The following is a 267,642-nucleotide window of genomic DNA, read 5'->3' as shown; positions in this document are numbered from 1 at the left end:
TTTCTAAATTGCACAAATAAAAAATACATATGCATATTTGTCTATCGCTTGCTTTTTCTCGAGTGTCAGTGATTACCCCTCCGCGTGTCAATGATGCTGAGATCTACTTTTATATTTAATTTCATCACTGAGAAGGTTTACCTGCAAACTTAGTAGCACCAAAAATCACAAGCAGCCTCAAGAATGGAGAGAGTGGCTGTATAACACTTTTCCTTGGGCAGAATATTGCACTAGAGATCGCCAAGTTTGTTCAAATGGGAAAGCAAGAGCTAGAAAGAGCACACTCGCGTGCATGGTTGCCAGAATAAGTATAACATTATTACATATTTCCAATTTCCGCAAGTATAAATCTCAAATTGGGGGTTTGCGTCTCTTATCTGGCAACCCTGAGCATGTTAAAAGCTTGTGGAGGCGCGTTAGGTCCCAATGCAAGATAACTGAAATATCCAATGAAAAAAAAAAAAACGCTTTTAGGATAAATGAGCTGCGGGCCACATTAAACCATGTGGAGGGCCGGATCTGGCTCACAGCCGTAAGTTGCCCAGGTCTGCCATAGAAGCTGCACTAGCATGACTGGAAATAGCCTCCCAGGCAGGAGCGGTGCCAGGGTTTTTTTTTTTTTACAGGGGGGGCCGGGCACCGTGGTTATTCTGTGGGGTGAGTGTTATATCGTCCGACCGGGGGTGGGGTGTCTGTGAGTGGCGGGGCACATGGGGGGCCAGGCTTTGGTCAAGCCCCTCTAGAACCGCCCCTGCTCCCGGGAGTGTTCCAAAGATGGCCGACAGTGGACTGACTTGCTAAAAAGACTTTGATATGGCTCAGTTTCTGATATGAACAAAAAAAAAAAAAAAGTTCTGGAGCAACAACTTGGGGTCAAAATTATAAATTAGGTTTATTTTAAAAATAAAGAAAACATTTGTTTCTTTTTAAACACAGACATAGCAATAATATTAATAAGTGGAAGACCAGTCGATTTTAACAACTACAAACACTCAAACAAGGGAACACTGAGCTATGAGCGGCCCACCACACAACCTTTTGGCAGGACTAATTTGATCAGGTTTGACCAATACTTCAACTTTGTAGAGAGGAAATGACAAATTAAAAGCTGCCAAACACTGAACTGAACATATTATATGGTAAACTATGGCTACGTTCACAAAGTCAGTGTTTGCGATTGACAACTGTATTTACTTAAAGGTGTGAGTCTTGAAATGTCCCGTTCATACAACAGTGAACAGTAGCATTTCGAATGCTTTCTGTATGAACGAATGACTATAGAACGTTATAGAATGCTGTTGTCACACCCGTAAATAACTGTCCTGTGTGTGAACGTAACCGTATTAAGCACCCAAAACAGGCCTGACAACCCTATTCTGCTGCTGTGTGAACGTGGCCTATCTTTTCCTGGTATGAAAAACACTAAAACTAACACACATGTAATTCAACACAATCACAACATTAATCTGCTGGTGGAGAGAGCCTGATTGTCTCTGCACTGTTCGTGAATGTACAGAACAAAACAAAAAAATAATTAAACCATCAAAAAAACAAACTGGATTATAGCTGCCTCAGACTGGTCAATTCAAATGAGACAAGGCAGATTTAATTTCCTACATTAAATACCATAATCACTGATTTATGACTTGTTATTCATAGGATTCACACTTAATACATATTTACTTAAACCCACAGGCTCAATGTATTTATACCTAAATCAGGCCTATAAACCGCATAACCTGCATGTTCAGTATAGATATGATTGATTTTAAGGCTGAACTAAAGACTCGATTTTAAGAGAATTCACAGACATCCACAAAACATGAACAGTGTTTAAAAACAAAATCAATGTTTGTAGATTAGTGCAAAGAGTGAGGCATTTTACTCAACATTTAGTACACACTGATCAGCCACAACATTAAAATCATCTGCCTAATATTGTGTAGGTCCCCCTTGTGCCGCCAAAACAGCGCCAACCCATATTTCAGAATAGCATTCTGAGATGCTATTCTTCTCACCACAATTGTACAGAGCGGTTATCTGAGTTACCGTAAACTTTGTCAGTTCGAACCAGTCTGGCCATTCTCTGATGACCTCTCTCATCAACCAGGTGTTTCCATCCACAGAACTGCCCCTCACTGGATGTTTTTTGTTTTTGGCACCATTCAGAGTAAATTCTAGAGACTGATGTGTGTGAAAATCCTTGGAGATCAGCAATTACAGAAATACTCAAACCAGCCCATCTGGCACCAATAATCATCCATGTGATTATCTAATCAGCCAATCATGTGGCAGCAGTGCAGTGCATAAAATCAGGCATATACAGGTCAGGAGCTTCAGTTAATGTTCACATCAATCATCAGAATGGGGAAAACATGTGATTTCAGTGATTTGGACCGTGGCATGATTGCTGGTGCCAGACGGGCTGGTTTGAGTATTTCTGTAACTGCTGATCTTCTAGGATTTTCACGCACAACAGTCTCTAGAATTTACTCAGAATGGTGCCAAAAACAAAAAACATCCAGTGAGCAGCAGTTCTGTGGGCAGAAATGCCTTGTTGATGAGAGAGGTCATCAGAGAATGGCCAGACTGGTTCGAACTGACAAAGTTTACGGTAACTCAGATAACCACTCTGTACAATTGTGGTGAGAAGAATAGCATCTCAGAATGCTGTACTTTTTTTTTTTATCCCATTTTTCTCCCAATTTGGAATGCCCAATTCTCACTACTTAGTAGGTCCTCGTGGTGGCGCAGTTACTCACCTCAATCCGGGTGGCGGAGGACAAGTCTCAGTTGCCTCCACTTCTGAGACCGTCAATCCATGTACCTTATCACGTGGCTCGCTGTGCATGACACCATGGAGAATCACAGCATGGGAGGCTCATGCTACTCTCCGCGATCAACACACAACTTACCACGCGCCTCATTGAGAGCGAGAACCCCTAATCGCGACCACGAGGTGGTTACCCCATGTGACTCTACCCTCCCTAGCAAGTGGGCCAATTTGGTTGCTTAGGAGACCTGGCTGGAGTCACTCAGCACGCCCTGGATTCGAACTCGCGACTCCAGGGGTGGTAGTCAGCATCGATACTCGCTGAGCTACCCAGGCCCCCTCTCAGAATGCTATTCTGAGATGCGGGTTGGTGCTGTTGGCCTGCAGCACGAGAGGGACCTACACAATATTAGGCAGGTGGTTTTAATGTTGTGGCTGATTGGAGTATGATTGGCTGCTCCATGTTTGATTAATTTCCTCTCAAAGCCTTCTCAAACTCCCCAACATTATGCCATCAAGTCAAATCCACTTTCTCATATACATGTCCTTTTATACAACCCTTGAAAGCATTTCGGGCTTTATATTATGGCTTTAAGCCAAATAACACTGCTAACAGACATCTTAAATAAAAAAAACATGCAATTACAGCATACAAAAAGAAAAATCTCTCAAATGGCATACCCAAAAAATTATAAATTGATTAATATATGGGGGAAATATTCAGGGTTAGATAAATAGTGGAAATGGGCGGAAACAGGGTCAGTTGCTGTTCTCTTTGGTGGTTATGGTAACAAGTTGCTTAGCAGCCTTGGCGATGTCATAAGCGCACTGGATCACCTGTTGGGTGACCAACTGCATGTCTGGTGTGGGGCCGCTCTCCAGAGGAGATGCTTTCTTACACTCACTTTGCAGTCGGCATGCACTGGACGTTAATAACCGCAAAGAGCTCCTCACTGTTTCTGAGCACGGCCTCTGTAGACAAAGGTGAAAATACATAAATATAGTAATTACATAAAGATCAAATAAAGTTCTGCATTCTATGCATTTTCATGAATGAATCACTGATTGTGATGAATGAATCTTAACCCACTATAAAAGTAGTGCTTATAGTGGTCTAAGAATCAAGTAATGGTTCCTTGTTTGCTGAATATATGTCAAGAATATACTGTAGTTTAGAGTTAAAATATGGAAAGTACTGACATACATTCAAATAAATACTTCATTTCAGATTAAGAATGTATAAAGTGCGGGGAGAAACTACACACCTTGGGGAAGAGGGCAGCCATTTCATTCACAGCCAAATGTATTCTTTCTGCGCAGGGTATAAAGCTATTGGGGCAGAGACAGAGAAACAGATATTAAAATGTCTATAGAACTATAGACCAGTTAGTTAGGAGAGTAAAAATCAAGCAAACCACAGAGCAATCAGTAAGTAAAGCTTTTAAGCTGGACTTTTACACAATCATAATAAACAATGTTTCCCTAATATTGTATTGAACAGCATTTTCTTTTCTTTTTTTGATTGATATAGATAGCAGGGTCAGAAATTATGGGGGGGGGGGGGGTGCTCATGACAAAAATGCCCCAGAAATTCAAAATATTGGGGCAAAAATAACCTCATACTGTAAAGAATTTCTCTATTTAGGCCTAATTATATATATTATTTTATAAAGTATGATATAAAGTTGAAAGTTAAAGGTGCATTCAGTAATTTGGGGCTAATTTAAAAAGTTTTACACATTAGCAAATTAATTGTGTTTATGTGAAGAGTGATCTGAATGGTGTACACTCATATGAGATGAAGACAGTACTCATAATAGTTTTCTATAAAAAGTGTTTTTATTATACATGGTGCAGGTCACCCCCTTCAATGTGTTTCACCATGTTGAAATTACATGACCTGCCGTGTTTCACTAAACGTCAAAGAATGATCCTCATGCTCATTGGCTGCTGCCTATGTAGATACCCTTGGCTGTGTTTAGCGCAGTGTTGTTTGATGACGCGAAGAGCGAAAAGAACACAATGGAACATACTTATTATTGTGCTTTAGAAGCAGAGACAACAGGAGATTCAGTAGCTGTACTGCCAAAGAAGTGAAAAAGGTCTGAAGCAAGAAGACAGAAAGACCGGCAAAGACAATAAACTACAGTAAACATCGGTACAGCATACACAAGGTGCAAAGATTTGATGATAGAGAAAAACCTGTGAAGTGATGCTGATGTTGCTTCTTTTTTGTTGGACAGGTAAGAAATTATTAATTGTTTAGACCACTCTCTAAAATAGTATTAGTGGAATTTACAGAAAACTCATACAAGTTTCCCTCGAACTTTTTTTAAATTATGTATGTAGTCAACGTATGTCAGTAATGGACAGTTTTCAGCTGTGTTTACAAATGCAACTGGAAAGCAACGTGTCATTTTATTTTCTTTGTTATCACAGCTATAGCAAGGAGGGCCCATCTACCTCCACCTCTATGAAATGGCATACATCTTCAAGCGTTTAGTAGACTGGCACAGCGATTGTTGAGTATTTTGAGTAAACCATGACGTTGGTTTGCTTGGAAACAAAACGAGTTCTTCAAATACAGTGTTCATGGACATGCTAAATTTGATCATCAAAAACAATTAAAATTATTCCTTTACCATGACATTCTGTATCGCAAGATAATTGAGGTTTGTTTTACGCTAAGCAGTTCTCTAATAAAGGTAATAACTGTCTTTAGAAATAACGTGAAATGTAGACAGTCTCCAAAGATTACTGATATGAGGGACAACAATAATCTGTCCTTAACTGTAGAAGTCTGTTCGCTTGAATTCTGATGTTTGTTTTTAGGCAAAGCAATTATATTATTGTAGTAATAAATAAAATTAGAAATGACCTCAAATGATATTCCAGAGCTGGCGGGGGCAGCAGAGACGATCGTGCTTATCCACATTGATAGATGGCAGTACAGTGTCTAACACCACTGTCATATCAGTACTTAAAGTACATGAAAAAGAGCAATGCTAAAACTAGCTAGAGAACTACTGAATGCCCCTTTAAAGTAATGGTTCACCCAAAAATGAAAATTCTCTCATCATTTACTCACCCTTGTACCACCCCAGATGTGGATGACTTTCTTTCACCTGCTGAACTCAAATGAAGATTTTTAGAAGAATTTCTTAGCTCTTTTGGTCCATACAAAGTAAATGGGTGCCAAAATTTTGTATCTCCAAAAATCACATAAGTCAGCATAAAAGTAATCCATAAGTGGTTAAATCAATGTCTTCAGAAGCAATATGATAGGTGTGGGTGAGAAACAGATCAATATTTAAGTCCTTTTTTTTACTATAAATTCTCCCACCTGCTCAGTCAATATACATTTTAACTTTCACATTCTTCTTCTTGTGTTTTTCGTGATTCACATTCCTCATGCATATCTCCACCTACTGGACAGGGAGAAGAATTTCTAGTAAAAAAGGACTTAAATTTGTATCTGTTTCTCACCCACACCTATCATATCACTTCTGAAAATATGGAGTAAATCACTGGAATCTGGATTACTTTTATTATGCATTTATGTGTTTTTTGGAGTGTCAAAAGTTTGGCACCCATTCACTTGCATTGTATGGACCTAAAGAGCTGAAATATTTTACTAAATATAAATGATAATTTGTGTTCTGCAGAAGAAAGAAAGTCATACACATCTGGCATGGCATGAGGGTGAGTAAATGATAAGAGAATTTTCATTTTTGGGTGAACGATCCCTTAATTGACTTTTATGGGTAAAAGGAATTAACTTCTCAGTCTAGCTATTCATATTAGGAATATATGATTTAAATGCAAGTATATATATATATATATATATATATATATATATATATAAAGATTGATACCTTATATTTTGTTTATTTGGTCTCAAAAATAAATAAATAAATAAAAACTATAAAAAGGTATAAAATGACCCTGAAAATACTGCCCCTTAATGGAAAAGTTCTGGCCCTCATAGACAGTGGTTTTTACTTCCAACTGGCATAAACAGTTTTCAGAAAAAAGTTATATTTTTAACAAACATTTTATCAAATGTATTTGTATTTTTATTCAAAAGTGCAACTAGGTGTAGTTACCCTCTCTGTGCAATAATCCACCAGAAAAACTGTATCATGCAGATTTGTTTTAAATGTTAATTAACTTGTGCAGCAGCCATGATGCATCCCCAATGCTAGGGATTTTTAAAGTTATAATTCCATTCATCCAGGTAAATGCTGATCTAATAATGGCAAGAAACTACAGATGCGAAACCCTTAAGCAAACACTAATATCTTGGAAGGTCACCCCGTTTTCTTAACAAATAAGTACAAACCAGTGCAAAACAGAGAACTCAAAAGTTAGATGGATGCAAGTAAGAGCCAAAATCTTTGCCTGAAAGAGACATAGTGCACCAATATGAGTTCCTGCAAATAAATGTGAAGTTTATGGTACATTAATGCAAACTGATAAAGGCACATTCAAATAATCATGCACATTAATTCATTCATGTTCAGAGTCCACGGCTGGGCGAATCAACGAGCACATGAGTAGATTAGTGGGTGAGTGATGAAGAGAGAGAGAGGTAGAAGTAGACACTGTGCCTGTGAGGCAGGGACAGAGGCCAGAGTACCAGGAGGCAGGGTTGTTGGGGTTGGCTGGGTGTGGAGCTCTTAGGCCGAGCGGCTGCATGGGAGACGGGGGCTTGTCTGCCCAAGGCACCAGTGTGCTGAAACAACCCAGACTGTGTCTAAGTCTGCGGACACTCTCCCTCTGATCACATGGTGCACTGGTGGGGAAAGAGACAGAACGGGGCCCAAATGGTGTGTGGCCCCATACACACAATTTGAGCACAGCGGGAGAGAAAGAGACACGAATAATGAAGAAGGTATGAATGGAGGAACTCATTCAATGGATGGATAACAAGAGTGTCTATCAGTGATAAACAATAACAATTTACATGAAATTGTTAAACTGGTGACAGAAGTTAAAAAGCTAGGAAATGAATGAAATGACCTGAAATTTTGCTGCTACATGGCCAAAAGTACGTGGACATCCCCTTCTATATTAGCTACACACATTACTAAAAGGTGCATACAATTAAGTATCCAGCCATGCAATCTCCTTAGACAAGCATTTAAAATTGAATGGGGTGTTCCAAAGTTTCTTTGCACAAAGAGAGGTCTATACAGAAATGGTTTATTGAGTCTGGTGTGGAAGACCTTGACTGGCCTGCACGAAACTCAGACCTGAAGACCATTAAACCCTTTGTGAAGAATTGGAACACCTACTTGGAGCCAAGCCCTTTTGCCCGACATGAGTGCTTGACCTTAAAGATGCTCTTGTGTCTAAATGGGAAGAAATCCCAGTGGCCATGTTCCAACTTCTAGTGGAAAGGATTCCCAAGGCTGGAAGCTGTTGTAGCAGCAAAAGGAGTAATAACAGCAAACCCAGTTACCCATGGCTTTGCAATTAAATATTCAAAAAGCACATAGCGGTGTGGTGTTCAGGTGTCCACATACTTTTGGCCATGTAATATTTCAAAATGAAAGAAATTCACCGTTCATACTAAACACATGATTTTTGCTTCCGTCTGTGCTGTTTTTCCATTGTTTTTCCAATGTAAAACATGTCCTAGAAGGAGTGCCGCATCAAGTTAAAAAGAATGGCAACTTTTAATAGCTCATCTCGAGACAATTGTGTTATGCTATCTTCATTGCGCAGCATCTGGCAAGAACTTGTCCAGTCTGAATGGCCCTTAAGAGATGTTGACACTGGGCTTCCTCTCACCTCTCATGCTTGTTCTCCTGTGCAGCCCTTAGCAGTTCCTGGATGTTCTTGGTGATCTGCTCAGTTTTGCGGATGACATCTTCTGTGCTGGGCAGACTGGGGTCAGGCTCACAGTTGTGATCATCCAGCTCAGGTATCGAGCCACCCTCTCCCATCCAGCCACTGCTGCGCAGACGATACCTTCGGCCAAACCTGCAGGGAGGGGGGTAATATAAATGAAAGGAAATGTCAGAGTGCATGAGTAATATATATGGATATATGCCTCTAAAACAGGGTTCTTCAGCCTTTTTTCAGGCCAAGAACCCCTTGGTGGATAGAGAGATGGAGTAGGGACTCGTTACATAGGCCTATTGTAAGAAACTGAGTGTTGCATTTATAACTTGCCTATAGTACCATATTTAAGTATTTACATACTATGATATGATGCCTGCTTTTCAAAGCCATTAAAATAATCACTATGGATATACAGAGTCATGTACTTATTTAACCCTTGTGTTGTGTTTGTTTTGTGCCAACACAATTTGTGTTTCTGGTCAAAAATTATTGGCCCACTAAGATTGTTTATAAATCTCATAAGATTATCATTATCATAAGATATTGCATTAGACCTTTTTATCAACTTCTTTTATAGTAATTATGACAGGTTTTGTACTCCTCTTTTGAAAATATTTTAAATATATATATTTTAATTTATAGAAGGAATAATTGAACTGAGCTTAAAAAGACAGTGACACGAACCCTGAGTCGTCCAGGTCAGATTCGTTGACTGTGTTATCATAGTCACCATCAGACACGCTGCTTTGCTTGTCAAACTTGGAGGCCTAAAGAGACAGGAAAGGATACGGCAACATAACATGATGTGACAGTCACTAAATGCTAAAGGTGACATGCAGTGAAACTTGTGTTTGAGTGTTGGAAATAATATATCAACATTGTTTCATTCTGTCAATGACAGACATGTCAGAAAGTTTTTCCATCAGTTTTGTTCAAGGAGACATGAAATGGAATGGTCAATAGGGTAGAAGCAGGTGTTTAAAGCAATAAAATCCACAGCATTTAGCATTAGTTGAACACTAGATTCTTTCAAGCACATAAATTAGGTTAATTGAGCCTCATTCTTCACAGATTTAGCCTGACTACTATCATGATACCTGTTTAATTAAAAAAAAACTGACCAGCTGAAAAGACCAACAATACTTGTGTTTTTGTGTCCTGGTGACCCGTACCAGGCTTCTAACTAACCAACCAAGCAACTTGGTCAACTAGCTTCACCAGAAAGCTACATTTTGCTGTTGATCCGAATGGCTAATCTGGTCCACCAGCAATACCACCACCAAGCAAGCATAAAGCAGCATAGATACAGCATATATATATATATATATATATATATATATATATATATATATATATATATATATACATACACACACACACACTACCGGTCAAAAGTTTAGGGTATACTAAATAATGTACAGATTTTGCTGTTTTGGAAGGAAATTAGTACTTTAATTCACCAAAGTGGCATTCAACTGATCACAAAGTATAGTCAGTACATTACTGATGTAAAAAAACAGCACCATCACTATTTGAAAAAAGTAATTTTTGATCAAATCTAGACAGGCCCCATTTCCAGCAGCCATCACTCCAACACCTTATCCTTGAGTAATCATGCTAAATTGCTAATTTGGTACTAGAAACTCACTTGCCATTATATCAAACACAGCTGAAAGCTATTTGGTTCGTTAAATGAAGCTTAACATTGTCTTTGTGTTTGTTTTTGAGTTGCCACAGTATGCAATAGACTGGCATGTTTTAAGGTCAATATTAGGTCAAAAATGGCAAAAAAGAAACAGCTTTCACTAGAAACTCATCAGTCAATCATTGTTTTGAGGAATGAAGGCTACACAATGCTCGAAATTGCCAATAAACTGAAGATTTCATACAAAGATGTACACTACAGTCTTTAAAGACAAAGGACAACTGGCTCTAACAAGGACAGAAAGAGATGTGGAAGACCAGATGTACAACTAAACAAGAGGATAAGTACATCAGAGTCTCTAGTTTTAGAAATATACGCCTCACATGTCCTCAGCTGACAGCTTCATTGAATTCTACCCGCTCAACACCAGTTTCATGTACAAGAGTAAAGAGAAGACTCAGGGGTGCAGGCCTTATGGGAAAAATTGCAAAGAAAAAGCCACTTTTGAAACAGAAAAACAAAAAGAAAATGTTAGAGTGAGCAAAGAAACACAGACATTGGACAACGGATAATTGGAAAAGAGTGTTATGGATCTTAACCCCATTGAGCTTTTGTGGGATCAGTTAGACTTTAAGGTGCGTGAGAAGTGCCCGACAAGACAGCCACATGTATGACAAGTGATACAGGAAGTGTGGGGTGAAATGTCACCTGATTATCTGGACAAACTGACAGCTAGAATGCCAAGGATCTGCAAAGCTGTCATTGCTGCACGTGGAGGATTTTTTTGATGAGAACACTTTGAAGTAGTTTAAGAAGTTCTGAATATTTTTTTCAAATTGTAATAGTAATTTTTCATGTTATTGATGTCCTGACTATACATTGTGATCAGTTGAATGTCACTTCTACAAAAGTACCAATTTCTTTCCATAAGAGCAAAATCTGTACATTATTCCAAACTTTTGGCCGCCAGTATATATATATATTTATATATATATATATATATATATATATATATATATATATATACACACTGCTGTTCAAAAGTTTGGGGTCACTTGACTGAAATGTTTCTCATGATCTTTAAAATCTTTTGATCTAAAAGGCGTATGCTTAAATGTTTGAAATTAGTTTTGTAGACAAAAATATAATCATTTTTGAAATGGATGATTTGGACCAAATAATAAAGAAAAGCAGCCAATAAGTGCCCAGCATTTAGATGGGAACTCCTTCAATACTGTTTAAAAAGCATCCCAGGGTGATACCTCAAGAAGCTGGTTGAGAAAATGTCAAGAGTATGTTTCTGCAAATTCTAGGCAAAGGGTGGCTACTTTGAAGATGCTAAAATCTAACATAGTTTTGATTTATTTTGGAATTTTTTTATTCACATATAGTTCCATTTCTGTTCTTCTATAGATTTGATGACTTTACTATTATTCTAAAATTTGAAAAATAATAATAATATAGAATGAGTAAGTGACCTTAAACTTTTGACCAGTAGTGTGTGTGTGTGTGTGTGTGTGTGTGTGTGTGTGTGTGTGTGTGTGTGTGTGTATATATATATATATATATATATATTTAATTAAACAGGTATTGCTGGTGGACCAGCTTAACCATTCGGATCAACAGCAAAATTTAGCTTTTTGGTGAAGTTAGTTGACCAAGAGAGTGTTGCTGGTTGGTTAGTTAGAAGTCTGATACGGGTCACCAGGACATAAAAACACAAGTATTGTTGGTCTTTTCAGCTAGTCAATTTTTTAAATTACATAGGTATCATGATAGTAGCCAGGCTAAATCTGTGAAGAATGAGGCTAATTAAGGCTCAATTAACCTAATTTATGTGCTTGAAAGAATCTAATGTATGTGTATGTGTGTGTGTGTGTGTGTGTGTGTGTGTATGTGTGTGTGTGTGTGTGTGTGTATATATATATATATATATATATATATATATATATATACACACACACACATACATACACACACACACACACACACACACATATACATATAATTGTTTTCCCCCAGAGGGGGTGTTTGTGACTGACATTTTTGACAGAGATAAAGCATGTTTCTAGACAAAAGATTGCAGCTCATCTATGCTTTAAAGCGCAGACCAGCGGATGCAAAAGCTAAACTAAATAGAGCTCTGATATAACTGTCTTCAGGGGTAAAACTACTCTACACTGAATTGAATCTATGCCATGGCTCTGATCAATGGCTTCATTCTCAATGCAGGAAACTGTAAAGATTTTTGACATTCTCACTGGAGACTGACATACTGGGCTGAAGAATCTGAGGTAATGGGGTCAAATGTTGGAAGATTACAAAAATCCTGTAATAGAATACTGTAGTAATTTCTTATTATGGCGGGTTGGTTGTGTCGCTTGGACCACTGCCACATGATTTCTGAATAACATGTTCTGTTGATCTCAGTCACTTCTCTACCATACTGCTCAGCACACAACCCCTTGCATGCAGGTTTAAAAATGCAATGCATTGTAATAGATCAAAATGATGGCAAAAATTAAATGCATTAATTACATAATTGGATTGTAACACTTTACAATAAGGTTGAATTCGTTAACATTAGTAAACTAACTCAGTTCACATGAACTAACAATGAACAGTACTTTAAAGCACTTATTAATGTTGCTTATTCTTAATTTCAACATATACTGTTTTAAATTAAAAGTTGTATACATTATCATTAGTTAATGCATTATGAACTTACATGTACACACACTACACACTTGTATTTTTATAAATTAATATTAAGAATATCCAAGATAAATGCTGTTAAAAATATTAATATTTTTAGTTCATGTTACTTAATGCATTTATTATTGTTTACAAAATAGAACTTTCAACTTATTGTAAAGTGTTACAAATTCAGTAATCAATTATGTTTATTATATTAATAATCCTTAAAAGCGTATTTAAGTCTTTCCACAATATGTCACAATATGTCAAACTGTTGACATATTTAAATTCTAAAACACACTTTTCCAGGTCCACCAGCTGGACCAGCACAAAAATTCATAAAATTTGTATTCATAAACATTAGTAAATGGATTATGAGCTAACATGAACAAACAATACTGTAACGTTTGTCAGAGATCAGGGGGAAAGGAGGAGGCGGGAGTCGGCGGTGCAGTCCACATACGTCCAATTTTATTTCCCGAATTTTTAACTGAGTTGCTTTCCAGCAAGGGGTTTTTACTTGGCACACACAGCTTCAATGATAACTGTCAACACAAACTTAAAATAATCAATATAACAGTTTTTGGGGGGCCTGGGTAGCTAAGCGAGTATTGACGCTGACTACCACCCCTGGAGTCGCGAGTTCGAATCCAGGGTGTGCTGAGTGACTCTAGCCAGGTCTCCTAAGCAACCAAATTGGCCCGGTTACTAGGGAGGGTAGAGTCACATGGGGTAACCTCCTCGTGGTCGCGATTAGTGGTTCTCGCTCTCAATGGGGCGCATGGTAAGTTGTGTGTTGATCACGGAGAGTAGCATGAGCCTCCACATGCAGAGTCTCCACGGTGTCATGCACAACGAATCACGTGATAAGATGCGCGGATTGACGGTCTCAGAAGCGGAGGCAACTGAGACTTGTCCTCCACCACCCGGACTGAGGTGACTAACCGCACCATCACGAGGACCTACTAAGTAGTGGGAATTGGGCATTCCAAATTGGGTGGAAAAAGGAGATAAAAAATATATATATATAAAACAATTTTCAGCGTGGAGCTTCAGGGTGTGTGCGTGTGGCTGGTACTCTCTCTGTCGTTCTGCTGGCCTTTTTAAAGCCCGTCTCCTCTGTCACTGAAATGAGACACAGGTGTTTAGCATCAATAATCACCAGGTGATGGCTCTTACCGCTTCCTCTCTTCCCACTCACAGACACACGACCACGTCCTGCTCCACATACCCCCACCGCCTCACTCAGGCCCATGCCGCATCCGGCCTGCTAACCCCCATTCCTGGAGAGGAAATCAGCCACAACCTCCTGCGGTCCCGGCCTGTGGACCACCTTAATTTTGAACGGCTGAAGTGCCAGGTACCAACAAGTGATCCACGCATTGGTATCCTTCATGCGGTGGAGCCACTGAAGATGTGTGATCCGAGCAGAGGATGAAGGCCCGCCTGAGCAGGTAATAGTGGAGGGTTAGGACAGCTCATTTGATGGCCAGGCACTCAATCTCAATTGTCCCAGTTTCTAGCGTCCTCGTGTACGAACTTACGAATAATATTTTTCAGGGTTCGATTAAATCGTTCAACCAGCCCATCAGTTTGCGGGTGTTAAATGCTGGTGCAAATCAATTTAATCCCCAGCAATTCATAAAGTTTGCACATTATACGTGACATAAAGTTTGTGCCTTGATCGGTGAGGATTTCCTTCAGAATCCCAATCCGGGAGATAATTATGAAGAGTGCCTCCGCAACACTGCGTGCTGAGATGTTGCGTAAAGACACCGCTTCCGGATATTGCATCACATAATCCACCAGGACTAATACAAACCGATATCTGCATGCTGACCGTTCTAATGGCCCGACGAGGTCCATACAAATTCTTTCGAAGGGGGCCTTGATTAATGGTAATGGGCGCAATGGCGCTCTTGGGGTGGCCGGTGGATTCACCAACTGACATTCGTGGCATACCGCACACCATCTGCGCACATCCCCGCGAATGCCCAGCCAATAAAAGGCGGGCTATTAACCACTGCAGTGTCCTTGGTGAGCTGCCTGATAAAGTGTTTCCCAACGGCTCCTCAGGACTAATAACTGGGTTGTATTTTCATGGGTTTGAGTGTCCTGGATCACTCGATACAACCGGTCCCTAATGATCAAAAATATGGATATGTGAGGGCGACGTCAGGCCGGAGCTACTGGCCATCGATTACTCTCACTTGGTCAAAGGCGTACCTAAGGGTTTCGTCACATGACTGCTCTAGAGGGAAATCCCCCTCCAGGAACTCCCTAAGGGCGGGAATGCCGGAGGGTTCCCCTCCTGCGTCATACTGATGTTGAGCAGACGTGGACGGCCCTGGCTTTGCCTCCCCAGCCATCGCATCACACATCACACACCGAGATTTCGATTTACAGGACCCATCCACACACAATGCTTTTAGTAAACTTTTAAATCCCGTCCAATTGGTCCCCAGAATCAGTGGATGGGTGAGGCGGGAATTAACCGCGGCCTCCATTCTATGCTTTTTCCCCCAGAATTGAATAACGGCTATCACTACCGGATACTCGTGAACATCCCCATGCACACACCTCACCAACATCTTGTGTTTTGCACCCAAAGCCCCATCATGAACCAAGCCATGGTGAATCGAGGTTTGATTACAGCCCTAATCCACCAGGGCTTGGTATGTAAGCCCCTTTAATTCTTACCGGTGGTACGTCCCAGCTCGATTGGGGGCGGTCTGTGGCGTGTCGGGGATCCGGATCCACGTTCCCACCTCCATTACTGGACACCGGTCTTGGATGTGTCCCGGCTCCCCACAACTCACTCCCCAACAAACTGGCCCATGCTCCCCGGCTGCACTCTTGGCAGCGGAGACATCATCCTGGGAAGAGCGACGGAGAGGGTTAGGGGAGGGGGCCTGTGCATAGTGCAGCCCACGGAAGGGGTGTGCCGGTTTGAGTGGAAACATTTCTGGTTTCCGGGGAGCGGGTATAGGGAGCGGGTATAGGGCGAGAGGGAGGAAAGGACAAGAGGGGGAGGAGCAGCAAGAAGGAGAGAGTGAGATCTGGACTGCTGCTCGCCGGCTTCCGGGTAGGCCGCCATGTTGGCTTCAGCCAGCTGGACGGCATCATCCACTGACATGGGGCATTACATTTACATATTACATTTATGCATTTGGCAGGCGCTTTTATCCAAAGCGACTTACAGTGTACTTATTACAGGGACAATACCCCCAGGGCAACATGGAGCCTTGCTCAAGGACACAATGGTGGTGGCTGTGGGGATCGAACCGGCAACCTTCTGATTACCAGTTATGTGCTTTAGCCCACTACGCCACCACCACTCTACGTGGGGCGATGGCACTGGACCCATTCTGTGGTTTTTGGGGCAGGCGAACAGTCAACTGCTCCAGCACCATCAGCTCGATGACGTCCTCGGCTAGCACCCATTTTCGGCAGGCATCACGGAGCTGCTGGGCAAATGTGAACGGGTGGCCGGCTTTGCTCAAGGTGAGGGAGCAGAACCGCTGGCGGTGTTGTTCGGGGGTGCGGCCAACCCGTTGCAGGACAGCTGTCTTCAGTTTCTTGTAGTCCAGGTGGTCCTCAGCATGTAGTTGCTGTGCCGCGAGCTGGGCCTCCCCGGAAAGCAGTGGCAGCAGGTGGAGGGCCCATTGTGTTCGCGGCCAGCCGGAGGTGGTGGCCGACTGCTCAGACAGACTCACAAACACCTCTGGATCGTACTGGGGCCCCATCTTTGAGAGCAGAAGGTGCGGCTTCATTGCTGCTTCCGGGGCCATGGCGGAGGACCTGCCTGGATCTAACCAGCTCCGTAAGGCCTGCCGATCCTCGGCCTGTGCTTGAAGGAGTTCCTAGAAATGCCGCTCCTGGGCGAGTAGGGCTTGGTGGTGAGTCTCCTGGATGCTAGCAAGGGCACGGATGACTTCACCCAGTGGTGAAGTGTCCATAGCAGCCAGTCAGTTTCAGCACCAGTGTAACGTTTGTCAGAGATCAGGGGGAAAGGAGGACGCGGGAGTCGGTGGTGCAGTCCATATTTAATTTCCTGAATTTTTAACTCCAGTTGCTTTCCAGCAAGGGATTTTTACTTGGCACACACAGCTTCAATGATAACAGTCAACACAAACTTAAACCAGTCAATATAACAGCTTTTCAGCATGGAGCTTCAGGGTGTGTGTGTGGCTTGTACTCTCTCTCTCTCTCTCTCTCTCTCTGGCGTTCCGCTGGCCTTTTTACAGCCTGTCTCCTCTGTCACTGAAATGAGACACAGGTGTTTAGCATCAATAATCACCAGGTGATGGCTCTTACTGCTTCCTCTCTTCCCACTGACAGACACACGACCACATCCCGCTCCAAAAATACACAATTGTACTTTTATAAATTATCATCAAATAAGATTATAAAAATGTTTTAGATAAAAAAGATATAGTGAAATATTTGTTCATATTACCCAATACATTTACTAATGTCAACAAAATAAAAACTTTTTAAGTGTTACCAATTTGATAATCCTCGATTAAATAATATATTAATAATTTGTTAAACGTATTGCACATTACATTTTTATCTACAATATAATTATTGACATATTTTCATTTCTAAAACACACCAACCCAGGTCCATCAGCTAATCCAGCACCAAACCAGCACTAACCAGGCTGCACCAGCATGCAGGTCTAAACTGTTTGTTTTGTTTATTCCAGCAGAGTTGCAATCCATCGATGCAGTTTTTAAAATAATCATAACTGAATCAACCAAATTATTACACACAGACGCACAAATCAGCCATACACAAGACCTCAAAACACACACTTTTGGAAACATGCACATGGACTCTATAATGTAAAGCTAAAGAACCACAAACACTGCAGAATACGCTTGCGTATCTGCAATTTGCAGACACAAAACTGACTCAACCATGCTTATCAAGCTCATCTACAGATACATTTCATGAGTGTATGTTTTCAATCTTTCTGCGTTCAGCCCAAAGCATGTAGCACTGCAAGGCATCCCGACAGATCTGTGAAAGCAGCAACGGACAAGCCTTGAGCAGTGCAGCCTGAAATTGAAGACAAAGACCATGAGGTGTGACGATGATGATGATAATGAAGGCAAAAATACATATCAGTTGAAAACAGCAGCCCTTGGAAGGTTGGTGGAGGGACCGTTCATGCATGTTGATGCGTGGAGCACAACAGGAGAAAGAGGAGGAGGAAGGGATGGGAGCTGTGGAAGCAGAGGAGTTTGAGAAGGTAGAGGGTTCTGGGTGCTTTCGGCTGGTGCTGCAAGGCATGGAGCACGTGAAGATGTACTTAACCCTTTGTGCACACTCGTCCCGCAAATAGGACGGGAAGGATGAAGAGGGGATGAAGGGAAGGGATGAAGAGGAGGCCACAAACAAACCCTTTCCGATCTAAAATAGGGGTGTAAACCAGACTTAAGACAGAGAATTAAAGAGACAAGAGGATAAATAGTAAAATGTAATGTGATTAATATACTTGGACATGATGAATGGCTAAAAGGTGAAGCAAGTAATTTCTGCACCACTAGTGTCACCAGACAGAATTGCAAAAATAATTACTGCTTTCAAAAAGGTTTCCTGAATACTTCCCCTAGTTTTCCATTGGTGGAAAAACACAGTCCCCATATGCTGTGCCAATATGCTGCTAATGTGCTGTGTTGGGGGTTCGGGATGCGAACATAGCAATGTTTTGACAGCACCACAGAACCACAGTGTTTACTGTTTTCAGAGGTAATCAACCTACGAATGGCTTGCTTTTAGTTAAGTAACCTGGGATAGGAGATAAAAAACTTTTAAGATAAAAAAAATACATACTTCACCTTTAAATAATCAATCTGGACTAGAGGACAATTTCAACAAAATAATTTGATTTGTAAGACTGCAGGATGTAGTTAAAAGTTATAACTTTACAGATTAGCAGTCAGTCAATAGTAAAAAACATTTATAGAATCAGGCAGTCAAGTGCAAGGGTTAAATAATAATGACTGATGAATGGTGTTTTAAAAGCAATTATTAAATTTTCTGTAATATTTGCATGTATTTTGTAATAATGAAAAGCATTAAAATGCAGTAAAAGTGATGAAAAGCCAGGGGTTAAAACACTTTTTTAATACCATACTGAACACTCAAAAGGTCATCAAACAATGAACAAGGAAATGAAACAGGAACTTACATTGTATAAAAGACTATTTAAAATAAAATACTGAACTAAATTTGATGAGATAGAGGAACTGTGACTGTGATGTACAAAGAATGTGTTTCCATGGTTTAAACCAGTATCAATAAATAAACCAAAACATGCTATAATGTTAAAGGTGCACTAAGTAACTTTATCCACTGTAGAAAAGTTTCACCACTACAGAAATTATTAATAAGATTTGAATTAGAAATGATGTTGGTAACACTTTACAATAATGTTCTATTTGTTAACAGTAGTTAATTCAGGTATCATGGACTAACAATGAACAAATTATTTTTACAGAATTTATTATTCTTATTAAGTTAATTATGTTAATGTTAAGTTATCAAAATATTATCGTTCATTGTTCATGTTAATTCAGTGCATTAACTAATGTTAACTTATATAACGTTAAATGTAAACTCTAATAGTAGATGTAGTTAATTAACAATAACCAAGATTATTAAATGCTGTAAAAGTATTGCTAATTGTTAGTTCATGTTAACTAATGCACTTAACTAATGTTAACAAATACAACCTTATTGTAAAGTGGTTCCAATATGTTTAAAATGAGATACAACCCAGAAAAAGTGATTTATTCTACATAAGGCTGGTCACCCCATCATGAGGACCATGATGTTAAAATTACATGACCAGCTCAATACTTCTCAAATTCTCTTGATAAGCCCCCTGCTGTTGGACACTGATAAGACATTAGTCATCCAGAAAAAGAGAAACCAAAATTGATTAGTGCACCTTTAACTTCTAATTTAAAATGAAATACTAAGTAACACTGTCGTTAACCAAAAAAAAACAAAAAGAAAACAAAAAAATCTAATTAGAGGCATTACAGTATATGTACAACTGCACAAAAAGCAATGCAAATGGGACTGTATAACTTAGGCATTGAGAAACATGCTTTGTAACTCCCAAATGATACATGAAATTAAAACAGGAAACAGAAATATGTAGAAATAATTGCTGCATGTGCCAACCGGATGCAAAGTGAAGTTATACACTGAGTATCTCTAGGGTAATCCGAAAAGGTTTCCATAATTCTGTGTAAACGCTCAGAAAGTTTGAGACTTTGAAAATCAAAATGCACCATCAACATAATTGCATGCTGCAACATTGGAATAAAACAAGACAGAGAAGGTGTAAAAGGAAAAGAAGGAGATAGGGCAAGAGGCAGGTCTTTACTTACATGGGTTGGGAAGGGTTGCAGGGTGGGGAAGGTCTCCTCAGGGTAAGGGGTCTCGCCCTTAGGGAGAAAGGGCTTCAGACCAGAGCCAGTTTCATACATAGACATGGGGCGGCTCGCCCGAGCAGACAGGTGGCGTTTCAGGGCAGAGGAAGAGGAGGAGGAAGAGGAGGAGGGACTGGAGGGATTGGGGTGGTTAGGGCCCCCAGGGGCCTGATAAGGCTGTTGAGCGGAGACCTGCCGCCTGAGAGAGCTGTTCTCGCTTTGCAGAGACTGCAGCTGGAGGGAGAGACGTGTCAGCGAGAGAGATGAAGAGAAAAGCAGAAACTGTAGCAAAGCTGAGCTTACAGAGAAACCATCAATCAATAGATAAATGTAACAATTTTCCGCTCAGTGTCGCCCCCCAGAGGCCTGTTGAATATTCACTGTAGCCACAGAAAAGACTACTCAGTCTTTGCCTTTTTCTCATCTCATAAATTAGCATCATTTAAACCCACCTATTTTCTATTGCTATTTCCTTGGTCTAAATGGCCTTAAACATGCCATCAATATTATTTATTAACACATAATATCCATCCATCTTTTTGGAGTAGGGTTGCCCCTAGGGGTTTATGATGGAACTGTGGGGAGTTGTGAGATTGAAATAGAATGCCAAGGCCGAATCAAATTATTATTACATTTAAATCATTATTAAATAATGAAATGTTTAATTCAATGTATAAAATTAAACCCATCAAAGAAGAAGAATTTAATTTGATCAAAAATTATTAGTAATATAATCATTTAAAATTCGTTATATTTATTGAAAGATTAACATATTCAAAAATCTCAGAGGGTACTTTAAATAATTTAAGTCATAGGGGTTCAGCTGACAAAAAGTTTAGAGAGGTTAGGTTAGTCCTGGTTTAGAGCTGCTAAATACATCAAAACTTCTTAACAGCAGAGTCAAGGCTAGCATGCAGGCACTTACAAATGCAACATCAGGTTTCAAGGAATTTTCCAAGTTTATTCCAAGTTAAGCTCAATCAAAAGCATTTGTGGCATAATGTTGATGACCATAAAAAATTATTTTGACATCCCTCTTTTATTTAAACAAAAACAAAATCCAAGGTGACAGTAAGGCATTTGCAATGGAAATGAATGGGCCAGTCCATATTGCATAAAACATGTCACAGATAAAGTTAGTTACTGATTCTAATCATAATAAAATCATGTTAATGTGTATAATGTTTAAGTATTGTGGCTAAACTTTTAAAGCGGTGTGTATATTAATGTTTATGGACTGGCCCCATTCACTTCTATTGTAAGTGCCTTACTGTAACTGCAATTTTTGCTTTTTTTAAATAAATGTGGGAAGAGTCAAAAACGTTTTTTTTTTTTTTTTTTTTTTTTTTTGTGTGGTAATCAACATTATGCCACAAATGTTGTTGATTATGCTTAACTTGTATTGAAACCAGGAACATTACCTTAAATGAGCAAGCGAAAGTCAGACATGTTTAAAGGGATAGTTCAGACAAAAATGAAAATTCTCTCATCATTTACTCGCCCTCATGCCATCCAAGATGTGTATGACTTTATTCTGCTGAACACAAATAGAGATTTTTAGAAGATTATCTCAGCTCTGTTGGTCCTCACAATGTAAGTGAATGGGTACCAAAATTTTGAAGCTGCAAAAGCACATAAAGGCAGCATAAAATAATCCCTAGTCCAAATCCAAAGTAATCCATATGACTCCAGTGGTTAAATTCATGTCTTCAGAAACTATATGATAGGTGGTGTGAGAAACAGATCAATATTGCAGCCCTTTTTTACTATCAATCTCCATTTAACTTTCACATTCTTCTTCTTTTGTTTTTGGAGATTCACATTCTTTGTGCATATTGCCACCTACTCCCTGGAGGAGAATTTATAGTTAAAAAAGGACTTCAATATCAATCTATTTCTCACCCACACCTATCATATCGCTTCTGAAGACTTGGATTTAACAACTGGAGTCATACGGATTACTTTTATGCTGCCTTTATATGCTTTTTGGAGCTTCAGAATTTTGGTACCCATTCACTTGCATTGTGAGGACCTACAGAGCTGAGATTTGTGCTCAGCAGAATAAAGATAGTCATACACTTCTGGGAAGGTATGAGGGTGAGTATGTGATGAGAGAATTTTCATTTTTGGGTGAACTATCCCTTTAAGAACTAAAGGCTGAGAGAAAGAGGTTCTACAGTTTAGAGAGGAGACAAAAAGCTTCAGATCCAGAAAAGTAAGGCCAGAAGAGAAAGGCTCATGATGACGAATTTGGCCAAATCTATTTTTAACCAGCCAGATGTTCAACCAATGCAAAGCCACATAGCTTCATGACATATAAAGTTACTATTATCTAATTTGTTTTATAGTAAGCAACACATACAAAAATATCTAGAAATGACAGCATACAGTATAATGCACAACTTTTGGATATTTAGTACAGGCCATGCATAAAATCTAAAACCACTTTCAGTGTCATATATTTTAATAACTCAACATTAGCAACACAGCTAAATTCTATCAATATGTAATTTTGTTGAGAGAACTGAAATTGGTTTCAGTCATAAAACAGCCCAAAATCATCCATAACCTCCTTTAAAGTTTCACTGTACACCAGCAAATATTATAATTGGTTGAGAAATGTAACAGGAAACAGGCTGAAATGGTAACTTCCTTAAAAGCAGGGCTGTTGCCTCTAGCTTTTGCTCACATTTTAACATTGAGCAAATATCACCCAAAAAAAAAAAAAAAAACATGTAATCAAGTATTTACAATCAACTCTGGGCTCCTTTGGCAGTGTCGATTTCTTGCACAAATTTCACACACTCAATGCTAGATATCAACTACATTATAATCTATTAAAACTGAAGAACAATTCTTGAGGATTGAATGTTTGCCACATTTATGCCAATGCTACGTTTACAGTAAATACCATGTTATGCGGTACTGTTAACGTGAGAGGGAAATATACATGACTTATCTAAAATATCTAAATCTAATGTTCATACATACAGCTTCAGCCACTGAATCAGGTTTACAGTTAGGGAGGTTAGCATGCCAATTAATTATCTGCAATTAAATGCCAAACAGTCAGTATGTTTCGATTTCACATCGTCATTCCAGAATGTGAGCATAATTTCCAAAGGTATCTTGGTGTGGTGATGGGGTGTGGTCTAGCGCCAGTTTGTGAATGGTGAGCGAGTTTGGGAGATGGGAGCGGTAAGGATTATCACCTGTGGGAAATTATCTCTGACAGCTGTTTTGTGTTACAGTGAGAGCTGAAGGGAGATAAAGGAGCAGCCAGAGCCGAGGTGGAGGAGAGAGAGGAGCTAGAGTTCCGAGACGATGCTGTCTCTGTTAAAGAGAACATTTACTTTAATTATTGAGCTACGGAGTGCTTTGTTTTTGAGTGTGTGCGCTGGAAAGCGACCTGGAGTAAACAAAGCTAAAGAGTGTGAGCTCTCTCTCACTTCCTCATTTTCCCTTGAGGCTAACCTGAGACCTGTCACACTTGATAAGGGTCATGCTGGTTATTTGAATGATATAGCACAGTTATTACAGAAATACTTTCACATGAATCACAGAGGATTTTCGGAATCAGAATTCAATCAGAAGTGATTTTAGATGACATTTCAATGGCACCCAAATTTTTTTCCCCTCATGTGCGAGAGGAGGTGTAGGTCTGGGGTTTAAACAGTCTTGTTTTGCTGAGGTACTAAGAGAAGAATTGTTGCTCAGACCAGGATGTTCAGCTCTCACTGCTGGATCTCTGGTACCTTTTTCTGCATCAGTCTCAGCTCCTCACTCAGGTTACTGTTGGCCTTCATCAGCTCCTGTATTTTGGACTCAGAGGCTGTAAGTGCATTTTTCACCTCCAGAAACTCCTGTACAGAAATTGGGCCATCAGACAGGTCGGAGTCTAAACTCTGAGGAGAGAAGCAGAGGTTGGGAAACATGTTGATCAAGGGCATGTACAAAAATTAGACTTCTGAGTTGATTTTGTGACAAAGAAGACTTCAAAAGCTTCATGTATACAGTAAGGGGTGGAGGTCTTCATGGGCCTTAAAGGGATAGTTCACCCAAAAATGAGTATTCTTCCATCATTTACTCACCCTCATGCCATCCCAGATGTACATGACTTTCTTTCTTCTGCTGAACACAAACAAAGATTTTTAGAAGAATATCTCAGCTCTGTAGGTCCACACAATAGGTCCACACAATGCAAGTGAATGGTGATCAGATCTTTGTAGCTACAAAAACAAAAACGTTATGTTTGCACATAACGCAAACATAAAAGTAATTCATAAGACTCTATATCTCTATATATGGTTACATCTATAACTTCAGAAGCAATATAATAGGTGTGGGTGAGAAACAGATCAAAGTTTAAGTCCTTTTTTACTCTAAATCTCCACTTTAACTTTTACATCTGAAAGTCATATGTGGTGCCTGCTTAGCTTCACTTTCACATCTGAAAGAGAATGTGAAAGTGGAGATTTAGAGTATAAAAGGACTTAATTATTGTTCTGTTTCTCACCCACACCTATCATATCGCTTCTGGAGACATGGATTTAACCACTGGAGTCTTATAGATTACTTTTATGTTTGCTTCATGTGATTTATGGAGCGACAAAGGTCTGATCACTATTCCCTTGGATTGTATTGACCTACAGAGCTGAGATATTCTTCAAAAAATCTTTGTTTGTGTTCTGCTAAAGATATAAAGTCATACACATCTGGGATGGAATGAGGGTGAGTAAATGATGAAAGAACTTTCATGTTTGGGTGAACTATCCCTTTAAATGAAGCCCGAACCCAACCCATTCCCAAGACGGTGTGTCCCGATCCTACTTGACCTAACTGGTACTGTCAGACTTTAAGCCTGACCCGACCCATACCGACAGATTTTAAGCCCGAACAGGACCCAAACCAAAGTCGCTCACTCTCTTTATAATTTCTTCTCCAAGCAAGTATTGTTGCAACAGGCTGTATTTTATGTAAGCATCGTAGGCAACATTCGTAAAAGAAAATATACAGTTTTAACAAGGCACGGCAGCCCCTCAGCACACCAGAGCAGAAGGAGAAAAACATTGGCTTACCGTTTATTAAGCGCAGAAACTTTAAAACAAGCTAGACGCAGCATAACAAATGAAACAGAACAAAGGTGCTTAGTTTTTAAAAACTTTAAGTGCTTTTCAACTCGACACAGTTTCTAAAAAATGCACTGGTCCTGCGCAAGATGCTTAAAGGATTATTCCGGGTTCAATACAAGTTAAACTCAAATCGGCAGCATTTGTGGCATAATGTTGATTACCACAAAAATATATTTAGCCTCGTCTGTCCTTCTCTTTAAAAAAAGCAAAACCCAGTAAGGCATTTTTAACAGAAGTGAATGGGGCCAATTTTTGGAGGGTTTAAAGGCAGAAATTTGAAGCTTGTAATTTTATAAAAGCACTTACATTAATTCTTCTGTTCAAACTCATGTATTATTTGAGCTGTAAAGTTGTTTAAATTGTCATTTTTACAGTCATTTTAGTTGACATTACATCGTCATGGCAACAAAGTTGTAAAATTGGCTATAAGTGATTTTAGCACACAAAAAATTATATTTTCATGCATATTATTTACGTCTTGTGGCTATACTTTTGAAAGCGAGTATTTTAACGTTAAAAAATTGGCCCCCATTAACAGTAAACTTCTGTTGTAAGTGCGTCACTGTAACCCAGATTTCTGCTTTTTTTTAAAGAAAAGGAGGGATGAGTCGAAATACATTTTTGTGGTAATCAATATTATGCCACAAATTCTGTTGATTCGGCTTCAATTGTATTGAACCTGGAATATTCCTTTAAGAAACAGTGAGACAATGGTCAAAGACGTCCATCCAACATGCTGGGTTGCAGACCTCTAGAAAGGGGACATTGTATAGAATTGGTTCTATTTCGTTTTTTATATTAATTTCATGACTTTCAGTTCTGGAACGCCATACTAAAATACTCTGACATTGTTTCCTGCACTACTACCCAGTAGTAGCGCTACTGAATCTTGCAGAACAATTGAATTTCTTATTTCCTAATATTTCTTCCTCAAAAACACTTAAAGAATCGTTAATGGAATCATTAAGGAACGGAATGTGAATCAGAGTCGTTCATTCATAATGAGTCTATTCATGTACGCGCTGGAGTCTCAATCCTTACCTTAGCTCGGTCTGCTTTGCCCATTCGCAGATCAGTGTCTGTGTCCTCATCGGATGCTACACTATCATAGTCTGGCTGGTCAATTTCTTGGCTTTCACTTCCATGACGACTACCCATACTTTTAAAGAATACGTCAACATTATCTACGAGGGAGAAAATGTAACAATCATGAATCATCAATAACAACTTAAAAAGAGCTCAACAAATCAACAGAGACTAATGTCTTACATGTATAAATGCTGATATGTACCTTTAGGACTTGACAATGAACTCCCCTGCTGACGACGCTTTGCATCACTTAATATGTCAATCACAAGAGTGGCAAACTCATGAGCATTGAATCTTGCAAGCTTTTGTCTTCCCTGGAAAAGAAATGATGCAATTATTTCATTATTGTATGATTAAATATAATATCTTAGTGGTTTGGGTTGTCTAAACTTTTGATGCCATTTCCTCTTTTTAATTGGTTTTGTGGTATCTCAGCCAGCATGCTCGTCTGGCACATTTCTGCATGTTGCTGCAGATACTGTATAAAAGCGCTTCTCTGAAGTGTAATGTCTAAATTTCCTGTTAATATGACTTTAGTGGCAACTACTTTCTGTTCAGTCCTTGCCTGGTTTCGTGTTGATGAGTACTCTGGGTTCACAGGAAGGAAAGGCACAACTGTTGTCTCCGTTACCAAGGTGCTGTGGTTCTGAGTGGCCAGCCAAACTACACCAGACACGAAAGTAAATGCTTATCAAGATCTATGTCACTTCACACACTTTGCATACAGTTATACAGGGCTTAATGAATGCATTCTTTCCATTGTTCATCAGAGCTGAATTTCACGTCTTTTTCATGATCTAAACATCTCACCTGCATCGGTCTCTCTTCGATCGACTTCATCGTACACATCCATTGCCAGTTCCTCAAATAAATGATCGCTGAGCTGCAACAATATTTAACAGAGTTACATATGTAAGTCATTTTAATTGCTGTAAAACTGCACTACAAGCATGTCAGGAGATTTCAACTACCCTAGCTAAAGAGCTAATAAAGATATTGCCATTAATATTTGTGACTGGCACATAATGGTTTTTGGGGGCTGGATTGCCATCTGCTTCAGAGGTGACCTATGGTTTCCTCTGCTCTTAGTCTATTTTTATTGTTTAGCTTATTATGTAGTGTATGTAAAAAAAAAATAAAAAAAAAAAAATAAAAAAATCAAGAGGACTCACAGACTGTAGTTTCCTTTTGGCAGCTTTCGCAAACTCTGAGATCTCCAGACTGCTGTTCAAAAATAATAAAATGGCAAATAAAGTTAGTTTGTTTTTTATTTATTTATCAAAATTAACTAAATACATATGATGTGCATATATAGATATATATAAATACTACACACACACACACACACACACACACACACACACACACACACACACACACACTGGCGGCCAAAAGTTTGGAATAATGTACAAATTTTGCTCTTATGGAAAGAAATTGGTACTTTTATTTACCAAAATGACATTCGACTGATCACAATGTATGGTCAGGACATTAATAACTTGAAAAATTACTATTACAATTTGAAAAAACTTAAACTATTTCAAAGAGTTCTCATCAAAAAATCCTCCACGTGCAGCAATGACAGCTTTGCAGATCCTTGGCATTCCAGCTGTCAGTTTGTCCAGATACTCAGGTGACATTTCACCCCACGCGTCCTGTAGCACTTGTCATAGATGTGGCTGTCTTGTTGAGCACTTCTCACGCACCTTACAGTCTAGCTGATCCCACAAAAGCTCAGTGGGGTTAAGATCCATAACACTCTTTTCCAAATATCTGTTGTCCAATGTCTGTGTTTCTTTGCCCACTCTAACCTTTTCTTTTCGATTTTCTGTTTCAAAGTGGCTTTTTATTTGCAATTCTTCCCATAAGGCCTGCACCCCTGAGTCTTCTCTTTACTGCTGTACATGAAACTGGTGTTGAGTGGGTAGAATTCAATGAAGCTGTCAGCTGAGGACATGTGAGGTGTCTATTTCTCAAACTAGAGACTCTGATGTACTTATCCTCTTGTTTAGTTGTATCTGGGCCTTCCACATCTCTTTCTGTCCTTGTTAGAACCAGTTGTCCTTTGTCTTTGAAGACTGTAGTGTACACCTTTGGATGAAATCTTCAGTTTTTTTGGCAATTTCAAGCATTGTATAGCCTTCATTCCTCAAAACAGTGATTGTCTGATGAGTTTCTAGAGAAAGCTGTTTCTTTTTTTGCCATTTTAGACCTAATATTGACCTTAAGACATGCCGGTCTATTGCGTACTGTGGCAACTCAAAAATAAACACAAAGACAATGTTAGGCTTCATTACCAAATAAGCAATTTAGCATGTTTACTCAAGGATAAGGTGTTGGAGCGATAGCTTCTGGAAATGAGGCCTGCCTAGATTTGATCAAAACTGACTTTTTTCAAATAATGTTGGTACTGTTTTACATCAGTAATGTCCTGACTATACTTTGTGATCAGTTGAATGCCACTTTGGTGAACTAAAGTACCAATTTCCTTCCGAAACAGCAAAATCTGTACATTATTCCAAACTTCTGGCCGCCAGTGTGTGTATATATATATATATATGAACGCATATATATATATTGAAAATTACCATTCAAATACCATTCTCATTAGTAAATACTTACACATTTCTGTTTCATCAAAGACAGCAAAAAAGGGAATAACAAGATATTAACTCTAGATTACATTAACCTTAAAGGGATAGTTCACCCAAAAATTTTAAAATCGGTTATCATTCACTTACCTTTATGTTATTCCAAACCAGTAAGACACAAAACAGATAAACAATATGTTAGTCTCAGTCACCATTCATTAACACACTGTCTAACATCTCCTTTCGTAGTCCACAAATGAAAGAAAGTTCTACAGGTTTCGAACAACATGAGGGTGAGTAAATCGTGACAGAATTTTCCTTTTCGGGTGAACTGTCCCTTTAAAAACTTGGTCAGATCACTATCCTGACTGAGCCAAGGAGTACTCTGGGATGTGATCTGTAGATAGCAATTCAGAATATTTAAGAACATGACTGAGCACAGCACATCCCAGAATGTTCCTTTGCAGAAGAAACATCTTTAAAGTCGATAGCACAAGTATCATTAACAGGACAACACCAGAACATATCAGATCAATCCAGTTATTATTATTATTACCTGTCTGCCATCTGTGGTATAATAAAATGTTGACCATTCTTGTGACCTAAAAAACAGATTATATAGACAATATTGACATACTGGCATTGTATACATTTAATATTGAGAATCTGCTGATAAAGATGACCAACTGTCAAGCTCATTCATCACTGTGGGATTTTATTGAGCCATCTGGCACTTTAAAGACTTTGAGCCAATTATCCAATCTGACTAAAGTAAGAGCTGCTGTAAAACAGTTTCCTCAGCGAAACATCAGTTCTCATTATGATAACACACCATCAGCACCAACAGCGCGCTGACTCACCAGGCTTCCGCCCACAGAGATAGAAAGCCAGTCGGTCTGTAAGCTCGTACTGTATCTCCACCAGTCTGTCTGCCAGGTCCTGATGGCCAGCCTGCCTGTTTACAAACAATGCAACAATGTTAAAAGGATAGTTCACTAGGGGGCCTGGGTAGCTTAGCGAGTAAGACGCTAACTACCACCCCTGGAGTCACGAGTTCGAATCCAGGGCGTGCTGAGTAACTCCAGCCAGGTCTCCTAAGCAACCAAATTGGCCCGGTTGCTAGGGAGGGTAGAGTCACATGGGGTAACCACCTCGTGGTCGCTATAATGTGGTTCTCGCTCTCAGTGGGGCGTGTGGTGTGTTGTGTGTGGATGCCGCGGAGAATAGCATGAAGCCTCCACATGCGCTATGTATCCGCAGTAACGCGCTCAACAAGCAACGTGATAAGATTCGCGGATTGACGGTCTCAGACACGGAGACAACTGAGATTCGTCCTCCGCCACCCGGATTGAGGCAAGTCACTACACCACCACATGGACTTAGAGCGCATTGGGAATTGGGCATTCCAAATTGGGGAGAAAAGGGGATAAAATAAAATAAAATAAAATAAAAAAATAAATAAAATAAAAAAAAATATATATTACCCTTTAAAATAAATAAATAAATAAATAAATAGTTCACCCAAAAATGAAAATTCTCTCATCATTTACTCATTCTCATGCCATCCCAAATGTGTATGATTTTTTCTTTCTTCTGCAGAACACAAATGAAGATTTTTAGAAGAATATATCGGCTCTGTACGTCCACACAATGCGACTGAATGATGACCAGAACTTTAAAGCTCCAAAAAGCACATAAAGGCAGCATAAAAGTAATCCATACAACTCAAGTGATTAAATCTGTCTTCAGAAGCGACATAAGTGTGGGTGTGAAACAGATCAATATTTAAGTCCTTTGTTTACAAAAAATCTCCACTTTCATATTCACCTTCTTCTTTTGTTTTTGTTGATTCACATTCTTTGTGCATATCGCTACCTACTGGTCGGGGGTGGTCAAAGGTGGAGATTTATAGTAAACAAGGACTTAAATATTGATCTGTTTCTCACCCACACCTATCATATCACTTCTGAAGACATGGATTTAACCAATGGAGTCGTATAGATTACTTTTATGCTGCCTTTGTGGACATTTTGGAGCTTTAAAGTCCTGGCCACCATTCACTTCTTTTGTATGGACCTACAGAGCTGAAATATTCTTCTAAAAATATTTGTTTGTGTTCAGCAGAAGAAAGAAAGTCATACACATCTGGGATTGCATGAGAGTGAGTAAATGATAAGAGAATTTTCATTTTTGGGTGAACTATCCCTTTGAACACTCTTATGTATATTTGCCACAATGGACTAAAAATAAAGATGGATTTCATTACACACTTTGCAGAATGCCCAGTTGCTTGTGTCCATCAATATGGTCACTACTGATTACCTTGCATAGTCGATGGGTGTTTTGCCATTGGAGTCTGGATTCCCAGGGTCTGCCCCATAAACACAGAGAAGTTCAGCCTGGCAAACCTGCCCTGCTTTAGCTGCAATGTGCAGCGGTGTGTTCCCTTTTTCCTTTTTAAAAGAACCGTTCAAAAGAAGTGATGAGTTTCAAAACAACTCTGAATTGAATGAATGAAAAATTAGACATGATCAGTTAAGGTGAGATCAGAGGTTTTACCGGGTGGAAGAAGTTGGCTTGAGCTCCAAGGGATAGTAACCGCAAACAAGTCTCAAGATTGCCGGTTCGAACGCTGGAGTGAAGTTGCTATAGAATCAAAGAAAATGTGTATCAATAGAAACAATTTCACAAGTCAGACAGCAGAAGCCATGATTTGGCTGGCCTTAAATTAACCCTCAGCTAAGCCCCACCCCCTTAGTTACTGTTGATAGGTCTGATATTTGCGTTCATTTGGAAATAAGGTCTGACACAGTTTAATCATGTACTTTTTAGGGCATGTATTTTTCAAAATTTAGGCCACATCCAAAATAATCTGTTTTTGTTTGAAAACTCTGTTTTCAGTTTTTTAATGTTCTCATTTTCCACTGTATGTGGTAATGAAAAGGGTTTTCGAAATGCTCCTTTTAAAACAATGGAAAAGAATACAGGGGGCAAATTCACTAAACAGTTGCTCCACTTTAGCGCATGGTATTTCAGCATGTAAACCTGCATGTTATTCAGTAACCACTTGCAATTAAATTAAGTCATTTTTATTCCTTTCAATGCAAACATGCCTCCTTCCTATGTAAATTAGCCTATTATAGATTGTGCTTCATTCACAAAAATGACCTGGTTCAATTTATATTGCTCTATTACCGCCAGATGAAAGCAGACAGTAAAATGAATCAACTAGCAAGATCGGAATTGCACATGCAAATTGTGTTTAGCAGCTGTGGGTGCATTTGCACCGTTGCCTGATCAACATTATTCCTTTAGAGAATTGGGCACTAAACCAGCGTAGACAGCACATGCAAATAACCGCCGCTTTTAATGGGCGCGATACATTTTTAGTGAATTCCGCGCATGGTTTATTCTTTCGGGGTACTTTGCAGTGGCATGCAGTGGACTGTTGAAATGAAAAGGCAGAGTGTCATCTCAGTGTTAGTTTTTTTTAACAAGTCCAATATAAATTCCTATTTCAGTTCCAGTTGACATTTTAATAGCTTTCAGGTTAAACCCATACAAATCTGAAATCTGATTTATCACAACATGTGATATGAAAAAGTAGGCCTGCATAAAAACATATAACATAAAAAGTCACATATTTTGCTTATAAATGCAACAACACAATAAAATAGTAAAAATGTCTATTGTTCTATATGTAACATATACAGTATTTTCCTTAAATCAGTTTATTATCATAACATTTTCATAGGTTATGTACATAAATGCTCAAAAAAATTAATATGTATATGTTAATTGCCAAATATCAGATTTCTGTACAGGAAGGCATATGAAATACCTTTTAACTTACACATAAAAAAAGCATGAAATACTTATTTTTGCAAGTTGAAATTAACTATTTATTAAATCAAGTCAAATCAAAGACTCATCAAGTGTATGCATTGTTTTATAATTATTATTTTTAATTGCCTTAAAATAAATACCTACAAGAATACAACAACAAGCATATTTCATGAATATTTCATCTGCCTATTATTTTTATAGTCTTTAAAAATGTAAAAGTATTTTTGGATAATCCGTCATCTACTCCTTGGTAAACAACACAGGGTTGTGATTGCATGGATCTGCACCTTTAAGAGCAAGTGCTCACTCACATACAATTAAAAGCCAGATTTCAAGCAATTTTAAGTTCATTTTGATTTGGATGTGACCAAAAGTATGGTTGTCTGTGTCAGTTAGTTGTTTTCTGTGCAAATAGTTTCTGCAATTCCATCAGTTCCATTTATAGCGATCCGCAGAGACCCGCTGTGAGGACGAGAGCATGAGAGGCGGGCACTACTGCACTGATTGACTGACAGCGTATTGAACGAACCAGCGCTAACTGGACTCAATGTCTGCCCTCACGTGATTTTTTTGCTGTATTCTGCGGTTAATTCCCCTCTCATTCACGCCACGCTATAGGTGCTGAATGAGATCGTAATGAGCTGAAGGGAGGCTTGAGAGATGCTGCCTCCCTCTGAAACTATATCCGCAGAGTGTTGCTGTTTGACAGAGTGACTGCAGAAATATGACTGCTATACACATTGTTTGAGCTCACATTTCATAATATTTTATTTGTTTTATTTATGTAGTCATTTATTTTGCTCACCCGAATTTTTGCAGAGGCAATGCCTCCCTTGCCTACTCGGAGAAATCATGACTGGTACTTTGTGTCACTATTACAAGTGCCCCAACAACAACATATTTTTGGATATCCCGTTTGATAATAATGCTAGTAATGGGTGAATCAAATATTTGAAAGACCAATTATTAGATGGGAAGTGAGAAGAAAATATAAAATATAAAATAAATATAAATATAAAACAGGAAACTCTTTCCTTACCTTGCTTAGATCTGTGGATGCTGAACTGTCATCATCTCGACAAGGTAAATGATGGACGAAAGCCAGCATTTGATACTTTGCTTTTATGAACTCTGCCTTACTGGGGCTTTTGGGTGAAAGAAACAATGTACATTGTATTTATACAACTACTAGAACCAATCAAATGTCACCAATTTGGGAGAGCTGACAGATATCTCCGTTTATTTGACAGAAATCTCTCTTGTAATGAAGATGTTTACATTAAACTCACTGGACTTTATCCTGAGGGTTGACTTTGCGTTTGCCGCTCATAATGGACGAGGGGTCCAACAGAGTGTGCTCCCAAATTGCATTAGCGCCATTGTTGTATAATGTCTGAACCATCTGTGGATGAGAAAGAAAAGGGTCATCCATCAAAATGGATGATTGAAAAAATTCACGATGACAATATGCTCCTTAAAGGAATAGTTCACCCAAAAATGAAAAATCTCTCATGATTTACTCACTCTCATGCCATCTCAGATGTGTATGACTTTCTTTCATCTGCTGAACACAAATGAAGATTTTTAGAAGAATTTCTCAGCTCTTTTGTTCCATACAATGCAAGTAATAGGGTGCCAATTTTGAAGCTCCAAAAATCACATAGTCAGCATAAAAGTAATCCATAAGACTCCAGTGGTTAAATCAATATCTTCAGAAGCGTTATGATAGGTGTGCAAAGCCCTTCTGATAGGGGAGCCTACAAGGTTAGCATAGATTAGCATAACGCGGCCGTTCCATAGACATTCTATAGCGGAACACTGGCGAGGAGACAATAGGCCGTTCAATCTGAATGGATGTCTATGGAGGAGATGCTTCACAACGCTGAATAAAGTGCTTTTGTGAGGAAACAGCTTATTATTTAATGAATTAACCGCCTGTCCCCTAATCTACAACATGTTTTACACTAAAAATCCTTTTGGAGTGAACTATGTGTGGACTTTACTATGACAAAATTGCTGTTTTATAAGAGAAGGTGTCAGTTTATGGCTCTCTCCATTCAGTTGTATGTAAGATTCAGATACCTTTGTTATTAATGACACCTGTGGCCGTTAAGTGGACTGCAGTCAGCTACCTGTTGCTCGTGCTCGTGCACATACTCCATAGGGACGCGAGCGAGCGAGTATCGACCAAAACAATGACGTAACGTACAGAGACTGAACGTGATTCACCAACATCATGCTGACAGATGAGGTAGCATAATTAAAATTACACAGTTATGATTGTTTTACTACAAACTTTGCGACTGTATATTATATTTGACTCTCCAGTGCTGGAACAGAGCTAAAACAAAATGTGGATATACGTCTGACTATGTGAAACTGTAGTTTGAAGTAATCACTTTTCTTTGCATGATACATTGACTGCATTTATACGATAGCCTATGTCGGCGTTAGCTAGCTAGCCAGCTTTATCAAAAGCTGTTAGCTAAATTTGGTGGATGATGACAGTAGCTGTTTATAAAATAGAATGAACATTATAAATATGTTGACACAATTCAGTATTGATGTGATTCCATCACAACTGTCATTTTGATATATCGATACGCTACTGTTTTATAATAATAGATTTTCTGTTTAACCAAGTTACGTTACACTAATGAATGGAGCTTTTTGCATCATCTTGAACATTGTCTAGCATTCATTTCATGTGTTATTGTAGTTTACCTTGATGAATAATTACAGATTAACATTGTTTATGTCAGTTAATGTGAATCTGCATACCTGACTTTTAGTATAAAGAGAAGATCGTTGAAATTATTTGAAAGTTACAAAGCAAGGTAGCTTGCAATTTGTCAGCGTTAGCAGGCAAGATCAAGTTAGCTAAAATTACACAGATCAATCCTTATGGCACTATATTTCACATGCTTTGCAGTTATGTAAGCTTACCTGTCCAATAAGAAGAACGCCAATTCAGGGTCGGTTTTGATCCCCAAAACTGAACGAAGTTCCCTCCGGAATCAAATGCCTTGCCGATGTTCACTCTAGTTTTCGTTCGACCACGATCACGTTCCCCCTTAGCCAGACTGGATTCAGTAGATAAATGTTGTTTTTTTTTTTGGCTTACTCTGAGTTTGTGTAGGAGTCAGTGTTGTGCTGGGAGCCGGACGTTTGCTGGATTCCATCTTTAAGATAACGTTACCTAGTTTTGCAGTTTGTTGTCGCTGTTGAATAGCGGAAGATAAGCACTGAGGCAAGGCTCTCGGGATCGCGCATAAACGTCACATCCTTTGGATTTTCCCCGCAAAACCGACCCGCTCCCTTCGCATGAAAATCAGTCTACAGGCTTTAATAGGCAACATAGGAAATCCGGGAAGGACAAATTTTTTACGTTGCGTTACAAGCCGTTCACACATTGACAAAAAAAATATTATGTCAATATTATGCGAATATTACATGAAAATTGTTACATATTGCACCTTTAAATATTGATCTATTTCTCACCCACACCTATCATATCACTTTTTATGGATTAAAACACTGGAATCATATGGATTACTTTTATGATGCCTTAATGTGCTTTTTAGGAGCATCAACATTTTGCCACCCATTCACTTGCATTATACGGACCTACAGAGTTGAGATATTCTTCTTTAATTCTTCATAATTTGTGTTCTGCAGAAGAAAGAAAGTCATACACACCTGGAATGCATGAGGGCAAGTAAATGATGAGAGAATTTTCCTCTTTGGGAGAACTATCCCTTTAAATGTCTCTGAGTCACAGTCACTGGTGGAAGGCCTTGTGGTTAGATCTCACTCAAACAAAAAAATGACAAATTCTTCTCTAAATAGGACTGTGGAAAAGGATTTGCTTTTGCTTTGGAATAATGTGCTAATGAATCATGCACAATCAGAATTTTGATATCATGTTGACTTTAAAGACAAGACTCATAAAAGGGAGTCTCTATTTGTCTGAGTGGCCTCACCTGTAGCTGGGTGGGCGGCCAAGGTGTGTGTGACAAATGCCGCACTTGCGAGTTGTGGCGGCCCAGACTGCGGTGAACACCGCAGCACTCATCACATATCAAAACTCCTCTGTTCACAGATGCCCAGTGAGGATCTAAAGGAAATCAACAGATTTACAGGAAGGCAACATACAGCATGTCTCAGCAGCATGTTGTGCATTGATCAATACACAGTAACACTAATGGAGCTTTTTGGATGCTGCAGGAAAATACTAATATAATAATAGTTTAAAAGGTGTGGTGATGGGGGCGTGGCCGAGCGATGTCTGTGGAGAGTGAGTCCGGGAGAGAAAGAACAGTAAGGATTGACACCTGTGGAAAATCACCTCTAACAGGTGTTTTGTGTTGCAGTGAGAGCTGGAGAGGGATAAAAGGGCAATCCAAACCGCCAGAGGAGAGAGAGAGCTACGCTTCAAACGCCTCAGTGTTTGTGTGCTGAAAAGCCACGTTGTTTATTGTAAATAAATGGCTTGATTGAGAAAAGAATACGCAGAGTCCCGCTTCCTCCTTCCGACAGATCCAGTGACTTGTTACATTGGTGCCGAAACAGTCCTCGCAGCTGGCCGAAGTTTTCAAGACCCTCGCCAGCATCCACCAAGCACAACATCAGTCTCTGCTTGAGCTGCGTCTGGAACAGAAGCAGCAGTTCCAGGTGCTTTCCAGGCTCAAGCGGATGACCGGCAGGTGCTGCAGAGCTTGGTACACCAGGATGGGTCTTCAGCTGCGACCCTGGACCCACTCATGGCCGTGACGCACATCATGCTTTCCAAGATGGGACCTCAAGATGACCCGGAGGCTTTCGTCGAGCTCTTTGAGCGGATGGCTGACGCATGGAAGTGGCCGAGGTCCCAGTGGGCGGCCCACCTACTGCCGCTGTTGTCCAGGGAATCCCAACTCACGGCCCAACAACTTCCTGCCCAGAACAACATCTGCACCACTTTAACAAGTCACTGGATCTGTTGAAAGGAGGAAGCGGGACTCGGCGTATTCTTTTCTCAATGAAGCCGTTTATTTACAATAAACAACGTGGCTTTTCAGCACACACACTTTAACGCGCACACACACACACTAAGGCGTTTGAAACGTAGCTCTATCTCTCTCCTTTGGATTGCCCTTTTATCCCTCTCCAGCTCTCACTGCAACACAAAACAGCTGTTAGAGGTGATTCCCACAGGTGTCAATCCTTACCGTTCTTCCTCTCCCGGCCTTGCTCTCCACAGATGTCGCTCAGCCACGCCCCCATTACCACAAAAGGCTAATGCAATCAAGCTGCTTCTTACAAGAATGCACTATAGAAAATAAACTACATTCGTCCAATAAACCAGGGCTCTGTTACCCTGTAGGGAACAACTGCTTAGCAATTCAGTGATCAATTGTTGTACAATAAAATAGGAACTGGCTCTCTAAAACATGTTACATATATTACTTTTATTGTTCTGTTTCTCACCACACCTATTATATCGCTTCTGAAGATATGGATTTAACCACTGGAGTCTTCAGGATTACTTCAATGTTTCCTTTATATGATTTTTGGCGCTACAAAGATCTGATCACCATTTACTTGCACCGTATGGACCTACAGAGCTGAGATATTCTTCTAAAAATCTTAGTTTGTTTTCCACTGGAGAAAGAATGTCATAGATATCTGGGATGTCATGAGGGTGAGTAAATGATGAGAGAATTTTCATTTTTGGGTGAACTATCCTTTTAACAGTGATATTTATGTGATGTAATCTATGATGACAACAAAATGTGAGGCTCACTTCTTCCTTATAAGGCCATTGTAGCAAGAGTTGAATGTCATCCTTTTTTTTTTTTTTTTTTTTTTATGTAAACGCGCTCACTTCCTCTAACATACGCATTCTTCAAACCACAACAAATGTTATGCAGCTGAGTTTTATTTCCAGAGTGCAAGCAGGTGACTAGGAAACACAACTACTGAGTGACTGGTAGTTTCAGTGCCTTATAACATATTATTCCAGAGGGTCATCTACTACTGTGGTTCTCAAATGGTTTTGCTACAGCACCCAAATTTTCATTGTAAATCTAGTTGCAATTTATTATTTTTTTTTCACCTGCTGTCCGTGACCATATTAGCACACAATTAATTTTTAGGTTGCAACCCACCAGTTGAGAACCACTGCTCTACTGCTCATAAAGGCCTGAAGGCTCAGAGATCCCCCAACACATAGACAAGCTTAACGAGACAGGCCGAGACAGAATCCTCATACGTTAACACTTGTCATTGGCCCTCATCATTCATGGACGTCCTATGCCAAGTTGGTTTTTAATAGAATATGTCACAGACTCACTCCTTCACTGAGTCATAATTCCAAATCAGTGAAAGTGAGGCCAATAACATTAGAGCTATGACTAAAGTGTCTGAGCAGGCCAAGCAGTGTTCATATTTTCGGCATCGTATTTGCTGCAACCCTTCCCCCAACTTGTCCCAAGGGCAGACTGCGGTCAACTAGCGATTTCACTTCCTTCAGAAACAATGATGCGAGTCAGTGCTTGGGAGTGTAAGAATTTCCCAAGAACAGAGAATTATGGGGATTTTTTTCTCACCCAAGGACTGGTTATAAGCAAAATCTTTTTTTTTTTTTCTAATCAAATGTCAACATCCAAAAAAAAAATTCTACCACTTTTATACCTGTAGTATTTTAGCAACTTTTTTATGTGTCAGAAAAAGTTAACTTTTTCTTTAAATAAAAAGCTATAATGTAACTGCAAAGATGTCTTTACATTGCAAAGGTGGCACATAAGATGCATCTGAAGTGACATTTATGTGTATTTACACAGACTGTTTAATGCTGCTCAAAGGTGGCATAAATGCATTTAGGGAGCAATTACAATTGCACAAATGTTATGAGATTCATGTTTTAAAAATAAAATTATGAATATAGAAATATGAAATGAACAAAAATATGAAATTATACTTTTAAATATTAACCTATAAATTATTAAATATATATTAATTTAATTTTTATCACACATTATACATTTGCACATATACAGTGAAATTCTTTTTTTCACATATCCCAGCTAAGCTGGAGTCAGAGTGCAGGGTCAGCCATGATGCATCTTGGCAGTGCTGGGGCTTGAACCCCCAACCTTCTGATCAGTAACCCAGAGCCTTAACCACCAAGCCACCACTGCCCCTAAAGTTTTCGCATATCCCAGCCAAGCTGGGGTTAGAGCGCAGCATCAGCCATGATACGGCGCCCCTGGAGCAGATGGGGTCAAGGGCCCAACGGTGGCATCGTGGCGGTGTTGGGGCTTGAACCCCTTACCATCTAGTCAGTAACCCAGAGCCTTAACCGCCAAGCCACCACTGCTACACCATATATATACACACAACCCCAATTCCGAAAAAGTTGGGACAATATGAATGCCAATAAAAACAAAAAGAAGTGATTTATAAGTTATATTCACCCTTTGCTATATTGAAAGCACTACAACTACACATTATATGATGTTTTTCCTTGTGAATTTCATTGTTTGTTTTTTTTAAATGTACAGTCATTTCAAATCAGATGATTGCAACACACTCCAAAATAGTTGGGACAGTCGAGTATTTACCACTGTGAAACATTACTATTTCTTCTAATAACACTTATTAAGCATTTGGGCACTGAAGACACAAGTTTGTTAAGTTTAGAAAGAGGAATTTTCCCCCATTCATCCATTATGTAGGTCTTCAGCTGCGCAATTGAATGGGGTCTTCGTTGCTGTATGATGTGCTTCATAATGCGCCACACATTCTCAATTGGAGACACGTCAGAACTGTAGGGAGGCCAATCTAACACCCACACTCTCTGCTTACACAGCCATGCACTTGTAATCCAGGCAGTATGTGGTTTGAAGTTGTCCTGCTGGAAAATACAGGGACATCCCTGGAAAAGACAGTGCTGGATGGCAGTATATGTTGCTCCAAAATTTGTACATATCTGTCTGCATTAATGGTGCCCTCACAGATGTGCGAGTTACCCATGCCATGGGCACTGACACACCCCTGACCCATACAGACATTGGCTTTTGGACCTGACGCTGATAACAGTGTGGATGGTCCTTTTCAACTTTGGCCCGGAGAACACGATGGTTGTGTTTTTCAAAAACTATTTGAAATGTGGACTCATCGGACCAAAAAACACAGTTCCACTGTTCTACTTTCCATCTAAGATGAGACCGAGCCCAGAGAAGTCGGCAGCGCTTCTGGACAGTGTTGATGTAGGGCTTCTGCTTTGCATAGCAAAGTCTTAGGGTACATTTACACAACAACGATGTACTAAAAACGGAAACGTTTTTCCTTTGCGTTTTTGAAAAGTTTCATGTACAGACGACAACGTTGTCAAAACGATCCCCGTTCACACGGATCCGCAAAAACGACAAAAACGCTGTATTATGCATGCCAGGCCAGTAGTTGGCGATTGTAAAGAAACACTACGCAGCTGCGCACATAAGCATTCTTCCACAGAGCGGTGAATACAAACAATGAAGATGGCGATCGCTGGTCGTAGTAGTGATGCAGTAAATCTACACGTTGCTGGAGAAGCATCAATAAACTCAAAATCTTGAGCAGTACAAATACAGTCCTGTAGTCCACCATTATAGTTTTGAATGTCACGCGCGTTGTTTTGAAGTACTCGCACGCATGCCTATAGACTGAACTCTCAAGATTATTCAATAAATTCTGCTCATTTTTACCATCACTTCGTCTCCTGCCTTCCTCTGTATTCCCCCTACTGACTCTTGGGCTAGTAGGAGAGTAAGTTAACATAACAAGCTGTTGATGTTGACTGGTTTTGGATATCAGACAGAACTCCGATATATGGATATCTTCTGACGGAGAGAGAGGTCTTGTGTACACTGGATCTAACATGCATTTTCACTGCCTCATGTTTTCATGTTCTAAGCATATCACTGAATACTGTACATGGCATCACATCTCTGTCTATAGGCTATATACATAGCGGTGGGTGAATGAATTGCAGGGTAAAGGTACATCAAATAAAATGAAGTAAATAAATAAATAACATTTAAAATACAAATACATTTTTCCCATCTGAATCCATACATTAATTTCAAGATTTTCAAATAGCAGGTTCTGCCTACTGTACAATGTTCACACTCCATACAAAACACTCCAAATGAATAAATTGTTTATTATTGTTATTTGCACAGACACCAGTATTCATATTGATAATTATACATCTCAAATTGATGCCTATCAATCCATCATTCTTTATATAACATGTAAAACACGTGTGCATGACATCATCGTTTTCACAAATTCGCGTTTTTGTATGTTTACACGGAGACGATAATGGCATCATTTTCAAAAACTTGCACTTTGAAACACATTTCAAAAGTTTGCGTTTTCAGGCCCCAAAACGCCATTGTCATGTAAACGAACAGCCAAAACGCTTTAAAAGTTTTCCGTTTTTAGTTGAAAATGTTGTCGTGTAAACGGCCCATTAACTTGCATCTGTGGATGCAGCGGTGAGTGGTGCTGACTAACAAAGGCTACTTAAGTAATCCCAAGCCCATGTTCATGATATCTATTACAGATGAATGAAATTTAAGACATGACATCCGAGGGATTGGAGATCACACGCATTCAGAAGTGGTTTTCGTCTTGCCCTTTATGCACCGAGATTTGACCAGAATCCTTGAATTTTTTAACTATACTGTGCACTGTAGAGGGTGAAATGCCCAAAATCCTTTCAATTTGTCTTTGTGGAACATTGTCCTCAAAGTGCTGGATTATTTGCTGAAGCATCTGTTGGCAAATTGACAAGTCTCGAACGATCCTTGCTCTTGAAGGACTAGGCTGTTTTTGGAGGCGCCTTATATATTATAACACAATTGCCTCACATTTTTAACATCTCCTGTTTCACATCGCCTTGTTAATTCAACTCGTCAAATTGTTATTAGTCTTAAATTGCCTCTGTCTCAACTTTTTTGGAGCGTGTTGCAATCATCTGATTTGTAATGACTGTACATTTAAAAAAAAAAAAAAAAAGTAAATTCACAAGAAAAAAACATCATATAATGTGTAGCTGTAGTGCTTTCAATATAGCAAAGGGTGAATGTAATTTACAAATCACTCCTTTTTGTTTTTATTAGCATTTTTCATACTGTCCCAACTTTTTCAGAATTGGGGTTGTATATATATATATATATATATATATATATACACAGTGCAGTCATAAAGTATTCAGACCCCTTCATTTTTTTCACATTTTGTTGCAGCCTCATGCTAAATTGCTTTAAATTATAATTTTTTTCACATCAGTCTACACTCTACACCCCATAATGACAAACCAAAAAATAGATTTTTGATAACTTTGCAAATGTATTAAAAAGAAAAACTGAAATATCACATTGATATAAGTATTCAGACCTTTTGCTATAACACTTGAAATTTAGTTCAGGTGCATTACATTTCTCTGGATCATCTTTGAGATGTTTCTATACTTTAATTGGAGTCCACCTGTGGCAAATTCAATTGATTGGACATGATTTGGAAAGGCACACTCCTGTCTATATAAGGTCTCACAGCTAAAAATGCATATCAGAGCAAAAACCAAGCCATGAGGTCAAAGGAACTGCCTGCAGTGCTCAGAGACAGGATTGTGTCGAGGCACAGATCTGGGGAAGGCTACAAAAAAAAACATTTGGCTGCATTGAAGGTTCCCAAGAACACAGCGGCCTCCATAACTCTTAAATGGAAGAAGTTTGGAACAACCAGGACTCTTCCTAGAGCTGGCCACCCGGCCAAACTGAGCAATCGGGGGAGAAGAGCCTTGGTAAGAGAGATGACCAAAAACCCAATGGTTACTCTGGTTGAGCTCCAGAGATTATGTGTGGAGATGTGGAGAAACTTGCAGAAGGACAACCATCACTGCAACACTCCACCAATCTGGGCTTTATGGCAGAGTGGCCAGACGGAAGACTTTCCTCAGTGCAAGACACATGGAAGCCCGCTTGGAATTTGCAAAAAAGCCCCTAAAAGACTCTCAGACTGTGAGAAACAGGATTCTCTGGTCTGATGAAACGAAGATTGAACTGTTTGGCCTCAATTCACAGCAACATGTCTGGAGGAAACCAGGCTCCGCTCATTACCTTCGCAATACCATCCCAATGGTAAAGTATGGTGGTGTTAGCATCATGCTGTGGGGGTGTTTTTCAGCGGCATGGACTGGTCAGGGTTGAAGGAAAGCTGAACGCAGCAAAGTACAGAAACATCCTTAATGAAAACCTTGTCCAGAGTGCTCAGAACCTCAGACTGGGCTGAAGGTGACCTTCCAACAGGACAATGACCCTAAGCTCACAGCTAAGACAATGCAAGTGTGGCTTAGGGACAACTCTGTGAATGTCCTTGAGAGGCCCAGCCAGAGCCTGGAATTGAATCCTATCGAACATCTCTGGAGTGACCTGAAAATGGCTGTCCACTGACGGAACCCATCCAACCTGACAGAGCTTGAGAGCATCTGCAGAGAAGAATGGCAGAAAATCCCAAAATCCAGGTGTGCAAAGCTTGTCGCATCACACCCAAAAAGACTTGAGGCTGTAATCGCTGCCAAAGGTGCTTAAACTAAGTACTGAGTTAAGAGTCTGAATACTTATGTCAATGTGATATTTTTTTCTTTTTAATACATTTACAAAGTTAACAAAAATCTGGTTTTTGCTTTGTCATTGTGGGGTATGGAGTGTAGATTGATGTGAAAAAAAAATATTTAAAGCATTTTAGCATAAGGCTGCAACATAAAATGTGAATGAATACTTTATGAATGCACTGTACATATTTTTTTTATTTTTTTTTTGCAGGAAATGGTCTGTTTTGATTTGATTGACAGTGATTGTGTATGAATTCGAAATGCTGTCACTCACGTACATCACCGCTTCAATGATTGGCCGTTTGTTACGTGGTTCAGCCCATTTGAGAGCTAGACCAATCATAGTGAAGCAGAGCTTCCAGGCAGAATAGAAATACATTGACTGAAAGTCCATTGTCCAATCAACAATCAGATCATTTTCCTCATGCAAATAGTGCTCATGAAACTCCCGTACACTCCCAGAGATGCAATGCATCCAGGCGGGACCCAAAGCACAGGTTCAATGGGGTTCTATGAGCCATGCGTCCGCGAACTCCGACTGACATAGTCATGCAGATAACCTTTAACGAAACAAACACTGCAAAAGCGTTGTACACTGTTGCACACTTTTTTTTTTTTTACCTTAAATATTGAACTAGGACAATAAGTATCTGAATTATAGAGAGGTTGTATGCAATTTGATAAACATGTCACTGTGAAATTTTAATTTTTATATTTTTTAGCAGATAGGTATTTATATTATTACTTACATTAAGTTGGAGACACAATGTATGTGCTGACGGGGCACATTTCCATACAGCTGCATTTTTCTTTTCATGTCCTCAATTCAGTTCAGAACACTTGATTTATCTAATCAAAATAACCAAATTTGCATTGAAGTGCACATAAAAGTATGGATGAATATTGTCAGTCAGTTCCAAAAAAGCAACTATCGGCACAGATTTATTCGGTAAAACAGATGTATCGGTCTACCTCTAATGACAACAACAAAGTTTAAGGCTGCCCTGATTCTGCATTTCATTTAAACAGAACTAAAGCAGCATTCAAAACTGCTTTTTATACTATGGGCTGAGGTGGGTCAGACCAGGCATAATTAAGTCTGACTTTTATGAAGCATTGCATTTTTACACATAATTATGAGCAGGCACAGAGCAGCCTTAACACGGATGTGTAACAACACCTCAAGTCATTCTCACACTTCTGACAAATGTGCAATCGTATGTTAACCATCTATAAATAACGTTATCTTGGTAATATAAATCAACAACGTTCAATACATCAACAACAAAAAGAAAAAATAATGAAAAAAAGAAAATCCAAATGTTACGTTTGAAAGGCATATAAACATAACTTATTTATGATGATGTAAAAACGCAGTCCTGATTCCTGGAAAGAAAGGGCAACTGACAGTTCCGTCAACTGGCCCCAAACTCTCTCACCCTGGCCATCTAGCCCTTCCTTACAGCTGAACCCAGACACATGACTGAACTTCAAACAAGGCATAAATATATTTTTATTATTATACTGAAAACGTATCCGTTTACAGTGCAATGCAGCTTCCCACTTAAAAGGTTATTGATCAGTGATTCTCGGCCAGAGTGACGGATATTTGCAATTACAACTACATCAGATCAGACTGTCAGAAAGATCAACAGTCTGAATTAAAAACTGATTCACTGTTAAGCTGAGCGTTGCATAGAAGCAAATTCACTTCCCTTTAAACACAGGAAGTATCACACAACAGCTGCAAAGAGGGCAAGGGCCAAGAATCAAGCACCTGGCATCTTTCCCCTCTCCCCCTCATTCTCCCTTACTCTCCTTTCTTTCTAAGTGCTCGCCGTCAAGTGCTGTAGCAGCAAAAATAAAATCCCAGTCCAGAATGACTAAAAATATTCACACCCTAACAACAACTGCCCAAAGATCCTGACATGCTGGGGCAGCTCAGGCCAGCTGGTAAATGAGGCATAACTAATCAAGGGGAATCAATATGGGACATGAAGTGACACTGACCCTCTGAGCATAACAAACCAACTGTCTAGTAAAGCCTGAGTCAGGCCTTCCTCTTACAGGACAAAAGTAAGCCATATATCATAGTCCAAACAACAAACAAGTCTATCCTTAAGAGTGTATTTCACAAATTCTAGAGTCTGTAAAATGACTGAACACTTTTCCATAGGAAATGAATGCAATATCAGGTCGGTTGTAGTCTCTGCAGGACATAAGCATGAGTATTTCAACAAGCAACACAGGACTGAATCAGATTTGATTACTGATGTGGTGATTCATAGTCTTGATCATTAGTACATTTCTCACTAGTGCAGTAAATGAACTGTATTTGAACACTATGTAATGAGGACAGGAATGTCACATGTCATTATTTATTTAATAAACAGGCCCCTTGAGGATCAATAAAATACATTTATCTATGTATCTACAGAAAATAAAATGGATTAAATGGTTCAAGAATACAGTGCATCATCATTTGAGGGTGAAAAAAGAGCCAGACCAATAGAATTGAGTCAACACTGCATATAAAGTGGCTGTGTCTCAAAACCAAGTGACCTCCCTACCTAGGCATTTTTGCATAATAGATGCATATATTTGAGCATTTTTGGGCATCACATAGGGGTCAGATGAGCTGACCTGGAACGCACCTATGATGCTCATTAGTGATGGGAAGATCGGATCATTTTACTGACTTGAATCTTTGAGTCTCATTCAGCAAAATGAACGAATCTTTTTTCAAGTCATTTAGTTAATTTCGTTCATTTGAGCAGAATTAAATTAAAATGTTACATTTTCAATAGCCAAATCCCCCCAACACGTCTACGTATGCAAACTTTGATTATAGTCCCAATAAGGAAAAATTTATAATGCAGCCAAAGACAAATTATGAGAAACAAATGATTAGTTCACCTCTGGATTGAATCACCTCTGAGTCGTTTGTTCTTTTGTCACGTGACAGCCGTATGTGCATAGGCATACAGCTGTCACGTGACAAAAGAACGAACGACTCAGACCAGAAGACTGGAGATGTGAACTAATCATTTCTGTTTCCTGTGTGAGCAATACACAGGCTGTGTCTCGTTTCGAAGGCTGCGTGCTAGGTAGGACTCGTCCTATGAAGGTTGCAGTATACCGAGTGTCCTCCTTTAAACAAGCCTCGTTTAAACGAGATGGCCTTCATAGGACAAACAGAAGGTAACCTGGTTGCTATGACAGCACGCCACACTTTAACAAGCGCGAGCACTTTGAGTTAGAAGGGAACAAAGTCCCTCTGGAAGGGAATGCATGAGGTACATTTTAGGAGAGTTATAATGATGTAAAGAGAAAAGAAAATAGATTTTACAGGTGTAGTTTTAGTCGAATACTTTATTTTAATTATATATTAATATAATTATACATATTATATACTCTGCACCCATCTACTGAGGTACTTCAATTTGGGAATTAACATGACTTGCGTTTGAACATCATTTTATATATATATATATATATATATATATATATATATATATATATATATATATATATATATATATATATTTATTTATTTTTTGACATTTCCGTTGAAGCAAAGAATTGTGGGTTGTGAGTGCCCACGAAGGATACACCTCATGCATCCTCCGAATTCCCGTGAAAGAAGGTCGCATTCGAAGGCTGCATTCGGAGTGTCCTACTCGCTTTTATGAAATGAGACAGCCTCGATGACGTATGCGGCCGACAAATGCGACCTCCGGAGGACGCAGCCTTCCAAACGAGACACAGCCATAGCCTATACTGCTGTCACATGACAAAAGAACGAACGACTCCGACCAAAAGAGTTGATAGGTGAACTAATAATGGTTTTCACGTAACAAACGAACCGAGGTTGCGCAGTGCACATGCGCAGTCAACACAAAATGAACGAATCACTCTCTGAGACTACTCGTTCTTCTGAGTGACGTAAAAGATTCGTTCAAAATGAACGGATCGTTCATGAACGACCCATCACTAATGCTCATGATGCTGTCTAGGTAGGGAGCTCACTAGTTTCTGAGACACAACCAGTACCACGACAACATACCGCAAAACACACTACGCTTACAAATCAAGCATTCCTAAATCCCATCTAAATCTATCCTGAAAATATATTTTATTGCGACTAGAGGCTTGCCTGAAAATGTCTCAGAATGCTTTATTTACCCTTAAATGTTATTATTTCGACCAGCGAGTCATTATTTTAATCTGGCTGGCCAATGCAGGTTGTCAGCCATAAAGTCATTTATTAAAAATCTACAGTAAATATGATATACTGTGCTCACCCGAACTGCTGCAATCCGCACAAACTTCGCTATTTCGCAGCCGTTTCGACATCCTTGTCTCCAGGAACGTGGCTTTTACCATCTAGAATCGAGACCACAACGTCCACGGACTGGATTCGTTTAAAAGTGTTATATCACTGAAAGAGGATCTCGAGCCCGAAGAGAACGTGCATGCATCTGCACTAGCTTCTGTATATGAAATGATGTATGTCTAGCTGTCTAGCCTGAATTTAGGACAGGCAGCAGAGCCTCTGTCATAATACATTAGACACTACACTGCGGAAATGCTTGTCAAGCAACCCGTCAGATCGATGCAGAGTGCCATCTGTCTAGCCTGACCACACATGAGTTTTTTTTTTTTTTTTTTTTTGTAGTAAGTTAATTTTGCAAAACTTAAATTCCAACAATACAACCACACATTTGAGTTTATAGTGACGATAAATCAGCTTTCGAGCTCTCCCTGGCACGCAGTGGAGACGCGACAGTGCATCGCGTGAGATATTATTTATCCGTTTATTCACTCGCAGGCAGTTCTAGGATTACATTAAATATGATATTGTGAAATGATATATCACATTTGTGTTTGGCGTATATTTATAAACTGAGAAATGAGTCAGACACTGTCGTAAATGAAATTCAACGCATGTATGACGCGATCTTTAAAGCATTGGGGGCAGTTCAGACCGAACACGTACTTATGCCAAAAACAGAACAGAACGCAGTTGTCTCGAGACGTATTTTTTAAAGTTGGTGTCCTTATAACTTGACAAGGTGTAGACAAAAACGGGGCGCTCCTGCGCATAACGCTGAAAAACAGCTAGGAGCAACGGTCAAACACAGTATGTTTAAATTGAAAAAAGCGCCAAAATACGTTCGATGTGAACGGCCCGGCCCTTACGTGTTCGTATCCGCGCAGGCGCAGAAGTGCTTCAGCCGATGAAAAAGATGTTTTATACTGCTTTACCAACCTCCGTGTTTTTAACTTAGGAGAGTGTGTAACGACCAACTAGAGTGTTAGAGCCGTAAACGGACATCTACCTGTCGCAAATTGTCCGCGTTTTCTCTTATAAAACAGCAATTTTATCGTAGTACACTCCACAAATGGTTCACTACAAAAGGATTGTTTGGTGTAAAAAATGTTGAAGATTAGAGTAAAGGTGGTAAATTAATTAATTGATGAGCTGTTTCCTCACAAACGCAGTTTATTTAGCACAAGGAGGCATCACCTTCATTGACATCCATTTAAAAAAACGGCCCCTGGTCTCCTTGCCAGTGTGTTGTCCATAGAATGTCCGCCGAGTAATACGTTTTGTTGCTAACTTAGCAGTCTAATTTGTAGAAGGGCTCTGTCTGATGAGCGAATTTCAGAAAGTACTAAAATGAGCGACACGAGTTATGACATTTAGTAGTGTTTCATTTGGAAAAATGTACAAATATACGTCTGCTTATTTAAAAGATAATTTATAATAAAAAATTACGAGAAAATCACAGTTTGAATTAAGCAGAATTTAACCACAGATTTTAGAGCACAACTACCCCTTCTCCATACGAAATGGTTCAGTCAGGCGTTTGGCTTGTCCATTACATGATTTGAATATCTTTTTCCCCTTACGGATTTTTATTTAGAGCATTTAATGTCGCATTTTTTAACAATTCTTTGCTTTATAAATTGATTAGAAATAGAACTAAAAGCATGAGCTTGGATGGGCTTTATTTGTGAAATGAATTCTTACACCCCCGCCCAAAATAGTCTCAACCTGCCACTTCCTTGTTTTTCAAAAGTTTTATTTTGAAGAAAGAAAAGTTGGTTGCGTTTTCGGCTTCTTCCTTCCTAAAGATCCACCTGTTAAATCATCAGAGTCACTGTGCATTTATCTCTAACCAATTAAACGTATGAAGAGTTTTGATGGTTCGTGACAGTAGCTAGCTCTGGCTGGCTCTTGATTTTGGAGGTGGAGAAGCGGAGAGTTTGATCGAGGCAGAATGCTATCCGCCAGCGCTGCCAACGACGAGGATTTCAGCCTCAGGTTTCCACTGCATGTCCTCGTCTGGGAGAATGATTACAGGAGGCTGGAGAAAGACATACAGACGGTATGCGTCTAAGTTCTCGCTGCAAACGCTAATGTAGAGTCTTTGCAGGTGGTGGTAGAATAATTGGTCTACTCTGCTGTCTGCCTCTAGTATATGTCATAACATGCTTGTCATGTATTTAATCATCTCCTGTATCTCATTGCTTCACTATCTGGCCATCCACTTGTTAACTAATGTCCCAGTGCATTGCATTGAACTGCATTAGAAATTTGGTGTAGTATTGCAATACACTGAAACTGGGACATTGGATATTATTACATGCTCGTCATGCATTTAATATAGTCTAGTGAAAATCAGATGCTCATTAGCTTGTCATCCACTTGTTAATGACAGCACCATTGCATTGAATTGCACTAGAAAGCTGGTGATCTCACCCTAACATCAGTAGAGCTTCATTAATGAACCGTGCAGAAGACCATATAGAAAGTAGACATGCCATTTCGCTGCATTTCAATTAGTTGCCATTGCACACTTTTATCTCCACCCACAAGGCATGCAGCAATGCTCACTGTTTTTGCCTTGTCAGATTCCTCCCACGATATGAGCTCAGAACTGTCTGTTTACACTGCTTTCAGAACAATATCGAAGAGGTGGACCCAAGAGGTCGAACCCCTTTGCATCTGGCTGTCTCGCTAGGACACCTGGAATCAGTGAGAGTGCTGCTGAGACATGGTGCTGATGTTACCAAAGAAAACAGCAAACATTGGACAGGTGAGAATGATTCTTCAGAGCTGCATTTAGTTTGATCAGATTTTGACTGGCTATAAGATAGTTGCAGTACCAGTGCCATCACTATAGCATAATTGCATTGGGCCCCATAGAACATCATTAGCACTATTACCACCACTTCCTCAGCTTTTGCCATCAGTGGTTTTCCCAGCCAGTGAAAAAATTTAATACCTCAATCAATGACTCACATTGGATCTCCATACGCTGACATTTTGAGGATGCAGTATCGTGTGCACTTAAAATCATCTTCCCAAAGACGCTTACTGGTTATTACTGGTCGTTTAGCAGATGTTTTATCCCATGTGACTTTTATTATATTATACAGTACAGTACTGCATAGGGAAAATCTGGGGTTAAAAAAAAATTCTATCATCAGTTACTCACCCTCATGCCATCCCAGATGTGGATGACTTTCTTTCTTCTGCAGAACACAAATGAAGATTTTTTAGAAAAATGCCTCCGCTCTGTTGGTCCATTCAATGCAACTGTATGGTGGCCAAAACTCTGAAGCTCCAGAAAGCACAAAAAGGCAGCACAAAAGTTATCCATATGACTCCAGTGGTTAAATCCATGTCTTCAAAAGCGATACGATAGGTGTGGTTTAGAAACAGATCAATATTTAAGTCCTTTTTCACTATAAATTTTCCTCCCTGCCCAGTAGGTGGCAATATGCACAAAGAATGTGAATCTCCAAAAACAAAAGAAGAAGAATGTAAAAGTGGACATTTATATTAAAAAAGGACTTAAATATTAATCTGCTTCTCACCCACACCTTATCATATCGCTTCTGAAGGCATGGATTTAACCATTGGAGTCATATGGATTACTTTTATGTTGCCTTTATGTGCTTTAGGAGCTTTAAAGTTCTGTACACCATTCACTTGCATTGAATGGACCAACAGAGCCGAGATATTTTTCCATAAATCTTCATTTGTGTTCCACAGAAGAAAGTCATGCACATCTGGGATGGCATGAGAGTGAAAAATGATGGTTTTAATTTTTGGGTGAACTATTCCTCGAAGTGCTAGATCTCAGTTACTCTTCATGAGTTGCCTCTAGGCGTGAACCTGCACCCTTTGTTTTAACATTCAATTACGAGGCCATATCATTAAATAAAGATATAAAGGATGTCTGTGGTTTGTCTATGAAGTGCTACAGGAGGCGGTCAGCACTGGAGATCCAGAGATGGTGCAGTTAGTGCTCCAGAGGCGAGATTATCTCAAAGCCTCCACTGCGCTGGGCGGCGTTCCCGAGTTACTGTGCAAGATCCGAGAGGTGTGTCTATATCATTTTATCACTTTCAGATATTCATCCTTTCCCTATTCCCCTGTCTCTGCCGACCACATGTTCTCTGTCTCTTATATGCTTAATTAATGCCCTTTATATGCTCAACACTTCATCTCCTTTCCCAAGTACAGTGCTATGAAAAAGTATTTGCCCCCTTCTTTATTTTTATTTTTTTTTTGCATACTAAATTGTTTTAGATCTTCAAATGAGATATAACATAAAACAAAGGCATCCTGAGTAAACACTAAATACAGTTTTTAAATATACAGTGCTGTGGAAAAGTATTTGCCCCATACTGATTTCTTCTGGTTTTTTTTCCATACTAAATTGTTTTAGATGTTTTGAAACACCTGACTGAAATGTTACTCATGATCATATGCTTAAATGTTTGAAATTAGTTTTGTAGACAAAAATATAATTGTGCCACCATATTAATTTATTTCATTATAAAACTAAAATGTAATAATAATAATAAAATGTTTTTGAAATTGATGACTTGGACTAAATAATAAAGAAAAGCAGCTAATAAGTGCCCAACATAGATGGGAACTCCTTCAATACTGTTTAAAAAGCATCCCGGGGTGATACCTCAAGAAGTTGTTTGAGAAAATGTCAAGAGTACATGTCTGCAAATTCTAGGCAAAGGGTGACTACTTTGAAGATGTTAAAATGTAACACAGTTTTGATTTATTTTGGATTTTGTGGGAACATAATTCCCATAGTTCCATTTATGTTATTCCATAGTTTTGATGACTTTACTATTATTCTAAAATGTGAAAAAAAAGATTATAATAAAGAAAGAGTAAGTGTTTCAAAACTTTTGACCGGTAGTGTGTATAATATATATATATATATATATATATATATATATATATATATATATATATATATATATATATATTTGTTATTGAAGCAAAAAAGTTATTCAACACCTATATCACCCATGTGAAAAACCCCCTTAAACTTAATAGCTGGTTGTGTCACCTTTAGCAGCAACAACTGCAACCAAATGCTTCCGATAACTGGAGATCAGACTTTCACAACACTGTGGTAGAATTTTGGCCCACTCTTCTGTGCAGAACTAATTTAGTTCAGCCACATTTGAGGGTTTTCAAGCATGAACTGCTCATTTAAGGTCCTGCCACAGCATCTCAATCGGGTCCAAGTCAGGTCTTTGTCTAGGCCACTCCAGAACTTTAATTTTCCTTCTATTGAGCCATTCGGAGGTGGACTTACTCCTATGCTTTGGATCATTGTCTTGCTGCATAATCCAGTTGCGCTTGAGCTTCAACTCACTGACTGATGACCGGACGTTCTCCTTTAGGATTTTCTGGTAGAGAGCAGAATTCATGTTTCCCTCAGTTATTGCAAGTCGTCCTGGCCCTGAAGCAGCAAAGCATCCCTACACCACCACACTACCACCACCATGCTTGACCGTAGGTATGATGTTCTTTTTGTGGAATTCTGTGTTAATGCCAGATGTAACGGGATCCCTGTCTTCCAAACAGTTCCACTTTTGACTCATCGGTCCACAGAATATTCTCCCAAAAGGTTTGAGGATCATCAAGGCGTGTTTTGGAAACATCAGATGAGCCTTAATGTTCTTCTGGGTAAGCAGTGGTTTTAGCCTCAACGATCTTCCATGGATGGCATTTTTGGCCAGTGTCTTTCTGATAGTGGAGTCATGAACAGTGACCTTTATTGATGCGAGAGAGGCCTGCAGTTCCTTGGATGTTGTCCTTGGCTTTTTTGTGACTTCCTGGATGAGTCGTCGCTGTGCTCTTGGAGGAATTTTGGAAGGTCGGCCACTTCTGGGAAGGTTCACTACTGTGCCAAGTTTTCTCCATTTGGAGATAATGGCTCTCACTGTGGTTCTTTGGAGTCCCAGAGCATTTGAAATAGCTTTGTAACCTTTCCCAGACTGATGTTTTTCAATCACCTTCATCATTTCTGGAATTTCTTTCAACCTTGGCAAAGTGTGCTACTGGGTGAGACCTTTTAGCCAACTTCATGCTGCTGAAAAAGTTATATTTGGGTGTTGATTTGATTGAACAGGGCTGGCAGTAATCAGGCCTTGGTGTGTCTAGTCCAGCTGAACCCCATTATGAATGCAGTTTCATAGATTTGGGGATTTAGTAACTAAGGGGGCAAATAAGTTTTCACACAGGCCCAGTTGGTATTGGATAACTTTTTTTTTTTCAAAAAAGAACATTTATCATTTAAAAACTGTATTTTGTGTTTACTCAGATTGCCTTTGTTTTATGTTAGATATTGTTTGAATTTTTGAAACAATTTAGTATGAGATATACACAAAAATGGAAGAAATTAGGATGGGGTCAAATACTTTTTTTACTGCACTGTATTCTTCTATTCTCACATCACTTGATATTATGAGGTGATGTGATATTCAGAGTCATTTTAGAACCATTAAGATCCTTTCACATCACTGCTCAATATTCCCCAATTCATTGAAACGCTATGGAACGAAGTGCCAAGCTACAGCGTTACTCCTGGTACCGTGTTTCACACAGGTAAAGCATTGTAATATGAAGCGGAAAGTTCAAACAATTTCAGTTTTGACCCCATTTGCTGCTGACTTTTTAAAGCACAGCCATTAATTACTGGATCATTTGTATGGCGTATTATTACATCAGTACAAGACAGAATAGAGACTGATCCTGTGCCTATCAGGATACACATGATATGTTCATAGTGGCATATTACCATACAGCTCTTATTATTTCTGCAGTGTATAGATACAACAGAAATTTTACGAGTTCTATGCTATTCCGAACTTTGCCTTAGAGATGTATGACAAAGGCATATTGGTCTGACATTCAGAGAATAAAATGTTTAAGAAATCTTTTTTGTTCTGCAGTGTATCAAAGGGTTTTTTCTGTTCTAAGTTTTACTGTTACACTTCTGGCTTTTTGCTACCTAAAAATTACGAGTCACTTGAAAGTGCCTTTAACATAATGAACCCCTTCTTGTCCTCAGTCTCCAGATTTCTACATGGAGATGAAGTGGGAATTTACTAGCTGGAGTAAGTCCTATTTTCTCATCACATTTTCTGAATTTGTATGACCTTTATAGGAAATAGAATGATTCTCATCTACTTTTTCTGTTCTTGCTTCAGTCCCTCTCGTGTCTCGCGTGTGTCCCAGCGATGTGTGCAGAATCTGGAAGAGTGGGGCCTGTCTTAGGGTGGACACCACCCTGCTGGGCTTTGAAAACATGACCTGGATCCGAGGAAGAAGAAGCTATGTCTTCAGAGGAGATGGTTAGTAACTCCCTCTGTCTGTCTATTTGTGTGTATTTATGCATATGTATTTGTTGGTGGAGTTCTAGTAAATGTGTTCTTCTGAAGTCTGCACGAAGTTTGCATTTGTACGCTTACTAGTGCACTTCTGATTAAGATGATGAATGAAAACGCTGCATGTGTCTTCTGACAGACAATTGCACAGAGCTAATGGAAGTTAATCACGAGGAAGCGGTGGTGGACACAGAACGCTTTGATATCTCACGTGAGATAGAAGACGTCACACTCGACTCCATGCAACCCGCCGAACAGGAAGTAGCCAAGAGGCTGACCACGCCCATTGTCAACACATACCTGGACACAAAGGACATTGCATTTGAGAGGTAAGGCTATGAAGGTAAATTAGTTCCTAAAAGATTTGCATGTGTAGAGTAAGATTTGTAAAAGCTTAAATTAAGTTACAAGCATGGTAAAATGATTTGCATGTGGAGATAAGATTTGTGAAAGTGTAACTTGAATTGCAAGTGTAACAAAAATTTGCACGTGCACAGAATGTTTTTTAAAGGTGTAAATCAAGTTGCAAGCATAAGAAAAACATTATTTGCAATATTTTAATGTTTTGCATAAGTGTAATTAATGTGTTGTGAATCTGTAACTTCATATTAACACAAAATAAATTTGATCCGTATTCTTCTGACTAATATATATATATATATATACACACACACACTATTGGTCAAAAGTTTTGAAACAATCATTCTTTATTATAATTATTATTCTTTTTTTTCTTTTTTTTCACATTTTAGAATAATAGTAAAGTCATCAAAACTATGGAATAACATAAATGGAACTATGGGAATTATGTTGTGACTAAAAATCCAAAATAAATCAAAACTGTTTTATATTTTAGCATCTTCAAAGTAGTCACCCTTTGCCTAGAATTTGCAGACATGTACTCTTGACATTTTCTCAACCAACTTCTTGAGGTATCACCCTGGGATGCTTTTTAAACAGTACTGAAGGAGTTCCCATCTATATGTTGGGCACTTATTGGCTGCTTTTCTTTATTATTTGGTCCAAGTCATCAATTTCAAAAACGTTTTATTTTTTATTTTTATTAAATTTTAGTTTTATAATTAAATAAAGTTATATGTTGGCACAATTATATTTTTGTCTACAAAACTAATTTCAAACATTTCATTCAAGTGTTTCAAAACTTTTGACCGGTTGTGTGTGTGTGTATATATATATATATATATTGCAAAAGTGTAAATGACTTGTGTTTGTGGCGAAAATATTTTCCAGAAATAATCCGATGTGCTATGTTCCGTTTTCCACTTTTTTTTTTTGGCATAACATTCTCACTTAAAAGGCATTTGGATGGGTGGATGGGATTTCTGTCTGTCTGTCTGTCTGTCTGTTAATAGATACCTCAGCTCTGTAGGTCCATACAATGCAAGTGAATGGTGATCAGACCTTTGTAGCTCCAGAAATCACATAAAGGAAACATAAAAGTAATCCATACGACTCCAGTGGTTAAATCCTGTGTCTTCAGAAGCGATATAATAGGTCTGGGTGAGAAGCAGATCAATATTTAAGTCCTTTTTTACAGTAAATCTCCACTTTAACTTTCACTTTCAGATGTGAAAGTGAAATTAAACAGGCATCACATGTGATTTAGAGTCAAAAAAGGACTGGAGTTTTATGGATTACTTCTATGTTTCCTTTTTGATTTTTGGAGCAACAAAGGTCTGATCACCATTCACTTGCATTGTGAGGACCTACAGAGCTAAAATATACCTCTAAAAAATCTTTGTGTTCTGCTGAAGAAAGAAAGTCATATACATCTGGGATGGCACGAGGGTGAGTAAATGATGAGAGAATTTTTGGGTGAACTATCCCTTTAAATTTAAATGTTCAGAAAGTTTCGTTTTATATGGCTTATGTTACCATTTTTTTTTTATAGTTCTGTGGTTCTCTGATACCAGCAAATTCCATCCATCCAAATGCCATACCAATAATAATTAAAATAATGAACAGCAACAAGAAGAAACATTTGAGCACCAGATTGAGATTCATATTTATATCAATAAATGGTGTCGGATCAACTTTACACACACAATAAAAGATAGTAAAATTACAAGAAGCAGGTAGACCCACCTTTCCCCTCACTCTTGCAAAACTCGAGTGAGAACGTTGTGCCAATAAAGTGTGAGTGTAACAAAAGGGAAGACGGAACAATGTATTTCTGATTATTTCAGGAAAATATTTAGCCACAAACACAAGTCATTTACACTTTTGCAATAGTTTATTTTTAGGCATACCTATTCTATGCGTTCAATCCATTTTGCTGTTCATTACACCCTTTCTTTGCTTGCAAATCGCTGATTCTTTGCGAATGCAAATCATATAGGTGCTATTTTATCTCCATATTTAAAATGCAGGAGCTTTTCAGAGAGAGTCTCTGTCTTATTTCATGAAATGGTATGCTCATTCTGTGCTCAGGTGTAAGTCAGGTATCTGGGGTTGGAGGTCGGATAGAACAGAGGTAGTAAATGGATTTGAAGCTAAGGTAAGCTCATGTACCATGTGTTTTTGAACGACAATACTAGTAATAACCAGTAAAAACAGGATCATTCCTCCATCTTTGGTGATCAAGTGATCAGACAAGACACATTACTGTTTACACCTGGTATTTACAGCAGGGACTAAAAACAAAATGTTTTTCATTTTTTTTGTTCCGGATCAGAAGATCTCGCAAGTGAAACAAGCAACCTGGTCTGGAAAAGTAAGCCCCAAAATAAGACACTTGCCTCACCAAAATAAGCAACAAAATAAAAGCAATAATTTTTTTCCTGTGTGGTGGATTTATCAGCATAGAAATCATAAGCATACAGTTAATAAACAGTTAAGTATAATTGTAATTGCATTTCTGCTTCTCAGTCAACCCGGCATCATCAAATCTGTATTAATGCATAATATCTAACAATAATTAAGTGAAGACATGGAAACAACTGAGAAATGTACTATTTACCTCTAATAATTCATTTTTTCGGGCAACATGAAGTGCAGTTTCAAAAATGTACTGTGATAAACCCTTTGGCCTTTGGTTTAATGAAAAAAAATATTGGAACGAAATTAACCGGTTATAACCAGTTACCAGCATTTAAAAATTATATTTTCACTCCGGAACAATTGAAATGACTTTGTTCCCGTTTTCGGTTACGTTCAGCAAAATTTTTTGTTCGTTTTCGGTTTTCATTCCTTGAACTGTTTTTAGTCCCTGATTTGCAGTATATGCGTCTCCTGTGACCACTTGTGGTTGGATTTTGTCAAGGGGATTTTTAAATTCATACATCCTGTCCTACGTCAGTGTATCATTGTATGTTGACAAAGCATAGAAAAGTAAAAAAAAAACAAAAAAAAAACAACACAAAGTCAGCACGCTATTGCAATTTATAGCCTACTAGTTTTGAGTAGAATGCTCATAATTATTTTAGTTGAGCAATGGTTGATTGACAGGTGAGTAGGCGGTCTTTCGTTGTTGTCTGGGACATATCAGGCACGCTTTTCAGTGTTTACACTACAACTGCATTGTGGTTACATGTATTTTAGACTACATAAGAATGGTTTAAGTGATCGGATCATAAAACATTTGGACACCATTTAAAACTATTTTTATTGCTGACCACAATTGGATTGCCCAAAACGGACATTAAAGGCTTAGTTCACTCAAAAATTAAAAATTCTCTCATTATCTACTCACTCTCATGCCATCCCAGATGTGTATGACTTTCTTTCTTCTACAGAACACAAACTGAGATTTTTAGAAGAATATTTCAGCTCTGTAGGTCCATACAATGCAAGTGAATGGTGACCAAAACTATGAAGCTCCATAAAGACAGTATAAAAGTAATCCATAATGATTGTGCCTACTAGAGACTGCAATGGCGAGATGTACAGTGAAAAAGGAGTTACATTTTAGTCTGTTCTCAAACAAAACTGATTAGATCGCTTCATAAGACCACTGGAGTCTTATGGATAACTTTTTTGCAGCCTTCATGTGCTTTTTGGCGCTTCAGAGTTTTGGTCAGCATTCACTTGCAATGTTTGGACCTACAGAGCTGAGATATTCTTAGAAAATCTTTTGTTTTCTGCAGAAGAAAGAAAGCCATACACATCTGAGATGGCATGAGGGTCAGTAAATGAGAGAATCTTCCTTTTTGAGCGAGCAGTAGACCCTTTTCACATATCCGGGTTTGCAGAGCAGAAGTAGAATCATAGTTGGGTAAACTTGAATGGCAGTGAATGGGAGACCACAACAAATGTAATTTTTGCTCACCCGTTTGCTCCAACAGCAAAAGAAAATATCAACGATTGTGCTTTCACAGCTTTTCAGCTGGATGACAGCAGTAAGAAGAGAGAAATAGGCTAAAAAACACTCAGCTGCTGTGTTAGAAGTCTCATCGCAGCTGTGGTAACTCGATTTTTAAAACTTACTCCAGGGCAATATTATGCAAAGTTCATTGTTATAAATTTACAATGTTATATTTTTGTAATTGCAAATATAACTAAAATTGCTACATTTACATTGTTAAATAAGGCGGAAACGCATCATAACATGCCTGTGTAAAGGGTACATGGTTCATTGACAGGTAAGTAGGCTGTCCTTCATTATTGTCTGGGACATTTCAGGGCACGTTTTTCATACACTAAAATGTAATGTGGTCACATGCATTTTCAACTACATCAGAATGGGGTTTGAGTGATTGGATCACAAAGCATTTTGTACCCCATTTACAACTATATTTAGTGCTGGCCACAACCATATTGTTCAAAACGGATGGTAATACCAGGTGTAAGCGGAGTCACAGACCTTGGATTCATTGTTTTAAGGAGAACGTTTCTTCTATGCCAGAAGACAACACGTTTTTAAAAAAAAAAGTAATTGTGACTCTTTATTTAGAGCAGTCAGTTTCAGAACAAGGCAGTCTTTGTCCTTTGGGTGATGATGTTGCTTTTGGCAGGTTTTTTCTGTGAACAATGTGAACGTTGTGATACGCACCAGGACGGAGCACCTCACAGACGAGGAGAAGGCCAGGATAAAAAGTAATTGACCCAGTTTAAGATTTACAAGTTTAAGATATTTAAAAATATCATAGACTGTTACCTGCAGTACAGACAGTAGAGCTTTGAACCCTTTTAACTGGATTTTTCAAGACAGCTTAGGATTCTTAGTGGGTGGTAACTGCACCCCGTTCATCTCAATTACTGGTGCTTTCGATCCCCTCAGGTGAAAGGAATGTTCTGGAATCTTTGCTTGGCACAGTAGAACAACAGATTGGTGCTCAAGGGGTAAGACAAGCTCACAAAGCAGACTCCTGTATTTTCAAACTGAATTTATTCTCTTCTTTAGTCTGTTTGTTTTATAAAATTTGACCCCATGTATGGTTATAGGACATGACTATGGAGTTTGCCACAGCTACAAACCCCACAGCCATCACTCCAGAGGAGTACTTTAACCCCAACTATAACCTGCAGGGCAGAGACATCGGCCGACCCATTGAGCTCACCATCAGAACACAGAAGTAAGAAAAGCCATTTTTACTAGACTTCTCTAAAGTTCAGTCCAAATAAATATCTTGCTCAGTCAAATATGTTGGCCCAACTAGAAATGGGACCGTTTCAATAAATGTGTTTAGATCATATTCACATATCTATTTGTAAAATGTCTTCAGATAATCTGATGAAGTTCCAAATGTCCCTCCTTATAAAATCCATTCACTTATAACATTTTCAGTGATTCTTTGTTTTAACTTTCTTTAAAAGTCTGGGCAAAAGCTGTGCTACTCTACAACAGTTTTTAGTAGTTTAGTGACCATCTAGAAAATCCTTAAATATAAGTATCTAGGTTGGATGGTTTTATTTGCCGGTAAAAAAATCTGCAGGTTAAAATATGTTTCAGAAACTTTTACAAAAAATATTTTGTGATTCAACGAAATGCCAGAACATTTGAAGGAATAGTTCACCTAAAAAGGAAAAATATCATAATTTACTCACCCTCATGCCATCCCAGGTGTTTATGACATTCTTTTTTCTGCTGAACACAATAGAAGATTTTTAGAAGAAAATCTCAGCCCCGAATGTCCATTCAATGCAAGTCAACAGTATGCAAAACTTTGAAGCTCCACAAAGCACATAAAGGCAGCATAAAAAATATTCCATACTCCAGTGGTTTTATCCATGTCTTCAGAAGTGATGTAATAGGTGTGTATGAGAATCAGATCAATATTTAAGTCCTTTTTTTACTATTAATTATCCTCCCTGTCTAATAGGTGGCGATATGCAAAAATAATCACCAAAAATAAAATAACTTCTCTTAGGAGACCAAAGCGCTTAGGAGGGCTGTTTAAAAGTTGAGATTTATAGTAACATTTTTACATATTTAACTTAAATATTGATCTGTTTCTCAACCATTACTATCATATGGCTTCAGAAGGATTTAACCACTGGAGTCAAATGGATTACTTTTATGCTGCCTTTATGTGCTTTGTTGAGCTTCAAAGTTTGAACCCTGTTGACTTCCATTGAATGGACCTACAGAGCTGAAATTGTCTTCAAAAGATCTTTGTTTGTGTTCTGCAGAAGAAAGTAAGTCTTACACATCTGGAATGGCAAGAGGGTGAGTAAATGATGAGAACATTTTTATTTTTGGGTGAACTACTCTAAGTCCTTAATCTATTTAGATAACAGTAGAGTGCGACCAATTCAAAATATCTTACGTTTTTGACAGAAATGTGGAAACTCAAACACATAATCACATCAATGACATCGTTGTAATTAAAAGTGAGGCTGATTTTGTGTGTTGCTGAACACCTTTTAGGTTTAAAGGCACTCTGTGGATGAGTGAGGAGCATCCTCTATCTCTGGTGGAGCAGGTCACGCCCATTATTGACCTGATGGCCCGCACCAGCACTCACTTTGCCCGTCTCAAAGACTTCATCAACCTTAGGTTTCCCCCTGGCTTCCCTGTGAAGATCGGTGAGTAAAATGTTGTTTGCTTTGCAAACTATATAAATGACCCTACCTCTCAGCTTTGAAATTCAACCCAGTCGAGTAGAAGGGTTGTATTTTAATTTCATGCCTCAGCTTGAGTATTAACACATGTTCCATATGGTTCAAGGGTTTTTAAATAGCTAAGAGACAAAACTGTTGGTAGATACTTGAAATTTAAGTAAACATGCAAATAAGTATAGAAGATTGGTTGATATTAACTTATCAACCTATTCTGCTCTCAACATTTTTCAAGGCTGCTGTCATGTTTCAGGCCTGAAGTTAGGTGTTGTGTTGAAAGAAAAAAGTTCTCCATTGACACTAATCCTCTGGCTGGGCAACCTACATTTGCTTGTTCTGGGTGATTTGGCCTCTTTCCTTTATTTAGCCTTTGTCATTTGTTCTTTTACATGTAGTAGAAGGTCAAACCCTCTTCAGGAACAAAAATATAGATAAAGCTTGAGTTGAGTATAGTCGATGATTGTCTGGCAAAGCCTGATGCATTATATGTATATTCTTGTGTAAATGGCTTTAATAAATTAACATCTTTTAATGAAATCTCTTTTTGAAGGCCATAATGGTGGAATAGAATAAACATGAAAGGTTAATATTCTCCAGACTCCCCATAGTTTTTTTGTTCCTTTAGAAATCCCACTGTTCCACGTGTTGAATGCCCGCATCACTTTTGGAAATGTTAACAAGTGCAGTACAGATGAACCTCTGGACATCAACCAATCATCTTCTACATCCACGCCTACAGAGGAAAAATGTGGAGATGGAGAGGGCAGCCAGGCATCAGGTTCAGAACCACAAACTCTGACAAATCACTTTTTTCCTCATTAAGCTTAAAACCTAGACATACATTGCATGTAGTACATTTGGACCTTAGTCGGCAGTGTAGTGTTTTTAATGAAAGCGTCATGTTATAAAGACAGCCTTGTGTATGTTCTACCTGCAGGACCTGCTTTGTTCCAGGTGTGTCCATCTGTTTTCATGGCACCTGCACACTATCGCCACAGAGGGGGCTACCGCCACTCAAACACACGTCAGTACAACCCAGCCAGTCATGATGAAGAACTTCTTCAGTACGCCATTCACCAGAGCCTACTCGACTCCAGTGGACTTAATACACAGGTCAGAGAGCTTCCTGGGACTGCTTTAGTAAATTTCTTGATGTTGCCTGTCTTTAAAAGGAGATTGTTTGGTTGCTATGGTTTTTAGGACACTTGGAGTGATTCTGATGGAATGCTGACACAGACCGTGGAGAACAGGTTGAGTGATGGGTAATTTGAACATTTTACAATGTCCTTATTTTAGTCCAATTTGCTCAGGCGACATGTTTTTCCTTGATTTGTTTTGAGTTTTGACTATTAAGGTTGCCTTGAAAAAGTCAGCGTACTGTTATTCTACAAAATTGGTTCAGGGTTTTTTCAACAACAACAAAAAAAACTATTTTTCTTATTTTTTATTTTTTATTTATTTTTTATTTTTTTTAAATCCCTTAACCAAGACAAATTTCTAACACTGTCTCCTCCTAGAGCTTTTAAGCTACATCCACCAAACTTGGTACAGACCTACAAACTTACGGTGTGTCTCAATCAGCTTACTATATCAAGAATCAGTACTGTATATCGTGTACACGAATTCGGGCACTAGTTAGAATGTTTATTTGATGAACATTGGGGCACTTATGACTCAATCATCTGCCATACGTTTACAAACTTGCTCATTGAAGATAAGTGATATAATGATTGATAGAATAGAAAACAAAGTGATGGTGTAATAGAAGGATAGAATAGATAGAGTGATGGAGTGACAGACAGTCTTCTGCAGAACACCAATAAAGATTTTTAGAAGAATATCTCAACTCTAGAAGTGAATGGGTACCAAAATGTTTAAGCTCCAAAATGCATATAAAGGCAGCATAAAAGTAATTCATAAGACTACAGTGGTTAAATGTATATCTTCAGAAGCGATATGATAAGTGTGGGTGAGAAACAGATCAATATTTAAGTCCTTTGTTACTATAAATTCTCCTCCCTGCCCAGTAGGTGGCGATATGCACGAAGAATGCCAATTGCCAAAAACAAAAGAAGAAGAATGTGAAAGAGGAGATTGATAGAAAAAAGAACTTAAATATTGATCTGTTTCTCACCCACACTTATCATATCGCTTCTGAAGACATGGATTTAACCACTGGAATCATTTGTATTTCATTATGCTGCCTTTTATGTGCTTTTGGAGCTTCAAAATTTTGGTTCAATTGTAGTGTGAGGACCTAATAGAGTTGAGATATTCTTCTAAAAATCTTCGTGTTCAGCAGAAGACAGAAAGTCATAGACATCTGGGATGGCATGTGGATGAGTAAACGATGAGAGAATTTTCATTTTTGGGTGAACTATCCCTTTAACAGGAGTAGTGTTGCAAATTTGCATTCAAGTCTGGTTTTATTTTGGTATAGAATGGCCGCTTTTCAAGATGCAATCAATTCCTGATGGACAAAATCAAGTCCCGCCCTACATTCTCATTTAAAACAGTAGGAAATATGTCACATTATGGAAGTAGAATGGGTTGCGAATGCTTATTTTATGTTCACTTTAAAACCACTTCTTTGAATCACTTTCATATAGTTAAAAAAACAGTATTGCACTAAGGTGGTCTTTCAAAATGATTTCTTTTTATTTCTGTGTACTTTTCCTTAAATTGTCTTATTATGTCATGTTATAGGTCCGGTTCTGAGGGAGTTCTAGTAGATCTTAGTGACACCACACCCTCAAGCTCTGGCTCCACCTCTAGCCCCGAAACTGAACTGCGATTGGCAATGGAGCTCTCTGCCCGGGCACAGGAGGAGGAGGAAAGGAGAAGGAATGAAGAAGAGGAAGAATTAGAAAGAATTATACAACTCTCACTAACAGAAAAATGACAGGGTAAGATGAGGGACGGAAAGAAAAGGGATTATTGTCTGTTATTGCCATAATCATTAAACCTTTATATTTATAACCCTCTGCTCTGTCTTGCCACTTACAAACATACAGGTGCATCTCAATAAATTAGAATGTCGTGGAAAAGTTCATTTATTTCAGTAATTCAACTCAAATTGTGAAACTCGTGTATTAAATAAATTCAATGCACACAGACTGAAGTAGTTTAAGTCTTTGGTTCTTTTAATTGTGATGATTTTGGCTCACATTTAACAAAAACCCACCAATTCACTATCTCAAAAATTAGAATATGGTGACATGCCAATCAGCTAATCAACTCAAAACACCTGCAAAGGTTTCCTGAGCCTTCAAAATGGTCTCTCAGTTTGGTTCACTAGGCTACACAATCATGGGGAAGACTGCTGACCTGACAGTTGTCCAGAAGACAATCATTGACACCCTTGACAAGGAGGGTAAGCCACAAACATTCATTGCCAAAGAAGCTGGCTGTTCACAGAGTGCTGTATCCAAGCAGGTTAACAGAAAGTTGAGTGGAAGGAAAAAATGTGGAAGAAAAAGATGCACAACCAACCAAGAGAACCTCAGCCTTATGACTGTCAAGCAAAATCGATTCAAGAATTTGGGTGAACTTCACAAGGAATGGACTGAGGCTGGGGTCAAGGCATCAAGAGCCACCACACACAGACATGTCAAGGAATTTGGCTACAGTTGTCGTATTCCTCTTGTTAAGCCACTCCTGAACCACTGACAATGTCAGAGGCGTCTTACCTGGGCTAAGGAGAAGAAGAACTGGACTGTTGCCCAGTGGTCCAAAGTCCTCTTTTCAGATGAGAGCAAGTTTTGTATTTAATTTGGAAACCAAGGTCCTAGAGTCTGGAGGAAGGGTGGAGAAGCTCATAGCCCAAGTTGCTTGAAGTCCAGTGTTAAGTTTCCACAGTCTGTGATGATTTGGGGTGCAATGTCATCTGCTGGTGTTGGTCCATTGTGTTTTTTGAAAACCAAAGTCACTGCACCCGTTTACCAAGAAATTTTGGAGCACTTCATGCTTCCTTCTGCTGACCAGCTTTTTAAAGATGCTGATTTCATTTTCCAGCAGGATTTGGCACCTGCCCACACTGCCAAAAGCACCAAAAGTTGGTTAAATGACCATGGTGTTGGTGTGCTTGACTGGCCAGCAAACTCACCAGACCTGAACCCCATAGAGAATCTATGGGGTATTGTCAAGAGGAAAATGAGAAACAAGAGACCAAAAAATGCAGATGAGCTGAAGGCCACTGTCAAAGAAACCTGGGCTTCCATACCACCTCAGCAGTGCCACAAACTGACCACCTCCATGCCACGCCGAATTGAGGCAGTAATTAAAGCAAAAGGAGCCCCTACCAAGTATTGAGTACATATACAGTAAATGAACATACTTTCCAGAAGGCCAACAATTCACTAAAAATGTTTTTTTTTTATTGGTCTTATGATGTATTCTAATTTGTTGAGATAGTGAATTGGTGGGTTTTTGTTAAATGTGAGCCAAAATCATCACAATTAAAAGAACCAAAGACTTAAACTACTTCAGTCTGTGTGCATTGAATTTATTTAATACACGAGTTTCACAATTTGAGTTGAATTACTGAAATAAATGAACTTTTCCACGACATTCTAATTTATTGAGATGCACCTGTATGACTACATATGTATTTATGTGTTGTTGAATATGGAGCCGATCAGAAAGATTCTGGTTCCTTATTCAAAATCATTTAGCCAGCATTTTATTTTGACAAAGACTTGTATATTTTACAATTCATATGGGCTTCACTTTCTTTTACTCCTCAGAAGAGATGATCATGCAGTCTTTTGCATGTGTTTTACACACAAAAAAAAATCGGCGCTGCTTCTTTAAGATTATGTAGTAGAAAGGTAATATGATGTCCTTGAAAGTCCAAACGTGTGTGTGTGTGTGTGTGTGTGTGTGTGTGTTTGTTTGTTTGTTTGTGTTTTGACAGAAAATACCAGAGCATTAACATTAGCTTTAGTTTTATATGAATACTATATCTCAGGGATCAACTGGTCATCAGTTGTTTGTTCCTTTTAAAAACAATTTGAATCACAGCCAAGTAAAGTAAGAGAAACAAATGTTTTATACAAAACAGTTGGGCAATACTATTCTTAAAGGGTCAGTTTGCCCAAAAATTTTAATTCTATCTTTGTTTGCTCACCCTAAAGTTGTTCCAAACACCTATGACTTGCTTCTGTGGGACACAAAAGGAAATGTTAAGCAGAATGTTTGGGACTGACAGCCTCAGTTCCCATTTACTTTCAATGTTTGGTAAAAAGCAGCATCCACGGAAGAAAGTGAGTCATACTGGTTTGGAACGTCATTAGGTTGCGTAAATGATGCCAGAATATTTGGGTGAACAAACACTTTAACGAGTGCTATTGTCATTAGACAACTGACAGAAGCACCTCTACTGTAAAGGCAATAATTTACACCATGGTGCCTCCCCGGAGTAAAAGGCACTCATACAGACCATAATATTACTGATATGGGCTGTAAAATGTAAACAAGTACGCCTCAAGCTTTTAGTCTGCCTAATTTGTAAATAATTCAGTTAAACAGCTAATACCATCATAACTATCTTTTAATGCAAAGCATGAATGTGGCAATACTGGGTCACTTTTCTGGCACCAACAAAACCTCATTCAACACTAAAGGACTAGCAGAATGTGAAAGGAAAACCAGCTGTGTACGTTTCAGAAGGTGTTGTCAAAATGATTGATTGTGGTTAGGCAGCATTGTTTGGTGACTGAGGTTCTAATGTGGTAGAAATGTGGTAGAACCTGCCCTGCAGTCTTCAGTAATCGATGCTACAGTGGTACAGCAGTGTATCCGGCTGCACTGTAGGGAATCACGTGCTGTTCCTTCCTCTTGTAGCTGACAGTGCTATATATTTTGTCAAATTATTTTCTTGATGTCTTGAATGTTATTTCTTTTGTCGTCTCCTGTGAGTGTTTTTAAAACCTTGTGAGACTAAAAAAGTATTGTTACTTAGGGCTTGCAGTATCTCTCTCACTACTTTTGTATGAACCAGTGTGTGCTTGAACTGATTTTAACAGTGTCACCTTATGATGTGACGTGAATAGTAAGTCATAATTCTGCTTTACCAGGATGGTGGGTGTTCACATGCATTTAAAATGGGGATTTCTTAAAGGGTTTTTTGATTCCTTCTTTTCTTGTTTAAATATCCACACAACATTATTCCTGGACACAGAATTCAAATCCATTCATTATTTAAAACTTAATTTAACTTGTGGTATTTTCTTGGGTCTAAGTCTTAACCCTAACTAATTGCCAAAATGTTTAATGATCTTTACCCCGTTAGCAGGGGCTTGTTTTTTGGTTAATTGTCATGCTGCAAAATGCAACTTAAAATCCTGTCTGAGCAAGTTAAAGACATCCTGAAGGCATTTGTAATCCATGATGTATGTATGAGGAAAAACATGTTTTTACTTCAATAAAAGCACTTTATTGACTTGATGGCACTTTATTAACTATATGACACACATTACATGACAAATGCAAATCAGGCTTAACACAGGCTGACGACAATAACTAAAGGGTGGGGAAAATATTAATCATTCAAAATGTCATAGTCTGACTCTCTTTGTATTCTATATGGTGTTTTTATTGAGGCAAAATTGTGTAAAGATAATTCGCATTTGAAGTATTTTGAAATCAAAACCATGATATGGTTAGGGACAGGAAATTGGGCACAAATCCTTTTGGCTGACAACTGTTTCCTGTGAGACACAAATGGGCCAAACTAATTAAACCCTACTGAGTTATTGCTTAATTTAGGCTAAGTATTTAAAGGAATATTCCGGGTTCAATACAACTTAAGCTGAATCGAACTGAATTGGTGGAATAATATTGATTACCACAAAAATTAATTTTGACTTGCCCCTCCATTTATAAAAAATAAATAAATAAAAAATCTGGGTAACAGTGAGGCACTTACAATGGAAGAGAATGGGGGACAATTTTTTAATGTTAAAATACTCACTATTTCAAAAGTATAGCCACAAGATGTAAAGGATATGTGTGTAAACATGATTTTAGTGTGATAAAATCACTTGCTAACCTTTTCTGTGTGAAGTTATATCCAATTTTACAACATTGTTGCCATGACGATGTAATGTCAATAAACCCTAAAATGACTGTAAAAATGACAATTTAAACAACTTTACAGCTCAAATAATACATGAGTTTGAACGGAAGAATTCATGTAAGTGCTTTTATAAAATTATAAGCTTTACATTTCTGCCTTTAATCCCTCCAGAAATTGGCCCCATTCACTTCCATTGTAATTGCCTCACTGGAACCTCGATTTTTGCTTTTTTAAGAAAAGGTGGGACAAGATGAACATTTTTTTTTTTTTTTTTTTTTTGTGGCAATCAACATAATGCAACAAATGCTGTCGATTGAGCTTAACTTGTATTAACCCGGAATATTCCTTTAATTAATCTATTTATTTTATGTGTATTTAATGTTTACTGCTAGAAAATGAAATCACACAGGGTTTTACTGTATTTAGACAATTTGTCCCAATTGTTGTTGTGATGCAAAAATTGTGAACCTCATACATATATATACTGTATGTATGTATGTATGTATGTGTATATGTATTTTTTATTTATTTTTTATATATATAAAATCACATATACTATTCACACCTAAGGTGGACAACAACTTTTTCAGAAGGTTAAGCACATTCTTTTACTGATACTTAAAGCTGAACTTAATTTTTTTAAGAGTTTCAATTTTGTATTCTATTCATGACAAGTCTGATCTATTACTACTTTTTGTTCATACATCTCTTAAGATTCAGGCACCTCTCTCTTACCTCTGACAAAGACATTTTTGTTGAGTATGGAGCTGATATTATAAACGATCTGGTTCGTTATCTAAAAGAAATAGGTAAAAAATAATTTTACTTTGATCTTGTCACTTTTTCTTTTCAGAATTTGATTTCATTAAATGTCTTGCTCATTTTGTCACATCCATTTACTCAAAGCTTCTGGTAATATAGACTCTCCTGTGCATCATGAGTTTGTCACACAAACCCACAGATGGGGCTGTTCTAATGCACAACAAGTCTCTGTATATCTAGTTTATGGTTATCTTGAATGCTCTTGTAACATCTGTGTTTTACATAAACACGCAGTATTAATTGATCCATTATGAATGTCTTCAAGCAAAAACATGGCCTATGTCTGGTTCTGTTTTCTTCTACATTAATTACAGTAATATCAAAATAGTAAGGACTAAATAAGTGTTTGGTGACACTCAGAGACATGTTAAATGTGTGAGAAAGGCGATCTCTAAGGAATAGATTTGTGCATGGATAGGTTGTTTATTCATACAAATATACAATTTCCCATTAAGAAATCTTATGCAATGTGACATTTTCTTAGAGATGTAAATGGTTGTGTTGCCAACTCATTTGCTCTCCCATCCCAAAAGACCTTTGCCATTTGTTGGCAGAGAAAAGCTGTATGTCAGCAGTGGTTTGAGGCAGTGAGCAGTCAATCTCATCCTTCTGTTGGAAAGAAATCATGATTTCATTGAGATTGCATGTGGAAGGAAGCAAGAAACATAACATATTAGTCTTCAGGAAGTTAAGTTTGGTACTTAAGTTTAAAGAGATTTCAAACACCACCCTTGATATTAGATCTAATTGTCAATAGGTGATGACATCCATGGTTCAAGCACCTGTACAACGCTGGGTAACACTTTACAATAAGTAATGCATCAGGTATTATGAACAAACAATGAGCAATATTTTTGTATCATGTATTAATCTTTGTCAATGTTAGTAAATAAAAATACAATTGTTCATGTTAGTTCATACTGCATTTACTCATGTTTAAAAAAATAAAATTTTTGATTTAAAAAATGTATTGGTAAATGATGAAATTAACACTAACCAAGATTATGTAAAAGATAACTCGTTCCTAATGTAAGTGTTCAACAATTTGCATCCTGAATTTGTTGTGACAATACAACAAAATTTGTAATTGCTTTATTTAAAAAAAAATAATAATTCTAGGTATCTACAATTCAGTCATGTTTACATACCAGTGTTGGGTGTAATCTGATTACAGAGTAATACGATACTGTAATCTAATTACTTTGTCAAAAGTGTGTAACACATTACATTTTAAAATCTTAGTTAATTCTAGTTACTGAATTTCAATTAATTTTATTAGTTTTAAGTTTAAATTAGGTTACAAATATTTTTTAGATAATATTTATGAATATATTTAAAACATGAATAATGTTAATATATGTACGTCTGTTTGTGTTTTTGTGATGTGACCCTATAAGTCATTGTATGAGAGAAATGTGAGGTGCTGAGTGTTTGAATGTGTGCAACAAGAAGGAAATACACGTAAAAATATTTTAGCCTATTTTTAAAATTTACACGTTTCAATTTCATAACATAAAAATTCATCAAGTTGAATTGTGTAATTTTTAACAAAATTAAATTCAACTTAAAATATTTTTTTTTATTTTATTTTGTTAAAAGTTAATCATTTAAATTTGATGGTATTTTGTCATGAAGTTGAAATGCATAAATCTTGTGTAGATATTATTTTGAATTAGTTGAGTGGAAAAGTGTTTACAAAGTAACTCAAAAGTAATAAGTAATGTGATTACTTTTCCCAATGAAGAAATCAGTTAAGTAATGATTACAATTTTAGAGAAGTAATTATTAGTGGATGACTTTCTAAAATAACTTACCCAACACTGAGGACCATATATATATATGTATATATGGAGTGGTGGTGTAGTGGGCTAAAGCACATACCTGGTAATCAGAAGGTTGGTGGTTCAATCCCTACAGCCATCACCATTGTGTCCTTGAGCAAGACACATTGCTCCAGGGGTATTGTCCCTGTAATAAGTGCATTGTAAGTTGCTTTGGATGAAAGCTTCTGCCAAATGCATAAGATGTTAAATATATATATATCTTGTGTTATTTGATGTAAAATACAGACATATTCTAAGAATTCCAAAGCTTGTGTTCATTGGCTCTAAAGGCCAAAAGGAAAATGGTTGCCTAATTAATTAGCTTAAGTGTATTGTGCTATATTGGCAAATTATGTGAAGCAACTTTCTATTAACTGTTCCAAGGACTTAAGATAACCAGGTGTTTACAGTGTTTGATTCCGGAAATCTTAATATATCCTATTTTGAGCCACATGCACATAATGTGATGTATTTACATATTATATAAATAAATATAAAAGTGTCCATAACTTGCTCAGCAGATGCTGTGTTGTTTCTATGCAGCTGGATTAGCAGGATGAATCGTGTCTCTCTCTAACCTTCTCACTATCTCCCCTAAAGAGCAGAAGAAATTCACAAAGTGGGGTGATGGGACTGAGGAGAGGGCACTTTAGGACTGTGCAAATACAGTGTGCGGCTACTCTAATTGAGCTCACTTAAACCAGAGAGAGAGAAAGGAAGAAGTACTAACGGTTAGAGCAAATGAGACGTATGCCTATGTTCTACTATTAGACATATTGAATCCTGATCTAACTGAAATATGAGAATTCTCTGGTGATTGTCCACATTTAGCTGTGAAATTTGGAGCTCTATTTCAGGATTGGAATTGTCAGCTCTTCTCTGAAAGACAGGCTTTAAATGTACTCTGCTGTTAACTAAGATTTAGAGAAGATTACACTAACAAAAACATACCAAAATGTTCCAGCATCCAGCCATTGTTTTTTGGACATGTAGCGTCGTAGTACTAGTACACTCTCAGACAAAAAGTACTAAATTGTACTTTTTAAGATAAAAGGGACCTTTTTTGTACCATGATTTTAGAGTTTTTAACTGGCTTTGGCTACATTATTGCACCCTAAGGACCTATTATGTACTGTACCTTTAAAAGTACATTTATGGTTTTTTCCTTTGTAAACAGCTTAATACCATAATACATGAATAATATAATCATTCATGACCATGGTGTCGGTCAAATTATCATGGTATTGTCATCTGATACCATCACTGTTCCATGGTACCGTCCCAGTATATGTTTTAAGGGTAATACTAATTACCTATTCAGATGTGTTTCTTTTGTGATTACTTTTTGGCTACCGTTTCATTCAGTCCTTATCACTTTTTTTTTTTTAATCTAAAAATGTAGTGATTCAAACAGATTCATGTTTTGATTTTTATTTATTCTGCATTCAAAAGTTTATAGACATAGACAATATACATCTTACAATAATTACGTAAAATTAAATAAAACACTTTAAAAAATATATTTTAAAAATAAATAAGACTATAAATAATTTAGCAGCTTGCAAACAGAAAAAAAAAAAAAACATTCTGGTGTATTTAAACTTTTTATGCATGTATTTTGTGTTTATTGAACTCCCATGATGCTTTGTTACTCGACAGATATTCAATCCTGAGGGTAAAGTGGTCTCAATTCCAGATTAAGGTGTGTTGAAAACTAGAAACTGGGTGCTTCATCAATATTAATTTGATCATTGACGAAGCCGTACAATGGTAACGGCTTCGATCCAGAATATTGATTAGGCCATGCTGACGTTGCGTTGTTATCGTCCAATGGCGAAGGCTCGGCTTATGAATATTAAGAACCAGGCCTCCGCCATAGTAGGATTTATACAGTCCAATCCGTGGATCGCGTCTCTCTCATCATCGGCGTCGAATAGGTTTGTAGACGCACACTGCCATGCCAACCATGATCACCAACAGTGTGGAAAGAACACTTATAAGCAGAACTGCACAAGGAGAAAAAACAAACAACACAAGCTAAAACAAACAAACCTGCCAAATAAATCTGGTGATGCAAACCATTATTCTCTATACAGACTATGAATGTTCATCTAGTGAACAGATTACGATCAGGCGACACTGTTATTTTATACATATTATATATTGCACATAGTGTTAACTTGAGTATCTGTATCAGAGATGTAGTGGCACAATCAAAGGTTCGCCCTCATCTGGATGCGACAGGCCTGAAAACAGGTTCATTCGCGTTTAAAATTTCACTCTTACCCAGATTCTGCCTCAGGAGGACTTCATACGGTCTATCGTTTACTTTAGACTCCGACAGTTGTGCATTTCCAAATGGGAAAAACGATACAAAGCAAGCGACGAGAAAGATTAGGTGTGGTGACATTACTGTGGCGTACCATACGGGATGCACAATCATTCACACACATCGACAGTGCTGCAGGGTCCTAATGCTGTCGAATGAACAACATCCCAGTGGAGGCCCATTGGTTTTCAGGGTGAATGCACCTTAAGAACTGCAGTCAATGCCCATAAATGGTGTGACTGGGCGTACATACATATATATATATATATATATATAATTATTATTATTTTTTTTCCCCCCATAAACCCTTAGATCATGGTAATAATTTAAAACACAAATATGATAAAATGTATTTGGATTGCAGAATGGATGGCCTACATTGTGCAATCCATTCTGCTATCCTTCTTGTCACCACAAGTTACATCTAAAATAACCTAGGGGCTTAATAATTTCCCTGTCGATTCAGTTCACTCGCCATTACGGTAAACGCTTTAGGGGAATTCCTTCTCCAACCACTTAGTTGAAGCCCTTGTATAATAACGCCAATCTTATGATTGGCAATGGTGTTTGAGGCCCACCCCTTTAGGCTATATAAGCGGGTGCGCTACGCCATTTCTTCAGAATTTCTTCCTTCAAGACCAACATTGTCTCGTCTTGACTACGACAATCATCTTGTCTTGAACAGCCATCTCTTCATCGTCGACAGACACCCTCCAGCGGACAGGACTTCCCTGCAGATGCAGACAGGACGACTCATCGCCTGTACCACTCAACACACACAGTGAGGAGACTCACCCCTCCGCTTCAGTTCTCTCTGCCTCGCCATCTAAGACGCTTCTCAATGACTGGGTTCTTTGGTTCAGATGCTTGCCGTTGAACAATGCAGCGCTTCAGCGAGACACTCCCGCTTCCCGCAGCGTTCTGGCAGGAGATATTGTATTCTTTTCATATATACATATTAATATGTTGATGCATCACATAAATCTTTTTCAAGATGTCGTTCCGCAGGTGTTCCGCATGCAAGCGGCACATCCCACCATAATCGGAGTGCACGGCCTTATCACGTTGGCGGTTCTGACGATGGGGATGACATCGTGTCCCTTGCAGCATCAAACATGAGCGAGTGGTCCACGGAGGATGTCGCCATCCCTTCCCCCAGTGAGTGTGAGGAGCGTATGCATGCCACTGATAAAAGCTGATTCGCGTCTCCTCACGCGTGGTTGAGGAGCTCGGTTGAGCTGGAAATATCTTGCCTGGATGAGTAGTACTGCAGTCCGGCCGCCATCAAAAGACTGCGTCTCAAAGGGCAGCGCCATTCTTCCTGGAGATCTGGCTTGTGTGTTACCTCATTAAGTGTTGGCCTTAGAGTCAGAGGACTTCAAAACCAGCTGTCAACGCAAGCTGATACATGCCATGACAGAGTCATGGATGTGACATGAAATTTTGTGGTTTCCTCTAGATGGCGCTGCAGTTCACAAAAGTCACCGGTGACTCTGATGACTCACTGCTCTATTTCAGATAAGCACCTCCGCCAAAGACAGTCGAGCTATCGAATAGTTTCTGTTGTATTCAAATAGAGAATGTTCTCATAAGAAAAAGAAATGCGCTTGCTGCGAAACACCACATTCATATGCTGCTCATCCTTGTCGAGTATGCCTGGATGATAGACAAGTGTGTTACTTTGTATTGTGTTCACATAAACAATGTTATCACACAATAGAGAAAGCGCTGGTCATGTCTGCGTGCACCGCACATGCTCGAAACGCATGCACATTTACAAATTGTTCACTTCCCCTCCTTGCCAGAGTTCGCTGGGAGATTGCATGTGTGTTATTTATGTGTGATGATTTTCACATAAACAATCTTCTCACACAATAGAGAAAGTGATTGTTGCGTCTGCTTGCTCTGCACATGCTCAACACACATGCATATTTACACACTGTTCACTTCCCCTCCTAACCAGAGTTCAATGGAAGATCACATGGTGTTTCTGTGTGATGATTTTCACATAAACAATCTTCTCACACAATAGAGAATGTGCTTGTTGCGTCTGCTCGCACTGCGCATGTTTGACACACGCACATTTATACGCTGTTTGCTTCCCCTCCCCGCTGGTGTTCTCTGGGAGGCTTCACGCAGACTGTTTCTGTGTATTGTGTTTACATAAACTATGTTTTCATAAAAATCAGAAATGTGCGTCGCAAATATTGAGACGCACGCATTCATACGCTGCTCATTCTCCGCCGTAGGTTGCTGGGATGATGCACAAATGTGTTTCTGTGTGTTGTGTTCACACAACCAATGTTCTCACACAAAAGAGAAAGGGCTTGTTGCAAGAGATGCACACACACATTCACACGCTGCTCATTCCCTGCCAGAGTTCGCTGGGATGATACACAAATATGTTTCTGTGTGTGGTGTTCACATAAGAATGTTCTCACATAAAAGAGAAAGCATTCGCCATGTGAGACACACGCACATCACACGCTGTTCACACCCTGCCAGAGTTTGCTGGGATGTTACACAAAATGTTTCCATGTGATGTGTTAAAGAATGATATTACAAAAAAGAGAAAAGCACTCGTGATGCCTTCACGAGACACAAACATTCTAATTTCTCTCCCCTTCCCACCAGAGTTTGTTGGGACTGAGATATTACACAGTTGCTTCTGTGTGTTGTGTTTAAATAAAGGATGTTCTCATAAGAGAAAAGCACTCATTGCACTGCACGAGGCGCACACACTTGAAGAAGCCCGTCACACTTCTTTTACCCACACAGTGGCGATCTATCTCCTCTAGCGAGTGAGCCGACGCACCTGTTATATCTGTGTTACATCTCGCTTACGGTGTTCGATCATCTATGGTCCCGGCTTGGGATGCGCCTATGTTGCGCAAAGAAACTCACAATCTCCTCGCAGAGAACACAGTAGAGATTGTTTCGAACTGCAGTGCACACAAATGTTCTACAGCCAATGTCTTCCGTTCTGGAGTCAGATGGCGTGCTTCGGCCCATTTTAGATCCGAGACACTTGAATTGCTCTTGCGAAGCGCCCATTCAGAGCAGTATCTCAGAAACAGATCTTACCGCACACCTGCCCGTGGGCTGATTTGCGTCAATAGATCTAAAGGATGCACGAGTACTTTCATGTATGAGATGCGCCTCGTCTCAGGCTGTTTTGAGATTTGCATACGAAGGAACAGCTTATTAATTCAGAGTCCTTTGCTTGGCTCTCCACACTCTCAAATTGTATCGATGCAGCACTCGCTCCATTGAAGCTGAGCGGCAGGCATACTTTGAACTACCTCTATGATGGGCTATTATTAGCCCGATCAGATGCTCTGTTGTGCGAGTACGGGAATTTACTATTCTGAGGCCCAGGCTGTATAAATGGCAATGTCAAACTGGGCAAAAAGCATCCACCATTGCACTGTTAGGTCTTTTACATGAGACCTCTCCAATGCTGGCGGCACGCCTGGCGCCAGGGGTGCATGCGCATTGGCATAACTCGCCGCTGTCTGGCTGCTCTAGCACCTTGGACAGCTCCAACCTTTTAACAGGATCATTCTGGGTCAGGTCTTCTGCCAAAAGGTGGTAATCATGGATGTGTTCAGCGCAGGCTGAGGCACATTATGCGGCGGGTGCCCAGCCTTTGGCACCTAGCACTTCAGTCGTCTGGAAATACTAGCTGTCTCTTAGCCTTGAAGGCTTTGCATTCTGAGGTAGCGAATCACCACATTCTGATTCGACTGGACAACATGACAGTGGTACCTTACATAAATGCCATGCCCCGCTTGGGTGAATGTCATTCTGCAAGCTACAGCACAGTCTGTGAGACACCTCTATGTGCTAAGTGGCATGTTTACAAATTGGTAGTCAGTGAACTGCTCCATAGCTAAGATCCTTGCATTCCTCCAAGAGGGGCTGGATGCGGATCTCACCACATCGACACTTAGGTAGCAACTATGTTGGCATACAACGCCCCGGAGTCTGGCTCCTCCATAGGCAGACATGTTCTATTTTTCAGTTCCTCAAGGGAGCGAGGCGTCTAAACCCCCTCGCCCTGCTACAGTCTGCTACAGCTTGGGATTTAAACCTGGTTCTATAGGCACTCACAAGCTCCCCGTTCGAATCATTTGAATTTGTTGAGTTGTGTGTGCGCACTCCTATTGGCTCTAGCCTCAGTCAAATGGGTGGGTGATATGCAGGCACTGTCGGATGACAGTTCATGTCGAGAATTCGGACCGAGCTTTCAAAAGTCACCGTCAAGCCCAAAAAAGGCTATATGCTTAAGGTGCTTTCCATGCCCTTTAGAGCCTAGGCAGTCCACCTACAAGCCTTCACTTCCCATCTAATTTGGATGAGGAGCACTCAACGCATTTATTATTCCCCGTGTGGGTAACACACACGTATGTGGAGCGTACCCACCAGTTTAGACTGTCAGATCAGCTCTTTGTTTGTTATGGAGTACGCACAACAGGCATGTCCATCTCCAAGCAAAGGCTCTCTCACTGGATCATTGATGCAATCACCCTCGCTTATGAATCAGGATGTGAGATGCCCTAATGGCATGAAGGCACATTCAACCAGAGGCATAGTGTCTTCATGGGCATGGACAAAATGTGTATCCCTACAGGATATATACCTTGCAGCAGGTTGGTCTTCGCAGAACACGTGCGTGAGGTTTTATAACCTAGGCATGGCGTCTGTTGCTTCGCGAGTCATCTCTGTCTAGAGAGCTTGCTATTTCAACACCAACGGGTGAGTCCGAGCTCCTTATTACAGGAAAGCTACCTGTTATAATTTTAATACAACCGCCTGTGTAGGCTGCTATCCAATTTACTCCCAATAGAAGTCACAAGCACTTCCAATATGAATAAACCTCCCTCCCTACCTCTGGTAATAAAGGGTTCAAATCAAAATCAAATCAAATCACTTTATTGTCACACAGCCATATACACAAGTGCAATGGTGTGTGAAATTCTTGGGAGCAGTTCCGATCAACATAGCAGTCGTGACAGTGTTGAGACATATACCAATTTACAATAACATCAAATTAACACAACACAATTTAAACATCTGTTATACACATAATTACACTCAACAGTATACAAATAATAACATACACTGTACAGTATACAGTACGCACTATATAGATACACATTATTCAATTAAAATAAAAAATAAAAATATATAAAAAAGTATATATATATAGAATGTACAGTATTGTACTGTATTGACATTCAGGCTGTCGGTTGATAGTCAGTTGTTAAGAGAGAACATAATATAACAATAATAATATCATTTATGACAGTCCGGTGTGAGATATAAGAGTAAGGGTAATAAAGTGCAGTGCTGATGTATTTTGATCGTGGGAGATCAAGAGTTCAAAAGTCTGATTGCTTGGGGGAAGAAGCTGTCATGGAGTCGGCTGGTGCGGGTCCTGATGCTGCGATACCGCCTACCTGATGGTAGCAGTGAGAACAGCCCATGGCTCGGGTGGCTGGCGTCTCTGATGATCCTCCGAGCTTTTTTCACACACCGCATTGTATATATTTCCTGGAGGGAGGGAAGCTCACCTCCGATGATGTGTCTGGCAGTTCGCACAACCCTTTGCAGTGCTTTGCGGTTGTGGGCGGTGCTATTGCCGTACCAGGCGGAGATACAGCCAGTCAGGATGTTCTCCACAGTGCAGGTGTAGAACCGTGCGAGGATGTGGCGGTTCATTCCAAACTTCCTCAGCCGTCTCAGGAAGAAGAGATGAAGAGCCTTCTTCACAACGACTTCAGTGTGGATGGACCATGTGAGTTCCTCAGTGATGTGGACACCCAGGAACTTGAAGCTGCTGACTCTCTCCACTGGTGCTCCATTGATGGTGATGGGACTGTGTTCTCTGTCTTTTCTTCTGAAGTCCACCACAAGCTCCTTTGTCTTACTGACATTGAGGGAGAGGTTGTGCTCCTGACACCAGTGTGTCAGAGTGTGTACCTCCTCTCTGTAGGCTGTTTCATCATTGTCAGTGATCAGACCTACCACCGTCGTGTCATCAGCAAACTTAATGATGGCATTGGAGCTGTGTTGCCACACAGTCATGTGTGTACAAGGAATACAGTAGTGGGCTGAGAACACAGCCCTGCGGGGCTCCAGTGTTGAGGGTCAGTGATGAGGAGATGTTGCTGCCTATTCTAACCACCTGGCGTCTGCTTGACAGGAAGTCCAGGATCCAGCTGCACAGCGAGCTGTTTAAGCCCAGAGCCCGGAGTTTCTCATCTAGCTTGGAGGGCACTATGGTGTTGAATGCTGAGCTGTAGTCTACAAACAGCATTCTCACATAAGTGTTCTTTTTTTCCAGGTGGGAGAGAGCAGTGTGTATTGTAGATGCAATGGCATCATCAGTGGAGCGGTTGTTGCGGTAAGCAAACTGCAGCGGGTCAAGAGAGAGTGGCAATACAGAGCAGATGTAATCTCTGATTAGTCTCTCAAAACATTTGCTGATGATGGGGGTCAGAGCAACAGGACGCCAGTCATTTAAACAAGTTATTTTTGATTGCTTTGGAACAGGCACAATGGTGGATGTTTTAAAACATGTGGGGACTACAGACAAAGAGAGGGAAAGGTTGAAAATGTCCATAAAAACACCAGCCAGCTGGTTCGCACACGCTCTGATGACACGGCCCGGAATGCCGTCTGGGCCAGCGGCTTTGCGGATATTCACCCGTCAGAAGGATCGGGTTACATCCGCTACAGAGACGGAGAGTGAACTAACCTCTGTAGCTTCAGCCGCGAGAGCTCTCTCCACGAGGGCGGTGTTTTTTCCCTCGAAACGAGCATAAAAATATTTAGCTCATCCGGTAGAGAGGCAGCAGTGTTCATGGCGGAGTTTTTATTCCCTTTAAAGTCCGTGATGATGTTAATTCCCTGCCACATGCTTCTAGAGTTGGTGGTGTTAAACTGTCCTTCAATCTTACTCCTGAACTGGCATTTTGCGGTTCTGATAGTTTTTCGGAGGGCATAACTGGCTTGTTTATGCTCCTCCATGTTCCCGGAATTAAAAGCGGAGGTCCACACATTAAGTGCCGCGCGAACATCGCTATTGATCCAAGGTTTCTGATTCAGATAGATTCGTACAGTTCTGGTCGGAACGACGTCCTCTACGCACGTTCTGATGAAACACATTACGCTATCAACGTAAAGTTCGATGTCGTCATCAGAGGCGGACCGGAACATCTCCCAGTCCGTGTGATCAAAACAGTCTTGTAGCGTAGAATCTGATTGGTCCAACCAGCACTGGATCGTTCTGAGGGTGGGTGCTTCCTGTTTTAATTTCTGCCTGTAAGCGGGCAGAAGCAGAATGGAAGAGTGGTCCGATTTGCCAAATGGTGGGCGGGGGAGGGATTTGTAGCCATCCCGGATGGAGAGTAGCAATGGTCCAAAACCCGGTCCCCTCGTGTGTTGAAACTAATGTGCTGGTGATATTTTGGTGCGACTGATTTTAAGCTGGCTTTATTAAAGTCCCTGGTCACAATGAACGCGGCCTCAGGGTGTGAGGTTTCCTGCTCACTTATACTCCCATACAGTTCCTTGAGTGCCCGGTCTGTGTCGGCTTGTGGGGGAATGTACACAGCAGTGATAATGACTGCTGTGAATTCCCTTGGTAGCCAGAATGGTTGCACAGAAGCATAAGAAATTCCAGATCAGGAGAGCAGAAAGACTTGATAGAATGTACGTTCCTCTGATCACACCATGATTTGTTGATCATAAAACATACACCACCTCCTCTAGTTTTACCTGAGAGGTCTTTCGCTCTGTCCGCTCGGTGCACGGAGAACCCCGCGGGTTCAATGGCTGAGTCTGGAATCTCCGCAGACATCCAAGTTTCTGTTAGGCAGATAATGCAGCAGTGCCTTGTATCTCGTTGGAAAGAGATCCGCGTTTCCGCGGCCGTGCTGCCCAGACAAAGGGCTCCGCTTGCGTGTTTGTAAACAGCGGGTCGGCATTGAGGAATGTGAAGTCCGGTTTACAGTGTGAGATTGCTGAACCAATGTCCAAAAGTGTTTGTCTGTCGTAGACAATAAGGCAGACAACATCCAAGACAAAAAACATAAGAATTATGAACAAAACAAACAAAACATTACTATGTTGTGTCGGAGCTCGCAACGCAGCAGCCATACTCGGCGCCATCTTAAGTCCAAAATCTCATTTCATACTGTGTAATTTCATACTGTGTGTATTATATGACTCATATATATTCCCAGCATAAGATTAACTTCCCATCTGGTTGTTACCATGTGAGGTTACTAATTATTTTGTACATTTGAAATATGATTGGAATAAGTCACCGCCTGGCGGGCCCATGACCTCATATACTGTACGTATTCTTTTACAAGTGTTTATACCCTGGTGTATCTCTTGGGGTATGACGTCATGTAGTAAGGCATGATGGGACTCGATGCATTCTTGTCCTCCAGTCATAAAATTCTGAAGAAATGGTGTTCACGCACCCGCTTATATAGGCCAACTGCACGCCTAAAGGGGCGGGTCTCAAACACCATTGCTAATCATAAGATTGATGTTATTATACAAGGGCTTTAACTAGCTTGTCGGAGAAGGAATTGACCGCATTGTCTCGTTCCCTTCATCTCAGGGAACCACGGTTACATGTGTAACTGGAGATGTTTGGAAAACGCCATAAACACGGAGACTGTGCGCAACAGCGAACCCCGACTCCCACTCCCCGTTGGACGACTGGCAGGGGGACGGAACAGTGAGCCCCAAGGCCCCGTGGTACTTTAATGCACCCCTGGTGAGGGTTAGGTTAAGGGGTAGAGTAGGAAACAGAAAATAGCATTAGCTCAGTATGAAAACAATCCACCCTTTTCTTGAACGTGTAAGTGTTCCACGATTGATAATGGAAGCCTGTTTTCATTTTCCAATTTTCATGTTTTTACCAGCCTGATCTTATGAATATTACGTGATCATGGCAACATTTTTGCTAAATAAAATTATGTACTTCATTATACGTTTCGCAGTAGTTTCCCATTGAAATGTCCAGTGAGGGGTGCCAAAAGCGAGTAAAATTGTGTAGTAATCAGACAAGGTTTTTAAGGTGAATTAGATGGAGGTTTTAATGAGTAAATCCATACCTCCCTTTCCTAAAACTTTAAACTAAACCTAACCAATACTGTCCTAATAGCAAATGAGAGTTAAACAAAACAGACATCCTTACCCTAAACCAACACCTGAACCTAACCTAGTGTCCTAAAAGCAAATGCGACATGAAAAGCACATTTTTAAAGCAACCATGTCATTTTATGTTGCTTCTATGACACTTTGTCTCACCAGTTAGCTTGCATGGTTGGCTGGGCATGAATCGTGGTCTTCTGAGTCCAAAGTCCAACACTCTGTCAGGTGAGCTACCGCGCAAGCTAATCGCAGTGGAATAAATGTGTAAATGTAGGTGGGTCTGTTAATACAAGCGTTAAAATGTAGAGTTTTTCAAATGATGCGTCAGAGTAAACATAGCAGTGTGTGGGTTATAGTGTGAAAAATAAGCATTTCTAAAGTCATAATCAGCTGTTGTACTCGTGATTTGTGTGAAAGTGAATAAAATGCACAGTTGTTGTAGCACCTCCAGTGTTAAATTTACCAGGAAACTGCTGCAAAATGCAGAATGCAGCACATAAAAATCAATTTGAAAAAATGTTGTTGAAGTAATGTTCCTTCTATGAGACTAGGTTTTTTTTACTCATATCTGCAAATGTTTTTACTAGTGGATAATGTGGTGTTTAGCGTATTCAGTTCTCAAAACGTGCCAAATAATACATGGCTCCATAGTGCCGATACTTTACAGAGTCACGATGACCGTCTTTTGACTGTCTCTAACCCATCGAAGTTTTGGGAGTTGATAGATTACATGACTCCAAGGCACAAAGTTAGTTTTGTTTATATCATTAACTACTTCGAGATGTTATGACATCCAATGACTGCACAAGTTGAGCCTAAACTCAAGTTTTCTCCAACTAACACTTAAAATGGTTGTTGTTCCTAGTCTGGACACACGTTTAACGAGTTTTCACATTGCTTCTTATGGAGACCAGAACCAGAAAAAAGTCCAGCGGCAATCTAAATCGTAATGGCGCCACCCTATGGGATCAAAATCCCGTCAAAATTATTACAGTCACGGATCCAAAAATAATAAGCGTGAATCAAAATAATAAGTGTGAATCAAAAAATAATAAGTGCAGATAAAAAATAACAAGCATGAATCAAAAATATATAAACATAAAATAAAACATAAACCAAAAAATATTGGGTTCTGAACTAGCGACTACATTGGTACAGCTAGTAAAAACATGCATCAAACATCCACACCAACCCAGCCTTGTTTTTTTGTTTTTTTAGATATGCAGCCAGTAACCTACAAACAAGGAAGTCTTAAATAATGCCCAAACTAAAACTCTCCTAACTAAATTCAGCTGACTCGATACGTGTTAACGGACTATGATAATTGCCTACATGGACAACACATTGTTTCCTAGAGCTGGCAGAAAATACTCAAAACAGACAAAAGCAGCGTATCTATCAACCACAAATAACGTAATATTGAGCAGCAGCCATCGGAGTTGCAATGGAGTGACGTCACCTCCCCTCTTCGAATGATTGGCTAGAGGAGGAGCTGTCGATCAAGAACTAGTGGACCAATAGGGATGCAAAACGCCCCCTGATTTACATGAAAATCTACTCACAAGTTTTGGAAAACCAAGCGCAGAACTTGGAAACAAAAGCAAAGAAAAATACAGCGTAAGCGTACAAAAAATGAAAATATGAGCAAAATTGTCAGACAGCACAAAAAACAGTAATATAACCAAGGAAAACATGATTGTGTTTGCAATTCTGATGACTTTGCTTTAATTTTTCTGTTGTTGTTTTTACAGCATATTTTAAGTGTTTATATATTTTTTATTCATGCTTGTTATTTTTTTGATCTACGCTAATTATTTTGATCTGTGCTTTTTATTTATTTTTGCGCTTAGTATTTTTTATCTGTGCTTAATATTTTTTGATTCACACGTATTATTTGGATTCACACTTATTATTTTTGGATCCGTGACCGCAATACTTTTGACGGGATTTTGATCCCATACCACCCAGTGGTTGGTCAGGAAAACTGTGCATGTGTGTTGGCCATTATGTGAATATGTTAAATAATAACTGAAGTCCTTAATTATAAGCCCATAGTTAAAAGCTCCATGCAGAAGATTTGACTATGTCCACAACTTCAAATTGACGTCAAACAGTTTCCTGGAGAAAGTGTGTTATACTTCATCTAAAACTAATTGAGAGATTACGTGGCATATTTGTAGTTTTTGCAGGACTATTAAAAAAATTAAAAGACATATAATATAAAGTACCAAATATACACATCCCCTAATTAGAAATAATCTAAAATATGATATTGAAAATAGTGAAGTTCACGTCCATGTTATTTGTCAACTACTATATTGTAGGTCAGGAACACCGTTCTTCACTCATAAGCCTTTTCCACGCATTGTGGAACTCTTGGCCTTTCATATTGGTAATTAACAGAGGAGCATAGAGCCTGCAGCTCTTTTGTTAGGCTCCTCTGTAGTTGAATCTGAGGTCCACCAATACTCCAGTCGCCTGCACTGAAGCCTTTGATCCATTCTCCATCCTCTGCTAGAAGTGGCTGAATGTGGAATAGCATTATCTTTTCTCTATTCTCTCAAGCCTTACCTGGAATTGACACAACTGAGCCCCGTTTCCCAGTGCTGTGACTGGTGGCGATTGAAGATCTAGTCTTTAATAAAACATCTAATTTAAATGCTTGACACAATGCTGTTCTCGTACCCGTGTGTGTTTAGATGCTGGATACTGCAGCTCAATGCAAATCAACATGTTAATTAAGGTGCAACAGTGCAAGGCTGTTCACACTAAGAGATACTGTAGATAGATAGATAGATAGATAGATAGATAGATAGATAGATATTTCAGCTTTATTAATTTTCCAGACAAACAGTAAATACAAGCAAAACTCTCTGCCACAACCTACAATGCACACATGATATATGGACACCAATTTTCCAACTACAGTATATTTCCAAGACATTCATAGCAGTTTTACATTTGGTCACATCAAGAGTTCAGTAACATCCTTTACTCTTTATTTGTAAAAATTATAGGAAGAAACATAACACCATTTTACATAGCTAGGATTTGGGCTCAAGTTTTGTCAGAGAACAAGGATTTTAAACAGTCATATTTAGTTCCAGAAGAGGAACAGAAAATAACCCTTCTTTTTTAATTTCTTGGTGAGGCACAATATCAATACAAATGATACAAAGTTTTGACATAAAGTATCGCTACAATATATAGGCAGAGTTAAGGCAGAAAACACCATAATGTTTAAATCTTGACAACATTTATTTCTGAAAAACAAAAGAAAGAAAAAAGAGTGAGATGTGTATGTGAAGTTGCGTGTTCTCACTGGCTGAATTTCTCACAATGAGGTAATCTCACTTGCATGTTTCTCAAAAATGTTTTGTGACTTGTAGGGTATTTATGACTTACATTGTAAATGTCACTGAACTCTTCATCTTATATGTTAAATAATAAAAAATAACGTCAACAATTTGTAAACTGCACAGCATGTTCAACTGGAGACCTTATTGAACATCATTACTGTACATAGAACATGAGTTTTCCTTTGTCAGATGATCAAATCTAATTGTATTGCTTTCAAATAGATAATTTTGGATACTCATTTCAGTTGGAGAAATCCCTGAAACTATGTGAAAGCTGCTCTTTCTCCTTAGATTCTTATGGTTTGCTGTTGACGTACTGTACTGTATAATGGCAGATGTATGCTCCATTTGCTTGAGTTGCATTTTGTTGTTTTGGTCTTGGTGGATGGGAGCAGGTCTAGGGTACAGGACTTAGACCCATACTGTCAGGGTGGATGTCTGGCAATGTTCTCTCTGGTCGCAGACAAACAGCAAGGCGCTTAAATCACATAAAAAGCAGGTTAGCTACTTCAGGTGCAAATATGTGGTTATCATACACATTCCAAGAAAGTCTTGTTGAGCTCTATAAAATGTTTTTCAATAGGACTTACCTTAAGGCAGAGCTGACAATTAAGTTACAAATAACTGTGTTCCTCTCACCCGAACAAAAACAGATTCAATATTTCTGATGCCCATTTTTTAATTTTCTTGGAAATTTTAACCAATTTGCCATTAGTGAGTTTATCAGATACTTTTCCAGAATGTTATGTTGAGTTCTATGAAATGTTTTTCAAGGGGACTACCTTGAGACAGAGCTCAACCTGGTCTCATGATGGATCGTAATAATAGTATGAGATCATAAGAAATCACATGAGTTGGCTTGAACAAAGACATTTACTGCCATAGAGAAAAATAAACAAACCAATGAACAATGTTATTACGATCATTGATGTTTACCCCCTAATCCAAATTTAAACCTAACCATACCCATTAACCAAATCTTAAACCTAACCACAATTTTTATGAAAATAACTTTTGGGTACCATGGAACAAGAAAACTCTGGGTTTGGCACAAGACGAGGGAAGTAGATAACAGGTTATTGACATCAGTAATTTTCATTGCATAAATAAATTACATTTCCTCTCTCAAAATAAAGTTCTGGATAGGAAGCGAGCTGAATAGTATCGATTTGAAATTGTTGATTGGTTGGTCTCTATGGGAATAAAAGTTGTACCTTTTTGTACGAGCCAAGTTGTACGATATGTTACAATTTCGCCATCATGTACGAATTATCACAAGTTGTCATTAGTTGGTTACAGATAGTTTTTAAATAGTGTGTCACTTCCACAAAATTAGCTGCAAAAGATTCTATATTTCTTAAAGGGTTAGTTCACCTACAAATAAAAAATTCTCTCATCATTTACTCACCCTCATGATATCCCAGGTGTGTATGACTTTCTTTCATCAGCAGAACACATTTGAAGAGAAATAGAAAAATATCTTAGCTCAGCAGGTCCTTAAAATTCAAGTAAAATTTTCAAAAGGGGTTAAATTAATGTCTTCTAAAGCATTCCGATCACTTTTGGTGCGAAAAAGATCAATATTTAAGTACTTTTAAACGATAAATCATCGTTTTATAGTTTAAAAGTACTTAAATATTGATCTTTTTCGCACCGGAAAGGATCATATTGCTTTAGAAGACATTCATTTTCCATTGGAATTGTATGGATGACATTTATGCTTACTGATTTTTAGAGCTTCAAAAGTCTCATCACCATCCACTTGCATTTAAAGAACCTAGTAAGCTGAGATATTTTTCTATTTTTCTTCAAATGTGTTCTGCTGATGAAAGAAAGTCATACACACCTGGGATATCATGAGGGTAAGTAAATGATGAGAGAATTTACATTTTTGGGTGAACTATCCCTTGAAGCCTAATTTTTAAGTTTTCTTGGAACTGAATGCGATTTTGCCATTAGTGAATTTAACAAACTTTCCAGAAAGTCTCATTGAGTTCAATGAAATGTTTTTTTTTTCAACAGGACTTACCGTACTGCAGAGCTGACAACTTAGTAACAAATAGAATTTTACTGGTCTCACACAAAACTGACTACAACAGAATCTTCATTTCAAAGACCTATTTATTTTATTTTATTCTTTTTGTTTTGGTAAAACTGAATGCATTAATTCCTATGAAAAAAATATCAGAATAAATGTTTTATTCGACTGACAGCCCTACTAATTGTTAAATTACTAAGCTAATGCCTCACACATGCAGACTATAAGTTCTCCCACCTGTTTAAGAGAGCCTGGGGTCCACACGAACTTGTAAACCATATATATGGGGATCCATATGAAGGAGGAAGCTCCGATGATGTAACCAACCGTGATGCTCCAGTCTGGGAACTCATAGTCGAATAGCGTAAGGGGCTGGGGATTCAACAGCGAGCTGATAATAATGTACTGAAGAAATACACAAAGGAAAAAACTGATTCAATGACTTGAGGCGGCACTTCATACATAAAAAAATGAACAAAACTATGTGTTATGCATTCAAGGGTATTACGTGCCGCAGGATGGATTGTATTGTTAAAAATGTATGTGCAATTTCATGCCGTTCTGCCTTTTCCCCCTGCTTTGTTTATGAAATGTAAATTTTTTTCAAACATTTTTGGATGTTCATTGGAAAATACTGGACCCATAATGTTATTTTCCTTAAGAATTACAAAGTCTGTCTTTTTTCTCTTTGAATTACTTTTTTAATATCCAATTCATAATTTACTCATCAGCTTCACTTAAAAGTAAGACTCTGTGTAGCCACTGTATGAGTTCACATGGCTTGTTTGAAAACAGCCTTACATTGAGGCTATGATTAGATTATTTTATATAGGAAAGGTCCTTATTATCCTGTAGACACTAGACATCACTATGGGGACAAGAAATTGTAGAGCGGTGGCCTTTGTGTTTTGAAAGAACAGTGACAAATGTCTTCTCTCCAGTATTTCAAATAATCTCACACTGTCTCGGGAGATGAGAGAGGAGCCGTTTATCATGTCTTTTAAAAATTGAAAAAAGAAGAACAGCAAAATTATGAACAAATGATTGTGGAAATGTCAGCTGTGTGCACCAGCGCAAGTCTGTTGAGATTAGCTATGATGTATGCAGAAGTGTCAGAGGAATATAAAGCTGTGAGGGTCCATGGAGTTCAGTATTTTCAGACTAGAAATTGTGACCATGTGGACAGGTGAGAGAATAGGATTTGAAAGGTAATAAGAGATGTGGGAGGAAGAAATTGTGGATGCTTAAACAGTTTTGATAGGATAAAAGATTACTTCAAAATTTCACCATCCACCACATTCGAACCAGCGGTAAAACATTCCACATAGTGTCTTGAGCAAGTAAGTAAGTAAGTAAGAAAACATTTCTCTAAACTTACAGCCAGAAATGCTGGGCTGATGGCAACCCAACACCCTCTCCAGAACAGTCCTGGAGTATAGCCCAACATTGCTTTAACGTCATTGCTGAATCTGTTAATACCTATAGAAAAAGCCATTTTCAACACATACAGTATTCAATATTGAAATTTGTATTGCGATATATATTGAGGACCTTGACAATACTAGAAAGTTCAGTTTATTTTAATTAAAAACAAAGTCTTACCATAAAACCAAGAGACTGCAGTAGCCTCTAGAAAGACTATAGCTATAATAGAAGAACCAACTCCAAATTCTTCTAGTAACTTCACCACATATGCACCACCCTGGCAAAATAAATAAAAAATTAAACAAAATAAAAAAAACACTGTTCAGTTACAAATCTAGCATCCTTTGACGCCTATTTGAAATTCACACCTTAGTTTTAGTCACTAAACTCAGTCCCTTTAAAAAAGTAAACCATTACAGCAATTTTCAAAAGTACATTTGATGAACAATTTATTTTTTTGTTTTGTTTGCTATAACCCACACCTGCCCAACAAAATCTATAATCAAATTCAATCAACTCTAGCTCATTGGTTTGAGTGCACCCATGCATCAAAAATCATTACCATTTTGTATTAAGATGTTACAATATTCTTAAACATTGATAAAGTTTAATGAATGTAAACAAACAGAGACAAAGAAGTTGACTTGCACTCACTTTAGTAAGGGTGCTGAGAGAGCCCAGAAAACAAACAACCACCAGTCCAAGAACAAACAACTCTCTCCGATGGGAGAGGGTATCTGGGTACTCATCCATTACAGCTGTGATTATGGCCTCTAACCCACCAAACTGATGTAAACGGGACATAATGGGGCAAGAAAGAGCATACAGACAGAAAGAAGAACAACTGAGTTTTCACATATTTCTGTTTGTCATTCACTCTTTATGTCCATACCAAAATTATATACTTTTGCTGAAGAATTCATTGGTTATGCACCATTCAGAATTGAATTGATTTGAACTGAAGTAGTAAACAGAATTGTGAAGAATATGCAGAATTGTAATTTGAGTTTAAGGTCATATTAAAAAGAAATAAATATATATATTAGAACTGCTGTTACTGTTGTTTTTAATAATACATTTCATTTTCAGTATTAATTATGTACAGTATTAACATGTTATAAATATATGGTATATACGTAGTAGGGTACAATGGGGCTATAGGCACCACTTAAGGAAAATGCTTGTATCAAGATTGAAAAAAATGCTAATAATTTTACTTTACATTTGACATTTCATAACATCTTAAGTATTATATAAACAAATTAATCTTCATTGTAATTGAATCAGTCAATGTGAGGTCACTTTAAAAAGAGGCCTTTTACCACAAATACCCTCTTTTCACTTATTTGACAGTTATATTTGACAGCTACAAAAAGTTACTAAATGTTAGATCAAATTACCTCAGAATCAACCTTTAGACACTGCACACGATGACCACATGGATCAGGAAAACTTTGCAGTGCATAGGGACAAACAGGTGTTTAGGAAAGAGCTGTGGTAGTTTTTGTTGGTATTTAGTGTTTTGGGAAGAAAATAAAATCAAAAATGCCTATAACCCCAATGGGCATTTAGCCCCATTGTATCCCATATATTGTTTATGATAAGCATATACAAGTATAATATAACATACACAATATATGGAGAATTTCCAGAAATATATTAAGTTATTATATTAAGTTATTAACAATCAGTGATTTAAATGCCACCTATAGTAACTTGTATTTGATTTATATATAAATTACATTATATTTAAAACATTAACTTTAAATTTATAGTAGAACACTTCATTTCCCAAGTCTCTTAAAAGTAGTCCATATGACTCGTGCGGCATATTCCTAGTCTTCTGAAGCCATACGGTAGGTTTTGGTGAGAAACAGCCCCGGATTTAAGTCATTATTCAGTGAAAACCTTGACATCCATTGCACGTCCTATCGTATGCCCTAAGAAGACTTGGAAGGACTTTTGTGTCCTTTTTGAAGCTTCACACCCTGCCTACTATGGCCGCATCTGTTAACGTGACACAATGCAGTGGCTAAAGGCGGTCTACACTGAAATTGTCAAAAAAAACATTCTAAATGACACACAGACAGCACAGACCAGTCAGCTGTGAGCTCGAGTAGACTTCATCAGCGGTTTAATATGAGAATAACCTGTGTATCATACTTTATTTTCAACAGAAATTCACTTGTAGAAACATTTACTTATAGAATTATTATTGTAATGTTATTGTTGCTAAAACATGTGGTTAGAAACAAAAGTATTAAAATGAGTAAACCAGAGACCAGAAACATCATGAGCTGGCTTTAATGCAACAGTCAAAAGCTAATTAAATAGGTAATGAATAAATTAATGGCAGAAAGATTCACATGTACTATATGATATTTGCTAAGTAAAATAATTTATTTCAGATGGACGAGATAATAAAGTGGCTGGAGTAGCTCTGCAGAACAGGGCATCTGTTTACTACTGGCGCTATGTGAAATGCTGCACCGGACGCTTCCAGTGTAGACAGCGTCACTGATAATAATGGGAAAGAAATGCTTTTAACGTGACGCGCAGCTCGTGTCCGGTATATATGGGGTGTAAGAGTAAATCAATATCCACTGCCACTGCACTGAGAAGACTGATTCATTAAAAAAATCTCCTTTTGTTTTTGTTTTTTGACAGAAAGTTAATTAGCATTATAAGTGTATACATACAGTGCTGTCCAGTCCTAGAGTAATCATCATCACAAAGAAGATGATTGCAAAGAAAGTCGACCCAACCATATTAGCAATGGCTTCTGGATATGTGATGAAGAGTAGACTGGGTCCTAGAGGAGGTGGGGAAAGAACCCAAAAGACAAACTTTAGATAATAGAGATCTTTTAAATATATGGTTGAAAGTCACATAGTAGAATTTTTCTTGGATGCCTACAGTTCCTAATGTATTTTGTTTAATGCAGCCCACCTAAAATATAAAATTACAATAAGGCCTCTAAATTGCAAAAAAAAAAAAAGTAAGGCTCACCTTTGTCCCTGGCCACGTCTTCAACATTTACATTTCTCTGTTCAGCCATATATCCCAGGACAGTAAAAATAACAAACCCTGACACAAAACTCGTCAGGCAGTTCACCAGGCTGGTTACAATGGCATCTCTGGACAAAACAGAAACAAAAAAGAAGTTACTGTAAGTTACTGCATCAGGTTCCTTTTTCAAAGTAATATTTTAGAGTTCTTTAATAACTTCATAAATGAAAGGGGCTGTAATCAAAATGTTTGGCTATACCTGCAATCAAAGAGTGTTGCCGTGTAAAGCTAATCTCACTTGCTGTTCTATGTATGTTTACAACAGTTGTAGAACAATCATAAATGAACTAATACCATTCACTTTTTCTCTGACACACTACTGGCCACTAGTGAGACCGAGCTCACGAATTACAATTCGTCCATTTAGACTGGCCATGTGCCTCCTCACAGTAGTACCCAATTCAATTTCCCCCACACTACAATCTGCTGCCCATTCATCTTTTTAAACCCTCGCCATCATTCTCTGTTTTAATCTTGTTTTCACATAATTTACATTTAGTCATGCAACTGATCCGAGCCCGGGTCATTTTGATTTCCCCCTTAGTTAGTGGACACAGAGCTAAATGTAAATGAATGGCTAAGCTATAGATAGAACCAAAATTAAGAGTGAGTGGGAATCATATTGGACAGGCATGGCAGATCCATTTTGTTACTGTAGACCACCACAGTGTATCTAGAGCAGATTATAAAGTTTGTTGAGTTTATAGAGGTCTCAAATCAAACCTCAAATATTAATAGATTTACATTCCCAAAAGGTAGCAAAGCAGCAAAAGAAAAAGAATGTAAAAGTTGTAGATGAGTTTAGGTTTTAGGCTTTGGTTCTGTGTAAATCAAATGCTGCATCAGAGATGTTTTGCTGTTGTCATGACACTCTGTTCACGTCTTGTTTTTAGTCGGCTGCACACAAGAATCAGTAACTTTTGCAGTGTAAAGGCTGCATGTTGTATGCAAGGAAGACAAGACCAGTTGGAACTGATCTATAAAATTTATGTTTTTGAATGGGAATCTGTAAGTTTAGAGGTTGGGGCTCAAATGTGGAGGATAGAGATTTAAAATAAACCCTAAACAGATTGTTTGAAAAGTATCAATACAGTTCTGCCTTGCAAGAACTGTAATTATTTATTCATGTGTGATCATATTCTGTATTCGATGTGTATAGCAATATATACAAACTGTAAAGAACTGATGGAAGATTATGACAGTTACTTCTTTTAACTAATGTTTTTAGTTGCGATGTAAGCTGCTAATGAGATGAATGAATAAAAAAGCAGGTTTTGTCTATACCTGTAACAGTTATTGTGGAAGGGATTGTAGCTGGACAGGGCGAGCAGCACCCCAAACCCAGGACCAAGAGAGAAGAAGATCTGTGCTGCTGCATCCACCCATACCTACAAACCATTAGATACAACTGTTAAAAATAAATGTGTGTGGGTAAAACATAAATAGTGTAGAACAAGGATCAAATGGTACTTTTTTAATTTTATTATTTGAAAAAATCACTGTATTTCGGAAAGAGATTTGGGTTGAGCATCTCATTAGCCCCTAGCGCTTTATTTTTGCTTCTCATCATGGTTGCTGCATCACAGAGCAAACAGCTAACCATAGAACCGAGCTTATAAAGTGAAGATCACAAGACAAGAAATAAAGAGATGCAGTTTAAATATAAACTTCACTGACCACTTATGCAGAAACAACACCATTCTTTTTTACCTTTATGAAAAATTATGCCCTTTATGAAGTTCATATTTTTCTCAAAGTGAGCTCTTAAGCTATGTCCAAGTGCAAGTCCTTTTCATTACTGCATGAAATAAAAAAGCCCTCCCACAAACATGTATTCTTGCCATTAAAGAATTATAGCACACATAAATACATTTAAAAAGGTTAAGAAGATAAGTAAGGGATGCCAAGAAACAAACTAATGTAACAGTGAATTTGTGTTAGACTCAAAGGAAAAGGTAGTAGAGGCAAAATGAGAGAAGCACTCACACTGGTCTCCTTCAGTTTTTCCCATTTAGGGTTGAGGTAGAACACCACTCCTTTCCATGCTCCAGGCAGAGTGGCACCACGGACCATTAGAATCAATAGCACCACATACGGCAGGGTGGCAGTCACCCATACTACCTGAGAGAGACATGGAGAATGAGATGACTTTTTCTCAGATTGGAACAATAAAAAATGCTTCATTTAGATACAGAGGTTTTATATCTCAGCAACCTTTCCTGAAGTCTTGACTCCTTTCCAAAGAGTGAAGTAGACGATGGTGAAGATGAGGAAGAGGCAGAGGCAGAGTTGCCAGCGAATGTATCCTACATCCCCAAGCCCAGATGATTCATGTACTGCCAGAACTTTCCTCCTGTTTGAAGAGGGATTTACATACATTGTTTATGGAACTGTTGTTTAAAAGTATAAAGTGAATTTTACATATTTGCAACATATCCATTCTTAGTTAGCTAACTCAAAAAAAAAAAAGTCTTGTTGGCTCAACAACCATAACTATAAAAATAAATAGCTTCTACTCAATAATGTACATATTTATAAAATTTTTAGTTTTACTTAATCATCATCATTAATGTGTATACAACACAAAATATAAATTTTAAGGTGAACTTAGTGAGTTCCATAAAGTAAATGAATAACCATAAGTTCCTTGAAATTCTTTAGCCTGCAAAACCATAAAATGAAGATTTTAAGTACGACGTACTCAGACAATCAAGTACAGAACTGACATTGCAGGGAATACCCATAAGCCTTTGCGCTTGAATAATTTAAGCATGTTTGTTTGGTCAAAAGGAACTTTTGTGGGCATTTAATTAGTTGTTATTAAGAAATCATAGAGATATTAGCTATTTTCAATATTATTGAAGTTGTTTTACTGTAAATAGCTGTTTCGGGTAAAGTCACCATTAGGGTGATTAGTGTTCCATAAGTGGTCAACTTGGATCCTGTTCACTACTTGTAGGGTTCAACGGGGCTAAAGGCTCCATTGATTTTATTTTCTCCCAAAACACTAAATAGCAACAAAACCTACCACTGTATCCTAAACATCTGTTTGTCACTATGCACTGCAAAATTTTCCTGTTAAATGAGATCTTTGCATGTGAAATTAACACATTTCTTTTGAGACAAAATGCTTATTTATCATTTTCAATTTTGTTTAAGGTCATTAAATCAAAAAAATTTCAATAAATGTCCAATAAGTGAATGGATAGCATTTGGGGTAAAAAGCCCTCCTGTTGCAGGGGCTAAAGGCCCCTGTTAAACACATTGTTTTTCTTAAGTGGGGGGAATAGATTTGTTATGAAAAATTTTCAAAGTGGGCTCACATTGACTGATCAATCATAATAGAGATTAGTTTGTTTATAGAATACTTGAGATGTAATAAAATGCCAAATGTGTTTGAAATTAACAGAAAATGGTTGACTTTTTCTGGAGTAGTTATTTTGAGTAAGCATCATCTTAATTTGTAACCCAAAAAAGCATCTTGCAGTCTCAAATTTATTTGCATTAGTTAATAAAAAATTTTTTTTTCACTTTAACTATTGCCCCGATATCTACACGATATCACTATAAACCTCTTACGGGCCTTTTACCCCAAGTGAGGTAGCCTTTTACCCCAAGTGTGGGGTAAAAGGCTCCCTCGCCACTTTTTTTTAACTGAATTTTAAATGAAACAACCTTTCCTCTCCCTCATCCCTTTCATTCCTCTTTCTTTCTTTCTCTGCTATATTATTACCCCTGCAGTGCTGCCACTTACATGCACTTACGTGTAAAACTCCTCGGCCGGTGAGCGTGAATAGTTTGTCCAGGTCACGTTGTCTTTTCCGAAGTAGTTAGTGCAGTTTTCTGTGTTCCAGTCATTATCACAGTTAGTCCAGGGTAGAGTGCTACTGAAGGAGGAGTAGAGGTAGAACAGAGCCCAGGCGATGATGGTGTTATAGTAGAAGGACACGTACAGTGCAATGATGCAGATGGCGAAACCAATGCCTGACAGGGAAGGGGAAATGGTGTCAGTATTTTCTCATGTCAGACTGGGCGCATCATTTTCTCTTTCTGTTGCTCTCTGTGAAATCTCTGTCTCTTTTTCTTTCATTCTGTATTTATATTCAGCCTTTAAGACATTTGAAAGACAGAATATCACATTTATAGAGCTTTGTTGCAATAAAATACAACATTTGCTTACCTTTAAACATAGGGCAAATATGTTTCCATATGGAAATGGCACCTGTTCTGTGGAACTGACCCAGAGCTAACTCCATGTAGAAAAGTGGCACTCCGCCAAATACAGCCATCAGGACATAGGGAATAAGAAAAGCCCCTGAATAAGGGGAGCCATGGTATATATTCAGCAACGTCAGTGATTATATGAGGTTAAAATATTTTTATTATATTATATATATATATATATATATATATATATATATATATTTTTTTTTTTTTTTTTTTTTTTTTTTTTACAAAAATGAGAAAGGTTTCCTACATCCAGTTAAAGTGAGCAATAAATGATCAACTAAAAACAACTTGGACAAACAAAATGCGTAAAGAGCTCCAGAACCATGTCGATACAGCCTCCACTTCATGTAGGCTATAAGAGCTTATAATGCAAACCAATAAACAACTATTTTACAAAGACAAAAAAATAAAAAAATGATGTTGAAAAAAATCCACCATATGTGATTTAGTCTCATTTGTAGTCTGACACTTGTTGATCTCAATGTCTGCGCATAATAAAACTAACATTATTTAGATAATTGAGAATGCAACCCAAAATACAAATAACAGCCTGTGTAATAGCGCACAGAATAAACAAAATATGGATGGCTAAATAATCCCCTCGTAAAAACTGAAAACCATGTGCACTATGGAATCCCTCGTGAAATTATATGAAAAGACAACATTTACCCATAGAATTACTAACTTAAAAAAAAAAAAAAAAAAAAAAAAGAAAAACCTTTATATAAAAATAGTTATGCTGCTTGTTCGTTGGTTATACGAATTTAAGAAAGAAAAAAAAAATCTGTTTCACCAACTTAGACAGCTCAAACGCCCAATGAGAATGACACTTGACTTGGTACCTTCAAAACAATTATTTTACTCTACTTTAAGCAAACAAATCAATCATGCTTTAGTGAATAATGAATATTACACAATTAGAAAAAGAGTGAATAAAAGCTTTTTTAAAGTGAGAAAAAACTCTTACCGCCCCCGTTTTGATAACAGATATATGGAAATCTCCACACATTTCCGAGGTCCACCGCGAACCCAATGACAGATAAAAGGAAATCCATTTTTTTCGTCCATTTGTCCCGGGATTCTGTCTGAACGATGACTGGCACCGGGTTGCTGTTATACCCGCCGTTGTTTGGAGGACCCGGGGAGCAGAGGTTCCCGTGAGCCATCACTTGTTCTTGGTGGGGCATCTTCGGTGCACTGGTGACTTGGCAAACTACAGAAGTAGTGGAATGGCTTTTGTGAGTTTATTTTAAATGTAAAAAGAAGTAACAATATTATTATTATTATTATATTATTTTATTATGCTCGGCGTGCGGTCAAAAGAGGTTGTGCGGGGGACCGCAGCATGCTGCTGAGATTGATTTCCCTGCTGGTGGGAGCAAAACCTTGAGGATTAACCAAAAGTCCCCCCACCTGAGCGCGAGAGCTGCGATCGAATGAGATTACACGTGGGAGATGCGCGCTACACCATTACTCAACCCTGACATCTCGTGCCGTTCAAATGGACTTTTCCAAGTCCTCAAGAAATATTGCTCTCTTTGTCAGTATAACAGTGTGGTTAACCTGAGACAAGAAAAATTAGCTCATTATGATCATATTAAAATGACTACGTAAGCTTTCATGAAGGCCTGCATTTTTAAATTTAGGCTGCTAAATCTTCCAGTGTTAAAATGGAGGAATTGGAGATGTGTTTTTGTTTGGCCGGGTTGTTTACTTTCTTGACCTATCTCCCATACCTTGCATTAGGCCATTGAATTAGATGAAGAACAGATCATGAGGTTTTATGCCCACGTTATTTTGACAGCAGAGCAGTGTGAATGGCATTTCGAGTTTCCCTGGCTTCCTGAGCAGGCAGATGTAATACTATTTACTGGAGATCCAGTAGAGTGTATCTGCTCTGTGGTCGAACTGCCCTCGTTAGGTAAACCTAATAAAAAGAGTTTGAAATCAAATCCACCGCTTTTAGCACAGGCTAATCGAAAAAGTCCTAACTAGATAGAGAGACTGCAGTGGTCATGTAAGCCAATGGCCAGAGAGTGCAGCAAATAAAGTTAGACTTGCAAAGTGGAAGCCTCCGTGAGACCTGGTTCGTGCCCAAGAGAAACAGAAGAGTGCTTAAGTCCATTAAAGTGAATTTAGGTTATGACAGGTGTGTTTGCAATTCGTATGTATGCACATTTATTTGTCCTAATGACATACATTAAAATATAGGCAGATATATTGCATTTAAGTGAAATTTCATACAATCTAACTGTTTGAGATAAATATTGCCCCTAAATTCTGGTACGTAAATTTCTGATTTATTGGCTGAAAGTAGTACGCCATTCCTCTCCATTTGTAAAAGACACCCAGCTTGCAAATGTGGTGCCATCAAAGGCTATAAGGTCATTAGGAATTAAAGATCCACACTTGCAGAAGAAATATGTGCATGTCTTGTACTGACATGCACACCAATCTGAAAATACTTTTTATTAGAGAAGAAAAGGTTGAGGGGAGATTACATTCTATGAGGATTCAGTTTTATCAAAAAAGGCAATGACAAAAGCCGATGGCATGTCAACTCATTTGAATGACAAAAAAGCATTCACAAAAATATTTAGGCGGATGTTCTAGAAGGAGCTAAGAGCTTTTAGTACTAGAATCATTTTCAGAACTACTGCTTTGTTCAGTTTGAAACCATTTCCTGTGATCCTTGACAATTAAATATTTTCTCCCACCTGAGTGGTTACACGACTGTAACTTGAACTTGTCATTGTAATAGAAACTCTATTTGTCTACAGTCCTGTAACAAAATCCGAAAATGGCTTTCTTATTCTCAGCCTCCTATTTTTAACCCTCTGATGCGTGAATTATTAAATCACAATGGGGGAAAAAAATTACTTACTGTTTCTTTTTACTTTGAAAGCAAGAATATAATCATTCCAATACTATGCATTTAGAGATTGCATTAAGGGTTGTAATGTAAGCCAAAGGTAATTTATGGGTAAGAAATATGCCCTTTTTAGACTATTAAAGGGATAGTTCACTCAAAAAATTAAATTCTCTCATCATTTACTCACCCTCATGCCATCTCAGTTGTGTATGACTTAATTTCTTCAGCAGAACACAAATTAAGATTTTTAGAAAAATATCTCAGCTCTCTGGCTTAATGGATACAACATGAGGTTTCTAAACAGAGTATTTGATGGTTGAAGTCCTGTTTGGGTCATGTTCAAAACGATACCTGTACAAAGCTGCATTCTGCATTGGTAATGGATTGCATGATGGAAGCTGCTTTGGATAAAAAGTAACTGCATTATACCAGTGTAATAGGGAGAAGTTACTTCATCGCTGTGCATGGGCATTTACTGCCCATACTACATCCCTGATAGATAAAATTAACCAGTGTCTTTGAATGGTTTGTCAGTTTGCCAGTCTCGTCAGATTTATTCATGGTCGATATACAAGAACTTTCTACAGAGTCATCCAAATAATGATGTAATGTTTAATGGATGAATTGATCAATTAAGTCGTGTTCGAGGCACATCAAAGCAGTCATATAAAGTATTATACATTCTCAGCTGCTCAAGAATTCTTACCATAAACTTATACATTCAAACATGCTTTGATGTCAACTTTGACATTACACTCAACCTTTTAACAAGGACCTTAGTTAACCTCTGCTCTGGTGAGGACCTCAACCTCAACAGCCAGTCAGAATAAAGAGCGAAGTCTAATTTGAGTGCCAAAACAAATGCATTGTTGGTAGAAGTTGCCCTATGGTTCTGATTTGAAAAAGTTGACACATTACTCCTGTAATTAGTAATGGTAAAATGTGAGAAAGCGAAGTTGGCTTCAGATCAGGTGAGAGGAGCACAAAAGACCCCTACAATCAAGCCTAGGCAGTCCTTGACATACAGCTTGTGCTGTCAGGGTGAGTTTATATGTGCGGTTAAAAGAACATCAGGATGACAGGGACTCCCCCAACATGCCTTGCTGCCCATCAATGAATGTCTGCTCAGATCACACAGTGCTCTAAGCATTGCGGATGAATGTTAAACTGACAGCTGCTTTATCATGTGAATACACAGCTGAAGTCCAAAACCAGCTGTTGCTTGTTGTTTCTGCATGTCAGAAATTAGCATGGCTGATGTGACCTACAGTCTACCTGCATAATGCTAAACATCACAGATTTTGCTTCTCATTAAAAAGCGGAAACACAAGACATATTTTAGATTTATGACTTGTATTTGCTCTGATTCAGATTCTGACTGACTTTTTTGTGTGAAAAGCAGTGGTCATAAAAAGTGCTTCATGTGGTTACATATAAATGAATTGGTTTTATTTAGGTATTTTAATATAATTTTATTCAGCATAACTAAATCAACCACTACATTATGATTCTAATATTTGTTGAAGGAGAAATAGAAATAGATCCTTAAAGTAACATTTCATGTTTTTAAAGTTGCTGCTTCATCATTTTAATTACCATCACACTTACATTAAAACCATAATCATCATGTCACCACTCTGTAAAATCTAATTGGTTGACCTTACTTAAACAAAAGCATACAAACTGTTCGCCTTAAAAAAACAAAACAAAGTAAACATACTTACAGTTTTTGGTTCAAGTTAAAGGGATAGTTCACCCAAAAATGAAAATTCTCTCATAATTTACTCACCCTCATGCAGTTATTAAAAAAGCTAGATTCTCCCCAAAACTTCCTAATTCACATAAAACTGATAAAAAGTGTGCATAAAACTAAAATGTCCCCAGAAATTTCCATTCTTTGACTGGAAACTTATTCAACTGCAAGCCAATGGCTAATGACTATTTCCCAAAGCCTTAATGTTATACTTGATCATTTTGTGTTGTCAATACTGAAAATCTTAATTGTATGGATTCTGAAAGCAAACACGTTTAATAAACACATACAGTATGTTTGAGTTATGATTGCAAAATATGACATTTCAAGTAATGTTAGGTATAATTAGGACCACTTGATTATTTGTATTAATTTAAAATGTTAGTATTTACAGCGCATCATTATCATCACCATCATCATCACCATCATAGTTAGTATACAATATAACCTTTTGCTGATAATACATTTACATTTACATTTACAAAGCAACTTACAAAAGAGGAAAAACATAAGCGAATCATCTTAGGAGACAGTGGTATGAAAAGTGCTGTATTACAAAGTATCACTATCATCATAATAGTATTCAAAACAGAATAAAGTGCAACAGAATTATTTATTTTATTTTTATTTTTTTATTTTTTTATGACTGGTTAAGTGCTCATGGAAAAGATGTGTTTTTTGAAAACAGAGAGTGAGTCAGCTTCACGTATGGAGTTGGGAAGGTCGTTCCACCAACGTGGTATGATGAAGCTGAAAGTCCGGGAAAGTGTTTTGGTGCCTCTTTGTGTTGGTACTACAAGGCGACGTTCCTTAGCCGACCGCAGGCTTCTAGTGGGCGCGTAGCTCTGCATAAATGATTTTAGGTATGCTGGAGCAGACCCAGTGACTGTTCTGTATGCCAGCATCAGAGCCTTGAATTTGATACGTGCATCAATCGGCAGCCAGTGGAGGGAGACAAGGAGTGGTGTAACATGTGCTCTCTTTGGTTCATTAAAGACCAGACGTGCTGCTGCATTCTGGATCATTTGGAGGGGTCTAATTGCACATGCAGGGAGGCCTGCAATGAGAGCGTTACAGTAGTCCAGTCTAGTTATGACAAGTGACTGGACAAGCAGTTGTGTGGCATGTTCAGAAAGGAAGGGTCTTATCTTCCTGATATTGTAGAGTGTAAATCTACACGATCTTGCGGTCTTTGAGATGTGGTCTGTGAAATGTAGTCTTTTGTCGATGGTTACCCCTAGATTTCTGACCAATTTGGAAGGCGTTACTGTAGTTGCACCCAGCTGATGTTGTGTTCAACAGCAGGGTTGGTGGGAAAGACAAGGAGTTCAGTCTTGGCTGGGTTGAGTTGAAGGTGGTGCTCCTTCATCCAGGCCGAGATGTCTGCCAGGCAGGCAGAAATTCGAGCAGTCACTGTGGTGTCGTTGGGCTGGAAAGACAAGTAGAGCTGCGTGTCATCAGCGTAGCAGTGGTAAGAGAAACCATGTGCCTGAATGATGGGTCCCAGTGATGTTGTGTATATAGTGAAGAGAACTGGCCCAAGCACTGATCCCTGAGGTACCCCAGTAAGTAGCTGATGTGGCTTGGATACCTCAGCTCTCCAGGCTACCTTGAAGGACCTACCTGAGAGATAGGAATTAAACCAGTCAAGCACAGTTCCTGTGATGCCCAGCGAGGAGAGGGTAGAGAGTAAGATCTGATGGTTGACTGTGTCAAAGGCTGCAGAAAGGTCCAGCAGAATCAGGACTGATGATCTGGATTCAGCTTTCGCCCATCTCAGCAACTCAGTGACAGACAGCAGGGCAGTCTTGGTGGAGTGTCCACTTTTAAAGCCTGACTGATTGTCATACAGCAGCTTGTTCTGTGAGAGATAGGCAGAGATTTGATTGAAAACTGCCCTTTCAAGTGTTTTTGCCATGAATGGGATGAGAGAGACTGGTCTGTAGTGTTCTATTTGTGTGGGATTAAGTGCAGGTTTCTTCAGCAGCGGGGTTACTCGAGCCTGCTTAAATTTAGTGGGAAAAATGCCTGTAAGTAGAGATGTTTTAATTATATGTGTGAGTGCAGGTAGGATGGATGGAGAAATGGCCTGGAGAAGGTGAGAAGGAATGGGGTCAAGGGAGCAGGTAGTGGGGTGGTTGGAGAGGAGGAGTTTAGAGACCTCAGTGTCAGTCAGAGGAGAGAACATAGAGACAGAAGAGTTGCATACAGGAGACAGGTGTTTGACGAGGTGTGGTGCTGAGAATGTATTGCTGATGGTTGTAACCTTATTAGTAAAAAATGTGGCGAAGACATCTGCTGTCAGAGATGTGTCAGGCGGTGGAGGGGGAGGGCAGAGAAGTGTGTTGAATGTTCTAAACAAGCTGCGAGTGTCTGTGGGGCTGTTGATCTTGTTCTGATAATAGGAGGTTTTTGCAGATTTAACGTTATCTGAAAAAGTTGCAGGCAGGGACTGATATTTACCTAGATCTGCTGGATCTCTAGATTTTTGCCATCTCCTCTCAGCTGCCCTGAGGTCAGTCTGATGTTCACGAAGGACGTCAGACAGCCAGGGGCTGGGTGGTGTAGCATGTGCTGACCTAGGGGAGGTAGGACAGATGTTGTCTAGACAGGTTGTTAAAGTAGAGCTTAGTGTGTCTGTGGCAGTGTTTACATTAAGCGTGGTAAATACATTTTGTGTAGGAAGAGGGTGAGAGGGAACGGAGGTTATGGCGAAAGGAAACCAATGGTGGAGTCTGTTTTAATGTAGATGGGAGGGTCATGTTGAATTGAACAAAGTAGTGATCAGAGACATGTAAAGGAGTAACAAGAATATTTGAGTTGGTACAGTTACGTGTAAAGAGGAGGTCCAGCTGGCTGCCCGATCTGTGAGTTGCTGTGGTGTGTAGTTTTTCCAAGTCAAATGAGGCCAGGAGAGTATTCAATTCAGTGGCCTGGGGCTTGTCTTGGTGTATGTTGCAATCACCAAGAACCACAAGTGGCCTACCATCCTCCGGCAAGGAGGACAGCAGGACATCCAACAAATCAAGAAAGTTTGTCAGCTGACCTGGAGGGCGATAGATGACAACAACATGTATTTTTGTGGGTTGCATTGTAGCAATAGCATGGAATTCAAAACTAGTATTGTTACATAGTGAAAAATGTGTTGAAAAAGTCCAGTTGTTATGAATGAACAAACCTGTTCCCCCACCCCTACCGGTGTGTCGAGGGGTGTGAGAGAAGGAGAAGTTGTTGGAGAGAGCAGCAGGTGTTGCTGTATCCTCTGGATGTATCCATTTTTCTGTCAGTGCCAGGATGCTGAGGGTGGACTGCGTGGCAAAGGCTGGAATGAAGTCAGCTTTGTTCACAGCTGACTGGCAGTTCCAGAGTCCCACTTAGAAAGAGAGCGGAGCAGGTGCTGAAGTGCAAAGTGGCCGTAGGTTGTGTGGGTTGCATTTGGTCTTGCATCGATATTGTGTAAACGGTCTGTAACAGATAGCAGGGATGTGCTTGAAGGCATGTGTTATTCGTGAAGTAGACATGTTAGTATATAGAAGGAAAATAATAAGAGATACAATAACAAGATACTTAAGTGCTATGTTGAGTGGCGCCTTGTCGGTGTCCTTGCTCGGTGGACTCGTTGGTCTTCACACGAAGAGGACTTTACACGAGAGCTACCACTTCCGCTGCCGCTTCCGCGTCAGCATTCAAGTCAAATATATACGCGATGATAATGAGCCGTTCAATGAAAAAGCAGGACACGCCTTAATGCTACTTAGCACAACAAAGCTAGTCACGTGGTCAACAGAAACTAAGGGTCGCGCGAGGTGACAAGTGCAACTTCCGTGCACCGCAAATAAATTATGCTGCACTTTAGCAATAAATAATACCTTAAAACAAGTGAAGCACTATTTATAAACACTAAAAACCATGATAGTTTTACACACACTGGACAATCAACGCTAAATCTAGCAGTGAATAACCTGGGACAAGTCAAAAACAATATAGCACACACACACACCAACCTACGTATAAGCGACACGAGTTCAAGACAGTAAACCAACAGCACAAGTCTAGCAATGAATACCACTCTTCAACAAAGTAAAACAATGAAATAAACACACTTACGCACTTACACGCAACTGCAGACTCCTGCAGATAGATTGCTTATCCTGCAATCTATCTACAGGAATAATACTTTACAGCTGTCAGCCATGTGTATTAGGTCACAATTCTGAGGTAATCTAAGGTGTGTGTGTGTGTGTGTGTGTGTGTGTGTGTGTGTGTGTGTCTGCGAGTAACTCCATCCATTTGTATTTGCCTTGATTTCATTATCAACTATGAAATCACCTAAGTCAATTATGAACATGCTAGTGCATTGCCTTTTATTGATCGTTCCAAGCTTAAATTCAAGAACAGAAGTACTGATAATGCTGGTGTCCTCTTTTAAACCCTGCACCTAAAACTGGAATTAAAAATGCATTCAGAATTTAATGGATTTATTGAAAAATAGGATTTTGATCATTTTCGAACAAATCATCTATCTATCTATCTATCTATCTATCTATCTATCTATCTATCTATCTGAGCAGCAACTGTGCCATTGCCTGGTAAACTGTACATTTAATTTCTTCCTAATTAGGATTGTTGTCTAAGTTTTATGTGCCATTTCTCTTATACACTTTTGTAGCTTAGGGTTGCCAGCTGTCAGTTTTTGTAATATCCTGTTAGTTCAGTCATTTGGAAAATACATGTTATATAAATCAGCTGTTGAAAGTGTTGTTCATCTAAACAAACCAAGTAACCAGTAATGGGAAGAGTGTCATTTGTAAATGAACAGTACATATTGCTGATGTAAATGAGTGACAATTTTTCTAGGTCTTATGTTATGCTGACAGGCTTTCTTCAACAAGAGGAATGCTACCATTTCATACAGCAGAACAATTTATTTTCAACAATTCAAATCGCAATTGGGAAGATCATAGAAAGATATTACTTTTGAAATGCTTTCCAGTTTCCATTTTACCTATATAATGTCTTGATGTGTCATTGTCTGTTACAGACAGGGGTTTTCAAGTTTTATAAGTTATATAATAGATATAAGAGTTGTATAATATGTAAATGATACAGCTCCATTCGTACAATTGCATTTGTCAGGACAGACAATGCAATGATGTCTGGAGAGGAAGGGAGTGATACACACAAAACATATAGCAAGTTCAGTCGGGTCAGAATTATGTGATCTTCTTAGGCTGCCAAGTGAGGTGTGGTATTTCCATTCAGACTTATTAAAGAAGCTCCTACAGTAGCTTTGATGAAAGATCCTGGATATTTGTAGCTTATTAATTCTGAATGGTACTCCTGACACATACGTGACACATTCTCTAAACACAGAGTTCAGAAATGTTACTGTTGCAAATAAAGTGTATAAAGCATTTTAAATATGTGAAAGGACTTCCCCAGAGATACATTTTTTCCCGAAAAGGTCAATCTTTCTTTGTTGGGGAAATTTTAATTATGTATAATCTTTGTCATAGATTTCCAAGTATTTCCTTAAGAAGAGTAAGAAATAAAAGCAGACACAAATGAGACAATTGTTGACATACTGTCATAGTATAGAGCTACTGTAAAGCTAAAACATTATTGTGGAAATCATAGTCCAGATCATTTGTTCTTGGAAGAATTTGACTTTTGATTGACTTTGGTATCTTGGCAAATCTGAACACAGTGTGTGACATTGTTGAGATCTCTTCCAAAATCCATTAAATTAAATTTGACACATTAAATTATTAAGTCTTTTGCTCAGGAAAAAAATCTAAGAACCAGGAGATTTAAGCAAGTTTAAGTCTAAATTCATTGCTGTCTAAGAGAAACAATACACAAAACAAAGGTTCAGCAAATACCATTTTTCAGTCAGTAGAGTGTTTCAGTTGGCCACATAGTTCTCTAGATTTATGCAACATCAAAGTTATAAATGTTACTGTGGTGATGTGGGCGTGGCCGAGCGATGTCTGTGGAGAGCGAGGCCGGGAGAGGAAAAACGGTAAGGATTGACACTTTTGGGAAATTATCTCTAACAGCTATTCTGTGTTACAGTGAGCACTAATAAAAAGGGTGTCCTGACTGCCAGAGGGGAGAGAAAGACACACGCAGCAGAGTGTTATGTGTATTCACGTTGTGCTGAAAAGCAAACTGCTTTGTGTTAAGCCGAAAAGCAGAGAAATAAAGATTTACGTGGATTTTTCACCTGGCCCACGCTTCCTCCTTCAAAGTAGCAAGAGATCTGTCACAGTTGCATAATAGGTTCTTCAGATCAGGGTATTGGTTAATCATCCATTAAAGGAATATTCCGGGTTCAAAACAAGTTAAGCTCAATCGACACTATTTGTGGCATAATGTTGATTAGCACAACAATTAATTTTGACTCATCAGTCCATTTCTTTTTTTCTTTTTTTTTCCTCCCCAATTTGGAATGCCCAATTCCCAATACGCTCTAGGTCCCCGTGGTGGCATAGTGACTTGCCTCAATCCGGGTGCCGGAGGATGAATCTCAGTTGCCTCCACTTCTGAAACTGTCAATCCACGCATCTTATCATGTGGCTTGTTGAGCGCGTTACCGCGGAGACATAGGGCGTGTGGAGGCCCATGCTATTCTCTGCGGCATCCACGCACAACTCACCACGCACCCCATCGAGAGCGAACCACATTATAGCGACCATGAGGAGGATACCCCATGTGACTCTACCCACCCTAGCAACTGGGCCAATTTGGTTGCTTAGGGGACCTGGCTGGAGTCACTCAGTACGCCCTGGATTCAAACTCGCGACTCCAGGGGTGGTAGTCAGCGTCTTTACTCGCTGAGCTACCCAGGCCCCCAACGTCACTCCATTTCTTTAAAAAAATAACAAAAATCAAGGTTACAAAGGCACTTACAGTGGAGGTGATTGTGGTCAATGGAGGGTTTAAAGGCAGAAATGTGAAGCTTATAATTTTATAAAAGTACTTACATTAATTTTTCTGTTAAAACTCATGTATTATTTGAGCTGTGAAGTTGTTTAAATTGTCATTTTTACAGTCATTTTAGGATTTTAAGGTTTGTTGACATTACATCGTCATAGCAGCGAAGTTGTAAAATTGGCTATAACTTTACAAAGAAAAGGTTAGTAAGTGATTTTATCACACTAAAATCATGTTTACACACATATTGTTTATGTCTTTTGAAAAAGTGAGTATTTTAATGTTCAAAAATTGGCCCCCATTCACTTCCATTGTAAGTGCCTCAACGTATCCCAGATTTTTGCCTTTTTTTTATTAAGAAAAGGAGGGGCAAGTCCAAATAAATTTTTCTGGTAATCAGCATTATGCCACAAATGCTGTCGATTGAGCTTAACCTGAACCCGGAATATATTCCTTTATCAGAGGAATATTTAAGCCCTTCTGGGTTCTTTACAGCACCAGTACAGTAGTTTTTTTTTTTTTTTTTCTTAAAGAACCACAGAACTTAAAAAAGCATCTCCAATTGCAACCTTTCCTATTGGTCATTGATTTGTAATCAGTCAATTTGTTCTGTATTCGGTTTCTGTATCTAAACTTTTATGTGTTGATTCTGCTCTTCCACTCCACAAGTCATGTGCACTGGACTGAATGCAGGATTTGCATGGTAGTGGGCAGCTTCTAGCCTCCTGTCTGCATGAATCGACTGTCTCCCCTCTCGCTAGTTCATCCAAATGACAGCTTTCTCCTATAGGTCTGGCCTAACCTGCCCGATCAAATCTGTCTAATCATCATTGTGTCAATCAACCTATCTGATATATGAGCCTGAGTATAAACAGCAGCCTGATATTCTTTTCTTTCTCCCATCCTATCTCACTTCCTTATTCTTTCCTAGCAGCAGAAACTTTGCCCTGTGCTGAATGAGCCAATGTCACTTTTTTAACATAATTAATAATTTTATCTTTGCCAAATTGCCATTGCTTCCTAATGGGGAGTGTAGTCTCCATTTTCATTCTGTATGATTTTATGTTATAGGTTACTTTACCTGATTAAGTTTGTAAAGCTTTTTTCCCCTCTAGATTTTGTTACTGTTATTTATCAGCAACCTTATATTCATCACTCAAATTGATATGTTATATCTGCTGCTCACATTTTATCACCCTTATACTATCCCAGATGTGTATGACTTTCTTTCTTCAGCAGAACACAAACAAAGATTTTTAAAAAAACATCTCAGCTCTGTAGGTCCTTCCACATGAGTGAATGTTGATCAGACCTTTGTAGCTCCAATAATCACATAAAGGAAACATTAAAATGTTTAAATCCATATCTTCAAAAGCAATATAATAGGTGTGGGTGAGAAACAGATAAATATTTAAGTCCTTTTTTACTCTAAATCTCCAATTTAACTTTCACTTTCAGATGTGAAAGTGAAACTAAACAGGCACCACATGTGACTTTCAGATGTTAAAGTGAAAGTGGAGATTTAGAGTAAAAAAAGGACTTAAATTTAGATCTGTTTTTCACCCACACCTATTATATTGCTTCTGAAGATATGGATTTAACAACTGGAGTCTTATGGATAACTTCTCTGTTTCCTTTATGTGATTTCTGAAGCTATAAAGGTCTGATCACCATTCAGTTACATTGTATGGATGTACAGAGCTATTCTTCAAAAAATCTTCAGTTGTGTTCAGCAGAAGAAAGAATGTTATTCATATCTGTGATGGCCTGAGGGTGAGTAAATGATAGGGGAATTATCCCTTTCAAGTTTTCCTTAAAGATTAACCTCTTCCACCAAATAAAACATTGTATATATGCTCTATTCACATTTGAATTGTCTATGATATTTCTCTCAGAAGTTTCCAGCAAACACTTAATTTGCTATCATTTTCATCCAGTGTGTTAACAAAAATTTGTAATGTGCTTAACTGTGAACTGCAATTCTTAGTTTCACCACTAGAGTACGCTGTAGTAAAAACTATGGCTGTTCACTGCTCTTAAAAGAATTGCTCTACCAAAAATGAAAATGCTGACACTATTTACTCATCCTCATGTTTTTCCAAACCATTATGACCTACTGTCAAAAAAATATATTCAAGGCAGAATAACTCAATCACCTTTTACTTTCATAAATAAAAAAAAAAAAAAAGAAAGAAATAAAAAATAAAAATGTAGTGTTTTTAATACAGTTTATACTGTGAAAGTGAATGGTGACATCTCCCAGAAAATAAAACTGTAATATCCATAGTCCTAGTCCTAAATCCAAGAGCCATCATTGTGTAGTTTAAATACATTTGATTGTAAATTGTGTATAAAACAGCTGACTCAGGGTTTTCAGGGTTCACATTCTCTGTCCCTTGCAGACTAGGACATGTGACCTCTTCTAGCACAACAAAATCATGATTAGAATTCACAACTTCAGCCTGCTCAGAAACAGATTCTCCCCTCAACTGTGGTGTTGTGGGAGAACAGGTTTCAGTTATCTCTGGCTCAGGAACAGAGTTAACACAAGGGCGCAAGTGGACTCTCTTTATAGGACCACCCTCAAGGGGCTCAATAGTATGTGTGGTACCTTGCACATCTATGACCCTGTATACAGTAGGACCCCATAAATCCTGTATTTTGTTCCTACCCAAAGGTCTGTAACGCAAGGTGTAAAATCAATCACAGGGCAACAGACTTTGTCATTCAAAGGGGTAAGTCTTTCAGTAGCCTTGTGTTCGGTGTATTCCCTTGCTTTTTCATGAGCTTCTTTCAATCTGTCTTGGTGGATCACTAAAGAATTATGTTTTCTGTCCACAGATAGCTTTTGACCCAGCAGTGCATCTACTGGAAGATACGGTTTGACTCCAAACAGCAAGTAATGTGGTGAGTATCCAATGGTTGCATGTGGTGTTATATTAGAAGCATAAAGCTACTCAGGAAGGTGTTCTGGCCAACGCTTTTTCTTTTCAGTGGGAAGTATGCGTAATAGATCATGGAGCGTTCTGTTAAAGCGCTTGCACTGAGCGTTACCCTGAGGCTGATAGGGTGTGGTCCAGGTTTTCTTTACACCATACTGAAGGGGTGGATGCCTGAATCACCACCTCCTCTTCTTCAATACATATATATCCTTTGAGTGAATTAAAACCTAATGTGATTAACTGAATGATTTTAGTGGAATTAAGCTGTATTCTTATTATTTATACAATGTTAAGGTAATTATGTATACAATGTTATAACATACTTTTCATATTCTTTTTTTTCCCCCCCAATTTGGAATGACCAATTCCCACTACTTAGTAGGTCCTTGTGGTGGCGTGGTTACGCACCTCAATCCGGGTGGCGGAGGACATGTCTCAGTTGACTCCGCTTCTGAGACCGTCAATCCATGCATTTTATCATGTGGCTCATTGTGCATGACACCGCGGAGACTCTGCATGTGGAGGCTCATGCTACTCTCCGCGATCCACGCACAACTTACCACAAGCCCCAGTGAGAGCGAGAACCACTAATCGCAACCACGAGGAGGTTACCCCATGTGACTCTACCCTCCCTAGCAACCAGGCCAATTTGGTTGCTTAGGAGACCTGACTTGAGTCTCTCAGCACACCCTGGATGCGAACTTGTGACTCCAGGGGTGGTAGTCAGTGTCAATACTCGCTGAGCTACCCAGGCCCCCACTTATCATATTCTTGTGAGCAAATGATTCATTATTATAGTCTCTTAATATATGTTCTCTGTGGTTTCATGCTCGTACAAGCAGTTTGAAAACAGCGACACTGTGTCTGCTGACCAGGAGGCCTAGGTCATGTAGGCCGCTTCTCTAGTGTCTTCATGACCCAACAACATTCATTTGATTATGAATGTTTCTGCCAATTTAAAAACAATACTACTTCAGCTCTCCTGAGAGAAAGTACAGTTACTATGTTTTAAGTTCCAACAGAATAAGGCCAGTCTCCAAAAGAAGCTTTGTAGTATATGAATGTTTCTCCAAGTATTTCTGTTTCAGGAGTCCAGTGGAGTTAGAAAAGCAGTCTAGAAGTGGACAACTGGACATCAGAGACCTATGGATGACCATAAAGGGAGGTCTGTCCGTGGCCTACGACCCGACTCGGACCATTGGAGCCTATATACAGAACTAAAGTGTCATACAAATAGTCAATGAGATAAACGATATACAAGATGACCATGTTCAGAAGTGTTCTATAGTTATCTATGTAACCAGTCAGAATCCTAGAAGACTATAGCATTGACGTCAACTTGATGCTGTATCTGACTATAAGTATTGATGTTTTTGGACCTGAGTTCAGTTCGTAATTTTGCATGGGTTTCTCCTGTCTACGAACTCAGAGGCTTTTGCACTGCCAGTTGATTTCACAAACAACTTTCTTCAGTTAAAACTTCAAATAATTGATTGAAACCTCGACTCCTGGTCTTCATTCCAAGCCTACTGGTCTACGGGCCCAAGCTGTATTCCCCTACAATACAATATACACAACTCAGCAATCATGATGCTTTCAAAATTTCTGCCCTGATCAGAATGCAATCATTCAGGCACACCATATTTCATGAACCACTCTTTCACCAGGATCTTGGCAGTGGAATCAGCCCTCTGATCCTTGGTTGGAAACGCCTGTGTGAACTTTGTGAAAACATCAGCCACAATTAACACATTTTAACGGCCATCAGAAGCAGGTTCAATCACAGTAAATCTATTGCCACTACTTCAAGGGGCCTTGAAGCCAGAAATGGCTTCATAGGAGGATGTATCCTTGGCTGTGGCATCTTAGTTAAGATGCACCGTTGACACTTTTTGATCCACCGCTCCACATCATTATACATGCCAACCCAGAAGAATCGTTGCCTCAACAAGTTTAGCATGAGCTCAATGCCCTGATGTCCCATACTGTCATGAACAAATGAACATTTTCAAGGACCTGGGGCCTGATGTATAAACATTGTTTACGCACAAAATGGGCACTGAAATGTGTGTAAGCAATTTCCTACGAACATATTGTGAACATATTGTGAACATAAAGTCTGACACGTTCTGGAGGCAAATCTGCCATTTGCGGGACCTTTAGCTGAGCTCTCCATCGCTGACAGGACAGGCAGTTGAGCTGATGATGTTTGACAGCCTGATGTGCTCTAAGAATCCAGTACTGCCTCCGTATCTCGGCATATACTCTTTCTGTTCCTGGGTGCAACAGGTGCGCATCAAATTCCTTAATAAGGACCTTTGTTACTGGGTGTCGGGGATCCAGCACAGTGGGATGGATCTGCTCTGAATCTGGATTCACCAGCCTCCTTAGTCGCCCCCCCAACTCTGAGCATGTTGGTCAATGGATCCCACTCAGGAGCAAGACTGGCTAGTCGGCTGTGTATAGGGACAGGTTTCTGTGCCTTAAGGGCAGCTACTTCTTATGGAAAGCTCAGAGCTTGACATGCCATCAACAGAACAGCTTCTGCCTCTCTATTAGTCACAGGCTTACTGTTTGCAGTATTTGATGTGGCCGCCCCTTGACAGGCTTGTCAAGTCGCCTTCACTAATTCCCTCCATGTATTGAACTGAGTGGCCTCAGGGAGGTTGGAAGCGGTTTCAACCGCCATTAGGCAATAGCAGGGAAACCCTTTCAATTCAGATGCTCCCTCTGACTGTGTGAGTTCAGGTGTCTTAGGTCAGTGCTCTGGGCTCAGTTTTAAGAATGAAGGCCCTTGACTCCATCGACTAAGCTCGGTCAGACTTTGGAGGGATTTACCTCTTGTTCTGTCGTCATACCTCCATTATCTGTGGTCTGTTAATTGTTGTATCTTGGAGACTCGTGTTCCAATGAACACTTTATTATTAAAAGTTTTTATTGATTCCATATACCAACAAACACTTTGAATCGACAGGAGTCTGACTGAATCCACTCCAGCACAGTCATGGAGTCTGTTCATAGGATTGTCTGACCGATGGAGAGAGTCATCTCATCCCTTACCAGTTTGGCTAACTGAGCTCCAGCTAAGGCAGTGCAAAGCTCCAGGTGAGGCATGGATTGCTGCCTCTTAGGAGCGACCCTCGATCTGGCCATTATGAAGGAGATGTGAATACCGCTGTTTGTGTGTACTGCCAAGTACGCCACTGCTCAATATGCTCGTTCAGAGGCGTCACAGAACACATGGAGGGAACTGTGCTGTTCTGCGGTAGTTGTGGATGCTGGTGAGTAACAACGAGGAATGGACACTGCACTGATATGTTCAAGCTCACTTTCCCAGTTGATCCAGGTGGCTTGGAGGTCTGGCGGTAAATCTGGGTCATCCCAGTCTCTCTTTTTAGCCCACAGCTGTTGGATGATCACCTTGGCTCTGGTGGTGAATGGTAGTATGAACCCCAGTGGATCATATTGAGATGTCAGCACCTGGTAGGCTGCTCTCATAGTCAGTGCTGCATGAGCAATGGGCCGATAATGATAGCCAAGTGTGTCAGTTGTGTAGTTCCACCTGAGGCCAAGGGTGGGCTCCAGAGGGTCAATTTGGTTATGAACTAGCCATTGCTCTGTAACAGAGGACCGTGCTTCAGTTGGAAGTAGAGCCACGACGGCTGGATGACTACTAGCCCACTGTCTGAGGTCGAACCCTCCATCTGCTAACATACTGCGTAACTGATCCACTGTTTCTCTGGCTGCAGAGAAGGTAGGGAAACTTGTCAGGCAGTTATCCACGTAGAAGCTTTGCTGCACTGTTTGTAGCAAACCTGGATATTTGGCTTCAGATTTGTGAGCATGATGCTGCAGAACGAAGATAGCACAAAATGGACTGCTAGTTGTACTGAATGGTAGGACCTGCTACTCATACACATCTGGACGGTTCTCACTCCGCAGGTTTCTCCAAATGAATTGGAGAAAGGATCTGTCTTCTGGCAGCAGACAGACCTGATGGAACATGCCTCGGATGTCTGCACTTACAGCAACATGATGCTGTCTGAATCTTAGGAGTATGCCTAACAGTGATGGTCCAAGCACAGGACCTGGCAGGAGTTGATCATTGAGGGAGAGGCCCTGATGTCTGAATGAACAGTTAAAAACCAGTCGTGGCTTGTTGTTATGGCTCACCAGATGGTGGGGCAGGTACCACACCTCCTCTGACTGAGTTTCTTCCTCATGGTTGAGTTTGGCTACATAACCTGCCTCAATGTGTTTAACAATCTCTCCTGAATAAATTGAGGCTTTCTCAGGGTCTTTCTTGAGTCTCCTTTCAGTGCTCCTCAGATTTGCAAGTACAGCTTGTATGGAACCTTTAAGTTTAAGTGCACCAGGTCTCCACAGAAGAGGGGTGGCATAATGCTGTACCCCTCTGACATTGACTTGCTGAATTCGGGACTCAAGAAGATGCATAGCCTCTTTATCTTCCCTAGATCAGACCACCAGTTTTCATTGTGATAGGGTAGAACATCAAGTTGCCATAACCTTTCCACATTTAGGTAGAGAAGATCATCTGGGTTGACAGTTGAGAGGAAGAAACACTGCTGCAATGGTACATGGTCTGCAGTACTCATTTCTGCTCCTTGGAGAGTCCACCCAAGAGCTGTACGGACTGCTACTGGACCCCCTCTGGCACCTTGCCTATTGGGCTCTTTGGAGGTATTGAGATGAACTTGGTCTGATCCTATGAGCACCAGTGGATGTACCTTGTAAAATGGCTGTAGCGGAACTCTCCTTAGGTGTGTATACCTTCTCTGAAGTCTCTGAACTGGGTATGTCTGTTCCACTAGATCTAGACCTGAAACTGTAAATGCTCCCAATACTTGATGGCGTTTCTCTGGGTTACTTCTGGGAGAGATTTCAAAGGTCACCTTGGAGCCACTGAGGTGAGTAGTTTCTGGTCGTACTGTATGAAGGGCTAGAGTATCATGTTCACCTCTAAGCTGTAGCTGTTGGACAGCAGTGAATAGGATCATGGTGCGCTGCGCTCTGTCATCCAATATAGCATAATTCTCCAATGTCTTTGAGTTGTGGTGTAGCAGCACTGGTACCACTTTCAAGAGGACTCTGCCTGATGCTATGGAGGGTATGAGGTATATACTGCTCTCAGAGGTAGATGATGATGTGTTGGTCATATGAATTTGGGCCACACCAAGAAGCACTTGAAGGTAAATGCCACCACAGTCACTGCAGGGTTTCTTTAAATTACATATCTCAGGTGCATGGGAACGAGCACATTTCCAGCAGCGCTTTCCCTCTGAGATCCACTTGCAAAGATCAGCAACTGACTGCTCTTTGATACTGTTGCATCGAGTGATATAGTGTTCTTTACAGGCACAGAAGAGACAGTTGACCTTGAGTGAAGTTTTGTTCCAAAACAACCTTGGGGCTGAGGGAGTTTTTAGACTCTGTAGGTGCTGTACCATGATATAAGGCTGTACTTTGGCTTTTAGGTTTAACCACAGTCTTCTCCTTTGCACTGCTTGGAGATTTATCATACTGATAGCATTGCATTAATTTACTGGACAGCCTCTGCTGCTGGGCATTGATGTGGAGCCATCCAGCGAAGTCTTGTAGATTATATGGATTAATGCTTGGGGAGTTGAGCTTCCCTTATAGCTGAAGAAACTCTGTGAATCCATCTCTTAGGTACCTGGGTAGCTTACTAAGCAGGCGATCAACGTGTGAGCAGCAGTTCAGCTCCATCTCTCTAGGTCCCTCTAAAGACAACAGCATATTCACTAAGAGGTGAACTTGCAGAGCAAAACTCTGGAAGCTGCGAGCATCATTTGGTTTTACCTCTGGTGCTGTGAGGATTGCTGCTATCTCACTCTGAGCCAGCTGGTGTGGTTGACCATATTGTAATTGAAGAGCTTAAAATGCTGCTGAATATGGGTATGGGTGATGACAGCAGGACTGCCCAATCATCTGGGCTTCAGGCAGTTTAAGGTGTTCTAGCAGGATGTGATATTTGTATTTCTCATCCAGCTCTGCATGAGGCTCCACAGCCACAAGGAGGTTATCCAATGCTAACTTCAGGTTAGCGAATTCTCTTTCATTTTCATTAACAAAGCCAGGATTAAACATGCAGTATCGATACTGGCTGAGCCTATGGACTGCCCTCGCACTGCCTGGCTCACAGCAAGTGAGGGTGCAAGGGTGCAACATGCATTTTTTTTATTTTTTTATTTACGCATTTGGCAGACACTTTTATCCAAAGCGACTTACAGTGCACTTATTACGGGGACAATCCCCCTGGAGCAACCTGGAGTTAAGTGCCTTGCTCAAGGACACAATGGTGATGGCTGTGTGAATTGAACCAGCAACCTTCTGATTACCAGTTATGTGCTTTAGCCCACTACGCCACCACTCCACACATACAGTCATGATTTAAACTTACTTTGTCACAAACTTTATCCTGCACCTACAAGCGCTGCACGTGAATGATAAACACAGAAGCCTGATTGCTCCGCTAACATACCATAGTGAATGAGCAAATTATGCTGAGTCCATACATGCTTTGAAACACCATACTCCGCTAGTCACGCAACAAGATATAGCATGTAAATTACCAACTCAAAATGTAAAGAATTCACAACAGGAACTATGCACAGGTTCTGGTATACGTACGGTTTTATAAATCTGAATTTTTTGTGTGTGAAGCCTACGCAAATTCGGACTTTTGTGCTTACGCACACTTTTAGGAAGAAATCTATGTTCTTTTAGACATGAGGGTAAGAGTTTGGCCATTCACAATAAGATGAAGCAAGCATCCAGCTCTCTAACACACTTCTACTGCTTTATCAGTTACACTACAGACACTGACAGACCAGATCTCTCACAAGTGGTGGGCTTTTTTTTTTACATTCCAAAAAGTTTCTGAAAGAACTGAGAGTGGGATCTTTCATTTGAAAATCCTTCAGTTCAGCTGTTGTATAACCCAGCAGCAGAGTAGGCATACTTCCTCTAGGGTTACTACCACCCTCTACTCCACACTCTAAAGCACAAATCTGTCTAACCCTACAGCACTTTTCACCAGCCATTACTAAGTCGGGTTCTAAGGCTGTTCCTTTGTTTATTATATTGCAGATGGCAATACAGTTGTCATATTCTGCATCCTCAGAAGTGGCAGGCTCCCCATAGATGGCTGTAACACTAGAGGTCACTAGAAGAATTTAGAATTTTAGTTTGAATATTGGTTTTGGGTTTTGTAGTGGCTCTGTTCTCTGTGTTCCCCTTGATTGATCCCAGCTGTGTCTTATTAACCTTGTTAGTTCTTGTGTACATAATGTCCTCGTTTTGTCAGTTGTTTCCTTTCATGGATGTAATGGTTTGTTCCTTGGTTGAGTTTCGAGTTCTTTATGTTTATTTCTTTGAGTTCTTTATTAAAAGCCTGCACATAGATACTCCTTCTCTCGCCTCATTCCTGCAAATGTTACAGAAAACTGAGCAGACTATGAATCTAGCAGCTTGGCAATTGTTGTCTCTCAGACAAGGAGGTGATACCATTGAGCAATATACAGAGCAGTTCTGCAGTCTCATCCAGGATTTCAATTGGGGAGATATTTGTCTCAAGGACTGCTATCGGTTTGGACTTAATGAGCCTGTGAAATCCTGTCTGGCAGGTGGCAGATTTGAAATTTCCTTGGTCGAATTCATTGACTATGCTTTGAGGCTCACATTCTCCCCTTACACTGTGGGATGTGGCAGTAATCCCGTGCTACTGCCAGCGCCCATGCCTGCCACGGTCAACGAGCCAGTGCCCACACCTGCCACAGTCAACAAGCCAGCGCCCACGCCTGCCACGGTCAACAAGCCAGCGCCCATGCCTGTCAAGGTCAACAGGCCAACACCCATGCCTGCCACGGTCAACGAGCCAGTTCCTGAAGCTTCGGTCCATCCCAGAGCCACCGCTTGAAATCTCGTCCATCCCAGAGCCAGTGCTTGAAGCCTCGACCACCCAGAGCCAGCGCTTGAAGGCTTGACCATCCCAGAGCCAGCGACTGAAGCCTTGACCGTCCCAGAACCAGCACCTGAAGCCTCAACCATCCCAGTGCCAGAATCCTCGGCCACAGAGGCCGTTCCCCTGTCGCAGCCTGCACTTATGGCTACGGAGGCTGTTTCCCTGTCGCTGCCTGTGCTCACGGCCATGGAGGCCGTTCCCTAGTCGCTGCCAGTGCTCCTGGCCATGGAGGCCATTTCCCAGTCGCTGTCAGCTCTCCCGGCCATGGAGGCCATTTCCCAGTTGCTGCTAGCGCTCCCGACCACTGAGTCTGTCGATGAGCCTGTCCAGTTCCCCGAGGCTGTCCAGTTCCCTGAGCCTGTCCAGTTCCCCGAGGCTGTCCAGTTCCCCGACCCTGTCCAGTTCCCTGAGGCTGTCCACGAACCTGTCCAGTTCCCTGTACTCATTGAGCCTGTCCAGTTCCCTGAGGCAGTCGACGAGTCCGTCCCGCTCCCGGTGAATTTCGAGCCTATTCGGTCCCCTGTGACTTTTGATGATCCTGTCCAGTCCGCAGCAGCCGTCGACCAGTCTGTTGCTCAATCCAGTGGTCAGCACCTGTCAGACACAAGCTACCAGTCTGTTCAGTGTCCGGCGGCCACCCACTTCCAGTATGATCCCTGTCCAGTGTATGGCTCTGCCTCCTGTGAATCTGCCCTCTGAGTCTCCGCCCTCTGAGTCTCCACCTCCTTCGGCTCCACCCTCTGAGTCTCTGCCTCCTGTGGCTCCGCCCTCTGAGTCTCTGCCTCCTGTGGCTCCGCCCTCTGAGTCTCTGCCTCCTGTGGCTCTGCCCCTGAGTCTCTGCCTCCTGTGGCTCTGCCCCTGAGTCTCTGCCTCCTGCGGCTCTGCCCCTGAGTCTCTGCCTCCTGCGGCTCCACCCTTGAGTCTCCACCTCTCTGGCTGCCAGACCTCTCTCCCTTCCTGGAGCCACTTCCCTGGCCACCAGCTCCACCCTGGTCCCCTGGTCTACACCTGTCTCCAGGCCCTCCACCGGCTCCACCATGAACAATTTTTTTGATTTTGTTTTATGTGTTATGGAGCGTCAGGAGCTGTTCCTTAGATGGGGGGCTCTGTAACACTTGGGACATTCTCTTCTAGCGGCCACTAGAGGTCGCTAGAAGAATTAAGACTTTTAGTTTGAATATTGTTTTTGTGGTGTCTCTGTTCTCTGTGTTCCCCTTGATTGATTCCAGCTGTGTCTTGTTAACCTTGTTTGTTCTTGTGTATATATTGCCCTTGTGTTCTCTCTGTCTTTGTCAGTTGTTTCCTTTCATGGATGTAATGGTTTGTTCCGTGGTTGAGTTTTGAGTTCTTTATGTTTATTTCTTTGAGTTCTTTATTAAAAGCCTACACATAGATTCTCCTTCTCATGCCTCATTACTGCAGATGTTACATTCCATCTTTGCTCAATTGCACCAAGCTTGGCCGTTTTTAGATGGCACAGAATGTTGTTATCTGTGATGACCACAAACTTGGAACCCAGCAGATAACCACAGAATTTTTCAGAGATAGCCCACATGAGGGCCAGTAACTCAAGCTTCATGCTACTGTAATTTCTGTCATTTCTTTCTGCTTTATGAAGTCTCCTACTGGCATAAGCTATGACTTTCCTACACTCACCCTGCTGTTGATATAAGACAGCACCCAGGCCTTCACTGCTCACATCAGTCTCCAATGTGAAAGGAAGATTGAAATCTGCATACCCCAACACAGGAGCAGATGTAAGCTTTTCCTTCAGCAGCTCAAATGCAGATTGGCACTCTGATGACCACAAAGCACTAAACTCTCTCTTTGTGGCACCAATCTGCTTGTTACACAGGTTCACTAAATCATGGAGGGGGCAGCAATTCTATATAAACCCTCAATGAACTTTCTGTTGTAACTACAGAACCCTAAGAAAGAGCATAATTCCTTAACTGTACTGAGCATTTTCCATTACTTGACCGCTTCAACTTTACCTAGATCAGTACCAATACCCCGAGCTGAGATCTGATGACCTAAGACCTAAGTTACTTCTTGCTGCAAGAAATGACACTTTTCAGGCTTAATTTTGAGACCTGTTTCTTTTAGTCTGTTAAAGACTACGTCTCTGCAAGTGCTCAGGGAAAGTGTGCGGTACACAAGTATGTCATCAAGGTACACTAGCATGATCTGAAAAATTATATCACCCATGAAAGCCTGCATAAGACATTGAAATGCCAAAGGTCCATAGCAAACCCTAAAGGGCATCTGAGAATAGTCAAAGATCCCAAATGAAGTTGTAAATGCAGTCTTATGCCTGTCTCGCTTGTGGACAGCAACCTGATGATATCCACTTGCTAAATCAATGGAACAACTTTGCTCCTTGTAGTGCATCAAAGCTTTCATCTATCCTAGGCAGAGGAAACATGTCTCGCTTTGTCTTTGAGTTCAGCTGCCTGTAATCAACACAAAGCTTGAGACTGCCATCAGTTTTCCTAACTAGCATGATAGGTGAAGCATAAGCACTAGTGCTTTCTTGGATCACTCTTTTCTTAAGGAGCTTGGTGATATGTTCTCTGACTTCCCTATACTAAGTGGGGAAGGGGGGGGGCACGTGAATCTCATGTTGCACTTGGTCTGCAAAACTGAGGTCTTCATCCTCGAGAGCAAAAACATCAGAGTACTTCATCAACAAATCACTCAGCTCTGCCTGCTGTTCAGGAATACCACCAATATGTAGCTTGTTGAGAAACTCTTTGGAGCTGTCCTCCAATAACTGACTGTCTTTTGTGTTTACACTGATCTCTTCGATATTAGCTGAAATTCTCTGAAATTTCACCTCACACATCTCATTTGACTTCACACTCTCGACACAGAACCAAGTCTGGTTCTGGCCTGTAACCAGATACAGTATCTTCTGGGGAAAGGTTCAAAACCTATACAAGAAACAACAGTTTCTCTGAAGACACAAGAGAGGGAACAACAATCACACCACCAGGTAAGTGTATGTTCACTGATTCTAACAGGAAGTCACATGAACCATCTTGTAAAATATTCTTTGCTCCCTTGACCATTACCGTTGTAACTGATGAAGCAGGTATGTTTACCATGTCTTTTCTAGCTGCTCGGACTACACTTTGCTTCAACTGCTGGCACTCTGCATCTGCTGAAATGCCTCCCTCCAATCAGACTGCAACCCTCCACCTAGGGTAGTATTAAACTCTGCATGAACCTGTTGTTTACATTTGCTAATGATGTTCATGCCAATAAGGGCTGGTACAGCAGAAGAGATTTGTGAGTCACTGACTACTAGAAAACCACACTCTGGTAGGGTAATACTCATGGTTTCAACCTCCAATTCAAGATAACCTAGGTAAGGTATGTCTAAACCTTTGGCAGCTGTAACCTTCATCCAACCTTCCAACCTTCTTCATCCTCCCCAGACAGGTGTTCTCTGAAGAATTTCTCAGAAATAGTACTTACTTGACTTTTTGTATTAAGTAAACAAGAGGCCATTACTCCACTAATCTTTTGATTAGTGACAGGACATTTTCTCACAGCACACTGGAGTAGTCGGTCACGACAAGTATCGATACTGGCTGAGCCTATGGACTGCCCTCGCACTGCCTGGCTCACAGCAAGTGAGGGTGCAAGTTTCCATACTGCACCGATGATGTAGCATTCTCTTTGACAGTCTGTTTTTCTTCACACATCTCTTAGCTATGTGTCCTACACCATTACACCAGAAACACATTGGCTGACCATCATCTGTAAACCTTGGCTGCATCTTGGGTTTTCAATGAGCCACAGGGTCTGACTTAGTGCACTGCAAAGTGAGTTTCTCGACAGCTCTCCTATAGCTTTTCCTTGTTCTGCTACAATTTTTCTTCAAGAGTAGCAGGGTTTTTCTCAGGTATACTAACAACAGCGCACTGAGCTTCTGCTGTCTCAGACACAACACTTCTGTTGCTGACTAATTTTGTGACACGAGATTTAGGATCTTCTTGAGACCACATAAGGGCTTCATCTCGCACTTCAATTAGTGTTGACTGTGGCTTGCCTTTCACAAGCTTACAAAGCTCCCTTCTTAGGCCTGCGTCCCTAATCCCCTCAATGAATTGATCTCGGATTGCCAAATTCACATTTGATATTGCTTTTGATGATTGTTTCAGGATAGAACTTAGAATTTGAGACAAAGCATGAGAGTAAGCATGAACATCCACGCCTTACATTTTTTTTACGGCTATATAATGTTTGTAATAAATGAGACACACTGCGCTTTTCTCAGAAAGCTTCTCTCAGGTACACAAAGAGGTCACATGGTCACTTTGGTTCATTCCCCATCTGTATTCTGACATTTTCTAATGCTGCACCTTTTAAGAGGGAGAGTATGAGGTCTAAATGGTCCTATGTGCTCTGATTTCTAGCATGTAGTTCCCTGTTTACTTCATCAATGAACTCATCAACATGTCTCCCATATTTGCTGAAATCACCACTAAATGGTTGGATATGACGCTTTCTTGGCACGTATACATAAAAACCAGGTTGGCTTTCTACTCAATTTGGCGATAGCTGCCATGGTGTCGTCATGCTTTCTGTTGAGTCCAGCAGTCTCTTCACCTTGCCATGTCACCTCTGGTTGATGTCCGTTCACTGGACAACTGCACCAAGGAAGACAGCCTCCACTTTGTGTCCCACTGGCACCTATTTTGACCTCTACCGTATTTCAAGATGGATGCGCAAAAAATAAATAAATAAAATTGACCAATAGGCTCCCAACAATCAGATACCCCCTCCTGGTACCACAAATGTAGACAGTGAGTTGTAAATAATCAACACAGGATACAAAACTATTTTTTGGGGTTTTATGTGATGGCTGTTTAAACAAAAAAGAAAACAACAGCAGCTGATGGGGCCATATACAAAAAACAATTATGATAAATTCCAGCACAATGAAACACAGTAGAATGAAAAACGGTTAAATGAAAAGCGGAAATAAAATACATAAATAAAATATGGTAGAGGCTTATGTTAAATTGAAAATACAAACAGGGCATTAGCCTACCCATATGCTTCAGCATACATCACCTTAATACATGCTTATATATCACTCAAAGCATTTTATGCATTTAAGTACTTGCATAAATCACTCAAAGCATTTTATGCATTTAACACATGCTTAAATCACTCAAAGCATTTTATAAATTTTTAACCAGGCTTTAAGGACATGTATAACAGTTTAAAACTATAAAATTCTCATTACACATGTTCACTTAATTGGAAAACACTCTGGGCTATAAATCATTATATTATTATATATAAATCATATGATTAATTCTAAATTTACATCCCCAGTCCTCGCATGTTCACAAAACGTGGTCAAACTTCACACATGCAATCCATATGCATCCTTCAAAAATAACCCATAACAAACACTCAGTTTTAACATACGACTCTAATGAACACATATTTAATGCAATTTATAAGCATTTTGTGTAAAATTTGATATTTACCCTAGAATTCTCAACCTAAGAACAAAACTGGGAGCTCTCTTGTGCAATACATTTCCCTCAAAAAGCTCACCCAATCTGCATAAGTGATGTCAATCACATGTACCATGAATTAATTTATTACAGATTCAGTGGCTAAATGTTGACCAATAGCAGGCTTGTTGGTAATGAGTGGCTGTTTTTCTACAGCAGGCAATACTGTTACCAAGGCAAGCCCCAGATTATGCATAATCATATACTGTTTGCTCGTTTCTGTTTCTGTACCCTCTTCTGCTTGTATTGTCCATCTCTAATCCTATCCTTTCATCATCCAGTTTTATTGCATCTCCATAGATAAACTTAAATTTTTTATACTTTCATGCTTTTCTAAAAATTGCCCACTGTTTGATGCATGTTAGATGCCATACTTTACCTCTATCTTTTCTGTTTCACATCATAGTCCCTAGTTCTAATAAAATTTTCAGTTTATAAAACTTCCCCATTTTGTTAAAATTAGTTTTTTAGCCTGCTTTTGTTAATGATAGTAAAAAACTGTCTGTCATGCCAAAGTGAAACTTTTTGTTTTGTTTTTGCACCACTCTCTCTGATTTACTTGCAACATTTTATTGATCTTCTCTGTGAAATGTAATTATATGAAAATCTTATTTCAACAATGAGGTAGTATTTTCCCCATAGAGATGATGAAAAGATCAGGAACACAGTTTCCCCAGACTTTACTCAATTAGCACTGTTAATGGTGCCCCAAAAGTGTTGCTTAGCAACACATCTAGCTGCTGAAGGTTTGGTCTTATAAGCTTGTTCCAAATTTTTTTCAGACACGATTCTCTATTGAGTGTAATTCTGAAGTGGGAACACTGTGTCTTTGTGCAGCAAGAAAAAAAATATTCTTTTTAATTTCATATGAAGGACCACTAGGTAGCAGGATGCACTTTCAAAATTAATTTAAATTGCAAATACTATTTTTATTTTATTTTTTTACCCTGCTGTAGCATATCTTATATCTTGTGAAGAAATGTCAATAGCATGCTGCTATTGTGAAAAAGGTCAATAAATCATTCATGTCAATACTGCAACTAATCAAGGAGGGGTTAAACTAGTATGTTAATGACATTAGAGTTTGGAATTAATTGGATTGATTCTGAAAGTTCACCCTCTGCTACACAACATTATCACATTAGTTCAAATGTGAGCCAAGAGTATATTGAAAATGAAGAAAAGAAAAAAATTGGTTTTACAAACTGGTATCAAAGCACTTCAATGAAGGTCAGACGTGGCCCTGAACATAAAAACACACAAAGAGAACATGGAAAATTAATGTGGGTCATTTTTACAATATAACGACTTTAAGAATGAACAGATGAAGCCAACTTTTACTAGCTTATACGTTAACATGAACATTTTCTACCCCACCAGTGGTTCCAGCTTTTTGCTGTATTGTCAAATAAACATAGTTTGATTTAAAAAATGGTGGGAATAAAAGCAGAAAAAAAATTGATAGTTTCACCCTGTAGTTTTACATCATTTAACACAAGGCTTTGAACGTACAATTAACCCTCCTATAATGTCTGGGTCATTTTTGACCTTAGATTTTTAATTTTTAAATGCATTATAGTTTTTAGTACAGGAACCAATATATATACATATATATATATATATATATATATATATATATATATATAATATATATATATATATATATATAATATGATATAATATATATATATATATATATATATATATATATATATATATATATATATATATATATATATATATATATATATATATATATATATATATACATATATATATATATATATATATATATATATATATATACATATATATATATATATATATATATATATATATATATATATATATATATATATATATATATATATATATATATATATTGTATACATTTTGACCGGGGCATCAACTGTGGCTTTAGACATGATATAATGCAGATTTATGAATTAGTTATTTCTTAAAATAACTTCACTTACATTTAGCCTCTTTCTCATGTGCTTACACACAATTTTTGTCTCCCGATGGGACTGTGTCTTGTTTACAAACATGCACACACATATTCAGTACACATACAGTCTCACACACACAAAACAGATATAACAGATGCAAACACAACAAATAAAATATATCAAAAGTAACAACTGTCTAAAGGGTGTGTATGGCAAGAGAAAAAGTTCAAGCACACAGTCTAAATAGGGCTTGAAAGAGGAGAGGAAAAGTCTACATTTTACTCTGTAGCCATCTGCAGACTGATCTGATGATGAACCAGCTTGCAGCATACATTATCATTTGGTAGTTCATGCAAGTAAACAGAATAGATTTTATTTAAACATTTAAAAGTAGTAGCCTATTGATGTTGTATAGTTGTGATGTACAGTTGACGTTTAGTTGGAAAAAGAATATGTTAGTTTCATAGATTTTGACGACTTTGTTTTGTGAGTTGTTTGGAGCAGTTATTAGTTAAGAGTTAATTACAAGTTGAAAACAACATTGAAATTACAAGTAATTGTCACATTAAATATAGATATAAACTTAATGTTATATTCAAATAAAACTTCAAATGAACCTTGATTATATATATATATATCTATCTATCTATATATATATATATATATATATATATATATATATATAATCACATGTATCACACTTGTTTGGCTGTAGTTAATGTATATTTTAAAATGTCAAAGAATTTCTTAATTTTGTCATTTAAAAAGAAATGGCATACTACATACTAACATTTATAGTTTTTTGTTAACATGACAAAAAAAAAAGATATATTTGTAAACACATAAAGAGTTAAGAAGTTAGTCATGAGTTACAATATGGTTTTACATGAAAACGTTTGGGTTATGAATGTTTTATAAGGTTAAATTGGCCAAAATCGACCCGCTAATGCAAAAGGTGTATTGCGCCCTTCAGGTGGACTTGGAAAAATTGTAATTATGAGTTCCGAGCACATGAATGACCCAGCGAAGTCGGAAGTTCAAGTGGGAAACTTGGAATTCTAAATGCTACCCGAGTTGCCGAGATCGGAGGAGTCCTAAACTTTCAACATGGCGGACGAGAGTACAGTTTCTGTAGTGAATGACAGGTTTTGCTCATTTTTCTAAATACAGCTAATTGTTAGCGCTTGCCATTTTGGTCATATTAATTTATGTATATCAGCAACCATTCTATGCTGTACATTTTTACTCTGTGAAAATAGCTCATATTTGACCAGAATTCCATTATCATCAGCAGGCTGAGGGATATGTATTATGGTGTCAAAATAAAAGTTCCTCAAGAAATATGAATGAATTAATCTGGCGTCATCCATGTTTCCTGTTCTTTCCAACAACAAAGCATGTGAACACGACGTACTCGTAATTACCACTTGAGAAGTGGGAAGTAGGAAAATTCCGATAGCACATGAAGGCAGCATATGCCGATTCTGAATGCAAAAGGTGGGTTAAACTGTAAAACTGTCAACACTGTTAGCTTTCTGAAGGCATAATAATTATATTCCAGCATATATTAAAATGTAGGGTATGAATTTAACTTGAGATGGCACAGTGTAATTTATTAATGCATTATTTAGATAACAGAATGTCTTACAAAATGTATTTTGCAAAATGTATTTAAAGGTGCAATATGTAACAATTTTCATGTAATATTCGCCTTTTTTTGCCAATGTGTGAACTGCTTGTAACGCAACTTAAAAAATGAGCCCTTTCCAGACTTCCTAGGTTGCCTATTAAAGCCTGTAGACTGATTTTCATGTGAAGGGAGCGGGTCGCTTTTGCCTGGAAAATCCATAGGATGTGACGTTTACGCGCGCTCCCGAGAGGCCTTCCTCAATGCTTCTCTTCCGCTATTCAACAGCGACAACAAACTGCAACACTAGGTAACGTTATCTTAGAGATGGAATTCTGCAAACGGCTGACTCCCAGCACAACACCGACTCCTACACAAATTCTGAGTAAGCCAAAAAACAACAACAACAACAACAACAACAAAAAACATTTATCTACTGAACATCGGCAGGGCATTTGATTCCTGGAGGGACCTTCGTTCAAATTTGGGGATTAAAACCATTCGTCTTATTGGACAGGTAAGCTTACATAACTGTAAAGCATGTGAAATATAGTGCCATAAGGATTGATCTGTGTAATTTTAGCTAAACTACAATAACACATGAAATGAATGCTAGACAATGTTCAAGATAATGCAAAAAGACCCATTCATTAGTGTAACGAAACTTGGTTATACAGAAAATATATACAATCTATTATTATAAAACAATAGCGCATCGATATATCAAAATGTCAGTTGTGATGGAATCACATCAATACTGAACTGTGTCAACATATTTATAATGTACAGTCTATTTTATAAACAGCTACTGTCATCATCCACCAAATTTAGCTAACAGCTATTGATAAAGCTGGCTAGCTAGCTAACACTGACATAGTATAAATGCAGTCAATGTATCATGCAAAGAAAAGTGATTACTTCAAACTACAGTCTCGCATAGTCAGACCTATATCCACATTTTGTTTTAGCCCTGTTCCATCACTGGAGAGTCAAATATAATATACAGTCTCAAAGTTTGTAGTAAAACAATCATAACTGTGTAATTTTAATTATGCTACCTCATCTGTCAGCATGAATCACTAATTCGTGATTACAACATGAATCACGTTGTCTCTTTGTACGTTACGTCATTGTTTTGGTCGAAGCGAGGGAGCGAGCGTTGCTATGGAGTGTGCGCACAAGCAACAGGTGTCATTAATAACAAGGGTTTCTGAATCTTACATACTGCACCTTTAATCTAAGTTTACAGGTTATGTTAAAGGTGCACATTATGTCATCTCGGACTTACACTGGCACCTAGGGGTGTGGATGCAGCATCATTCAAACACAGAGGTGTTCAGTTACCAATGCCGTCGTATACATTCACTATTCACCGTCATCCATGATTAATTTAATTCATGAGTGAAAGTGTCCAATACCAGGGCGGTTACTGAGATGAAGCGAGTAGTTTTCGGCTGGTCATTTGATTCTACCATGACAACCCCCATGAGTGGACCCTATCCACATAGAATAAAACAGCTTTTATAGGGTTACTGATAGGACTTGAATGGAGACTTCATCTCACGTGAGAGTTCGAGATTTTATACATATATTTCAAAATTACAATTAATTTCTTTAGGAGTAAAACTCCTAATTTTTAATGAGGAGAAAATTACTGAGTGTGCCTTAAAAATATTGCTGGTATTGCTTTAAAAAGCGTGGTACCAGCTTCAACCTGGCTCAACTTGTTAGTCACGCGATCAGACTGTTCAATCTTTCCCTGGCTGGCAGCATCAATCTCGCTGGAAGATCACGTGATCTCGCAGTTGCTCCTGCTGCCAGCCAGCGAAAGATTGAACAGCTCGAGAAGCCGCTTCATTCAGTCGAGTGTTGAGCGCGAGAGCCAGAGTCATGTCAACCGCAACAGCAGGTGAGGCAATATTCTGCTTTCATGTCTCCAAATATACAATATCACACGTTTGATATTTATTTTCTACAATCCCTGGTTTTCTAGAAGCCGAGACCCGTCAGAGACTGCTGCGAAACGTGAAGAAGGAGGTGGGTGACAGTAAAAAAAAACAAATGAACATAAGGCTGAAACAGACTGTAAAATATGACTCATGTTTTTAGACATGTTTACAAAATTTACTGGCAAAAATTAGCCAAATACCTCGAGCGTGTTAAAATCTAACCTTAACCCGAAGGAAAACATGCACAGTAAAATAAACATTTACTTATTCCATATAATTGTCGGTTTATTGTTATACTGTATATTGGTAAAATGACTGAAAAGTGAAATGGTGATCTCAGTCTACAGTATATTATGAATTATTCAGTTGTTTTCACCTATTTATTTTTCTCCAATAGACGACAGCTGCCTTTTTCATAAAGCACCTGTCAAATGTAATGCATACTTTTATGTCACTTTTTTTTTTTTTTCAAACAAAGTGTATTCATGGCTGTAATAATAAAATAGTGTGTGTCAGTAAGGAGTGTGGCGTTTTAGAGAGCATTTTATTAAGGGGGATAGTGTTTTTGACAGTCAATTACTGGTTTCTGTTATGCTCTAATATAGTTAATAAATCTTATTATGCTAACAAATCTCACTACCGATTCAGATGCATTCTAATATACATATATACAGTATGTTATATTAAATGTATTACTTTTTAAATGGATCCCTCGCATGTCAAATCAACAATTTCAAATAGTTTCTGTGAGCTTTCACTGCTTAAAAGCACTTTAAATTAGCTTAAACTGCCCATCTCACCCCCCAACTTCCAGTATAACATGCTAGTCTTCGAAATAGCTGTGTTCAAAGATTTTCTTTGTTTGGAAATGTAAATTACACCAACATCTTATAAATAGGTTTGTGGTTGGCTTCATTAATCCTTTGGGGTGAAAAACAGTGCTTAGTGTGTATGTGTGTAATTCTGTACAGGTTGCATTTGACTGTATGTATGGATAAGCATTTGCACAGTAGTCGAGATATTCCCGTGACTGGACTGACTGTGAATGGGTTTGTGAATTTGTAGATAATTTCCTCACTTCACTTACAGCAAGCTTGTGTTCGCTCTTACCCTGTACTGATTGGGATTGGATGATTTATGGTTCTCCGTTATGTGTTGTGATTGCAGCTGCTGTACTGAAACGCATTATTATGATTACTGGAACAGCTATAGTGGAATAGTGGAGGACTGTATGATGCTCATAATGATAGTGGATCCTTGATCAATGCTGTGTTTGTGGCAAATCTGCTTGAAACCTTGTTTGACATTTGCAGTGCATATTTGGCTGGTTGCCCTTTAGCAGCAAATATTACAGAAAGATAGTTATTCCAGATATTGCATTGCTTATACTAGGAACATAGACAAAGCAACCAAAAAGCTCATTCTGTGTCAGTCCAATATCTGTTTGTGATCTCTCTCTCTGTCTTACTCACACCTGTATTGACACAAGGACAGGGTCATGCGCAGACAACCTTTCCATACTCTACCCAGCAGCCAACCATTTGTTTACCTTTCCTTCTCAGCTTCCTTTAGCTCTCCTAGCTTTCAGTGTGTCCTTAAAGAACCTCTTTCTACATCTTAAATTGAACTATATGGCTGTTTTTTTCTTAGATAATTTCAGGGAGATTATTATTTGTTTAACTAAAGTAAAGGTCCTTATCTGAGGATATGAAATCTGGTGTTGAAATAGTAGGTTTTTCTTTTTTTTTTTACATAATCTAATGCTATACAGCTGTGAAAACCAGAGGCAAGTTATGGAAAATTACTTGATTCTTTTCCTTGGAGTCATCAGGGTCATGACTTCTATAGTTCAGAGTATTTTCTAAAGGCCTTGCAATGGATTTCTCATGTATAATTAATATTTAAATGGCAGGCTTTCCCAATGTTGGAAGTCGCCATTGAAATCCTACACCCCGTCAATGTTGTTTTTGTGCTCAATTAACATTGATTAAACAACAGATGCTGAATTTGACCCAGGGGCTATTTCATAACTGATGCAAAAGATATTAACCATTTCCAAGATGGTTCAGTTGAATAGTTACAGTGCTTTTACTAAGGGGTCACAAAAGTTTATATTCCTTTTCAGCCTTAATCAAATCATGTAAAGTGCTTGAATTTTTTCTTAAAGCAAAACAGAGAGCATCTTTTCAAACATCCCAAATATAGATAGGAGAGAAGGTCAAACCATCCTGCTTTTAAACAGATTATATGTTTTTTCTTTATATTCATGACAGCATTTTTCTTTCAGTGATGCACCATTAATAAAATGTACTATGCTTTTGGCCAGTAATACAAAAATGTGTCTTTGAATGTGTTACAAAACATTTCTGCAAGATGTTGTTTTAGTGTGTGTAAGAGACCTCATGCCAAATAGCATGTAAACATTAGCCACTACCAGCAGAGCGTTTTAAAGAGCAAGTCAATCCACTGAGAATCATTAATTCCTAATGAATTTGTATCTGACTAAACAGATGACACATTATGCTGATGTGTATGTGAGCTATTTATAAATGTGCTGTATTTGGACAGTTGGTATTAATTCTGCGAGGTCTAGCATCTTTGAAAAACATCCCAACTGAGCCAAATGTTGTTTTAGATGTATATCCATATAGAGAAAAACAGCATCCTACATGATATCAAAATGATATGCATTCATTTAAACAAACACAATAATAATGATAAAAAAATCATTTATAAATTGATTTACATTATGGAATTTTTTATTCCTTTTGACTCTGACTCTTTCATTATAACTGTAGTAATAATGTGGACAGTTAAAAAGGGCATAAATGTATCGTTGGGGTAGATTGTGCACAGGTGAAATGACACAAAATGTAGGTCAAGTCATCTGGTAGTAACACATGAACTGAAGGTGATGAAATGTTTCACCCTTATGCATTGTAGACTGATGAGTCATAGATCTGCAGAGAGAAATCTGCTCTTTCGTATAGGAACACCATACAGTCTTTCCCTTAAATGTTTTGTGTTATAAATTAAATCAACACAATAATACAAAAAATATTATTCAGAAATGGTTAATTGCATTGTTAGTTTTTTATACTTTTTTTTAACTTAATGAGTTATGAGTTAACAAGAGTTCAAAAGCAAATAATGAATTAAAATATTATATCAGAATTATATATATGTAAAAAATCTAAGCCATAATGTAGAAAGATGTCTACCTTTTGCTTTTGAATGAATGAATGAATGAACGTTACATTTATATAGCGCTTTTCTAACACTACACTCAAAGCACTTTTGTGTTGAAGCAGTAAACGTATTTGGCTTGCTGTCTGTATACTGGAGGGCTCGGAGCTTGAGACTCAACTCGAATCCTGATTACTCCCCCCCGGACTTGACTTATTTAAATAATGAATCTAGAGAATATGTGGAGATGGGGTGGAGGTGGGATGTCAGGAGAGTTGTCACAGGAAGCTGGTAACAGCGGCTTATGAACTCCTGCTCGTGGGCTGTGATTTGTCAGATTAAAATTAACATGCTCCTCCCAAACCTCTGTTAATTAACTCCATTTCAGTAGTTCATATGATAATGTAATCTTGTGTTGAAGCAGTAAACGTATTTGGCTTGCTGTCCATATACTGGAGGGCTCGGAGCTCAAGACTCTACTCGAGTCCTAAATACCCCCAAAAAGGCATTAAGATGAAAGGACAGTACCATGACTATGGCAGGAAGTATTTAGGACAGCAAGCCGGCAACAATTCTATTTGGTAAATGGCTTGGCGGATGCTTCTGAATTGTTCTTCCCCCCAAAATCTGTACAGAGAGAGTGCTTTAAGCATTTGTTTGAAATTGCGTTCTTGTACGATTGCTGGTCGAGATGGCTATGCTGTGATTCGAACGAGAGACCACCACTCGTCATAGAAGTGGGTGGGCTCACGGTATGCGAACAGGGAAGGTGAAAATGAGAGTTGGCTCATGCTGCATTCGAAAGGGAGGGCTCACACTGCAATTCAAACAGGAGACTGTTCTAAGAGAGAGAGGTTTAGCTCATGCCATTTGAACGGGTAAGACCAGCAAGCAGTCGAACGGGGAAGGTGAGAATGAGTGTTGGCTCGCACTGTGTTCGAAAGGGAGGGCTCACACTGCGATTCGAATGGGAGACTGCTTTATAGAGAGAGAGAGCGCTCACGGCATTCGATCAGGTAAGCCCAGCAAGCAATCGAACAGGGAAAAGTGAGAGCTAGTTGCTCGTACTGCGTTCGAAAGGGAGGGCTCACACTGCGTTTCGAACGGGAGTCTGCTCTATAAAGAGAGATCGCTCACACCATTCGAACGGGTAAGCCCAGCAAGCAGTCGAACAGGGAAAGTGAGCACTAGTTGGTCGTGCTGCGTTCGAAAGGGAGGGCTCACACTGCGATTCGAACGGGAGACTGCTCCATAGAGAGAGAGAGCGCTCACGGAATTAGAACGGGTAAGCCCAGCAAGCAATCAAATGGGGAAAATGAGAACGAGAGCTGATTTGCGCTGCATTCGAAAGGGAGGGCTCACACTGTGATTCGAACGGGAGACTGCTCCATTGAGAGAGAGTGCTCGCGGCATTCGAATGGATAAGCCTAGCAAGCAATCGAACGGGGAAAATGAGCACGACAGTTGGTCACGCTGCGTTTGAAAGGGAGGGCTCACACTGTGATTCGAACAGGAGACTGCTCTATAAAGAGAGAGCGCTCGCGGCATTCGAACGGGTAAGCCCAGCAAGCAGTCGAATGGGGAAAGTGAGCACTAGTTGGCTCGCGTTGTGTTCGAAAGGGAGGGCTCACACTGCGATTCAAATGGGAGACTGCTCCATAGAGAGAGAGTGCTCACGGCATTCGAACGGGTAAGCCCAGCAAGCAATCGAACAGGGAAAATGAGAACTGTAGGTTTGCAGGGGTAGCCTAACTCAATAGACTACCCATAGATAGGGAAATATGGTGCTTTGAGGAGAGGAGGTGGTGACCGCTATCTCCTGTAATGCTAGCTGCAGCTGCTGAGAAGTGAAGACAAAAAGGCTTCAGCGGAAGCATGGTAAAATGCTGCTGCTGCTGCAGTAGAGTAAAGTGGGCCTCCTGCAGGAGCGGAGTTTAAAGCACTGCTGTGGCAGTGGATTGAGTATTTGGGGGCATAGTGAAGGAGCTCCTGTGGGAGCGCTGCTGTGTTTCCATTGCTGTAAATGCACTTCTATGAAAGTATGGAACTTAGACATTGAAAGCGCCTGTGGAGAAAATATTAACAACTGTGTACACACAATTGGTATGGGTGGGGCACTGTTGCTGTGGTATCGAATAGGGCACAGAAGACTTCATTAGAATCATCAGTACCTATAATGGAAGCAAAGGTTAGTTTGTACTTACCTGTAGTGGAGGAAATGGTTAGTTAGGAATATGTACCTTTATATACGTCTGTAAGGGAAGAAGAAGGTTAGTTATGGAAAATGTGTCAAATACGTTTATATGCAGCTTTGAGGGAAGTGAAAGGTTAGTTAAGAATACAACTTTATTACGTTTGTCATGGCAGGGCACTGTTGCGGCAGTATCAAAACGCGAAAGGGGTGATGCTGTGGCATAATTGAGAGTATGCGGGCAATGCTGCGGCAGTAAAGAGCATAGGCGGGCACTGCAGCACATTGTCTGGTGGGACAATGTGGCTGCAGTATCAAATAGGGCACACATAGTTTATCACATTAAGGCACACCTTATTGTGTGTCGGGCTCATTTCGACCATGAGCAAAGGAAATGCCAATGCCACGGTTAATGGGAAAAGCTAAAAGGTTCCGCAGTTGCGGCACCTGGAAAAATACATTTGCACTGCTTTGCGGTGTGGCGATTGGACTCAAGATGGTGCAGAGTATGGCTGCTGCGTTGCGAGCTCCGACACATCATTGCAGTTTTTTGTTTGTTTTGTTTATAGTTCTTATGTTTTTTGTCTTGGATGTTGTCTGCCTTATTGTATACGATAGACAAACACTTTTGGACATTGGTTCTGCAATTGCACACTGAAAACCGGACTTCCAATTCCTTAGTGCCGACCCGCTGTTTACAAATATGCCAGCGGAGCCCTTTGTCTGGGCTGCCCGGCAGCGGAAACGCAGAAGGAAAAGGGGAAACAGAGCCAGCGTTCTCATCAGAGTAAGATGAGAACAAATCGACCCCCACTACCCAGTATTCTACTGGCAAATGTTCAGTCTCTGGACAACAAGCTCTGCGAGCTGAGAGCGTGGATCTCTTTTCAACGAGAGAAGAGGGACTGCTGCATTATCTGCCTTACAGAAACTTGGATGTCTGTGGAGATTCCAGATTCAGCCATTGAACCCGCGGGGTTCTCCGTGCACCGAGCGGACAGAGCGAAAGACCTCTCAGGTAAAAGCAGAGGTGGTGGTGTATGTTTTATGATCAACAAATCATGGTGTGATCAGAGGAACGTACATTCTGTCAAGTCTTTCTGCTCTCTTGTGGTGGACTTCAGGAGAAAAGACAGAGAACACAGCCCCATCACCATCAATGGAGCACCGGTGGAGAGAGTCAGCAGCTTCAAGTTCCTCTGTGTCCACATCACAGAGGAACTCACATGGTCCATCCACACTGAGGCTGTTGTGAAGAAGGCTCATCAGTGCCTCTTCTTCCTGAGATGGCTGAGGAAGTTTGGAATGAACCACCACATCCTCACACGGTTCTACACCAGCACTGTAGAGAGCATCCCGACTGGATGCATCACTGCCTGGTACGGCAATGCAAACTGCAAAGACCTGCAAAGGGTGGTGCGAACTGCCAGACACATCATCGGAGGTGAGCTTCCCTCCTCCAGGACATACTGTATATACCAGGTGGTGTGTGAAAAAAGCTCGGAGGATCATCAGAGACTCCAGCCACCTGAGCCATGGGCTGCTCTCACTGCTACCATCAGGCAGGTGGTATCGCAGCATCAGGACCCACACCAGCCGACTTCATGACAGCTTCTTCCCCCAAGCAATCAGACTTTTGAACTCTTGATCTCTCACGATCAACATACATCAGCACTGCACTTTATTAATCTTATTATCTCACACCGGACTGTCATAAATTATATTCTCTCTTAACAACACATTGGCAACTGACTATCAACCGACAGCCTGAAAGTCAATACAGTACAATACAACCTACTGTATATTTTATATGTACTTTATATACTATTTTTATTGTATGTGTATTCTATATTATGTGTATATGTGTTCTATATTGTGTGTATTGTGTACTGTACATTGTATATTATTATTGTGTTGTGTAATTATGTGTATATTAGATATGTAATTTTATTGTGTAAATCTGATGTTTATTGTAAATTGGTATATGTCTTATCACTGTCATGACTGCTATGTTGCTCCAAACTGCACCCAAGACTTTCACCCACTGTTGCACTTGTGCATATGGTTGTGGACAATAAAAGTGATTTGATTTGGTGGAAGTTTGTCGCATGGTCCAAAGGACACCGCAGTTGCGGCACCTGAACAGCACGTTTGCGCTGCTTTGCGGTGTGGTGGGAGTTTTTTGCATGGTCCAAAGGACACCGCAGTTGCGGCACCTGTACAGCACGTTTGCGCTGCTTTGCGGTGTGGTGAGTGTTTGTCGCATGGTCCGAAGGAAACCGCAGTTGCGGCACCTGTACAGTACGTTTGCACTGCTTTGCGGTGTGGTGGGAGTTTGTCTCATGGTCCGAAGGACACCGCAAATGTGGCACCTGTACAGCACGTCTGCGCTGTTTTGCGGTGTGGTGGGAATTTGTCGCATGGTCGAAGGACACCGCAGTTGTGGCACCTGTTCAGCACGTTTGCGCTGCTTTGTGGTGTCGTGGAGGTTTGTTGCATGACCCAAAAGATGCCGCAGTTGTGGCACATGGACAGCACATTGTGCTGCTTAGGGATGTTTTGAGCTGAAGGCAGAAGCACCGCACTTGTGCTTTAACTAAAATGGTTGCCATATTTGGCTCCTCGGTAGGTAGTGGTGAAGTCTTGGAAAGACACCTAGATAGAGAAAGTGAGAGGTAAACCTGCGTACAGTCCAGTGACAGGAATTTAAATGGGCTCTCACAGAGACCTGCTGGAAGTAATATTGGTGAGACCCTGCGGAAGGCGCAATTTCAGGCGTTGCTGTAGAAAAGACAAAATAATCATATTTAGGTGAAACTTTAGAAAAAATGTGCTAGGGAGTACAGTACATCTTCATAAACAATGTGAAAAAATTGCATAAAATGATCTGAGAAATAAGAGCTTTAGCTCTGTACTGCATACAGATATGCATGCACTTGCAATCATCATTGAAGGATTCACTTTAGGCCATTCGCTCTTTAGGAGTATAACTGCCACCTGTAGAACAATATACTTCTTGCATAGGAAATGCATCGCATAACAATAGGAGTGAAATATCTAGAAATGCGTTGAGTTGCAGCTCTACACTGCATACAGAAATGCAAGAGAAATGTGCTGGGACATATAGTATGTCTTAATAAACTATGTGAAAAAACAGCATAAAATGATCTGAGAAATAAGAGCTTTGGCTCTGTACTGCATGCAGATATGCAGGAGAAATGGACTTGCAATCATTACTGAAGGATACACTTGTGGTCATTCGCTCCTTAGGAGTATGACTGCCCCCTGCTGTACAATATACATCAATAATGCTGGGAGCAAGCGAGACGTGTTGTGGAATGTTTATGAATGAGTTGGGACGCGGTGCATGATCCGCCTCTTGCGGAGCCGAATTCAGCTTGTGTCTGTTCAGACAGAGGCCGTGTATAACTGCAGTGTGCTGGGAATGGTCAGAGCGAGTGCTTCGCGGAAGCGAGCTTGCATTAAAATGTTTGTGTTGGTTTGAAAAGAATTTGTCATTAGATTATCGGTCGATTGAAGGGAGTTCTGTGTTGCATGATGCCCCTGTGTACAGAATAAAATAAATCATGCGCCGAAGGGCACTTTGGAGGGAGAAACAATCATGATATTCATGTTAGATGACGAACAATCGCTGAATAGAGCTAGCCCCCTAAACAAGCTGTGGCATGGTAATGAGGCTGACAGGCATCACCTGTGTGGCAGAACCTGATTAAAAATGCTGGGGGTTGAAATGGTGGTTGGATTAAATAGTTAATCTTTGTTACTTTCACTTTCAAATAAAATTGAATTCTAATGGCATGAAGCCGGAACAGCGCCCGTTCGCGGAGGCAGCTGGCACTGCTTTCCGGGTGGAAAGTAAGAGAACATATGAGCAGTCGTAGAGAGCTGTTTCACATTGTTAAAGTGCAGGAGTGGCCAGTTTGCTGCAGCAACTTCACGCTATAAACTGCTTCATCGAATGGAGCATAGAAAGACAGACAGGGTAAAAAAAAAAAAAAAAGAAAAAAAGAAAAAAAAAAAATATAATATATATATATATATATATATATATATATATATATATATATATATATATATAAAACACTTAACGTGGTAGCCGTCAATACTGCTAAAAACAAAGAGCTGCTGTGGCAGCTTCTGTTGAATAACGAGACTGTTTGGATGGAAGAGCTGTTCTGGTGGAGCCGAATGCTTTACAGGGAAGTTGCATCCGATGATCTGATTGCCTGGGTCTGTTTGTGGGAAAAGGGCAGGGCCGAATGCCGGAAAGACTCTCATGTCAGGAGAGTTGTCACAGGAAGCAGGAAAGCAGGGGCTTATATACTCCTGCTCGTGGGCTGTGATATGTCAGATTAAAATTAACATGCTCCTCCCGAACCTCTGTTAATTAACTCCATATGTGGATTATTAGGAAAACATGATTGATAAGGGCCAATGGGGGGAATTTGGCCAGGACACCGGGGTTACACCCCTACTCTTTTCGAGAAGTGTCCTGGGATTTTTAATGACCACAGAGAGTCAGGACCTCGGTTTAATGTCGCATCCAAAGGATGGTGCCTTTTTGCAGTATAGTGTCCCCATCACTATACTGGGGCATTAGGACCTACACAGTCTGCAGGGTGAGCACCCCCTGCTGGACTCCCTAATACTTTTCTTGTTGTATCCTTACATAGAATGGCAATGATTTGCTGTTTGATGAGATGTTTGGAAAAAGGGATGTATTTAAAATGAAAAGAATGCAGAAGAAAGAAATGGACAAATTAGGGTTATTATTGGTAGTGTTATTATGGTAATGTTGTTGTTGTTTTTAAGCTTTAACAGAAAACAGAATAGATCAGTGGTGAACCTCACTAAATGTGTTTTGTGTTGAGAAACAGTTCCATTGACATTTAGATAAGTATCTCTAGAAGATGGACAGTAGTAACATTTTACTGGCAGTCCCTGTAATCCAGCTTCAAGTATTATTATTAAAGTGCTTATTCATTGGGCCATTTTAGAGACGTTTATCTGTTAACATACCAAAATATGAGAGTTCAGCTTCATATTAGCAACATGCATGTATGTGATGTCATGGGAAATGTGTTGCCCAAGTAACGTGAAACATTTTCATGTAGAGCCATATGGGCAGTGAACAGATTTAGATCAGCTCCACCCACAAAGTGTCTATAATGGTGTGATATTTCATATTTTCATACATCTTCCATGCAAATGAAAACCTTTCAGTACACATTGCTTTCACAAAAGTTCACATGGCTCTTTGTAATACCCCCCCCATTTTTTATACTATGTTTTAAAATAATTACTTTGAAGTAGCCATGACATATGATGTCTTTTGCTGTATAGACAAATGATTTGCATGCCTTAAAGTAATTTAATAAAGCAGCGTGTGACAGGATCTTTTATTTACAATAAGATAAGACTTTATTGATCCCAGGAGGGAAATTGAAGCAGCTCTAGCTAGATAGCACAGATAATGAGAATCAGTGAAGGCGAGTCCGTTTTATTTGTATAGCGCTTTTCATAAAACATATTGCTTCAAAGCAGCTGAACAGAAAAATAAGTTCCTTACAAGTCCCCCCAGTGCAAGCACAGGGCGACTGTAACAAGGAATAATCTCCCCAAGTTAAGTAGATGAGAGAAAAAACCATCCAGAGGATTGAGACTTTTGAGGCTCGAGGACCTCATCTACCTCTGTACGTATGCCAAATAATATATAGTTACACACGTTGGGCCTCATGTATTCAGATAGAAGACAAAGGCAGGCCTAACACAGTCGTAAAACCTGACTGAGGCCCATACAGAGTCATAAATGTTACTGATAAAAACCGCACCAAAATCAAACAAAGGGAGTCCAAAACAGACTACAAATCCCATGAAGCCTTGCTCAATGGGGGATCGAACTCTCAACTCCTATTGGATGAGGCACACAACAGAACGCCCCACAACCATGACATCATCGGGAGTAGAAATAACTCAGAGATCCTTCCGGGAATTGCTTCCAGCAACTTTGCTCGCCGTGTGTAGACGCAGCTCTCAGGTGTAGCCTTGTGGCACAAGGAAGTAACATCTGACTTGAAACTGTGACCATACAATCTCCATCTCGCTGGATGAGTTGAGATTACTCTGTGTTCCACCGAACACTCTAACGGATCCGAAGGAGACCGCTGAGCAATCCACATCTTCATCCGTTTGCCTGCAGAAGTGAAGAGAAAAAAAAAGATTTCTCTTCCCTCTTCAATCAAGTTGACGTCGCTGATTTCTCTGCCAGCCCGCCGAGAATCAGCAGCTGTACTGCCCGCTGACAGAGTGAGGAAACGGCCTCCCGTCATCACCCAAGCCTCAAAGAAACGAGTCTGAGTCAAACGACGGATGAACACACATTCTACCTGCATCCTCATGCGATTCAAGTAAGAGGTTTACGTATGGGCAGAGATAGAATATTATAGTGTGTTATTCTTGTTTATCAAGGTTATTGCTTGTACAATTTACGGACTGCCGAGTCTGTTCATTGCTGCTAATAATACTCAAGGTATTACTGTAATGTACTGTTATCATGAATGAGATCTGCTTTGTTGTAGTGCAACCACGTTGGACTGTTGTATATTTCCGCTATCGCGGGTGAGACCGGCACACTGAGTTTATCCATTAAAGAACCAAAGACTGCGGGACGGTTTACGAGCCGTCCACCGCGTCTCTGAGTGATAAACTAACAGTTGCTTTCCCATGATTGCGAAACCGGCTTTGGTACTGCCACTTTATTCTCTCTCTTTCTCGTACTAACCACACACACACACGCGCGCGACCCATCACAAACATTCTCGCACACACTTTTGGCTAGTAGATAACTTCGTAAAGCTCAGCTTTGTCCCTAAGTTATCGTATAAGCGGAGACACGCGGCAAACGGGGAGATGCCATTAACCGGCTTCTCTCCGCCCACATTCGTGGCCATATTCTCTGGCCAGAAATCTCGCGTGACGTACTCTCCACGTGAGACACGTCCGACATTTTGTGCGAGTCACTCCTTACACACACACACACACACACACACACACACACACACATTCACACACACACACACACACACACACACACACACACACACACACACACACCTTCCTCTCATGTGTTATAGGCTTATTTTGGTTACCATATCTAATCATGTCACTGTTTAGTTTGTAGTTGTAAGTCGGAAGTTCACTGCATTGTATTGATTATTAATTGATATTACTGCATAAATAAACTTTGTTATATTTCAAAGAGAAGTGTTTTGGTTTGTTTTGCATACACCTGTGTCAAATGCTGACAGGGGATGTCAGTGCTCAGCCTTCATTGTTTCTTTTCAAAGGTCGATATTCTTCGGATGTTGATTTTCCTCAGAGAACAGTCTAATATTGAGACTGTTATACTATCTGGTTATTAGTCCCTGATTCCAGGGTTGTTCCCTGGTGATATTAATCCTTATTAATATTCTATTGATTTTTGATAATTGGTAATTATCTTTGATGATTGTTGAATTTGAAGGATCAATAAGCTAGTGTTAATTTTAATCAATGTTTCATCGATGTTAATAATTAATGATTATCTTTGATAATTGTTGATTTAAAGGATTAAAAAAGCTTAAATTGATTCTCATCAATGTTCTATTGATTTTAATAATTAATAGTTATCTTTGATAAATATTAATTATTGCTAATAACCAAACCCGCTCCTGAACGTGGCGTACTACATTTAATGCTGCACCGTGTAAGGTTTTGATGAGTTAGATTCTATTATTTAATTGAAATATTAATTAATAACTAAAGAAATAACTATTAATTATTTCTGATAGTAACACTGATCTAAACAACCAGTAGGACCTACACACAATTTGTGTTTTTTTATATGGAGTGACTATTTGCACCCCAGTGTAAACAGCATTTGCCACACAGTGCAGCTATTTGTACCCCAATAGTCTGGTGGAACCACATAAATATATGACAAACTAGACATTAGGTGTCACTGCAGTGGCATGGGGGTGTGAAGATGGTGTGAATGTGAAGTATAGTGACCTCAGTTCGATTCCGCCTTTTGTCCCACTTTTTTTTCACTATCTGATTTCCTGTTTCCACTCTTAATATTTCCTTTAATACTAACAATAATAAATACAAATGTATATAAAGGTTGATTTTATTGCAGTGATTTGGTCACGGTGAATGCTGGGGAGTGCAGAGAAGGGTTTGTTCTGGAGGTTGGGTCTGTTGATCACACTTGCTCGATCAGCATTGCTTGTGTGTAGATTGCATCACTGTATTACTATAGTAATATTGTAATAACTATATTTTTTAGCAGAAACCATAGTTTTAATGCAATTAACCATGGTGTTACCATAGTAATATGGTGGTAATATAGTAATCAAGGTTAATTTTGTGGTTACTATAATTTTACAACAAAGTACCAAGGTGAAACTATGGTTACTGTTGTAAAACCAAGGTTATTGTTTCTAAGGGAAGGTTAAGGTTAGGTTTAGGGGTAGGGGTTAATGTAGTGTGTCTGTGGGACTCATAAACACAATAAACATACTGCAGTGATGCCCATACTGTATGTTAGTATTTAAATGTGGGTGCAAATAGTATCTGACACTATTTGCACCAGGATGCAAATAGAATCTACCATTATTTGTACCAGGGTTGGGGTGCAAATAATATCTGTCACTATTTGCACTGGAGTGTAAGTAGCTTTTACTATTATTTGCACCAGGATGCAAATAGCATCTGCCTTTTTTTTATTTTCTCTGTTAAATAATTATATAAGATGGTGTAAGATAATGATTAAGGGAGTCCATCCTAAACAGGGTCTTTCTGGCACTAGAATGGCTTCCAGAGTGCTGGGGCAATTTCTAGACTCTTGCTGAGGTTCTCAACTCAACTCAAACTTTATTTATAAAGCACTTTGTGGCAGGGCGGAGGGCGGGGACGGGCCGGGCCGTAATGCTGCACACCCGGCCCCTAATCAGGCTGATCAAGTCTGAGAGGGATAAAGGCGACCGGAGAGAGACATACATGCCCTGTATGTGTTTGTGTAACAATGATTAAGAGTCGGGAAGAAAGGAGGTGAGAACCGGCTTGGCGATAAATAATATTTTTATTGGTTAACTTGATCAGCCTGATTAGGGGCCGGGTGTGCAGCATCACGGCCCGGCCCCGCCCTCCGCCCTGCCACACACTTTAAAAACCACAAGAGTAGACCAAAATGCTGTACAGGGATAAAATAAACATTACATAGTTACCACAATAAATCGCAATAACCAGTATTAAAATAGAAAACAATTATTCTAAAGCCAGTGAGAATAAAATAAGTCTTGAGACCACTCTTAAAAGCCTCAGTAGAGCAGATTTTGATAAACAGCAGCAGATCATTCAACCATCTAGGTGCTGCGACAGAAAAAGCACGGCCACCTTTACACTTAAAACAAGTACGAGGAACAGTAAGACTTATCTATTCGATAGAATGGAGGGACCTTTGGGATTGGTGAAGGTTGATTAAATCTGAAATGTGCTCTGAGGTACAGTAGTAGTACAGTAGTAGCAACATCATAAATATGTGTCACTGCCCACAACACTACCTTTTGTGGCCCTGGGCTATATAAGGTGTTATTTGGTTGTACAGTATTTTATAAACAGTGACAGCAATAAATGGCAGCTTTTTCTAATATTATATAACACAGAATGACAGTCCTGTGGTTTTGTTGTCAATTGTATACTTCTAACCGCCCTTAAGTGCGATTGCAGCTGTAATTGCTTTCATTGTGTGAATTTGCCTGTTCCTTCTGAGTAGTGTAATAAGCCTCTCAACCTCTCAGTCTTTTAATTCACACACTCTCTCTCAGTGCGATAAAGCATAGTAATGTCAGGGTTTTTCCTGGCTCAAAATGAGGCAGAGGTGGTACCATCCTGTTCATGTGGACACATACACTTGTACCATGCCTTCCACTGGCTGAAGCAAACACTTACAAGCAACATATTTTAGGTGTTCTAATAATTAGATGATTGAAGAAAATGACAATTATCAACTTATAGCATATTTAATTAAAAAAGCTAACCTGTTCAACATTAAATTAATTAAATACAACATAACAGCTAATGTGTTCATTTGTAGTTAACAAACAGCAAACTTGATTAACCTCTTAAACCGATAATAAGATCATCTCTGATCTCAGGTATGTGGGTGGGTATGATGGGAAGGGACGATGTGTAGAGACCAATCGACCATTGTTTTACAACTTGGATTGGACTGATCGCTTAGATTTACAGATCTTGATTTACCATGCACACAGCTGAAACAGTGCTGGATCTTATTACTTGTTACTTATTCGGTGTAATTATGTTTCTGTTTTATTGTGGCATTTACAAATGAAAGTAGTTGTTAGGTTCAGTAAAACCCTCGGATCACTTGTTTGGAGAGTTTTTTGGACTTTTGATCAAAAAGGCTACCTTGGTTCCAAATGCCATAACTTGCTTTGAGATAACAATACAAAATTTTTCCCAGATACAGTTGACATGATTTTAGTCATCATGTCAAGCATGAATAATTAACTAAATTAATAAATAAACTGCATCACTTTCTCAGCAGTGTTGTAACATAAGATGTACATGTTTGAATTTTTGAGAAAATCAAGAATATGCGTGGTTAGTAATTATTAAGTCACTGAAATAAGGCCATGAAACACACAATAGATTTTGTAGACTCCAGTTTTCGCTCACAAAATTAACTTTTGTGAGACACTTTTTGTGTTAGAAAGGCCGTATCGGATCACGCCCTTCTTCTGAGGTAAATTCACAGCATGTCTTATTCCAAAAACGATAATGAGCTCAAATGGGAAAGACTGTCCCTCTCGTTGTTTTCATACGGATTACACAATCAGAGAATATTTGTTTTAAATCGGTTAATTTAAAAGTAGACAATTCAAGCTTTCTATAGACATATTTCTCATGTCTGTGAGGCAAGTATATGATGAGTTTTGGTTCATTTTCGTAATGCGCACCAGACAGAAGTTCATGGAGGCCGAGACGGCAGAAAGCGTGTACTGTATGATTTCTTTATTTTACAAAACCACAACTTTTTGCTGTTATTGTGAGTGTACACAAATAAAAGTAAACCCTTTATAGTTTCGAATGACGTCTTACTCTTATCTGTATGACCAAAAATGACGGAGTAATTCTTTCTGCTGTTATCAGGGAAAAAGTCAGGTGATCACGCCGGCGCCTCCGGTGACCACAGAGGATTGACTATGTTATGTTATCAATATAAAAAAACAACTCAAACAGGAGCAATTGAAATATAGAATTTTGGGGGCATTTCCGTCCCTGCACAATGCTGTTTTGAGCCAACGGCCTGAATAGGTTGCTTGTTGTTAAGCTTAATGGAGGGCTATTGCCTAAGTTCTGCTGACTCTATGGAGATTGTTTTATAGTGGTTTAATTTCACAGCAGGCTGTCACAAATTAAGGCTGGTCAGGTAGACTTCGATGTTGTGTGGAGGCTGTGACAAAGAATGTCAAAGGGGGGAGGGGCAGGGGCTCGTGTGGTCTCGCAGAATTACAACTTAAATGCAGATGTCGTGCACACGTTTAATTGAGAATTGATGCCAAGGGCCAAATTTAAATAAAAATAAATATAAATAAAAAATAAGAAATGACTTGTATAAAGAGCACTTATCTAGTGAAAGAGGGCGGGTGCTTGAGCACCACTTGGGGTCTATCTGTCCGACTGCCTGCCTGAGTTTCGTCGACAGTCGGAGGCGGCACGAAATTTGACGGAGGCGGCCGCCTCATAATTTTCTATGCAGGAAAAACCCTGAATGTGCAGCAAATAATTTTTGCGCTGGTGGCTTAAGCCATGGCAAATGCCATTTCACAGCCTGTACTCTTCATCGGGTTTTCGTCAGAGTTGAAACAACTGTTAAGTGTGGTGCCAACACATTTGGGAAGTAACTTGGCAACCCAAGCTGTGAGACTTTCCATGCCATCTTCATGGAAACAGCCATACTCTGAATAGACCCCTACATTCTCTCTCTCTCTCACACACACACTTACACACGCATGACGCATGAGTCTCTACCTATCAATGCACACTACAGTCCAAAGCCTGATCAATAATAATTACAGCTTTAGACACCATTAATAACTGTTTATTGATAGATCTCTTTGCACATATTGCATCAGGGATGTTTCACTCAGACAAGACAATACACTGGTTCTCATTGATGTATTGCTATTAAACAAGGTCTTTTTGTTTTTTGTATGTTGCAAATATGAATGAAGTGGGACTTTATGTTTCTATAACGAAAATAACAGATTATGCCTAGCTAATTGGAAAAACACAAATATCATCATACAATTGAACCAACTCAAAATTATGTTAGCTTTGGTTTAAATACCTTGTGCTTTTCAAAGAATTAAAAAGTATGATTCCAGCACCTACAGTGATGTTAAATTGACAAACCAGTCTTGTCAACCACAATTTTTTTTAGAGTAGAAATTTTGTATTTTGGAAGTATTATAATGTTTAAGTTGATACACAGCTCTATGTCTCTTTATAAAGATAACAAACCTTTGTTTTGTTATCATGCTACTTTTATAACTCTGATCTCGTCTTCTTTGTATAATGTTCCATTGAGTGCAATCTTTCTGTCTCTCAGCGAAATAGTTTCCTTTGCGTGGATGATCCTTCTTTTCTCCCTCCCTGGAGGTATGTAAAGGTGTGATTCTATAGCATGGAGGAGAAGAAAGAATGGCCTACTGTGTTATTTTTGGCATTCGGATGAGTCATGCATGGTGTTTAAACGTTTGAGGTTAGATCGATTAGAACAGAGTTGTGCTGCTATATTTTAGAGTTACGAATAAGAGAGTGAGAAAAATCAATACACGGTTAGATTTCACCATATGTATCAATCAGATACAGTCTTTTTTGTCAAATATTACAAAACATTTGTCTTCTGGGAATTTCTTTTCTTTAAAATCTTTCAACATAATGTAATTACTTGCTCCGACAACATTTGAATAGCTGTTTACATATTTTTTTTACACTTCTAAAATCTTACCAATATCTAGTACAGTAATTTAATGCCTATTAATTTTAATTTAAAAAGGTTATAGCAATAACAGCAAATAATGATAGATTTGAAAAAGAAGCATTGCCCTAATTGAATTTTTTTTCTCATCGAATACGCTGTTTCACTCAGAAATACGTCACATCATGGAAATAAAATGGGTTACAAATGCTGTTTCATGTTGACTTTAATGTTGATTTTATATATATATATATATATATATATATATATATATATATATATATATATATATATATATATATGTTGTTCACAATCTGTTTTATGCTTCGTAGATATAAATGTTTTCTGTCCCTTGTGTTTAATACCAGTTTCTGGAAAAGAATGAGCTGGTGTGGCCTTAACTCTCTCTCAGGACAACAGAGTTACATCAAGTCAGCAGGTTATGCTCTGAAGTGCTTGTGTTGTCCTGTTGAATTAGAACGGTTTTGGGAAATGGGAGAGAAGGTCAGGGAGTAACTATCAGAATCAGAGTACATCCACAGTCTGATCACCAAGGCAGGATGTCTAAAGCATTGTAGAGGATGTTGGGATATTTTCTAGGAAGTACAGGCCTAGTCAAGGCATTGGATATGACAGGTTATGGGCTCAGAATAAAGTGGGCGGACAATATCCTACAGGAAAATTAAGAATGACACATCAAGGTCAAAGCCTGGGAAAGACTTTAAACTCATGAATGTAAGACCTGTATTAGGAGTAAATCCATATTCTATCTGGCGTGAACCCTTTATCTGGCCACACAGGCATTGTGTATATTGTGTGCATAATGTAGCCACTGATTAAACATGCAACAGGAAATTACCATGAGCCACTGGCTCATTAAGTTGTGACACGAAACATGAAATTGTGAATTCAAGTAATGCAAAAAAACATAATATCACAAAATGTGCGAATAAAGCCGCGTTTCCATTCCATGTATGAAAAAAAAATTCACTTCTTTATAAATTGTAGCCACTGTGATTCTTTTATTAATAAAATACTTGCAGTTTAGAACACACAGACAAAACACTGTAAAGAACTTAGTCTGGGAGCAACAGCACAGTTCTGGGGTCACTATGTGTGTGCGTTTCTCCATCTGCGGATCTATGAGATATTTTTTCAAAAGTGTCAATTAACCTGCTCTTTGGCACAGTTCAAGTTTGTGTTCAACTTATTTGCTCTGCAAACTCTTTGCAGGCTTTGGATTTTCAGGACACCGTTATTTCAGGATGACCAGAGCAACATTTCAGATGTGATGATTGGTCCGCTGGTCAGTCCAGTTATTCAGTAACATGACATTTTTGATGTGCATCTTGTGTTCTGGTAACACTTTACAATAAGGTTACATTTGTTAACATTTGTTAATAACCTTAGTTAACATGAACTAACAATGAACAATTATTTTACAGCATTTACTAATATTAGTTAATGTTAATTTCAACATTTACTAATACATATAAAAAATAAAAAGTTGCATTTGTTAACATTAGTTAATGCACTATGAACTAACATGGACTAACAATGAACAATTGTATTTTTATTAACTAACAATTTGTCCACCTCAAGCTAGGATATATGTTTTTTTATGCGCATTTTTGGATATTTTATTCGCATCTTTTGTGTTACCATGCAGCAGTTTTTATGCTATATCCCAAAATGTGCATAAAAATAGGTGGATGGAAGCCCAGCTAGTGTGAAGATCTCCTCTGAAACTAGAGACACGTGAAATTATTAGGGTCTGTTTCTCAGGAGATACATCTGAGAAACAAGAGACTTAATCAAAAGTCTCAGTTTGCTCTCCATTTAATCTCGTTGTCTTGGAGAAACAATTTAGGAGATCTCATGTGTGGTTTTGACTTTACTTTTGGGTGTATGCAAAAAGCCCAGGAGCATTAAATAAGACTGTGTATGTGTGTGCTACATTGCAGTTCAGGCAAATTCTACATTCTTAACATGAACAATTAAGAATTTACCTTCACCTTTACAACTTACTCAAACACCCACAAAATTTGACCGATCATCTATAGAATGTGTATTTCTTTCTATGCATGTATGTGTGTGTATGATATACAGTATGTGTGCAGTCTTGGAAAGACTTTATAAAGATAGTGGCATTCCATTTGAATGATTTCAGCGCAGGGCTACTGTAGCACCTCCATCCTCAATCACGATGAGGAAATACTTTATAGAAATCACACATGCCAACTCTCAATTTCTCCTTCTTTTCCTGTTTGTAGTCTGGCGAGGTGAGTCATCCATCTAACATGGTCTGGATACTTCCTACAGTACTCACCCTGTATTGACTCTCTCCTTCCTGTTTTTTTATATAGCTGTTTATTTAGTTTTTTCCTGTTTCTCTTGCAGCTTTAAGGGTTTGATGCTGCTAATTTGAGTGCTTGTGAGTGGAAATGCATTTGCATTCATAAGAATTGGAATATTTGACAGCTGCCCCACTGTATTACCTCTGTTTATCCACAAAGCACAAAATAAGCTGTAGCTGCTTGCTGTAGGGTTGTTATGCTCTAGCAATTCAGCTGACTTAATCTGCCTCCCTTTCTCCACTCCTTTACCTTTATTTGCTTCACTGTCTGTCTCTATGTCCACCACAGGTCAAGCAGATCATGGAGGAAGCAGTCACAAGGAAGTTTGTCCATGAAGACAGCAGCCATATTGTCTCATTCTGTGGTAAGTCAAATAAACATAGAACCCAGAGTTTACCCAGTCATTGTAGTTTATACAGTTGAAGTCAGAAGTTTACATATACCTTAGCCAAATACATTTAAACTCAGTATTTCACAATTCCTGACATTTAATTGTAGAAAACATTCCCTGTCTTAGGTCAGTTAGGATCACTACTTTGTTTTAAGCATGTAAAATATCAGAATAATTGTAGAGAGACTTATTTATTTCAGCTTTTATTTCTTTCATCACATTACCAGTGGGTCAGAAGTTTACATACACTTTGTAAGTATTTGGTAGCATTGCTTTTAAATTGTTTAAATTGGTGTAACTGAGTCAGGTTTGTAGGCCTCCTTGCTCGCACACGATTTTTCAGTTCTGCCCACAAATTTTCTGTCGGATTGAGGTCAGGCCTTAATGATGGCCACTCCAATACCTTGACTTTGTTGTCATTAAGCCAGTTTGCCACAACTTTGGAGTTATGCTTGGGGTCATTGTCCATTTGGAAGACCCATTTGCGACCGAGCTTTAACTTCCTGGCTGATATATCAACATAATTTTCCTTCCTCATGATGCCATCTATTTTGTGAAGTGCACCAGTCCCTCCTGCAGCAAAGCACCCCCACGTTCCTGTCATTACATTACTGGTTTTAATTTTAATTAATGCGTAATTTATTGAGAGATTATTGAATGGGACTTTTACGACAGCGGAAGTTCAGCTGCGCGCTGTCACAGACTGTCACTGAAGCCGAGTCCATCACTGCTGCTGCTGCATCATGCTCTACAAACAAAGTGAAACACTTTCTTCACTCCGCACAGTGAACAAAGAAGTTTCATCATGCAGTGCCTTCATTTAACACCTAGACAAGCAGATATTTCAAGATAAAAATTACAGCTCCAACTTAAGGCAGCACGCTGAGGTAAGTTGTGGCTCTAATGCTAACACAGGCTTTTCTGTGTAATGTGATGGTCATTTTCAGGGAGATTCTGTAACTGGGCTCTTATGACATCAGTTTCTAAGTGTAAATTTTTAAATCTGCAGCAATATATCAGTGCGCTTTGTCCTGCGTCCGGTATGTCGTGAGCAGAATTTACGCATTTACCCCGTGCAGCTATCGCAGTTATTTTGGGCTGATTAACTAAATAAATCCATGTAAACATCCAAGTTAAGTGTAAATGCCTTTTGCTCTGCCGTTCGTGTGATTGACAACCGGAGCATGAACAGACAGCATTTCTGCACATGCACAGCGTGGTGCGCGCGAGAAGGATGTGCAGGTGCGAGGCGATCGTATGGTGAAGAGAGTGTTCTGCGACTGGTGTTGGGGCCCTATGCAGGCTGCGTACTCTGCATTTAGGGTGTGGTGGTACTGCTGTACAGAACTAATGATATAAATTCTTTCTACACTGAAAACTGTAACTTCACTGAACTAAGAACTAAAAGATATGAAATGGCGAAAGTAGGCATTAATAAAGCATTGGCTTTGGTTTATATTTCAGCACTATATATAATGTCCCTGTGGGACATTGTTCACATTTTCACCATAATAATTACTAGAAATGTTTCCAAACCTCTCTTCTTATTGACAAATTCATCCAGATCTGACAAGAGCCCTTAAAGGGCCAAAAATGAAAATTCTCTCATCATGTACTTACCCTTATGCTAGATGTGTATAACTTTCTTTGATCTGCTGAACTCAAATGAAGATTTTTACAAGAATATTTAAGCTCTTTTGGACCATATTATGCAAGTGAATGGGTGCCAACTTTTTAAAGCTCCAAATCACATAAGTCAGCGTAAAAGTAATCCATAAGACTCCAGTGGTTAAATCAATACCTTCAGAAGTGATGTGTAAGGTGTGGATTAGGAGTCTAACGGTTCTCTGTAAAAAACCGAATCGTACGTTTCGGGAAGCATTGGCACCGCGGTCGGTTCACCCCAAATTTAATGACGCATCTGGAGCACAAGTTTTGGTCAAGAAAACAAAGCGTCAAACAGACAGGCACAGTTACAACCTCCGCTAATGCACCTAAATGGATCTGTAGATGGATACGCTCCACCTTTGTTTCACGTGGATCAACTTGATGACATCACAGTTCTGCACGCATTGTGTGTAGTTGAAAATGGCAAGTGGAGAAAACGCGCCGCTGATAGAGAAGCCCCCTGCGTTTTTCCTTTCTGGGAACATTTTCTTTTTGCAGTCAATTACAACAGCGATGGTCAAAAAACATTTACAAAACAGGCATTGTTTTCAGATATCGCTCAGCGCGAGTGCCGTATACTGGTAATAAATGTCAATAATGCGTACAAGGGTTTATTTAAAATGCGCACGCAAGTTCTTTCTGTTTCCGCGCATGGCTGTAATCTATCGTGAGTGTCAATAATGCGCTTTGATTAATGGCATTAAGATGCCATTATAATAATACATCAACATGATTAATCTTTTACGGCGACATCACCCAGGGAAAGAGCCACAGGTGAGCCGAAACAGCACACAATCCCTTCCACTTTTAAGCAGGCATTAAGTGCTAATTCGGACGGACATGAAACAATAACTAAAGTGCTTGGGGTGTTCATGTGGGATTTCCACGTATTATTAAAATACTTGAGCAGCATTATCACAACATCCCTTTTCGTATGCATTTTAATAGCATGGTTATTCCTTTTATAGTGATGTACAGCTTCCAAATATTGAATATATGTTGAGATGAATTTGAAGTGCACTTTATGTAGATGGATGTAGCGTATTAGTGCAGGTATTAAGCTAAAATGTTGATTTAGTAATTAGAGAAAATTGTTTTTTTTTTAGTTAAGAACACTGATGAAAATTAACCTTGGTTTTACTATAGTAATATTGTAGTAACCATGACTGCTGTCACCATGGTTTTCTGAACAGAAATCATGGTTTTGATTCAATTAACCATGGTTTTATAACAGTAATACTGTAGATTCTATATAGTAACCATGATTTTACTATATATTGTAACCATGACAGTAACCATGTTGATTTTGTGGTTACTCTGATTTTACTGCAAATGCCATGGTTAAACTATGGTTACTGTTGTAAAACAATGATTGATATTTAAGGGCAAACCTGTTGAAGCGTTTACCAAATAGATTATTCTTTGGATTTGGCAGTAATATTTTTATTTTTTTTCTGAACAAAGCAAATACCGAACTGTACCGAAACCGTGATCCTAAAACCGTGATACAAACCGTACCGTGTTAAATTAGAACAGTTACACCCCTAGTGTGGATGAGAAACAGATCACTTTCACATTCTTCTTCTGTTGTTTTTGGTGATTCACATTCTTCATGCATACGCCCCCTGCTGGGCTGGGAGAAGAACTTCTAGCAAAAAATTACTATTGATCTGTTTCTCACCCACACCTATCATATCACTTCTGAAGATATTGATTTAACTTCTGGAGTCGTATGGATTACTTTTATGATTCCTTTATGTGCTTTTTGGAGCATCAACAATTTGACACCCATTCACTTGCATTGTACTGACCTACAGAACAGAAATATTCTTCTAAAAATCATAATTTGTATTCTGCAGAAGAAAGAAAGTCATACACATGGATGGCATGAGGGTGAGTAAATGATGAGAGAATTTTCATTTTTGGGTGAACTATCCCTTTAAAGTGATAGCTCAGCCAAAATTTAATATTCTGTCATCATTTCCCTGCCCTCATGTTGTTCCAAACCCGTGTGACCCTTTGCATTCTGTGGAACACAAAATATGTTAGACAGAATGTTAGTGACTGACACTGACAGTCTCGGTCACCATTCACTTTCAAAAAAAAAAAATAAAAAAAAAAAATAATAATATATATATATATATATATATATATATATATATATATATATATATATATATATATATATTAAAAAAAACACACATTCACTGAAAGTAAATGGTGACCAAGGCTAACATTCTGTCTAAAATCTCCTTATTGTGTTGCATGGAAGAAAGAAAGTCAAATAGTTTTGGAACAACATGATGGTGAATGATGACAGAATTTCCATTAATAATAATAATAATAATTCTGTAATACATGTTAAATGTGTATTATATAATGGAATGTAGGGAGTTAATGTCCATTATGTAATTTGTGAAAGTAACAAGTTACTCACTACTTGAGTACTCTTTTAATTGGATACTTTCTTACTCTTACTCATGTAATTATTTATTTTAGCACTTTTACTTCTACTTAAGTAAAACATTTTTTTTAAGTAATTGTACTTTTACTTGAGTACAGTTTTTGGCTACTCTACCCACCTCTGATTTTTTTCTGAGGTCTTGGCTGATTTCTTTTGATTTTCTTATGATGTCAAGCAAAGAGGCACTGAGTTTGAAGGTAGGCCTTAAAATACATCCACAGGTACACCTCCAATTGACTCCAATTAGCCAATTAGTCTTTTAGAAGCTAATTGGTTAATTGTCTAAAGGCTTGACATCATTTTCAGGAATTTACCAAGCTGCTTAAAGGCACAGTTAACTTTGTGTATGTAAACTTCTGACCCACTGGAATTGTGATATTTCAATTAAAAATGAAACAATCTGTCTGTAAACTGTAAATTCCTAAAATTCCTAAAGTCCTAAACGACTTGCCAAAACTATTGTTTGCTAATATGAAATCTGTGGAGTGGTTAAAAAATGAGTTTTAATGACTTCAACCTAAATGTATGTAAACTTCTGACTTCAAATATACATCATAGTAGTACTCCCTTGGTACTGCCTTTTTATTTTCGCTGATTTTACAACAGCATCTCTTTTATGTTAAAGCAGTAAATGTTATGATAATAAGGATCATCACTGAACAAAATAGTAACAGTACAAGTAAAACGTCTGAACGCATTACGGTAATGAGAACTGGGGGTAAAATATGCTCAAGTGTTCTGAAAATAAAGAATGAAAATGTCAATTAACAACAAACACCTTGTGTAAACAGGTGAGAACAATTGTTTCAGTAGCCTAGCTTCCATCCACTTTTCGCGCTGTTTTGTTATCGACAAAGTGAAAATGCATAAAAAAACATTTGCGAAATTTGCCGTCTTCTGCCTGTTTCCATTCAAATGGCCTTTTATCGATAAAAATGGTGTGCGTGATGACGTCATGTCTAAAAAAACACTTTGTCGCATAAGTTTTAGTTTAGCGCTAAAGAAATCTGCTCTGAAGCCGTTTCCATACCGAAATGTGTGTTTATCGTTTATAAAATGGGGAGAGTATTGAGACAATTCATTGAAATTAGCCAGCTAACTGTCATTTTAATTTCACAAATAAAAGCAATCAGAATACGAGGAATTGCAATCAAAAGGGAGCAGTTGCCCTTCTGATAGGACTGTAATATTGGTCCTGATGTTGCGCCTATCGCAGGTTGCCACTGGTTCCGACCCGAAAACGAATCATCACGGCCCTGGTCAAGCTGGAAACCTGCACCAAGTAGTGGGGGAACTTTCAGTCTTAGTATAAGGACCATCCATCCATGTGTATATGCTGTGTGCACAGCTATTAAAGAAAAACTGATGCGGTGTAATATCAGGGTTTACATATGATACATTCCTGATATTCAGTAAGCTATTTTGAACAATCATCTAATCTAAAGCGTTAGCATCACAACTGCATTATGTCCCACATATTTGCCCAGCAACTTTTAACGACCAACTGAACTTAATTATCATCTAAAATACATTTTAGCGTCATAATGCAATTTACATTTTCTGAAGAAGCTCAGCAAATGCGATCCGAGGTAAAGTTTTAAAAGGTTCAAAAGCTTGTTTTCTGAAAGTGAACATTGGACAAATAGTTCTGATAGTTTATAGTCTTGAAGTGTAGAAAATTTCATTCAGTCGACTTTATTCGTTACAGAGCAGGGTGCGGCTAATTTAAGTTTGTGTAAAGAAAAGGCATATATAGGTCTAAAAATATATATTTTGTTTTTGTTTGGTAATTAATTTTTTTAATTTAATGCGTTTTTCGTTTGGTAATTTATTTAATTTTAATATAAGGAATTTGCCAACATTTTTTCAAAAGCTAAACAATAAATTTATAGAATTGTATGTTCGTGTTCCAAAAAAGCACACTGAAGCATTTCTCCTAGTATTGTGCCTATATATGCCAATTTTCTCGACAAAAAGTATTTCCAAACCAGTTTTTCGCGACATTTGATGTATCGACATAGAGTTTATGTGCTAGAGTTAAACGGAAAAATATTATGTCGACACTTGTGAAATTTTAGCGATAATTTGCGTTTCCATCAGCTTAATTTTGATGCGCTAAAACTTTTTCCGCAAAAAATCCTTGGATGGAAATGTAGTTAGTGTCTGCCAAATGTTGGAAAGCGTGATGGTTTGGCTAAGGCTTAGGTAAACATTTGAACAAACATTTAACAGGCCTTGAAAGCACCAAAGTGTAGAAATGTCAGAGAGGGAGCAGAAAGAGGATTGCCATGTTAGAGTGACTTGTGATTAAAATCAAGTGATAATTTAGATGTGTAGTCCTGTAGGCGAATGTGTAATCAATGCTGTTGTAATTAATATCAGCCATTGTCTGCTAAAAATCTGACGACTATCCACATAATAAAGTTATCGCTTTACCACACATAGATGTACCGTGCATGTGCAAATTCACATCAAGGTATCATAGCATGATGTTTAATGATTGACTGATTCACAAACAGAATAAATGAGTAGTCATTAATAATGCAACTGCTGCCAGGTCATGTCTTTTTAGTCATGTCCAGCTTTATTCACAGTTAACATGTTCTAAACAGCTTTTATAATTCCAGGATGCTGGCAATCTTGCCACCTCCCCTGAAATTTAATCTGCACTGCCCTGTTAGGGGTCAAGTGCTGGTGGTAGGGTTGAGATCACAGTAAATTAGAGTGTTTTTCCTTCCCTGCATCCCAACTATTATTGTTCTCAAAAAATGTCTTATTGGGGGTAGCAAAAACAACAGAACCTTGCGTTTCAAGCTCACAGAAACAGCTACTGTAATGTAGCCACTTCCATTAGCCACACTACGTATTTTGCGTATTTTGACTAGACTGTAAACTGTATTGACAGTGGTATTGGCCGATAAAAGCAGTTTAAAATAAAGTGTTTTACAATTAGCCTACAACTCGTGCTGTGTGTCAGAAAATTGTCTGAAATTTTCTCTTGTGAGAAATTATATGAATTGGGTGACAATGACAGCAGAATTGCAATTTGTAAATTTTGCACTGCTAGATTTTTACAAGATAGTACTATCATTAAAATTTTTAACACAACTAATCTGGTTACTCCCACCTTGCATTCCTTTTATGTGTCATTTAGGGGAGAGTTTATGTGAAATATTTGATGCAACAGTGATAGAAAGCTTTGGAAAGCATTCATTCAAATAATGGCACAACAGTGTCGGCCTGTGACTGGCTGTACAGGATAAATTAGCAGATGTTTGTGTAGACTTTGTAATCAGAATTTATGTCTGTCTTAAGCTAATAAGTACTGATTATTTCATAGACATAACACAGAAACAAAGCACAAAATACAGATCTTGTGGATACAGTATCTTGCTTCAAACAAAACTCTAAGGGGGAATTCGCTAAGAATGAATTCCACCATAGGGGCCTGGGTAGCTCAGTAGTAAAAGACGCTGGCTACCACCCCTGGAGTTCGCTAGTTTGCTAGTTCGAATCCCAGGGTGTGCTGAGTGAATCCAGCCAGGTCTCCTAAGCAACCAAATTGGCCCAGTTGCTTGGGAGGGTAGAGGCACATGGGGTAACCTCCTCGTGGTTGCTGTAATGTGGTTCGTTGTCGGTGAGTTGAGCGCGGATGGCGTAAAGTGCTATGTCTCCGTGGCAACGGGCTCAACAAGCCACGTGATAAGATGCGCGGGTTGATGGTCTCAGACGCGGAGGCAGCTGGGATTCATCCTCCGCCACCCAGATTGAGGCGAATCACTACGCGACCACGAGGACTTAAAAGCGCACTGGGAATTGGGCATTCCAAATTGGGTTAAAAAGGGGAAAAATAAAAAAAAAAAAATAATGAATTACACCTGGTAAAGGCACCAGTTATTGGTGCGTGCTGTCTGTGCTTGTTTAGCACCTGTTTCACTAAAGAAATTATACAGATCTGCTGCACACAATTTGCATGTGAAATCCCTGATCTTGCTGGCCGATTCTAAGTACTTTATTGCAGAGGATGCAACAGACCCCCACGATCTGACACACTCTGCTGGCACTGTACAGCATCACTCCACTACTGTGATCCAGATGCCTGAATCATCTCTTTAACATGCCTAAAGTGTACTTGACTACACCACGCAACTAGATATATGCCAGGTTATAACACTCTTCTCTATCATTTGATCATCATTATTTGATGAAATCCTACTACCATGATCAATAGAAAATGTACAAAAATCATATTTAAAAAAATTCAGTTTACCACTTGCTTTATCAGGTGGTAATAGCTCGATGTTTATTGCACTGATCAAGTAGCACAGAGTTTTGTGATTGAAGCGCAATCTATAATGAGCCTAATTTACATAGAGGAGGCGTGTTTGCACAGAAAGGAATGACAATGACTTCATTTGAATACTCAAAACGCAGTGCTGCTATTTTAGCACTGATTGCGCCTACTTAAACTGGATTGCGGGTGGTTAGTGAATAAGACTAAAGTTTTTGTGTTGGAATACCACGCACAATAGTGGTGCAACTGTTTAATAATTAATAATAATAATTTTAATAATAATAATAATAATAATTTTTATTATTGTTTAGTTAATTCGCCCCAGAGTATCTTTAAAAGATTTGACTCTAATAACCGGGCAAACTTTTGCAAATCCAGTGATGGATTCTTCCTCATAAGTGCTTAATGCAGTGACCAGGTTTGTTGTCAAATTATTTTAGAGTTTGCAAGATGAAGAAAGTGCTTGCTATTTTTGTCTGCAGTATGATCAGGGTTGTGGAGTAACGGAATACATGTAATGGGATTACGTATTTAAAATACAAAATATAAGTAACTGTATTGTTTTCCTGTAAAAATATCTAAAAATCCTTAAAACACGATCAGTTAGATTGATCTTGTTTTAGAAACAACACTGCATAAGATATTTAGGTTTTTCAGAGAATGTATTTTTAACTTGTATTTTGTCTTAACTGTACTGGCAGAGTTTTTATAGTCAAAACAAGTGAAAAAAATCTACCAGTGCTGAAGAAGTCATCCAAAGTATTTAGAATACGTTACTGACCTTGAGTAATCTAACAGAATATGTTACAAATTACATTTTACAGCATGTATTCTGTAATCTGTAGTGGAATGCATTTCAAAAGTAATCCTCCCAACCCTGAATATGATGCATCAGTTGGTCAGTGAAAAGAATATTGTCAGTTTCCGGGTGTCATGTCTGAGGCTGAGACTATTATTAATACTGTAGATGAGAAACAATGGCTTATCACAAATACATTATAATGATGTTGGTCAGAAATTGTCTTTTTTAGTACTCTAATGTCCTAATACTGCTTCATCCAGTGTGGCACCATGAGAAAGGTGATGAATGGAGAGTAGCCAGACTTTGCTGGCTGCCCATAGGGGAGTAATTAGCTACCTTGATAACAGCCATGTTTACACACCACAGATGGAAATGTCAACACTGAAATTTTTCACCGCGGCAGATATCATACAATTATCAACCCTGCACAGTTCTCAGGGTTTAAGTCATCTCTAATTCTGTCTCTTATCCGCCTGTGGCTTTGATGGTGTGCTGTCTGCCTTTCAAGCCTTTTACACCATTATGCTGTGCCATACTAAAATGTACTGTAAAGTGCTGGTCACTGGAAGTGGAGAGCATCTCTCCAGGTTTTGCTCTGTTCCCACAGTGACAGTATGATTAGATGCCATTAGTACAGGCAGTATGATTACAATTTTAATGAGCGATTGAGATCAGGGTCGGGAGTAGCCGCCTGCTCCCTGTGCCATTTCCTGTGACAGCTTGAATCGTGGGGCTTGTTTGTTGCTGTTGATAGTGCTTCGGAAACTTTGTCAGCTGAAATATAATTTTCTCGTACTATCTAATTCATTCCCCCTCTTCCCGTTCATAGTCTTCATTTTGGTTTGTTGAGAATAGGATCATATTACTTTCATTTCCTTTGCCACAGAAGCCACAGTGGCTTTAACCTCCATTTTAATTTCAATTTTTGCATAGATTTCCCCAGAAGTAACGATTTCAGCCTGGTCCCATGAAATTCACATGAGCATTGCAACATATTTTGCAAAACTGAAATTACATGCTTCATTACACGTTTGGCTGCAGTTTTCAAGTGAAATTTACAGTGGGGGTGCCAAAACCGAGCGAAATGAGGTTTTTAAGGTGAATTTTAGTTGGAGGTTTTAATAAGTAAAACGTACCTCCCTAACCTAAAACTTTACCCTAAACCTAACCAATAATGTCAAAAAAGATAAATTAGAGTTTAACAAAACAGACATCCTTACCCTTTACCAACACCTAACCCTAACAATAGTGTTTTAAAATGCAAAATAGAAAAAAAAAAAAACACATTAACTGAAGCAACCACGTCATTTTGTGTCGCTTCTATGCCATTTCGCTTTTGTGCGTCTTTGGCTGGATTCGAACCACGGACGTTGAGTCCAGTGCTCCATCAGGTGAGCTACCAAGCAAGCTAAAGACATAGGAATAAGTGTGTATATGTAATACAAGTGTTAAAATGTTTTGTTTTTAAAATCATGCGTTAAAGTAAGTGTTTTGATAATATAACATTGCGAGTGATGAGTAATAAAGTGAAAAATACAGTTATTATAAGATCAAAATTGCAGCAATTGTTCTTGTGATTTATGTGACAATGAATAAAATACACGGTTGTTGTAGCGCCTCTAGTGTTCATTTCACAAGGAAACTGCAGCGAAACGTACAAATCCGTTTGTAACATGTATTTAGAATAAAGTTCATTCTATGAGACCAGGACGATTTTGTTCTTTTAAACACAAGGGATAACAAGTAGCTATTAATGTCAAACCTTGTATGCAGGTTCATGTGGCACCCTTGTTTTAATGTGCACAAGCGTGAAAGAGATTTGAGAGCTACAGCAGAGAGGAAACATTTTGGTCTGTTCCTCATGCAAAGCTATCGTATGAGTTGGAATATAGCACACGTGCCATATGGACTACTTTTATGGTCCTTTTATGGTCCTTTTTGTTTCTTTTTGGAGCTGGACACCCCCAATTCTCATCAACTGTCATTTTATGGAAAAGAACAACATGATTCTGCTAAATGTACTCTTCTGTGTACCACTGAAGAAAGACAGTCAAATGGGTTTAGAACGGCATTGGTGAGTGAATTAACTATTGGGTGAACTATTTCCTTTAAATTAAAGACCCCTTTCTCTTTAGTTGCTCTGTTTTTTTTGTTTGTTTTTTTTTTGCATATCATAATGCGTGAGGATTTTGAGCCTGTTTAATGGTGTGTGTATCCTCTGCAGTCATTAATTTCACTGGTCTCTTTTATTAGGGGTCAAGCCCCAAAGGGGCGAAAGACCCCTATTGTTTTCGTTCGTTTTCTTATTATTATTAGGGGTCAAGCCCCGAAGGGGCGAAAGACCCCTATTGTTTTAGTTAGTTTTCCTATTATTCTTCTTCTTCTTCCGCTTCTTCTTCCGCTCTTGAGTCTATGGCAGCCCATAGAACCGCTTGCAGGAAAGTTATGAAATTTGGCACACAGATAGAGGACAGATCTGTTACAACAGCAAATTTAGCGTCTCTACCTCAAACCCTCTAGCGCCACCAACTGCCCAAATTTTCACTCACGTTTATGTTAATAACTTTTGAACCGTGAGTCCTAGAAACGAAATTCTTTTTTCCTCTGATTCCTTGGCTCAAGATGATTCGATTGTAAAGAGAAGAAACAATTATAAACAGAGCAGAGGAGAAGAGAAGAGAGGGAGTGAATGTCATAAAGTACTGGAAATCAGGATATGGTGACTGATGAGAAAGACAAAACACTGAGACAGAAAAAACATTGAGATGGTCAAAGAGAACAGCAATAAAAGAGGGAAACAGCACACAGTAACAAAAGAGAAGAGAAAAGGGACAAAGATAAAGATGGAAAGGGAAAGTGACTCGTTGATAAGGTGGACAGAAGTAAAAGGACACCATGAGGAAAGAGGCAGAGAGAGGAGACAGCTGATGTTGTTTCAGAGCCCAGCCCAGCTCTCAATGAGCACAAGTGCTCCATCAGTGAGGGTTTCCATGGCGACACAGGCTTTCCCCCGACCCCATCTGAGCAGATTCACAAGATTAGTCCTGAGAGAGCTTCTCAGTGTCGACTCTGCAGGCACTGCCACGTATAGCTGTGTGGCTCAGTGTGTGTGCACATCTCTTTCTAGCCACGTATCTGTGTTCCATCATATCTTTGTATGTGTTTTACTTTTAAAATTACTGTTATATACAATATATACTATAATTACATGGCTCTCTGGAATGATTCATTCTAATTGGTCATACATGCATTCTGCAGTCAAATATGTTTGTATTATGACTGCCAAACTGTTGTTCCAGGCAACCTATTTTTTAAAGGGCTGTGTTAGTTTCATGTCTCTTATCACTCCATGGTCTCTTTCTTTTCACATAATAAAGTCATTTAAACTCAAATCAATATGTCCGTTAATGTGCAATTATTTATTTATTTGGTAGCTGTAGCTTTGTAATACGTGGGATAATGTACAGTCAGCCACACATGAAGTCAATCATTATCACAAAATAACCTGCAATAATAATCAGTGATCACCCTGTCGGAGGCTATATTGCAATAATGACCAGGTGACTGTACATTATCTCTTACAGAGTTTACGAAAACACTTGTTAACCTAAAACATTTGCTTCATCTGGTAACATCTAAATGATTGATTCAAGTCAAAAATATAATATGTCTGTATCAACCAGAATAATTTAGGTTACACCAACAATAGGGGTGGGCGATATGACCAAAATCTTATATCACGATATGAGTAATTTTATATCACGATAACGATATATATCACGAGATACTATACATTTTTGTTGGAAAATTAATACAAATTGGTTAATATATTAAATTAACCATATTGTAATGCCTATTTTTGGATAATCCTGTCAGTGAATTAAATACTTCTAAATTCTTCCTTTTACATAATTTTCTCTTTATTTGGAAATTGACAATAATCAAAGTGAAAAGAAAAAAAAAAAAACTTGGTTGAAATCATTCTTATCATAATGCTAAATGTCACATTATGCCATGTTTTAGCCCGATATGTTGTTGATCAATATTATTATTATTATTAGAAATTTTCCTCAAGAAATGCTTCATTTACACCACAGATGTGGCACCTGTTTTTATAACAAGCTCCTCTTAATTTTCTTTACTTGTTTGGGAGTCGGCTTGTTCTGTGGAGATGTTTTTAGGTCTTTTCCTGGGTCAAAAATGAATGAGTAGCACGAGTGATCCTGCTCTGCGATCTCCTGTAAATATCAGGAATCCTGCTGTACTCACGCGCACTTGCAGAGAATGCACACGCGACACTCGCATGAAACACAGATTAGAGCGTCGGATGAAGTGCTGAACGCGAGATGAATGTTTTTAATGCCATAAAAACCCTGTCTATGTTTCTTAAATTCTCTCAGTCTCATGTGAAGCCCTACCCACTGATAGATAAGCCCGCGCTGTGCATATGAATATTTACATATCGCTATATACATGATATAGCAAAATCTCTGTTGATTGACACTTAATATCATCGCCACGATATACAGGTGCATCTCAATAAATTAGAATGTTGTGGAAAAGTTCATTTATTTCAGTAATTCAACTCAAATTGTGAAACTCGGGTATTAAATAAATTCAATGCACACAGACTGAAGTAGTTTAAGTCTTTGGTTCTTTTAATTGTGATGATTTTGGCTCACATTTAACAAAAACCCACCAATTCACTATCTCAAAAAATTAGAATACATCATAAGACCAATAAAAAAAACATTTTTAGTGAATTGTTGGTCTTCTGGAAAGTATGTTCATTTACTGTATACAGGTGCATCTCAATAAATTAGAATGTTGTGGAAAAGTTCATTTATTTCAGTAATTCAACTCAAATTGTGAAACTCGTGTATTAAATAAATTCAATGCACACAGACTGAAGTAGTTTAAGTCTTTGGTTCTTTTAATTGTGATGATTTTGGCTCACATTTAACAAAAACCCACCAATTCACTATCTCAAAAAATTAGAATATTTTGACATGCCAATCAGCTAATCAACTCAAAACACCTGCAAAGGTTTCCTGAGCCTTTAAAATGGTCTCTTAGTTTGGTTCACTAGGCTACACAATCATGGGGAAGACTGCTGATCTGACAGTTGTCCAGAAGACAATCATTGACACCCTTCACAAGGAGGGTAAGCCATAAACATTCATTGCCAAAGAAGCTGGCTGTTCACAGAGTGCTGTATCCAAGCATGTTAACAGAAAGTTGAGTGGAAGGAAAAAGTGTGGAAGAAAAAGATGCACAACCAACCGAGAGAACCGCAGCCTTATGATTGTCCAGCAAAATCGATTCAAGAATTTGGGTGAACTTCACAAGGAATGGACTGAGGCTGGGGTCAAGGCATCAAGAGCCACCACACACAAACATGTCAAGGAATTTGGCTACAGTTGTCGTATTCCTCTTGTTAAGCCACTCCTGAACCACAGACAACGTCAGAGGGCTAAGGAGAAGAAGAACTGGACTGTTGCCCAGTGTTCCAAAGCCCTCTTTTCAGATGAGAGCAAGTTTTGTATTTCATTTGGAAACCAAGGTCCTAGAGTCTGGAGGAAGGGTGGAGAAGCTCATAGCCCAAGTTGCTTGAAGTCCAGTGTTAAGTTTCCACAGTCTGTGATGATTTGGGGTGCGATGTCATCTGCTGGTGTTGGTCCATTGTGTTTTTGAAAACCAAAGTCACTGCACCCGTTTACCAAGACATTTTGGAGCACTTCATGCTTCCTTCTGCTGACCAGCTTTTTAAAGATGCTGATTTCATTTTCCAGCAGGATTTGGCACCTGCCCACACTGCCAAAAGCACCAAAAGTTGGTTAAATGACCAAGGTGTTGGTGTGCTTGACTGGCCAGCAAACTTACCAGACCTGAACCCCATAGAAAATCTATGGGGTATTGTCAAGAGGAAAATGAGAAGAAGAGACCAAAAAATGCAGATGAGCTGAAGGCCACTGTCAAAGAAACCTGGGCTTCCATACCACCTCAGCAGTGCCAAAACTGATCACCTCAATGCCATGCCGAATTGAGGCAGTAATTAAAGCAAAAGAAGCCCCTACCAAGTATTGAGTACATATACAGTCAATGAACATACTTTCCAGAAGGCCAACAATTCACTAAAAATGTTTTTTTTATTGGTCTTATGATGTATTCTAATTTTTTGAGATAGTGAATTGGTGGGTTTTTGTTAAATGTGAGCCAAAATCATCACAATTAAAAGAACCAAAGACTTAAACTACTTCAGTCTGTGTGCATTGAATTTATTTAATACACGAGTTTCACAATTTGAGTTGAATTACTGAAATAAATGAACTTTTCCACGACATTCTAATTTATTGAGATGCACCTGTATGTACTCAATACTTGGTAGGGGCTCCTATTGCTTTAATTACTGCCTCAATTCGGCGTGGCATGGAGGTGATCAGTTTGTGGCACTGCTGAGGTGGTATGGAAGCCCAGGTTTCTTTGACAGTGGCCTTCAGCTCATCTGCATTTTTTGGTCTCTTGTTTCTCATTTTCCTCTTGACAATACCCCATAGATTCTCTATGGGGTTCAGGTCTGGTGAGTTTGCTGGTCAGTCAAGCACACCAACACCATGGTCATTTAACCAACTTTTGGTGCTTTTGGCAGTGTGGGCAGGTGCCAAATCCTGCTGGAAAATGAAATCAGCAACTTTAAAAAGCTGGTCAGCAGAAGGAAGCATGAAGTGCTCAAATTTCTTGGTAAACGGGTGCAGTGACTTTGGTTTTCAAAAAACACAATGGACCAACACCAGCAGATGACATTGCACCCCAAATCATCACAGACTGTGGAAACTTAACACTGGACTTCAAGCAACTTGGGCTATGAGCTTCTCCACCCTTCCTCCAGACTCTAGGACCTTGGTTTCCAAATGAAATACAAAACTTGCTCCCATCTGAAAAGAGGACTTTGGACCACTGGGCAACAGTCCAGTTCTTCTCCTTAGCCCAGGTAAGACGCCTCTGACATTGTCTGTGGTTCAGGAGCGGCTTAACAAGAGGAATACGACAACTGTAGCCAATTTCCTTGACATGTCTGTGTGTGGTCGCTCTTGATGCCTTGACCCCAGCCTCAGTCCATTCCTTGTGAAGTTCACCCAAATTCTTGAATCGATTTTGCTTGACAATCCTCATAAGGCTGCGGTTCTCTCGGTTGGTTGTGCATCTTTTTCTTCCACACTTTTTCCTTCCACTCAACTTTCTGTTAACATGCTTGGATACAGCACTCTGTCAACAGCCAGCTATTTTGGCAATGAATGTTTGTGGCTTACCCTCCTTGTGAAGGGTGTCAGTGATTGTCTTCTGGACAACTGTCAGATCAGCAGTCTTCCCCATGATTGTGTAGCCTAGTGAACCAAACTAAGAGACCATTTTGAAGGCTCAGGAAACCTTTGCAGGTATTTTGAGTTGATTAGCTGATTGGCATGTCACCATATTCTAATTTTTTGAGATAGTGAATTGGTGGGTTTTTGTTAAATGTGAGCCAAAATCATCACAATTAAAAGAACCAAAGACTTAAACTACTTCAGTCTGTGTGCATTGAATTTATTTAATACACAAGTTTCACAATTTGAGTTGATTTACTGAAATAAATGAACTTTTCCACGACATTCTAATTTATTGAGATGCACCTGTATATCGTCATATCGCCCAGCCCTAACCAACAATACTGATTTTAAGGTTTATATCAGGTAGAAATAAATCCTTAAGTAACAATTACTGATTGCCGCATTAATAGTGTCTGTAATTTGACATTTTTATTTACATTTTTTTATATGACTTCAGTTCATTTAGAAAAGCATAAATATGCATACATAAAGGGTTACACAGACACTTTTCACTATTTTGCAATCATGTCCCTAATCCTTGTTGCTAAGAATCTCCCAAAACTTTTCATAGACTCATCTAACATGTTCTGCTCTGCTAGGATTTTGTTTTGCATAATTTTTCACAGAAAATTATCAATTAATGGAGTATTGTCCATTTTCCCTGTGTGTGAATGTGTTTGTGTAGCTTCTGTCGAAGCCTGTGTGCTTCATGGGTTGAAACGGAGAGCTGCTGGTTTCCTACGAAGCAACAAGATAGCAGCACTCTTCACCAAAGTGGGCAAGAGCTTCCCTCCAGCTGAGGAGCTGTGCAGAAAAGCCCAGGAGCTGGAGCTGATCCTTGAGAGCAAGTGAGACCAGACACTTATGTTCTCCAATTCAACACACAACTGAGACTCACTCAAATAAACACTAAAGTTATAGAGCAAATTATAGCAGCTGGCCAAGTGTCTTGGAAATTCAAAAGATATGGATTTATACTGTGTACACAACCTAAAATACGATTAATTTTCTATCTGCAGCATATTATTCAATTTCTGTATCACAAAGATGCCCACATATGTACATGACAAGTGTCAGCACATACTGTTTTTGGAACGACAATTCATGTAATGCTCGGTAGCACCATCTACTGTGTTCCCAGGGCACTCATATAATTATAAAATGTTTAGCTTAAATGCACTGTTAGTCGCTTTTGTGATAAAAGAGTCTGCCAAATGCATAAATGAAAATGTAGCAGGCAATAATTCAGTATGTATATAGGTGTTCCATTTAAACTTTACCTTGACCTTCGACCTTTGCTCTTTGTCTCAGACGAACCCAGTCTTTATCACACAGCGAGAGCACCCGTAAGATGCCTAAGATCCCAAACTTCTCCCCTCAGGCCACCAGACACCTGTGGATCCACACTGCACTCATTGAGAAAGTGTTGGACAGGATTGTCCTGCATCTGGTGGAAAACAGCAGGTGAGAGAGGTGGGAGAAAGAGATAAAGAGAAAGCAAGCTTTTCCAGTTTCTTTCACACACTGTACAGCCAAAAATACCAACCTGCATTATGTTAAGTTAAAGTCACTTGCAATGCTGTTGTTTCAGTAAGTTTTATGAAAAAGAAGCTTTCCTAATGGACCCAGTGGATGGCCCTATCCTCGCCTCTTTGTTAGGTACACCTTGTTTTTAAAAACATAATCTAATTCTTAATGGCACAGTTTATTTGGTGTCAAACTGTCATGGTCACTTTTATGTAACGGTCCCGTGCTGTTAATACATTATCTAGTCTCTCTTTCTTGCTTTTTTAGTGGGCCCGTGTGCATTGGAATACACTAAAATGAAGACAGCAGATCATTTCTGGACTGATCCTTCAGCTGATGAGCTGGTGCAGAGGCATCGTATTCACAGTGGCCATTGCAGACAAGACTCACCTACTAAAAGACCTGCCCTCTGTGTGAGTGACCTGTGAATGTACAAATACTCTGAGATACATATGAATGACAGTATTTAAAGCATTATGTATAATTTTTTTCAGTGTTAAAATGTATACTTCTTTTTTCATATTTTTTAGCAATTTAGTGCCACTAGTTATCAGAAATTTTGCTTCAGTTGATTATGTATAATATATAGGATTTTAAACTTGTTTTATGGTTACTGGGTTCTGGCTTACACACTATGGAATAAGTTCAGTTTTTTAAAAAGGACAAGAATAAATGGAAATGTTATAAAGCACTGATATTTGCTTTTAGTTTACATGTTACAAAATGAACAAAAATGAACACTCTTTCACTTTTAGTGAGATGAAAGTGCCATTTCAAAATGGAAACTCCTTTAAAACTCCTTGATATTTTTAAACTGCGCCTCAAGGAAATGTCAAGGCACAGGAGCAGTGTGTACTCAGTCAGTTGCATGTCACATTGAGATCACAATATGTAGTGACATAGCCAATAAGGCCTGTTTTCAAAAATTATGTTCGACAACTTTCAACACCTTACATAAATTGGTTAGTGACAATTAAGCTTGTTTAGGCTATTGGACATGACGTAATTGGACTGATTAGGTCAAATAAAAAGTAATAAAAAATGTTTCACTGTTTAGAATTGTTTGTTCCTTTATCAATGTAAGAATGCCATTTAGGCTCGTTTTTTACACACCATTTGCCAAAACCAGACTTTGTTACATAGATAAGGCAAGACTCAATATTTAAAGGGTTAGTTCACCCAAAAATGAAAATTCTCTTATCATCTGCTCATGCTTATGTCATCCCAGGTGTGTATGAATTTCTTTCTTCAGCAGAACACCTTTGAAGAAAAATAGAAAAATATCTTAGCTCAGTAGGTCCACAAATACAATGCAAGTTGATGGTGATTGCATAAATGTCAGCATAAACTCATTCGTATGACTTCAAAATGAATGTCTTATAAAGCGATACGATCACTTTTAGTGCAAAAAAGATCAAACTTTTTTAACTATAAAGCATCGCCTCCGGTCAGCAGCGTTATGTGCGTATGATGTAATCGCAATTGGCATGTTGACTCGAAAACTGAGCAAGTGCGACACACCCGGAAGAGCAGCGCTGTTTACGACTGAGTAGGAGGAATGCTGTACAGAAGCTTAGTTGGTTTTGGTTTAGATTTGTATTTGTGTCTGTATGTTTACTCACAATTTACTCCTCTGGATGTCTCAACTGAGAGGAGTATGTGAGATTATGTCCATAACATGGCAACGTGAATTCGTCACATGAGAGACCAGGTAAACTCAGCGCCCTGTGAATGCGTATACTGCTGCTGACCGGAAGCGATGGTTTATAGTTAATAAGTACTTAAATATTGACCTTTTTCACACCAAAAGCGATCGTATCACTTTAGAATACATTAGTTTTACCGCTGGAGTCATATGGATGACGTTTATGCTGACTGTCTGTGATTTATGGAGCTTCAAATGTCGAATCACCATCCACTTGCATTTGAAGGTCCTACTGAGCTAAGATATTTTTTTCTTTTTCTTCAAATGTGTTCTGAGATGGCATGAGGGTTAGTAAATGATGAGAGAATTTAAATTTTTGGGTGAACTAACCATTTAAAGAATGAAAAAATCTCAATATTTCAGACTAAACTAAAGAAAAACTATCGGCCAGTCATTTCATGGACTTGCCCTCCCTTGAATGATGCTTTAGCCTTTCAAGTCTATGCAGTTCCTCCATCACAGATCTTTGAAGAGGGTTATGGTCCATGAGAATCATGCTGTGGTCATTGAATTAAAGTGTGGCTGCTGTTTCTGTGAAGAAAATGAATCTCCACTCAGAGACGCGATTCACATCATTACCCAGCTCCATTACCAAATGCAGCCATCAGATTCCTGACTGATCACCCTCTCTGGCCATCTCCAACACCCACACAACAGCAAGACACATAGTGCTTGTTTTCATCTCAAACAGATCTGACTGCACTCCAGACTTGTTTTCTGATGTATGGGCATTACAAATCTGTTACAGAGCTATAACAGCCAGGTTTGCGGTGCTAAATGCCTTTTTGATATATGAAGGTAGAGAAGCACTAAGCACAGTACACATCTAATGACTCACCCTGTGGTGACACGTGTTTGCACCTTAGAGTGATATATGGCATTAAACTCATTCATATTCATTAGTATTCGGAAACTAATATGAATACCTACTTTAACACTTTGTTTTGCAAGGGTTTATCTTTTATTTTCATTGTGTATACAGTATATTGTATGGCATTATTAATCGCTGAAGTAAACATACTGAGTTATTGCTGGCATATAGTTCTAAACAGGGTGTGTGTTCCTGTGTATTTTCAGATTCAGAAAAGACACTCTAGTAGTAGTATGGATGAAAGGCCCTCTCCCTCCCCCTCTGCCAGGGACTACGTGGAGTCTCTTCATCAGAATTCCAGAGCGACTCTCCTGTTCGGCAAGAACAACGTGCTGGTGCAGCCGGTAAATAAAGCATCTTAAACAGCTGAAGTATATGACAAGCAATCTTTTGAAACATTAAATATGTATGACTTTCTATCTTATTAGGGTTTTAAAGAAAAGCAAAAATGAAAGTGCATAAAGTGAATTGTAATCTTTGTAGCTGAAAATGTAATATAGACAATTTGATTAAAAATTCATTAAATGTTGTTGTTTCATAACATGAGATATTGTTGTGGTACTGTCAGAGGGACGATATGGAAGCAATCCCAGGATACCTCTCTCTGCACCAGACGGCTGACTGCATGACTCTGAAATGGACGCCAAATCAGCTAATGAACGGCTCTGTGGGAGATCTCGATTATGAGAAGAGGTGGGAATTAAAGCTCTGTTTAGTGCATTAAAGAAACAAAATAAACATTTCTAAAAGTGTAGGAAAACTGATTTGCTGCAGGTATAGTAATGTTTAAAAAAGAAACAGAATTTTTACATTTTTTGAAATGCAAAATGACAGGACATGGTATGCTGTAACTTCACAATCTCCCTACAATTTTCAGTGTGGAAATGTATATATATATATATATAAAATGTGTGTCTCTTTTATAAGTAAAAGGTTAAAATAAAATAATTGAAAGGTAAATGTTTGTAATATTCATATTGTTCTTTCGGTTATGTGCCACTGAAAGTTTAACCTGGTTACCTGCAGTGTTTACTGGGACTATGCCATGACAATCCGCCTGGAGGAGATTGTGTACCTGCACTGTCATCAGCAGGGTAGGTCACACTAAACAATCATTGTGCCAGCATGAGACACAGCCAAAAAATGGCACATATCCTGTGAGAATGAGCTTCATTTCTCAATCGTCCATAATTCTGATAATTCAGTTTCAGTGAGTAAAGTCATAGCCATATTAGAGATTATACAACATTCAGATAATATACTGAGTTGCTGAAGGTAAAAATGTATCTAAAAACAAATTATCTTGGTTTGAAGTAAATATGCCAGTATGCTCAACTGTACTTGCCCTTTTCATATTCATCCAAACACAAGATCAGCACACCATGGAGAGTGCACAGAATTCATCAGAATTGCTTTTGGAGCAAATGGGAATTTAATTTGGGGCTTTACTCAGATTATGAGGCAAAGTAATTTAGCTAATAATGGGAATCAGATATTCCTTATTGTACATGCTGTGTCATGGCTTTCAATATTAAGAATATCTGGATGATTCATGCCTTAGGTGGAACTGAGCTAAGAACTGTTTTTGTAATGTAGCTTTTGATGGGTTCAGAAGAAAGCAGAATTCACTATTGGCAATTTTCCACTGCACGTTACGGTTCGACTCAATTTGACTCTGCTCGCTTTACTTTTCTGAGCTTGCTTTTCCACTGCAGTTTAGTGCAGCCTCAACGTCGGTGGGATTATAGGCTGATTGTCATAGTTGTGCCGCCTCTACTGCCGTGACATCATCTTAAATGTGACACAAACACACAACAAAGGAGCAATGGAGGATTTCGAAGGAATGGTGTTCTTGATTCTCGGCATGTGGCTGTTTTTCACAGCAAGATGACAAACTTTGTTTCATAAGAGGCTGACGGCAGCAAGACAAAATACCACAAAAAAAAAACAGGAGAGTTTAGGAAATCACACACCAAAGCGCGGACGAGGACATCACTGTGTTAGCTCAAAGACGACGCACAAGGGTAAGCTAATCTGCCATCTAGCTTATAGATTCTCTCTGACCAGTCAGTGATCTGCAGGGTTTTGACGTCACATTTAGTATCAGCTCGGCTCACTTTGAACCTCGACCGAGGTGGTACTAAAAATAGTACCAGGTACAAGGTGCTATCCACAGTGGAAAACCCCCAAAAAGCGAGCAGAGTCGAGTCGAGTCGAGCCATACCGTGCAGTGGAAAAGCCCCATAAGTACAATGTACAAAACATCAAGTATTTACCCTACTAGTAAAATTGGATAGCAAGAGACCATAACCTTTATTTTCAATGAATGTTAATGAATGTCAGTGAAGATGGAAATCGCATTATCTAATATTTCCACTGTGTATGGGTTCCTATGGAGTGGACTGTGGTGGAACAGTGGTTCTGGTTAGTCAGGATGGGATCCAAAGGCCTCCACTTCGTTTCCCTCGTGGTGGTCACCTCCTTCAGTTCCTCTCTTGTCTGGAAAATGGTCTGCTGCCTCATGGCCAGTTAGACCCACCACTTTGGTCCCAGAGAGGAAAGGTTAGCAATGGAATTGATCTACACAACATTTAAAGGAATATTTCGGATTCAATACAAGTTAAGCTGGATCGACAACATTTGGGGCATAATATTGACTACCACAAAAATGTATTTCCTCTTGTCCCTCCTTTAAAAAAAATTAAAAGCAAAATTACAATGGAAGTGAATAGGGACCAATCCGTAAACCTTATATTCACTATTTCAAAAGTATAGCCATAAGACGTAAACAATATGCGCGTTAACCTAATTTTAGTGTGATAAAATTGCTTACTGACCTTTTCTGTGTTAAGTTATAAACAATTTTACAACTTTGTTACCATGATGACATAACACCGTAAAACCCCAAACTCTAAAACGACCATAAAAACAACAATTTTACAACTTGTCAAATAATACACAAGTTTTAACAGAAGAATTAGTTTAAGTGCTTTTATAAAATTCTAAGCTTCCAGTTCCTGCCTTTAACAAATACCCCCTCTGAATTGCTTGTGCAGCTGATCTGGAATTGCTTGTACAGCTGATCTGGAAGTTATTTAAATTTTTTTGCAAAAACTTTATAAAATTGTATATTATATATAATATACTGTATTATATTCTAAATATTTAACAATAAATATTTATTAAAAAAAATAAATGACATTAAGTCAAAAAAGTGACAAGAGAAATATGTTATTAAACAGAACATTGACTATTTTGTTTTTATGTCAAACTAAGACAACTCTTTTTGAAATGTGTGAATCACAGTTTATCTCTAACACAAAGAAAATAATTTTCTACAATTAGTTACTTGATTACTTTGATTAACTTGATTACTTTGTTGTTCCAGTTTTTTTAATTTGCTCATCCAGTTAAACTTCATCTAAGATGTTATGAAAATTCTTGCTGTATAGTTTAGTTCAATTACTTTCTCTCGCTGCCCTGTAATTTGTATTTCACAGCTGGTTAATCTGTCAATCTTTCAATTAGTTTTGTGTTACTAGAAAAATTCTGAGCGATTAACTGGCAGTTAATAGCACCTAATTATGTTTTAGACTGTGCTGCAGTAGACTCATCTGCTGCAGTCATGGTATAATGATCTTATGTTCCGCTTGTCTTGTTCCAGGGTAAAGTATTTCCTAAGCTAAAAAAGAGATGTCCACAGGGATCCTCAGACTCTGTCTCAGACAAAGAAGAGGAAGAGGCAACAGATTATGTCTTCCGCATTCTTTTCCCAAACAGCCAATCAGAATTTGGTAAGAGACTGAATCATAGTACCAGACAGGCTATTAAGCCAGGAAATGGTTTCCACATCAAAACATGGTTATTATTGACAACTAATAAAAGTGGCTAATCTCATATTGATCAATGTATTGTTAGTCATTTTTGTTCGTTCATTTATATGTACCAGCAAAATCACCCCATTGTTGTTCAGATTTGGTTTTACCTGCTGTTCTGACTCATTCATTACAGTGATGGTTTCCCACTCCTCCCATCTCACCCTGGGTACTGCCCTCCTGGCCCGCTCTCTTTCACTGAATTTAAGATGGCCAGGGCCTCCTAATTGCCAGACCCTGGTGATTCCAAAGCGCTACTGCAGCTGCCCGGGAGATTCCCCATCCTCCCCACAGCCCAGCTGTAATTCTCCCTGTCACCTCTCATTCATGTGCTCATTTATCTCTGTCGTGCCATCTTCTTGCTGTTTTATGCTTGCTTTTATCACCTCTATGTCTGCAAGAAATCACTTAGACACCAGTGTAACCTTTGCCGCTTTGTTCAGGATTCATCCTCCAGTGAAATTAAGTGACCCTGCGTTAATTGTGGGCTTATGGTTAAGTGTCTTCAGGGAGCCTAAGACCTTGAAATTTATGTTTACTATGTGATAATCATCTGTTGGCAACTGTAATAGTGGCTTATTAATCTGAACTAGAATCTGATACTCTTAAATCAAGGCAACCATTATTAAATATATTTTAATGCTGTATTTTCTATCTTGTCTTTTATAGGTTGGGTCTAAACATGGGTTCTTCTTTTTATGCTTGTGGCTACATATGCAAATTTTGTAGCAGAATGTTCAGTGCATAATCAGGTTTCTCTCTGTATGTTTGTGTGGTAGTGGCACCAGAATTGATAGATCAGGGAGCAAACATGTGGCACCCAGCACCAAGGAAATCATCTTGCTCTTCCTGCTCACAAAGTAGTTTCTCTAATGGAGGACCACCCAATGGTTGCAACCATGAAAGGTATAATCATTGACAGATTGTAACCTTGCCCAACCAATAAAGTAGCTATTATAGGTCTAGTTATGAAAGTTATTGGACAAGAGAAAAACGATTTGTGGATTGTTGGGTAACACTTTACAATAAAATTGGATATAGTTAGTTAAAAGAAATATTCCAGGTTCAATACAAGTTAAGCTCAATCGACAGCATTTGTGGCAAAATATTTATTACCTCAAAAAATCATTTGGACTTTTTCCTAAAAAAAAAAAAAAAAACGTAAATCTGGGTTACAGTGAGGCACTCACAATGGAAGTGAATGGGGTCCAATCTGTAAATGTTAAAATACTCACTGTTTCAAAAGTATAGTCACAAGACGTTAACAATTATGCGTGCTAACATGATTTTAGTGTGATAGAATTGCTTACTAACCATTTCTGTATAAAGTTTTATCCAATTTTACAACTCTGTTGCCATGATGACATAACGCTGTAAGTCCTAAATCCTTAAAACGACGATTTAAAAAACTTTACAGTTCAAATAAAACACAAGTTTAAACATAAGAATGAATGTAAGTGCTTTTATAAAATTATAAGCTTCACATTTCTGCCTTTAAACCCTCCAAAGTGGCCCCATTCACTTAAATTTTAAGTGCCTCACTGTAACGTCGTTTTTTGCTTCTTCTTTTTTAGGGAGGGACTAGACTAAATTATTTTGGTGGTAATCAACATTATGCCATGAATGCTGTCATTTGAGCTTAACCTGTATTGAACCCGTAATATTCCTTTAATGTATGTTAATGTGACCTAACAATGAACAATAATTTTACAGCATTTATTAATTTTAATTGATGTAAATTTTTACAAATATTTTTTAACATTAAACGTTGTATACATTACCATTAGTTAATGCATATGGATTAACATGAACTAACAATGTACAATAGTATATTTATAAATTAACATTAAATATTAACATTTTAATTGAATGTTTATGTAATCTTAATATTAACATTTTGTGGTGCAACATAACATTAAATTAAAATCAACCAAGATTAATAAATGCTGTAAAAAACTGTGAGTTCATGAGATCTAATGCATTAACTACTCTTAACATGTAGTACCTTATTCTAAAGTGTTACTGATATTTGATTTCAACAGAGTTAAAAAAAAAAAAAGCTACAATTTTCTTTACCAATAAAATGTACTAGATATTTTACAGTATATTTAAGGACAAAACATGATCTCATCTGCAGGGCTCCTCTGAAGATGCTGTGTGACAATATGAAGAATCAGATCATCTCCAGGGCTTTCTATGGATGTATGTATTCTCCAAATTCACATCTATAGTCACACATAAAATTATGAATTTCAGCTCCATTTTTTTCCATAAAATAGTGACCTTTATAGAGTCAAATGTGTCTCTTACTCAATCAACCACACTCATCTTTTTCTTTCCCAGGGCTGGCATATTGCCGTCACTTGTCCACAGTACGCACTCACCTGTCTGGCCTTGTCAATCACACTATTGTGGAACCAGATGTGCCCAGTGACGCTTATGGAGGCCTTACAGCAGAAGTGTGGCACAAGTTCCTTCAAGATTGCAGTGTAAGCAAACACACACACACACACACACACACTCACACACACTCCGCCAGGACTCCGATGCAGTCACATTTAAATGAGTGTCTCTGCCAGACACTCATTCATATTCATTTGTCCCTAATCACAGTTCTCTCATTCTCGTCACATAAACAATATGTTTGGATAACTAATGTTCAGAGCTTCAGTCCCAGAGTGGTGTCTTGACGTGAAACATAATTTCCAAAGCGTTCTAAAGGGTGAAAATCAATGTAAAATTAATACAAAAACACTTGATTTCACTAAATGGCTCTGTTAAACCTTCCAGCCTGCAGGTTGATTGGCAGATTAGATGAGCAAGCTCCTCCTGAACTTTAGTTTAAGAACTTTAACATGAACAGAAAACACATTTTTTTACACCTTTGCGTAATGGTACATGTAATAGTTTTGTGGTCAATGTGTAACTGCTCTGTCTCTTGCAGACCTTTGAAGAGAAGGAATTGTTGCGGCTTGTTTATTTTGGTGGGGTTGAGCCTTCTTTGCGCAAGGAGGTTTGGCCCTTCCTGCTTGGCCATTACCAATTCGGGATGTCTGAGGAAGAAAGAAAGGAGGTTAGTCTCTATTTTAGTTGAAAGTATCTTCAAAAAATGTAATGTTGGCTCTCTGTTAGCTTTTCAATGATTGACAAGGCTTAAAGGAATAAAGCTAGCACAACATCTAACCAGTTGGTTTGGCTTATGTCTGACATCTTGAATTTTCATCTGCTGCTTTCCAAATCAATTGTTCAAGGGTATTTGGATTTCAGATGGTCTGTGAAGCAAAGCTCTTCTTCCATTATTATGGAATGGCTTTCATTTTAAAATAATCTCATCATTTTATGTGTTCGCTTACCTAATACTCTGACTTTCACAGGTGGATGAACAGATGCGAGCGTGCTATGAGCAGACCATGAGTGAATGGCTTGGGTGTGAGGCCATTGTCAGGCAGAGAGAGAAAGAACAGCACGCCGTGGCTTTAGCTAAGTGTTCATCTGGGGCAAGTATAGACAGCGCCATGCAGAGGATAATGCACCTGGACTCCACCATCAGTAATGAGGTGAGTCCAGAACCAGGAACGCTTAAAGCTAGGCAGGCTTTGAAACAGCTAGTATGTCACTCATATATCGAAATTATCTTTAGAGTCACCAGACTTTTTTTTGTTGCATTGTGTAATGTTAAATCCCAAAAATAAAAATTCTGTCATTTACTCACCTAGCACGTGCAGAGGGGGTGGCTCTAAGGGCTCCAGCCCCTGCACTTTTGCTGAGGTGCCCCTCAAATGCCAACCAAATGAATGCTTGCACACCTAAATGAAATTTTGTATGCTTAATAATAGTATGTAGGGGTGTAAAAATGCATCAATATTATGCTGAAACTTCGATACATCAATTATGGAATTTAATAATAAATTATAATGACTAATAATACCCAATGTGTTACAGAGGCAGTCTCAGATTACACACGCACTCTCGCAATAGACACGGGGCGTTTATGAGGAAACAAAAGCGCACTTTAAATTAAGACCATTTAGTTCGGATTTCTACCTCATTATTAATAATTGCACATGTCTATATAAGCAAAATAAATTAATTGTCGTTCTTTCCTTCCCCAATTACGACATACAGTATTATACATATTGTGGAATATTTCCAGAATATACTTGAAAAGGCTTTACTCACAGTAATTTTTTTGTAATATTGTTACATGCCATTAAGTTTTTAATTCTGTGAGCCCGCTTGGTTTAAAGATCAGACTTATCTGACTGTATACTAGATTAGTTTATTTATATTTCAATTACTGGTTCAGTAAATGTTCCTGTGATGATGTGCAAATCTATTACGTATTACACATAATCAGCAGTCTATTTACTATCTGTTTGTGTTAGTTTGCATAAAGTCAGACATGATATTATTCTTTATTCATGTTGGCTCAATAATTAACATAACAACAATATTTTTATTTTTATTTTATTATTATGGACCAAACCTCCATGTACTCCATAAATACAAAGAATGTTCTAAGGCTTAAAAAAATAACTGTAGCAAAAAAACATTGAAGTCGTGCACCCACCCATTCCGACGGAGATTGTGTACCCCCTCGAGCAAACCAACCGTTCCCCCAGCCCTCACCCTCAGGTCGACGGACAATTTTGAAGTGATTGCCCCTCAAAAAGGTTTAGAGCCCCTGCCCCTCAAAATGCCTGTGCACGTCCCTGTTACTCACCAAATCATTTTGTTCAAAATCTGTATGTTTCTTTCTTCCATGGAACAAAAAAAGAGATGTTAGTTAGCATTTTAGCCTCAGTCACCATTCACTTTCATTACATCGTTCATATATACAATGAAAGTGAATGGTGAAGGAGGCTGTCAGTCCCTAACATTCAGCCTAACATCTCATTTTAAGGGTGAGTAAATGACTACAGAATTTAAATTTTTGGGTGAACTACAAAAAAAGATGCGTCGTGTTTGTCTTTCAGTCCTCACAGAGCTGTAGTTCAGGTAGACAGAGTGATTTCAGGCTGCAGAGTGACTCCAGCGGCAGCACTCAGGTAAACCTCAGACTAATTTTGTGGCAGTGCACAAATCTTTGTGTTTTGTTGACATTTCCTTTAAACACTTTAAAATGACATGGGATACAAATAGGACCCCCTCTTGACTAATATTCCACACCCACACACTCTTTCCTGGTAGTTCTTCACTTCCCAAAACTCTTTCCCCTGGAGTAGTGTGCTTCCCTTTGGCTTGTTCTTTCAGGTCTTTGAGTCAGTTGAAGAGGTCGACCAGATCGAAACAGAGCCCAAGAGTGATGATATCAAACAGGTTCCCGCAATCTCTGTTGGAGCACCCCAAAATGGCACCAGTTCTCCAGACTCTGGTCACCCCACTTCAAGAAACTTCTCAGTTACTTCTGGTCAGTCAGACTCCTTAAGCACAGAGGATAGTGGGGTACATGAGCCAAATGTCAAAGCCCAACCACAGCAGCCCTCGACAGCACAGAGCCCTACCAAACCCAATCATACCACCGATAAATTAAATACAGACACTTCAGCTGGAGAGGAAGGAAAGATATGTGGGAAAGGTAAGACCAAACCTGTGGAGAACAGGGTGTGAAATGCTGTTTTTACACAATCATTCTGGCACATTGAATGTGCCTTTTGTCATTCACATAAAGTACCACTTACACACTGTGAACCTTGCACTAGTTATATGCATTCTGCTGCTACACTGGAGATTAATAATAATTAATACTGTATATTATTGTTATTTTAAGACATATTCTTTTCTTCTAATCTAAACTCTTTATTAACATAAACATTTTTATAAATAAATGCTCAATTATGACAAAATATTTCACAACCTTTGTACCTGTGTACCATTGTGTATGTGACAAAGCTCTGGAGATGATCTGATTCTTCGTATTGTCACACAGCATCTTCAGAGGAGCCCTGCAGATGAGATCATGTTTTGTCCTTAAATATACTGTAAACTCTGTAGGGGAAAATTCACTAAAGATTTGGGCCACTTGTGAGCATTGTATTTTTGTGCAAATACCTGCTTCTTATTCACCAACAACCCGCAATCTAGTTTAAGCAGGCATAATCAGTGCTAAAATAGCTCTGCGTCATGACTATTTAAACAAAGTCATTGTCATTTATGCCCACGATTGGGCTTCATTAAAAAAACGTCATGCTTTTGCCCGAGGAAAGCAGATGGTGAACTGAATTTTTGATCCATCATGGCAGGAGTAATTTATCAAATAATGATCAAATGATGGAGAAGAGTGTTATAATCTGGCATATATCCATATACATGGTGAAGTTGAGTGTAGTGAAGTGATGCTGTTCAGTTCTGGCAGAGTGTGTCAGATCGCGGTGGTCTGCTGTATCACATCCCCCAATATAAAGCATTCAGAATCAGCCTGCAAGATTAGAATTACGCCGCGCAAATTGTGTTCAGCACAGATTTTGTGGGCCTGATCTGCATAATCCTTTATTTGTGCGCTGAACCAGCAAAGACAGTGATTTTACCAGGCGCACTTTTTTTTTTTTACTTTATTGAATGATGATGATGATCAAATTGAGCTTAACAAAGTGTCTCATTTGGATGCAGTGGTGACAAGCATAACAGGTACAACTAGTACATCAGAGGGAAGCAAGAAGGCCACACAGAGCACCTATGAAAGAGCAGAAGTTCAGACTTTGGGGCTGAAAACAGCTCACAGTGGCATGGCCAAAATGGAAGTGGATGATACTCAAGAGAGAACTTTGACATCTGAAAATGAAGCACTGACGCAGCGAACTGAGTCAGATTGTCCCAAAGCAACTGAGGTCATGGAATCAATGAATTTGAATCAGGTAAGAGTGGACAGTCAGGAAACACAAAGAATTGAAAGGTCCCATATGGGAATAAAAGATATCAGATCAATTCAAGAGGAAACTACAGAAACAAAAGATCACAAGGTAACAGATGCACTTGCAGAGAAGGTTGCAACTAAAATGTTGGTGTCTGTTTTAAAGGAACATGTGTTGGAGAAAATCAATGAGGATGTTGTGAAAACCAAAGAAACTATCAAAGATAAGGACTCTGAGACATGGATAGATGACATGACTAATGTTACAGAGTCACAAAGGGATTGTGCATTAAAACCAGATAATGAGAAAGAGGAGAAGACTTTGAAAACCAAGGAGGCATCAGAGAGATTGACGAACGAGACACTGAAATCAGCAGGATCAAGAACAACAGGAAATAGAAAAGAAGCATCTGAAAGTCCAAAAATCTTGGCTGCAGAGCAAAAAGAAGAGAACGTTTTTAAAAAGAGGGCCACACATAAAGAAATGCAGAGAAACGCCCCTGTTGAGGAGATGGTGGTCCCACTGGTGCATGAAGCATTTAGCACAAAAGAGATGTGTGAAGCCCAAGCCGGAACTGAGTCAGATGAGTCTCCCTCTGCCATTGAAATGGAGGATATTCCTACAGCCAAGGTGTCAATCGCCTGGGACAGGAAGACTCCATCTAAGAGCACAACCAGTGAGCAGGCAGCTGTGCCCACACTGGAGCTCAGGCTGGACGGGATTCAATGTAAGCCCTGTCCTGAAGGAACTGACTCGGCCCTGGCTGAAGAACCAGAGATGGAGAGTCTTTTCCCACAGTTTGATTTGTTAGCTGTGAACACAGAGAAGAATGAAGCTACCTCTCCTGCTTCCTCAGTAGGGACCACTTATTCTGTAAGCTATGTCACTGAGAAATATTGTGATATTAATATACAGTATGTGATCTGCTCCTTCAGTTTGAATCTCAAACTCATATAACTTTCTTCTGCAGAACATAAACAATAATTTTTGTAGGATGTATAAGGTTTTTTGGGGGGTCCAAAACTTTCAAGCTCCAAAAGAACATAAAGGCAGCATAAAGGTAATCCATACTCGAGTGATTTAATCCATGTCTTCTAAAGCAATACGATCGTTTTGGGTGAGAAACAGATCAAAATATAACTCCTTTTTCACTATAAATCTTGACATCTGCAGTCTCTTTGGTGCGATCATGAGAGAAGCTTGATTATGCTGGCAGTTGATGCATGCGCAGAGTGCGTGTACAGTGGTAGTTTGAGACACACAAGAGTGTTAATGATGAGAGAATTATCATTTCTGTGTGAACTATTCCTTTAAGGTTCTATTTTTACTTGATTTAACCCTAAAAATGATGTACTTTTCCTGGTGTAACTATGTAATTAGGTTTGATTTGGTAATTTAGTCAATAATTTGTAACTAAGTATAACCAGTTAATTAAGATTTAGGTTATTTGACAAAGCATTTTTTACAATATAAATGCAATATTTGTATTTTTAAAAATTTATTTATCACACCGCAGGACCTGTTATAATAAACAAGTGAAGGTCTAAATGTTGATTAAAAATTTTACATTTTCAGCACCTGAAATATACTTTAGCTTATACATTCATACATGTTTTAACTTAAAATCCTGATGTTGATAACAAAAAATAAAACAAAAAAACTCATGGACATGTCATGTATCAGCAACCAATAATCATTTGAATGTTGGCTGACTCAAACTCAAAATGTGTCTCTGGTCAAAGTGACTCAAAATGATGGAGCAGATCACATTTTTGTTCTTTCTTTAAATTTTATGGTGTAATAAGTTGAATGGGACACTCATGGTCTACATCTGTTCACCTGTGTAATTGCAGCAAGAGCTTTTGGACATGTACACTCTAAATCTGCATCGCATAGATAAAGATGTTCAGCGCTGCGACAGAAATTATTGGTACTTCACACCTGCTAACCTGGAGAAACTGCGCAATATAATGTGCAGGTAACAAAACCTTTCCCTTTGGGCCTTCATGTTACTTCATGTTGAAGAAAGTATAGTTGGAAATGAAATGGCATTGGTTGTAATTTGTAAAGATTACATACTGTACATTTAATCATTCATACTGAAGTTCTGTATTGTTGCACTTTGATTAGGACTGCACTGTTTGAATCATTCTAATCTAGAAAATTTATATGTATCATTCCATCGTTGCTCAAATGAGCCAAACACAAGTCTTGAGAATGGGAAAGAGTCTGTTGCTGTTCTGATGTAGCACACCTTTTCTCTTTCTGCAGTTACATCTGGCAGCACCTTGAAATTGGATATGTTCAGGGCATGTGTGACTTGCTAGCTCCCCTGCTTGTTATTCTAGATGATGGTGAGTTGATCTGTGTGGAAGATAGCTCTCTATCTATAAATGTATGCTACTTCTTTATACAGACCAGGCAAGCACCTGTATGCACTTTTTGAAATATTCTGCTTTTCTCATTTCTTTTTTTCCATAAATCTTTCAGAGGCCATGGCTTTCAGTTGTTTCTCTGAACTAATGAAAAGGATGAATCAAAACTTTCCTCATGGGGGTGCCATGGACACCCACTTTGCCAACATGAGATCTCTTATTCAGGTATGAAAATATGCATTTTAATGTAAAAATGTAGATATGTATGTGACTGATCTCTCACTCATTTCCTCTCTTTGTGTATCTAGATTTTAGATGCAGAACTGTTTGAGTTGATGCATCAGAATGGAGACTACACCCATTTCTACTTCTGCTATCGCTGGTTTCTCCTTGACTTTAAAAGAGGTAATGTTGCTCTGGCAGAAACATGGGAAGACCAAATAAAACAAAAATATATTATTTTCATCCTTGAAAACTAGCAAATAATGAAATTTGAAATCCATTAATTCTCAATGATTAAGCCTCGTTTTGATCAGTGTTTATAAAATGAACGCCTAGTGTCCTAATTAGCAATTACAATGTCCTCTTGCTGATTGTGACTCATCCATTTAAAATATATTACATGGATATTAAGCTATGAGCACAAGGCTGTATCTACATGAATAGTTATATACTTTGTCTGAGTTTGAATTAATTTCATGTGAGTTCAATAATATGAAAACCTAGAAAATGTGGTTCTGCCCAAGGCCAAGTTACTTAGAAATAAACCAATTCAGAGATGACAGCTCCCCCTGCTGGCCTTGGAGATGTTGCAGCGGCCTAATTTGTTATGAATTCTGAAACATGATTCCCTCCAATGGTGTTTTGGGTCTTTTTATCATTACAATTGAGAAATAGGCCTATGGCCTTTCTTAAAATAGGAAAGAATAATGTACTATTGTATTGTATTGTCTTACATACCTATTTTAAATCCTCAGAGCTGGTTTATGATGATGTGTTTGCTGTTTGGGAAGCCACCTGGGCTGCAAAGTGTGTTTCCTCTAGCCATTTTGTGCTATTCATTGCTCTCGCTTTGGTGGAGATATACAGAGACATAATTCTGGAGAACAACATGGACTTCACAGACATCATTAAGTTTTTCAATGGTAAATATGCATTCATTATTATTTACACAGGTTCATCCCTCAAAGAAGACCATTAAGCCAAATATTCTTATTCTCATCTTTGAAGGTGTAGCTAATTAAATCCCAAAACAGTTCTACATAAAGGCTGCAGCACAGAGCTTATAAGACAGCAATATAAAGAATAACAGAGTAAAATAAAATAAATAATACTCAAAGAGAAAAAGATTATGTAAACAGGCCTCACCTTCTTGGTTTTAATATATACAGTAAAGCAGTGGTTCTGAGCTGGATTTGCTTAATGGCCCAACACAGAACCAATGTAATTTATCAACAAGAACTAAAAAAATCTCCTGGAAAAATTGTTTTAAGGTTTTTGAGGATAGTGGCATGCCACTAATTTGGCTAGCTTCTACCAAGTGACAGATGAATTTGCACAAATGTACTGTAGATTTTAACTGGACACACAGCCTTTGACATAAACAACAAAAGATGTCGGAAGCATTTTCTCCTCCCTTTTAAAAGTTGAAAAGCCTACTTATGTTGCAATCGCAACTATGAACAATTATATGGCTAGTTGAATTAAATTTTTTTGCATTTAGCATTGTTTTATCACTGCTGTCTATGACCAAAAGAAAAGACCTGCAACCCATTTTTGGGTCGTGACACACAACACTTTTGTCTCTGCAGAACAAAAATAGGAGTTTTCCAATCAGTGGGCGTTTTCAAACCAGGATGGGTGTTTTTCAGCTGCTTTACATGATTTGCCTACTACACTGAGATTCCCTACTTTCATTGGATAGTTCAGAAACACCCATCCTGGTTTAGAAACGCCCACTGATTACTACATTGAGATTCCCTACTTTCATTGGATAGTTGAAAAACGCCAATCAGATTTGAAAACACCCACAGATTGAGAAACACCCATTATTGTTCTACAGAGACCTATACTTCTGACACACCAGTGTTGGGTAGCAATGGACTACATGTAATCCGGATTACTTTATCATGTTACAAAAATCAAGTACTTGTAATTAGATTACCGTATATGACATTTTTTAATTTGCATAATCAGATTACAGTTACTTTTGATGGATTACATATCCATTACATCACCTATTAGTCAAATAGTCATAAAAGGGGGGTGGGGGGACTGACACTGACAAAAAATGTTTGCTAATGTTTTATAAAAGGACTGTAAATTGGTACTTAAAAATAGGTATAATAATTTAAAAAATTGAAAAATAAAGTTTGTCATTACAAACTTTGATGCTATCTTGACAAAGCCTTGTCTGAAAGTTAAAAATATTATATTTTGAAGATTTTGAAGATCCAACAGATACAGACAACAGATAGATACATCAATTTACATCTATGGGATTTTTGGCCACGTTGAACATCAGATAAAGGAAACACAAAAGTCTGATCAGAACAGTCTGAAGGTCTGTACCAAATTTGGAGGATGTAACTTGGAAGCTATAGGAGTTATTGGTAGTTTTGGCCTATGTTTTAGGATTTGTCAAGCCAACGTGCAACAAGTGATCCAAAAGTAATCTGATTAGATAACCTAAAAAGTGTAATCTAAAACATTATGTTACTGATTAAAATTTTGGTGTGTAATCTGTTATCAGAACCAGATTACAGTTTAGAAGTAATCTACCCAACACTGCGACCCACCAGATAAGAACCACTGGCATAGAGTACAAGTGTTAATTTAATGCATCATTATGACCTTTATTATGTCATTGTCTTCCAGAAATGGCTGAGCATCACAATATCAAGCAGATTATGACTCTGGCTCGAGACCTGGTGTGCAAAGTGCAGACGCTTATAGAGAACAAGTAACACCAAAACCTCTCATCTCTGTTACTCATGTTCAACAAAATATCCCATTAACCCTTGCTACAAAACAATGGGGAATATTTGGCCAGAGCATAATGAGCTAAAAGTATATGGGGGAGGTAGTGTAACGTTTCCAATGACAAGCATCCTTATCTACCTGGAATCAATCAGTGTGCAATTCTTTTATAGAGTCATCTGGCTCTCTTATCAGGTTTTACAGAACATTAATCATGGTACATAAAATGTTATGAATAAGTAGATGCTGCTACGGAGCATAGACGACACAGAATTTAACTGCTGTTGGTGCATTTAACCATTAGACCCATGTATGACCTGTACACTGAAGTAGTATTCTGTATTCTCATGTGCCTCTTATTAGTTATCCAGAATTTTCTGTGTACTGTACAACTGTAGCAGTAGGGGTCGCTGTGCTTAAGTCTTCTGGCCTTTCGCATGTGTTTCTATAACCTGCTTATTTCCGAGTCTTTCTTTACCGTGAGTTGTTTCACTAAATCAGATCAGGTTATTGTATCTTACGGTATATAATTGGAGAATACCAAGGAATGCCTAATGTTTTTGCCTCAGTACTGTGTTGCAGTGCAATGGTGTCTTGCTTTCAGCCACCTATATGAATCACTTTATGAATTCCAGGATTGAGATTTATTTTTTCAGATTTGATGTTTACATCTGAGTGTGTGCGTGTGGACCGGGACCGCTATAGAAATATGAAATTAAAGAGAATACTCAGTTGATTGTCTATTTTGCCAGTGTTTACAATCACTACCGCAAGGCCTTGTCTGCTCAATGTATTCCTGCTCTTTGTGGACTGTACAAAAGAAGTACATGCTATATTTATTATATAGAGAGAATCTATATTAATAACTTTGGAGTCAATGGCTTTCATGGACATTAACACAAAGAAATTTAAATCATCAGTGCTATTGATTACTTTTTAATCATTGAATGAATTGATCTGTTAAACGTATTTTGTGTTTCTTCGTCTGCCAACCACACTATCCTCTACTGTAGCTTTGTTCACATGTTTTGCATTAGCAAGCTTTTATTTCAGTACATTATTAATGTATTCACAATGAAGTATTGATCTTAGGATCAAACTAGTAAAACTACAGAACTGAAACCTGTAGTTGATCAGGTATAACCACAAAGAGGTGCAATCACAATGTGTATCAGATCTTAAGCATCTTTTTTGCATGTCTAATCAGTAACGTAACACTAAAATGACTATGTGGGCACGAAAAGTAAAGCAAATCAAGGAAACTATGTACACTGATGTTATAAGTGTATTCCTGACCCTGATAGAGATTATATAGATTTTAAACTTAAAAACTAAGATTAAATGCTTATTTAAGGAATCTAAGTAATTAATATGGCCAGATATGAGCAATGCTTAATCATTGCCCTGCATTGCATCTTGTTCATTTAATCATAAAAGCAAAATGTTTTCTAAAAGGAGTAAAAACTAATTTATAATTTGTATGTGTTGTTTTAACTTATTTATTTTAAATCTGAATGTTTGCATTTTGTCTTTGCTTTTTTGTGTAAAACTTCTTGCTACACTGTGGTCAGTTACTACAAAAAGTGTTGAAATAAAATCTATATTAAATGGTAAATGTACTTGTTAAAAAATAAAATGGAATTATTCTTATTTTTCCAGCAACTCCTATCAAATTCTTGCTTCTGTAGTGATTCTTGAGTGGTTCAAAATAATTGCAAATTTTGTTGGGATTTTGTCCATACATGCCATAAACAATATTATAATGTTGTTTAGTTGATTTAATGTTATTATTATTATTAAAATACATTGTATTGTAATATAATGCAGTAGTATTTGATTCATTGCACTGTTGGCCATTGGCTGCAAAATAGCTTGTACTGTGTATCCTTACATCACGTTTTTGAATACTGATACTGTCAATACATAGTTTTTCTGTCGAACCAATATATTCACGCTTTCATGGATTTGTCTGTGCCTACTTGGTCCTTAATTTGGACCATGTTATCAGAAATGCCAAAAGATCACGTGAAAAAACATTCGCCCGAACAGGGACTTGAACCCTGGACCCTCAGATTAAAAGTCTGATGCTCTACCGACTGAGCTATCCGGGCTCTTATTGTGAACTAAACCCGCTTTGTCTAAACACATACGTCACAAGTCCTTACGATAAAACAACTTTTTCTTTTTTTTTTATTTTTATTTTTTTTATTTATTTATTTATTTATTTTTTTCCCCTGTGGTCAGGTGTCTGAAGAGTCCTTTACAAGAAAGATGACCTCATAATCCATTTTTTCCCCCGAATTACGTGTTCATATGACTCGGCGCGCACAGCACTTGACAGATTTTAGAAGGCCATTGTAAAATGTTGTGCACGTTGTGTAAATGTGCAGCACGGGCTTCAAAGGGGCTGCGGCCTTTGCATCCTCGGTGTAAAGTACTGGAGTGGCACGCACTAGGCGCGCACAGACCGTCCAGCAGAACATCCTGGTGCCTCTGGACTTATAAACGGGAATCAAGTAACTCTGCTTGGGATTCCAAGGTACTTGTGATTCATTTATTTATAGAGAAATAGGTAAATATGTTAGACTGAAGTGTCTCAATAATGTGTGGATTGAATCTTGTGTTACTTCTCAGGTTCCTCAGGCGCCTGCATTGGGGCCCACAGGTGAAAGCCAACTTCCACCGGTAATATCTTTAAATTCTGTTTCTATCTACGGTGGGACATAAAGTAGGGGACCCCGGGGCAAGTTGTCACTGGGGCTTTATGTCGGTTACTTTAACCTTTTGAGTTCAAAACTGCCTTAGAATACTTAGATTATAATATTTATTTTGTGCGTGAATTCTACCCTCCAAACTAAAATTCCAGTATCATTATGTTGTTGTTGTTGTTGTTGTTGTTGTTTAAAGCTGTTGGGTAAACAAGTGAACACAATAAACTACACTTCCATACAGTGAATGTAGATTTTACCCATAAGGTGGAACTGTGTTCTCAGGACAAGGTTATTTTTTTTACCAGTGCAGGTCATCACATTTTATTGAGGCAAGCTGTAACGTGTGTTGTAAATTTATACAGTTAATTAATTACACTTTCTGTTGCCCAAACCAATAGTTTCATTTTTATATGTTACCTTTTATATATTTGCTGTTTCATGAATTTTGTATTACATTTAAATTTAGCTAAAAAGGCAATATTTAATAGGTTATTTAAGGGAAAATTCCGGGTTTGAGCAGCATTGGTGACATAGGCGTTAGGCTAGATCCTTTTTAGGAGGGCTTCAGCCCCCCTTAAAATATGTGACTTTGCAATCAGCATGCAAGTGTTTTAAACAGCTTTTTTAAAATTTGTTATTAAATGTAAAAAAAAATATATATATATATTATTTGAATGGTTCTTTAAACGGTTTCAGTTTTTTAAATACATTTATAAGTGTGTTTATTATAGAAAATTACAATGTTCTGAATGAATATTAGCTGGCTATCTTGAATAATGTGAACACAGTATAAAAAAAAACACTATCTATGCTAAAGAGTGGAACACATTAAATATGCACATCTAATAGTGTTGTTGGGGTCTGAGCCCCCCCTAAGATTGAATTCTTAGAATTGACCCTGATTGGTGGCATTATGTTGATTACCACAAATAAAAAATAGAAAAGTTAAACTCGTCACTCCAAAAATCGAGGTCACAGTGAGGCACTTACAATAGAAGTGAATGGGGCCAATCAGTAAACGTTAAAATACTCACTGTTTCAGAACTATAGCCACAAGATGTAAACAACATGCATTTTAACATGATTTCAGTGTGATAAAATTGCTTACTAACATTTTCTGTGTAAAGTTATATCCAATTTTACAACTTCAATGCCATATACCATAAAACGGCCGTAAAAACTAAGATTTAAAGCTGCACTATGTAAGATTTTTTGGTTAAAAATGAACAAATTGCCATTATTGATTGAGTACATCAACAATCAGTGTTCAAAACAATGTCCTTACCTTACCCCGATTCACTACGTTAAGCCAAAAAAATTATTTGTATTTTGAGCTGTCGGGTTCGAGTTGACGTGAAATCGCTGGCTTATGATGTTCATCCTTGCGTCATTCTGTCATGTCCGCACACACAGTAAAGAAGTGCCGGCTGTCTCACGTTCCGACTGGAGAAATTAACTACGCTGTTCAGCTCAGTTCAGTAACACACACACAGTTCAGGACAGCATCATTCCAGTCTAGATGGATATTTATTTGTTATCCGTTTGGTGAAGTTGTTTACCTTCTATAATGCTTGGATATGTTTTCTGGTAGGGTTGTTGAAGCTTATATTGCTTGTCATGCTTTTATGAATCAAACATTACTTGTGTGTTAACCGATCGCGATGTGTCTGCGTTGTCCAGTGAAGTTACTGTGAATGTTTAATATGTATGACTTCTGAAATTGACTTGTTATAATTGTTATATTGCATATTTAAGCATATTATTTTTACATCTAATAAAGTATATTTTATCCCCATCATTATTGAATCCTCGTTTTATGTTTTAGGTTTACGGTGTTATTGTGTGCATTGCAATGACATACTATTGTAGTAACTGAGGCTGGACAATATAGTATAAAAATAATAAAGTCTTATATTGAACTCATCTCAGCCATATCACAAGTTTAACCTCTTAAATTGAAAAATGTAGTACAATTCAAACTTTAATAGTAGATAAAACACTTGAATAATCATATTAAGATATACTGGTGGTGGCTGAGGAGAGTCCCCTGTTCTCTTTTTAAAAGTGCTTTTTGAGTGTTGTGTCAGAAAAGCGATTTAAGTGTAAAATTCAATCAAATATGTAAATAAGAGTGTTGTTTATCTTCATCAAAGCAAGTAAAATTTCCGTTTCAAATGTTAAATCGTATAACATAATATCAACATTAAAATAGCACATTATGTCTCTGGCTCCAGTCATGATCTCACACACACAGTCGATGTCCAGGTAAATTCAAATTAGGAGATTCATCCGCCAGAAGAGCAGCGCCAGAACTCGACTGACCTAATGCATTCTTTCACAAATTGCTTGCAATTTTAAGTTTCAACCACAGATGTCACTAGAGAGCACAAAGTTCCGTAGTGCAGCTTTAAACAACTTTACAGCTCAAATAATACAATAGTTTTAACAGACAAATTAATATAAGTGCTATTATAAAATGATAAGCTTCACATTTTTGCCTTTTAAATCCTCCAAAAATTGGCCCCATTCACTTCCATTATAAGTGCCTCACTGTAATCTCAATTTCTTTTTTTTTTTAAAGAAAAGGAGGCACGACATTTTTGCCACAACATTATGCCACAAATGCTGTCGATTGAGCTTAACTTGTATTGAACCTAAGAATATTCCTTTAATGGCAGGTTCCTATAGTGATTTTTCCAGGGCAATAATTGTAAAAATGTTTAATAACCTCTTGTAGCCAAGATCTTTAAGTTATGTCTCTATACAGAAACTTACAGACTTAAAAAAAAAAAAAAAGGGAATATTCAGTGGGGTAAAGAGTGTGATTGTTAGCCTCACCTATGTGTCTGTGTTGTTTCAGTTGTAGTGCATGATAACTACCCCACATAAAGATGTTTATCTTTACTTTGTTGTAGATTCTGTACAGCAGTTCTTGAACCTTACAGTGTGGGTCAGTAGAATCACATCTTTCAGATGCAGTAAACAGAGAAACGCCGTAGTCTTTAACAACAAGTGTTGCTTGTACAGTGCCATTTTTTTGGGTATTTACTATTTGAAGTAATTTGCTTTATTAATTATTGTCCTGCATTGCACCTTTTTGATTTGTTGTCAAGAGTTCATTGTTTCCTGAAGAGAGTAAAAATGTTTTATAACCATTATTTGCAGCCAACAAAAGTCTCGCCAGACTTGTTGGACAAGTTGGAGAGATTAGCCCTTGTTGACTTCGGCGGTAAAGAAGGGGTGGACTGTCTGGAGAAAGCCATTAGATTTGCTGATCAACTTCATGTAGTTAATATAAATAGTGTAGAACCAATGGACTCTGTTCTAGAGGACAAGTGAGACCGAACCTTTCTACTTCTGTATTCTTAACCTTAATTCAAGAGTTCTGCTCAGAAAAAGTCAAATAAACCTTGTGGTGTGCTAGGTGGTATAGATATGACTTGCAGTCAAAAGAGGGGAGAAATAATGATTCCACTGAATTAAGAACCTTGATTTTGTCTTCTCTGTTTGTCTGTTTTACAGTGTTTAAAAAATATAGAAGTACTACAATCTTTAGTATACACTTTGCACAGGCTTTCCCAATGACTTTACATTAGCCTAATGAAACAACTGATTTAACATCTTGAAAGGCAACCCCACTCCAGTTTACTCAATGTGCAATGTTAAGTCAACATGTCAATTTTTGCAACTTAATTGTTGTGCTCCTGTTGTGTTCAGAGCCCTGTACTTGAGAGATGATACTGTAACTGAGGGTAAATGTGCGGAGGAACTGCTCCAGCTGGCCAAAAACTCAGTAGAGGAGTACTTTGTTGCACCTCCATGTAAGAAGCTACTATAAAAAGTCAACTGTTTTTATTTCAGAGACGTAAGAACTCATTTATCATACTAACAACATTGATTATTGTTTATTGGTTTTATTATTGGTTTATATGATTGAATATTTTAATCAGATACGGAAGAATTGGGATTTCTGAAACTTTTAATAAGCTTAAATTCTGATTAATTAAAACTCTTAAAATTGATTCATTGTTATAATGCGCTTTAAACCAGATTCATCTGCATTAGGCCTATCCAATTTAATCTCTTTAAATATTACTAATAGTATTTAATAATCAATTTCTCCTTTTTTGACACAGGAAACATCCCACTGCCAAAGAGGGAAGAGAGATCTGCTACGGTTAAACAATCTGAATTTTGACTGAAACATCATTCTGGCTCTGACTTTAGTTTCAATAAATATTTATTTCAACTTTTGAGATATGTCTGGAGTGTTACTTATGTTCCAAACATATTTTAAGGAAATAGGTGAGCTATTTTGCCTACAGAATTTAAATCTGCAAGACAATTACATTTTACAAGTTCAAAAAAATTATTAACTTGATTGCACATGTACGTCATCCAGCTGGGTGTACATGGGGTACAGACGTTTATTTGATGTGTGTGTTTACATCTGGATGTATTAAGGTTGTTTGCTCATCTGCAATACGTCTATAAGACGTTTCACCTCTGATGTCAAAAGGACGTTTAGCAGATATCTTTAAAACATTTATGATTTAGAATGTACTATTTGTAAATCTCATCTTTTTAAGATGTCTGTCTATGCTTTCAATATGCTCTTAAACAGACATCTCAGAGTTTACTTGTGCTATCTGGATGCTTGATTTTTTTACTAACAATCTTTGGTCTGATGATTCAGGTTGAGAGTAAATTTAAACTGTTAATATTGTTTAAATATACGCTGTTATGTTAATATACACTGAAAATATTAGTTATTCTTTATGACTTGGGGTTGATTGTGGGAAATTCCCTCATTCCTTTCATGTCCATTTTTTTAAATATATATATATACAGTTGAAGTCAGAAGTTTACATACACCTTAGCCAAATACATTTAAACTCAGTTTTTCACAATTCCTAACATTTAATCATAGAAAACATTCCCTGTCTTAGGTCAGTTAGGATCACTACTTTATTTTAAGAATGTGAAATGTCAGAATAATAGCTTTTATTTCTTTCATCACATTCCCAGTGGGTCAGAAGCTGTTTACATACACTTTGTTAGTATTTGGTAGCATTGCCTTTAAATTGTTTAACTTGGGTCAAACGTTTTTGGTAGCCTTTCACAAGCTTCTCACAATAAATTGCTGGAATTTTGGCCCATTCCTCCTGACAGAACTGGTGTAACTGAGTCAGGTTTGTAGGCCTCCTTGCTTGCACACGCATTTAAAGTTCTGCCCACAAATTTTCTATCGGATTGAGGTCAGGGCTTTGTGATGGCCACTCCAATACCTTGACTTTGTTGTCCTTAAGCCATTTTACCACAACTTTGGAGGTATGCTTGGGGTGTTTTGTCCATTTGGAAGACCCATTTCTGACCGAGCTTTAACTTCATGGCTGATGTCTTTAGATATTGCTTCAATATATCCACATCATTTTCCTTCCTCATGATGCCATCTATTCTGTGAAGGGCACCAGTCCCTCCTGCAGCAAAGCACCCCACAACATGATGCTGCCACCCCCATACTTCACGGTTAGGATGGTGTTCTTCGGCTTGCAAGCCTCACCCTTTTTCCTCCAAACATAATGATTGTCATTATGGCCAGAGTTTCATCAGACCAGAGGACATTTCTCAAAAGTAAGATCTTTGTCCCCATGTGCACTTGCAAACTGTAGCCTGGCTTTTTTATGGCAGTTTTAGAGCAGTGACTTCTTCCTTGCTGAGCAGCCTAATGGGTTATGTCGATATAGGAATCGTTTTACTGTGGATATAGATACTTGTCTTCCCGTTTCCTCCAGCATCTTCACAAGGTCCTTTGCTGTTGTTCTGGGAATGATTTGCACTTTTGCACCAAACTACGTTCATCTCTAGGAGACAGAATGTGTCTTCTTCCTTAGCGGTATGATGGCTGCGTGGTCCCATGGTGTTTATACTTGCGTACTATTGTTTGTACAGATGAATGTGGTACATTCAGGCATTTGGAAATTGCTCCCAAGTATGAACCAGACTTGTGGAGGTCCACAATTTTTTTCTGAGGTCTTGCCTGATTTATTTTGATTTTTCCATGATGTCAAGCAAAGAGGCACTGAGTTTGAGGGTAGGACTTAAAATACATCAACAGGCACACCTCCAATTGACTCCAATTAGCCTATCAGAAGCTAATTGCCTAAAGGCTTGACATTTTCTGGAATTTTCCAAGCTGCTTAAAGGTACAGTTAACTTAGTGTATGTAAACTTCTGACCCACTGGAATTGTGATATAGTAAATTAAAAGTGAAACAATCTGTCTGTAAACAATTGTTTGAAAAATTACTTGTATCATGCACAAAGTAGATGTCCAAATGACTTACCAAAACTATAGTTTGCTAATATTAAATCTGTGGAGTGGTTAAAAAATGAGTTTTAATTACTTCAACATCAGTGTATGTAAAATTCTGACTTCAAATGTATATCCAATAATAGAATATTTATACAACGTTAATAATGGCAATTATTTATGCACTAATTATTATTTTATTTTTTTATGTAATTGAATAAATATCTTAGTAAGGCAAAATACATTGTGTTATTGGTTAACCAGACAGATTATCTCTGTGCATCCTGATTCCTGGTGATCAATGATTTCTCAGGATTTCCATCAGCGATTAGGCGGAGAATGGAAACCGAAAGTTACTGAGGAAGTCCTCGAAAATGAAACCTTGTTTTGAGGCGGGGCATCAGCTGATGCCTTATATACCTCTACCCAGATCCAGATTATTTGGTTGTGAGTTCAGTGTGATTTGCATAAACAAACAAGCAGGCTACTGTTCAGCGGAAGATGTCAACAGCTCGGTAAGCTTTTTACCCCACTGAAATATAACTGATTGATTAATTTATCGATTAATATTAAATGATAAATAGTTAAAAACTATGCAATAGATTGATCAGACTTGTAAAATGCAACGGAGAAGTTTTATGAGTAGAAATGTTTTGTATACTAAGGTTGTTTTTTCTGTTTTACTTTATTTTGTCAGTTTCATGATGGATCTGGAAGTAACACGGTTAAATGGTGATAAGAAACGTCTGACTGTGGACAGCAACGCCACAGTTGGTGAGCTCAAGAAGCGTATATCGGAGGTCTTCAGAGATCACCCTTCACAGCAGAAGCTTTCTGCAAATAACGGACACCGAATCAGCCTTGATGACGATTCCAGAACACTCAGTAGTTACGGTTTGCACTCAGGGTCCGCGGTGATGCTCCTCATCACGAACCCTGGACCTCTTCAGGTGTTTGTCAAGAACGAGAACGGCTGCACAGGAACTTACGATGTGGACGTCAATGAAACTGTAGATCAGCTCCAGCAAAAGATCTACAATAAAGAAAGAGTCCCTGTGGATCAGCAGAGACTGATTTACAACGGTAGACAACTGGAGTCTGGCATGAAGCTGCTGGAGTACAACATCACATCTGGAAGCACCATTCACATGACTCTGCGTCTCCGAGGAGGTTAATGGAGAAAATCAGCTTGAACAGATTTTTTGTTGTTGTTATGATTTGTATTGTTACAATGATTAAACGTGCCTCAGTCGGTATATAGTCATACTGAAATCAATCTGTTCAATCAGAGAAAAACTAAAGCACTTTTTGTTTGTCTCTCTGGATAAGAGTGTCTGCTGTAAATGTGAAAATAGTGTACTTTTTATGAATGATGTTATTATATTTTACCTTGTAAATAAAATAATAAAACGCCTGAACTAAAACCATGCATTGTGCTTTGTCAACTTGATGTCGAATGCCTGGTAAACAAAGAACAACGCTATGCCAAATGAAACCCACCGTCACACTGACTGATATTTTCAAACAGATATTTTCGTATAGCCAACATTTGGATGTGATGTATAAGAATGCACCAATACAAATATGTCTGCTGGAGCTGGTCTATTGGCTCATAACTTTATTCTGTAGATATTTGCTATTGATAGACAACAAAGTGTATCAACTGGCCCAGTCTCCTCTACAACTGAATGCATCAACATCTATCAATAAACAAGCAATACTTCTGTATTTTAATACAATGTGTGCTGTGCTAACAAGTCAAAATCCCTCATAGAAGAACCTGTTGAAATGTACTGTTACAGTCATTTCAAAGCCTGTTTGAGCATGGTGAAGTGGTGAATGTGACGATTTATACTACAAACAGTACAGGCCTAGAAAGGATCCTCTTTAAGAACAGTGTGCATTACTGATAAACATATTTAACACAAAATGTATTAAATCATGAAAAAGGGGCCATGTTGCCTCACTACTGGGGCAAGACCCCTATCTGGGGCAAGACATCTTTCCCTATAGCCTGCATCTGGCAAATATTATAGTCCTACGTAAAAGTGGTTTAAAATGTGAGAAATGTATGATGTAAGTTTTTCTTTCTTTCTTTTTCTTTTTTTTTTTTTTTTTTGCTTTTTTGGGAACTGCTCTTTAATTTTTATTTGGCATTAAACTGTTCTCTCTTTCCATTGCCTGGTAACCAGTTTCCATGTGCCAGCTGTAACCAAAGGCGGAGAAAAGGCAATTAAGGTCTACGTCATCACGCATTGTCCAGTGCAGAACCTCGAGAAGTCACTTGTTGTCAGAATGTGGCAGGTGTGATTGCCCCGCCCTGTGACGTACAGCGCTTTACCTGGGTTTCCCCCAATCAATCACGTGATCATGGGAATACTTTCGCATTCCAAATGATGATTTGATTTCCTGTTCTTTTATTATGTGCCTGCATGAAACTCAGATATAGATAATTTCATATGAATTCACCTTATTCAGAGTGGATTGATTTATGATGGGAATGAAAACGAGACAGTGAGGGACATAAGTAGGCTACAGTCTCTTCTATGGGCTGTGTTGCTGTTTAAATTGGTGTTGATTGTTCAGCTGACTAAACATTGAAAAACAGCTTTCCAAAATATGTCAGTAGACAAAAAAATATTAGTAAATAAACTCCAAAAGCACGAGTTGTGAGAATTAGATGTGGTTTAGGAATTGATATCTGTAAGTTTATGCCGTGTATAAAAAAAACAATTATGAGGTCAAAATGAATAAAATATCAATGATGAAGTTGCTATTACCAAAACAAACTTATGAATAGCCCATATAAACGCATGTGCTACACCAGGGGTTTTAAACTGGGGTCCGGGGACTCCTAGGGGGCCACAAGAGGGTGCTAGGTGGTCCGCATAAAAATGTAAGAAAATATAAAAGTGTAACAAATTAAGAGGAATAAAGTTTGACATTATTACTGTTTCAATCTGCTTGGAAATCATGATTATTTTATTCTATTAACAGCAATAGTTCTTAACCGTAAGAACTGAAATGTAAATACAAAATCAATATTTTATGAGATAATAGATTACAGCTAAAATGTTTTACTGATAATTTCTTTTGGCTTTAGTACAATGACAGTATAAAAGCCAATTATATGTTTTCACTAACATGTCAGCTTTATAATATCATAGACTACTATCTAATTATCTCACACAGTAAAAGTGGGTCTTTATAGGCAACATGAAAATATAACACTTTATATTTATGGAAGGATGTCCCTCACATGAATATCATCATATCTGGCTTTGAAAAGCTTGAAAACCTCTGTGCTACACAATTTACAAACATAAACATTTATTTTTGATTAATTGAATGCATGGTTTGTCGAAATATGTACAGTACTGTGGGTTAACCAGACACTTGTGTTGTGCATTCTGTTGATCAATGATTTCTCAGGAATTACATCAGCGATTAAGTGCCGAAAGGAAAGCGAAAGTTAGCGAGTAAGTCTTCGGAAACGAAAGAGGTGGGGCATAAATTCATGCCTTATAAATAATGCCTCCACCCCGAACCACATCATTGATCACACATCAGTTGGTGTAACTTCAATTACAAGTCCTATTCGAGACAGAAAAGCAATCAGCGGAACATTTGAACAGCTCGGTAAGTCGCAGAATGCACAGGGAAATATTGCGCAATAATCTATATTAATGTAGTTACATTGTACACTAATGTTTTTTTATTATTATTATTATTATTTATTTATTTTATCACATTTTGACAGGCTCGTGATGGAATTAATAATAAAGGGATTTAATGGAGAAACGAAATCTCTGACTGTGGGCTACAACACCACAGTTGGTGAACTGAAGCAGCTCATTTCACGGGACTTCAGTGTGCCACCTCCTCAGCAGAAGCTTTCTGCAAATAACGGACACCGAATCAGCCTTGATGACGATTCCAGAACACTCAGTAGTTACGGTTTGCACTCGGGGTCCGCGGTGATGCTCCTCATCACGAACCTCGGACCTCTTCAGGTGTTCGTCAAGAACGAGAAGGGCCAAACAAAAACTTACGATGTGGACGTCAATGAAACTGTAGATCAGCTCCAGCAAAAGATCTACAATAAAGAAAGAGTCCCTGTGGATCAGCAGAGACTGATTTACAACGGTAGACAACTGGAGTCTGGCATGAAGCTGCTGGAGTACAACATCACATCTGGAAGCACCATTCACATGACTCTGCGTCTCCGAGGAGGTTAATGGAGAAAGTGTGACCAGGACTGACTGACTACATGGCTACAAGAACTAAACATGCCAAACATAATAGACATGAAATAGGTCTGTTTACTCTTAAAATAAAAAAATAAAATAAAAAAAACATGAAAAACTAAAGCACTTTTTTTTAAGTCGTTCTAAATAAGAGCGTCTGTTAAATGCCATAAAAATTATAATATTTAACACACAGTATCTGGATACTGAATTAAAAATATATTTTTGTTGATGTACTGTAACTGATGTAGAACATGCATTATTGTCCATTAAGCCTTTATGTAATTCCAGTGTATGCACTTTACATGTACCTTTTATTTTTTATTTTTGCAGATGATCTTTCATTATTGATTTTGCATCCTTAATTAAATAATAAATGTTTGAAATATAACAATGTGTTGTACTCCACTTTTTATAAAATGTAGTGTTTAGTGACTGTTACACACAAAACATTTATGGGGGTATTTTAGTCACTTTCGGAGGCAATTTTGCCCCAAGAACCCATTAATTTATGACCCTCGTCTACGCTATGCCAAACAAAATTGCTGTCATAAATTGGGGGTTATGTCTCAAATTTTGTTATGTCTGATCTGAATCACTGAATATGGGAGATGGGGGCAAGCTGTCACACTTTTAGCTCCACTGCACATTTCTCAGGATAGGTTTATATTTAAAAGAAAATTTCTGTGAAGGTTTGAACCATTACAATGTACTGTACGCCACTTTTTATGAAATGTAGTGTTTAGTGACTTACACACAAAATATCAGCAGGTCTACGCCAGTGTCAGAAATGAACTTTTCCCTTAAGGATTTGATTTTCAAGGATTTTTTTTTTTTTTAACCTTTATGAGGGCACGTGTTTTCTAATGTCAAATTCTTCCATTTAATCTACCGGTATTATTAAGATAAATTCTTTTGAGTAATTATATTGTATGTTTCATGAAATAATATGTACACTGGTGGCCAAAAGTTTGGAATAATGTACAGATTTTGCCCTTATGTAAAGAAATTGGTACTTTTATTCACCAAAGTGGCATTCAACTGATCACAATGTATAGTCAGGACATTAATAACATGAAAATTACTATTACAATTTGAAAAAAAAAAAATGCTCAGTACTTCAAAGAGTTCTCATAAAAAAAATCCTCCACGTGCAGCAATGACAGCTTTGCAGATCCTCGGCATTCTAGCTGTCAGTTTGTCCAGATAATCAGGTGACATTTCACCCTACGCTTCCTGTAGCACTTGTCATAGATGTGGCTGTCTTGTTGGGCACTTCTCATACACCTTACAGTCTAACTGATCCCACAAAAGCTCAGTGGGGTTAAGATCCATAACACTCTTTTCCAATTTTCTGTTGTCCGATGTCTGTGTTTCTTTGCCCACTCTAACTTTTTCTTTTTGTTTTTCTGTTTCAAAAGTGGCTTTTTATTTGCAATTCTTCCCATAAGGCCTGCACCCCTGAGTCTTCTCTTTACTCTTGTACATGAAACTGGTGTTGAGCGGGTAGAATTCAATGAAGCTGTCAGCTGAAGACATGTGAGGTGTCTATTTCTCAAACTAGAGACTCTGATGTACTTATCCTCTTGTTTAGTTGTTCATCTGGCCTTCCACATCTCTTTCTGTCCTTGTTAGAGCCAGTTGTCCTTTGTCTTTGAAGAGTGTAGTGTACACCTCTGTATGAAATCTTCAGTTTTTTAGCAATTTCAAGAATTGTATAGTATAGCCTTCATTCCTCAAAACAATGATTGACTGATGAATTTCTAGAGGAAGCTGTTTCTTTTTTGCCATTTTTGACCTAATATTGATCTTAAAACATGCCAGTCTATAGCATACTGTAGCAACTCAAACACAAACACAAAGACGATGTTAAGCTTCATTTAACGAACCAAATAGCTTTCAACTGTGTTTGATATAATGGCAAGTGAGTTTCTAGTACCAAATTAGCAATTTAGCATGATTACTCAAGGAAAAGGTGTTGGAGTGATGGCTGCTAGAAATGGGGCTGTCTAGATTTGAACAAAAATCAGTAATGTCCTGACTATACTTTGTGATCAGATGAATGCCACTTTGGTGAATTAAAGTACCAATTTCCTTCCAAAACAGCAAAATCTGTACATTATTCCAAACTTGTGGCTGCCAGTGTATACCTTGAATAGAATTCAGAAAGATTCATTATGGGGCATTTTTTTCACCTACATTTTGAATTTTAGAGGCAATTTTGCCCCAAGCATCCGTTAATTTATGACCCTGGTCTACGCTACGCCAAACAAAACTGCTGTCATAAATTGGGGTATGTCTCAAATTTTGTTATGTCTGATTTGAATCACTGAAGTTCAAGTTTATGTTTAAAAAGAACATTTCTGTGTAGGTCCATACCTCACAATCTTGTCTACAAAAAACAAAAAGGGCAACAAACATTTCTATGGTCATTGTACACAAGAAAAATACAGTTCATTTAACACATGTTGACCTTTTGAGACAACGTGCCCCCATAGCAGGGCATTGTCATGTCTTTTAATTAACTGAATAAAACAATCAAAAATCCTGACATAATTCTCAGTGAATGGCATTGGTGTACAGGATGTGGTGCACTCAATTTGGGCATAATTAATCAAGCGGCAAGGCTTAGTAGCTAGAAACCCCTTAAGTTAAGAAAACCCTTAAGAAAAAGAAGAAAATAACTTAAGGGGTTTCTTGCTTCTAGGCAAATATATTTTTTAAATGATTTATAACAGAACAATTATTGAATAACTGTGGGTAGAATTGACAGTAAAATGTCTTTTCTGATCTACATCACTGTTACTTATTATAGGAAATGACAAATATTTCCTACCAGTTATCCTGGAAGATGTTGTTTGTACAAATCTAATGCACAACAGTTTAAAGGAACAAACTGGATTCATCGTACACCAACCTAGGCCCACTGTAGGTGTTAATCAGGTTTGGTTTCATTTCCTGACAGAGGCAAGGTAAGCATACAAGCATAAGGCAACCAGATTGGCAAACAGCACTCGAAACTATACAAAGAGTCAGAAAGAGAAAGCGAAAGTAAGATACTGGATAGTACTGGATCAGAGTGTGCACGGTATGTAATCTAAAGGAAGGAATTAGTGTATGAGTCCTATGTTTACCTGAACAGGTATATAGTTGATGTTGATAAACTGAAACGGTGTCCAAACCTTCCAGTTCATCTTCAGTGCAAACCAGTAACTTGTTTTAAGTTTATTTTGAAGGTCTGTTAGTTTCATGCCCTACAAAGACCAAAGTTTTTATGATATCAGTGCAGCCATGCACCGAATATTGCCAGCATAAGTTATATATTAGAACAATAAGATACAATATAACAAGTAGTCAAGATCATTGAAAGCAAATCACAGGCATAAGCAGAGTATTGAAGATAAGATGTTTTGATCTGTTAATTAAATGCTGACAAACGGCTTTAATGTTAAAGACTTTTCATTTTAAAACTTGACTTGGTTAAACTCAGTGACCTGTTAGGCACAATATAAAACAATATCAGTTTTACTTATTATTTGTTTGGTGTCAGTTGTAATTGGCACAGGCACATTTGAGCGGTGTGACAGTAACAATAAGGACATGTTCTTTAAGCTCAAATAGCATGGTATGGAACAGCACGACATTGCCCTTCATGATGATATATACAGAAATGGAGGCTTCAGTCAACAACACACCAATCAGAAATCACCACATGAGCTAGGACACTGACAGCTGTAGATCAGCAAACAGGTAAAGTTTATTGACAAGTACCAGTACTCTTTATATCAACAGGATTCTGGTCAAAGTTGAGCATCATGACGAACAGCCCACTTCGATTCTTTCACAAAATGCCAAACAGAAAAAGATTGTCTCCTGAATTAGAGAGTGTCAGCCAAATGTATAACAATTAGGCTACATATTAACAAGACCTAACTGGACCGTAGAATAGTTCTCGAGGCTTAAATAGAGTAATGAACATTTATTTTGAGTGCTGATCAAACTTTGTTGGAGTACTCTCAAAGTTTTCCTACTTTGAAACTGATGCATTTATTGAATGTTTTATTAGGTGTGATGTTTCGTGTTTGTCAAGTCATTTTATATCTAAATTCCTCCTTTTTTTCTTTTTCTTTTTTTTCACCCCCAATTTGGAATGCCCAATTCCCAATGCACTCTAAATCCTTGTGGTGGCCTAGTGACTCGCCTCAATCCGGGTGGCGTAGGACGATCTCAGTTGCCTCTGTGTCTTAGACCGTCAATCCTGCATTTTATCACGTGGCTTGTTGAGCGCGTTACCGCGGAGACATAGCGCGTGTGGAGCCTTTAAGCCATCCACTCACAGCTCATCACGTGCCCCATCGAGAGCGAACCATGAGGAGATTACCCCATGTGACTCTACCCTCCCTAGCAACCGGGCCAGTTTGGTTGCTTAGGATACCTGGCTGGAGACCTGGCTGGAAATTCCTCCTTTTTTTTTTTTTTTTTTTTTAAATACAGGAAACATCCCACTGCCAAAGAGAGAAGAGAGATCTGTTATGGTTAAACAATCTGAATTTTGGCTGAAACATCATTCTGGCTCTGACTTTAGTTTCAGTAAATATTTATTTCACCTTTTCAGGAATGTCTGGAGTGTTACTTCTGTTCTAAACATATTTTAAGGAAATAAGTGAGCTATTTTGCCTACAGAATTTAGATCTGCAAGACAATTACATTTTGCAAGTTTAATAAACTATGAACTCGATTGCACACGTACATCACCATACATGGCCCATGGGGTACAGACGTTTATTTGATGTGTGTGTTTACATCTGGATGTATTAAGGTTGTTTGCTCTTCTGCAATACGTCTATAAGACGTTTCATCTCTGATGTCAAAAGGACGTTTAGCAGATATCTTTAAAACATTTATGATTTTGAATGTACTGTATGTAAATCTGATCTTTTTAAGATGTCTGTCTATGCTTTCAAGATGAAACGCTCTTAAACAGACATCTCAGAGTTTACTTGTGCTATCTGGATCCTTGATTTTTTTTACTAACAATCTTTGGTCTGATGATTCAGGTTCAGAGTAAATTTAAACTGTTAATATTGTTTTAATATACGCTGCTATGTTAATATACACTGAAATTATTGGTTATTCTTTATGACTTGGGGTTGCTTCATCTGCTTATATCATCACGTGATTATGGGAAATTCCCTCATTCCTTTCATGTCCATTTATATATATATATATATATATATATATATATGTATGTATCCAGTAATAGAATATTTATACAACGTAAATAATGGCAATTATTTATGCACTAATTTGATTTTTTTTTTTTTTTTTATGTAATTGAATAAGTATCTTAGTAAGGCAAAATACATTGTGTTATTGGTTAACCAGACAGATTATCCCTGTGCATCCTGATTCCTGGTGATCAATGATTTCTCAGGATTTCCATCAGCGATTAGGCGGAGAATGGAAACCGAAAGTTACTGAGGAAGTCCTCGAAAATGAAACAAAACCGGCATCCTGGTTCCCTGGATGATCGAGTCAATTCACTCGGAGGCTGCATAAACGTATATACCATGACTTACACAATCCGTCAGCTTTATAAAAGACATCTTTTGTGTGAGCATGTAGATATTTTGCGGTCATCCGTAGTGTCTACTCTCAAACTGGCCGTGAACTTCAATGCAAATGTAATCTTCCATCATTGCAAAGGAAAAGTGTTATTCACAAAACATGCTCCAGCCGCCAATGCAAAAAACCCAAAATTTCGCCCAGCTTCCTCAAGAGTTAGGTACAGCGAGTCAGGCCCACTCACATGAGAAACATCCAATGGTTTACTCAGTCATTGATTCTATAAAAGACATTGCCAGATTTGGACATGTGAATACTTTGTGACAGTTTTTCGTTTCTATTCTCAGTTTGGCAGGAAACATCAGAGCAAACGAGATCTTTTTCTGATGTAAGAGTTTCTTACATTCCTTGAACCGATCGTGTTTCTCTCTTGTTGAACTTGCAAAGTCTGGGAACAAGAAAACATTATGGTTCTTCCAAGAAAGCTTCCCTTTGCTCCTCGCCTGGCGCAACACGAGATCTTTATCGGATGATCTCAGAAATCTGGCCAGAATTGATCTGGGCCTGTCTCCCTCAGCAGATCTGTGAGCCGGCACTCTGTGAGCTCGCTCGATTTCCAGCTTGTGGCCTGTTATGTCGAGCAGACTCGGGAAGAGCTCGTCCAGGAATTTCACCATATCTCTGCCCTCCTCATGCTCAGGAATTCCAACAATTTGAACGTTATTCCTGTGGCTTCTATTGTCAAGATCTTCACTCTTGTCAAGGAGATGTTCCAAATCAACTTTGGTCGCGGGCGGATTAGCGGTTAATTCCCTCTCCGAAGATTCCAGAAAATCGATTTGTTTTTCAACATCAGACACTCTTGTACCTAACTCAGAGAATTTTATTTCCATCGCCGTAATCGATCCACGTATTACAGCGAGATCCTCCAAGTCAGCAAGAATCTTCGTCAACATCACCGACATGTTGGACAACTGACGCTGGATCTCCTCTCCCGCTGCGCCATCCAAATCGAGTCCCCGGTCTGTAGGCCTGTCGGGGCTTTCATCCTGAACATGTAAGTGTCTGTTAATATCTCCAGAGCCTGAGGATTTTGACTTCTTTGCCATGTTTTGCAACAAAGGAAAAATGTGTAACTGGGTGTATCAAATTTCACCAGATTATAACATGAGAATAATCGAAAATTCAGCAAAGTGCGCAGAGCTCGTCGCTCACACATCTGCTCCTTGCATGGCGTCACCCAAAAAATCACAGTTACTTATTATAGGAAATGACAAATATGTCCTGCCAGTTATCCTGGAAGATGTTGTTTGTACAAATCTAATGCACAACAGTTTAAAGGAACAAACTGGATTCATCGTACACCAACCTAGGCCCACTGTAGGTGGTTTCATATCAGTGTTAATCAGGTTTGGTTTCATTTCCTGACAGAGGCAAGGTGAGCATACCAGCATAAAGCAACCAGACTGGCAAACAGCACTCGAAACTATACAAAGAGTCAGAAAGAGAAAGCGAAAGTAAGATACTGGATAGTACTGGATCAGAGTGTGCATGGTATGTAATCTAAAGGAAGGAATTAGTGTATGACCTTGTTTTGAGGCGGGGCATCAGCTGATGCCTTATATACCTCTACCCAGATCCAGATTATTTGGTTGTGAGTTCAGTGTGATTTGCATAAACAAACAAGCAGGCTACTGTTCAGCGGAAGATGTCAACAGCTCGGTAAGCTTTTTACCCCACTGAAATATAACTGATTGATTAATTTATCGATTAATATTAAATGATAAATAGTTAAAAACTATGCAATAGATTGATCAGACTTGTAAAATGCAACGGAAAAGTTTTATGAGTAGAAATGTTTTGTATACTAAGGTTGTTTTTTCTGTTTTACTTTATTTTGTCAGTTTCATGATGGATCTGGAAGTAACACGGTTAAATGGTGATAAGAAACGTCTGACTGTGGACAGCAACGCCACAGTTGGTGAGCTCAAGAAGCGTATATCGGAGGTCTTCAGAGATCACCCTTCACAGCAGAAGCTTTCTGCAAATAACGGACACCGAATCAGCCTTGATGACGATTCCAGAACACTCAGTAGTTACGGTTTGCACTCAGGGTCCGCGGTGATGCTCCTCATCACGAACCCTGGACCTCTTCAGGTGTTTGTCAAGAACGAGAACGGCTGCACAGGAACTTACGATGTGGACGTCAATGAAACTGTAGATCAGCTCCAGCAAAAGATCTACAATAAAGAAAGAGTCCCTGTGGATCAGCAGAGACTGATTTACAACGGTAGACAACTGGTGTCTGGCATGAAGCTGCTGGAGTACAACATCACATCTGGAAGCACCATTCACATGACTCTGCGTCTCCGAGGAGGTTAATGGAGAAAGTGTGACCAGGACTGACTGACTACATGGCTACAAGAACTAAACATGCCAAACATAATAGACATGAAATAGGTCTGTTTACTCTTAAAATAAAAAAATAAAATAAAAAAAACATGAAAAACTAAAGCACTTTTTTTTAAGTCCTTCTAAATAAGAGCGTCTGTTAAATGCCATAACAATTATAATATTTAACACACAGTATCTGGATACTGAATTAAAAATATATTTTTGTTGATGTACTGTAACTGATGTAGAACATGCATTATTGTCCATTAAGCCTTTATGTAATTCCAGTGTATGCACTTTACATGTACCTTTTATTTTTTATTTTTGCAGATGATCTTTCATTATTGATTTTGCATCCTTAATTAAATAATAAATGTTTGAAATATAACAATGTGTTGTACTCCACTTTTTATAAAATGTAGTGTTTAGTGACTGTTACACACAAAACATTTATGGGGGTATTTTTGTCACTTTCGGAGGCAATTTTGCCCCAAGAACCCTTTAATTTATGACCCTCGTCTACGCTATGCCAAACAAAATTGCTGTCATAAATTGGGGGTTATGTCTCAAATTTTGTTATGTCTGATCTGAATCACTGAATATGGGAGATGGGGGCAAGCTGTCACACTTTTAGCTCCACTGCACATTTCTCAGGATAGGTTTATATTTAAAAGAAAATTTCTGTGAAGGTTTGAACCATTACAATGTACTGTACTCCACTTTTTATGAAATGTAGTGTTTAGTGACTTACACACAAAATATCAGCAGGTCTATGCCAGTGTCAGAAATGAACTTTTCCCTTAAGGATTTGATTTTCAAGGATTTTTTTTTTTTTTTAACCTTTATGAGGGCACGTGTTTTCTAATGTCAAATTCTTCCATTTAATCTACCGGTATTATTAAGATAAATTCTTTTGAGTAATTATATTGTATGTTTCATGAAATAATATGTACACTGGTGGCCAAAAGTTTGGAATAATGTACAGATTTTGCCCTTATGTAAAGAAATTGGTACTTTTATTCACCAAAGTGGCATTCAACTGATCACAATGTATAGTCAGGACATTAATAACATGAAAATTACTATTACAATTTGAAAAAAAAAAAATGCTCAGTACTTCAAAGAGTTCTCATAAAAAAAATCCTCCACGTGCAGCAATGACAGCTTTGCAGATCCTCGGCATTCTAGCTGTCAGTTTGTCCAGATAATCAGGTGACATTTCACCCTACGCTTCCTGTAGCACTTGTCATAGATGTGGCTGACTTGTTGGGCACTTCTCACGCACCTTACAGTCTAACTGATCCCACAAAAGCTCAGTGGGGTTAAGATCCATAACACTCTTTTCCAATTTTCTGTTGTCCAATGTCTGTGTTTCTTTGCCCACTCTAACTTTTTCTTTTTGTTTTTCTGTTTCAAAAGTGGCTTTTTATTTGCAATTCTTCCCATAAGGCCTGCACCCCTGAGTCTTCTCTTTACTCTTGTACATGAAACTGGTGTTGAGCGGGTAGAATTCAATGAAGCTGTCAGCTGAAGACATGTGAGGTGTCTATTTCTCAAACTAGAGACTCTGATGTACTTATCCTCTTGTTTAGTTGTTCATCTGGCCTTCCACATCTCTTTCTGTCCTTGTTAGAGCCAGTTGTCCTTTGTCTTTGAAGAGTGTAGTGTACACCTCTGTATGAAATCTTCAGTTTTTTAGCAATTTCAAGAATTGTATAGTATAGCCTTCATTCCTCAAAACAATGATTGACTGATGAATTTCTAGAGGAAGCTGTTTCTTTTTTGCCATTTTTGACCTAATATTGATCTTAAAACATGCCAGTCTATTGCATACTGTAGCAACTCAAACACAAACACAAAGACGATGTTAAGCTTCATTTAACGAACCAAATAGCTTTCAACTGTGTTTGATATAATGGCAAGTGAGTTTCTAGTACCAAATTAGCAATTTAGCATGATTACTCAAGGAAAAGGTGTTGGAGTGATGGCTGCTAGAAATGGGGCTGTCTAGATTTGAACAAAAATCAGTAATGTCCTGACTATACTTTGTGATCAGATGAATGCCACTTTGGTGAATTAAAGTACCAATTTCCTTCCAAAACAGCAAAATCTGTACATTATTCCAAACTTGTGGCTGCCAGTGTATACCTTGAATAGAATTCAGAAAGATTCATTATGGGGCATTTTTTTCACCTACATTTTGAATTTTAGAGGCAATTTTGCCCCAAGCATCCGTTAATTTATGACCCTGGTCTACGCTACGCCAAACAAAACTGCTGTCATAAATTGGGGTATGTCTCAAATTTTGTTATGTCTGATTTGAATCACTGAAGTTCAAGTTTATGTTTAAAAAGAACATTTCTGTGTAGGTCCATACCTCACAATCTTGTCTACAAAAAACAAAAAGGGCAACAAACATTTCTATGGTCATTGTACACAAGAAAAATACAGTTCATTTAACACATGTTGACCTTTTGAGACAACGTGCCCCCATAGCAGGGCATTGTCATGTCTTTTAATTAACTGAATAAAACAATCAAAAATCCTGACATAATTCTCAGTGAATGGCATTGGTGTACAGGATGTGGTGCACTCAATTTGGGCATAATTAATCAAGCGGCAAGGCTTAGTAGCTAGAAACCCCTTAAGTTAAGAAAACCCTTAAGAAAAAGAAGAAAATAACTTAAGGGGTTTCTTGCTTCTAGGCAAATATATTTTTTAAATGATTTATAACAGAACAATTATTGAATAACTGTGGATAGAATTGACAGTAAAATGTCTTTTCTGATCTACATCACTGTTACTTATTATAGGAAATGACAAATATTTCCTACCAGTTATCCTGGAAGATGTTGTTTGTACAAATCTAATGCACAACAGTTTAAAGGAACAAACTGGATTCATCGTACACCAACCTAGGCCCACTGTAGGTGTTAATCAGGTTTGGTTTCATTTCCTGACAGAGGCAAGGTAAGCATACAAGCATAAAGCAACCAGATTGGCAAACAGCACTCGAAACTATACAAAGAGACAGAAAGAGAAAGCGAAAGTAAGATACTGGATAGTACTGGATCAGAGTGTGCATGGTATGTAATCTAAAGGAAGGAATTAGTGTATGACCTTGTTTTGAGGCGGGGCATCAGCTGATGCCTTATATACCTCTACCCAGATCCAGATTATTTGGTTGTGAGTTCAGTGTGATTTGCATAAACAAACAAGCAGGCTACTGTTCAGCGGAAGATGTCAACAGCTCGGTAAGCTTTTTACCCCACTGAAATATAACTGATTGATTAATTTATCGATTAATATTAAATGATAAATAGTTAAAAACTATGCAATAGATTGATCAGACTTGTAAAATGCAACGGAAAAGTTTTATGAGTAGAAATGTTTTGTATACTAAGGTTGTTTTTTCTGTTTTACTTTATTTTGTCAGTTTCATGATGGATCTGGAAGTAACACGGTTAAATGGTGATAAGAAACGTCTGACTGTGGACAGCAACGCCACAGTTGGTGAGCTCAAGAAGCGTATATCGGAGGTCTTCAGAGATCACCCTTCACAGCAGAAGCTTTCTGCAAATAACGGACACCGAATCAGCCTTGATGACGATTCCAGAACACTCAGTAGTTACGGTTTGCACTCAGGGTCCGCGGTGATGCTCCTCATCACGAACCCTGGACCTCTTCAGGTGTTTGTCAAGAACGAGAACGGCTGCACAGGAACTTACGATGTGGACGTCAATGAAACTGTAGATCAGCTCCAGCAAAAGATCTACAATAAAGAAAGAGTCCCTGTGGATCAGCAGAGACTGATTTACAACGGTAGACAACTGGAGTCTGGCATGAAGCTGCTGGAGTACAACATCACATCTGGAAGCACCATTCACATGACTCTGCGTCTCCGAGGAGGTTAATGGAGAAAATCAGCTTGAACAGATTTTTTGTTGTTGTTATGATTTGTATTGTTACAATGATTAAACGTGCCTCAGTCGGTATATAGTCATACTGAAATCAATCTGTTCAATCAGAGAAAAACTAAAGCACTTTTTGTTTGTCTCTCTGGATAAGAGTGTCTGCTGTAAATGTGAAAATAGTGTACTTTTTATGAATGATGTTATTATATTTTACCTTGTAAATAAAATAATAAAACGCCTGAACTAAAACCATGCATTGTGCTTTGTCAACTTGATGTCGAATGCCTGGTAAACAAAGAACAACGCTATGCCAAATGAAACCCACCGTCACACTGACTGATATTTTCAAACAGATATTTTCGTATAGCCAACATTTGGATGTGATGTATAAGAATGCACCAATACAAATATGTCTGCTGGAGCTGGTCTATTGGCTCATAACTTTATTCTGTAGATATTTGCTATTGATAGACAACAAAGTGTATCAACTGGCCCAGTCTCCTCTACAACTGAATGCATCAACATCTATCAATAAACAAGCAATACTTCTGTATTTTAATACAATGTGTGCTGTGCTAACAAGTCAAAATCCCTCATAGAAGAACCTGTTGAAATGTACTGTTACAGTCATTTCAAAGCCTGTTTGAGCATGGTGAAGTGGTGAATGTGACGATTTATACTACAAACAGTACAGGCCTAGAAAGGATCCTCTTTAAGAACAGTGTGCATTACTGATAAACATATTTAACACAAAATGTATTAAATCATGAAAAAGGGGCCATGTTGCCTCACTACTGGGGCAAGACCCCTATCTGGGGCAAGACATCTTTCCCTATAGCCTGCATCTGGCAAATATTATAGTCCTACGTAAAAGTGGTTTAAAATGTGAGAAATGTATGATGTAAGTTTTTCTTTCTTTCTTTTTCTTTTTTTTTTTTTGCTTTTTTGGGAACTGCTCTTTAATTTTTATTTGGCATTAAACTGTTCTCTCTTTCCATTGCCTGGTATCCAGTTTCCATGTGCCAGCTGTAACCAAAGGCGGAGAAAAGGCAATTAAGGTCTACGTCATCACGCATTGTCCAGTGCAGAACCTCGAAAAGTCACTTGTTGTCAGAATGTGGCAGGTGTGATTGCCCCGCCCTGTGACGTACAGCGCTTTACCTGGGTTTCCCCCAATCAATCACGTGATCATGGGAATACTTTCGCATTCCAAATGATGATTTGATTTCCTGTTCTTTTATTATGTGCCTGCATGAAACTCAGATATAGATAATTTCATATGAATTCACCTTATTCAGAGTGGATTGATTTATGATGGGAATGAAAACGAGACAGTGAGGGACATAAGTAGGCTACAGTCTCTTCTATGGGCTGTGTTGCTGTTTAAATTGGTGTTGATTGTTCAGCTGACTAAACATTGAAAAACAGCTTTCCAAAATATGTCAGTAGACAAAAAACTATTAGTAAATAAATTCCAAAAGCACGAGTTGTGAGAATTAGATGTGGTTTAGGAATTGATATCTATAAGTTTATGCCGTGTATAAAAAAACAATTATGAGGTCAAAATGAATAAAATATCAATGATGAAGTTGCTATTACCAAAACAAACTTATGAATAGCCCATATAAACGCATGTGCTACACCAGGGGTTTTAAACTGGGGTCCGGGGACTCCTAGGGGGCCACAAGAGGGTGCTAGGTGGTCCGCATAAAAATGTAAGAAAATATAAAAGTGTAACAAATTAAGAGGAATAAAGTTTGACATTATTACTGTTTCAATCTGCTTGGAAATCATGATTATTTTATTCTATTAACAGCAATAGTTCTTAACCGTAAGAACTGAAATGTAAATACAAAATCAATATTTTATGAGATAATAGATTACAGCTAAAATGTTTTACTGATAATTTCTTTTGGCTTTAGTACAATGACAGTATAAAAGCCAATTATATGTTTTCACTAACATGTCAGCTTTATAATATCATAGACTACTATCTAATTATCTCACACAGTAAAAGTGGGTCTTTATAGGCAACATGAAAATATAACACTTTATATTTATGGAAGGATGTCCCTCACATGAATATCATCATATCTGGCTTTGAAAAGCTTGAAAACCTCTGTGCTACACAATTTACAAACATAAACATTTATTTTTGATTAATTGAATGCATGGTTTGTCGAAATATGTACAGTACTGTGGGTTAACCAGACACTTGTGTTGTGCATTCTGTTGATCAATGATTTCTCAGGAATTACATCAGCGATTAAGTGCCGAAAGGAAAGCGAAAGTTAGCGAGTAAGTCTTCGGAAACGAAAGAGGTGGGGCATAAATTCATGCCTTATAAATAATGCCTCCACCCCGAACCACATCATTGATCACACATCAGTTGGTGTAACTTCAATTACAAGTCCTATTCGAGACAGAAAAGCAATCAGCGGAACATTTGAACAGCTCGGTAAGTCGCAGAATGCACAGGGAAATATTGCGCAATAATCTATATTAATGTAGTTACATTGTACACTAATGTTTTTTTATTATTATTATTATTATTTATTTATTTTATCACATTTTGACAGGCTCGTGATGGAATTAATAATAAAGGGATTTAATGGAGAAACGAAATCTCTGACTGTGGGCTACAACACCACAGTTGGTGAACTGAAGCAGCTCATTTCACGGGACTTCAGTGTGCCACCTCCTCAGCAGAAGCTTTCTGCAAATAACGGACACCGAATCAGCCTTGATGACGATTCCAGAACACTCAGTAGTTACGGTTTGCACTCGGGGTCCGCGGTGATGCTCCTCATCACGAACCTCGGACCTCTTCAGGTGTTCGTCAAGAACGAGAAGGGCCAAACAAAAACTTACGATGTGGACGTCAATGAAACTGTAGATCAGCTCCAGCAAAAGATCTACAATAAAGAAAGAGTCCCTGTGGATCAGCAGAGACTGATTTACAACGGTATACAACTGGTGTCTGGCATGAAGCTGCTGGAGTACAACATCACATCTGGAAGCACCATTCACATGACTCTGCGTCTCCGAGGAGGTTAATGGAGAAAGTGTGACCAGGACTGACTGACTACATGGCTACAAGAACTAAACATGCCAAACATAATAGACATGAAATAGGTCTGTTTACTCTTAAAATAAAAAAATAAAATTAAAAAAACATGAAAAACTAAAGCACTTTTATTTAAGTCGTTCTAAATAAGAGCGTCTGTTAAATGCCATAAAAATTATAATATTTAACACACAGTATCTGGATACTGAATTAAAAATATATTTTTGTTGATGTACTGTAACTGATGTAGAACATGCATTATTGTCCATTAAGCCTTTATGTAATTCCAGTGTATGCACTTTACATGTACCTTTTATTTTTTATTTTTGCAGATGATCTTTCATTATTGATTTTGCATCCTTAATTAAATAATAAATGTTTGAAATATAACAATGTGTTGTACTCCACTTTTTATAAAATGTAGTGTTTAGTGACTGTTACACACAAAACATTTATGGGGGTATTTTAGTCACTTTCGGAGGCAATTTTGCCCCAAGAACCCATTAATTTATGACCCTCGTCTACGCTATGCCAAACAAAATTGCTGTCATAAATTGGGGGTTATGTCTCAAATTTTGTTATGTCTGATCTGAATCACTGAATATGGGAGATGGGGGCAAGCTGTCACACTTTTAGCTCCACTGCACATTTCTCAGGATAGGTTTATATTTAAAAGAAAATTTCTGTGAAGGTTTGAACCATTACAATGTACTGTACTCCACTTTTTATGAAATGTAGTGTTTAGTGACTTACACACAAAATATCAGCAGGTCTACGCCAGTGTCAGAAATGAACTTTTCCCTTAAGGATTTGATTTTCAAGGATTTTTTTTTTTTTTTCTTTTAACCTTTATGAGGGCACGTGTTTTCTAATGTCAAATTCTTCCATTTAATCTACCGGTATTATTAAGATAAATTCTTTTGAGTAATTATATTGTATGTTTCATGAAATAATATGTACACTGGTGGCCAAAAGTTTGGAATAATGTACAGATTTTGCCCTTATGTAAAGAAATTGGTACTTTTATTCACCAAAGTGGCATTCAACTGATCACAATGTATAGTCAGGACATTAATAACATGAAAATTACTATTACAATTTGAAAAAAAAAAAATGCTCAGTACTTCAAAGAGTTCTCATAAAAAAATCCTCCACGTGCAGCAATGACAGCTTTGCAGATCCTTGGCATTCTAGCTGTCAGTTTGTCCAGATAATCAGGTGACATTTCACCCTACGCTTCCTGTAGCACTTGTCATAGATGTGGCTGTCTTGTTGGGCACTTCTCACGCACCTTACAGTCTAACTGATCCCACAAAAGCTCAGTGGGGTTAAGATCCATAACACTCTTTTCCAATTTTCTGTTGTCCAATGTCTGTGTTTCTTTGCCCACTCTAACTTTTTCTTTTTGTTTTTCTGTTTCAAAAGTGGCTTTTTATTTGCAATTCTTCCCATAAGGCCTGCACCCCTGAGTCTTCTCTTTACTCTTGTACATGAAACTGGTGTTGAGCGGGTAGAATTCAATGAAGCTGTCAGCTGAAGACATGTGAGGTGTCTATTTCTCAAACTAGAGACTCTGATGTACTTATCCTCTTGTTTAGTTGTTCATCTGGCCTTCCACATCTCTTTCTGTCCTTGTTAGAGCCAGTTGTCCTTTGTCTTTGAAGAGTGTAGTGTACACCTCTGTATGAAATCTTCAGTTTTTTAGCAATTTCAAGAATTGTATAGTATAGCCTTCATTCCTCAAAACAATGATTGACTGATGAATTTCTAGAGGAAGCTGTTTCTTTTTTGCCATTTTTGACCTAATATTGATCTTAAAACATGCCAGTCTATAGCATACTGTAGCAACTCAAACACAAACACAAAGACGATGTTAAGCTTCATTTAACGAACCAAATAGCTTTCAACTGTGTTTGATATAATGGCAAGTGAGTTTCTAGTACCAAATTAGCAATTTAGCATGATTACTCAAGGAAAAGGTGTTGGAGTGATGGCTGCTAGAAATGGGGCTGTCTAGATTTGAACAAAAATCAGTAATGTCCTGACTATACTTTGTGATCAGATGAATGCCACTTTGGTGAATTAAAGTACCAATTTCCTTCCAAAACAGCAAAATCTGTACATTATTCCAAACTTGTGGCTGCCAGTGTATACCTTGAATAGAATTCAGAAAGATTCATTATGGGGCATTTTTTTCACCTACATTTTGAATTTTAGAGGCAATTTTGCCCCAAGCATCCGTTAATTTATGACCCTGGTCTACGCTACGCCAAACAAAACTGCTGTCATAAATTGGGGTATGTCTCAAATTTTGTTATGTCTGATTTGAATCACTGAAGTTCAAGTTTATGTTTAAAAAGAACATTTCTGTGTAGTTCCATACCTCACAATCTTGTCTACAAAAAACAAAAAGGGCAACAAACATTTCTATGGTCATTGTACACAAGAAAAATACAGTTCATTTAACACATGTTGACCTTTTGAGACAACGTGCCCCCATAGCAGGGCATTGTCATGTCTTTTAATTAACTGAATAAAACAATCAAAAATCCTGACATAATTCTCAGTGAATGGCATTGGTGTACAGGATGTGGTGCACTCAATTTGGGCATAATTAATCAAGCGGCAAGGCTTAGTAGCTAGAAACCCCTTAAGTTAAGAAAACCCTTAAGAAAAAGAAGAAAATAACTTAAGGGGTTTCTTGCTTCTAGGCAAATATATTTTTTAAATGATTTATAACAGAACAATTATTGAATAACTGTGGGTAGAATTGACAGTAAAATGTCTTTTCTGATCTACATCACTGTTACTTATTATAGGAAATGACAAATATTTCCTACCAGTTATCCTGGAAGATGTTGTTTGTACAAATCTAATGCACAACAGTTTAAAGGAACAAACTGGATTCATCGTACACCAACCTAGGCCCACTGTAGGTGTTAATCAGGTTTGGTTTCATTTCCTGACAGAGGCAAGGTAAGCATACAAGCATAAGGCAACCAGATTGGCAAACAGCACTCGAAACTATACAAAGAGTCAGAAAGAGAAAGCGAAAGTAAGATACTGGATAGTACTGGATCAGAGTGTGCACGGTATGTAATCTAAAGGAAGGAATTAGTGTATGAGTCCTATGTTTACCTGAACAGGTATATAGTTGATGTTGATAAACTGAAACGGTGTCCAAACCTTCCAGTTCATCTTCAGTGCAAACCAGTAACTTGTTTTAAGTTTATTTTGAAGGTCTGTTAGTTTCATGCCCTACAAAGACCAAAGTTTTTATGATATCAGTGCAGCCATGCACCGAATATTGCCAGCATAAGTTATATATTAGAACAATAAGATACAATATAACAAGTAGTCAAGATCATTGAAAGCAAATCACAGGCATAAGCAGAGTATTGAAGATAAGATGTTTTGATCTGTTAATTAAATGCTGACAAACGGCTTTAATGTTAAAGACTTTTCATTTTAAAACTTGACTTGGTTAAACTCAGTGACCTGTTAGGCACAATATAAAACAATATCAGTTTTACTTATTATTTGTTTGGTGTCAGTTGTAATTGGCACAGGCACATTTGAGCGGTGTGACAGTAACAATAAGGACATGTTCTTTAAGCTCAAATAGCATGGTATGGAACAGCACGACATTGCCCTTCATGATGATATATACAGAAATGGAGGCTTCAGTCAACAACACACCAATCAGAAATCACCACATGAGCTAGGACACTGACAGCTGTAGATCAGCATACAGGTAAAGTTTATTGACAAGTACCAGTACTCTTTATATCAACAAGATTCTGGTCAAAGTTGAGCATCATGACGAACAGCCCACTTCGATTCTTTCACAAAATGCCAAACAGAAAAAGATTGTCTCCTGAATTAGAGAGTGTCAGCCAAATGTATAACAATTAGGCTACATATTAACAAGACCTAACTGGACCGTAGAATAGTTCTCGAGGCTTAAATAGAGTAATGAACATTTATTTTGAGTGCTGATCAAACTTTGTTGGAGTACTCTCAAAGTTTTCCTACTTTGAAACTGATGCATTTATTGAATGTTTTATTAGGTGTGATGTTTCGTGTTTGTCAAGTCATTTTATATCTAAATTCCTCCTTTTTTTCTTTTTCTTTTTTTTTCCCCCCAGTTTGGAATGCCCAATTCCCAATGCACTCTAAATCCTTGTGGTGGCCTAGTGACTCGCCTCAATCCGGGTGGCGTAGGACGATCTCAGTTGCCTCTGTGTCTTAGACCGTCAATCCTGCATTTTATCACGTGGCTTGTTGAGCGCGTTACCGCGGAGACATAGCGCGTGTGGAGCCTTTAAGCCATCCACTCACAGCTCATCACGTGCCCCATCGAGAGCGAACCATGAGGAGATTACCCCATGTGACTCTACCCTCCCTAGCAACCGGGCCAGTTTGGTTGCTTAGGATACCTGGCTGGAGACCTGGCTGGAAATTCCTCCTTTTTTTTTTTTTTTTTTTTAAAATACAGGAAACATCCCACTGCCAAAGAGAGAAGAGAGATCTGTTATGGTTAAACAATCTGAATTTTGGCTGAAACATCATTCTGGCTCTGACTTTAGTTTCAGTAAATATTTATTTCACCTTTTCAGGAATGTCTGGAGTGTTACTTCTGTTCCAAACATATTTTAAGGAAATAAGTGAGCTATTTTGCCTACAGAATTTAGATCTGCAAGACAATTACATTTTGCAAGTTTAATAAACTATGAACTCGATTGCACACGTACATCACCATACATGGCCCATGGGGTACAGACGTTTATTTGATGTGTGTGTTTACATCTGGATGTATTAAGGTTGTTTGCTCTTCTGCAATACGTCTATAAGACGTTTCATCTCTGATGTCAAAAGGACGTTTAGCAGATATCTTTAAAACATTTATGATTTTGAATGTACTGTATGTAAATCTGATCTTTTTAAGATGTCTGTCTATGCTTTCAAGATGAAACGCTCTTAAACAGACATCTCAGAGTTTACTTGTGCTATCTGGATCCTTGATTTTTTTTACTAACAATCTTTGGTCTGATGATTCAGGTTCAGAGTAAATTTAAACTGTTAATATTGTTTTAATATACGCTGCTATGTTAATATACACTGAAATTATTGGTTATTCTTTATGACTTGGGGTTGCTTCATCTGCTTATATCATCACGTGATTATGGGAAATTCCCTCATTCCTTTCATGTCCATTTATATATATATATATATATATATATATATATATATATATATATATATATATATATATGTATGTATCCAGTAATAGAATATTTATACAACGTAAATAATGGCAATTATTTATGCACTAATTTGATTTTTTTTTTTTTTTATGTAATTGAATAAGTATCTTAGTAAGGCAAAATACATTGTGTTATTGGTTAACCAGACAGATTATCCCTGTGCATCCTGATTCCTGGTGATCAATGATTTCTCAGGATTTCCATCAGCGATTAGGCGGAGAATGGAAACCGAAAGTTACTGAGGAAGTCCTCGAAAATGAAACAAAACCGGCATCCTGGTTCCCTGGATGATCGAGTCAATTCACTCGGAGGCTGCATAAACGTATATACCATGACTTACACAATCCGTCAGCTTTATAAAAGACATCTTTTGTGTGAGCATGTAGATATTTTGCGGTCATCCGTAGTGTCTACTCTCAAACTGGCCGTGAACTTCAATGCAAATGTAATCTTCCATCATTGCAAAGGAAAAGTGTTATTCACAAAACATGCTCCAGCCGCCAATGCAAAAAACCCAAAATTTCGCCCAGCTTCCTCAAGAGTTAGGTACAGCGAGTCAGGCCCACTCACATGAGAAACATCCAATGGTTTACTCAGTCATTGATTCTATAAAAGACATTGCCAGATTTGGACATGTGAATACTTTGTGACAGTTTTTCGTTTCTATTCTCAGTTTGGCAGGAAACATCAGAGCAAACGAGATCTTTTTCTGATGTAAGAGTTTCTTACATTCCTTGAACCGATCGTGTTTCTCTCTTGTTGAACTTGCAAAGTCTGGGAACAAGAAAACATTATGGTTCTTCCAAGAAAGCTTCCCTTTGCTCCTCGCCTGGCGCAACACGAGATCTTTATCGGATGATCTCAGAAATCTGGCCAGAATTGATCTGGGCCTGTCTCCCTCAGCAGATCTGTGAGCCGGCACTCTGTGAGCTCGCTCGATTTCCAGCTTGTGGCCTGTTATGTCGAGCAGACTCGGGAAGAGCTCGTCCAGGAATTTCACCATATCTCTGCCCTCCTCATGCTCAGGAATTCCAACAATTTGAACGTTATTCCTGTGGCTTCTATTGTCAAGATCTTCACTCTTGTCAAGGAGATGTTCCAAATCAACTTTGGTCGCGGGCGGATTAGCGGTTAATTCCCTCTCCGAAGATTCCAGAAAATCGATTTGTTTTTCAACATCAGACACTCTTGTACCTAACTCAGAGAATTTTATTTCCATCGCCGTAATCGATCCACGTATTACAGCGAGATCCTCCAAGTCAGCAAGAATCTTCGTCAACATCACCGACATGTTGGACAACTGACGCTGGATCTCCTCTCCCGCTGCGCCATCCAAATCGAGTCCCCGGTCTGTAGGCCTGTCGGGGCTTTCATCCTGAACATGTAAGTGTCTGTTAATATCTCCAGAGCCTGAGGATTTTGACTTCTTTGCCATGTTTTGCAACAAAGGAAAAATGTGTAACTGGGTGTATCAAATTTCACCAGATTATAACATGAGAATAATCGAAAATTCAGCAAAGTGCGCAGAGCTCGTCGCTCACACATCTGCTCCTTGCATGGCGTCACCCAAAAAATCACAGTTACTTATTATAGGAAATGACAAATATGTCCTGCCAGTTATCCTGGAAGATGTTGTTTGTACAAATCTAATGCACAACAGTTTAAAGGAACAAACTGGATTCATCGTACACCAACCTAGGCCCACTGTAGGTGGTTTCATATCAGTGTTAATCAGGTTTGGTTTCATTTCCTGACAGAGGCAAGGTGAGCATACCAGCATAAAGCAACCAGACTGGCAAACAGCACTCGAAACTATACAAAGAGTCAGAAAGAGAAAGCGAAAGTAAGATACTGGATAGTACTGGATCAGAGTGTGCATGGTATGTAATCTAAAGGAAGGAATTAGTGTATGACCTTGTTTTGAGGCGGGGCATCAGCTGATGCCTTATATACCTCTACCCAGATCCAGATTATTTGGTTGTGAGTTCAGTGTGATTTGCATAAACAAACAAGCAGGCTACTGTTCAGCGGAAGATGTCAACAGCTCGGTAAGCTTTTTACCCCACTGAAATATAACTGATTGATTAATTTATCGATTAATATTAAATGATAAATAGTTAAAAACTATGCAATAGATTGATCAGACTTGTAAAATGCAACGGAAAAGTTTTATGAGTAGAAATGTTTTGTATACTAAGGTTGTTTTTTCTGTTTTACTTTATTTTGTCAGTTTCATGATGGATCTGGAAGTAACACGGTTAAATGGTGATAAGAAACGTCTGACTGTGGACAGCAACGCCACAGTTGGTGAGCTCAAGAAGCGTATATCGGAGGTCTTCAGAGATCACCCTTCACAGCAGAAGCTTTCTGCAAATAACGGACACCGAATCAGCCTTGATGACGATTCCAGAACACTCAGTAGTTACGGTTTGCACTCGGGGTCCGCGGTGATGCTCCTCATCACGAACCTCGGACCTCTTCAGGTGTTCGTCAAGAACGAGAAGGGCCAAACAAAAACTTACGATGTGGACGTCAATGAAACTGTAGATCAGCTCCAGCAAAAGATCTACAATAAAGAAAGAGTCCCTGTGGATCAGCAGAGACTGATTTACAACGGTATACAACTGGTGTCTGGCATGAAGCTGCTGGAGTACAACATCACATCTGGAAGCACCATTCACATGACTCTGCGTCTCCGAGGAGGTTAATGGAGAAAGTGTGACCAGGACTGACTGACTACATGGCTACAAGAACTAAACATGCCAAACATAATAGACATGAAATAGGTCTGTTTACTCTTAAAATAAAAAAATAAAATAAAAAAAACATGAAAAACTAAAGCACTTTTTTTTAAGTCGTTCTAAATAAGAGCGTCTGTTAAATGCCATAACAATTATAATATTTAACACACAGTATCTGGATACTGAATTAAAAATATATTTTTGTTGATGTACTGTAACTGATGTAGAACATGCATTATTGTCCATTAAGCCTTTATGTAATTCCAGTGTATGCACTTTACATGTACCTTTTATTTTTTATTTTTGCAGATGATCTTTCATTATTGATTTTGCATCCTTAATTAAATAATAAATGTTTGAAATATAACAATGTGTTGTACTCCACTTTTTATAAAATGTAGTGTTTAGTGACTTACACACAAAATATCAGCAGGTCTACGCCAGTGTCAGAAATGAACTTTTCCATTAAGGATTTGATTTTCAAGGATTTTTTTTTTTTTTTTTTAACCTTTATGAGGGCACGTGTTTTCTAATGTCAAATTCTTCCATTTAATCTACCGGTATTATTAAGATAAATTCTTTTGAGTAATTATATTGTATGTTTCATGAAATAATATGTACACTGGTGGCCAAAAGTTTGGAATAATGTACAGATTTTGCCCTTATGTAAAGAAATTGGTACTTTTATTCACCAAAGTGGCATTCAACTGATCACAATGTATAGTCAGGACATTAATAACATGAAAATTACTATTACAATTTGAAAAAAAAAAATGCTCAGTACTTCAAAGAGTTCTCATAAAAAAAATCCTCCACGTGCAGCAATGACAGCTTTGCAGATCCTTGGCATTCTAGCTGTCAGTTTGTCCAGATAATCAGGTGACATTTCACCCTACGCTTCCTGTAGCACTTGTCATAGATGTGGCTGACTTGTTGGGCACTTCTCACGCACCTTACAGTCTAACTGATCCCACAAAAGCTCAGTGGGGTTAAGATCCATAACACTCTTTTCCAATTTTCTGTTGTCCAATGTCTGTGTTTCTTTGCCCACTCTAACCTTTTCTTTTTGTTTTTCTGTTTCAAAAGTGGCTTTTTCTTTGCAATTCTTCCCATAAGGCCTGCACCCCTGAGTCTTCTCTTTACTCTTGTACATGAAACTGGTGTTGAGCGGGTAGAATTCAATGAAGCTGTCAGCTGAAGACATGTGAGGTGTCTATTTCTCAAACTAGAGACTCTGATGTACTTATCCTCTTGTTTAGTTGTTCATCTGGCCTTCCACAACTCTTTCTGTCCTTGTTAGAGCCAGTTGTCCTTTGTCTGTGAAGAGTGTAGTGTACACCTCTGTATGAAATCTTCAGTTTTTTAGCAATTTCAAGAATTGTATAGTATAGCCTTCATTCCTCAAAACAATGATTGACTGATGAATTTCTAGAGGAAGCTGTTTCTTTTTTGACCTTAAAACATGCCAGTCTATTGCATACTGTGACAACTCAAAACTAAAAACAAAGACAATGTTAAGCTTCATTTAACAAACCAAATAGCTTTCAACTGTGTTTGATATAATGGCAAGTGAGTTTCTAGTACCAAATTAGCAATTTAGCATGATTACTCAAGGATAAGGTGTTGGATTGATGGCTGCTAGAAATGGGGCCTGTCTAGATTTGATCAAAAATGACTTTTTTCATATAGAGATGGTGCTGTTTTTTTACATCAGTAATGTCCTGACTATACTTTGTGATCAGATGAATGCCACTTTGGTGAATTAAAGTACCAATTTCCTTCCAAAACAGCAAAATCTGTACATTATTCCAAACTTGTGGCTGCCAGTGTATACCTTGAATAGAATTCAGAAAGATTCATTATGGGGCATTTTTTTCACCAACATTTTGAATTTTGGGGGCATTTTTGTCACTTTCTGAGGCAATTTTGCCCCAAGCATCCGTTAATTTATGACCCTGGTCTACACTACGCCAAACAAAACTGCTGTCATAAATTGGGTGGTATGTCTCAGATTTTGTTATGTCTGATTTGAATCACTGAAGTTCAAGTTTATGTTTAAAAAGAACATTTCTGTGTAGGTCCATACCTTAAAATATTGTCTACAAAAAACAAAAAGGGCAACAAACATTTCTATGGTCATTGTACACAAGAAAAATACAGTTAATTTAACACATGTTGACCTTTTGAGACAACGTACCCCCATAGCAGGGCATTATCATGTCTTTTAATTAACTGAATAAAATAATCAAAAATCCTGACATAATTCTCAGTGTTTCTACAAACAGTAGAATGGCATTTGTGTACAGGATGTAGTGCACTCAATTTGGGCATAATTAATCAAGCGGCAAGGCTTAGTTGTCAGAAACTCCTTAAGTTAAGAAAACCCTTAAGAAAAAGAAGAAAATAACATAAGGGGTTTCTTGCTTCTAGGCAAATATCTTTTTTAAATGATTTATAACAGAACAATTATTAAATAACTGTGGGTAGAATTGACAGTAAAATGTCTTTACTGATCTACATCACTGTTACTTGTTTTTTGTAATTAACATTTTTATTGATTCATGTGCATATGACAGTGAAAAAAACTCACATATATAATGAATCAACATTTTACATTTAAACCCTACTCTTACAATCCCACCCTGACCCCTAACGAACACCCCTGTGGTCCCACATAACACACACAAAATCCAAAAAAATAAAATAAATATATATACATATACTTACATAAAATAAATAAAAAATATATTATATATATATATATATACACACAAATAAATAAAATAATAAACATACATGATTAAACTACACTCTCCACATCCCCTCCCCGAGATTCCCCCCAAAAAACTAAATATTTGCCCCATTTTTTAGCAAATAAGTCCCTCAACCCCAGCCTTCTACTTACCGCCTCCTCAAATGCAGCTACCCTCCCCATTTCCACACACCACTCCAAAAAAGAGGGTGCTCCATTTGACTTCCAACCCCTTAAAATTACTTGCCTGCTGATCATGAGACTGGTCATAACCCAATTTTTTATATGATTGTCCCCTAAATGCATGACCGCCCCATCACCAAAATACAGAGTCTGGGACAAAGCAAAACCTGAGTGTTCACAACGTCGCACAAATACCTCTGAACCCTCAACCAAAACTGCTGGATCTTAACACACCCCCAAAAGACGTGGGTAGTGTCTCCAACTTCTGACTGGCATCACCAGCATGTGGGTGTGTCTTTAAGACCAAGCCTATATAATCTAGAGGGGGTCCAATAAAATCTATGTAAAATCTTAAATTGCATAAGGCGAACCCTTGAATCTCTAGATACAGACTTGACATTTTTAAGAATCTTAGTCCACACTCCATCCTCCAATACCAAATTCAAATCTTTTTCCCATACTCTCTTGAGAGAAGTCAAGGCTCCATCCCCCAGACTCTGAATTAGTAGTGAGTAATACACTGATGCTTCATGGCCTTTTCCAAAAGCAGCAATCACCTCTTCCAAAGCACCTGCCGCTCTTGGGGGGTGCGTGCCACTCCAAAAATAGTGCAGAGTAGATGGCGAAGCTGTAAATACTTATAAAACTGAGATCTGGGAATGCCAAAATGTTGAACCAAATTTTCAAAAGGTCTCAATACTCCACCCTCATATAGGTCACCAAGTGCATTAACCCCCCTCACAATCCAATCTGACCAACAAAAAGGGGACTTATTAATACATAGTTTAGGGTTCTGCTATATGCTCGAGGCAACATTTAAATAAATGTCAGAATTAAACACTCTGGACACTTTTGTCCATATCGAGTGCAAATGCAAAATAACGGGGTGCAACTTAACCTCTCCGGCCAGTTTGATCGAAAGGCTATGCAGTGGCGAGATAGGGCAAGAACTTCCTTTTCAATACAAAACCAGGGAGGGGCTCTCTCAGGTGGAAGTGACCAATGAACCAAATGTCTGAGACCGAACGCATAATAATAAAACAAAATCTTGGGTAGACCTAGCCCTCCTTTGTCAATTGGCCTATGTAACTTATTGAAATTTAACCTGGGGCGCTTACCATTCCAAATAAAGGGCTTCGCTATGCTATCAAATTGCTTGAAATAAGAGAGGGGGACATCTACAGGGAAAGACTGAAGCAGGTAGTTGAATTTTGGAATACAATTCATTTTAATAACATTAACCTTCCCAATCATCGATAAATGTAATGAAGCCCACCTGCTGACATCGCTCGAAAACCTTTTTATTAAAGGGTCAAAATTAACTCTAACTAAATCAGACAAATTTGCTGGGAATAAAATCCCCAAATACTTAATGCCCTGTTTGGGCCACTGGAAGGCGCCCGGTTGGAAAGCCGTTTCTGGGCAGTACGCTGTCAGTGCCAAAGCTTCGGATTTAGACCAACTGACTTTGTATCCTGAGAACTTGGAAAAGGAATTAATTATTCTGTGGAGGCAAGGCATAGATCTAGTAGGTTCAGAGACAAATAATAAAATATCATCTGCGTAAAGCAGAAGCTTATGCGCCACACCTCCCGCTGTCACCCCTGGAAAATCATCCTCCTTTCTTATCGCAGCTTCTAATGGTTCCAGGGCAAGACAGAACAATAATGGGGAAAGAGGGCAACCCTGTCGAGTGCCCCTATCCAGAGTAAAATAATCTGAAATTAATCCATTTGTTTGTACCGCTGCTACAGGGTGTTTATAAAGTAACTTAATCCAACCAATAAATGTACTCCCGAACCCATACATTTCCAAAATCTTAAAAAGATAATCCCATTCTACCATATCAAACGCCTTTTCTGCGTCAAGTGAGATGGCAGCAACCGGAGATTGTTCATTCGCCACTGACCACATGATATTGATGAGACGCCTGATGTTATCAGAAGAGCTACGGCCCCGAATAAATCCCACCTGATCTATATGTATAAGAGATGTCATAACCTTACTTAATCGGTTGGCCAAAATTTTTGACAATATTTGTACATCTAGTTGGATCAGGGAAATTGGACGGTAACTTTTACACTCGCTTGGATCTTTGTCCTTTTTAAGAATCAGACTGATCCGGCCTTGTGTCATGGTTGGAGAAAGTTTTCCCTACTTTAGTGATTCAGTATAAACTTCTAACAAAAGTGGGGCCAGTTCTGTAGCATAGGATCTAAAAAATTCTGCGGCAAAACCATCTGGCCCCGGAGCCTTGCCAGTAGGTAGGGACTTAATTACCTCTTTAAGCTCCTCCAAGGTTATCTCAGAATCAAGACAGTTTTTTGTTCAGTCGTCAGTTTAGGAATATCTAATGGTTCCACAAAGTTTCTAATATCTTCATCAGTAGACGAAGACATGGAACTATAAAGATCAATATAGAATTCTTTAAAGGCATTATTAATATCAATGGCCGTGGTAAATATTTCATCACCAGCAGATTTCACTGAGGGAATAGTCGAAAAAAACTCTCTCTGCTTTATATATCTAGCCAAAAGCTTCCCTGCCTTGTCCCCCGACTCAAAACTCCACTTTCTGCGACAAAATAGTATTATATCTATAATTTCAATCGGGTCAATTCTCTGAGGCCATCAGCTGACATATGGCGCTTCAGCTCTGCCTCTGCACTTTTAATATTTCCTTCCAACTCCACAAGTTCTCGTGCTTTGGATTTTTTGATGAATGAGGCATACTGTATGATCCGGCCCCTAAGAACCGCCTTAAGTGCTTCCCAAGCCACGCTCACAGAGGATACTGAGGACCAGTTGGTCTCCATATAAACGTTGATTTCAGTCTTTAACATTTGTTGGAAATCAGGATTTTGCAGAAGGGATACATTAAGGTGCCAAAAATATGATTTATTTTTCTCTATATGTGGCATCACCTCTAAACTCACCAGGGCATGATCCGAGACTAAAATGTTTCCAATTGAGCAATCGACAACAGATGAAATTAGGGATTTGGATATAATAAAAAAAATCTATTCTAGAATAAATCTTATGGACTGATGAAAAAAAATGTATAGTCCCTACCGGATGGGTTCAAAAGTCTCCAAATATCCGAAAGACCAAGATTTTTACACATCCTGTGAAGTGTCAGTGTTGCTCTAGGATGTTTACACACTTTTGCAACACTATGATCAAGGACTGAATCCATCAAAAGATTAAAGTCTCCTCCCAATATTATACCATGCGGGGTGCCAGCGGTTTGCAACATCCCTTCAAGATCTATAAAAAAGACTTGATCTTCCATGTTAGGTGCGTAAATATTAGCCAAAATCAGACTTTGCCCTTGAATTTCAGCTAAAACAATAATTACTCTTCCTAATTTATCTTTAATCTGTTTGAGACATTTGAATTGTAAATGTTTATTAATCAGTATAATGACTCCCTTGGTCTTTCTTGAGCCAACACTAAAGAAAACATGTCCATCCCATATCTTCCCAAATTTTTCAGCTTCCTGCGGGGAAAGATGTGTTTCTTGAAGAAACACTATATCATATTTCTTACGTTTAAGAAAAGTAATAACCTTCCTTCTTTTTATGGGGTGCCCCAACTCATTCACATTCCATGTGGAGAGAGATAGTACACTCATATTAACATTTGACATATTGATATAATAAAAAAAAAATTTGTGTGTGAAAAACAAAATTATGAAGACCACATTCCCCATTAGTGAAACAATCAACCCCCGAACATCCCCCGGAACAAAACAAACACAGTATAAAATATAAAGCTGTATTAAGGTCCTAGTTCCCATTTGATTTTCCACAACTCATGTTGTCTGGAGTTTTTTGTCTACTAAATGTTCTTGGAAATATATATTTTTTCAATGTTTTGTCCACGGAACAGTCCAAAAACACTTTAAACTGCAGTACAGCCCATTGAAGATACTATACGACATCTATCCCTCACAGCCTCGTTTCCCGTTGTCATTTCCAAAGATGGCAGACCTATAGACCTTATTTAGAGCAGCGCCAGATTTGATTTTTGACGGGAATGACAACGAGGCTGTGAGACAGACTTAAGGGGCGATCACACTACAATTTGCGCTCCATCATTCCCATTCAAACGCATCCAAACACGGAAAACCAGAAACGCAAGCTCATTTAAAGAAACTGATTACAATGCTGCGTACCAAAGTTCTAGCTCGGTGAACTCTGGACTGCGAATCTGGATGACGAGAGGGCGTGTGACCAATGGAAGATTGAAACCTCACACACTGACCTGTTGGCTCAAAATTCAAAGGATATTTCAAAAATGCAAGTTTTTATTGTTGCTGGAAAGTGAGTACATGGTGTATATATATATACAGGTGCATCTCAATAAATTAGAATGTCGTGGAAAAGTTCATTTATTTCAGTAATTCAACTCAAATTGTGAAACTCGTGTATTAAATAAATTCAGTGCACACAGATTGAAGTAGTTTAAGTCTTTGGTTCTTTTAATTGTGATGATTTTGGCTCACATTTAACAAAAACCCACCAATTCACTATCTCAAAAAATTAGAATACATCATAAGACCAATAAAAAAAACATTTTTAGTGAATTGTTGGCCTTCTGGAAAGTATGTTAATTTACTGTATATGTACTCAATACTTGGTAGGGGCTCCTTTTGCTTTAATTACTGCCTCAATTCGGCGTGGCATGGAGGTGATCAGTTTGTGGCACTGCTGAGGTGGTATGGAAGCCCAGGTTTCTTTGACAGTGGCCTTCAGCTTATCTGCATTTTTTGGTCTCTTGTTTCTCATTTTCCTCTTGACAATACCCCATAGATTCTCTATGGGGTTCAGGTCTGGTGAGTTTGCTGGCCAGTCAAGCACACCAACACCATGGTCATTTAACCAACTTTTGGTGCTTTTGGCAGTGTGGGCAGGTGCCAAATCCTGCTGGAAAATGAAATCAGCATCTTTAAAAAGCTGGTCAGCAGAAGGAAGCATGAAGGGCTCCAAAATTCCTTGGTAAACGGGTGCAGTGACTTTGGTTTTCAAAAAACACAATGGACCAACACCAGCAGATGACATTGCACCTCAAATCATCACAGACTGTGGAAACTTAACACTGAACTTCAAGCAACTTAGGCTATGAGCTTCTCCACCCTTCCTCCAGACTCTAGGACCTTGGTTTCCAAATGAAATACAAAACTTGCTCTCATCTGAAAAGAGGACTTTGGAACACTGGGCAACAGTCCAGTTCTTCTTCTCCTTAGCCCAGGTAAGACGCCTCTGACGTTGTCTGTGGTTCAGGAGTGGCTTAACAAGAGGAATACGACAACTGTAGCCAAATTCCTTGACATGTCTGTGTGTGGTGGCTCTTGATGCCTTGACCCCAGCCTCAGTCCATTCCTTGTGAAGTTCACCCAAATTCTTGAATCGATTTTGCTTGACAATCATAAGGCTGCGGTTCTCTCGGTTGGTTGTGCAACTTTTTCTTCCACACTTTTTCCTTCCACTCAACTTTCTGTTAACATGCTTGGATACAACACTCTGTGAACAGCCAGCTTCTTTGGCAATGAATGTTTGTGGCTTACCCTCCTTGTGAAGGGTGTCAATGATTGTCTTCCGGACAACTGTCAGATCAGCAGTCTTCCCCATGATTGTGTAGCCTAGTGAACCAAACTGAGAGACCATTTTGAAGGCTCAGGAAACCTTTGCAGGTGTTTTGAGTTGATTAGCTGATTGGCATGTCACCATATTCTAATTTTTTGAGATAGTGAATTGGTGGGTTTTTGTTAAATGTGAGCCAAAATCATCACAATTAAAAGAACCAAAGACTTAAACTACTTCAGTCTGTGTGCATTGAATTTATTTAATACACGAGTTTCACAATTTGAGTTGATTTACTGAAATAAATGAACTTTTCCACGACATTCTAATTTATTGAGATGCACCTGTATATATATATATATATATATATATATATATATATATATATATATATATATATAATTTTTTTTAATTTAAATAATATTAGTTTGAATTTGTTAAATGTTATTTACTAAAACCAGAAGCTCTCCTGCATGAGAATTGTGTGCTCAAAGCTTAGTGTGACCACCCCTTTATCCTGTGCCCTAAATCGCATATTGTCAGAGTATGTACTCTATTTGATGAAGGATACACTTCTCAGCCAGTATGCTCTTTAGGTATGCATGCAAGTAGTATTTTGATTCCAGATATACTTCATCTGGTGATGTGGGTATTGACACATGACCCAAATATATGACATAATAATTACTGCAAAACGTATCTACTCTAAGTAGATTAACACTCTAAGGAACAACTTTCCTGGTATATAGCACTTACAGCTGAAAAGCGCTGTCCATCTCGTAGATCACCACCGTTCTTCTAAATCCAGCGTTTTCAACTTGATGCTCCTCAGCTCAAGGGGGATTATGGGATCGTAAAGACAATCCGCACTTCAAAATATCAAAACCTAAAAAAAAAAAAAAACTGTAGGTCATCCGTGTATTTCTCGCTTACTGTTTTATGAACACTGAGGATTCTGACTTACTACTTTATTGGCATACTCTTTTTGGCATACTATATAATAGGGAAGGATGGATATTTGTACAAAGCATAAGAGTCTCTTTAATTTGCTATGCACTGTATAAAGTTCATAATTTTTACAACTCGTGTTTTATGGAGTTTTTTGTCTTCTGAAAAACATATGTTGTTCAAAACCCGTATGACTTTCTTTCAAAAGGCATTATTTTTCAGAATGTTTTGGGTGCTCTTTTCCATACAATGAAAGTGAATGAGGACGGGCCAACGGAGGCTGTCGAGTTCTCAAAACGACAAAAAACTTAAAAAATGGTCCATACGATTTTGTATGCTATATTCAAAGTTTTCTGAAGCTTATACTATATCTTTTTGTGTGGAAACTAGTAAATTCTGAAAATCTTCCCCTCTGCCATAGCTCTCAAATCTCACACGCTCAAGTTAAAATATACCATATCAAGACGAATAGATGCAAAAAACGGCAAAGGGTTATTATAGCCAGTGATTTAGAAAACCATGTGACATGCTGGAAAATATTACTGTTGCAGATTTTATTTACTTTAATTTACACATGAAAAACATTCATTCATACAATCATACACACTAATATCATAAAAATATACTGTAGTGCAAATAGCATCATGAACATATAACACGTGAAATTTACAGAATAACACTTGAAATTACATACAGGAAAAAATTATGTCGGCAGAAAATCAAACTTGTAATTCTTCTGGATCTTTAGATGAATGCAAGCTAGCAACACCTGCACAAAAGGGTGTAATTGCATTCTAATATTCCTGCAATGTTTTCAAGTTAAAATGACAGGTATATCAAACAAACAAAAAACTCCAAAAATTTCCATGAGGACACTGGGTCTACACATTTAGAAACATCTGATGAGGAAACATCTTGTGATTTTATGTTTTTTCTTAATTAACTTACAAATGTGTTGCAAAAACAGTGTAGCAGATTCTAAATGTTACAAAGGACTGTTACATGTGATAATTGTTGAGGGACATATTTAAACAATTTCATTACAATGGGTAATTAATAATCAAAGACTGATCATTATATGTTAATTTTAAAACTGCATGAGAATCAAAGTAAAGTGTCCTGCTTCCCAGCAAATCATGACATCATGCTCAAGGCGACAAACCAGGGCCAAATTGCCTCTAAATAACATTATACAATGTAGAGTTTTTGCTGACTAAATACCGGGATTATACATCTGTGCGAACACCATGTCACTGTTAGAGAGAAATTCTGACTTATGCACCTGCTACAAATAGCAAAACAAGTTAAAAAAAAAAACACGCCATAGATGTTAACCAGGATTAAGGTGGCAACTACGAGCAGAAGCAACCTCCTCTTTCCTCTCTTTCTCACAGAGAGAGAGCAGTAACATGCACTGAAATACACGCCAAACTGCATGCACAAGGATGCATGATTGCTCTCGGCCATAGAAGTTTGGCCTGGAACGGGGAGGAACGAGGGTTAACGCTCTAGCATTGGATGACGCACAAGGCTATTGTAGAATAACTAAGGATAACTAACCCAGCAGAGATGCTAATCCTTTACCTCAGACCAGGTCTTTGCACTCGCTCATAAAATAGCAGATATGCACTGGAGGAGAGCGCCTCCTGCAGACTTGCTTTCCTTACAGAATCATCAGACACCCAGAGCCACTGGGAGCTGAATGGAGAGGTTCCATTACGGGCAGCAGGGCAACGGCGGTAAGTGATAAAATGTCCCGAGTGCATATCACCGTGGTGAACCAGCACGGCCATTAACCGAAAGAGGTACTCTGAAGCACTAGAGTCAGGAGAGAAAGTTATTTTGTTAATATGGAAACAAAGTTCAAACAGGTCACATCTCCCTTTCATCCTTCAAGCTAGAACTTTTCCTTGAGGCAATAAAATCCTTAAAGGGATAGTTCACCCCAAAATGAAAATGCTCTCATCATTAACTCACCCTCATGCCATCCCAGATGTGTATGACTTTCTTCAGCAGAACACAAAAAGATTTTTAGAAGAATATCTCAACTCTGTAGGTCCATACAATGCAAGTGCATGGTGATCAGACCTTTGTAGCTCCAAAAATCACAAAGGAAACATAGAAGTAATCCATAAGACTCCAGTGGATAACAATATTTAAGTCCTTTTTTTACTCTAAATCTTCTCTTTAACTTTCACTTTCAGATGTTAAAATTAAACTAACCAGGCACCACATGTGACTTTCAGATGTAAAAGTGAAAGTGGAGATTTAGAGTAAAAAGGAGGACTTAAATTTTGATCTGTTTCTCATTCACACCTATTATATAGCTTCTGAAGATATGGATTTAACCACTGGAGTCATATGGATTACTTCTATGTTTCCTTTATGTGATTTTTGGAGCTACAGAGGTCTGATCACCATTCACTTGCATTGAATAGAACGACAGAGCTGAGATATTCTTCTAAAAACCTTTGTTTGTGTTCTGCTGAAGAAAGAAAGTCATACAGATCTGGGATGGCATGAGGGTGAGTAAATGATGAGAGAATTTCCCTTTTTGGGTGAACTATTCCTTTAAAGGCACACTCAGTAATTGTTCTCCATTAAACACGTTTTATGCCTAAAGAAATTAATAGCACTTTGGATTTTTTTCATGGAGCAAGGCTCCATCATGGGAGGACGAACATATTGAGGTCACACGACCAGCCGTCCATTAAAAGTTAAAATTCACACGGTTTCAAAAGTATAGCCATAAGACATAAACATTATACATGTTAACATGATTTGAATGTCATAGAATCACTTACTAATCTTATCTATATACCGTTAAATGACAACAAAACCCTGTAATCTCAGAACTTGTTATAACTTTACATAGATAAGAATAGTAAGCGACTTTATCGCACTTAAATCATATAATGTTTATGCCTTCTTTAGAAATGTTGTGTTTATAGACTGGTCGAATTCACTTACACTGTAAGCACCTTACTTTAACTGCTTTATTTTATAAATGACTGTTATATCAGCCAGCACAACTTAAACTAAAATTATTGCATCTTTAAGCATAAAAGAAGCAATTTTAAAACGATTTTCCGCTATATTCCTTGCATTAATATACATCTACCTGTAGTTATAAGTGAGGTTAAGCTGTGAGCTCAGTCCTGATGAATGCAGAAAGACAGAGGAAAGGGTTCCATTGGACAATGTCTTGTTGTTGTTACAGTGTTCTGGATCTACAAATGAAGATGCAATTAGATAATCAAAAATAAAGCAACCGTCACAAGGTTATTTGCAGGTTTATAGATCTGTGGGTAAATCCATATTCATCTAGACAACAGAACCATGTTGTGATGTTGTACATTTTTGTCAGCAATGCAAAAGAGTTTACAGCTTCTCTTACCAACACCATTGGCAATGGGTTTGTCTTTTGGATCCCCAACAGCTTTGACTTCAGATTCAAGCTTATTTGTTCTGCTGGTCCTCTGCAGGTTTTGCCCAGCAGTACAATGTTTGTATCGATCCATAGACAAATACTCTGTGAACTGAACATGCTCTTGTCTCTTTATAGGAGTGCCTTCTTTAGACCACGTCAGTCTCTGCAAATGTATGCAGAGGCACTGAGGCAACTAAATGCAAAAAGAAACACATAAACAAACATGGGTTATTTAAGAGTGCTCACTCTGCTACAGTTTAACTGTCAAAGTTTGGAAATGGTTGTTGTCTGAAAGAGAATTGCAGTTATATCTACCTTTCCAAGTTTCAGCTGCTTAACAAATGTTGTCCTCTGACTCTCTTGTCCATTCACAAGCGCTCCAGCCTGTTGCTTTTAAGGGAAAGACAGTTGAAAAATTAAAGAATTATAACACCTGCATGTCAGCTTTACTGGAACTGGCGTGGTAAAGCAGTGATACTTAAGTAACATCTCTGAACATTTCATGATTATAATAAAACTTTTTTTAAACCATGAGTTATTAATCATAGCCTTTCAAAGTTTACATAACATCATACCTTGGTACAGTTTTCACATTCCACCTCTTTGATGGTTTCAGAGGAAATGAAATGCTGAAGACACTGGTCCAGAGTAACAGGTCGGCCCTAAAGGAAGATTATCAAAATGCTAGTGATGCCAACTAAACAGCACTCAAAGTCTCTAAATGTCTAATAACTTGCTTGGCAAATGTTAATATTTTCATCACAAATGATTGGAGGTTTGCAACAGTGAGTAACAAAATAATAAGAGCAAATTTACTTACCCACTGAACTGAAGGGATTGAAAGAGACAGACTGTCAAAAGAATCATAGTGCACCGGATTCTGAAATCAAGAATGACATATTATTGAGGAGAGGGCTATCAGAACATTACCAACAAATGTATTGTTTCAACAAGAGGTAGGGGTTTCAATCCAACTAATAAATGAAATGCTTATTTAAACCTCCAGATGATTATTTAAAATGTCATTTAAATAAACTAATATAAATAAATGTAATTTATTTGACCACCTGCTGTTCACAGCGCTTGCAAGCCATGTAACTTGTTAACCGCCCATGAAAAGGGTGCCGAGTCCTCCATAAACTCGGAATAGGATGTGACGGACCTGGAGATGAAAGAGGAAAAATTAACTAAATTCAGCCAATAAACATACAATCTAAATGCCTTTTTTTCTGAAGAAGAAAATCTTAATTTACCTCCACTTCTGCAGCTTATGTTTTTTTCATTTGACTCCACAGATTTCTGAAAGTTTTAACAGGAGGGATGTAAGTAATGTCTATGTAAACTACATGAACTCTAAAGATTTACATACCAGTACTCTTTTTCTGTGTCCTAATATTGCATTAAAGGGATAGTTCACCCAAAAATGTTAATGATTAGAGAATTTTCCCACCCTCATGCCATCTCAGATGTGTATGACTTTCTTTTTTCAGCAGAACACAAATTAACTATAATTAGCTCTGTAGGTCCATACAATGCAAGTGAATGGTGGCCAGAACTTTGAATCTACAAAAAGTATATAAATGCAGCATAAAAGTAATTAATAAGAGTCCAGTGGTTAAATCTACGTTTTCAGAAGCGATATGATAGGTGTGGGTAAGAAACAGATCAATATATACTGTAGGTCCTTTTTAAGTATTAATTTACACCTATGACTAGCCCCGAGAAGTACTCTAGGTGGCGATATGCACGAAGAATGCGAATCACCAAAAAAACAAAAGAAAGATGTGGAAGTAAAAGTGGAGATTTATCGTAAGAAGGACTTAAATATTGATCCTTTTCTCACCCATACCTATCATATCGCTTCTGAAGACATGGATTTAACCACTGGATTCCTATGGATTACTTTCATGCTGCCTTTATGTGCTTTTTGGAGCTCCAAAGTTCTGGCCACTATGGTTCTGTTCACTTGCATTGTATTGACCAACTGAGCTCAAATATTCTTCTTTGTTTCTGTTCTAAATAAAAAGAAAGTCATACACATCTGGGATGGCCTGAGAGTGAGTAAATAATGAGAGAATTTTAATCTTTGGGTGAACTATTCCTTGAATGCCAACTGCTCTTGTTTACCTCCAGTGTGTGCATGTCAAATAAGTGAGTGACTCTGGTTTGGCGTTCCCTTTCTTCTTCCAGTGAGGATGTGAGAACATGAAAGAGTTCATGAGCATCCTTAGGAGATAAGCCACGAAAGGTAGCATGATAAATATTCTATCGGAATCAAAATCCACAATTATAGCTAAGTTGGTAAAAACATTACAGATGATTCCAATTTTTAAAAATCCACAAAAGATGCAACTGCTTTGCATACGGAAATACCCAACCTGTTCCTCAAAGGAGCTGATGTGCCATCTGTAAAGTCCAAGAGCTTCTAACAGGCATCCTGCATCTAAAATATCATCTTCTCCATGATCTTGACTCGACAGAGCTGTGGAATGAAGGCAAGATGGACAAACCTTTCTTAGTCTGCATTCAGATTGCTTGTGATTGTGTAAGTGTTAATATTGAAAGAGAGATAACCTTTAATTAACTGCATCAAAGATCTGGACAGTTGAGTGTCTCTCTCTGTTCTCTCTGGATGGGTGCTGCTTTCACTAGTAAAGTCTTCAAGCCATCTGATAAACGAAGGGCAAGCTGCAAGGCCCTGGAGTAGCGAGTTCATAAAACATGTGTTCCCCAGATTAAGTAGACCAGGAACCATACCTGTGAGAGAAAGAATAGATTAAAAAGTAAAGTGCTTGCAAAGATCGTTTGGTTTATAGATCTACTGAAATCACAGCTAAACTAAATAAATCACCTTTTCTCTTCTTCTTCCTGTCTGAAATTGGCCCCCATAAAACGTACACTCCAGCCACCATAGCAGCAGCTACTCCACCAATCACACTCCAGTTTTTACTCATCTTGTTCCTGAAATAGAAAGAAAAGTTAGGGTTGATGACATAACTGTCAAACTTAACAGTACAATCTGTTGTTTTTAGCAAACTCGAGTAAATATACTGCCATTTCTATACACCACAGACAAGTGAAGAGAAATTTAGTGAGTGACAAAGCTTAAAAGTACATTAATAAAACATCACAGCATATATAATGGTCACAAGCATGCACAGATACACAGTGTGTTCTAATCAGAGGGACACATGTGGCAGACAGCAGACTAGTACTGACCTTGACAGCTGTGTTTACTTTAAGCCTTGGTCTCTAACAAACCCACACAAGCCATTATTATACTTAACACACACTGCTGTCAACAAATACAAAACCACAACTCCAGGACTGGTTCACATCAAATTCGTGCTGCATGCTGGAAAGAACCTTAATGAATCGTTAGATACCCATAAGTGAGAGTTAAATAAGATCTTTTGTGAAGAACCACCGACTTGTGAACACCCTATTTATTCGGTTCAAACAGTCGTTGAAAATTCAAAATACGTTGTTGCTTCATGGTATGGAAAAAATAAATAAAAATAAAAACCTGGGACTAAGTTCGCAGGGACTAAAACAGCTAAAAGCCAACTGAAGACCTTAATTAAATATAGTATCGCTAGTTCTTCCATCTATGATGATAAATGAATGTCAAATAGCAGACTGACCAAAATACTGGTCTGTTATCAAAACGAATGTGTGCTGGCCTTCAGTGCAACAGCTTGCTCCATGTTTACAGTCCTTTCCTACATCCAGCTGAGCTACACAGATGCAATATACAGCTGTCATGATACAAGTTCCCACAAAGAGTCGAACCTTGCAGCGGATCCAGTGCGTAGAAACTCTCGGACAAGCTTGTCTGTGGTTCCCTGTTTGCACCAAGGCATATTTCACAGCGCCTGGTTGTGCGGAACTAAACATTGCGCGTTGTTGTCCAACGGACTTTGATCGGAGGAGGACGGGCCTCAATGACGTAATCGGAAATGATGAAAGGCAACGAAAGCATTAGGCGTGTTCGACTTCATGCAACGCTGCGTAGATCGATCGGCGCTGGACTTGAAGCAGTGCATGTTGGTTAGAAATTTTGTCCGGTTTAAACAGGTGTTGTGCCGAAATTGGTGACCTAGAGAAAACTGTGACTAGAGGTCGCTGTTCATCAAACTTTGGCGCGAGAACGCGCTTGGCGCACCTGCACGTTATCGTGAGCGCGCTTGGAGAGTCTGTTGACAATGCTGCAGAGAAACAGTCGCGTCGAGTGAGCGATGCTGTAAAAACGGGTTCATTTACTTAAAGAAATATCCTTATTAGACAAGCTGTCCGTGCTCTATTCTCATGATTACATTTTTTTTCTGTTTGTGTTTTGCCATTGTGAATGTTATTTATGCATCAAATACATTAATAGAACTATGTGTAGTCCAGTGTTTTATTTTGTGTGTGTGTGTGTGTGTGTGTGTGTGTTTACCATTGTGATGGTTAAGTTTTCGTATATTTATAAAAGTATAATAATTATTATCAGTATTATTATTACTATTATTTATAATAATATATATATATATTTTTTTTCTTCAAAAAATTGATGTCTAAACTCCACTGATTTTTCTCTAAAAAGCATTTTAATGTTAAAGTCTTTAATGTCCCGAAATTAATTCTGGTAATGTCTAAACTCTTCTGTTTTATTCCCTAAAAAGCATTTTGGTCTGATGTAAGTATCTACAGAGATACAGCAGGGTCACCAAATCTGACAAGGCAACATTAGAGGTTACCTAAATCTGTTACCCCCGCTTTATTTAGCACACACTGTTTTTAATGTTCTTCAAATTCACATGTGAACATTAACTGAAGCTCCTGACCCATATCTGCATTATTTTATACATTGCTGCCACACGATTAGGCTGATTAGATAATCGCATGAATAAGTAGATGTACAGGTGTACCTAATAAAGTGGCCGGTGTGTGTGTGATATATATATATATATATATATATATATATATATATATATATATATATATATATATATACACACTTTATTAGGTACACCTATATATTCATTATTTATTTATTTATACTTAAATTTGTTCTTAATGTTTTTATAATTCAATTTCTATAAATAATCTACTCATTTTTATTAATTTGTTCCTTTACGTATAAAGTCCACAAAGACTTTACAACAACTTATGACAGAGTCATCTCATTTGAGTAACCTTTAATGTCAATTTCATGTGAAAACATTACACGTCAGTCTGCCATTGAGCTCCTTCTTTCGGTAACCTCCAGTGTTGCCTTGTCAGATTTGGTGACCCTGCTGTATCTCTGTAGCTGTTCACATCAGACCAAAATGCTTTTTAGGGAATAAAACAGAAGAGTTTAGACATTACCAGACTGAATTTGGAGAACATTAAAGACTTCAACATTAAAATGCTTTTTAAGAGACAAATCAGTCAGTGGAGTTTAGACATCAATTTTGTGAAAATAATAAAAAATAAAGCATTATAAATAACAGTAATAATAATAATAATCATACTTTTAGAAATATACTTAATACTTAAATAACCATCACAATGGTAAACACACACACAAAAAATTAACACTGGACTACACATCAATTTATTAAAGTATTTGATGCATAAATAACATTCACAATGGCTAAATACAAACAGAAAAAAATTCAATCATGAGAATAGAGCACGGACAGCTTTAAGTAAATGAACCCGTTTTTACAGCATCGCTCACTCGACGCGGCTGTTTCTCTGCAGCATTGTCAACAGACTCTCCAAGCGCGCTCACGATAACGTGCAGGTGCGCCAAGCGCGTTCTCGCGCCAACGTTTGATGAACAGCGACTTCTAGTCACAGATTTCTCTAGGGGCCGGTTGCACCAGCTATGCGTCCATTACAACTTAGGCTAGTTGTAGCTTAAATGGGCAATAAGTCACAATTTACGCACTTCTAAATATTTGTGCGTTGCACCATTACATTTAGTGTGACGTAAACCTACGTATAACCTAAATATTTACGGAAGACTCCGACCAGGAGTAACTGATGGAATAAAAAAGCATTTAATGACATCAATGAGCTCATGTTTTGGTTGACAAGCTTCAGTCCTTTCGACATGATGATGATGGCATTTACACTCTTTTACATTTACGAGAGAAAACATTATGCATCGCGTGATCTTCCGTGACTGGTGTAGGTTCAGCAGACGAAGGGAAGAGCAAAGTGTCTGGCTTGATGACTCTCTTTTCTACTCCTCCCCCGACTGCAACCGGCAAATCTCGCCGATCGGCAAATCGAGATGCAGTTCAAGTCGAACACACCTTTTATTTACAAGCCACGAGGGTAATATGTGCAATGAAGCGGGAAAAAAATACTTTTATAATTGTTGTGTCAGCAGAATTTTTGGTTATGCCCTCTAACAAAACAAAGCTGTTGTATCATTAGTATTGGCGTTGTTAATAAGGAATATTAGGCTAGAACACTACGTAGGTGTCAAAATCTATTCCAAGTTTATATATATATATATATATATATATATATATATATATTAAATGTTACTCTGTTTAACACTATTTCAGAGCTGTACTTTAAATGTTAATAGTAGAAGTAGTAGTAGTAGCAGCAGCAGCAGTAGTAGTAGTAATTATAAAAATAGAACAAAATGATTATATTTTATAATAATAAAAATTTGTATGGTGCTACTTTGTAAAATGAGGCCCAACTGTCTTCCCTGTTTACTTTATATTTAATATTTTAATTCAATTATTGTAAGTGTTTGAAGGAACAATGTTCTTTCTCAACATTGTGCAAGGGGTGAAGAGGACTTTCAAGGCAAATTCATGTATAGAGAATGCATCCCATATGACTTCCCTCTATTTTAAAAGCTATATGTATATGTATTGTGGTGGGTAAGAGGGACAGAAGTGTGTGCAGGGTGTTAAATACTGTGTACTCAGAATGACACTTGAACTTAAAGGCTTAAGTGACATTGAACAGTTTAATTAATTAGTATAATTAGCTTTCAGCCAGAGAATGTTGTGCTCTGGCAATATGAGGTCGGACTAATGATGTAACAAACAAGCCTATGCTGAACAGTGAAATCCACTCACAGACTCCGCAGTTAATTATGGATGGACTTCAAAGACACTTAATCATTAATCTTAGTTCAGTCAGTATCCTTTAATTTTAAACATTGCCCACCAACCTCTATTCAGTTTACTCAAATAATACATGACTTGTATAACACGTAGAAAACTAGTATTGGCATTATATTCATGCTGTATAGCATCTATCTATCTATCTATCTATCTATCTATCTATCTATCTATCTATCTATCTATCTATCTGTCTGTCTGTCTGTCTGTCTGTCTGTCTGTCTATCTATCTATCTCATAGCAACACCCTAGCAACCACCTAGTAACGCCCTTGGGACCATGGAATTCAACCGATTTTTTATAATTAGGTTGGCTACAAAAATAAATAAATAAATAAATCATAATAATAAAAATAAATTTTACATAAACGTAACACCGAGATGCGCTAGTCTAAAAGGCGACAATTTCCCAGGTAGGCAAATACTCCAGACTGTCATGTTTTATCATACCAATTTTAAAGATCCTTCTCACACTTAAAAAATATTTGTAAGTATTCTCACTGCATTTGTAGGGTTAGATTTTCACTTTGTCATACACATTATAGTTTAATGTGTATGAGTACTAATAGTTTATAAAGATAAAATTAACATTAACTTAGCTTCCAAGAGACAACACATAATAAGTTTAGTATTACTAAACTAGTTTCTTCTGTTCCCTCATAGGCTACTTTGGTATTGCATAGGCGTCCCAGTCTTTGCAGAGATCCAGCAGCACGACCGAGCAACGCCACCAGCGACAGGACAGGAGAAGCAGAAATCATGCCAGCACAACACCGCCCCTATCTGAGCTCTTCGCTGTCCTCACACCCGTGGTGCTGAAATCAGCGCTCGACCCCACAGCAACGTAACAGCAATGACACAAAGACACGGGGAGCCCGACCAACAGACCGAGAATGGACGATGATTTGTTTCAGTTAAGACAGCTCCCGTGAGTGTGCATTTCATCCTTTTTCTTTCAGCCGTATGCAACCTGAGCTATCGTCCATTTGCCTTTTCTAGTGATCTGCAGAGCCGTAGATGCGACTCCGATGTCACTAAGAAAATATGACCGATATTTAACCAGTTTATTGAAAAAGAATGATTGCATAATGATTGCATGAACGGCATTCTTTGAGGAGATGCACACTTCGGGTGTATATGGATTGGGAGAGGTGCTCTGTTTGGTAAACAGCTCAGGTAGATTAAACTGTCAGCTTTATGTTGACAACAACAACGTTATGTTGGATAGAACTGCGCAGCCATTCATATTTACTGTTTACCTCGTTCTCAGCTTACGCATTGTAGATGTCGCTGACAATTGGAAAACACGGCGGTTGTGGTTTTATATATGTATGTTGACGTTACATTTGTGTTCTGCTCATAGATCACAGTCCCTGCCTAGATTACTTTGATTCTTCGCAAGTCCGAGTGTTATGTAATACTAATTGGATTGGCCTATCAGATCTGTGACTCTCAATTAAAATGGTTAACTCAGACATTTTTAACCCTTTGTTAGACTAATTCTGTAATCTCCTTCCATGTTTCACACTGTTGATACCTGGACTATCTATCTGTCTGTCGCATAGCAATACCCTAGCAACCACTTAGTAACGCCCTAGCGACCACCCAGAACACCTTAACAACCGCCTACCTACCACCTAGAAACGCCCTAGTTACCACCCAGAACACCCTAGCAACAGGCTTTATATTAGATTTGACAGAGTTTGCTGTAAGAAAAGCCTGTTGTCAATATGAGCTGACATGTTGGGTTAAATGTACTGTAGAATCCTACTTGCTGGGTTAAAATGCATAACCCAACTTGCTGGGTTAGTTTTGTTAGGAAGGCAACACACGCAGATGGAAGGTGAACCCAGATGCAGGAAATTTATTGAAACACAGGTAGAAACACTGGTGAGTATAATAGTAGACAAACTTAACTTGTGTGCTGAGTCACTTGGTTCACAGATGAAGATGACTGAATGATGATCATATGAAGAGTAAGGGCACTGCTGTGGAAGAGCAGTGAGGTCTGAGAGTTCCTAAGGGAGACTAGACAGTGACTGTGAGGTTGTGACTGGTATATGAGCTGTTCTTGATTATTGTGGTGACTAAGCGTAGGTGCAGGTGATTAGAAGCTTGGCCAAAGTGAATGGGGCAAGGGAGAGCCCGGTGGAGGTGTGACAAGTTTAACCCAACAAGTGTTCTATCCAATATTTACCTAACGCTGGGTTGCCAATGTCAATGATTAAAATTCACATTTATTGTTTAATGCAGTGAATTTGTACACAAGCAATGCTTTAAATAATGAGGTAATTAAATAAATAGTGATTTAAGACACTACTTCTCAAAGTTTACCATGCTGATTGTAACTATACACACTGTCAGCACACCTAAACATTCCAAAAAGTTGCATCTCTCAATTCATCCCTTTAAAAGCACCACATTGAAAAATGTTAAACTCACCAGTTTGTTGTTGGACGACTATTGGAACATCATGTCCCATTTGTAGGATGTGTACCTTTATATGACTTCTATCTGCATGTGTTACATCCATCGTCTTCAGTAACCCTCAGTCATTCAAATGCTCTCAAACAGCTGATTTAAGTCACTTTTTTGGTGGATATGATTCTGGTAGATCGATTTCTCTGTTATATTTTGGAGTTTATGTGTAGCCCCAGTTTCATGTGAACTGAAGGTTCATTGTCCATAAACATAGTAACAGCTGCACTGATCACCCAGACACAAGCAAAGGAGATTTCCACATTTAGGCTTACTACGAAAAACTCTATAATATTATATACTTATATATTATTTATATAATATTTTTGCCACATGTAAATAAAATATTCCACGGGTTTTAAATGTGCATTGTAAATTTTTATGGTTAAATTAACCGTGATATTTTTAATCATGGTTCATAGTAAAACATATAATCACGTCATCCCTAGTGCCATTATTTTCTTTTTGGAAATATCAGTTATCTGCAAAAATCTATGCCGAAAGTTGCTGTTAGATTTTTTTTTCTCTTCCTTCTGTTTCCTCCTCCAGAGGATTCTACAGTTAGAACGATTTTACAGTAGGCCTATAACAGTGGCTTCTAGAGGTGTAATAAAAACAATCACTGACTCCTCGAGGGGATTTGCTGTATCTAAATCTTTCAGCATTGACAATTTTCATCCATATTTTTTAACCTTACGTCAATGCATTTTTAGTTATTATGATTAAATAATCAAGATTTCTAAACTGAAGCGATGGCATGCAAAGAAATATACGACTGTATTGAAACGTTACGTGCCCCGTCAGCACACATAATAATAAAAAACTAATCTGGTGAAATATATATATACATACATACATACATATATATATATATATATATATATATATATGTATGTGTATATATACTATCTATATACTTTTTATACAAAATCCTTAATCGGGCCATAAAAAGCTTAATTTGGTAAATATAAAGCATTGTAACAAAGCCAAGTCTCAGTTCTTTAAAAAAATAGTACTCAAAATAAGTACGTGTATTTCAGGCTTGTTTTTATATAAATGTCATTGTATAGCTTAGTTTTTCTGATTATTAGTGGAATTTTGGTTGCACAATAAACTGCATCTGGGATTTTATTCATTTTGCACTCTATATTATATAATCTTATAATATTTGTAGTGTCTATGCCCGTCATAGCAATTTTACATTCTATCAATCAATTTGAAAAACTTTTGGCCGATTAATTGGTTATCAGCCTTTATCACCACCTTAGTTATCGGTATCTGCAAAATCCACTATCGATCAACCTCTATTTCTAATGCTAACCCATCTCTGGAACATGGCTTCTCAACCCTGGGTTGAAAACAGCGCTAACTCTCTTTCAAAATTTTAAGTGTGAAACCTGTTAGGGTTAAAAGTGTTCAGGGTTAAAAAAAGCATCTTCATCTTGATCATTGGACACTCCGTTGTTAGTAACAATTCAGAAAATTCAGTGATTGCATAAGTTGCAGAAAGAGTCTTTCCACTGATGCATGTAAAAGTCTGCTCATGCTAATGTTATTCCTGTGCAGCTGATACTTTGCAGTAAGCCTGGTCACCATGATTTCTGATGGTGTGCAGAAATCCTGATGGCAGGGCTCTTATCCTGTTGATACAGAGTGTGTTTCAGGCTAAGGTCTTTTCCTTACTCAATGGAGAGAACACAGTGTAAATCAATGTTACAAACACCCTTCGTTTTTATGATCTTTACATTTGCCATCAGCAATGTTTAACTGAGGAGCTCAGGTCTGCTCTGTCATTAATATCATTGATGATATAACACTGTCCTGGTTTTGTGTTCTTTGATTGCTCCTAAAGAAGCTTGCCTGAGTCTTTTTGTATCTGTTGAGCTGGGAGAGGTCAGTTGAAGGCTTCTGTTTAATTACACTGCCTCACTGCACATGAAGACTTTATTGCCTGTACTGTTGCTGTGAGCACTGTGATTAAAGTAATTAAACAGTGGGATATCTGTGTGCTCCCTTTATTTACTGCTCCCTGATCCAATCTGTCTTCAGAACTGCAAAGATACACTACATGGCCAAACGTATATGGATACCCCCTTCGAATTGTTCGGCTATTGCTGTTATACCCACTACTAACAGGTGCATAAAATCAAGCATACGGCCATGCAATCCAAATTTTTAGTATTTTAAATAGAAAGGAGTAGACCTTTTCTGTTCCAGCATGACAATGCCTTTGTGCACAAAGTGACGTCCATAAATAAAAGGTTTAGTGTTTGAGTCTGGTGTGGAAGAACGTGACTGGCATGCACAAAGCCAAGTTGCAAGAAACTCCTTAAAACAAAAGAAAATACTTGGTTATAATTGTAACTGTATTGTCACTAAGGGGTTTCTTAACTTAAGGGGTTTCTTGCAGCTTGCTGCAGACCCCATCACAGAACATCAGTGCCAGACCTCACTGATGCTCTTGTTTCTGAATGGAAACAAATCCCTGTAGCCATATTCTAACGCATAGTGGAAAGTCTTCCAAGAAGAGTGCAAGCTGTTATAGCAGCAAAAGGAGGACGAACTCCCTATTAATGCTGATGCAATAACAATAACAGACTCAGATTACTGCTAGAGCATCTGTTAAATGTTTTTTTTTTTTTATGAAAATGCATGTCATACATCGGTTGTGAGTCACAGGTTCAAATATTACTCTAATGTCTCTTCACACGTTGTAAACACAGACCATTCTCTTCCTCTTTGTCTATTGATTTCTTTCCAGAACACCAGAACAGGGACTAGACAGACAAGAAGTTCTCTCGTCACCTTGGCAACAGCCTATTATTTTTTCCTGCACAGTGTAGTTGTATTCCACATACAGATGTGTGTTTGGTGAAATGTTTTCTTTTTTACCTCCCAAGGAATTGTGAATATAGTAAATGATGGCTGTTTGTTTAATGGGCCAATTGAGGGGACTACCATCAATGGTACTATAATGAATGATATTTATGAGTATGTTGATGTTGGACTGGAGTTTGATCGAAATGACTCACTTTTGGTTAAAATGTTAAAATGTTTTAGAACCATATCATTTGGAACTACATTATTATTGATTGTTTACTGACTGTTTATCTTTCTGACAGAGTGGTGAAATTCCGGCGTACAGGTGAAAGCACTCGCTCAGAGGATGAGTGTGGATGGAAGGAAGAAGCTGTGCAGTCGGAGGGAGGGTGGATGGATATGGAGAGTGTTTCCCTGGCCGATGGTGCTCCAGTGCCTCGGGAGTTTGCTAACCCCACTGATGGTAGGATTAGTCAAGAAAAATTGATTACTGGTCATTGATAGCTGTTTATTTGCACTCATTGATTCTTTGGATACATTTTTGTTGCAAACATGACTGACAAAGTAGGTGTTATTCCTTTTTAAATATAATTTTTTTTATATTCTGAAAACAAGTGTGCACATTCAAGACAGTAAAGACAAAGACAAAAGATCATGGGATCATTGATTTACATTATAGCACCAGAGCCATAACCACCATAACATGGTGGAGGACACGTCCTCCCAATATTCGGCTTAATGGCAGATTCATATGGGTTTTTCTTGACTGTAACCACTATAGACATTGGGAGGGGCATGTCCCCTACAAATTTTCAGATTAGCAGTCAGTCTATATTGTTTAATGATTGATTCTTCAACCTTCATTAAGCCATTTCCCCTAACCTTATAAATTAAAGTTGCACTCAGTATTTTTTTCCCCATTCAAAAGATTTACTCCTAAAGAAATGAACTGTAATTTTGAAACATATGTATAAAATCAGGACCACTTACATGAGATGAGGACTCTAGTCATATCAGTAACCTTATAAAAGCTGTTTTGTTATACATGGGGCAGGGGTGCCCTCATGGGGGCTGCCATTTTAGAATCACATGATGAGCTGAATACTACTTGCTTAATTTAAGTAACTGTCTTTTTATTGGACACTTTCACTCTTGGGTTAAATTTGTCATGGCTGATTGTGAATAGTGAACTTTTACAATGGCATCTGTAACTAAAAAGTGTGGATTTTGAATGATGCTGCATCCACACACTAGGTGTCACTGTAAGTCCAAGATGACACGAACAAAAAGTTACTGAGTGCACCTTTGAGTTACATTCTTGTATCAGACAGCATCAGAGATAGTTCACCCAAAACTGTAAATTCTGTAATCATTTACTCACCCCCATGTCATTCTTAACGTATAGACCTTATTCACAGCAGCGACATATTTGATTTTTGATGGAAATTACAACAAGGCTTTGAGGGACAGACGTACAGTCTCTTCAATGGGCTGTACTGCAGTTTAAAGTGTTTTTGGCTCGTACCGTGGACAAAACGATCATTCAGTAGACAAAAAACTCCAGACAACATGAGTTGTGGAAAATCAGATGGGATCTAAGAGCTTTATAAAGCTTTATACCATTCGTGCCATTGAAAAGATGGTAAGTCTATCCCTCACAGCCTCGTGAGGCTAGGAGCTTTATACAGCTTTATACTGTGTGTGCCACTGAAGAAATGATAAGTCTTTCCTTCGTTTTTATTTCCGTTAAAATTAAAGATAGAGCTACTGTGAATAAGGTCAGTATTGTAATTTTTTTGTGTAACACGAGGAGAAATTATTAAGAATGTACTGTACATGGTGTCCTTGTTTTCTATACAGTAAAGGCCATCAGTCCCCTACATTCTGCCTTTTTCAAAGAAAAATATTTTTGGGTGAAGTAACCCTTTAAGATTTAACTACTCTTCACATCTTACTTTCTCTCAACAGATACATTCATGGTTGAAGATGCAGTGGAAGCCATTGGCTTTGGGACATTCCAGTGGAAGCTATCCATCCTGACTGGACTTTCATGGGTAACAAGACTTTGTGAAACAAAATGTAGAAAGGGGATAATTGTAATGGCTTCATAACACTGTATAATGAGGAAACTGAAAGAACACTGTATAGTTTTTTATAATTTGAAAACCTTCAGCTCATCTTTTGGACAAATGTTGGCCCTCTGTAATCTGATAAGTCAGGTATTGGGAAGTTGTTTTAGTGTTGCTATATTTGTTTCAATATTGATGCGTGTACGTGTGTGCAGATGGCCGACGCCATGGAGATGATGATTCTCAGTATTTTGGCTCCTCAACTACACTGTGAGTGGGCACTCTCCAGCTGGGAGGTGGCACTACTAACTTCGGTACTGTATGATTCCCTCATATCCGTAATGACTCTCCTCTTGCTTCTTTAGATTGGCTTGACAGTTGGATTGGTGTTCTTGTAGTTCCATTAAGTTTTGCTTTATTGTGTTTACTTGAACTACCATATAGTAACATAAGAATGGAATAATTGTGTTTCTCCTTTTTGCTATATATTTCTGAAACAGGTGGTATTTATTGGAATGATGGTCAGTTCCTCACTATGGGGGAACATATCTGATAAATATGGGAGAAAAACAGTGAGTACATTTAAAGAAGCTCAAAGCTGTTCAAAGCTGCATTTCAACATGACAGACATTATAGCTGCACACATGTTATTTATAATACTATTGGGGAATGTTTAGAGTTATTTGTGTTTTATTATAGGGTTTGAAGATGAGTGTATTGTGGACCCTGTTCTACGGCCTCCTTAGTGCATTTGCACCGATATACGCTTGGATTCTTTTTCTCCGAGCTCTGGTGGGCTTCGGTATTGGAGGAGCTCCACAATCGTGAGTGGCACAGTGATCCAGACACTTAGGAATAACCTGACATCTAAACATACAATTGAAACCGTGAACAATATCTTAAACCTTTGGTGGTTTCCCTCAGAGTAACACTGTATGCTGAGTTTCTGCCCATGCGGTCCAGAGCCACTTGCATTTTGTTGATAGAGGTATTTTTCTATTCTATTCTATTCTATTCTACTCTGTTAAGTTACATAAGTCATAGACTTGCTTAAACTATATAAATTCGGAGTTGAACTTGACACAAAGTTGTCATAATCAGCTTGTGAATTTTGACTGAATCTCTTGTAAATCATGCTATTTCCCTTTTGTTGTAGATATTCTGGGCTTTGGGAACAGTATTTGAAGTGCTTCTAGCTATCTTGGTGATGCCAACTTTGGGCTGGCGCTGGCTGCTGGTCTTCTCCACCATTCCACTCTTTATTTTTGGTATTCTTTGCTTTGTAAGTGTGAATTCCTAAATATCAGTTTCCTCTTTCTGTAAGAGCTATATCTGAATAGAGCAAAGCAGTTTTTTTTTTGTTGTTGTTTTTTTTCAGTGTGTACAACATATAGACCTTATTCATGCTAGCACCATCTTTGATTTATTTTAATAGGAATGACAACGAGGCTATGAGGGATAGACTTACAGTCTCTTCAATGGGCTGTACTGCAGTTTAAATTGTTTTTGGGTCATTCCGCAGACAAAACATTGATAAAATATCTGTCCAAGAACATTCAGTATACAAAGAACTCCAGACAACATGAGTTGTGGAAAATCAGATGTGATCTAAGAGCTTTATAAAGCTTTATACCATTCGTGCCATTGAAGAGATGGTAAGTCTATCCCTCACAGCCTCGTTGTCATTCCCATTAAAAATCAAAGATGGCGCTAGCATGAATAAGGTCTGTTGTCTAAACAAATGTGTAAGCATAATGTCACGTTGACAGTGGCTGCCAGAGAGTGCTCGGTATGACGTCCTGACAGGAAACCAGGAGAAGGCTTTGAGCACACTCAGACGTATTGCTACAGAGAACAAGGTCCCAATGCCACTGGGAAAACTCATTGTGGCCAGACAGGTAAAGTTCTACTTCCATACAGTATCCTTGTGTATACACAGACTCTCACCCAACCCAGAAACCCCAAATATAAAAATGTTTGATTTTAAAGACATATTAGAACTAAACATTAACCACATTTTAAAATATATAGAATATATACATATATACAGTACTGTGCAAAAGTTTTAGGCACTTGTGAAAAATGTTGCATAGTGAGAAAGTCTTCACTCAACAATTAACATCATACAAAGTCCAGTTAACATAAAAAAACCTAAATCAATATTTAGTGTGACAATCTTTGCCTTCAAAAAAGCACCAATTCTCCTAGGTCAGAGGTGCCCGAACATTTTCCCATGAAAGGCCAAAAATCAAACCTGATTGATGGCCGTGGGCCGAAAGTTAACATTGCAATATATCAAACTGTATTGGTTCCCCTCCTTTATGATTTCATTATATATATATATATATATATATATATATATATATATATATATATATATATATATATATATAAACATTACTCTCTCTCTCTCTCTCTCTCTATATATATATTAGTTGAAGTCAGAAGTTTACATACACTTAGGTTGAAGTCATTAAAACTCATTTTTAATCACTCCGCAGATTTAATTATAGTTTTGGCAAGTCGTTTAGGACATCTACTTTGTGCATGTCACGAGTAATTTTTTTTTTTTTCACTTTTAATTGACTATATCACAATTCCAGTGGGTCAGAAGTTTACATACACTAAGTTAACTGTGCTTTTAAGCAGCTTGGAAAATTCCAGAAAAATGATGTCAAGCCTTTAGACAATTAGCCAATTAGCTTCTGATAGGAGGTGTACTGAATTGGAGGTGTACCTGTGGATGTATTTTAAGGCCTACCTTCAAACTCTGTGCCTCTTTGTTTGACATCATGAAAAAAAACAAAAAAAAAACCAAATTGTGGACCTCCACAAGTCTGGTTCATCCTTGGAAGCAATTTCCAAATGCCTGAAGGTACCACGTTCATCTGTACAAACAATAGTAAGCAAGTTTAAAAACCATGGGACCACGCAGCCATCGTACTGCTCAGGAAGGAGACGCATTCTGTCTCATAGAGATTAACGTAGTTTGGTGTGAAAAGTGTAAATCAATCCCAGAACAACAGCAAAGGACCTTGTAAATATTCTGGAGGAAACAGGTTGACAAGTGTCTATATCCACAGTAAAATGAGTCCTTTATCAACATAACCGGAAAGGCTGCTCAGCAAGGAAGAAGCCTCTGCTCCAAAACCGGCATAAAAAAGCCAGACTACAGTTTGCAGTTGCACATGGGAACAAAGATCTTACTTTTTGGAGAAATGTCCTCTGGTCTAATGAAACAAAAATGTAACTGTTTGGCCATAATGACCATCGTTATGTTTGGAGGAAAAAGGGTGAGGCTTGCAAGCCGAAGAACACCATCCTAACCGTGAAGCATGGGGGTGGCAGCATCATGTTGTGGGGGTGCTTTGCTGCAGGAGGGACTGGTGCACTTCACAGAATAGATGGCATCATGAGGAAGGAAAATGATGTGGATATATTGAAGCAACATCTCAAGACATCAGCCAGGAAGTTAAAGCTCAGTCGCAAATGGGTCTTCCAAGTGGACAATGACCCCAAGCATACCTCCAATGTTGTGTCATAATGGCTAAAGGACAACAAAGTCAAGGTATTGGAGTGGCCATCACAAAGCCCTGACCTCAATCCGATAGAAAATTTGTGGGCAGAACTGAAAAAGCATGTGCGAGCAAGGAGGCCTACAAACCTGACTCAGTTACACCAGTTCTGTCTGGAGGAATGGGCCAAAATTCCAGCAACTTAGTGTGAGAAGCTTGTGGAAGGCTACCCAAACGTGTGACCCAAGTTAAACAATTTAAAGGCAATGCTACCAAATACTAACAAGGAGTATGTAAACTTGTGATCCATTGGGAATGTGATGAAAGAAATAAAAGCTGAAATAAATCATTCTCTCTACTATTATTCTGACATTTCACATTTTTTAAATAAAGTAATGATCCTAACTGACCTAAGACAGGGAATGTTTTCTATGATTATATGTCAGGAATTGTGAAAAATGTTTAAATGTATTTGGCTAAGGTGTATGTAAACTTCTGACTTCAACTGTATACTGTATATATATATATATATATATATATATATATATATATATATATATACACACACACACACACACTGTATACAAATCTGTTTTATCTGTTTTACACAAGCACACTGCATAGTAGCGTACGGTTTGCTGCATACTGTCTGTATAGCATACACTCTACACTGCTTACTATAAAACCCTGGCATTACACAAGTTGTTAGCTGCATGTTCTAGCCTTCTTAGTTTTTCCTGTGCGTAATCATATCAAGAAATTTTCATTTCATCTCAGTCATCTCCTATTTATGAGTGTAACTGTGTTTAGGAGGACAGGGGGAAAATTCAGGATCTTTTCTCTCCACACTTCCGCTGGACCACAGTTCTGCTTTGGTTCATATGGTAAGAGAAACAAACACTGAGAAATACCTAGGCATAACTGTGTAAACATGCATCCAGTCAGATGTCTGTAAATCTATACTGTATTAACAAACCTTTAAATTACTTCATAATGCTTAAAAATGCTTTTTGTACTTAGAGTTTTACTGTTTATGCCGTAGTTCAATATTGTTTTGCAATATTCTATTATAGGTGCATGTATTCTTTTTCTGCATTAGCCATTCTAACATTATATGTTGTAGGTTCTCTAATGCGTTCTCATATTATGGTGTGGTTTTGCTGACCACTGAGCTTTTCCAGGAGGGAGGGGCCTGTGTTGGTGAGTGAAAGCTACTGTATGTTTAAAATAATAATGATGGTAAAAACAAGACTGGAGCCAAATGGGAATGAGGTGACTTTGTTTGGAATGGAATACTACTGTAGCAACCAGAACACAACCAGAGCACACTGCATAGTAGCGTACGGTTTACTGCATACTTTCTGCATAGCATAAACTGTACACTGCCTACTATAAAAAAAATAAATAAAAAAAAGAAAAGAAAAGGGAAACAACACATAACAATAACATTTCAAACATAGTAATAAGCTAAATTGTTTCAGTGTGTATAGAATGATCACAATTCAGATATTGGTATCCAGTTTTTTTCACACTGGAAAAGATCAAATGCATTGCACTGTGTCATATACAGTAGTATATCTCACACAGTGTGCTCAGGTTGTGTAGTGAACATTTTAGCAAAAATAGTAGGTCATCCAGGTATTCCACGAATACAAAAAAAAAAAAAAGAAAAATTTCCAACTACCCAAAGGATAGTATTTTGCATGTAGTTTACTGTTTTTTTTTTTTTTGCTGAAATAGTATGAGTAGTATGCTGTTCCAAATATATACATTTTTAATATATTGATTCTATGTCTTCCCCTAGAGGTCAATGGCAGTAAAATGGAGCCAGGTTGCAGTTTGGAGTGCAAATATCTGAACTCGGATGATTATAAAGACCTTTTATGGACCACACTCTCTGAATTTCCGGGTACACACTTTAATTATAACACTATAAATACTCATTTATACTCTCATATATAAACTGATTTTTAGATACAGTAAAGTATGACAGAGGAAAAGAAATAGCATGGAATGCACCAGTGTTCTGAAGTGTGATAGGTTTAACATATTGATTGATGCTTCACAGGCCTGCTGGTGACCCTGTGGGCAATTGATCGGTTGGGGAGGAGAAAGACTATGGCACTGTGTTTCTTTGTCTTCTCTGTCTGCCTTGTGCCACTCTACGGCTGTATGGGAAGGTCAGAAGCATCTTTACCTCATGAACAGTGCTCACCATGGAAAATGTGACCAGTTTAATGTGTCATGTTTGAAAATATGTTCTTCCATATATTATCTTTATTGCAGGACCTTTTTGACAGTATTTATATTCATTGCGAGAGCCTTCATTGCTGGAGGTTTCCAGGCTGCGTATGTGTACACCCCTGAGGTGAGAATTACTTTTAAATGTAATTTAATTCAGATTTATATAAATAAAACCTTTTACACTTGTATTTGTCACAGCTTTGCATGCCATTAGGCCTCAATCAGCCACATCACTTCTAAGTTTAAGGAAAAGTCAAAATAATTTTACTTGTAAAATCTACTACTTGTAGATTGTTAATGTAGTTTTAAAGGTTTAGTTAACTGAAAAATTAAAATTCTCTCATCATTTACTCACCCTTTCCATTTACTCAGACTTTCATTCATCTGCTGAACACAATCAAAGATTCTTAGTAGAATTTATCAGCTCTTTAGGTCTATACAATGCAAGTGAATGGGTGCCAAAATTTTGAAGCTCCAAAATCCACATTAGGGCAACATGAAAGTACTCCAGATGACTCTGGTGGTTAAATCCATATCCTCAGAAGCGATATGATAGGTGTCGGTGAGAAACAGATCAATACTTAAGTCTTTTTGTTTATTTTTATTTTTTACTATAAATTCTTCTCCCTGCTCAGTCAATCTTCACTTCACTTTCACATTCTTCTTCTACTGTTTTTGGTGATTCACATTCTTCGTGCATATCGCCCCCTACTGGGCAGGGAGAAGAATTTATGATTAAAAATGACTTAAAAATTGATCTGTTGCTCACACACACCTATCATATTGTGTCTGAAGATATGGATTTACCCACTGGAGTCATATGGATTACTTTTATGCTCCTTTATGTGGATTTTGGAGTTTCAAATTTTGGCACCCATTCACTTGCATTGTGAGAACCTACAGAGCTTAAATATTCTTCTAAAAATCTTAATTTATGTTCTGCAGAATAAAGAAAGTCAAACATATCTGGGATGCCAGGAGGGTCAGTAAATCATGAGAGAATTTTAACTTTTGAACTATCCCTTTAAATGTTCAGCTCAAAGCATCAGCTGTGCAGGAGGTGGATTTTGTCCTTGAACTGTCCAGTTGTTGGCTCACTCCCACCATTTTAACAATTCACCTGAAATACAACAGGCCACTTTGTCATCCTACTTTTTTCCCTCATGAACTCTGATTGGAGTTCATCTGCAGCAGATGGATAAGAGAGTTGAATATTACACAAGGTGTCTGCAGGTTGCCTCTAATGTATTGCGCAGTTAAAGGTGCACTCAGTAATTTATTTCCTCATTTTAAAAGTTTTACTTCTAAAGAAATAAATAGTAATTTTGAAACATAAGTATAAAATCATGACCACACATTTGAGATGAAGAATTCAGTAATATCAATATTCAGTAATACCTTATAAAAGCTCTTTTATTCTACATGGAGCAGGGGCGGCTCATGGGGGCAGCCATGTTAGGATCACATGACCAGCTGAATATTATTCGCTTTATCTCAGTAACTTCCCTGTTATTGCACACTTTCACTCATTGATTAAATAAATCCTGGCTTACTGTGCACAGTGAATTGTGTTCACTGTGAAAAGGAAAATTCTGTTTTCATTTTATCACCCTCAAGTTGCAGAACACAAAAAGAGAGATGAGTGTTACCCTCAATCATCATTGTGTAGAAAAAAGCTGCAATCAAAGTGAATGGTGAATGAGGCTAACATTCTGCCTAATATCTCATTTTGTGCTGTAAATAGGAAAGAAATGCAGACTGGTGTGAACAACATGAGGGTACATAAATGATGACAAAACTTTCATTTTTAGGTGAACTATCCTTTAAAGAATGCTTTGAGCATATTTTACCACACATTAGTAAGATGTGAGGTAATTTTCCTAAAAACAGTTTAGTTTACACAACAATAATATTTTATTATATATTTATTATTACAATAATATAAAGAGTTAACTGACTTGAACTTGAACTGAACATTTTAAGGAAACACCCTGATAAGTGGAATTATGATGCTTACAGTACAAAAGTGTGACTGGGAAACTTTTGTTGAATAATAAACCCATTCACACTCATGGTCATGGATGTTCATTCACTAATCCAAGTCCAATTTCACAGTATGATAAAGATTACATTGTTAAATGAGAAGACCATGCTCAAAGTCACTCAGTGTCTGTCTCTTGGTGTCTTTCTGCAGGTGTATCCCACAGCGACGAGGGCTCTTGGTTTGGGCACCAGCAGTGGGATGGCTCGGGTTGGAGCTCTCATCACACCGTTTGTTGCTCAGGTGTGGACATACGACATAAATGACATAAAAATGCAAAAACAAATTCAATAACCCAACAACAAATACACAATAACAACAAAATGCATAATGAACAAATAACAAGAAATCTTATAGATATTTTTGAGATATTAGAATATTAGAAATCTACTTAGTTTCTTTACATTGTCTTAAAGGAATGTTCCAGTTTCAATATAATTTAAGCTCAAATGACACCATTTGTGACTTAATATTGATGACCACAAAAATTTATTTTGACTCGTCCCTCCTTTTTCTTTTAAAAAAGCAAAAATTGAGGTTACAGTTAGGCACTTACAATGGAAGTGAATGGGGCCAATTTTTGGAGGGTTTAAAGGCAGAATTGTGCAGCTTATAATTTTATAAAAGAAGTTACATTCATTCTTTTGTTAAAACATGTATTATTTTTACAGTCATTTAGAGTTTTAGGGTTTGTTGACATCATCATGGCAACAAAGTTGTAAAATTGGTTATAACTTTACAGAGAAAAAGTTAGTAAGTGATTTCATCATACTAAAATCATTTTTCATGCATATTGTTTATGTCTTGTGTAGTACTTTAACGTTCAAAAATTGGTCCCCTTTCACTTTCATTGTAAGTGCCTCACTGTAACCCAGATATTTGCTATTTTTAAAGAAAAGTCACAATTAATTTTTTTGGCCATCAATATTATGCCACAAATGCTGTCAATTGAGCTTAACTTGTGTTGTTAACTGTTATCATTTACTCACCCTAGTGTCATTCCAAACCTGTATGACTTTCTGTTGTTTAGCACAATTTTAGGAGCCTCATCCACCATTCACTTTTATTGTATGTACCATACAATAAAAGATGAGCATCAACATTCTTCAGAAATTCTCCTCAAACTGTCTTTTCCACAGAAAAAAGACATTCATTTGGGTTTGAAATGACATAAGGGTGGATATAAGGGCTTCTGTCACCATGACAAATTCCTTGTGTGTGTAAACATACTTGGCAATAAAGCTCATTCTGATTCTGATAAATGATGACAAAATGTTAATTTTTGGGTGATTAGAAAAAAAACAAGAACAATTTCGAACAAGATAGGTATTTTTTTTTTTTAAATTCCTTTTAGTAAAAATTCAAACATAACTGTTGGAGCTGCAGACTAGCGGTTATTGTACATTTTGCACATGTTGAGCTGTGTAAGCTGCATTTTGCCCATGCGCAAATGAATCTTGTCATCTTTCCTGTTTCTCTTGTTTGTGGATGGTCAAATTGTGTCTAAAATGTCAGTTAATCTTTATGACCTTCTTGTTTCTAGAACTGTTGTGTAAAAGCAATTTCAGACTCAGCTGTGCTCGGCCTGTACTCGACCTGAGAATGTCAACCATGCTGTCATTCAGTACAACAGCATACTTGCTTGTGTCATATTGCTTAAAGGAAGTTCACCCAGAAAGAAAATTCTCTCATAATTTACTCACCCTCATGCCATCCAGGATGTGTCTGACTTTTCTTCTGCTGAACACAAATGAAGATTTTTAGAAGAATATTTCAGCTCTGTATAGGTCCTCATAATGCAAGTGAATGGGTATCAAAATGTTGAAGTTCCAAAAGCACATAATGGCAGCAAAAAATGATCTGTTATACTCCAGTGGTTGAATCCATATCTTCAAAAGCGATATGATGTGTGGGTAAGAAACAGATGAATATTTCAGTCCTTTTTTAGAATCAATCTCCACTTTCACATTCTTTTTCTTTAGGTTTTGGTTATTTGCATTCTTTGTGCATATCGCCACCTACTGGGCAGGGAGGAGAATTTATAGAAAAAATTACTTAAATATTGATCCATTTCTCACCCACACCTATCATATTGCTTCCGAAGATATACATTTAACCACTTGGATTACTTTTATGCTGCCTTTGTGTGATTTTTGGAGCTTCAAAATTTTGGTACCTATTCAATTGCATTGTGAGGAGCTACAGAGCTGAAATATTCTTCAAAAAATCTTCGTATGTGTTCAGCAGAAGAAAGAAAGTTGCATGAGGGTGAGTAAATGATGAGAGAATTTTCATTTTTAGGTGAACTATCTCTTTAAATAAAAGTGGCAAAGGTCAAAAACATTGAACAAAAAATATCAAGCAATAATAATTCAAAATGTCAAAATATTTCAAAATAATTTACATAAGTATGAAAAGAAAAAAAGAAACAGGAGAGAGAAAAGATTATGGAATCAAGAGAAATCCTTCTCTGCTTCCTTCCCCCAGGTGATGCTTGAATCATCTGTGTACCTGACTCTGTCGGTGTACTGTTGCTGCTGTTTGCTGGCTGCTATTGCTTCCTGTGCCCTGCCAATAGAGACCACCGGACGAGGCTTGCAGGAGTCCAGTCACAGAGAGTGGGGTCAGGAGATGATGGGACGGGCATCAGACCACAGCCCTGAGGGGATTCCACATTCCATCTCTGGATCACAGGACTAAAGGGCACAGCTGGGTTTTAGGAGAAATTGGTCATAGATGGAAGCAGACAATGTTCCCTAAAAAAAAAAAGAAATTTGGATCTGATTCAATGATTTTAGTTGCTTGGTCTCAATTTATATCAGTCCAGACAGTTATATAGACAAGTAGGCAAGTAGACAAGTTCCCCCACCTAAGGTCGAGTGGTTATGCACCTCCAACCTCTGGGCCAGAGAAATGTAGGGCAATATATTCCCATGACGTAATACTCCCTTCTGCCTCTGCAACTCTCAAGTGTGAGAAACGTGAACATGAGAATTGCATTATGAAGTTTTACACATAAAACAACCAACACTCTCATATGGTCAAATAATTCTAAGAATGTTTTGGGGCATTTAAGAGGAGAACAAAAGCCTTCAAAGTCCTGAAGATTTCAAGTTGAAAATAGCACAAATGTGTGTGAGAGAGAGAGACAGGTTTAGTATGACAGTGAGTAGAAAGACTAGAATTTTGTCTGTGTTTATTTATTTTTCCAAAGGGGCCTTAGGGTGTTTTCACACCTGGCTCGTTTGGAGCATTTGATTCAGAACCTGGCACGTTTTCTCCCTTGGTTCGGTTCATTTAGGCATATATGAACACGGCAATTGCACTCAGATCCACACCAAAACAATCAATCCGAGACCTCCTGAATGAGGTGAGGTCTCGAACCGATTGCAAACGAACTCTGGAGCGGTTCGCTTGTGGTGAGAATGCAAACCGACCCAATGGACCAAATAATATCCCTATAAAAACCATGAACATACCTGATGGATCTGCAGAGAACAAATCTGTAGGTCAGCACATCGCTGTAATTCATAATTAAAACGTGGATAGAGCCTTTTGGCGACTATATTAGATATAATTGCACGTTTAAAATAGCAGTTACTTTATAATTCCTGAGGTAAATAGTACAATCGCTTCTTTCTTTGGGATGGCGGCTAAACAAACACAGCTAGGATGACATTAGCAACTTCATGACCGATGTAAAACATCTTTACTGTAAGTAGCTTCACTCTTTCTGATGTGTGTTTGTGTGTGTGCACAGGAGAGAGCTCCGTATCCATGAGAACAGACACTTTTCAATAAAGAAATAATGCAAAAGCAGCTAATGACAGATAAAAATAACCATGATGAAAATTTTACAACTCATATCCATCCGAGTGACGGATTTTATTTGCAGTGCATCCTCTGACTGGAACGCACATTTTGTGCCACGCGGAAGCGTTTTGTATAACCGTGACATAAACAGTAGTCGAAAATTTGTAACAGTTGACAAATTTATGCAGGTATATCATTTTAATCATTTTAACCAGTATTTGGATGTAAAAGCTAAATACCTGAACAGCACACAAACTTTGACCAATAAGAAGACAGTTTGCTCACATGTGACATTTATTAACACGTGTAAGGTGTATCCACCTTTTTCCTATGATGCTTAGTGAGAAATATGGGACCTTTGTCAAGTAAACACAGCTGTTGTTGCGGCATACGTTCATTCATTCTTTCGTTGCGGTGCTGGGATTTTGAGAAGAGTGTGTCTGATTTTGTGAGGACATACATCAATCACTATATCAGTGTGTTACTGAATGATAATAAACTGCAAAAAAGTCAAAAAGATTAAGAAAGCGCAAACAAAACTGGCGCGCTGTTTCTCCCAGATGCAGCTGAGATTTAATCTAAGCACAAATGCAACATTTCGAGCTAAATTATTGGTTGTTTTAGTGGAGTACCTTTATTTGTTCAGCTTCAGATATGTGTGCTTGTCACCCCGCATGTTCAAATCAGACAGACACACTGAGGAAGAGCCATGAAGTTCTCATCCTTGGGTATGTAAACGCTTTTTCAAGTTTTATGATCAGACGGTTATTTCCTTAAAAAATGTGTGCATAAATTTCAACGTTTGTTTGGTGGGTGATTGACTGGTGAGAGGTGGTGCTTCGCTGCTGTCCGAGACGCATCAGGACAGCATTTTAAACCTCAAATGCGATGTGATTTTTGACACTCTGTATGTGTTTTTTGTGATCGAATCACAACTTTATTTAGCGCTGACATTTGCGATCGGATCATCTGAAACACGTCTTATTACCAGCTGTAAACAAGGTCTAAAATGACTGCAGCCAGAGCTAGGGAGTGCTATAGAACGACTTCCAGTGGAAGTCCCACCCACATTTGTGTACCCAGTAAGACCCCCAGGAAAAAGGTGGATAAACTCCAGTTGTTCCATTATAATCAGGCATTTCAAAAGCTACTGGAGTACTGTAATCTTAAAGTCAACATAAAATCAAAATTTACTTTCATAATACATGCCCCTGGTCTTATTGTGCACAATTTGCTGATGCACTTAATTCCAAAGAATAAATAAATTGCTACAGCTGTGCAATGGCTTTCCTTTCATCTGACGTCTCGAAGCCTTCTTATTTTTTTAACTCCTCCCTTCAAGGAATCTGCCATAATGAGACTACTTGTCATGATCCAAACAATAACTGATGGATAAAATAAAGTATCACCCTAGACTTTTCTCATTTAATATCCTGTTTCATTTAACAATATGTCACGACAATAAAAACAAGTCAAAACAATAAAACAATAGCAAGTGGTTTTCATCAGAACAGGTCTGTGGCAAAGCAAGTACATTTTTCTTACAGTATATTCCAGTATCCCAGCGTCTAAGCAGTTTTATTTATTTATTTTTTTTTTATTATGGCTCGCATTAAAATACGCAACAAACATTTAGGAAGAACCTTTTTTCTTCTGCTCAATGCTATTTTTGGTTATTTGTGTTTCTGCCTTTTCGTCTGTCCAGTGGGTTGGGCTAGCAGGATGATTGGGAGGTCAGACTGTAAAGTGTGCAATTGTTCCTGTGTGTTCAGAAAGCTGTTTCTACTATGCCCTTTGCAATTAAGTGCTGCGTTTTGTGTCTGTGTGCACCGATCTCTTGCCACTGTACTGAATGTACATGTGTATAGTAACAATAAATGATGCGTTAAACAAGAAAGTAAGTGAATGACTCTTTATTGTAAGCAGTTCAGTTATGACAGTCTTTGTCTACAGGGCCATACAAATTTAACACATGAACACTGATATCACAGTAGTTTAGGACACATACTCTGATTTATGTAATCCATTATCTCTTGGAATCATTTTGACAATAGTTATCTG

At 38.3% G+C, this 267,642-nt stretch overlaps 8 protein-coding genes and 1 non-coding gene across 35 annotated transcripts; 5 read left to right on the top strand and 4 right to left on the bottom strand.

Moving 5' to 3' along the window:
- Positions 1–2,588: 2,588 nt before the first annotated feature.
- On the bottom strand, positions 2,589–49,329 carry LOC127434690 (ARF GTPase-activating protein GIT2-like). Of its 2 annotated transcripts, XM_051687606.1 has the most exons (21): positions 49,026–49,329; positions 37,061–37,194; positions 34,367–34,479; positions 34,117–34,222; positions 31,791–31,877; positions 31,554–31,684; positions 30,092–30,186; positions 29,788–29,833; positions 27,813–27,864; positions 27,451–27,523; positions 27,206–27,303; positions 26,843–26,954; positions 26,593–26,735; positions 24,175–24,324; positions 20,378–20,653; positions 18,291–18,386; positions 9,308–9,390; positions 8,570–8,761; positions 7,413–7,568; positions 4,039–4,102; positions 2,589–3,745 (listed from the first exon to the last, which is right to left on the bottom strand). In XM_051687606.1, the coding sequence occupies exons 1-21, from the start codon at positions 49,105–49,107 to the stop codon at positions 3,533–3,535; spliced, it is 2,502 nt and encodes an 833-aa protein (XP_051543566.1). In that variant the 5' UTR covers positions 49,108–49,329; the 3' UTR covers positions 2,589–3,532. The 2 variants fall into 2 exon arrangements, with proteins under 2 accessions (XP_051543566.1, XP_051543567.1); XM_051687607.1 differs by lacking the exons at positions 7,413–7,568; positions 18,291–18,386 and having other exon boundaries at positions 2,591–3,745; positions 49,026–49,326.
- Positions 49,330–50,779: 1,450 nt separating this feature from the next.
- LOC127440090 (ankyrin repeat domain-containing protein 13A-like) lies at positions 50,780–66,514 on the top strand. 3 transcript variants are annotated; one of them, XM_051696476.1, is made up of 15 exons: positions 50,780–51,116; positions 51,692–51,827; positions 52,996–53,120; positions 56,130–56,175; positions 56,269–56,412; positions 56,585–56,774; positions 58,897–58,963; positions 61,419–61,500; positions 61,685–61,746; positions 61,849–61,979; positions 63,275–63,432; positions 64,091–64,243; positions 64,403–64,578; positions 64,666–64,715; positions 66,172–66,514. In XM_051696476.1, exons 1-15 carry the CDS (start codon positions 51,009–51,011, stop codon positions 66,365–66,367), a joined length of 1,824 nt encoding a protein of 607 aa, XP_051552436.1. In that variant the 5' UTR covers positions 50,780–51,008; the 3' UTR covers positions 66,368–66,514. The 3 variants fall into 3 exon arrangements, with proteins under 3 accessions (XP_051552436.1, XP_051552437.1, XP_051552435.1); XM_051696475.1 differs by having other exon boundaries at positions 50,787–51,116; positions 64,666–64,727; XM_051696477.1 differs by lacking the exon at positions 52,996–53,120 and having other exon boundaries at positions 50,786–51,116; positions 64,666–64,727.
- Positions 66,515–87,529: 21,015 nt separating this feature from the next.
- On the bottom strand, positions 87,530–100,316 carry LOC127439634 (sodium-dependent serotonin transporter-like). 2 transcript variants are annotated; one of them, XM_051695855.1, is made up of 14 exons: positions 100,232–100,316; positions 99,786–100,031; positions 98,769–98,903; positions 98,353–98,572; positions 96,803–96,941; positions 96,575–96,709; positions 95,873–95,976; positions 94,529–94,656; positions 94,219–94,331; positions 92,174–92,305; positions 91,697–91,796; positions 91,473–91,573; positions 90,332–90,499; positions 87,530–88,534 (listed from the first exon to the last, which is right to left on the bottom strand). In XM_051695855.1, exons 2-14 carry the CDS (start codon positions 100,003–100,005, stop codon positions 88,454–88,456), a joined length of 1,776 nt encoding a protein of 591 aa, XP_051551815.1. In that variant the 5' UTR covers positions 100,006–100,031; positions 100,232–100,316; the 3' UTR covers positions 87,530–88,453. The 2 variants fall into 2 exon arrangements, with proteins under 2 accessions (XP_051551815.1, XP_051551814.1); XM_051695854.1 differs by having other exon boundaries at positions 99,786–100,303.
- Positions 100,317–132,240: 31,924 nt separating this feature from the next.
- LOC127439627 (small G protein signaling modulator 1-like) lies at positions 132,241–192,185 on the top strand. Of its 4 annotated transcripts, XM_051695838.1 has the most exons (29): positions 132,276–132,351; positions 132,436–132,479; positions 152,071–152,143; positions 153,483–153,558; positions 170,866–171,028; positions 171,492–171,644; positions 171,772–171,839; positions 171,975–172,120; positions 174,490–174,627; positions 174,852–174,976; positions 175,310–175,377; positions 176,682–176,845; positions 177,948–178,077; positions 178,295–178,459; positions 178,938–179,064; positions 180,296–180,360; positions 180,502–180,647; positions 181,103–181,231; positions 181,533–181,715; positions 183,135–183,206; positions 183,412–183,736; positions 184,768–185,012; positions 185,175–185,882; positions 186,863–186,987; positions 187,281–187,363; positions 187,500–187,609; positions 187,693–187,789; positions 188,362–188,529; positions 190,262–192,185. In XM_051695838.1, the coding sequence occupies exons 3-29, from the start codon at positions 152,129–152,131 to the stop codon at positions 190,348–190,350; spliced, it is 4,083 nt and encodes a 1,360-aa protein (XP_051551798.1). In that variant the 5' UTR covers positions 132,276–132,351; positions 132,436–132,479; positions 152,071–152,128; the 3' UTR covers positions 190,351–192,185. The 4 variants fall into 4 exon arrangements, with proteins under 4 accessions (XP_051551796.1, XP_051551799.1, XP_051551798.1 ...); XM_051695836.1 differs by lacking the exon at positions 152,071–152,143 and having other exon boundaries at positions 132,241–132,351; XM_051695837.1 differs by lacking the exon at positions 152,071–152,143 and having other exon boundaries at positions 132,318–132,351; positions 132,439–132,479.
- A 216-nt stretch (positions 192,186–192,401) lies between these two features.
- On the bottom strand, positions 192,402–192,474 carry trnak-uuu (transfer RNA lysine (anticodon UUU)). Its single transcript has one exon. It is a non-coding gene; the product is annotated as a tRNA-Lys (tRNA).
- Positions 192,475–192,602: 128 nt separating this feature from the next.
- LOC127439652 (glutamyl-tRNA(Gln) amidotransferase subunit C, mitochondrial-like) lies at positions 192,603–196,939 on the top strand. The gene is made up of 3 exons (XM_051695894.1): positions 192,603–192,902; positions 192,998–193,048; positions 196,792–196,939. The coding sequence occupies exons 1-3, from the start codon at positions 192,726–192,728 to the stop codon at positions 196,810–196,812; spliced, it is 249 nt and encodes an 82-aa protein (XP_051551854.1). The 5' UTR covers positions 192,603–192,725; the 3' UTR covers positions 196,813–196,939.
- A 664-nt stretch (positions 196,940–197,603) lies between these two features.
- Positions 197,604–226,951, top strand: LOC127439649 (polyubiquitin-like). Of its 18 annotated transcripts, none has more exons than XM_051695885.1 (3): positions 197,604–199,901; positions 215,029–215,281; positions 226,324–226,951. In XM_051695885.1, the coding sequence occupies exons 1-3, from the start codon at positions 199,888–199,890 to the stop codon at positions 226,546–226,548; spliced, it is 492 nt and encodes a 163-aa protein (XP_051551845.1). In that variant the 5' UTR covers positions 197,604–199,887; the 3' UTR covers positions 226,549–226,951. The 18 variants fall into 18 exon arrangements, with proteins under 18 accessions (XP_051551845.1, XP_051551841.1, XP_051551846.1 ...); XM_051695881.1 differs by lacking the exon at positions 215,029–215,281 and adding an exon at positions 211,103–211,355 and having other exon boundaries at positions 197,607–199,901; XM_051695886.1 differs by lacking the exon at positions 226,324–226,951 and adding an exon at positions 218,339–218,966 and having other exon boundaries at positions 197,611–199,901.
- A 9,635-nt stretch (positions 226,952–236,586) lies between these two features.
- On the bottom strand, positions 236,587–243,837 carry LOC127439637 (ubiquitin carboxyl-terminal hydrolase 30-like). Of its 2 annotated transcripts, none has more exons than XM_051695861.1 (13): positions 243,271–243,837; positions 242,330–242,439; positions 242,053–242,235; positions 241,857–241,960; positions 241,606–241,704; positions 240,732–240,777; positions 240,546–240,640; positions 240,299–240,358; positions 240,054–240,140; positions 239,794–239,868; positions 239,446–239,671; positions 239,170–239,278; positions 236,587–237,866 (listed from the first exon to the last, which is right to left on the bottom strand). In XM_051695861.1, the coding sequence occupies exons 1-13, from the start codon at positions 243,339–243,341 to the stop codon at positions 237,629–237,631; spliced, it is 1,503 nt and encodes a 500-aa protein (XP_051551821.1). In that variant the 5' UTR covers positions 243,342–243,837; the 3' UTR covers positions 236,587–237,628. The 2 variants fall into 2 exon arrangements, with proteins under 2 accessions (XP_051551821.1, XP_051551822.1); XM_051695862.1 differs by lacking the exon at positions 243,271–243,837 and adding an exon at positions 243,123–243,264.
- A 632-nt stretch (positions 243,838–244,469) lies between these two features.
- Positions 244,470–266,971, top strand: LOC127439636 (synaptic vesicle 2-related protein-like). Of its 2 annotated transcripts, XM_051695859.1 has the most exons (17): positions 244,470–245,790; positions 247,265–247,529; positions 252,202–252,362; positions 253,868–253,953; positions 254,184–254,282; positions 254,469–254,540; positions 254,668–254,792; positions 254,893–254,956; positions 255,125–255,250; positions 255,738–255,866; positions 258,294–258,367; positions 258,607–258,683; positions 259,288–259,392; positions 259,552–259,663; positions 259,770–259,851; positions 261,922–262,011; positions 264,256–266,971. In XM_051695859.1, the coding sequence occupies exons 2-17, from the start codon at positions 247,495–247,497 to the stop codon at positions 264,466–264,468; spliced, it is 1,650 nt and encodes a 549-aa protein (XP_051551819.1). In that variant the 5' UTR covers positions 244,470–245,790; positions 247,265–247,494; the 3' UTR covers positions 264,469–266,971. The 2 variants fall into 2 exon arrangements, with proteins under 2 accessions (XP_051551819.1, XP_051551820.1); XM_051695860.1 differs by lacking the exon at positions 244,470–245,790 and having other exon boundaries at positions 247,181–247,529.
- The last annotated feature ends 671 nt before the right edge of the window (positions 266,972–267,642 follow it).

The sequence above is a fragment of the Myxocyprinus asiaticus genome, chromosome 4 (genome assembly GCF_019703515.2).
Source record: "Myxocyprinus asiaticus isolate MX2 ecotype Aquarium Trade chromosome 4, UBuf_Myxa_2, whole genome shotgun sequence".
NCBI lineage: Eukaryota > Metazoa > Chordata > Actinopteri > Cypriniformes > Catostomidae > Myxocyprinus > Myxocyprinus asiaticus.
This window is presented reverse-complemented; position numbering and strand designations above follow the sequence as displayed.

Bases quoted from the DNA above. Each gene is read 5' to 3' on its own strand.
- LOC127434690 (XM_051687606.1), bottom strand. From the start codon at position 49,107: ATGGTAAAAGCCACGTTCCTGGAGACAAGGATGTCGAAACGGCTGCGA. The intron at 27,304-27,450 runs GTGAGATGTTTA...TGTCTGGTGTAG, and splicing joins TCGAAGAGAGACCGATGCAG to TTTGGCTGGCCACTCAGAAC. The intron at 24,325-26,592 runs GTAAGGATTGAG...TTCTCTCCTCAG, and splicing joins GCAAAGCAGACCGAGCTAAG to AGTTTAGACTCCGACCTGTC.
- LOC127439637 (XM_051695861.1), bottom strand. From the start codon at position 243,341: ATGCCTTGGTGCAAACAGGGAACCACAGACAAGCTTGTCCGAGAGTTT. The intron at 240,641-240,731 runs GTAAATTAAGAT...TTTCATCTCCAG, and splicing joins CATAAGCTGCAGAAGTGGAG to GTCCGTCACATCCTATTCCG. The intron at 240,359-240,545 runs GTGGTCAAATAA...TCTTGATTTCAG, and splicing joins GCAAGCGCTGTGAACAGCAG to AATCCGGTGCACTATGATTC.
- LOC127439636 (XM_051695859.1), top strand. From the start codon at position 247,495: ATGGACGATGATTTGTTTCAGTTAAGACAGCTCCC. The intron at 259,852-261,921 runs GTGAGAATTACT...GTCTTTCTGCAG, and splicing joins CGTATGTGTACACCCCTGAG to GTGTATCCCACAGCGACGAG. The intron at 262,012-264,255 runs GTGTGGACATAC...TCCTTCCCCCAG, and splicing joins TCACACCGTTTGTTGCTCAG to GTGATGCTTGAATCATCTGT.
- LOC127439627 (XM_051695836.1), top strand. The intron at 187,790-188,361 runs GTAATGTTGCTC...TTAAATCCTCAG, and splicing joins TCTCCTTGACTTTAAAAGAG to AGCTGGTTTATGATGATGTG. The intron at 188,530-190,261 runs GTAAATATGCAT...ATTGTCTTCCAG, and splicing joins CATCATTAAGTTTTTCAATG to AAATGGCTGAGCATCACAAT.
- LOC127440090 (XM_051696475.1), top strand. From the start codon at position 51,009: ATGCTATCCGCCAGCGCTGCCAACGACGAGGATTTCAGCCTCAGGTTT. The intron at 51,828-52,995 runs GTGAGAATGATT...TTGTCTATGAAG, and splicing joins AAACAGCAAACATTGGACAG to TGCTACAGGAGGCGGTCAGC. The intron at 64,728-66,171 runs GTAATTTGAACA...GTCATGTTATAG, and splicing joins GAGAACAGGTTGAGTGATGG to GTCCGGTTCTGAGGGAGTTC.
- LOC127439634 (XM_051695855.1), bottom strand. From the start codon at position 100,005: ATGCCCCACCAAGAACAAGTGATGGCTCACGGGAACCTCTGCTCCCCG. The intron at 91,797-92,173 runs GTGAGTGCAAGT...TTATTTTGCCAG, and splicing joins CTCTCAGCACCCTTACTAAA to GGTGGTGCATATGTGGTGAA. The intron at 91,574-91,696 runs GTAAGACTTTGT...CTTTTTCTATAG, and splicing joins TGCAGTCTCTTGGTTTTATG to GTATTAACAGATTCAGCAAT.
- LOC127439649 (XM_051695885.1), top strand. The intron at 215,282-226,323 runs GTGTTTGTCAAG...GGACCTCTTCAG, and splicing joins CGAACCCTGGACCTCTTCAG to GTGTTCGTCAAGAACGAGAA.
- LOC127439652 (XM_051695894.1), top strand. From the start codon at position 192,726: ATGTTGTGCACGTTGTGTAAATGTGCAGCACGGGCTTCAAAGGGGCTG. The intron at 192,903-192,997 runs GTACTTGTGATT...GTTACTTCTCAG, and splicing joins ACTCTGCTTGGGATTCCAAG to GTTCCTCAGGCGCCTGCATT. The intron at 193,049-196,791 runs GTAATATCTTTA...TGTTGTGTTCAG, and splicing joins GTGAAAGCCAACTTCCACCG to AGCCCTGTACTTGAGAGATG.